Here is a 288,358-nt window from a genome sequence, read left to right as displayed (position 1 = left end):
CTATTGGATATTCTAGCACAGGTCGGTCACACCAGCTGGCTTTCAGTCAAGGTGAAATCAGAACAGCCTTATGGTCTCTCAATGAATTTGAGCAGAGTAATAAATTTTAAAACTAGAATGGATTTCATTATTCAATAACCAATTACAAATTATTTAATGATTCAAACAACATGGATCAAGGGCCATATGTAAGTATCAATCAACAATACAGACAATTCAGGAATGCTAGGTTAGTACATTATTGTTCACTTATGGCAGGAATTTGGAAGAGTTATCATCAACAGTCAGTATATTTCTCCCAATATATATTGAGTGACTAAGCACAGCATACATTCCAATAAGTATTTGACTTTTCTAGGACCGTTGAGATAATGTTTTGGTCAGAACTCAGATAAGTCTAAAATATTTATGAGAGTCAAAAACCAGGGGTAAAGTTCTCTTTCATTAAACACCCTTGCTTCGGGAGTGACACATCAGGTGGTAAAAGATTAGGCTGGCATCAGCCTAGAGGAGCTAAATCAGTCTGTACAGTTATCCAAGCCAGTGATCCAATCTTGTCCCACAGGGCTCAAATGGATAAATCCATCCTATTATCCTTAAGGTTCAAGGTCAGTTTGGTTTGAGAATGGGTGATGAAGAGCTCTCCTTACCACCACCACTCAACACTCCCAAGCCCATCAAGAGCCTGCGAATGAACCCTATAGATACAAATGTCAGAGTAGCTTTAGTCTAAAAAGTAGGGCTCTTTAAAAATAATACGAACCTGTTGAGAAGAAAAGGACAGAAAGCAAAGGAGGGAGGTCCTGCAGTATTTCCTTCATTAACCTTTGCCTTCAGCTTTTTGCAAATGTTCCAACATAAAAGCTTTGCCTTTAAATTTTCCACAAAGAACATGAAAGATATTATACATGTTAGTAGAGCATATGATTAAGAGATTGAAATCTGAAATCATATCACTCAACATTCAAATTCTGGCTCTACCATGTACTACCTAGATGAATGATCTCTTGCAATGTTGTGCTTCAGCTTTCTTTTTTTATATACAATTTTATTTATTTATTTTCCACTATGCTGGGTCTTTGTTTCTGCATACATTTTCTCTAGTTGCAGCAAGCTGGGGTTACTCTTTGTTGTGGTTTGAGAGCTTCTTACTGTGGTGGCTTCTCTTGTTGTGAGCACAGACTCTGGGGCACATGGGCTCAGTAGTTGTGATTCCCAGACTCCAGAGCACAGGGTCAACAGTTGTGCCACACAGGTTTGGTTGCTCCACAGCATGTGGGATCTTCCCAGACCAGGGATAGAACTGGTCTCTCCTCAATTGGCAGGTGAATTCTTTACCACTGTACCATTAGAGAAGCTCTGCTTTAGCTTTTTATCTATAATGGACATAATCATAGTTCCTACCCCATAGACTTCTTGGAAGAATTAAATGAATTATTGCATGTAAAACCCTTAGAACAGCAAATAAGAAGTATTCACTAAATGTTAGTCATTATTTATTCAGTGGACAGATACTTATTGAGTGCACACTATGTTTTAAACATTATATAGGCACTGGAGATTTAGCAGCGAGTGAAACAGATGAAATTTTCTGCTTTCTTGGGGCCCATTTCAGACAGTAGACCAATAAGTAAGACATAAAGTATTAAAATGATATACCAAATGGGTTAAGTGCTTTAGAAAAAAATTAAGACAGTAGAAACAGAAAAAAAAAAAAAAAAACACTGACATTGTAACCTTGAGTGTAAAAAGAGGAGGCTTTACTAAGAAGGCGACATCTTAGAGCAGACCTAAGATAAAGGACGTCCCTGGTAGCCAGACGGTTAAGCGTCTGTCTACAATGTGGGAGACTCAGGTTTGATCCCTGGGTTGGGAAAATCCCCTGGAGAAGGAAATGGCAATCCACTCCAGTACTATTGCCTGGAAAATCCCATGGACAGAGGAGCCTGGTAGGCTATAGTCCATGGTGTCACAAAGAGTCAGACACAATTGAGCAACTTCACTTTCAAAGGAGATAAAGGAGTGGGCCAAAAAATTTCTGGAGGAAGAGAGGTTTGTGCAGAGAAAAGAGAAAGTACAAAAGATCTGATGCAGAGCACATTTGATTTATGATGTGATTTAAAAATAGCACAATAAATATTATCTGGCAGCCCAGTTGGTAAAGAATCTTCCTGCAACGCAGGAGATCCAGGCTCAATCCCTGGGTTGAGAAGACTTCCTGGAGAAGGAACCAATTCCAATATTCTTGCTGGGGAAATACCATGAACAGAGGAGCTTGGTAGACTGCTGTCCATGGAGTCATAAGAGTCAGACACAATTTGGTGACTAAACCATCACCACCATTAGCTACTAGTATTTGGGTTATATTTGCATTCCTAAACTCCATGATGGCAAATAGACGGGGGAAAAGTGGAAACAGTGACAGATTGTCTTTTCTTGGGCTCCAAACTCACTGCAGATAGTGACTGCAACCACGAAATTAAAAGACGCTTGCTCCTTGGAAGAAAAACTATGACAAACCTAGACACTGTATTAAAAAGTAAAGACATCACTTTGCCAGCACAGGTCTGTCTAGTCAAAACTATGGTTTTTCCAGTAGTCATGTATGGATGTAAGAGTGGGACCATAAAGAAGGCTGAGTGACGAAGAATTGATGCTTTGAATTATGGTGTTGAAGAAGACTTTTGAGAGTCTCTTGGACAGCAAGCAGCTCCAGTCAGTCAATCCTAAAAAAAAATCAACTCTGAATATCCATTGGAAGGACTGATGCTAAAACTGAAGATTCAGTATTTTGGCCACCTGATGAAAAGAGCCAACTAATTGGAGAAGACCCTGATGATGGTAAAAATTGAGGGCAAGAGAGCAGGCGACAGGGGATGAGATGACTGGATGGAATCACTGACTCAATGGACATGAGTTTGAGCAAACTCGGGGAGATAGTGAAGGACAGGGAAACCTGGCATGCTGCAGTCCTTGGGGTCACAAAGAGTCGGACACAACTTAGCCACTGAACAACAACAAGCTCCTTTAACAGTAGAGACCATATCTATAACTTCTTTTCATCCATTATAAGGCTTGGTTCACTGCTAAGTGAAGAGTAGAGCTGGTGTTTCTTATAATAAATTACTGACTCTGTATCAGAATGACAGCATTTGTTTAAAAAGAGTAACCCCCATATCAGGTCTATAGAATCATGAGGTCAGATCCCTGGAATCTGCACTCAAGTGTTATTGGTAAACACATGCTAGGCTGATTCATTCCTTTTTATTTCTATACAGATCCATGGGTCCACATTGCTCTAGTCCTGCCTTGCAGATGCCCTATAGATGGATGAACTTGGAATCTACTTTGGAGAGAGACGCAGTGTTTGATAAAAGTCAGAAAGCATGCTGGCATACATTTACATTGGATGAAATACAAATTCCATTTAGCTACAGTGTGAAATGCTTCTTTTATTTGCATGGGAGATCAACCATATAAGGCATAATAACTTCTTTCAAAAGTTCATTGCTAGTCCCATACTAGCTTCTCCCAGCAGGGTTGGCTGGCAGCTCTTCTTGCAGTAAGTGGAAAGCCATAGTCTGTCAAAGCATCAAGCACTAATGAAATAAACAAAAACTTTCCTTACCTGAGGCAGGTGCCAAAGCCTGCTAGTCTAAGTGCCCCCACTGGACACAATTTAGACTTGCTTTCAAATGCTAAAAACAAATAGGTTCTCCTAAGAGCAATTAAAGCTAAGCCACACATTGAATCTACTGATACTGATGGAGTTATTTTGACTCCAAGGCTCTTAAGAGTTTTTCCTGAAAATATCACATAATTTGGTAATTATTGTTTTATACTAATATATGACAGGGAACGTCAAAAACAGTCATGAGCTTCCTAGTCTTTCTTTTTAATAATCTTGAATCAATACTGAGTATTTCTCCAAAGAACAAAGTAGTTACTGTGCCATTATTGTACAGTATGATTTAATTTAAATGATTAAATATGCTGTTTTAATAAGAAGTATTTCCATATTAAAAATACTTGCTATTCCCTCCTGTTCCATAGCTCCCCCTCTCTACCCTGGAAAAAAAGCCTAATTCCCAACCCATGCCAATTATTTTACTATTTCTTTTGACATAAGGGTTATATTTGAGAGGTTTTGTTCTTTTTCTGTTATTCAAGCCAATCTGAAAAAGCTCTCTACTCTCAAATATCTCTAGTTATTACCATCAAAAATTTAGACTGTGGGCAAATGAAACTTCTATGGCAGGATGAAAGAGGGTTCTATTAATCAGTATGTCAGGACTCAGGCTTAATTAAACCAGGACTGGCCTCAGCAAACCAGGAGATATATCCAATCTAAAAGCTTCCAAGGTGGTGCAGTGGTAAAGAATCAGGCTGCCAATGCAGGAGACACAAGATATGTGGGTTTGATCCCTGGGTCGGGAAGATGCCCTGGAGAAGGAAATGGCAACCCACTCCAGCATTCTTACTGGGAAAATCCCAGGGACAGAGGAGCCTGGTGGGCTACAGTCCATGGGGTCGCTCCTAAGTCTAATGGAGGGTGTTGATGAAGATGCTTAGAAACTACTGCCCACAAAGAAGAGAAGAGGATACTGCCATTGTCTTCCCTAACATGGGAGAATTCAGCCTGCTAAGCACACTGCTCAAGGCCCTGAGGTTCTCTCTGCCAGCCCTTCCCTAGCCCCATCTTTTCTCCCCATCCAGTCTCCTCATCTCCTCTTAGGTATCCAAACCCTAAGCAACTGTAGCAGACACTTCCTTCAAGCCCAGGTATAATGAAATCCTTTACTCCCAGAGCCATAATAGACTCTAAGCATAATGTATTTCATAATCATTCTCCACACACATTCCAAGTAGCCCCTAATAATTTATTATTATTGACCGATGGGATGGAAGTTACCAATTTGTGACTGTCACTCTGGTCCAATCTAGTGTCATGCCAACATCCATTGCCCATACTCTCTAGTGGTAAAGACTGAAAATTATACTATCATAGGAATGGGTTATAATTTAGCTAATGACTTCTCTGTGAAACACTCAATACCTCCTAGTTTTCTTACCCTCAAAAGCAACTTGGCAGTAAAAAATAATGTTACTAAAATTTGCAAGAATATAAGCTGCATAACATAAGATGATGAGCCTGTTCTGCTCATCTAACACAAAGCCTGGCACTTAGTAAGTAGATGCTTATTAAGGACTTGGTGATTAGCTAACTGATGGAGGGAAAGAAATCAAGAAATACTACACTCCAACATTATAAATGTAAAGAAGGACAGACGAGGGAAAATTAATTTACTTATGAGGAATTAGAAAAAGATACAGACAAGAACTAACATTTGAGTGGACCTTAAAAGGATAATTAGAAATTGAATAGAATAGGAAAACGTGGAGGCAAACATTTTGGATAGAAAGAACAGTAGGAAATAAGAATTAAAATGTAAAAGTACATTGGCTTTTTAGAAAATGTGAGTCAAGGTAGTTTTCATTTTGGGGTAATGATGTAATTCTAGAAGAGTAATAGGTTAAGACTAGGTTTTGAAAAATCTTATAGAAATGCAGGAAAAGGTCCTTTAGACACAGTTATTATACTTTTAAACATTTAATTTTAATATTAGACAAGTGTATAAAGACATTTGTTTAGGAATGTTTATCAGAAATTTTATTACAATATTTAAAAGTCTAAGTAACATAAATGACCATTAAAGGGATTTGAAAGTTAAATGAATGATGGTCCACCCATAAAATGTACCTGCTAAAAATGATGATGAAGATCTTTATTTATTGATATGAGAAAATATCTGCACTACATTAAGGGGGAAAAGAAGGCTACAAAATATGCAGAGCATGGTCTCATTTTTGTTTTGTTGTTTTGTTTTAGGTGATATATTCATAGAAAAGAATATGGAAGGAGAAATACCAAAATGTTCAGTTCAGTTCAATTGCTCATTCGTGTCTGACTCTTTGTGACCCCATGGACTGCAGCATGCCAGGCCTCCCTGTCCATCACCAACTCTCAGAGTTTACTCAAATCATGTCCATTGAGTCAGTGATGTCATCAAACCATCTCATCCTATGTTGTCTCCTTCTCCTCCTGCTTTCAATCATTCCCAGCATCAGGGTCTTTTCCAGAGAGACAGTTCTTTGCATCAGGTGGCCAAAGTATTGGAGTTTTTTCTTCAGCATCAATCCTTCCAATTAACACTCAGGACTGATTCCCTTTAGGATGGACTGGCTGGATCTCCTTGCAATCCAAGGGACTCTCAAGGGTCTTCTCCAGCACCACACTTCAAAAGCATCAACTCTTCAGTGCTCAGCTTTCTTCACAGTCCAACTTTCACATCCATACATGACTATTGGGAAAACCATAGCTTTGCCTAGATGGACCTTTGTTGACAAAGTAATGTCTCTGCTTTTTAATATGCTGTCTATGTTGGTCATAACTTTCCTTCCAAGGAGCAAGTGTCTTTTAATTTTATGGCTACAATCATTATCTGCAGTGATTTTGGAACCGAAAAAATAAAGTCTGCCACTGTTTCCACTGCTTCCCCATTTATTTGCCATGAAGTGATGGAAACGGATGCCATGATCTTAGTTTTTTGAATGTTGAGCTTTAAGCCAACTTTTCACTATCTTCTTTCACTTTCATCAAGAGGCTCTTTAGTTCTTCGCTTTCTACCATAAGGGTGGTGTCATCTGCATATCTGAGGTTATTGATATTTCTCCTGGCAATCTTGATTCCAGCTTGTGCTTCTTCCAGCCTGGCACTTTGCATGATGTACTCTGCATATAAGTTAAATAAGCAAGGTGACAACATACAGCCTTGACGTACCCCTTTCCCTATTTAGAACCAGTCTGTTGTTCCAAGTTCAATTCTAACTGTTGTTTCTTGATCTGCATACATATTTCTCAAGAGGCAGGTCAGGTGGTCTGGTATTCCCATCTCTTGAAGAATTTTCCACAGTTTGTTGTGATCCACACAGTCAAAGGCTTTGGCATAGTCAATGAAGCAGAAGTAGATATTTTTCTGGAACTCTCTTGCTTTTTCAGTGATTCAACAGATGTTGGCAATTTCATCTCTGATTGCTCTGCCTTTTCTAAATCCAGATTGAACATCTGGAAGCTCACAGTTCACGTACTGCTGAAGCCTGGCTTGGGAATTTTGAGCATTACTTTGCTAGTGTGTGAGATGAGTGCAATTGTGCGGTAGTTTGAGCATTCTTTGGCATTGCCTTTCTTGGGATTGGAATGAAAACTGACCTTTTCCAGTCCTGTGGCCACTGTTGAGTTTTCTAAATTTGCTGGCATATTGAGTGCAGCACTTTCACAACATCATCTTTTAGGGTTTGAAATAGCTCAACTGGAATTCCATCACCTCCACTAGCTTTGTTCGTAGTGATGCTTTCTAAGGCCCACTTGACTTCACATGTCAGGATGTCTGGCTCTCTGTGAGTGATCACAACATCGTGATTATCTGTGTCGTGAAGAAGTTTTTTGTATAGTTCTTCTGTGTATTCTTGCCACCTCTTCTTAATATCTTCTGCTTCTGTTAGGTCCCTATCATTTCTGTCCTTTATTGAGCCCATCTTTGCATGAAATGTTCCCTTGGTATCTCTAATTTTCTTGACAAGATTTCTAGTCTTTACCATTCTATTGTTTTCCTCTATTTATTTGCATTGATCACTGAGGAAGGCATTCTTATATTTTAGGAATGGTTATTTCAGGATGGTGTGATCATATAAAATGTTTACTTCCTTGTTTTATATATATATTATATATACATATATAAAATAATATAGTATATACACAGTGTTTTTTACAATGTATGTGTATTATTTGTACAATCAGAAAAAGCAAACATTTTTAAGAAAGTTAATTTTATTGGTAAGTTTACTTACCAAGTAAGGCTTACTTCACCTTTCTTTTGTTTCTGTGTCTCTGACTCTCTCTTTAGATCATAAATATGTATATCTATCTTTCATGGTCATCTTCACCCTGGCTAGGAACACTTGAGGTCAATTTACTTAATTGTTCCTAAATGTCTGAATATCACTGCAAGAAGATTAGCAAGAAAATTGTATTCTACTTGCAAGATAATAGTCATGATTTTGGAATTACAGGTCCAACTGCAACCTGGTAAGAGAAGTGAATTTTTAAAAAGTAGTCATTAAAGGCACAGGCATTGTGAAGACTCAGAAAGGAAAAAGGACAGTCTGAATGAGAGAATGATCAAATTGAATGATCACATTGGGAAAGACACATTCATAACCCAACAATGGTTGTATAAAACTGTGGTAATTGTAGAAAGTCAGAAAATGAGATCAGATTTGTCAGACAGCATTAACATCAACTCTTCAGAGACCAATTAGAGTCTACAAAGACAAAAGTATATTCAAACCTTAAACTGGGTCTATCCCAGCTCTCTTACAGGTCATATACAAGACCCACCAGTTCTTAAGACATAGCTGTAATACAACTGGGCTTCCCAGGTGGCCGTAGCAGTACAGAATCTGCCTGCCAATGTAGGTGACACAAAAGACACAGGTTTGATCCCTGGGTAGGGAAGATCCCCTGGAGTAGGAAATGGCAACTCACTCCACTATTCTTGTCTGGAAAACTCCACAGAAAGAGGAGCCTAGTGAGCTACAGTCAAAATACAGATAGTGAGGGAAGACATGATAAAAATACATATTTCTGAAATTTAAAAGTACAAATGATAAACTGGAAAAAAATGAATGAACAAAATTCTCAGAAATGAAAATGAAAGCAAGATATTTAGGAAATTCTTACTTTTAATTATTTTAAAATGTGACAAATATATATATAGCACTTGTTTTATTATTATTTATACAATAAAAAGGTACTTATACTTCACTACTATATCCTCAGTGACTGGAATAGTGTTGGGAACATAATAGATACTCAACAAATGCTTATATTATGAATTTTATATTAATAACTTTAGAAGGAATATGCAACTGGTTTAATTTCCTCCAAATAATCAAATCAGAGAACTCAAAAATAATGATTCTGGTGAACTATATTAAACTCTGGATAATAAAGACATGAAGTTTGAATAATTAAAAAGTCACTTATATTTGATGCTGAGACACAGAAGGGCCCTGCCACTTCGAGCATTCTATGATGCTGGACAGGATAGAGTGAGAAAGTTTGGAATTGAAAATCAAGTGTATGAATTCTGGCTCAACACTTAACACTATGGCCTTAAAAAATGATTTATTTACTCTTGTTACTGACAGCTCCAGTTACCTCATCTTTAAAAAGATAATAATAATATTTGCCCCACTCATGTGACTAGTTTTTATACTCAAACTTGATCATATATAGTGTAACACTAAAATTCTAAAGAGCTATTTTGGTATAGAAGGGGATTTGAGAGGCAACCTTGCCTCCATTATATTTTGTTAAATAAAGGCCTTGAAAATTGAGTAGTTGGAAAAAAGATCAAGCTATTGTTTTCTATTAAGCACATTATAAATATTATCTTTTTATTCTGACATATAAACAGTATCCCTACTTTAGGGATGAAGAACTGATGTTTAGAGAAGTACAGAGAATAGGTCAACACTATACAAGCTGTAACTGATGACTCTGTTCAATTAATATTAAAATGCATTTCTTTAATAATTTTATAAGAAGAATCATAAGAAAAATATGTAGAGGTCCAGACTTATGTCAGAAGCCACTGTTCATCAAAAATAACCATTTAAAACCCAATAGAGGCAAGGTTAAGAAGAAAATTTTAAAAGGCACCCAGAACAGCTCCTAATTGTATTCACTCTATGTAAAAAGCACCTAAAAAAAATAAAAATAAAAAACCTCTGTAAAGGTTACTAGACTTCAGTGTTAAATTTAAATAAGCAGTTTAATTACCATATGAGACAGGGATCTAACTCTATACATCTCCCCACATGCAAATCATCCTGAAGATTACTTACCAGAGAATTGAAATCTGGAAGAGAGAAGCCCCCTCATTCTGTCATCAATGTCTGCTGATTTCAGTGAAGCATAAAGGCAACCAAGCACAGAAAGGGAAGTAGTAGGAGTAGAAGGCTTGTCATTGCCCAGCAGTACAGACTGTGTTATTGTGTCTGACCCTGAGTTCTGCATGGTCACCCAACTCTGCATTGAATACCCAGGGGATAATTTATCATAAATGAAAATGCTCTTGGTAAAGGTGGGGGGGGGAGTCAGTGGTCGTGGCTAGAGCTGGGATTTATGACTTTATAACAAGTTAATTAACTGTTGCACTCATTGCTTTTTAAAGGATGAGAATAACATCCAAAAGTACATGCTTATTGGGAAGGATATCTTAAGGCATACCAAATGCTTGTTAGAGAAGGTGTCTTAAGATGAATTAAAATATGGAGTTTTATGAGGTGTAGGCCTGCACATTAGTCATAAGAATTAGAGAATTACAGGCTAATGGTGTCATAAAGATTTGATCGGGTTACATTTGTGGATATGTGGTGAGATTGTCAGTTAAGAAATACAAAGGGAGTACTAATAGGAATGAGTTAATTTCATTCCAAAATAACCAGTATATCTGAATATTTGGGAAGATTCTGAAACTAGCGAATAGGATGTTAATAAATGGAAAGAAAAATATTGATGCATTATTCTGCTTTGTGTAAACTAAAACAGAATGCTTTATGTGAACTATAATATATCAAAATTATTAATAGCACAATTCATTAAAAATTAAAATAAATTGAAAAAGTCATCTGAAAGCCACATCTGAGCCCTAGAAAGGGAACTCTGTGTCATAACACATTTACATTGAAGTAAATTCCTTCAGACTTTCAAGGGACAAATCTTTGCCACATTATATAAGCTATTTCAGAGAATTGAAAAAGATTAAAAATATTTCAGATCATTTTAAGAAAAAACATACCCTAGTTTTTACAATTCCAACAAATTCCAGAAAGAAATATAGCTGCATGTCATTTAATAAAGATATTTTTAAACTTAAATAAAATGATAGCAACTAGACTTCAGTAATATAGAAAAAGTAGTCTTTTACTTATAGCCAAGTAGTATTTATTATTGGAATCCACAAATAGTCTGAAACTAGAAAACCTATTTGTATACCACATTAGTACATTTAAATTTGAATCAAAAACATTTTAATAGTAGTATATCTTCTTAACATATCTTTAAGATGTCCAGTTCAAACCATCAGCCAACATTTTAGTTAACAGTGAAATAATAAAATAATTCTCATTAAAATACAGATAAATGAAATCACTGTTATTATTTGATATTATTATTATTAATAATATCATCTGACACTTGAGTTCTCATATATCAGACACTTGCTAAAGGATATACATACATGTTGTTTATTTAATATCATTTCAAACATTCTTAAGATATAAAACAAACATTAGAGGGAAGAGACAAAATATGGTTATTTATTGTGATGATTTTAGAACATAAAAATAGAAAGAAATCAAATGAAAAGCTATTGAAATTAAATTAAAGATTTGCATAATAGCCAGACAAGATATAAATATTCTCGTATACCAAACACAATTTAATAGAAAAAACATAAACTGAAAAGATCCCTTTTATAATCACAAAGCAAAATTTAAATTAACAGAAAATAATGTCTTATGTGACAATAAGCTCAATGTTTTATGAACAGATATAAAAGACAAAAAAGCTGAATAAAGGAAGAAGGAGGTCTAATGTGATTCTAAATAGGAAACTAATTTTTACATAATAAAAGTTTTTATTAAAATGTTTAGTGCATTCATTAAAATTCTACATCACATCCCAATAGGATCTTTCTGGAATTTGACCAAATAATTCTAAAATTGATTTGAAAGTATAAACAGACTTGTGGATTTGGAGGGTGGGGGGAGGAGAGGGTGGGACAAATTGAGTAGCACTGAAACATACGTATTACCATATGTAAAATTAGGTAGCTGGTAGAAATTTGCTGTATGACACAGAGAGCTCAAATCTGGTGCCCTGTGACAACCTAGAGGAATGGGATGAGATGGGAGGGAGGTTCAAGAGGGAGGGGACATACGTATACTTATGGCTGATTCATGACATATGGCAGAAACCAACACAATATTGAAAAATAAATAAATATATTTAAATTGAAAGTATAAACAGAAGAGTAACAATTGCTTTAAAGAGGGAGGGATTACTTTTAACAAAATATTAAAACACATAAAACTAACTACAACTTAATGGCAAATATAAGAAAAAGGCAAATGAGTAGAAAAGAATAGACCACTCAAAATATACCGCATTACCCATATGTACTCAGGGACTTCCCTGGTGGCTAAGACGGTAAAGCGTCTGCCTACAGTGCAGGAGACCCGGGTTCGATCCCTGGGTCAGGAAGATCCTCTGGAGAAGGAAATGGCAACCCACTCCATTTGCCTGGAAAATCCCATGGACAGAGGAGCGTAGTAGGCTACAGTCCATGGAGTCGCAAAGAGTCGGACACAACTGAGCGACTTCACTTCACTTCACTTCATATGACAAAACAGAAGACAGATAAGATTTCAACCAAAAATAATCATAATTTGTCTATAAATTTATAATTTAGTCTATTTTAAACCTCTCAAAAGATAAGGAATTCCTAACCCAAAATCAATTAGAAAAGAGAAAAGGAACAGAAGGGAGAGAAAAAAGTAACAGAAAGTTTTCGAAACCAAAAGAATTAATTAAAAAGAAGGAGGAGGAGAAAGAAAGAAAAATTATAGCAAAGTAAAATATTTGACTATGTAAAAAGTAAAAATAGTACCAGAAAATTTTAAAGCAAGATTAAAAGATAAGCAATATGTTAGGAGAAAATATTTGTAGAGAACACATCAATTCAAAGGTATACCATCTTTATTTCATACAAAGTTCATATGAAGTGATACACATCCCTTAAGCTAGATAGGTGCCACACTGCTGAGGCTAAGTTCAAGTGCTGAAAGGGTCCCAGGTGAATAGAGGAGGCAAGTGAAGAGGGCAGCCAGCCATGAAGAGCACATGAGCAACGAATGGGAGACTGGAGGTGATAGGGGGCATTCTAAGCAGTGTTCTCATGCTGGAGTGGAATGTGAACCTGTATCCCCAGATCTGCTTTTTTTCAGGAGAAACCAAAAATTTAGATCTTTTTTTAATGCTGGCAAAAATTATCAACAATATGCTGACAAAACAGAGCATGCATAGTTAGCTACATGCCATGTAATCCACCAGTTTACAGTCACTAACTGGCATGAATAGACAATTAATGAGAAAATACTATTAGTAAACAAACACTATTAGCATTGATTGTGAGTTAGTCATATGGCTCTCATCTATATGGGGACTCTTCAGGATATAAGAAATTTCCAAAAAGCAAGCAGCAGTTAAAGCAGCATCGTGCTGTTTATTTCTAATACTCACTGGCTCAGCATCTCACTGTGGGGTCTACCCTGTGCCCAGCCATCAGCAGTCCTACACTGTAGCTATCCTGAATTACATGCAGTTACCCAAACACTTGCATTCTTTTGTTCCTGCTGTTGCTTCCTCCTGGAATGTTCTCTATTGTTGATAAAGAAAATCTTATTTACTCTTTAAAGCTTAGTTCAAACATTACTCCACTGTAAAACCCAAGGCAGAATTAAGCATAAAATCAACACATCTGTTGAGTACCTGCAGTGTCAGGCAGTGGGAACTATAGCAGCAAAAAAAGAGAGAATCATTTCTGCCTTCATGGAGCTTATACTCTGCCTTCCCGCAGCACTTAGCTCCTGTCATGGCTCTTAGTGTGCTCATATTTATAATTATTAGAGTAATGAGAGGTTGTTTACTTCCCTTGCCGGACTCTAAGCCCCTAGAAAGAATGAATGTGTCTCCCCATAAAAGCTTCTCCAATCGTGCATACCTTTTTCTCCCTACAATTTCAAGGTTTGTAAATTGTTTGGGTATAAAATAGACATTTGGACTTCCCAGGTGGTGCTAGTGGTAAAGAACCCACCTGCCACTGCAGGCGACATAAGAGACACAGGTTCGATCCCCAGGTGGAGAAGATCCCCTGGAGGAGGAAATGGCAATCCCATCCAGTATTCTTGCCTGGAGAATCCCCTGGACAGAGGAGCTTGGTGGTCTATGGTCTATGGGGTCACAAAGAGTCAGCCACTACGGAAGCGACTTAGAATGCATGCACATATAATAGACATTCAGTATATTCTATCCTGAGAGGTGAACTATCCTGTTATAAAAGATCACCATGACAATGGAGTCTTAAACTTTCTGTGGGTAAATTTTTTAAGTTATTTAGAAGTCAAAACTATTCATCACAATTTCCCAGTACTTAGTGCCACACTGCTGCATTCTGCTTTCCCTAAAAAAGTGACAAAACACTGAAACATTAATCAATCCAGATATCTGCTAATCACTCTTACAGTTAATTTGAGCAACAGAAAAAGGAGTCGGTATTCTTAAATTATCAGAGACATATTAGCATAGAAACACAACACAAATTCGTTTCAACATCTGGAGTTCTGTGTAGTAACTACACCTAAAACACAAGTATATTGGTCATGTCCTCTTAAAAAAACTGCCAATTCATTTCTTCTTGGTATCAGGTCACTAGAGATTTCTATCACAGGGTTATCCTGAGTCACCATGTCTAAGGTCCACAGTTTTGGCTAGAAAAAAAGGGAAGTGTTAATTATCAAGATAGGAAATAAGAGGCAGAATTTAGAATATATTTAGTGCCACTCTGGCTTGGGGCTCCCTAGTGTATTTTGTAAGGGGGAGTTATGTGACTCTCCCTAGGTCTATCTTCCTCTACGGACCAAAAGTTCTCTGAAAGTGAGAAGACCCAGAACATGTACCTTTTAGGACAATGACTTGTATTTGATGGGTGTGCAGTGAAAGTTCTATCATTGTTGAATATGTATTATATTTCATCATATAAAATGTAATATGAACACTGCATTTGAGATTATGCAATGCCAACATTTGGTCTTCCCAGGTGGCACAGTGGTAAAGAAACCTGAAGGAGGCTCAAAAGATGTGGGTTTGATCCTTGCCTCAGGAAGATCCTCTGAAGAAGGAAATGGCAACCCACTCCAGTGTTGTTGTGACCCCATGGACTGCAGCACACCAGGCTTCCCTATCCTTCACCATCTCCCAGAGCTTGCTCAAACTCATGTCCATTGAGTTGGTGATGCCATCAAACCATCTCATCCTCTGTCGAGCTCTTCTCCTCCTGTTGTCAATCTTTCCCAACATCAGGGTCTTTTCTAACAAGTCAGTTCTTCACATCAGGTGGCCGAAGTATTGGAGCTTCAGCTTCATCATCAGTCCTTCCAATGAATATTCAGGATTAATTTCCTTTAGGATTGACTGGTTTTATCTCCTTGAAGTCCAAGGGACTCTCAAGAGTCTTCTCCAACACCACACTTCAAAGGCATCAATTTTTCGGCATTCAGCCTTCTTTATGATCCAACTCTCACATCTATACATGAATACTGGAAAAATCACAGCCAACCTTTGTCAGCAAAGTAATGTCTCTGCTTTTTAATATGCTGTCTAGGTTGGTCATAGCTTTTCTTCCAAGAAGCAAGCGTCTTTTAATTTCTCAGCTGCAGTCACCAACTGCAGTGATTTTGGAGCCCAAGAAAATAAAGTCTCTCATTGTTTCCATTGTTTCCCCATCTCAGATCATGAACTGCAGTATTCTTGACTGGAAAATTCCATGGACAGAGGAACCTGGCAGGCTCCAGTCCTTGGGATTGCAAAGAATAGGACACGACTGAGTACACAGCACAATGCCAACATTACCACGTTTTCATTGTTTGACTTTTAAATCATCTGCATTTTATTTGTAACACCCAGTATAAAATATAGAAATGAGTGGAAGAGAGAAGACAGAGGACCTAATCAAACAGTGAGAAAGCCAGTAAATGTGTCCCTCTCTCAGGCTAGAGTCTATTTACAGATCATCAGTGAAAGATTAAAACTGATACGCCACAGATATCTCATAGTGAATACTAGAATCACCCAGCGCCACAAAAATATCCAAGTTATTTATGCTAAAATATTGACTGAATGCAATAAATCATCCTTAAATACAATCATTCAAAGATAGGAATTGGCTCATTGTTGGGAGCGATAATCATTTGTATAGACATTGTTCAATCATTCATTTATAAAATGTTTTTGAGATTCGATAGTGTAGAAAGGTGAGTCATCACTGAGAACATCAGATGTGGTTGCTATCCCCAAAAGCCTACAGTCTGAAGGAGGAGAAAAGATAGACATAACTGGAATATCAGATCCTCATGCTAACCAGAGTTACATATAGAGTTGCTGACTTGGAGGTATTTACAAAGTACTATTCACATTTGTTTCTCTACATCTCTGTGTTAGAAGGCCATGTCAGGAAAACAACAAATGCTTCATACAGTCATGAAGTGTTACGGTTTGAAGAATTCATAGAAGTCATGTGCATGCATGCTCAGTCGCTAAGTCGTGTCCAACTCTCTATGATACCATGGACTGTAGCACAATAGGATCCTCTGATCATGAAATTCTCCAAGCAAGAATACTGGAGTGGGTTACCATTTCCTTCTCTAGGAGATCTTCCTGACCCAGGGATTGAACCTGCATCTCTTGCATTAGCAAGTGGACTCTTTACCACTGAGCCACCTGGGAAGCAAATGTCATGTAGTTACTTTCTTTTTTTACATATTAAAAAAGAAATTCCATAACAGCTAAATGCATTGTTCAAAATTATCCATAACAAAGCAACACATCTTAGACAAAAACATAAGTTTTTAGCCCCTTTGTTTTTCTACTAACACCACACTGAACTGTCTTTAAGAAAAGTAAGGTATTACATTTATACCAGAAAATACAGATTGCTTCTAATATTAACATGCCCAACTATGTACGCTCTTGTCTTTCAATTGACTTTTAGCAATTCTAGCTCAGCTATAGTCTAGTGACCCCATACAACAAAATGCTCATCTCTTTATACATATTTTATAATTTGTTTTAAGTTGTACTTTACAAGGTGTCTAAGTCTTTCTTTGGTATCCTGATTTTAGTTAATAGCAGAAAACAACAACAAGAGCAAAACTATAAAATAACAGTCCTTGATCTAGACCTGTTTAGTGTACCAAAGAAAAAACGCATCAGGGCTGCAGGCACATGAAAACATGTCAATCAGACGTAATTGCTCTCCAAGAGAGACACTTTTCAGGCAAGTAAAAAAGAACTCATCCTGAACACAAGGCTTTGTAGCAGCAACTAATCTACTAATGACAAGCTCAGTTTGTTATTCCCAAACTCGTTGTTCAAGATTCAACATTTGAATCATGACAGAAAAGGACAACCTGACCAAGTCAAAGCTCTTTAACAATTACAAAAATGATATGTGCAGACATTTATAGATTATGTATTTATATACTGTATAGAAAGATTATATGTGTGTGTATATATATTACAATGATATTTTATTATATCATTAATAATTGCTGAGAATCAAAGTAGCTTTTAAGTACTTGATGGTTACTTATACCAGTGCCAACAAATATCTGAACTGTAGCACATTTAAAAAAAAAAAGCTTTTGCTTTTTTGCACAATTACTCTTAAGGACACTCAATAGGCCAGATTCTGCCTGAAGACAGTAAAGCCCACATCCCAGGGGGTAGTATTTGAAGGCTATATTTGGCTGGATGCATATAAAGATACCTTTAAAATTCTTTCAATATCTTTTTCCATTATTGCAGAGTCTGCTTAAATGGAAACTTAATAATCCTTGTAACAAAGGACAACTGCTAACTCCAAAAAGAAGGTGGTGGCCTCTTATTTTTGCTGCTTGCATTCATTACTCAAAAACTGAGATGTCATATTTTTTTAGCACCAGAGTTGGGATATTCACTAACTAAAAGACATAAAAGTTATAAAAAAATAAAACAAATAATGGAAAACAACAACAAATCTTATAGTAAGCCTAAGCCGACAACTCCATTGTAATCCCAATCTAAATTTACTAAAATTGGATGCCACCCATTAAGATACTGTCATTCTCTCTCTGGATGCCATATTCAGGACAACCCACAAACTATTTGTGTACAAAACCCATCTGAAGTTTCAAAATAACAGATTTTCAGTCAGGTGGGCAGGCAGGATTGTAGGAATGGTATTTTCTTCTCTCTGCCCATCAGATGCCTCAGTTCATAAGAGAAGAAACCTGAAGCTGAACAGCTGGTGGCTAATCTGTTCAGCCTCTACAAGCTCTTCCCAACAGTGCAAAAATGGCTATCACATCGTTCCTGATTTGGGTTAAAGATCAGCCGTGTTTCATTAGTGGTTATGATTGTGGTGGCATTTACAGGTAGAGTTAGACTCCACCCCTCGCTTTCCTCTTCATATACTCAGGCCATAGGATGTCTCTGCAGGTAACTTCCAGGTTGTAAGTGCAGTTTCTAAGGGGAAGAGCAGCAGCTTTGCCATGTGGACTCCTGGTAAGAGCATTTGGTTGGTACGGTAGACACTGTGATGAATCACCCAGATACTCCTTGCAGGAAGGACTTGTTACATCAACTTCTGGGATCACTGTTAGCTCCTCTGGAGCCTACTTAGTCTTAGAGAGTCACCACCCTCTCCCCCCAAGGTCACTTATCTTCCCAGGGCAGCCCACATCAGACAACTTATTAATGGAGCAGTGTAAAAGCGTGGTCATCTCAGCCTACCTCAGGAAAACTCTGAAGGCTCATTCTAGTTCCAGAACTCCCAAGGAGTCAGCCTAGACTGTCCTTGTACCTGCATCACAGCTCAACTTTGTCCTCTCTGCACACCTGCTTCCTAGATTTCCTTTCCACGGGTGTGGATTCACAGGCATTTGTTAATAAACATTTCTGCACACTGAGTCTTGACTGAGATGTTGCTTCCTGGGGAACACAGTCTGAGACAGTAGGGCTCTGATCTTCCATTCTAGATTCCACGAAGTGGGACTCTCTGTTCAGTTGTCAGCTCTAAGAGTCCTGCTGCAGCTTCATTTACCAGAGAAGTTCTGCCCTTGGATGTGACTGTGCACACTCTAGCTATTAATAAAAATGTATCTCATTTCCCTATTGGATGCTGCCATCATGTCAGAACCTACTTGTCATCGGAACAGATTAGAAGTGGCAATAAAATTTAAGTATCAAAATCCCACTCAATATCCCTAATAAGGCCTACTCCTGAAGTAAACTGGAAAGAAACACCATGAGAATCCAGGAATGTCAAGCCTTCATCTTGAAATCATTTAAATTTGCCCTCTTGAGATTCATCATTTCCATGACAACTATAAAGGAGAAAAGTTACCTAATAGTTTGCAAAATGCAGAAAAGCTGTGAAGACTGAGAAATTTAATACATTTAATTAGTTAAATTAAATTAAGGTAAACTTTCTTTGCTATTTAATAAATGGAAAGAATATAGATATGAAAGAATATCTTTCCTTCCCAGTCCCAACAAAAAGGAAGAAGACCAATCCTCAGGAAAATCTTCATTTGACTAGTTGGAACGTCATGAGAACTTTCAAATTTCAACACATACTCCATGGCCAGCATTTGTCAATAGGGGCAAATGATACAAAATAAATGCACATTTCAAATGCATATATCCATGGTCTGATATTTAAGTACCTTATTACCTTTGTGTTGCTGAAGAAAGTTTAACCATTAGATTTATGTATTCTACCTACATGAAAATAAAAGATTATATTCCCTTTATTTTGCTGTTGTTGCTCAGTCACTAAGTCATAACCGACTCTTTGTGACCCCACGGACTGCAGCACACCAGGCTTCCCTGTCCTTCACTCTCTCCCTGAGTTTGCTCAAACACATGTCCATTGAGTCAGTGATGCCGTCCAACCATCTCGTCCTCTGTCCCCACTTTCTTCTTTTGCCTTCAACTTTTCCCAGAATCAGGGTCTTTTCCAATGAGTCAGCTCTTCATATCAGGTGGCCAAAGTACTGGAGCTTCAGCTTCAGCATCACTCCTTCCAATGAATAGTCAGGATTTATTTCCTTTAGGATTGACTGGTTTGATCTTCTTGCAGTACAAGGGACTCTCCAGAGTCTTCTCTAGCACCAGAATTCAAAAGCATCAATTCTTCAGCACTCAGCCTTCTTTATGGTGCAATTCTCATATCCATAGATGATTACTAGAAAAACCATAACTTTGACTATACAGATCTTTGTCAGCAAAGTGATGTCTTTGATTTTTAAAACACTGGTCTAGGTTTGTCATAGCTTTCCTTCTAAGGAGCAAAGTGTTTTTTAATTTCACGGCTGCAGTTACTGTCCACAGTGATTTCAGAGCTCAAGAAAATAAAATATGTCCGTTTCCACTTTTTCCCCTTCTATTTGCTGTGAATTGATGGGACCGGACGCCATGATCTTAGTTTTCTGAATGTTGAGTTTTAAACCAGTTTTTTTTCACTCTCCTCTTATATCTGCTATTTTGATCTGGTTGATATGAAATTTCAACGTATAGCATTCCTATGCTTGTATTAAATATAAACTTACAGGATTATTTATATAAACATTAACTTGACATTCTTGCTAAAACTTTAAACTGAAAGTGTTTGCTGAACAAACTTAAACACAAAGGGCTTATACTGCTATTAAAGTAAATTATTTTTAACTTCTTTTAGGTCATTTGTAAAGCTTCTTTTAGTTTATAATACTAGAATTGAAGAAAAATGTCTTCAGATTGAAAAAGCCCCCTGAATAGGTATAAAAAACAAATTCTGGGAAAAATGTTTTCAATTTTAAATTCTATAACTCAAGTAAGCTATTATCAAATTTGAAAGAAGAATAAAGATACTTCTCAATGTATAAGCATTCAGAAATTTTCTCTGTCTCATATGTTCCTTTTCAAAAAAATTACTTAAGAATATATCCAAGAAAAATGAGGAAATATACAAAAAACAGGAAATCCAGAAAAGAAACAGTTCCAACCAAGGAAAGCAGGCAAAATAAGTCTGAGAATGATGCCTACACATGAACCCATCCAGCCTAAAAAAAGACAGAAAACTCTGTAGAGTATCTTAGAAAAAGAAGGAGGATTGACAGAAGAGAGAGAGATTAATTTAAGGGGACTGGAGGAGAAAAATCAAAGAATGAAAAGAAATAATATAACAGTTCAGAATATGTGCCAACTAGTAGCCTTCCAAATATGAAACAAAGTAAGATGACAATCTACAGTACTCAAAAAAAAGATTCAATTTATAATTAATGCAAGGAAGAATTCTCTTCTTGTGGCCCAGGTACTTCTCATATTCATTTGGTATTCTAGAGAAGGAAATTTAACACCCTAACTGAACCAAAATTAAACAATGGGCATAGTCATGCAAATACTATTCACTCCTTTTCAACAAAGAGTGGAATATTTGTTTGTCAATGTAAGACAGAATATGTCATTAACAGTCTTAATGTAAAAATAAAAGTGAAGCTGACAGAGAATGTTATGTGGAAGGAGGAAGAAGGGGACAAGGGTAGGAATAATAATACTTTCTTGTTAGAAATTTGGAAGTCAAGAGATAATAAAGGAAATTGAAACAAGAAATAATGTTTAAGGATATTATTTAAAGTGATAAAGATAAACAATGTAAGACCTAAAAATTACATAAATGTCATGTATTTGGAGGAAGAGAGGTGGTATAAATGAACCAGATCTTCATCTTTCATTTCAAAGAGCTAATAGATATTGCCAAGCATATGGAGTCTGAAACAGAAGTAAAAATACACTCTCTAGTCATTTGAAGAAATATTTGTATTATTTACTGTCACGTGATACAAGTAATTTAAAAATGAATACAAGTGTTAAATTCCAGAGGAAGAAAGGTGTGTATTTTTTAATTAATTTTTCTTGTTGTTGCTTTATGATGTGTTAGTTACTGCTGTACAGCAAAATGAATGAGCTATACGTCTACATATATCCCCTCTTTTCTGGATTTCCTTCCAATTAGGTCAACACAGAGCACTGAGTAGAGTTCCCTGTGCTATCCAGTAGGTTCTCATAGTTATCTATTATATACACAGTAGTGTATGTATGTCAATCCCAATCACCCAATTCATCTCAGTCCCCTTCCCCCACCCCCTTAGCGTCCATATCTTTGTTCTCTACGTCTGTGTCTCCATTTCTGCTTTCAGAGAGGTGTGTGTTTTGAGGAGTAGAACTTTCACTCTCTCCCAAGATAGCCCATCTTTGTTTCTACCCTTCCCTTGGTCCGTGTACTCCTTTTAGCTCCACAACTCTTTAGTGCCTACTCTCAACTCTCTTCTTTGACTTAGAAATCACTTCTAATTGGGAAACTTGTAATGTCACTGCAACTTCCCTGACTTTTTCTAACATTCTGAGCCTCTTCCCTTAACATTTAATAGAATATGATTATGAATGTGATAGCATGACACACACAATTTTTAAAAAGGCAAAGTGTCTTGGTGCTTTAAATGATGATAGAATATTTTTTCACTAGCATAAATCAGTCCAAACTCTTTCAATTCCAAGTAACAGAAACTACATTCAAACTGGCTAAGAAGAAATACTGCCTCCAGGACTCCAGGAATAGTTAAATGACCAAACCACAGGAGTAAGGCCTCAAAAGAGATGGAACCAGGGTGATCACTTCTCTGGTTATCCAGTGGTTAAGACTCTGTACTCCCAATCCAGAGGGCTGGGTTCGATCCTTGGTCAGGGAACTAAGATCCATGCATACCATATGGCACAACCTAAAAAAATTTTTAATGGGACCTGGAAATTCAGCACTGCCAGAATTACCATCTCCATCGTCATCTGATTTTCTGCATACCGACTTTATCTGCCTCACTGAAGACTAGAGTCAGCCACAAATAGGGGCAAGCGTGACAGCAGGCAGCTCTCAGTCCTCACAGCATCCAACTTTACCATCAGAGAGAGACTTTGCCAGCTCAAGTTTTAAAGCTCCTAGGGAAGAACTTATTGGCTGACCGTGGGTAAGGTGCCCAACTCTGGACGAATTAGTTATGATCAGGAAATACTACAACTGGACAGGTTGTATGACCCCTACTCCCCTGACCAATCAACTGTTATAACGAATACAAATTCATGTGAGAACAGCCAGCTCCTACTGGAACTGTGTGGTTAGAATAGAGGAAAGAAACTCAAATGAAGAGAAGTGTGGGATTCCCTGGTGATCCAGTGGTTAAGAATCAATCTACCAATGCAGGAGACATGGGTTTGATCCCTGGTCCAAGAGGATCCCACATGCCACAGAGCAACTAAGGTCATGAGCCACAACTACTGCACTTGTGCTCTAGATCCTGCCAGTCGCAACTACTGAGCCCATGCGCCACAACTACTACAGCCCTCATGCCCTAGATCAAGTGCTCCACAACAAGAAAAGCCAACAGTGAGAAGCTTGGGCACTGCAGTGAAGCCCCCACTTGCCACAACTAGAGAAAGCCTGTGCTCTGCAACAAAGACCCAGCAAAGCCAATAAATAGACAAATCCTTTAAAAAAATATATAAGAGAAATGTGATTCCAAGGAGTGGGATTCTGTGATAGATGTATTAGAAAGATAAAATGATAAGTGCTTGCTATGTAGGAAATAAAACTATTTTAAAGAAATTACCTGGTGCCTAATAATTATGAAAAAAGTTATCATAGCATTAGGGCTTTGCTCTTGAAAAACAATAGTTAAAACATTAATTCAACTTCACCTTTCAAAAAGGCAGAAGAAGAAGAGGAATGATTATTTATGCTCTTAAAGATTATCTTGAAGAAGAATGATTAAGAAGAAGAATGAATTGAATGAGAAAAAGAATGATTATTTATGGTCTTAAAGATTATCTAACTTTTGCCCACAACTCCCCTAAAATAATTTCATTTGAATCTTCTCAAAGCTGACAAGATTTTGTTCTTAGGATATATATATATGGTTTTAAAACAACTGAGTATCAGTTAGATATATGTGTGAGGACAAATAAGAAAGACAATCAAGCTACAGATTTTGATTTCAAAACATTTTAGCTTTTAAAAAATAAAATACATACATCTTTATTCATTCCTCTATTCATGGACGTTTAGGTTGCTTCCATGTCCTGCTATTGCAAATAGTGCTACGATGAATATTGGAGTGCATGTGTATTTTTGAATTATGTTTTTCTCCAGATATATGCCCAGGAGTGGGCCATATGGTAGTCTACTTGTAGTTTTTTAAACAACTTTCATATTGTACCAACTGGTACATATATACAATGGAATATACAATATACAATGGAATATTACTCAGCCACCAAAAAAATGTCATTTGCTGCAACATGGAGGGACTGACTGTCATAACTAATTGTCACACTGAGTGAAGTCAGTCAGTCACAGAAAACAAATACCATAGAATGTAGCTTATATGTGGAATCTAAAAAGGGGGTATAAATGAACTTATTTACAAAACAGAAGTAGAATCATGGATGTAGAAAGCAAATTTAAGGTTACCAGAGGATAAGGGCAGGGGGTGGGGATAAATTGAGAGATTGGGACTGACATATACACAATACTATATATAAAATAGGTAATTAGTAAGAACCTGTTGTATAGTACAGGTAACTCTAGTCAATACTCTGTAATGGCCTATAAGGGAAATGAATCTTAAAAAAGAGTGGGTATGAATATGTGTAAATTATTCACTTTGTTAGGTACCTGAAACTAACCCATTGTAAATCAATTATACTCCAATGAAATTTTTAAAAATAAATAGGTAAGTAAATCTTTAAAACAATACAAGACTACATGATACAACCAGTTTTCCTGTGTGACTCTACAGATAATTCCAAAGAAGGATTACAGAAGTCGTATTTGGAACAAGAGATGTATTTTTTACACAAGTATGTATCATATGTCTATCATCAGTCTTGCTCCTCTATGCTGATATTGATAAACTTTCCTTTATAAAGAGCCAAACAATTAGTTTAGGCTTGTCCTAAACTGTCTTATCTCTATATGGACTAACCAACACTGATGTTGCTGCTTAGAGACAGCCATAGTCAGTAAGTATATTAACTGATATGGTTGTGTTGTAATAAAACTTTATTTACAAAACCATACTGTTGGATTTGGCCTACAAGCCATAATTTGCCTACCTATGCTCTATACTAAGCAAATATTTGTTATCTCCATTCCCTTACTCTTCTTCCACATATCCTACCTACTACTTTTATTCTGTTCTAAAGCACAAATGTGATTATATCACAATATTGCTTAAAAACGTTTACTGACAAATTCCAGTTCTCACTTCATTTGAGGTGTTGGCTGAATCCTAAGTTACAAAGGACTGAGAGGTTCAGGAAACAACTTTTGAGCTTGAATACAGTGTCTTACTCTGTGCTTTGTACACCATAAATATTGACAAAACAGATATTTACTCAAGAACCAAAAGACATGACCTTCAACTTTCACATGCTTACTATTATTGGAAAGTATCTAGTATTAGCAAATTAAATGGCATTAAAGCAATCAATCACAAAATAGTGAATCAAAAAATAGTGAAACACAGGCACTGATGAAATATCAACATCTTTAGGGTTCTTCAGCTTGTTATTCCCTAAGCCTTTATGATTTTAGTTCCATCAACCCCACTGTCAGTTACAAAATAGATTCAATCAATCTTACTAAATTATTTTCCTATGGATCAAGTTCAACTTCCTTGCCTTGTTCCAGAAAGCACTTTAGGACTAGTCTTATCTTTAAACTCCTCAAAACAATGATAGTCATTTATGAACTGAGGTAACAAGCTTTAAACAATATTCATATTTGTGTTTGTAATCTCACACACAAAAAAAATCAAGGTATTATTTACTTTGTAGATATCAATCCTTTTAAAACTATCTCTAGTCTGCTACTCTCACTTGTCACTTGATTTAAATATCTTCTCAAATAACATATTTAAAGAATATTAAATATATTATTTCTATAGAAATAATACAAACTCATTATGTAAAATTGTAAGCAATATGGAACTTTTTTAAAATTTTAAAACCCACTTGATATCTACCACTTAGTAATAAGTATCCTTAATATTCCTAAAATATATGGATTGATGGATAGTGTGATAGGCAAAATAATGACTCCTGAAAGGAGTCCACATATTAATCCTCATTGCCATGTTACCTTACATAGCAAAGGGACTTATAATTAAGGTTATGGACCTTGATATGGGGGAGACTGGGCTTCCAAGGTGGTGCAGTGGTAAAGAACCTGCCTGCCAATTCAGAAGATGCAGCGTACACAGCTTCCATCCCTGGGTCTGGAAGATCCCCTGGAGGAGGAAATGGCAACCTGATCCAGTATTCTTGCCTTAAAAATTCCATGGACAGAGGAGCCTGGTGGGCTACAGTCCATGGCGTCATAAAGGGTCAGACATGACTGAACAACTGAGCACACATACACACATACATACACACATATGGGGAGACTATTCTGCATTACCCGAGAAACCCAAATTTAATTACAAGTCTTTAAAAGCAGAGAACTTTTTCAGGTTGTAGTCAGAAGTAGAATCAAAGAGATGAAGCATGAGAATCCAGTTTGCCATTTCCGGCACTGACAATGAAGAAAGAAGGGCATGAGCCAAGGAATGGAGTGGCCTCTGGAAGCTGAGAATGGCCAGATTATAGCCAGCAAGAAAACAAGAACCTCAGTCCTATAAATTAAAAAAACTTAATTCTATCAATAACTCAAAAGAACAGGAAAAAGATTCTCCACTAGAGCATATATACAAAGAATCATCTTGATTTTAGCCCAGTAAGATCCATGTTAGACTTCTGACACATAGAACTGTAGTTCTGGTGACAAAAGAAATTTAACAGAATTAATACATACAGGTAGATAGATGCAGGACTTTTTCAAAAATGAATCATTCTATATATCCCATTTTAGAATAAAAAACTTTATTAAGTTATATGTGCATTTTAAAAAGAGCAAAAATTAAAATAGAAACATTTTCTTACTGTAAGATGTGTTTCTTTTTATTTTATTTTATTTTTAAACTTTACAATATTGTATTAGTTTTGCCAAATATTGAAATGAATCCGCCACAGGTATACCCGCGTTCCCCATCCAGGATCCCCCTCCTCCCTCCTCCCTCCCCATACCCTCCCTCTGGGTCGTCCCAGATGTGTTTCTAAAAAATAAATTCATCTAATATTTAAAAATTATGAAAAACTGTGAAAATTTGGAAATGGAATGATCTTTTAAAAAACTATGTTTCTGATTTAGGCAATATCTATCAAATTTGCTATAAAAATAAGTTAGTCTATTCCCACTTCTTCCCATTCCTCTCCCATATCACCAAATTTTATTGCTTATACTATTGATTTTACTATATCAAAGTTAATAATATTTACACTTTGTTCTCTAATCAATAATTCCAATAATTTTGAGTTATTATTTCTAGTTTTAGTGCTTAAAACCAGTCCTTTTTATCATGGATTATTTATTCAGAAGTTTTTAATTTTTATTCAGCTTTTGGTTGGCTGAAATTGCCTAATATGCTTTCAAGAATGATTCATCAGTACTGTATTCTGAGTCTTGCATATGAGGAATACTTAAAACTTGAAGGATAATGTAGCCGGGTATAAAAAACTTTGATTAAATTTATTTCCTTCAGTAATTTTTAGCTATTGCCCCACTCTTCTCTGGCATTTGATGTTGTTATAGAAAGACTGAGGCTAGCCTAATATTATACTCATATATATTTTTGTTTTTTTATTTTTCTTCTCCTGATAGAAAAGTAATCTTTCTTTATCCCTGCAATCCTCTAGGGAATATATTTTTGTGGATAGTTTTATATCAATTGTTTTCTAGGACAGGATAAACCTTGTTTATATATTCAGATACTTTTTTCAGAGAATTTATTTGCTATTACATCATTTTTCCTGTTTTTCCCCCTGTTCAATTTTTTTATAGGCTTTCCTAGTTATGCTTATTCATTTATTCATCCCTGCAGTATATTCATTTTATTTTCCATTTCTTTTCCAATCACTGCAAATTCTGTCTTTACTTCCTTCAGTTTATTATTTTTTCTTTGAAGATTAGCATATTTTCCTTGAACTTCCACTGATCTTCCTTTTAAAGAGAGATCAGTGGCCTGAATTTTCTTAAGCCTGAAAATTTTGCCTCTTCCCACTTAAATATTCCTGAAATATTTTTTTCATTTGTCTTCAGGTTATGTTATTGTTCTCTTTTATTTTATATTTTATGCTTATAGGCCTCATGATAATTCTGCCATGATTATTACTTATCTTGAAATGTATCCAGCTATTTATGGAAGTAAGAAATGAAAAGAGGGTTAAGTCAAAGCAGTCAATGACTTCTATGGGGTATGTGTTTTAAACACTCTCTTAAGAAATCTATTATCATCTGGGGAAAATGGTATGGCTAGGGAGAAGGCAATGGCACCCCACTCCAATACTCTTGCCTGGAGAATCCCATGGACGGAGGAGCCTGGTGGGCTGCAGTCCATGGGGTCATGAAGAGTCGGACACGACTGAGCAACTTCCCTTTCACTTTTCACTTTCATGCATTGGAGAAGGAAATGGCAACCCACTCCAGTGTTCTTGCCTGGAGAATCCCAGGGATGGGGGAGCCTGGTGGGCTGCCGTCTATGGGGTCGCACAGAGTCGGACACAACTGAAGTGACTTAGCAGTAGCAGTAGCAGAGATAAGCAAAGGAAATCCTTGCTGCTCCTAAACACATTTTCAAAAAATAAAGTACATTTTCAACAATGTTTTAAGGAATATGTTGAAATGATACCTATAATGAAAAGACATTACAGTTGGTCTGTTCATTGTACAATTAAAATGTCAATGTTCAAAATGTGCTGACCCTTTAAACTTCAAAGCATCCCCTTTCATACCATATCATACCATATCACCTCTCCTTCATACCATATCACCTCTCTTTCACCTATATATCACCTCTCCTTCACCTACTTATCACCTCTCCTTCATACATATTCATACCATATTCATACCATATCACCTCTCCTTCACCTAAAGCAATCTTTCCTTAGGACAGATGATTTTAAAATAAAAGAGTAAGAAGATTCGTTGACATGTTGCCTCCTTCAGTACCAACTTACAGTTCTGTAGTATTTAAGTTTCCACAGAGCTACTTCCCACTGGTTTCTGGGCCCACTCACATCCCTAGATTTTACTTTTAATGAAAATGCTCTTAGATAATATCCATTTAGATCAAAGATATTTTTAGGGAAGTATAGTTCTGCTCTGGTTTCAAGATGGCATTTATGGGCAGCTTCCTTGTCAACTCCCATTCAGATGTCACACTAGCTAAGTATTTATAAAAGTGTTCCATTGTAGCTGATAATTTTTTGATGGAGTGTTTCTTTTTCTAGTTAAGAGTTTTACTGTTTTGATTTGCTAATTTTGAGGGAAAGAAGCAGAAAACAATGATTTTATTTATCATTTTTAACCATGAATCTCAGATAATCTTTCCTAAATCAAAATTAGTAAAACCCTAGCCAATGGGTTATGGAATTGAGGTAAAATTTGGATACAGGTAAACAATTCAGATATGGGTAAACAATTCAGATATGGGTAAACAATTCATGGACCACAGCCTTGTCTAACTCAATGAAACTAAGCTATGCTGTGTGGGGCCATCCAAGACAGGACAGTCCTGGTAGAGAGGTCTGACAGAATGTGGTCCACTGGAGAAGGAAATGGCAAACCACTTCAGTATTCTTGCCTTGAGAACCTCATGAACAGTATGAAAAGGCAAAATGATAGGATACTGAAAGGGGACCTCCCCAGGTTGGTAGGTGCCCAATATGCTCCTGGAGATCAGTGGAGAAATAACTCCAGAAAGAATAAAGGGATGGAGCCAAAGTACAAACAATATCCAGCTGTGGATGTGACTGGTGATAGAAGCAAGGTCCGATGCTGTAAGAGCAATATTGCATAGGAACCTGGAATGTTAGGTCCATGAATCAAGGCAAATTGGAAATGGTCAAACAGATGGCAAGAGTGAACGTTGACATTCTAGGAATCAGCGAAGTAAAATGGACTGGAATGGGTGAATTTAACTCAGATGACCATTATATCTACTACTGTGGGCAGGAATGCCTCAGAAGAAATGGAGTAGCCATCATGGTCAACAAAGAGTCTGAAATGCAGTACTTGGATGCAATCTCAAAAATGACAGAATGATCTCTGTTCGTTTCCGAGGCAAACCATTCAATATCACAGTAATCCAAGTCCATGCCCCAACCAGTAACGCTGAAGAAGCTGAAGTTGAATGGTTCTATGAAGACACACAAGACCTTTTAGAACTAACACCCAAAAAAGATGTCCTTTTCATTATAGGGGACTGGAATGCAAAAGTACGAAGTCAAGAAACACCCGGAGTAACAGGCAAATTTGGCCTTGAAATACAGAATGAAGTAGGGCAAAGGCTACTAGAGTTTTGCCAAGAGAATGCACTGGTCATAACAAACACTGTCTTCCAACAACACAAGAGAAGACTCTATACATGGACATCACCAGATGGTCAACACCAAAATCAGATTTATATTCTTTGCAGCCAAAGATAGAGAAGCTCTATACAGTCAGCAAAAACAAGACCAGGAGGTTATGGCTTAGATCATGAACTCCTTATTGCCAAATTCAGACTGAAATTGAAGAAAGTGGGGAAAACCACTAGGCAATTCAGGTATGACATAAATCAAATCCCTTATGATTATACAGTGGAAGTGAGAAATAGATTTAAGGGACTAGATCTGATAGACAGAGTGCCTGATGAACTATGGACAGAGGTTCATGACATTGTACAGGAGACAGGGATCAAGACCATCCCCAAGAAAAAGAAATGCAAAAAAGCAAAATGGCTGTCTGAGGAGGCTGTACAAATAGCTGTGAACAGAATAGAAGTGAAAAGCAAAGGAGAAAAGAAAAGATATAAATATCTGAATGCAGAGTTCCAAAGAATAGCAAGGGGAGATAAGAAAGCCTTCCTCAGTGATCGATGCAAAGAAATAGAGGAAAACAACAGAATGGGAAAGACTAGAGATCTCTTCAAGAAAATTAGAGATACCAAGGGAACATTTCATGCAAGGATGGGCTCATAAAGGACAAAAATGGTATGGACCTAACAGAAGCAGAAGATATTAAGAAGAGGTGGCAAGAGTACACAGAAGAACTGTACAAAAAAGATCTCCACGACCCAGATAATCATGGTGGTGTGATCACTAACCTAGAGCCAGATATCCTGGAATGTGAAGTCAAGTGGGCCTTAGGAAGAATCACTAGGAACAAAGCTAGTGGAGGTGATGGAATTCCAGTGGAGCTATTCCAAATCCTGAAAGATGATGCTGTGAGAGTAATGCACTCAATATGCCAGCAAATTTGGAAAACTCAGCAGTGGCCACAGGACTGGAAAAGGTCAGTTTTCATTCCAATCCCAAAGAAAGGCAATGCCAAAGAATGCTCAAACTACTGCACAATTGCACTCATCTCACACGCTAGTAAAGTAATACTCAAAATTCTCCAAGCCAAGCTTCAGCAATATGTGAACCATGAACTTCCAGATGTTCAAGCTGGTTTTAGAAAAGGCAGAGGAACCAGAGATCAAATTGCCAACATCCACTGGATCATGGAAAAAGCAAGAGAATTCCAGAAAAACATCTATTTCTGTTTTATTGACTATGCCAAAGCCTTTGACTGTGTGGATCACAATAAACTGTGGAAAATTCAGAAAGAGATGGGAATACCAGACCACCTGACCTGCCTCTTGAGAAACCTATGCAGGTCAGGAAGCAACAGTTAGAACTGGACATGGAACAACAGACTGGTTCCAAATAGGAAAAGAAGTACATCAAGGCTGTATATTGTCACCCTGCTTATTTAACTTCTATGCAGAGTATATCATGAGAAACGCTGGCTGGAAAAAGCACAAGCTGGAATCAAGATTGCTGGGAGAAATATCAGTAACCTTAGATATGCAGATGACACCACCCTTATGGCAGAAAGTGAAGAGGAATTCAAAAGCCTCTTGATGAAAGTGAAAGAGGAGAGTGGAAAAGTTGGCTTAAAGCTCAACATTCAGAAAACTAAGATCATGGCATCTGGTTCCATCACTTCATGGGAAATAGATGGGGAAACAGTGGAAACAGTGTCAGACTTAATTTTGGGAGGCTCCAAAATCACTGCAGATGGTGACTGCAGCCATGAAATTAATAAGACGCTTACTCCTTGGAAGGAAAGTTATGAGCAACCTAGACAGCATATTCAAAAGAAGAGATATTACTTTGCCAACAAAGGTCCGTCTACTCAAGGCTATGGTTTTTCCACTGGTCATGTATGGATGTGAGAGTTGGACTGTGAAGAAAGGTGAGCCCCAAAGTATTGATGCTTTTGAACTGTGGTGTTGGAGAAGACTCTTGAGAGTCCCTTGGCCTGCAAGGAGATCCAACCAGTCCATCCTAAAGGAGATCAGTCCTGGGTGTTCATTGGAAGGACTGATGCTGAAGCTGAAACTCCAATACATTGACCACCTTATGTGAAGAGCTGACTCATTGGAAAAGACCCTGAGGCTGGAAGGGATTTGGGGCAGGAGAAGAAGGGGACTACAGAAGATGAGGTGGCTGGATGGCATCACCAACTCGATGGACATGAGTTTGAGTGAACTCCGGGACTTGGTTATGGACAGGGAGGCCTGGCGTGCTGTGATTCATGGGGTCGCAGAGTCGGACACGACCGAGCAACAGAAATGAACTGAACTGAACGTTTTCAGACATCAGAATGATGGTGATTAAGTAAAAGGTGGGGGTAAAGTCAATGCCCATGGGCATTACTGTGATAAAGAAGATTTAAGAGGCAATATGTTCAGCTTACAATATTTTTAACCAGGAGAGAGGTGATGAAAAAAATATCTTCAAAGACGGAATGTAATATAAACTCAGGTTATGTTTTTAAACAACAGATAGATCTTTGGCAATATTCTGAAGAGCTCTTGGAGGTTCTGCACAAAAAGCATGAAGAGTTTCAGCTGAAAAGATCATTTCCATCAGATAGGTGTGTGCGTTGGTCTATCATAGTTTTAAACCTTTGTCTACATCATATTATGAGGCATCTTTTTCTAGAACAGAAGAGTTTCATCCCTGTTGACAATCCAGTAAATAACCCTCTTTGTGATAATCACAGCAAGAGTAATAGTGAACTCTTCAGTAGTCACAGTTTCACCTTCAATGTCCTGACCGCTCACTGTGATGTTGCACAGATTAAAATAAGTTCCATCTGGTGCTTGACCAAAGTTTTTTCGGTGGTAGACTATGATTAGCTTTTAGGTTCTCGAATTCTTCACCTTCCACTGAATTTATATTAAGCTAACACGCACTGAGAATTTACTTTGATCCTCTGAAAGAAAGTGAAAGTGAAAGTGAAGTGGTGTCCGACTCTTTGCGACCCCGTGGACTGTAGCCCACCAGGCTCCTCCATCCATGGGATTCTCCAGGCAAGAATACTGGAGTGGGTTGCCATTTCCTTCTCCAGGGGATCTTCCTGACCCAGGGATCAAACCCAAGTCTCCCACATTGCAGGCAGACGCTTTAACCTCTGAGCCACCAAGGAAGCCACACTCAAAATATTCTCCATCAATCATATTTTTTCACCTCTTGTTAATTATAGTTAAATATATATATATGCTGTACTTCTCACATTATGGCTGACTCATTCTGTATTTCAGAATTTTCTCACTGTCAAATGACTAATTCACAATAAATTATGATACTTACGCATCATTGTCTCATCCTTTTCCATTTTTTAAATTATCTCAGTTTTGTTTGCATCATAATCTATACTTCTCCTTACTAGCATTTGCAACATTACTATTACATTGGGATTAATAATACTGCTGTAATTCCTTAAAACTAAACAAGAGCACAATCAACATATAAGCATACACAAATGATGATGACTAAGTCAGCTGCTTGTACCCAGTATCACATCTCTTGGTTTAACAATAGTGTGCTCTAGCAGGTAGCTTTCTTGCTCAAAATTGGAACAACTTATACCTCTCTGAGGGGCTTTCCTGGTGGCTCAGATGGTAAAGAATCTGCCTGCAATGAGAGAGAACTGTGTTCAGTCCCTGGGTTGGGAAGATACCCTGTAGAAGGGCATGGCAACCCATTCCAGTATTTTTTCCTGGAGAACCCCATGGACAGAGGAGCCTGGCAGACTATGGAGTCACAAAGAGTCAGACACGCCTGAGCAACTATCACACACACACACACACACACACACACACACACAGCTCTTTGGGTCTTGAAAGACAAGCAATGAGCCTAAATTACTTGCTAATTTAGTAATATTGCTTTTCTTGGCCAGTGGTCTCAGTTAGAAATATGGGTGGAAAAAAAGTGAAAGTGTTTGTTAGTTGCTCAGTTGTGTCCAACTCTTTGAGACCCCATGGACAGTAGCCCGCTAGGCTCCTCTGTCCATGGGATTCTACAAGGAAGAAGACAAGTGGGTAGCCATTTCTGTAAATATTGCTAAATATGTTCCTAAAAGTATTAGAATATTTGGCTAAAAAAAAAGGAGACAGTTGGCATTACCAGGATCATTTTTGTATCTCAGTTTTTACATGAGGAAAACCTTGACCTCCTAATCTGAGGAGACAGAACTTGTTTTAATGATTAGTAAATTCTCTTTCATATGGTAGCATTTTCTCCCTTGAAATTTTAGAGATTTGTTGCTTAATGCTCTTAAAGTTAGGCAGTGGATTGTAATAGTCTTATTTCCATCAGTATAAATGCGAAGGTTGCCCATGGGAACTCAAGGAAACTCTGTTGGCATCATTGACATTTAGATGGAAACCTGCTGTAGTCATTTACTTCCAATCTGGTGAACTATTAAGCTCGTAGATTTAAAACATATACTTCCTACTTTTCCTCTTCTTAGTGCAGCACCTGATACAGGGCATAAAGGCATGTCATAAAACATTTTTATGGTAAGAAAGAGATTATTATTTGATATTTGTGGCTACCACACAATAAAATGGTATCAAAGTCTTCTAACTCTCTGCTTGAGCTCCTTAAAAATCCCACAAAAGTAGCTTCTCATAGGTTCATCATAGCCATTAAAGTCAGATGGCATATACCATGGTATCTGTTTATTCCTTCCAAATACACACCTTTCCAAATGGAATTCTATGATTTTCCTAGAAAGGAAACAAATGTGATCTTTGGTATGATTGCTGTTATCCAGTATATCATTGAAATACATTTAACTAGGTATCTACTGTTTGGGGAATTTGCGGTGATTGAGTTCCAGTTCATTACTTTAAGGGCTGCGATGCCTCAAAATCAGTGCAATGGCCTAAACCCAGGTCAGAGAGGCTACGATAGCACAAAGGCAATTATGCTGCAAGAAAAATGTTGTCCACTAATCAGCTGGCAATCAATTACTAAGAAGAGAAGATAACCCTCTCCCCACTCAAGCTCTTCAGTATTAATAGTGCCATCGTGTAATTACTTTCGGCTTGGGCAGGTGCATGAAAGGACAGACTATAGCACACTGCATTGAAGATTAATGAGTTCTGTCAATTTGCCCAGCAGACATCTGATTCTCCAGCTTTCTGTAGCTACTAGTTTTACACATGCCTCAGGGTTTTTTCCTCCTGAAAAAATTAGCTAGTAATTTAAATACATTCAATAAGCATACATCTTTAAGGAAAGAAAAAAAAAAACCCACTCTAATTTTGCAATGAAGTACAAACTAAAAAGACTCTTCATCTGAATATTAACATAGCAAGTAGTTCATAATGGCAGTATTCTTTTAAGTCATACTTTATTTTTAGTTATTGCAATTAGTGATATACAGGATTCAGAGGCCATACAAACTCTTTAAAGTAGGATCATGTACACCACACATCCCTAACATTCTCCCTTTACTTTTGTGGCCCAGAAGCTAAAAAGGGAAAAGCTGTGAGAGCTCCAATAATTTATAGGACTGTTTTAAAGCCTCCTATAATACAAATGGCCTAACAAGGAGGAGACATTAGCCCACAGATTTTCTGGGTAAAAGTCACTGAGACTTCCCCCACACTCCCACCCCAAAGGAAAATGCAGCATTGGCCCAGAGAACTTGGTCATCCAGGCCTATACATTTGTGTCAGAACAGGAATTGCCTATAAACTGAAATGAATATCAGGAAATTTGCTGTTGCTCCAAATTGATATTTTATAACCCAACTACTGTAAAATCTCATAATCTTTAAATACATGAGGTCAATGTACTAAATGGCTATTTTATGATGTTACCTAAAGGCTCTGATTTGTTTCTCATGAGGATCTAAGTCTTTCTAGTTCATGGCTCTCTCTCGATTGCTCTTTCAATGAGTATATGAATAAAAGGATGAGAAAAAAACTGATTCAGAAACATTATTTGTTCCTTTACCTCTGCCTGCATTTAATGTTACAATCACCCATCCATGAAATTTTTTTCCAGACTACATTTATTGGATATTAGATTCTGCTAATTAATTCTTTGTATTAATTTCTTTTGAAGTGATGTTATCAATTGTTTCCAGAAGAAGAAAAAGAATAAAACAAAGACAGACATTAAAAAAAAAAAACCAGCCCAGCCATACTTGATTTTTGCATAAATGGATTTAAGCCTACTCAAATGCTATAGGCTTTTTTATCCTTGATCTGTATTCATTGGTTGATGCTGTTTGAATTATTATTTTCCACAGTAAGAGACAATAGAGTAGGAAATACTTTTGATCTGGAAAACTGTGTCTAAGAAGATACCAGTACCTGTGCTTCCTTAAAAAAAAATAAAGTCTTATGCCTCTAAAGTTACTAATCTTCAAAGTTGGAAATATTTTGAAACCCACATCAGACAGAGAATCTTCATCAAAAAAAAGATGAGAGACATTATAAAAACCACGATCTCATAGTCAACAAGGACTAATGCCACCATACCCCTACTATAAAATGATCTTCACTGTTTGAGTTTTCATCCTGATCATATTTTTAGTTATGCTGATATCTTTATAGCCATCTACGGGTTACAAAAGAGGTTATTTTTCCCAAATATCTGTTACCTTCTAATGAAGCTCTTAGCAGGTACTTCATAGGGCTCAACTAGAAGAATGTCCAGCCCAGCGACAAGAGCTGTCCTGCCTGGAGACACAGTTCTGGGAACTTACCCCTGATGTGTGATGACCCAAGCCACCAGCTGTACTGCCACAAGAAGTGTCAAAGGTAGAGCTAATTTCAATCATAATCATTCAAATATGTACACATGTAAGTATGCATACATGTACATTTAAGTAATACTTCAGTACCATTCTGACTACTAATTTTTGGTCAACATTGTTATGTTAGTCACTCAGTTGTGTCCGGCTTTTTGACCCCATGGTTGGTAGCCCACCAGGCTCCTCTGTCCATGGAATTCTCCTGGCAAGAATACTGCAATGGTTAGCCATACCTTTCTCCAGGGGATCTTCCTGATCCAGGAATTGAACCCAGGTCTCCCACATTGCAGGCAGATTTTTTACCATCTGAGCCACCAGGGAAGCCCCTGGTCAGCATTACCTGAGTACTGTAGAGACCAACATTTAAGATCTATTTGGCTATTCTGCCCAAGAAAATCTAAATAGTGTAAACTCAATAGATATGTAAGGAAAATAGGCAGTACTAAACTCAGCACACATAAGAAATCTCGGGCTTCCCTGGTGGCTCAGACAGTAAAGAAGCTGCTTGCAATGCAGGAGACCCAAGTTCAATCCCTCGGTCAGGAAGATCCCTTGGAGAAAAGAATGGCTACCCACTCCAGTATTCTTGCCTGGAGAAGTCCATGGACAGAGGAGCCTGGTGGGTTACAGTCCATGGAGTTGCAGAGTCCAATACAGTGGAGCGACTAATACACACATATAGGAAATCTTAGCACTCTGGTCCAAAGGGAACCTAAGTTCAGTAGTCTCTTCACATCACTACTCCATGACTGGAAATTAATTAATCCTAATAGGTATATTATTATTCTAAGATGAAGAAAGATAATTCTTGCTGCTGCTGCTGCTGCTAAGTTGCTTCAGTCGTGTCCAACTCTGTGCAACCCCATAGATGGCAGCCCACCAGGCTCCACCGTCCCTGGGATTCTCCAGGCAAGAACACTGGAGTGGGTTGCCATTTCCTTCTCCAATGAACTAAAGTGAAAAGTGAAGGTGAAGTCGCTCAGTCGTGTCTGACTCTTCGCGACCCTACTAGGCTCCTCCGCCTATGGGATTTTCCAGGCAAGAGTACTAGAGTGGGTTGCCATTGCGTTCTCTGAGATAATTCTTAGCAGACATATAAAATGTCTAAAACCCCTCCATCCAGACTACCAAGGGGCAAAAAAAAAAAAAAAAAAGAAAACAATGAATTTAATCTTAATACAACTTTGAGCAAGAGGGGATATGGAAACTTAAGGGGTTTGTCATAGGAAAACAAGGGTATTTCTCATCTCTAACCTTCATCAGTCCTGGAACATGTTTTATCCAGATGGTTTTCTGTTAACTGGCCAGAGTACTTCTTAAGTAGGGGCCACCTTTAACTGGAAAGAGCTCACTATGGCAGCCAAAGGCAGTCTTTCACTCAGTGCACACCCTGTAGGTGTTGGCATGTAGAGATATGTTTACATAAGTGTAGACATAAGCCTGGATAAGTATAGAGGTAACTCTGAATCTTCTGCCTGCCAATGCAGGATACATGGGATCCCTGGGTTGGGAAGATCCCCGGGAAAAGGAAATGGCAACACACTCCAGTATTCTTGCCTAGGAAATCCCATGGACAGAGGAGTCTGGCAGGCTACAGTCCAGGAAGTCACAGAGTTGGATATGACTTAGTGACTAAAGAACAACAAGAAGCCTGGATCTACTTAAGCAGAGGGACATTTCTTGCAATCCCAAACCTCCCAGCTTCTTCCATCCAGGAAACAGATTTAATTAGCATGCCTTGAAATAACACGGGTGAAAGAAACAAACACAGTCTCTCTATTTCCTGCTCTGTGAAAACTATCACCTACAAAGTCCTTGTGCAGAATTTACCTAGTACATACACGAGGGGCTAAATCCCCTAAGTAGGACACATTTACAGTTTAAGCCCCTTGGAACATTTTTTTACTGGTCTACCATCCCTAGAAACAGCCTCATCAGGTATTCCAAATATAAAACCATATTACTTTGTAAATTATAATTTTGTATTTAAAATTCAACATGGTCTAAAAACTTTTACAACTATTAGAGTAATAAACATAAAATAATAGCTAACACTTTGGCCTTGCTAAAGTCGGGCACTATGTAAGTGTCTTACATGCATTAACACTTTAAGTCCTCATGATGACTTCATGAAATTGGTACTACTATGATTTTCACCCTAGAGATGCAGAAACCAAGGTGCACAGAAGTTAGCAATTTGATCGGGACCAAACACTAAGTGGAAAAACTAAGATTCAAACTCAAGGAGTTCTCTTCAGAATCTGCTTTTTACCATTACATTAGAACAATCATACCATCAAAAGATGACAAAAACAATAGAAAATATTTTTAAATGTTATCAAATATTAGACTCAAAAATGAACATATAATTGAGCAATATTGTGATAGAGCTATTTAATCAATGTAACGTATCAAAACACCCTATTTATAAGCCCAAGGCTGAGTCAACTGAGTTTTCTGAACTCACCGAAGTTTGTCTTTAGTGCTCAATCTAAATGTTCATTTTTCATCCAGATAATTTTTGTGGTGGGCTGGCATTGAATTAATTGCATGCATCATTGGATTTCATCCACAAGACACATAATTATCTTTCTTACTTTTTCTGATCAGGGTATCTATGAAGATCAGCTTGAGAACTGAAGTACTGACACGCATCCCCTCTTAAAGGACTTCCTGGAGATTGCAAGAAATCATCAAAAACTCCCAGTACACAGATATGGACCACACATCCTTCCTCTCATGCCTCAGGTGTGCTAGGTTTTGGATGGAGTCCCAGGACACACTGCCAACAATTTAAGCAGCTATCTTCCTATGTCATTTCATAAGCAGGTTCAGCTACACACAACAGAAAATTGAACTCATGATGACTTAGCCAAACAGAAATTGGTTGGTTGGTTTTCACACAGTAAGAGATTGGATTGAAAGTTGCCAGCTGATCTACTGTATAGTATACAGAACTCTACACAATGTTACGTAGCAACGTGGATGGGAAGGGAGTCTGGGGGAGATAAATGGATATATGTATATGTATGGCTGAATCCCTTTGCTGTACTTCTGAAACTATCATAACATTGTTTGTTAATCAGCTATACCCCAATACAAAATAAAAAGTTTAAGAAAAAAAAGAAAATCCCAGGCTGATGTGGCAGTGACAAAATGTCGTTGGTAACGCATCTTCTGTCCCTATTTCACCACATGCTTGGGGTGTGGACTCAGTTTGCATAGTCTCATACACTATGTTTCTGGCACAGATAGAACAAAGCGGAGAGGACAAGGTGAAAGGCATATGCCAGATGGGCATGGCTGTCATCTAAGGAACGTCACTGAGAGTCTTGTGCTAAGACTTTTGTTTACATCTCATCGTCCAAAATTGCAGCATCTTGCCAATCCCAATCAGCAAAGAAGTCTGGGAAATGTGTTTTTCAGCTGGGCACTTTGCCACCTAGAAAAATAATTTGGATTATGATAGTAATAAAAGCAAGAGTAAAATTGGGTTGTCAACTCTCCGTCTGCCGCACTGATATTAGTCATGCATGGGAGAATCCTTACACTGATGTATCTTACCTCTACTTAACCAGTTCCAAAGTTTGGAATCTGTTGACTGCAATTCTGATATGTAAGCACACTATTAGTTATAAATAAAAGAACTCATTTCAAAGAAGCTTAAGTGTAAAAGGAAATTCAATAAGTTCACATAAATTAAAATCCTAGGGCATACTGGCTTCAGGTACAGCTAAATCCAGGAGCTGAAACAGTGTCATCAAAGTCCTTCCTCTCTATTTCCTTTTCCTCATCTTCCTCCTCTTCCTCTTATATAAGGTTTTTCTATTAGAAAAATAGAAGTAAAAATGCCTGCTAGACATCCATATCCTATACACTTAGCATTTGCAGTGGAAAGAGTGATTACGTATAGTACTGAGGTTCCAAAGAGGAGTTAAAAATGACACTATATTTAAGGGGTTCACAAATCTAAGGAAATGCTTGAACTTTCTTGGATGAATCAAGGTATATGAAAGTAAATTATTATATTATACTCCTACTAATTTGAAACACTTTTTTAAAACTATTGTTCATCTCTAGTCTGTACTACCATCTATCATTACATAAATATCCCTTCAACTCTAAAACCATAAGACTGAGCATAATATCTCAAAGGTATACCAAAAAGCAGCAGATCTGTCATGTTATATAGAAAAGGGTTTCCATGCCAAGTAAGTGTCAGAAACCATGCATACTCATTCTATTCTTATATATTTAAAATGTTCACTAACTTTTTAAAGGTCCTAAAATTAGGAAACCTGTATAATTTTATAAAATTCAGTATTGTCCAAACTTTACCAAACAATAGTTTTTTGAGTTGAGTAAATGAAATTTAGCTCTGAAAAGCAAGTTCTTGGATTTGAACAAAATTTTGAAAACAGGAAAGAAATTAGAATTGTAATTTATATATTATAATATCTCACATTATCTTTCTCTTACCTGTAAAGACATAATTCCATGTTCATGCCATGATACACATCATTAACCACAGCAAAATAAGCAGGGAGCAGAGCAATGAAAAAATGAGAGAATGGTTCACTTTGGTATGAATTGGAAGATTGAGTTATTTCTTTTAAAAGCAGCTTTGTCTTCCAACAGGAATCTAAGTGCATTTTGACAGAATAATGCTGCATGGTTCATGTTGTTTATGATACAGTGTTTCAGTTTCTTAATTATACACTGAAGTACCTAGAAATGAAATATCTCTTTTATGTACAGCTTGCTTAGGAGAGCTTCTAGATTGAAACTACATGGCTCTCTTTATATTCTGGCAAGTTGCTCACTGCCTTATACATTAATAGGCTCTCTGTGTACTTGATGTTGACAATAACCATGAGCAATCAGGAACAACTAACCTGACCTAGTGACCCTCTCTCAGCACACTTTCTGCTTCGTTACATTCACACCATTGTGCAAGCTGTTCCTGCTATGTGAACCCCCTATTCGGAAGCTAACGAAAAACCACCCAAAACTAATCCCACGTCTTCTGTGAAGTCATCCCTGACAATAAAAGTAATAGTTAATATTTGCTAGGCATTTACCATGTGCCCTGGTCTAAGTGTTTTGCATACATTATTTATTTGATCTCCATGTATCTTAAAGCCCTATAGGGTCAGCTTATTGATTATCTCCATCTTATATGAGGCCTAGCCATCATACTCCAGTCATTTCCCAAGAACCACTTTGGACAATTTCCACTAGGCATGGCTCTAAAATAGGACAGGAATTGTTCTCATCCCATGGCCACTCTGGCAAGCACAGTGCTAGTCGTAAAGGTTTTGTGTCAGATTGTAAATATCAAAGGTTACATAGAGTGTATGAACTGAGGTTGACTGTTGAAGGACATGGTAGATTGTTAAAATCAAGTAAACAAGAGCTTATTGGGGCTCATGGACCTTGAAAATCCTCATCATTGAATGACTCTCAAAGCTGTCTAAAGTCTGGATCTCTATATATAACGTCCATTACATCAAAAGAAAGAGGCAGGAATCCATTCACTGAAACTGATATTATGCCTTTAAAAAGTATTTGATTTGAGCATTTAAAATACTGTGCTTCACTGCTGGTTTAATTTTTACAAATGTTCCCCCTCTTATAGATCTTCTCAATAGCCACATCAGAGGAGAGTGAAGCAAGAATAAGCTCCTCATTCAGGCTCTCAGTACACTTCTGCTTGATTAGAATGGATATGGTACATAATATGTCCCTACAGATGTTTCCTCCAGTGGGGCACATTGAATTTCATTTAAATGCCAAGGCACAAAATCTAAAACAATGTGACTTTAACAAAAAATCTGATGAGGAATTTGATGAGAAAATGGCAAGAATTCCTGTGGCATTTGGGTAACAATTTCAAGCCTTCATTTTAATAGAATAAACAGGATCATATTTCATTCAAATCTGGCAATGAGATGAGCTTTGGGTATTACATTGATATAAACCAATAAAGAATTTGCAAATTTGAAGCACTAATTAACAGACATAATATTAAATGAAAAAAGTTTGCTCCAGGGGCAAATATATTTTGAAGACTTTAAACTTTTATTAAAAGACATTTTTTTGAATCACTTCTTTTGTAGTTTGCTCTTCTGCTGATTTTTATAAAATATGGGAATATTGTGATATTTTCAAAATGATACCTTTAACACAGCATCTGATATTCCTTTTTACCTTTTTGAGGCAATACATCAATGTCACAGTGTTTTGAAATCTAGAGAAAAATAAGCCAAAACATGAGCTCAAATATCACAGAATAATCAGAGCAGGCTTAATTTAAGATATTCTGTCAATGAACAAAGTGCAACAAACTATAGGTATTCAACTTGACTGTAGTAGGTGCATACTATAACAGTCACAGGGTCATTCTCACAATAGAACAAGTTAAGCCAATTATCCCCAAGGGGAAGGGCAGGTACTCAGAAAGAGCATTATAATGGTGAAAAGATGGAGTTCCACCTTTTTAGACTGGAAGAGATCTCAGTATTTTATTCATGTAATCAGATAACACTTAATTCCCCCACCACCATGTCAAGAGCATCCATGTAAATGCTTTTGTGACTCCTTGCCCCAAAGATGTCCTCAGGATGTTAATTTGGACCTGATTTCCACCTGGATAAATATGTGAAGGAAGATGAAGGGATGGATGTGAAGAGATACAGTAGATTTGACTCGGGTCTTGCAAACAGATAAACCTTTTTAAATGAATAACCCATTAATTTTAAACTCCATGTGAAAATCATTTCATCATAATTCTAGAGGAAGGACTCTGAAGCTTGACTTACTGGTCACAAATGCACTACAAAATGTTCTCTATCTAATTGCAATGCTGCACAGTTACTTTCTTGAGACTACAATGTCTAAGATATATGCATCTAAAGACTCATACTTCAGAAAGCAGGAATGCCTGAAGAATGTTAAATAATCAAATACAGGAGACCAACCTTCACATAGATATTGTGGCCTGGCTCTGTGTGTGTGTGTGTGTGTGTGCTCATGCGCATGCATGCACATACAAGTGCACATTTTTGGTCTTGGTTTGAGCGTGTGTATTTTTAAAGTAGTTATTTTATGCAAAGCAGTATTCAGCAAAAGTCAGCTGCTGTTAATACTACCTGTACCAACAATTCTGCAATCTGTGCCCCACTTACGGGTTTTCACAGAGAATAAATTTGTTTGCATAATGACTAAATACCACATTTTCTAAGAGGAAAGGAAAGGGGGATTAAGTATAGTACAAAGATCTTTATATACATTTTATCCTTACAACCACCTCATGAGAGAAATATTACTGCATCCACATTACAAATGAGGAAAGTAAGACCCAGAAAGATAAAGTAGCCTGCCCAATGTCACACAACCAAAAACAATTTTTAAAAGAGCCAGAATCTCAAACCAAACAGATTTGGCTCCGGAACCCAGGCTTTTTTCCTACTACACCAGAACATCAGAAAAATTGGTTTAAAAGTGAAAGATTTGATCAAATTAGTTAGACCATCAAACAACCAATTTAACTTATATTAACTCATTTTTTGCTCAGAAGAAACTCTTATCTGATCCAATGCCAAGAATACCCATTTCATGAAAACTGTGAGCCAGCTTTTGTTGTAGAAAGCTTAGAAATAAATTTGTGCTTGCCCACCCTGCCCCTTTGGTCTGTCATGTTATCAAGTAGAACCTTATCACTAGCCTCATTCAACCTCAACCTTTCTTCTGTTTTGCCACTTTGTTATATTTTACACACCCTTATAGGTACAAGAATTGCTTTCTGGAAGAAAGTATACTATAAATAAGCAACAAAAATTTATCCTATTGCACTAATCAGTCCTTGGGTGGAACTTATGGCTCAACCAGTGTCTTGAGTATCATTTTCCCTCCTCCAGTTTTTTATATTCATCACCCTGTCTGCACTGTATTTAATGCAGTACAAATAAATGATATTCTATTGTAACTTAAGATGTATTGACTTTATATCCTAGTATTTAAAGATGGTTCATTTTACATCATCATATTTAAGTTACAGGATATCAAAGAGAAGAGTAAATATTATTCAAGGATTTTACCTCATTTTCCGGGGAAGGAATTAGTGCATTTCCAGTTGTGCACAGGATAATTGTATAATGCTGGATAGAATTATGACCTTGCTATTATTTTTATTTGGAGATTAAGTATGGTTTAAGTTAATACATATGGGTACCAATTGACAAGGGGTGGACTTGTGATGGTTAATTTTTGTGTCAACTTGACTGGACCATGTGGTATCCGAATATTTGGTTAATGTTATATCTGAGTGTGTCCACAGGGGTGTTTCTGGATGAGATTAACATTTTAATCATTAGAGTAAAGCAGATTGCCCTCCCCAGTGTGGGTGGGCTTCATCTAACCTGTTGAAGACCTGGAGAAAGTAAAACGCTAAGAAAAACTTTTGCTATCTGGCTGTCCTCCTGAAACTAAGCCATCAGCTCTCTTGAATCTCCAGGTTGCCAAGTGCAGATCTTGGATTACTCAGCCTCTAAATTCAATCATATGAGCTAATTCCTTATAATAAATAAAAATGTGTCTCTTTCTCTAAGAGATCTCTTTCCTGTTTATATACATTTATTGTATCATAATAAATTATGTTATACCTCCACACACAGTCTCTGTTTTTCTGAAGAACCCAGACTAACACAGATTTTGGTTCCATGACAGGGGCTTGCTGCTGTAATAAGTACCTAAATGTGTGGAACTGAGTATACACTGAGAGGGTTTCAAGGTGTCTTCTAGAAATATGAACATTAAGGGCAGTTCTAGTGAGGTCTCAGATGGAAATGAGAAACATGTTATTGGAAACTGGAGGAAAGGCAATCCTTGTCATAAAGTGATATTGAGCTTGGCTGGGTTGTATTGTGTTCTAGTGTTTTGGGAAAGGTAGAAATTTCAAGTGATGAAATTGGATATTTAGCTGAGGAGACATCTAAGCAAAATATACAAAGTGGGGTTCTGTTCCTCTTGACTGCTTACAGTAAAATGTGAGAAGAAAAAGATGAATTGAAAAAATAATGTTAAGCAAAAATTAACCTGATCCTAAGGATTTGGAAAATTCTCAGACTGTTCATACAGCAAAAACCTAAGAAATTATATTCAGAAAAGAACACTAAAAGTATAACTGGACTGTCACTTGATAAAACAGTTCATTGTATTATAAAGGCAAAAGCACTATCATTTTGAACTGAAGGGGATGGAGACAGGATGAAATAAAGAAAGCTGACAGATTTCTTAGATCCTGCAGGACTGGAAAATAGAGCTATTCAGCTGCACACATGCACTATCCTTCAAGTTTATAAAGAGAAGAATCTCAAAAGTAATTTAGAAATTATCATAACCATGGGAAGGGAGGTGGGAGGGATATTCCAAGTGGTAGGGGACATGGGTAAACCTATGGCTGATTCATGTTGATGTTTCATAGAAAACACCAACAAAATACTGTAAAGAAATTATTCTTCAATTAAACATAATTTTTTTAAACAAGAAATTATCAGAGCCACTACCTCAGTCTGAACAGGCAACAGCCTTGGAGTTCAGGTCATCCTGTGGAGTCAGGTCCTGGGACTTCCACTTAGACCCAGAAGGAGTGGTGCTTCTGTTCCTGTGGGCGGAGATTTGAAAGTTCAGTTCAGTCACTCAGTCATGTCCAACTCTTTGCGGCCCCATGGACTGCAGCATACCAGGCCTCCCTGTCCATCACCAACTCCCGGAATCTACCCAAACTCATGTCCATTGAGTCGGTGATGCCATCCAACCATCTCATCCTCCATCGTCCCCTTCTCCTCCTGCCCTCAATCTTTCCCAGCATCAGGGTCTTTTAAAATGAGTCAGCTCTTCGCATCAGGTGGCCAAAGTATTGGAGTTTCAGCTTCAATATCAGTCCTACCAATGAACTCCCAGGACTGATCTCCTTTAGGATGGACTGGTCGGATCTCCTTGCAGTCCAAGGGACTCTCAAGAGTCTTCTCCAACACCACAGTTCAAAAGCATCAATTCTTCAGCGCTCAGCTTTCTTTATAGTACAACTCTCACATCCATACATGACCACTAGAAAAACCATAGCCTTGACTAGACGGATCTTTGTTGGCAAAGTAATGTCTCTGCTTTTTAAGATGTTGTCTGTTGGTCATAACTTTCCTTCCAAGGAGTAAGCGTCTTTTAATTTCATGGCTGCAATCACCATCCTCAGTGATTTTGGAGCCCCCAAAAATTAAGTCAGCCACTGTTTCCACTGGTCCCCCATCTATTTACCATGAAGTAATGGGACTGGATGCCATGATCTTAGTTTTCTGAATGTTGAGCTTTAAGCCAACTTTTTCACTCTCCTCTTTCACTTTCATCAAGAGGCTTTTGAGTTCCTCTTCACTTTCTGCCATAAGGGTGGTGTCATCTGCATATCTGAGGTTATTGATATTTCTCCTGGCAATCTTGAATCCAGCTTGTGCTTCCTCCAGCCCAGCGTTTCTCATGATGTACTCTGCATAGAAGTTAAATAAGCAGAGTGACAACATACAATCTTGACGTACTCCTTTTCCTATTTGGAACCAGTCTGTTGTTCCATGTCCAGTTCTAACTGTTGCTTTCTGACCTGCATACAAGTTTCTCAAGAGGCAGGCCAGGTGGTCTGGTATTCCAATCTCTTTCAGAATTTTCCACAATTTATTGTGATCCACACAAGCTGGAATCAAGATTGCCAGGAGAAATATCAATAACCTCAGATATACAAATGACACCACCCTTATGGCAGAAAGTGAAGATGAACTAAAAAGCCTCTTGATGAAAGTAAAAGTGGAAAGTGAAAAAGTTGGCTTAAAGCTCAACATTCAGAAAACGAAGATCATGGCATCTGGTCCCATCACTTCATGGGAAATAGATGGGGAAACAGTGGAAACAGTGCCAGACTTTATTTTTTGGGGCTTCAAAATCACTGCATACGGTGACTGCAGCCATGAAATTAAAAGACGCTTTCTCCTTGGAAGGAAAGTTATGACCAACCTAGATAGCATATTCAAAAGCAGAGACATTACTTTGTCAACTAAGGTCCGTCTAGTCAAGGCTATGGTTTTTCCTGTGGTCATGTATGGATATGAGAGTTGGACTGTGAAGAAGGCTGAGCGCTGAAGAATTGATGCTTTTGAACTGTGGTGTTGGAGAAGACTCTTGAGAGTCCCTTGGACTGCAGGGAGATCCAACCAGTCCATTCTAAAGGAGATCAGCCCTGGGATTTCTCTGGAAGGAATGATGCTAAAGCTGAAACTCCAGTCCTTTGGCCACCTCATGCGAAGAGTTGACTCATTGGAAAAGACTCTGATTTTGGGAGGGATTGGGGGCAAGAGGAGAAGGGGACAACAGAGGATGAGATGGCTGGATGGCATCACTGACTCAATGCACGTGAGTCTGAGTGAACTCCAGGAGTTGGTGATGGACAGGGAGGCCTGGGTGCGATTCATGGGGTCGCACATGAATCGTGCTGTGATTCACCGGGTCGCAAAGAGTCGGATACGACTGAGCAACTGATCTGATCTGATCTGATTGTGATCCACACAGTCAAAGGCTTTGGCATAGTCAATAAAGCAGAAATAGATGCTTTTCTGGAACTCTCTTGCTTTTTCGATGAGCCAGTGGATGTTGGCAATTTGATCTGTGGTTCCTCTGCCTTTTCTAAAACCCGCTTGAATGTCTGAAAGTTCACGGTTCACCTACTGCTGAAGCCTGGCTTGGAGAATTTTAAGAATTACTTTGCTAGCGTGTGAGATGAGTGCAATTATGCAGTAGTTTGAGCATTCTTTGGCATTGCCTTTCTTTGGGATTGGAATGAAAACTGACCTTTTCCAGTCCTGTGGCCACTGCTGAGTTTTCCAAATTTGCTAGTATATTGAATGCAGCACTTTCACAGCATCACCTTTTAGGATTTGAAATAGCTCAATTGGAATTCCATCACCCCCACTAGCTTTGTTTGTAGTGATGCTTCCTAAGGCCAACTTGACTTCACATTCCAGGATGTGAATTTGGTGAGTGAATCACTCTAGGTGAATGATCACACCATCATGATTATCTGGGTTGTAATGATCTTTTTTGTACAGTTCTTCTGTGTATTCTTGCCACCTCTTCTTAATATCTTCTGCTTCTGTTAAGTCCATACCATTTTTGTCCTTTATTCAGCCCATATTTGCATGAAATGTTCCCTTGGTATCTCTAATTTTCTTGAAGAGATCTCTAGTCTTTCCCATTCTATTAAATATCAAAACAAAGAAAATTATTCTGAAGGTTTAATATCTCATGGAATTTGCCTTACTAGACTTTGCATTTGCCCGATTCCATCATCCATTCTTTCCTTCTTATTATTCCTTTTAGAATGGGGATATCTATCTTATGACTGGCCCATCATTGCATTCTTGAAGCACATAACTTTTATAGTTTCACTGGATCACATCTGGAGGAGAATTTTGCCTCAAGACAAACTGTACCTCAAGACTCACTCATATCTGGCTTAGATGATAATGGGTTGAGATTTTAGACTTTAGAGCTAATGTAAAACAAGTTAAGACTTAAAGGTTGCTCCTATGGAATGAATTAATTTTTCATTCAAGAAGAACATTAGAAATCCACGGGTAGAATATTACGGACTGATATTTGCTCCCTAAATTCATATGTTTAAAGACTTTACCTAAACATGATGGTTTTTAGAGATGTGGCCTTTGAAAGATAATTAGGTTTAAATAGGTCATATATGTTATATATGTAAGGCCCTCATGATGGTATTAGTGCTCTTAAAGGAGATCAGCACAGAATATTCACTGGAAGGACTGATGCAGAAGCTGAAGCTCCAATGCTTTGGCTACCTAATACGAAGAGCTGACTCATTGGAAAAGACCCTGATGCTGGGAAAGATTGAGGGCAGGAAGAGAAAGGGATGACAGAGGATGAGATGGTTGGATGGTATCACTGACTCAATGGACATGAGTTTGAGCAAACTCAGAGAGACAGTGAAGGACAGGAAAGCCTGGAGTGCTGCAGTCCATGGGATCACAAAGAATTGGACACAACTGAGTGAATGAATGACAACAAGGTGGTAGAGAGAGTTCTGGTTTGTATTCTCTCAGCATGCACACCCTTAGGAAAGCCCACCTGAGAACATAGTTAAAAAGAAGCCATCTGCAAGCCACAAAGAGAGCCCCTAACAAACCTGCTCATGCTGGCACAATGATTTAACTCCCAAAACTATGAGAAAATACATTTGTGTTGTCTAAGCCACCCAGCCTAAGTTATGTTGTTATAGCAGCTTGAGTAGATCAAGATATGAATTTTAAAGGCCAGAGTTAGGCTGAGTATGTCTATTTCAATTATTCATTCCAGAACTGAGCAAACAACCACAAGATGGGTTTATGTCTTAGTCCACTTAGGATGTTATAACAAGAATATCAAGACCTAGGTGGGTTATAAACAACAAACATATGTTTCTCACAGTCCTGGAAATTGAGAAGTTCAAGATCAAGACTCTGACAGATCCAGTGTCTGGTGAGAACCCACTCTATGGTTTAGAGATGTCACCTGCTCACCATGTCCTTTGTGATGAAACAGGCTAGGGAGCTCTGCAGGAATTCTTTTATAAGCACACTAATCTTATTCTTGAGGGCTCCACCCTTACCTCCCAAAGGATCCAAGTCCTAATACCAACACACAAGACATCAGGTTTCAGTATATAAATTTTGAGAACATTCAGTCAATAGCCATTCAAGAACCCACTAAACCTACTGTGAGATGGTCCTCGGCTAAAATTTCATCAATCACCTGATCTCCTTAGAGCTTCAACGCTAGCTGGTAGACCACAGTGACATCCTTGGTTTCCTGGAATTAATTCAATTTCAACAGCAATATATGTTGAAAAGTATATCAGAAAAATGTGATTATTTTTCTTTTTTTTCAGTACACATTAACCTTGTTTAAAGGCCATAGATTCCTTTGAGGAAACTGGGAGAAAGGCTAACAGTATAAATTTTTGCCCTGTAGTATGGTTCTTCCTCAAGGAGGGAGACCTGACCTCTCTTTCATTCATGGGGTTCTGGGTCTCTAAACTAGCTCAAGTCTGATAATTGATTAAGGGATCATGACTCTATCATTAAATCATTAGATCATTTTAATGATTTCAGTTAGACTTCTATTCACTTGACCTTGAACTCACCCAGATAAACAGATTAAGTAAGAATTTAGTAGACTGCCCATCTATTTCACTGCTAGGGACACCATGATCAACTAGTCAAGGTTATAGGTCTGTAAAAGTCAAGACTATTCTGATTACTGCTTTGACTCTGTTGTCTACAATGGTAATCACACCCACCTTGTAACATGGCCCTGTCACTCTGAGATTCAGTTGTCTACACTGCATTTAGTTGTTCAATTCAGTGGCATCACAATTTCTGACTCACAAAGAAAAGTGACCAGAGGGAATTTTTTGGCAGTCTAGAGGTTAGAACTCCATACTTTCACTGCTGAGGGCCTAGGCTTGATCTCTGGCCAGGGAACTAAGATCCTTCCTCAAAAAAAGTGACTACAGACACCAAGAACCCTGGGCTCCCCTCACAAATTTATCCCTTGCAGTGGTGGTGAAAGATAGGTCCTCTGGCCTCTCCTGGAGTAGATGAGAAGAAACCCACTTTAACATGACAGAGTTGAATGTATGGGTGTGTGAGAGCAAATGACCAAGATGGGAGGGATCAGTGGATAGTATTTAAAAATTAAAATAAAACATAACTCTTAGGTAGAGACTTAATTAAGAAGTGCTTTATTCCTTACAGAGCTAATTCTATCAAACCACAATCTTAAAAGCAAAGACTTGGCTTTTTCTTTTGGTTGAATATAGTCTTTCCAAGTTCAAGACACCTCAGTACCTTTCACACTAATTTCCCCTATCTTCCAAAGATAGTGACAGCTTTTTTTTTTCCCATTTGCAAGCAAGAGTGAGTGCATTCTAAGTCATGTCAGTTGTGTCTGACTCTGCGACCCTATGGACTGTACCCCACCAGGCTCCTCCTGTCCATGGGATTTCTCAGGCAGTACTGAAGTGGGTTGTGATGCCCTCTTCCAAGAGATCCTCTCAAACCAGGGATCAAACCCGTGTCTCTGACATCTCCTTCATTGGCAGGTGGGTTCTTTACCACTAGCGCCACCTGGGAAGCCCAACAAAAAGTAATGCCTACAAATATAAAAGAGCCTCACCTTGCAGATGAAGGGCCTATCTTTTTAGACACTGCCATGAATCAGAGCCAAAAGAGGAGGAAAGTATTGCCTGTCCAGCACTGATTCTATCAATAACACTTTAAGAAAATTTACCTCTGTTTCTAAAGTGCTATTAACTATGGAAATAATGTAACTGACATGCAAAAGAAAACAAAACAACTCTAAAAGTTTTACCCAATACCCATTCTAATAGTTTAGCCTTGCCACATCAGTATACAGAGTAATACAGAGCTGAAGCTGGCTTTTTATTTATTTTTTTCCACAGAGACACTGTTTATATTAGTTATGGACAGTTAATCATATTATAGGGTCCTAGGTCCTATATTATTATACTAGGGTCCTAGTATACATTATACTAGGGTCCGCATATCTGCTGCTGCCTTTTTTTTTTTAATTGGAGGCTAATTACTTTACAATATTGTGGTGGTTTTCGCCATATATTTACATGAATCAGCCATGGGTGTACATGTGTCCCCCATCCTGAACTCCTCTCCCACCTCCCTCCCCATCCCATCCCCCAGGGTTGTCCCAGTGCACCAGCCCTGAGCACCCTGTCTCATGCATCAAACCTGGACTGGCGATCTATTTCACATATGATAGTATACATGTTTCAATGAAGCTGGCTTTTTAAAAATTAAATCTACATACCTTCAAATAAAAAACCACCCAGGAAAGTGATTTGCATATTATACAGTTTAAGTGCAAAAAATCTGCCAAGACTTGCCTCCTAGCCTACTGCATTTGAGACGTAAACTTTTCTTATCATGTATAAGACTATTCTTTTACAAAATCTGGGAAATATTGGCTTTACATAATAGAAAAGGAACCAAAGTTTTTTCTCTTTCTTCCCCTGTGGGTACCTTTTAGGTCCATGAACATGGATGTTGATGAGACACTCTGTATCATTCAAAGAAAGATATGGAAAGTTTGAATTTTAAATATCAATGTTGTTTTTTAATTCCAACTGATATATATGATTACATATACCATGTCATTTTAATTATTTATATATTTATATATTTATATTTCTGTCTGCCCCAGTAGACTGTGAGCTTTTTGAAGACAGATTCTTTCTCAATTTTTCACACCCAGTGGCTAGGACCATTCCTGGCATGAATCTCTCTAGGCAGCATGTTTTCAACTTAAGCTTCCCATGTGAACGTTTGTTGAATCCTAGTGATTGGATAGAATACATCAATTCAGTGGAGTAGAATTCACATGAAAAACTGGCCATGAAACAATCTATCTAGCAGATTGGCTGCTCCCCTGTCTACAACTACTGCAACAACTATTAGCATTACGAAATAATAGTTTATAGCAAATTGAATCCTAGAAAATCTCTATTTCTGTTGAATATAGAGTCCAATGTAGCAGTTTGGGAGCAGAACTTTTGGGAACCATGCTATTACCTCCAAGACCTAAGCTGTCAACCCTATCCCCATATTCTTATTATTTTTAAACCTTATGTGCAGAATTTAGTTATCATACACTCCAGTTTATGACACACTGCTGTCATCTGTCTATACCAAAAAAACACACATTTTGTTTTCACCCACTATATTTGATATATTTTTCCCTAAACATACAGGTTTCCTTGAAAAGTAGCGTGTTTCAGATTCACAGACAAAACACAGCTTATGGTTGCCAGCATGGAAGGATTTGGGGAAGGGATAGTTAGGGATGGACAGATGCACACTGCTATATTTAAAGTGGATAATACAACACAAACCTACTGTATAGCCCATGGAACTCAGCTCAATGTTATGTGACAGCCTGGATTGGAAGAGAGTTTGGGGGAGAATGAATACATGTACATGTATGGCTGAGTCCCTTCACTATTCACCTGAAATTATCACAACATTGTTTGTTAACTGGCTATACCCCAATACAAAATAAAAAGTTTAAAAAAAAAGTATCATGTTTCATAGTTTAAGGTATAATCTTATTGTATATATACATTAATATTTAATCATTAATCACTAATAATTACATGTTGTTTCCTGTGTCCCCTAAACATTATATTTTTGAATTCTGCTCATTTTGCCAGTTCAGTTCAGTTACTCAGTCATGTCCAACTCTGTGACCCCATGGACTGCAGCACACCAGGCCTCCTTGTCCATCACCAACTCCCAGAGTTTACTCAAATTCATGTCCATTGAGTCAGTGATGCCATCCAACTATCTCATCTTCTGTCATCCCCTTCTCCTCCTGCCTTCAATCTTTCCCAACATCAGGGCCTTTTCCAATGATTCAGTTCTTCTCATTGGGTGGCCAAAGTATTGGAGTTTCAGCTTCAACATCAGTCCTTCCAATGAACACTCAGGACTGATTTCATTTAGGATGGACTGGTTGGATCTCCTTGCAGTCCAAGGGACTCTCAAGAGTCTTCTCCAATACCACAATTCAAAAGCATCAATTCTTCGGCACTCAGCTTTCTTTATAGTCCAACTCTCATATCTATACATGATCACTAGAAAAGCCATAGCCTTGACTAGACGGACATTTGTTGGTAAAGTAATGTCTCTGCTTTTTAATATGCTGTCTAGGTTGGTCATAACTTTTCTTTCCAGGACTAAATTGTCTTTTAATTTCATGGTTGCAGTCACCATCTGCAGTGATTTTGGAGCCCAAAAAACCAGAGATGAATGTAATTCATGGTTTCTGACTTCTGCATCTCATCATATGCATATACTCACAATTTATTTATCCTTCTTCTTTTTTATAATTTTTAAATTTATTTTGGTTTTGTCTTTTTTGTTTTCTTTTTTTGGCTGTACAGCATGTGGGAATTTTAGTTTCCTGGCCCAAGATCTAACTGGCACCCCTGGAAGCACAGAGACTTAACCACTGTAAAACCAGGGAAGTCCCACTTACTCACCTTCTTAATACCTCTGAATCCTCACCACCGCAAATAATCCTGCAGTGGATATCCTTGCACATTTCCCCTTGGAGACTTTATCTACATCTTTCACTGAGCACTGCCAGATTTCCTTTCAAAGCAGATGCACTAATTTATACTTCCATCTATAGTTCCTAGAAGTTCTCACTTGCCCACATCCCTGTCAACACTTAATATTATGCATTTTCTAACCTTTGCCAATACAATGGATATAAAATTATATCTCATAGTTACAATATAGGTTGAACATAATTTCATATAGTTTTGGTCTTCTTTTAATTCCTCCTTTTTTTGAATTGTTGTTTATATTCTTTATTTTTCCTTGTGCTCTGTTTGTGATATTCAATGCAGGAGTTTCTTATATAATCCAGATTTCTTTGATGGTTTTAGGTATTGCAAAATCTCCTCCCAATCTTTGGCTGTATCCTTATTCCACAAGTATTGAGACTGACTGTATAAGAGTTACTGTTCTAGAATCTGCAGAAAAAATAGTGAACAAAAAAGAAAAAACCTCCACACTTAAAGTAGGGGGAAAAAAAAGAGTAGGAAAAAACCCCATAATCTAAGTGAGAAGTTACACAGTAACACACACTAGATCAAGATGAACCACCACAACTTCTGGATCCCTCCCAAGAACTAATTCACTTTAAAAATCAAGATGTTGAGAAAACTTGGAGAAAATCCCTGAACATTGGTAGGAAAGGGTTGAACTAACTGGTGTATGTGGAGTAGCAGCATTGGCCTGAGGCCAAGAGAAAGGATACCAAAAGGTTGTTGCTGAACCACGAAAAGACCCGGGATTCTTGGCCTCCAGAGGAGAAGAATTCAATCCAGAGCCAGAGACGAGGCTTGATCACTCAGAGCTTTTGTGTAATTAAGTTTTATTTAAGTATAAAGGAGATAGAGAAAGCTTCTGACATAGACATCAGAAGAGGGCAGAAAGAATACCCCCCTGCTAGTCTTTAGATGGATGTTATATAGCTACTAGCAGTCTGCCTATTAAAGGAAGGAAATGTCTCAAAACTCAGAGAATGGCATCAGACCCCTCACCCACAAGATGCATTTTGAGATCATCTTGGCACCAGGTGGTCATCCTGGGCCATAAAAATGATTGACATGAATCTTGAAGAAAGGCAGATTCCCATACAAATATGTAGTTTCATTAACACAGATTAAGAGAACAATGTATGAATATTACATACTGGTTTGTCCAGTCAGTTCTGAGCCTTTAGGAGAACCCACTTGAAGACACAGTCTGGGGTAAATGCATAGTACATTAACATAGCTTAAGACAAACATTTCCATAAGAAAAATGCATTGGTTAGCTCAAGGTTTGAGAATAGTTAAGTTCAGGTGGAACCACGTGTCATTATGGCAACACAGTATTTTAAGAGAAACCTCTTTTTAAATTTGTATAGAAAAGGGGGGGAAAAATATATATATATATATCACTAGTTTATTTCCTCCTGCCACTTAACAGAGAGATACAAAATGTCTGACACTTGCAGCCTATTTCCTCCATTTGGAAACCCCTGGCCTTCCTGCCTGTTACCCTCTCAATACCACTGTTGGGGGTTCTGCCCTTGCATCCCCTTCCCCTTTGCTCCTCTCATCCTCACTGCACCCATACCTATATAACTCACACTTCTGGTCCAAGTGTTTTCAGAAGTTAAATAAAAACAAGACAAACTCCTATACTTGAAAGCTGCTGAGAGAAACAGAGAAGAACTAACTGCAGACAAGTAGCATCTCACCCTAATCCTCCAAGGACCTGGTCCTAGTGACTTATAATCTATGTATGTCTCATTCTACAGCTGCTTCTCCTTGGGCCTTGGGGTGCAAAGTGTGAAGATTTGATCTAAGGAATTGTTTAGTAGGTTATGGTTTTCTAGTACCTACTCTCTTCACCCAAGCTCACTCATTCTCTCTCTCTCTCTCTCTCTCTCTCACACACACACACACACACACACACACTCGCTCACTCTTAAGATAATGCACACTAAAATCTTTGCAGCTGAATTTGACAAGGGTCTGGGCTTCCTCTGTTTAGTTTACCTAAGAGCATTGGTGAGATTCCCAGGGGAAAATGAACTCACAGGCCCAGAAAGGAGCACAACTATTTCAATATGGATATCATTAAGAAGAATATTAGAAAAGACACATGAAGATTTCAAAACTGAAAAATATGTTGAAAGAAAGAAAGATATTAGCATATGGAACAAACACATAAGCAAGGGATGAAAGACTGGCAATTTCAAATAACATTCAGGGATGGCTTCACTAAAAGGTAACATTTAAATAAAGACCAAAAGAAGAGAGTTTGTCACATGAATACCAGGGAGACCAGCAAAGCAATCCAAGTTGATAAAAGTCAAGTGTGAGCTGGAGCCAAGAGAAAGGAGGAAGAGTGGCAGGAAATGAAGCCAAGAGGAAAGAAGACAGACTATAGGGGTCATAGATACCATTGTTTAGTGTTGTTTTGTTTTGTTTGTTTTTTGGAAGCTCGGAGTCTTAATCACTGGATTGTCAGGGAAGTCCCTGGATGCCATGCCATTGTATAGCTTGATTTTATTCTAAGGGAGTCAGGAAAGTTATTGGAGGGTTTTGAGCTTAGGAATGATATGATCTAACTTGTTTTAACATAATTACTCTCTTAAAATAGACTATAGGGGAGAAAAAAATTGACAACAGGAATATCAGCCAGTAGGATATTCTAGGTGAGATGAAGGCAACTAGGACTTGAGTAGCAGGTGCTGAGAAATGGTCAGCTTTGGGATGGAATAGAGAAAAGAGGCAGCCATTTACTGAGTTGAGGGAAACTGAGAGAGGAGCAGGTTTGGGAATAAATAATAGCTCAGTTTTAGATGTGCTAATTTTGAGAATGCTTAAAGAATATCCAAATGAAATGTCAATTAGACAGGCAGATATAGAAAGTCTCTATGTCAGAGGAAACATCAGAAATAAATATAGAAAGCCTTGGAAGTCATATACTATTTAAAAACTAAAAGCTTTTCAATGTGATGGATTAAATGAATAGACTTCTGATTTTGAACAATCATATCATTCCTGGGATTAAAAAGTACTCAGTCATGACATATTAGTTTTAATACAATCTAAGATTCAATTGGGCTTCCCAAGTGGCATTAGTGATAAAGAGCTTGCCTGCCAATGCAGGTTAGAGGTAAGAGACGTGGGTTCAATCCCTGGGTTGGGAGATGCCCTGGAGGAAGGTACAGCGACCAACTCCAATATTCTTGCCTGGAGAATCCCATGGACAGAAGAGCTTGCTGGGTTACAGTCCATAGGGTCGCTAAGAATCAGGTATGACTGAAGCAACAGCATGCATGTGGAAGATTCAATTAGCCAATATTTTATATGCATAGATTTTTGCATCTATATCCATGAGTGATATTGGCCTATAAGTCTTTTTTCTTACCAATATTTCCCAAAACTTAAACCGCAAGTGTTGGTAACAGGTTTTAATTACCTCATAAAATGACTTTGGCAACTTTTCCTCTTTTGCTATTTTCTAGAACAACTTGTGTAAGATAAGAGTATATGCCTTATAAGCAAAGAAAAAGACTTTGGGATATATTCCAAGTGTGATGGGAAAGCACTGGAGGATTTTGACCAAGAGGATTACAAAATCCAATTAATATTTTAAAGAGACTAACTCAACTGTGAGATAGAGAGGAATTATCAGGGGCTATTGCAGTAATCCAGGTGAGAGATAATGGTGCCTTAGACCAGAATCACAGAAGTAGAGATGGAAGAAAATGAACAGATTCACAATATATTTTGGAGAATCTAGTTAGTGACTGTGTGTATATTTGAGTTTCTAAAAAAAGGAAGTGGTGACCATTGTGATGACAACAATTTCTTAAAGGTCAAAAGACTCATGTATAAATAGGACAATCATCATACCATACCCATGGCACCTTTATCCCTATCCCAAATACAAACTAAATGTATAAATTATATTAAAATTGGTGTTAATATAGGTCAGATTAATCTCAAATCTCTCAGTAATATGTTTCACACTTGTGAGGAGACACTTTCAAGTGCATTTTGCATCACTGCCATATGTTCATAACTATTTCAAAAAATATTAGACTGAATTTTTTTTAAAAATTAGGTTTCATTTTTGTGGAACTGGAAGATCCAACTACCAATCCCAGGTGAAGATTCCCATTGTGTAGAGGATGCCAAAGAGTATAACAATGCCAACAACCAGAAGTAGGAACCCATATAGCTTGGCCCACTGTATCTTCTATGGGTTCAGAGTTGTTGAGAAGGACTCCACACATAAGACACTGGTTGGAACAATGCTTATCTCACAGAAAGGAGAAGAGATACAACAATATCCTCATCTCTAGTGTGCTCTGGTCTCCAATGGCCAAAAGGTCTCTCCAGAGAGCTTTCTTGGAGCAATAAACTGCATATACCCCTCTCACACTGCAGAATAAAGGAGAGTGGGACTAGCCACATGCTATATGACCACATGCTTGAGCAACATAAAAGTTCACTGCACACCCAGGACAATAAAATATTTCTCCTAATAAGTAAGAAGAATCTAGGGTCAAGTGAAAGCTTGGAACCTGGCCTCCATATAAGAGAAAACTCCAGACCCAGGGCACTGATTGGGAATCCTAGGACAGGCAACAGGTCATATGATGATTGCTTTTCCAACAAATGTTATAGGCAATGGTATTTCTTCTAACTTTTCCATTCTCAGGTACTTTTTAACATCCACATGAGAAGGGTTTCTGATAGAAAATCATAAAACACGATTCATAAAAAGCTACCCAAGTGTTGTATGATGACTTCAAATTTTCTAATCCACCCTTCTCCTACACATCCTGTTGATTAAGAAAATTCATTGATTTATGAAGTAGTAAAATATAACTAAGTTACACTGACTTGTAATGCATCAAAAATATGTATATCACAGAGAGTCAAGGAGGAAATACTTGTAAGAAAAATTTCATTGAAAATAAAAGTATCTGCAAAAAAAAAATGTTCTCAATATTTCAAAGGCAGCAGGTGGGTTATGGAATTCTACCAGCTCAAGTAATTTTAGTCTCCATTTGGAGATGAAATTTCTTAAATCTTTACCACTACAGTGCTAACTTGTAAGACATAATTGAATCAGAGCAGGCTTGGTATCTGCTAAGAATCTTCTCTCAAACTTAAGAGCTATTGTCACTGGTTCCCCGAGGACCATTCATGTTTATGAGTTTACATGTATCAATTATGCCTTTTTCGACAGACTTTATCTATTTAAGACCATCAACCAAGCTTATATTAAACTGCAGACAGGCAAAAAATCTAATATGCTATCAATGAGAGGATCCATGGACAAAGATTGAAAAGGTCAAAAAGAATTTACTGCTGGCTTTTTTTTAAGTGTTGAGTGGAAAGCTGTCTATCCTGTCTATTTCTGTTCCTGAGAAAGAAGAGGAGGCTTAATTCCCAAGTATATAGGGCTAACATATTAATACTACAGTTTCTGAAAACATATGGAAAAAAAACAGGAATCAAGACTTTAAAAAGGAAAAATATACTGATCCTAAAATATAAAAGCCACACTATCTGAACTTGTGACCCCAATTGGGAGTGTAATCTAGTGTTTACTGGTATCATATTTTGGTGCACCATGCTACTATGACATTTTATTTTTCAATTACACTCTTGCCACACTTGTGGCTGTGTATATTTCTGTCACTTTAAAGTGAAAGGTTATTTAGGGCAGAGAATCTGGTGTAATGGATTCCAAAGTTGAAAGACTGACACTTTTTATGTAATAAAACTTAAATAAGTCACTGGGCCTCAGTTTTCTCCTCTTTAAATGGGGATAGCCATAACAGATTCTTCTCAAAGTTTTAAATAAGATGTCTGATAAGTAAATGTAAATTTTTAGATCACTAAACAAATACTGATGACTACTGTTGCATATCTATGTATACCATAGGGTGAAGCACAGTTTTTTGAACACTCAGAGCACTTATTAAGCTTTTTGTTAAATGTGTGTGTTAGTCATTCAGTTGTGTTCAACTCTGCGACACTATGGACTCTAGCCCGCCAGGTTCCTCTGTCCATGGGATTTCCCAGGCAAGAATACTGGAGTGGGTTGTCATTTCCTTCTCCAGGGGATCTTCCCAACACAGGGATTGAACCCAGGTCTCCTGCACTGCAGGAGCCACCATCTGAGCCACCAGGGAAATCTCTTGTTAAATGGAACACACACAAATGAAATAGTGAATTAATCTCCAGTTCAGTTCAGTCACTCAGTTGTGTCCAACTCTTTGCAATCCCATGGACTACAGCATACCAGGCCTCCCTGTCCATCACAAACTCCCAGGGCCTACTCAAACTCACATCCATTGCATAGGTGAGGCCATCCAACCATCTCATCCTCTGTCATCCCCTTCTCCTCCTGCCTTCAATCTTTCCCAGCATCAGAGTCTTTTCCAGTGAGTCAGTTCTTTGCATCAGGTGGCCAAAGTATTGAAGTTTCAGCTTCACCATCAGTCCTTCCAATGAATATTCAGGACTGATCTCCTTTAGGATGGACTGTTTGGATCTCCTTGCAGTCCAAGGGACTCTCAGGAGTCTTCTCCAACACCACAGTTCAAAAGCGTCAATTCTTCAGCACTCAGCTTTCTTTATAATCCAACTCACACATCCATACATGACTATTGGAAAAACCATAGTTTTGACTAGATGGACCTTTGTTGGTAAAGTAATGTCTCTGCTTTTTAATATGCTGTCTAGGTTGCTCACAGCTTTTCTTCCAAGGAGCGAGTGTCTTTTAATTTGATGGCTGCAGTCACCATCTGCAGTGATTTTGGAGTCCCCAAAAAATAAGTCTGTCAGTTTCCATTGTTTCCCCATCTATTTGCCATGAAGTATGGGACCAGATGCCATGATCTTAGTTTTCTGAATGTTGAGTTTTAAAAAGCCAACTTTTTCACTCTCCTCTTTCACTTGCATCAAGAGGCTCTTTAGTTCCTCTTCGTTTTCTGCCATAAGGGTGGTGTCATCTGCATATCTGAGGTTATTGATATTTCTCCCAGCAATCTTGATTCCAGTTTGTGCTTCTTCCAGTCCAGCATTTCTCATGATGTACTCTGCATATAAGTTAAATAAGCAGGGTGACAATACACAGCCTTGATGTACTCCTTTCCCTATTTGCAACCAGTCTGTTTTCCAGTTCTAACTGTTGCTTCTTGAACTGCACACAGATTTCTCAAGGGGCAGGTCAGGTGGTCTGGAATTCCCATCTCTTGAAGAATTTTCCACAGTTTGTGGTGATCCACTCAGTCAACGGCTTGGCGTAGTCAATAAAGCAAAAGTAGATGTTTCTCTGGAACTTTCTTGCTTTTTCAATGATCCAACAGATGTTGACAATTTGATCTCTGGACCTCTGCCTTTTCTAAGACCAGCTTGAACAACTAGAAATTCATGATTCAAGTACTGTTGAAGCCTGGCTTGGAGAATTTTGGGCATTACTTTGCTAGCAGGTGAGATGAGTGCAATTGTGTGGTAGCTCAAATTTGGAAAACTCAGCAGTGGCCACAGGACTGGAAAAGGTCAGTTTTCATTCCAATCCCAAAGAAAGGCAATGCCAAAGAATGCTCAAACTACCACACAGTTGCACTCATCTCATACACTAGTAAAGTAATCCTCAAAATTCTCCAAGCCAGGCTTCAGCAATATGTGAACCATGAACTTCCTGATGTTCAAGCTGGTTTTAGAAAAGGCAGAGGAACCAGAGCTCAAATTGCCAACATCTGCTGGATCATCAAAAAAGCAAGAGAGTTCCAGAAAAACATCTATTTCTGCTTTATTGACTATGCCAAACCCTTTGACTATGTGGATCACAATAAACTGTGGAAAATTCTGAAAGAGATGGGAATACCAGACCACCTGATCTGCCTCTTGAGAAATCTGTATGCAGGTCAGGAAGCAACAGTTAGAACTGGACATGGAACAACAGACTGGTTCCAAATAGGAAAAGGAGTATGTCAAGGCTGTATATTGTCACCCTGCTTATTTAACTTCTATGCAGAGTACATCATGAGAAACGCTGGGCTGGAAGAAGCACAAGATGGAATCAAGATTGCCGGGAGAAATATCAATAACCTCAAATACGCAGATGATACCACCCTTATGGCAGAAAGTGAAGAAGAATTAAAGAGCCTCTTGATGAATGTGAAAGAGGAGAGTGAAAAAGTTGGCTTAAAGCTCAACATTCAGAAAACGAAGATCATGGCATCCGGTCCCACCACTTCATGGGAAATAGATGGGGAAACAGTGGAAACAGTGGCAGAGTTTATTTTGGGGGGCTCCAAAATCACTGCAGATGGTGACTGCAGCCATGAAATTAAAAGACACTTACTCCTTGGAAGGAAAGTTATGACCAACCTAGATAGCATATTCAAAAGCAGAGACATTACTTTGCCAACAAAGGTTCGTCTAGTCAAGGCTATGGTTTTTCCTGTGGTCATGTACGGATGTGAGAGTTGGACTGTGAAGAAGGCTGAGTGCCGAAGAATTGATGCTTTTAAACTGTGGTGTTGGAGAAGACTCTTGAGAGTCCCTTGGACTGCAAGGGGATCCAACCAGTCCATTCTGAAGGAGATCAGCCCTGGGATTTCTTTGGAAGGAATGATGCTAAAGCTGAAACTCCAGTCCTTTGGCCACCTGATGTGAAGAGTTGACTCACTGGAAAAGACTCTGATGCTGGGAGGGACTGGGGGCAGGAGGCGAAGGGGACAACAGAGGATGAGATGGCTGGATGGCATCACTGACTCCATGCACGTGAGTCTGGGTGAACTCTGGGAGTTGGTGATGGACAGGGAGGCCTGGCATGCTGCGATTCATGGGGTCGCAAAGAGTCGGACACGACTGAGTGACTGATCTGATCTTATCTGATCTTGAACATTCTTTGGCATTGCCTTTCTTTGGGATTGAAATGAAAACAAATCTTTTCCAGTCCCATGGTCACTGCTGAGTTTTCCATATTTCCTGGCATATTGAGTGCAACATTTTCACAGCATCATCTTTTAGGATTTGAAATAGTTCAACTGGAATTCCATCACCTCCACTAGCTTTGTTCCTAGTGATGCTTCCTAAGGCCCACTTGACTTTGCATTCCACAATGTCTGGCTCTAGATGAGTGCTCACACCATCGTGGTTATCTGGGTCATGAAGATCTTTTTTGTATAGTTCTTCTGTGTATTCTTGCCATCTCTTCTTAATATCTTCTGCTTCTGTTAGGTCCATACCATTTCTGTCCTTTATTGTGCTCATCTTTGCATGAAATGTAACCTTGGTATCTAATTTTCTTGAAGAGATCTCTAGTCTTTCCCATTCTATTGTTTTCCTCTATTTCTTTGCATTGATCACTGAGGAAGGCTTTCTTTTCCCTCCTTGCTATTCTTTGGAACTCTGCATTCAAATGGATATATCTTTCCTTTTCTCCTTTGCCTTTAGCTTCTCTTCTTTTCTCAGCTATTTGTAAAGCCTCATCAGACAACCATTTTGCCTTTTTGCATTTATTTTTCTTGGGGATGGTGTTGATCACTGCCTCCTGTACAATGTCATGAACCTCCATCCATAGTTCTTCAGGCACTGTCACATAAGAGGGTTCTTCTTCATGAGACACATTTCAAATTTGTGAAGCAAGCCTAGTTTTCCCTAAGACCCACAGTCTGTTTTATGACCTCAAGCTGTTCCTCTGACACCCTAGAGCTTATTACCCGATTTAACCCAAAACCCTCTCCTTTCCTTGGTTGTCTATTTCTCTAGAATCTTGTCTGTATAAAACTCAAAATTGTCAATGGGCCAACTGGGTAAACAAAGCTTTGCAAATAGGGAAAAGAGCTGTATAGACATAAAACAACCCCCTTTCCAGCCATTTTCTCAATGTTCCCATTTTTTGTGTATCAGTTTCTCATAAACACTGGTCCCACTCTGAGTAACATTAAAAGTATGCTTTAAAACATTTAAAAACTAAATTCAAATTTTATATTTAATTTATGTTGCTGTAGTATTGCAAATTTCTGTAATGGTTATGTAAATGCTAGGTTCTACCTAGGGAAGTCCATGATTCCACCAATAGTATACTAACCAACAGTTGAGAACCACTGACCTAACAAATAAACATTAATGCCTGATAAACACTTTGGCCAAAGGGGGATATATTCTTCAGATATATCTTCTGCTGGTAGACCTTCAGAGGTTTTATGTTAGAGGAGTATTCAGAAGTCTTGCAAATACAATAAAATTCTATTATATGATATTCCTCTCTTCTTGAGTTCAGATTTGTTGTTAGTAGTTGCCGAGTCATGTCTGACTCTTTAGTGATCCCATGGACTGCAGCCCACCAGGCTCCTTCATCCATGGGATTTCTCAGGCAATAAACCTGGAGTGAGTAGCCATTTCTTTCCCTAGGGAATCCTCCTGATCCAGGGATCAAATCCTCATTTCCTATGCTGACAGGTGGATTCTTTACCACCGAGCCACTAGGCAAGCTCAGCAGTGCTATAATATTTACTATTAAAAAAATTGTATGTATGTGGACCCACAGAGTTCAAATCCATGTTGCTCAGAAGTCAACTGTACATGTATATATACAAATCTACAATAACCACCAGTGTAAATGATAATTCCTACAGTTTATGCAGTGCATAACCATGAGGTGATGACCCCTTCCTCATAAGTAAATGAGATTTTACTTTGCCATTTATAGCATTTAGTACAATTTCAGTAAATGTCTATTATTAATATATAGACAATGCCCAGCCTACACTATTGATACAAAAAGTCTAGAACATTGATATTGTGTTTCCTAGACAATAACACAGCATCACTGTAGCAAAGTTGCACTGTATAAATGCTTTTACATTTCTAAATGAGAAACACATGTGCTAAGTTGATTCAGTTATGTCCAACTCTTTGCGACTCTATGGACTGTAGCCTGTGAGGCTCCTCTGCCCATGGGAGTCTCCAGGCAACGATATTGGAATGGGTTGCCATGCCCTTCTCCAGGGGTTCTTCCTGACCCAGGGATTGAACTCATGTCTCTTAAGTTCTCCTGCATTGGCAGGCAGGTTCCTTACCACTAGTGCCACGTGGGAAGCCCTCTAAATGAGAAGTGCAAACAGTAAAAGCATCAAAATCATTTTCAAGACACTTTTCAATATTTTTGAGCCTGGTAAAACTTCTAATCAGTCCAAAATGTTTGCATTAAGTAACATACTTCTTAATGCCACTCAAGTTTTTCTTTTTACTGTTCAACTCTTCTCAGATATCTTATATTTACAGAAAACAAGTAAATAGCTACAACAAAGTTATGCTTGTAGTTCAGATCTGGACTTGATTTTCCAAGAAAAGCAAGCACAGAAGAAATATCAAGAGGAAGCAAAATATATTTAACTTACATTAGGTTTCCCCTATTGAAATAAAATTGGAATTTCTTTGGAAAGATAAAACTTGCTTGTTTGCTCCCCTTGGTTTGGTTTTGTTGATTTTATTTGTTTTAGGGTAGATGAGGGTCATCAAGGATTAGGAACAGAAGACAAAACCCTTCAATTTTAAACAGATTAAACTTATAAATTATATTAATTTGTATATAGAAATGTTAAAGAAATCTTAGCTCAGCCTTTGAGCTGAACTCCAATCTCATAGCCACACTCTAGTCCTAAAGCAGCTTCATTCACATTAAATGCAAAAGAAAAGAACACGTTTATAAATGGAAGAAAATAGTTTATAATTAAGCAGAGCTAAATGCTCTAACAGACAATATGCAAGGAATAAAAATGAAAAACATTTCAATCCTTCTTTTGCTTTCTTGGTCTAACACATCTCTCCTTGATGAGCTGGCGTGACCACAGCTGGGCCTTACATTCTGTAATTAGCACAGCACAAGCACAAGTGAGGGTGCAGCTTTTCCTCTTCTATTGTTTGCACACTGGGGGGCAGGATCTGAAATGTGAGAGGCTATTACAAAATGGCCTACTAGCTCCTCAAAACAAGTTTGAAGACCTTTCAAGAATTACTGAAATCAGACCCCATATCCCCCATTAGATAGGGATTCTAGGCATCAGGAACTTCCAAAGGGCTTGTCAGTTTTCTGAGGGAAAAATAAGAATAAAAATAAATGAGCTTTTAGCTTGCCTTGTGGAAAGCTCTGATGTAAATTTTGAGGTGCAGGACCCTGCCCTTTGATTTCATCTTCACATCACTTCATTGAAGGAGAGATGTTTTCCTTTAAATCAGAGGAAAAAGCTGGAGGAAAAGCCAAACTGTGACTTCTGTTTGAAAGTTTTATAATTCCTAGACATTCATTTTCATACCCACTTACTGACAGCTAGATCTCCTAAGTCAGTAAATAACCTAAGAAGAAAGAGTTTGGATCTCGTTTCCCTGACAGTTACATAATATGTAGGCCCTGTAAAACACTAGGTACTGCTTTTACATCACGAGAAAACTGCCAGGTATCCAGACACCTAAAAGTTTTATATAGTCCTAATTACCGCAGTGCAGGGTGGCAAGGAACTAAATCAACCATCCCATTTTTTTCCCCTTGTGAGTTTCCAACTCCTAGAAATAAAACTGAGGATTAACTTAAATGGGAAAGAAACCCCACGTTGCTTAGGTTATTTGAGAAGTCCATGTAACTTGGACAACACACTTTCATCTACTTCCCTATTTTTCTAAGTTAGATGAAACCCTAAAGACCATAATGCAAAACAGAAAACTAATCTTTATTCTGGAAGTTGTACAGGTCAGCCTTGGCAGAGAATCTATGGCCCATTAACAAGTAACATGGTATAGATTCCACTCAGCAAAGCAATGTATGCCACCACAAAACCAAAGGACAAGATCAGATTCATAACATGAAGAGCAAGAATCAGGGTGATGGTGGGAAAGAGGATGGAAAATATCAGGATCATGTAGAACAACTTTTCATCCATACACTGACAAAATGTGCTACACTTTCATTGCTTCTCTTCTACTGAAAAGGGAGGAATTTGGTGAAACCACCACCAGGAGAGCCTTGATGGAAAGGGGGAATAATATCCAAGATAGGAACTGCTCAACTGATGAAGGACAATTTCATTCTCGCTTATCAGTAGGCTCATAAATAGTCAAGTGCTTACTGTGAGATTTTTTTTAAATTTTTTAGAAAACAAAATGAGATAGACAGTCTAAGGAGAGATAAAGAAAGAAGAGTAGCACCTGTAGTTATACTTATGTCTGGTCCATCCTTAATCTCACTTTCTAGTAATAATGTTCACCACTTCCCCATGAACTTCCATAATTTTTCATCAAACCAACGTATCATTTAGCCAATCATAGAATAAACATTGTGGAGAGTCACAATTCATGCATTTGGATCCATTAAAGTTCCTTCACTTTCATATGTGTGTATATGTGTTTATATGTATGTATAAGCATGTACATGCATACTCAAGGGGGTGTATGTGCCTCTACAAGCATTCGTTCTCAACAGTACAGCTCAGTTCTGACCGTTAGTACTTTCTATTTTGATGGAAATGGTCTGTATCTGCACTGTTCAATATGGTAGCCATGTGTTTATTAAGTACCTGCTGGTTGAGTGTTTTGTTTGCTTCCTACTTGGCTTGTTTATTTTAGGTTTGTTTAGGTTTTTTTTTCCTATGTGGTAAATAACACAAACAGAAGTATACCTATTCAATCACTGTGGAAGAGGAAATGATAATCAAGTCAAACTAAAATTCACACCCAGTCATCTAATGACTAGATGATGTATTCACGTCACAGTACGTTTCCTCTCTTAACACTTTTTTTCAATGACAAAGAATGGTGAGTGCCAGGAGAGAAAGTTGCTCAGTCATGTCCAACTCTTTGCGACCCCATGGACTATAGTCCATGGAATTCTCCAGGCCAGAATACTGCAGTGGGTAGCCTTTCCCTTCTCCAGGGGATCTTCCCAACCCAGGAATCGAACTCAGGTCTCCCACATTGCAGGCGGATTCTTTACCAGCTGAGTCACAAGTTTGAGTCAGCTCCAGGAGTTGGTGATGGACAGGGAAGCCTGGCGTGCTGCAGTCCATAGGGTCACAAAAAGCTGGACATGACTGAGCAACTGAACTGAACTGAGCCACAAGGAGTGCCAGGAGAGATAGCTCTAAATACTAATCCAAAACTTGTTTAAAAAAATATGGAGGCGGGGTGCCTCAGTGTTGCCAATACCAAAGGGATCAGGATGGCTGAATTTACTAAGGAAGAAGACACTGTTTTCAACTGCCATTGTTTCCAAACAAGCGCTAGCTATGGAAACAAATAATAAAACAACAACAACTGCATCTCCCAAGCACCTATCTAGAACATACTCTATGATAAAAGCAAAAAACAAGGAACAGATGTGTCTCAAACCAGAAATGACTTTCCAAATCAATAAAACTAATGTTTTGAGCTACTTTCAAATATTTTTTATCCAGGACAGATGATGACACTGCTATATACATCAGAATAATTTTACAAGAACCAACTTGGTGGTCCTGATGTTGCACTGGATTGATAATGATGATGTTTTTATCAGATTTTATTATAGAATATTGCACCTTTGAGAGTAAGAAGAAACTGAAAAGTTACAGAATTATTTTGAAGTCTTAAAGTGACCTCTAAAATAAGCATAATCCAAGTTTTCTTCCTAGTAACTGCTTAACCTTATATGGCAAGGGAAGTTATAATCTTTCCTTTTAGTACAGCAGTTAAAATTGCCACTTTGCAACATCAAGCCATTGAATTTATTTTCTTAAAGGATCATCTTTAGATCCCATAACTCTAGCATTCCAGATAATTTTCTACTCTCTTTTCAATACAAAAAATTCTGGCTAAAATTGCACTATCTGACCTTTGCATTAATAGTCTTGCTTTTTGCCTGTCAAGCTAATAAAGAGTTTGGGGAATCACAAGGACTCATCTGGAAATGATACAATTTCTGCCTTTGTCTTTCTTCCCTGGACACTAATGGCTTTTTGTCAGTTGTCCTCACTCAGTGCATGACACATGAAGCCATTCCATTTTAGTTGTCCATTAACTTCAAGCATTATGACAAGAACAAAGCAACCCCCCAAAGAAATTGAACTCAAACACTCACAATAAATTTCTCCAGTTTCTAAGCTTATAAGGTGCTGTTTTCAATTGTCAATAATGTTCATAAGAGTAAGCGATATCCATTACTAATTAAAACAAGCTGTTTAAACAAACACAAAAGGTCACCAAACCTGTAGATCAACATATTCATGCTATTGCTTGGTTTCCTGGTGCATTATCATCTGATGATTTGTTTCTATCTTCTAGTCACCTATTTTTCTAAGTAACAAACATAGAGAATAAACACGCAGAAAGCTACCTTCCCTAATAGGTGACTTGAGGCCCAGGGCTTCAATGTACCAGTGGATATTGTTTCCTTAAATCAGTAATGTGTATCATATCATTGCAAATGAAAGCAAAGAAATTTTCATTTACTTTTCCTGAGTTTGTAGGGATGAAAGGCATAAACTACAGGGAAAATGCAGGTTTTATTAGGAAAAGTGACATCTGTAGTTTTCTGCCAGATGTTTAAACAACCATTTATCTGTATGTATGTGCTAGTAAGACACAAATAAATGTAATATTAATACCTTGTCTGACATGCTGAACAATGGCTTACTTTAAAAGTTTTCTTTATTTTTGTGCCACAAAGTTCCCTATAAAATATTTTGAAACTATTTACTCAATCATGGCTGGAGCTCTGACATTTGAAACTGACTTTTCTTTTAAAATTGTATTGCTTAATAGTTTATGAATTACACAGAGGATATGATCTCTGAATTAATATCAAATCAATTGAGTAAGCTGGTTGATATAAGGAACCAGAAAGACTTTTTAAGCTACTTAATATGAAGTTGTATGATTCAATTATTATAATTAATTCCAAATTATCGACAGAAATAGAAGGAAGGAATAATTTAAATTAACAAAACTCAGAGATAATTCCCAAACCTCACTTTAGCCAGTAGTATCAACATTCTCCTCCAAAAGTTCTATCCAAAAGTTTTATGAAGACTAACTTACAGATTTTTATTCACCTTAAGTTTTTTTCTGGCCTAAATTATATGAAACATGTAAATGAAGTTTGAAAGAAGGAAGAACAGAAAAGAATCTTTGTTGCTCATCTACTACATTCTTGTCTAAGCGATAAACCCTTTACTTACATCATCCCATCTCACTTTTTTGCCGTTGTATGAGGCTGGTAATATTATCCACAATTTGCAAATAAGGATACAAAAACTCAGAGAGTTTACATAACTTATCCAAAGCCATTCGCCAGGAATGAGTAGAATTCATGCTAAGAATTCAATTATATAATCAAGTCCAGCAGCCTGAGGAGTTGACTAAAGTCAATATGATTCTTTGGCATTAGCTAAACCAGAAGGCATACTGAGTTTGAAAGTTTTAAATGGTGTTTATTTGCAGTAAATAACGGAATTGCCTTGTTTCACTCCGACCCTCTGATTATACATATTATGACTTTGCTTCCAGCTTTACAGCATTGTAGTCATGTGGTGCGGGGAAGCACTTCATTAGTTATTATACAGTGAAAACAATACAAGTTGGATAGTAATGTTGACTTGGCCATTCAGTACAGAAAAAAAAACCTTCAGACATTTGTATATAGAAAGCTACAATGTTTAGACATTTGAAAATTGTGATTCTTGTCATATTCGGAGTTTCTGCCAACTTGTAAACATCATTTGAACTCCACTTATCCATATTCTCACTTCATTGCCTACAAAATTTAAAGAGCAAACACATTTTGGGGTACAGATAACCCTGAAAAACAAGCAATCTTCAAAACAGAATCTATAGAACAATGCACTGAAATCTAAATCTTATTTTCTTCCTGTTCATTTAAGCAGTTTCTAGTTAAAAAGCTATTGTATCAAGTACAAACTAACCAAACTGAGCATGTTTTGCCAACTTCAGGATCTACTTAGAAATCATTATTTTGTTTTGTCAAATTCATTTTAAACATTTTGATGACTAAAAGCATAACAAATTGTGAATTGCTTCCAACAAAAAATTAAGTTTCACAGATATTCAAAATAATATAGTAGTAGTATGTTTGATTTAAGAAGGAATAAATCAGAAAACTGGATTAAATGCCATTTAATAATCTTTATTTCTAAAAGTATAAGCAACATTCCTTTTTTTTTTTTAATTTTCTGAAACATAAAACATAGTAAAAGGAGCATGAGGATATTTTTGATAATAAGGAAACAAAAGTTCACCCAACTGACTACCTCCATGAACACCCACCATTGTTCTTCATTTTTTTTTCTCTTCCTTCCCACATTCCTGGGCATTAACATATTCACCAGAGCCTTATCGGGAAAAAATCAAAGGAGGTGAAATTCAATTCTATTGATTCTTGCCATCTCTTAACTACTCTGATAAAAGGTTCAGTGGAGAAAATGGTTTAAACCGCAAAGTAAAGTGCACCACTTAATGACTTGTAAGATTAAATTCTCCAGGCAATTGAGATCTGGCTACAGACTGTTTTACTCCTAACAATATTGGGAAGAAAGTAACTCCATGTGACAGAAAACACATTTTGTATAATATACAGTTAGTTGTTCAGTGAACTTTAGGAAAACAAAAACTTCATTAAAATAAAGACTGAATGTCGCTCCTGCTTTCTTTTTTTTTTCATATGGACACCTTATCTTAAACAAAGGAGGCAAGAATATACAATGGAGAAAAGACAATCTCTTTAACAACTGGTGCTGGGAAAACTGGTCAACCACTTGTAAAAGAATGAAACTAGAACACTTTCTAACACCATACACAAAAATAAACTCAAAATGGATTAAAGATCTCAACGTAAGACCAGAAACTATAAAACTCCTAGAGGAGAACATAGGCAAAACACTCTCCAACATACATCACAGCAGGATCCTCTATGACCCACCTCCCAGAATATTGGAAATAAAAGCAAAAATAAACAAATGGGACCTAATTAAACTTAAAAGCTTCTGCACAACAAAGGAAACTATTAGCAAGGTGAAAAGGCAGCCTTCAGAATGGGAGAAAATAATAGCAAATGAAGCAACAGACAAACAACTAATCTCAAAAATATACAAGCAACTCCTACAGCTCAACTCCAGAAAAATAAATGACCCAATCAAAAAATGGGCCAAAGAACTAAATAGACATTTCTCCAAAGAAGACATACAGATGGCTAACAAACACATGAAAAGATGCTCAACATCACTCATTATCAGAGAAATGCAAATCAAAACCACTATGAGGTACCATTTCACACCAGTCAGAATGGCTGCGATCCAAAAGTCTACAAGCAATAAATGCTGGAGAGGGTGTGAAGAAAAAGGAACCCTCTTACAGTGTTGGTGGGAATGCAAACTAGTACAGACACTATGGAGAACAGTGTGGAGATTCCTTAAAAAACTGGAAATAAAACTACCTTATGATCCAGCAATCCCACTGCTGGGTATACACACTGAGGAAACCAGAAGGGAAAGAGACACTTGTACCCCAATGTTCATCGCAGCACTGTTTATAATAGCCAGGACATGGAAGCAACCTAGATGTCCATCAGCAGATGAATGGATAAGAAAGCTGTGGTACATATACACAATGGAGTATTACTCAGCCATTAAAAAGAATACATTTGAGTCAGTTCTAATGAGGTGGATGAAACTGGAGCCTATTATACAGTGAAGTAAGCCAGAAAGAAAAACACCAATACAGTATACTAACGCATATATATGGAATTTAGAAAGATGGTAACAATAACCCTGTGTACGAGACAGCAAAAGAGACACTGATGTATAGAACAGTCTTATGGACTCTGTGGGAGAGGGAGAGGGTGGGAAGATTTGGGAGAATGGCATTGAAGCATGTATAATATCATGTATGAAACGAGTCGCCAGTCCAGGTTCGATGCACGATACTGGATGCTTGGGGCTGGTGCACTGGGACGACCCAGAGGGATGGTATGGGAAGGGAGAAGGGAGGAGGGTTCAGGATGGGGAACACATGTATACCTGTGGCAGATTCATTTCGATATTTGGCAAAACTAACACAATATTGTAAAGTTTAAAAATAAAATAAAATTAATTCAAATTCAAAAAAAAAAAAAAAGACTGAATGTCAGACTTTATAACATATTAGAAAGTACATAGAATTTAAAAGAAGGCCTAGATTCAAATCCCAACTCTCCTACTTTTTAGTTATATTATCCTCAAGTAGTCATTCAGGATTTCCAAAACTCAGTTTCTTCACACATAAAGTTAATAATACACTAATGTACTGCAAGAGATACATGAGATAAAACACTTAAAGTACTTAACACATTATCTGGAACCTTGTTATTGTTCAGTCATTAAGTCATGTCCCACCCTTTGTGACCCCATGGACTGCAGCACGCCACACTTTCCTGTCCTTCACTATCTCCTGGAGTTTGCTCAAATGTATGTCCATTGAGTCAGTGATGCCATCCAACCATCTCATCCTCTGTCACCCCCTTCTCCTCCCACCCTCAATCTTTCGCAGTATCAGGGTCTCTTTCAATGAGTTGGCTCTTTGTATCAGGTGGCCAAAATACAGGAGCTTCAGCATCAGTCCTTCAAATGAATATTCAGGGCTGATTCCCTTTAGAATTGACTGGTTTGATCTCCTTGCAGTCCAAGGGACTCTCAAGAGTCTTCTCCAGCACCATGATTGAAAAACATCAATTTTTCAGCACTCAACCTTCTTTATGGTCCAACTCTCAAATCCATACATGACTACTGGAAAAACCATAGCTTTGACTATATGGACCTTTTGTCAGCAAAGTAATGTCTCTGCTTTTTAAAACACTATCTAGGTTTGTCAGCTTTCCTTAAAAGGACCAAGTGTCTTTTAATTTCAAGACTTCAGTCACTTCAGTCAAGTGAAGTGAAGTCACTTCAGTCACTTCAGTCAAGATTTTGAAGCTCAAGAAAATAAAATCTGTCACTGTTTCCACTTTCTCCCCTTCTATTTGCTGTAAAATGATGGGATCAGATGCTATGATCCTAGTTTTTTGAATGTTGAGTTTTAAGCCAGCTTTTTCTGAATGCAGAGTTCCAGAAAACAGCAAGGAAAGATAAGAAAGGCTTCTTAAGTGACCAGTGCAAAGAAATAGAGGAAAGCAATAGGATAGGAAACACTAGAGATCTCTTCAACAAAACTGGAGACAACAAGGGTGCATTTCAAGCAAGGATGAACACAATAAAGAAGAGAAATGGTAAGGACCTAACAGAAGCAGAAGAGATTAAGAAGAGGTTACAAGAATACCAAAACTATACAAAAAATGTCTTAGGGGATCTTCATGGCCCAGGGATCGAACCTGTGTCTCCTGCACTGACAGGCAGATTCCTTACCACTAGTGCCACCTGGGAAGCAAAAAGATATTCAATATATGGGATAATTCTAGGAAAGTGACATGTTCATGACCTCCAATGACTTCATTTTTACCCATCTTCATGTCCCATAATAAATATTTTTATAATCCTACCACATGCAATTGCAGGGTACAAGAGACCAAAGGAAAAGAAGAGGAATCAGATAGGCTACAGTAAAAGCACCATTTCTGTCATATGTCATGTGTACACATTCAAGGACTCATGATTAAGGGAAGGAGAAAGCAGAGTAAGAATATTGACTCCATTTTTAAGGAAAACTCAAATGGCCACTTTATTTGCAGAAAGTCCTCAGCAGCAAGTCTTATTGACTTATAGGTTACTTATTAATTTAACAGTGCATTATATGTACATGTAATTCAGTGGTAGATTAGAGACCTCTAAGCCATAAAAGAGTGGGCACAGGAGGGCCGAGAGGAGCTACTCCACATTCAAGGTCAGGAGGGGTGGCCAGTGAGGAGATACCCCTCGTCCAAGGTAAGACGCAGCAGCGGCGCTTTGCTGGAGCAGCCGTGAAGAGATACCCCAAGTCCAAGGTAAGAGAAACCCAAGTAAGACAGTAGGTGTTGCGAGAGGGCATCAGAGAACAGACACATTGAAACCATAATCACAGAAAACTAGTCAATCTAATCACACAGACCACAGCCTGGTCTAACTCAATGAAACTAAGCCATGCCCTGTGGGGCCAACCAAGACAGGTGGGTCATGGTGGAGAGCTCTGACAGAATGTGGCCCACTGGAGAAGGGAATGGCAAACCACTTCAGTATTCCTGCCTTGAGAACCCCATGAACAGTATGAAAAGGTAAAATGATAAGATACTAAAAGAGAAACTCCCCAGGTCAGTAGGTGCCCAATATGCTCCTGGAGATCAGTGGAGAAATAACTCCAGAAAGAATGCGGGGATGGAACCAAAGCAAAAACAATACCCAGTTGTGGATGTGACTGGTGATAGAAGCAAGGTCCGATGCTGTAAACAGCAATATTGCATAGGAACCTGGAATGTCAGGTCCATGAATCAAGGCAAATTGGAAGTGGTCAAACAGATGGCAAGAGTGAATGTTGAAATTCTAGGAATCAGCCAACTAAAATGGACTGGAATGGGTGAATTTAACTCAGATGACCATTATATCTACTACTGTGGGCAGGAATCCTTTAGAAGAAATGGAGTAGCCATCATGGTCAACAAGAGAGTCCAAAATGCAGTACTTGATGCAATCTCAAAAACGACAAAATAATCTCTGTTCATTTCCAAGGCAAATCATTCAATATCACGGTAATCCAAGTCTATGACACAACCAGTAATGCTGAAGAAGCTGAAGTTGAATGATTCTATGAAGACCTTTTAGAATTAACACCTAAAAAAGATGTCCTTTTCATTATACGGGACTGGAATGCAAAAGTAGGAAGTCAAGAAACACCTGGGGTAACAGGCAGATTTGGCCTTGGAGTACAGAATGAAGCAGGGCAAAGGCTAACAGAGTTTTGCCAAGAAAACACACTGGTCATAGCAAACACCCTCTTCCAACAACACAATAGAAGACTCTACACATGGACATAGTAGATGGTCAACACCGAAATCAGATTGATTATGTTCTTTACAGCCAAAGATGGAGAAGCTCTATACAGTCAGCAGAAACAAGACCAGGAGCTGACTGTGGCTCAGATCATGAACTCCTTATTGCCAAATTCAGACTTTTGAAGAAAGTAGGGAAAACCACTAGACCATTCAGGTATGACCTAAATCAAATCCCTTATGATTATAGAGTGGAAGTGAGAAATAGTTTTAAGGGTCTAGATCTGATAGACAGAGTGCATGATGAACTACGGACAGAGGTTCATGACATTGTACAGCAGACAGGGATCAAGATCATCCCCATGGAAAAGAAATGCAAAAAAGAAAATAGATGTCTGAGGGGGCCTTATAAATAGCTGTGAAAAGAAGAGAAGTGAAAAGCAAAGGAGTAAAGGAAATATATAAGCATCTGAATGCAGAGTTCCAAAGAATAGCAAGAAGAGATAAGAAAGCCTTCTTCAGTGATCAATGCAAAGAATTAGAGGAAAACAACAGAATGGGAAAGACTAGAGATTTCTTCAAGAAAATTAGAGATACCAAGGGAACATTTCATGCAAAGATGGGCTCGTTAAAGGACAGAAATGGTATGGACCTAACAGAAGCAGAAGATATTAAGAAGAGGTGGCAAGAATACACAGAAGAACTGTACAAAAAAGATCTCATGACCCAGATAATCACAATGGTGTCATCACTCACCTAGAGCCAGACATTCTGGAATGTAAAGTCAAGTGGGCCTTAGAAAGCATCACTACAAACAAAGCTAGTAGAGGTGATGGAATTCCAGTTGAGCTATTACAAATCCTGAAAGATGATGCTGTGAAAGTGTTGCACTCAATATGCCAGCACATTTGGAAAACTCAGCAGTGGCCACAGGACTGGAAAAGGTCAGTTTTCATTCCAATCCCAAAGAAAGGCAATGCCAAAGAATACTCAAACTTGCACAAATCTCATACGCTAGTAAAGTAATGCTCGAAAGTCTCCAAGCCAGGCTTCAGCAATACGTGAACTGTGAACTTCCAGATGTTCAAGCAGGTTTTAGAAAAGGCAGAGGAACCAGAGATCAAATTGCCAACATCTGCTGGATCATCAAAAAAGCAAGAGAGTTCCAGAAAAACATCTATTTCTGCTTTATTGACTATGCCAAAGCCTTTGACTGTGTGGATCACAATAAACTGTGGAAAATTCTGAAAGAGATGGAATACCAGACCACCTGACCTGCCTCTTGAGAAACCTATATGCAGGTCAGGAAGCAACAGTTAGAACTGGACATGGAACAACAGACTGGTTCCAAATAGGAAAAGGAGGACATCAAGGCTGTATATTGTCACCCTGTTTGCCGGGGACCAGCCCCGGCTGATCCAGGGTATTCGAAGCGGGGACGGCATCGGCGACCTATTTATTTAAATATTTTATCAAAGATATAAAGAGTAATAGGATGAGGATAGCTCAGTAGGAAAATTCAGTGGAGAAATGAGGCTGAGGAGCTTGGTTTACGCGGGAGACCAATAAAACTTCAAGACAAGAAGTTTGCACCACTTACGCAGGCCGCAGGCGTCCTTCCATTCTCCCGAAGGAGAGGAGACATTGAGGCTTCCCCGGTTGGATCTTAGAAGCCCAGGCATAATTAGCAAGCATGGCGGGTTCTGCGCTCCAGATGGAGACTCAGCCAGAATTTGGGAGAGAGCGACATGGGGAGACCAAGTTTCGGTGAACAAGGCCCGCACTTTATTTTCCAAAGTAGTTTTTATACCTTAAGTTGTGCATAGAGGATAATGGGGGAAGGGGTGGAGTCACGCAAGGACAGCAGTTCCTGGTCCTAATCAAAGCCAGGCTTTCAAACTTATCATATGCAAAAGTTCAGGTGAATTACATCATCTTCTGGCCAGGAGGCCTGTTAACATTTTAAGAAACTTATCTTTCTCTAAGGCACCAGCCTCCAAAAAAGCACTGGACAAAGCTGCATTCCTATAGGGCAAAGGTGAGGTGGGCTCAATCAAGAAAAGAATTAACTCAAGGATTCAAGGTTACAAACATTGAGGCTACTACTTACATTTCTATACACCCATTATATCAATCAATACACTGCCAAGGACACAGTAGGTAAGGAGTATGGAGACTTAGCAGCAAACATTGGCCCAATAAGTGAAAAACCCTTCACCAATACAATTTCTAATCAATCTTTTAACTACTCAAAGGAATCTGTGTTTAGACAGTTTAGAACATCTCCTGCCTCTCACAGTTGGGAGGCTCTGAACAATCACATGTGGCCGGAAAAACCTATTCAGGCAGGCTAGAGGATTTGCAAAGGAGTCTGTAGGTTAAACACTGACACACCCAGGAATTATTAACTGGAGCTGTAAGCTAACTCTTTTTCAGAGAGAGGTAGTGGGAGACAGCCCCCCGTAAAGTCAGAGGTGTAGGTGAAAGCACAAAGCAGAAAGTAGGCAGACTCTGGTTTTGGGGGTAGATGCTTGAGAATTTCCAGGGAGACTCCTGAGGCTTGATCCCGCCTTTGAGTATGCCAAGCCTCCTTCCTCATGACCTTTGCCACGGGAGGAGCTCGCTCCCCGCACCTGTTTATTTAACTTATATGCAGAGTACATCATGAGAAACGCTGGACTGGAAGAAACACAAGCTGGAATCAAGATTTCCAGGAGAAATATCAATAACCCCAGATATGCAGATGACACCACCCTTATAGCAGAAAGTGAAGAGGAACTCAAAAGCCTCTTGATGAAGGTGAAAGAGGAGAGTGAAAAAGTTGGCTTAAAGCTCAACATTCAGAAAACGAAGATCATGGCATCCGGTCCCATCACTTCATGGGACATAGTTTGGGAAACAGTGGAAACAGTGTCAGACTTTATTTTTTGGGGCTCCAAAATCACTGCAGATGGTGACTGCAGCCATGAAATTAAAAGACGCTTACTCCTTGGAAGGAAAGTTATGACCAACCTGGATAGCATATTCAAAAGCAGAGACCTTACTTTGCCAACAAAGGTCCATCTAGTCAAGGCTATGGTTTTTCCTGTGGTCATGTATGGATGTGAGAGTTGGACTGTGAAGAACGCTGAGTGCCAAAGAATTGATGGTTTTGAACTGTGGTGTTGGAGAAGACTCTTGAGAGTCCCTTGGACTGCAAGGAGATCCAACCAGTCCATTCTGAAGGAGATCAGCCCTGGGATTTCTTTGGAAGGAATGATGCTAAAGCTGAAACTCCAGTCCTTTGGCCACCTGATGTGAAGAGTTGACTCATTGGAAAAGACTCTGATGCTGGGAGGGATTGGGGGCAGGAGGAGAAGGGGACAACAGAGGATGAGATGGCAGATGGCATCACCGACTCGATGGACATGAGTTTGAGTGAACTCCGGGAGTTGGTGATGGACAGGGAGGCCTGGCATGCTGCGATTTATGGGGTCGCAAAGAGTCGGACACAACTGAGCAACTGAAATGAATGAACTGAACTGAAGCCATAAAGTAATGTAACATAGTAGTACATATTATTGGATAAGAGGTAAAAGTGAGTGACTTTTGTGATTGGGGGATGGATTGAAAGATACAACATCAACTAAATATTGAATACAGGTAATTTAAATAGTATTAAGGAAAAGTTCAAACATAACACTGAAAGTCTGCATTTCATATAAGGGGAGGGTGAAGTGAGAAAAAGAAAGAAAACAGAAGGAAAGATGTTATGACTAGTGATTTAAGGCAGTAAAAATGTATGAATATGTTCTGCACTGTCATTTTATTTCTGCAGCAGGTTGTAATATGAAACTTTAATGACATAGCCTTTGGAATAAAAAATAAGTTCAGCTGATAACTATATTTGACATTAGCAGGTACAACTAATATGGAATATCACAGCACAAATATTGCTAAGATAATATATAAACTCACAAAAATCACTCTCAGGATGATGCTCAATAATCTTTGCCACAAAGTTTTCTCACTCTCTTTCTTATATGTAATAGGGGGTCCAAAGACCTTTTTTGTTTTGAATTGTCTCTGTCATTTATAGACCAAGTTGGCAGTGGTTCCATCAGTATAATTCTCTTAAAAATTTTGTGGATCTTCTACAAATCTTATTAAAATTTACTCATTAGAGAAAAGCCACATCCACAAATCTTGTTTCAATAAATCCTTATTTATGTTGTTTCCCATAATGCTGCTATAGAAAAACATCTTAAAGATTCTTAGAAACTATTGTAAAACTAAAAATACTTTGTGAAAAAATACTCTTAAAATCTGTACAGGGTTATTTGTCTATTAAAGGCAGTACTTTAAATTTTTTGAATTTTTCCACAAAGAGTTTCACCTTTATCCTCAAGACTATGTCTTCCTAACAGCGCCTGGATTTAATACTTACCCAGATGCCTTTTCTTATTTTCAGCATTGTTTGCTATCTAGAGTCTGGACAGGAGAAACAATTTTTTTAACTCAGCTCCTATGTATTTAATGGAACTTTTTTGAATTTATCTTGCTCCTCTTGCATTTTACTCTAAACAAAAGAAATGGCAGGGTGGGAATTTCAACACTCTGCCTGAAAATATCCTTAGCCAGATCATCCAATTTATTAAATACATTTACCATTTTCAGTATAACCACAAATTATGGTGCTGCATTTTCCATAAATATATAACAATAATACTCTTTTTTCCAGCTTACTATATGACATGTTTCTCAATCTCTTAAAGCTCTCAGGAATAACCTCCTCAAGGGCTTCCACCAATAATTTCTTCAAAGTCTTTCTAACTTCCATTTCCCATCCAGTCCCAAATCAACTGCCACATATATTGTTTCTTTTTAACAATACCCCACTTCTGGTCCCAAAATCTGTATCAGCTATTATGGTTGTATGATAAATATTCCTAAAACATGGCTTAGCACCACAATAATCATTTATTATCTCTTGTGGTTTCTGTGGATCATGAATTTCAGAAAGGTGTCAGCTAGAAAGTTATTGTTTTGGGTTTCTCATGTGATTTCAGTCAGTTGTTTGGTAGACATTTAGTCATCTAAAGACCTTTTTTTATTGAAAAAGAAGGGCAATTCAAGAGGTAGAACCAGAGCCAAGAGGTCAAAGGGAGTTATTTCCAGGCAGTAGAACTGAGCCTTAATCAAAGGATTGGTGATATGTTCCTGCTTGGGCTCCAGAATTCTTTGGATTAGTGAGTGATTCTTGTGTGCGTCTTACTTTTCCCACTTTGGAATAGGAATTTCTACAATGCTTATTCTTGCCTAGAACACCATTGTACATTGGTTGGGTGGGGAATCAGATAATATATTGCTTCAGTTCGAAGTCTTTAATCAAGAACTATACTGAAGAAGTGTTAGTTGGCGAAGCTTATTTATAGCTAGACCTGAGTTAGATGACAAGATCCCAAACCTAGAGCTCGAGTCAAAGCTGTAATAGATGTGCTTTTAGAGCCTTAAGAGAGAGAGAGGCATATTTTGCATTTGGGAAGAATATGAAGTATCAGAGACTGGACAGAGTACTGTGATAATCAGCCTCCAAGGTCCTTGCCTCATAGGGTTTATGTCCTGGATATTATTCTCTTGCATTGAATGAAGGCTGGCCTAGATGATCAATAGAATATGACAGAAATGGAATTTGACTTCCAAAGGTAGGCCACGAAAAGTATTTTGGTTTCTGCCTTAGCCTCTTGATGCTCGCCCTCTGGATGAAGCCAGTTGCCATCTTATGAGGATACACAAGCAGCCCTGTGGCAACAACTATGGCTTGTAGCCAACTGTCAGCACACTGAGTGAACAACCTTGAAAGTGGATATTCTGGCTCCAGTCAAACATTCAGATGACTACAGCCCAACATCCAACTACAAATGCACACAAAATCCCAAGTGAGAACTATTCAGCTGAGCCCTTCTCAAATTTCAAATCCATAGGAAACAAGAGATGTAATAAGTAATTGTTGTTTTGAGTATCTAAGTTTTGGAATATTCTTTTACACAGTCAAAGTACCCTATACATAAATACAAGACTAATTAAGTACTGAAAATAGACAATAGATCAGATCAGATCAGATCAGATCAGCCGCTCAGTCGTGTTCAACTCTTTGCGACCTCATGAATCGCAGCACGCCAGGCCTCCCCATCCATCACCAACTCCCGGAGTTCACTCAGACTCACGTCCATCGAGTCAGTGATGTCATTCAGCCATTTCATCTTCTGTTGTCCCCTTCTCCTCCTGCCCTCAATCCCTCCCAGCATCAGAGTCTTTTCCAATGAGTCAACTCTTCACATGAGGTGGCCAAAGGACTGGAGTTTCAGCTTTAGCATCATTCCTTCCAAAGAAATCCCAGGACTGATCTCCTTCAGAATGACTGGTTGGATCTCCTTGCAGTCAAAGGGACTCTCAAGAGTCTTCTCCAACACCACAGTTCAAAAGCATCAATTCTTCAGCGCTCAGCCTTCTTCACAGTCCAACTCTCACATCCATACATGACCACAGGAAAAACCATAGCCTTGACTAGATGGACCTTTGTTGGCAAAGTAACGTCTCTGCGTTTGAATATGCTATCTAGGTTGGTCATAACTTTCCTTCCAAGTAGTAAGCGTCTTTTAATTTCATGGCCGCAGTCACCAACTGCAGTGATTTTGGAGCCCCAAAGAATAAAGTCTGACACTGTTTCCACTGTTACCCCATCTATTTCCCATGAAGTGATGGGACCGGATGCCATGATCTTCGTTTTCTGAATGTTGAGCTTTAAGCCAACTTTTTCACTCTCCTCTTTCACTTTCATCAAGAGGCTTTTGAGTTCCTCTTCACTTTCTGCCATAAGGGTGGTGTCATCTGCATGTCTGAGGTTATTGATATTTCTCCTGGAAATCTTGATTCCAGCTTGTGTTTCTTCCAGTCCAGCGTTTCTAATGATGCACTCTGCATATAAGTTAAATCAACAGGGTGACAATATACAGCCTTGATGTACTCCTTTTCCTATTTGGAACCAGTCTGCTGTTCCATATCCAGTTCTAACTACTGCTTCCTGACCTGCATACAAATTTCTCAAGAGGCAGGTCAGGTGGTCTGGTATTCCCATCTCTTTCAGAATTTTCCACAGTTTATTGTGATCCACACAGTCAAAGGCTTTGGCATAGTCAATAAAGCAGAAATAGATGTTTTTCTGGAACTCTCTTGCTTTTTCTATGATCCAGAGGATGTTGGTGATCTCTGGTTCCTCTGCCTTTTCTAAAACCAGCTGGAACATCAGGAAGTTCATGGTTCACATAATGCTGAAGCCTGGCTTGGAGAATTTTGAGCATTACTTTACTAACATGTGAGATGAGTGCAATTGTGCGGTAGTTTGAGCATTCTTTGGCATTGCCTTTCTTTGGGATTGGCATGAAAACTGACTTTTTCCAGTCCTGTGACCACTGCTGAGTTTTCTAAATGTGCTGGCATATTGAGTGCAACACTTTCACAGCATCATCTTTCAGGATTTGTAATAGCTCAACTGGAATTCTATCACCTCCACTAGCGTTGTTCGTAATGATGCTTTCTAAGGACCACTTGACTTCACATTTCAGGATGTCTGGCTCTAGGTCAGTGATCTGGGTCGTGAAGATCTTTTTTGTACAGTTCTTCTGTGTATTCTTGCCACCTCTTCTTAATAACTTCTGCTTCTGTTAGGTCCATACCATTTCTGTCCTTTATCGCGCCCATCTTTGCATGAAATGTTCCTGTGGTATCTCTGATTTTCTTGAAGAGATCTCTAGTCTTTCCCATTCTGTTGTTTTCCTCTATTTCTTTGCACTGATAGCTGAAGAAGGCTTTCTTATCTCTTCTTGCTATTCTTTGGAACTCTGCATTCAGATGTTTATATCTTTCCTTTTCTCCTTTGCTTTTCACTTCTCTTCTTTTCACAGCTATTTGTAAGACCTCCCCAGACAGCCATTTTGCTTTTTTGCATTTCTTTTCCATGGGGATGGTCTTGATCCCTGTCTCCTGTACAATGTCACGAACCTCATTCCATAGTTCATCAGGCACTCTATCAGATCTAGGCCCTTAAATCTATTTCTCAATTCCACTATATAATCATAAGGGATTTGATTTAGGTCATACCTGAATGGTCTAGTGGTTTTCCCTACTTTCTTCAATTTCAGTCTGAATTTGGCAATAAGGAGCCACAGTCAGCTCCTGGTCTTGTTTTTGCTGACTGTATAGAGCTTCTCCATCTTTGGCTGCAAAGAATATAATCAATCTGATTTCGATGTTGACGATCTGGTGATGTCCATGTATAGTCTTCTCTTGTGTTGTTGGAAGAGGGTGTTTGTTATGACCAGTGCATTTTCTTGGCAAAACTCTATTAGTCTTTGCCCTGCTTCATTCCGCATTCCAAGACCAAATTTGCCTGTTACTCCAGGTGTTTCTTGACTTCCTATTTGCATTCCAGTCCCCTATAATGAAAAGGACATCTTTTTGGGGTGTTAGTTCTAAAAGGTCTTGTAGGTCTTCATAAAACCGTTCAACTTCAGCTTCTTCAGTGTTACTGGTTGGGGCATAGACTTGGATTACTGTGATATTTAATGGTTTGCCTTGTTATTCTGTCGTTTTTCAGACTGCATCCAAGTACTGCATTTCGGACTCTTTTGTTGACCATGATGGCTACTCCATTTCTTCTGAGGGATTCCTGCCCACAGTAGTAGATATAATGGTCATCTGAGTTAAATTCACCCATTACAGCCCATTTGAGTTCGCTGATTCCTAGAATGTTGACATTCACTCTTGCCATCTCTTGTTTGACCACTTCTAATTTGCCTTGATTCATGGACCTGACATTCCAGGTTCCTATGCAATATTACTCTTTACAGCATCAGACCTTGCTTCTATCACCAGTCACATCCACAGCTGGGTATTCTTTTTGCTTTGGCTCCATCCCTTCATTCTTTCTGGAGTTATTTCTCCACTGATCTCCAGTAGCATATTGGGCACCTACTGACCTGGGGAGTTTCTCTTTCAATATCCTATCATTTTGCCTTTTCATACTGTTCATGGTGAAAGTGAAAAGTAAACTTGTAATAAAAAAACATAGATTATATTTTGTAGCAGAGAAGGTTCATCAAGAAAAAAAGAAAATATGGCAGGAGGAAAGATACCGTGACTCAACCGGAAAACTTACCTGTGTTTTGCAAAGCTTTTTATTTCAGTAACAGGATATAATACGAGACATTAATAAGACACTACATATCTGCTGCTAAGTCGCTTCAGTCCTGTCTGACTCTTTGTGACCCTATGGACTGTAGCTTGCCGGGCTGCTCTGTCAGTGGGATTCTCCAGGCAAGAATACAGGAGTGGGTTGCTATTTCATATCACTCAAAAAAACAAATACAATAATTATATAATAGATATTAACTGGTACAATTAACTCAGAATTTCATGGTACAAACATTATAAACATGTCAATGCCATACATACTAACAAAGTATACAGAATCAGTTTTTAAAAGGCTACAGGTATCTAAAAATGCACACTGAGACCATGTGACATAATTTCAGAATGTAAACAGTTACTCTTTTTTGTCATTTTAACAAGAATTTAAAATATTGTTAGAATTTCTTTTAAATGAACTTGTATTTACTAGAACATGGCACCAAAAGTTTGTTTACTTTTATTTTGTCTGCAATAAGCAATATGTATTAACCTATCCAACTTTGCATATAAACTAATTGTAATTATTAAAATCCATGTAATTTAGCAGGTTTTTTTAAAAAAAAATTACACCCAAGCAACACCTTTCCATATGGCCAATTAGTAGAGTCGTAAAATGCAACAAATATATGATGCTGTATTGAACATCTGTGTTGGTTATCCTATGGGAATTTTTAATAAAGGACCAAGCAGCATATTGATGTTAATTCTACGTTACCGGGACTTTAAATAAAAAACTAAAATAAATAGCATCCATTAAACTGATCATACTGTTGTAACTCAAATTGTGTTTATTATGCTAATGGAACATGAAATTAAGAAAAAGACCTTTATGCCAGTGGAATTAATTAATGAGCTTTATGAAGGCATTGGGATGTAATTTATTTCTAGATAAGTAAGTCTAATTTGCAGTTCCATGGGTCTCTGCAATGCTGATTGTAATAGTTATTCCTGCAGATGTGCAACTCACAGCATGTCTTTCCATTAGAACTGAACACCTCATTATATAAACTGTACCTAATTAAACATAATACAGTGGTGACTTGTTAAACTGGCCTTTTTAAGTCAGCAGCTGCCTAAGCTAATAATACCATACACAAGATTTATATCATCTTCCCTATAATACTGATATTAAAATATACTGCCCAAGGGATTGATAACTAATTTACCAGTATGTAACAGGTACATTTCTGATTCTGTGATAAGAGATTAAAGACCAGCAGCCCATAAAAGTAAAATGAATTCAAGTCCATTTGAAACTCAAGAGTACTTGGGAAACTTTATTAAAACTACATAACCATTTTAAAAAATCAGTAAAATAGTCATGAAAGAAAGTGAACACTAAAAGTAGAAAATATAAATAAATAAATGTGAAAGATATAGAGGTCCTTTGGGTATTTTTTCAAGTGTATGAAAAATTTTCTCAGAGTCAACAAGACACAGTTACATTCGTCACTTATAGTCATATCTGGATATGAAATATGGCATTTACCACTAGAGATAAGAAAAACACTTATAATAGCAGATCTTCCTTTTTTTAAACTAGGATTTTATTAGACATCTTTATAGACACCATAATACTCTTCTTTTTTTTTAATTGTTGACTGGTAAGGTGAAAATATAGTCATAAGACTTGAGCTCAGTAATACAAAGCACATACACAGAAATACTCATGCTAATTCATGTTCTTCTCCAACTCCCCATTCATATGGTTCAACTATTCACACTTCACCACTCAACTTCGTACTAAAATGCTCTGAAAAGTTATTCTTGACCACCCAATCTATCTTAGCTATTTTTTGTTATATCTCCTAAATATCACTATTTCTATTTCAGGTAAGATACTGCACCATTATAAATGTCCAGAATGTGTTTCTATCTTTTCACTCCTGACCACTCATAAGACAAGGTCTATCTATAATTTATCACTTCAACCCAACTCCTCTTCAGAACCTAGTGTTGCTTAATAAATATTAGTTGATTGGATGATTTAAATATGTAACTTTGCTGTTAATCCATTCTTCACCTAACTCTTTACAACTTTATAAGGATATAGGAGATAACTTGGTAAGTATTTTTCAATTTAACCCATCAACAGACCCTATTAAAACCATAGTCCATTTAACTGTGAACCATATTTAAACATCAGAAATTCCACACTTGACCAAACCTGGTACATCTCATTTCCAACAGCCACCTCACTTAAAATATATACTATTTGAATATAAAAGAGTCTCTTTCAGCAGTTCTGAGTATCACATACTAGAAATTGGGCTTCCCTGGTAGCTCAGGAGTAAAGAATCTGCCTGCAATGCAGAAGATGCAGCTTCAATCCCTGGATCAGGAAAATCCCCTGGAGAAGGAAATGGCAACCCACTCCAGTATTCTTGCCTAGAAAATCCCAAGAACAGAGGAATCTGGTGAACTATCATCCCTGGGGTCTCAAAAGAGTCAGACACGACTTAGCAACTGAACAAAAAATAAAAATATTGCAAAGAATCCGTATGGCCATTTTAGAATTTTAAACATAAGGCATAATAAGTTTTGACAAATTGGTATTTATTTGTAGTATATAGTGGAGCCACCACAATCCCTATTGTTGTTCACTCCTAAAATGTCCTAAAAGTCCTGCTATCCTTATTTTAAGTTAGCAAAAGGCATTAATCAAGGGTTAAAAAATAGTCATAGGTTAGCCAAGGACTAGCAGCCAAAACAGACTGACTTAAAAAAAAAAAAAAAAAAAAACTAGGCAATAGTAGGGGACTTTAACACTCTATTTACATCAATAGACAGATCATCCAGACAGAAAAGTAATAAGGAAAAATAAACCTTAAATGATACATTAGACCAGATACACTTAATTGATATGTATAGGACATTCCATCCAAAACAGAAGAATACACTTTCTTCTCAGGTGTACACAAAACATTCTCTAGGATAGATCACATCTTGGGTCACAAATCAAGCCACAGTAAATTTAAGAAAACTGAAATTCCATCAGGCATCTTTTCTGATCACAACATTGTGAGATTAGAAATTAATTATAGAAAGAATACTCTAAAAAACGCAAATACATGGGGCTAAATAATATGCTACTAAATGACTAATGGCTAACTGCAGAAATTAAAAAAGTAATCAAAAAATGCTATGCTATGCTATGCTAAGTCACTTCAGTCATGTCCGACTCTGTGCGACCCCATAGACAGCAGCCTACCAGGCTCCTCCATCCATGGGATTTTCCAAGCAAGAGTACTCGAGTGGGGTGCCATTACCTAGAAACAAATGACAACAAAAACACAACCCAAAAGACTACAGGATGCAGCACAAGTGGTTCTAAGAGGGATCTGAGAGCAATTTATTGACAGCAATAAAATCCTACCTTAAGAAACAAGAAAAATTTCAAATAAACAACCTAACTTTACACCTAAAGAAACTAGAGGAAGAACATCAAATCCCAAAGTTAGTAGAAGGAAATAAATCATAAAGATTAGAGCAAAAATTAAGGAAGTGGAATTGAAGAAAACGGTAGCAAAGATCAATAAAACTAAAAGTTGCTTCCTTGAGAAGATAAATAAAATTGATAAACCCTTAGCCAGATTCATCAAGACAAAAAGAGAGAGAGCCCAAATCACTAAAATTAAAAATGTAAAAAGAGAAGTTACACCTGACACTGCAGAAATATAGAGCCATGACAGACTACTACAAGCAACCACATGCCAAAAAAATGGGCAACCTGGAAGAAGTGAACAAATTCTTCAGCTCAGTTCAGTTCAGTTGCTCAGTCGTGTCCTACTCTTTGTGACCCCATGAATTGCAGCATGCCAGGCTTCCCTGTCCCTCACCAATTTGAGGAGCCTACTCAAAGAACCTGGAAGAAGTTTACAAATTCTTAGAAAGACAAATTCGTAGAAAACTTTCCAAGGCTGAACCAGGAAGAAACAGAAAATATGAACAGACCAATCACAAGTAATGAAATTGAAACTGATTTAAAATTTTCTAGCAAACAAAAGCCCAAGACCAGATGGCCTCACAGGCAAATTCTATCAAATATTTAGAGAAAAGCTAACATCTATATTTCTCGAGCTCTTCCAAAAACTTGTAGAGAAAGGAACACTCTCCCACTCATTCTATGAGGCTATCATCACCCTGATACCAAAATCAGATAAAGATATAAAAAAGAAAATTACAGGCCAATATCACTGATGAACATAGAAGCAAAAATTCTCAACAAAATACTTAGCAAACAGAATCCAATGACACATTAAAGGATCACATGCCCTGATCAAGTGGGATTTAGCCCAGGGATGCAAGGATTCTTCAATATATGCAAATCAACCAACATGATACACCATATTAACAAATTGAAGAATAAAAACCATACGATCATCTTAATAGATGGCCAACAAGCACATGAAAAGATGTCCAATATCACTAATTACTGCTGCTAAGTCACCTCAGTCGTGTCCAACTCTTAGCGGCTCCATGGACTGCAGCCCACCAGGCTCCTCCGTCCATGGGATTTTCCAGGCAAGAGTACTGGAGTGGGGTGCCATTGCCTTCAGCCATTAAATGAATGAAACTGTGCAATTTGCAGAGAAATGGATGGACCTAGAGACTGTTAAACAGGGTGAAGTAAGTCAGAAAGAGAAAAATAAGTATATAATATCACTTATATATGGAATCTAGAAAAATGATACAGATGAACTTATTCACAAAGCAGAAACAGAGACACATAGGTAGAGAGCAGATGTATAGATTCTAGGAGAGGAAGAGAGGGTGGGATAAACTGGGAGATTGGAATTGACATACATACACTGCCATGTATACAGTGGATGGTTTGTGAAAGCCTGCTGTATAGCATGGGGAGCTCTGCTCGGGGCTCTGTGGTAACCAGGATGGGAAGGAAATTCAAAAGAGGGGGGATTTATGTGTGCATGTGGCTGGTTCACTTTGCTGTGCAGCAGAATCTAGCACAGCATTGTGAAAAGGCTATAGTCCAATAAAAATTAGTTTTTTAAAAAAAGACTCCATATCAATCCTTCAGTGTTTTTACTCTAACTGGAAAACACCTGCCAGTCTTTTTTTCTTTTTTTTTTAGTGTATGTGATTTGCAGGTTGTGTTGTTTTCAGGCCTGCAGCAGATTGGGTCAGTTATGTATATGAATATGAAAGTCTTAGTTGCTCAGTCGTGTCCGACTCTTTACAACCTCATGGACTATAGATTGCCAGACTCCTCTGTCCATGGGATTCTCCAGGCAAGAATATTGGAGTGGGTACCCATCCCCTTCTCCAGGGAACCTTCCTGATTCAGGGACTGAACCTAGGGTCTCCCACATTGCAGGCAGATTCTTTATCATCTGAGCCATCACGGAAGCCCACAAATGAATACATCCACTCTTTTTTTAAATTCTTTTCCCATGTAGGCCATTACAGAGTACTGAGGGAGTTCCCTGTGTTATGAAGTGGGTTCTTATTGGTTGTCTGTTTTCTGTATAGCAGTGTGTATATGTCAGTGTGTTTTTGGAAGACCTGGCCTTACTGTCAAAGAAGAATTTTAAGCTAAAAATAAAAGTCCAGAAAGACCAAAAAAAATAAATAAATAAAGTGCAAGAAGAATGTAAAAATAAGATGTATATACATGATTGTTTCCAGACAATGCATAGAAATTATTTCCGATCATTACCATATATGACTTATGAAATAAATCTGGACCTCCAAATACTGATTATGGAAGTCATTTTTTGATTCTTCAGATACTTTAGGCAAGGCTTTTAGTTATACATAACCATGCAAGAAGAACTACACATGATAAGAACACAAAGGAATAAATAATGATGAAAAATTCCTGATTTTACAGTTAATAATCTGGCACTGTAATTTACACTGAACAATAAAATTATAGTCAATGTTAAGTTAAAAAATAAAGCTGGCAAATTACATTTTATTTTCAACAAAACTGGAAAAATAAACATGATTGGTTAGTTAGAAATGACGTTGCATGTGAAAATATTCACAGAATTGGGTAAGAGCTGTAGCAGGCCAAAGCTATTTACAAGCTAAAGATGTGAGAGAACAGAAAAGGCATAGAGTACAAGAACTGGAAAAGGTCAGTTTTCATTCCAATCCCAAAGAAAGGCAATGCCAAAGAATGCTCAAATTACCACACAGTTGCACTCATCTCACATGCTAGCAAAGTGATGCTCAAAATTCTCCAAGCCAGGCTTCAGCAATATGTGAACCATGAACTTCCTGATGTTCCAGCTGGTTTTAGAAAAGGCAGAGGAACCAGAGATCAAATTGCCAACATCCACTGGATCATTGAAAAAGCGAGAGAGTTCCAGAAAAACATCTATTTCTGCTTTATTGACAATGCCAAAGCCTTTGACTGTGTGGATCACAATAAACTGTGGAAAATTCTGAAAGAGATGGGAATACCAGACCACTTGACCTGCCTCTTGAGAAACCTGTATGCAGGTCAGGAAGCAACAGTTAGAACTGGACATGGAACAACAGACTGGTTCCAAATAGGAAAAGGAGTATGTCAAGGCAGTATATTGCCACCCTGCTTATTTAACTTCTATGCAGAGTACATCATGAGAAACGCTGGGCTGGAAGAAGCACAAGATGGAATCAAGATTGCCAGGAGAAATATCAATAACCTCAAATACGCAGATGATACCACCCTTATGGCAGAAAGTGAAGAAGAATTAAAGAGCCTCTTGATGAATGTGAAAGAGGAGAGTGAAAAAGTTGGCTTAAAGCTCAACATTCAGAAAACTAAGATCATGGCATTCAGTCCCATCACTTTATGGCAAATAGATGGGGAAACAGTGCAAACAGTGGCTGATTTTATTTTGAGGACTCCAACATCACTGCAGATTGTGTTTGCAGCCATGAAATTAAAAGACGTTTATTCCTTGGAAGGAAAGTTATGACCAACCTAGACAGCATATTAAAAAGCAGAGATATTACTTTGCCAACAAACGTCCATCTAGTCAAGGCTGTTTTCCAGTGGTCATGTATGGATGTGAGAGTTGGACTATAAAGAGGGCTGAGTGCAGAAGAATTGATTCTTTTGAACTGTTGTGCTGAGAAGACTCTTGAAAGTCCCTTGGACTGCAAGGAGATTCAACCAGTCCATCCTAAGGGAAATCGGTCCTGGGTGTTCATTGGAAGGACTGATGTTAAAGCTGAAAGTCCAGTATTTTGGCCAACTGCTCTGAAGAGCTGACTCATTTGAAAAGACCCTGATGTTGGGAAAGATTGAGGGCAGGAGGAGAAGGGGACGATGGAGGATGAGATGGTTAGATGGCATCACCAACTCAATGGATAGGAGTTTGGGTAAACTCCGGGAGTTAGTGATGGACAGGGAGGCCTGGCGTGCTGCGGTTCACGGTTCACAAAATGTCGGACACAACTGAGCGACTGAACTGACTGACTGACTGACAAGGTGAGGTGAACTCTTGGTCAAACAAGAACAGTACAGTCACTCAGTTGGAGTAGAGATGTGACAAAAGAGACCTCTGGACTTCCCTATACAATTTCAATCCACACAAGAAAAAGTCTTCCTTTTCTTCAGGCAACCTTAGTAGGCATCTGTTTTTTATACTTAAAAGAACCAAAATCAAATGCATTATTAGATGAGAGGCATATAAATTAGTATAACGCTAGTTGCTATAACGAACAAGGTCCAAAACTTCAGTAGCTGTTCTATTAAAAAGTGTGTAATCTCATGGATGCATTCAAAGGTCAAAGAAACCAGTATTTCCAAACCATTACCAACAATTGAGCTAAAAGTGTTTGGTTCAATGTGAAATGAAGATAGCAACTCTACCAAGGAGAAGAAATAACTCTGACAAAGACAAGAGGGAGAGAGATTTTTAAGTTCTATTTGTTTTTTAATACAATTCACACTATGTGCGCATGCTCGGTCATGTCTGACTCTTTGCAACCCCGTATATTGCACCTTGCCAGATTCCTCTGTCCATGGGATTCTCCAGCCAAGAATATTGGAGTGGGTTGCCATTTCCTCCTCCAGGGGATCTTCCCAACCCAGGGGTTGAACCCGTACCTCCTGCTTCTCCTGCATTGGCAGGGTCATTCTTTATCACTGAGCACCCACAATACATGCATAACATCACATAATATTGGATCCAGACAAGGGAAAGTAGATTGTGAAACTTAATAAATGTGAAAACTTGACTGAACATAACTGAAACTAACAGAAAATAAACTTCATGTTGCAAAACATGTAAGGAATGCTATTTAATTTTAGATACTCATGTTAGCAGCTTCTTTTCTTCACTGTTCTGTCACTATTGGGACTACCTTGAAGGTAAGCAACAGGGAGTCATGGAAGAAATCAGGGACCTGTTTGAATTCTTTCTTAATAGTTATGGAGCATTTAGAAAGCTTTTGGAATATTTCTGAGCTTAAGTTTCCACATGTAGAAATAAAGTAACAACAGCAATCAAATAGCATAGAATGGACATAAAAACAAACACAGAGATCAATGTAACTGAATAGAAAGCCCGGAAAAAAACCACATGTATACGCTTACTCCTTGGAAGGAAAGTTATGACCAACTTAGATAGCCTATTGAAAAGCAGAGACGTTACTTTGCCAACAATGGTCCGTCTAGTCAAGGCTATGGTTTTTCCAGTAGTCACGTATGGATGTGAGAATTGGACTGTGAAGAAAGCTGAGTGACAAAGAATTGATGCTTTTGAACTGTGGTGTTGGAGAAGACTCTTGAGAGTCCCTTGGACTGCAAGGAGATCCAACCAGTCCATTCTAAAGGAAACCAGTCCTGGGTGTTCTTTGGAAGGAATGATGCTAAAGCTGAAACTTCAGTACTTTGGCCACCTCATGCGAAGAGTTGACTCATTGGAAAAGACTCTGATGCTGGGAGGGATTGGGGGCAGGAGGAGAAGGGGACAACAGAGGATGAGATGGCTGGATGGCATCACCGACTCAATGGACGTGAGTTCGAGTGAACTCCGGGAGTTGGTGATGGACAGGGAGGCCTAGCATGCTGTGATTCATGGGGTCACAAAGAGTCGGACATTAATGAGCGACTGAACTGAACTGAACTGATATGGTCAGTTAGTTTATGACAAAGGAGCCAAGAATATACAATGAGGAAAAGACAGTCTCTTTAATAAATGCTGTTGGGAAAACTGAACAACCACATGCAAAAGAAGGAAAATAGACTATTATCTTACACCATACACAAAAATTAATTCAAAATGGATTAAAGACTTGAATCTAAGACCTGAACTAAAACCACAAAACTCCAAGAAGAAACCATGGCAGTAAATTCCTTGACATCAGTCTTGGCAATGATTTTTTGAATCTGATTCCAAAAGCAAAGGCCACAAAAACAAAAATATACAAGCAGGACTACACTAAACAGAAAACTTTCTGCATGGCAAACGAAAATTATCAACAAAATGAAAAGTCAACCTACTGAATGGGAGAAAATATTTACAAATCATATATCTGATAAGAAGCTATATCATAAATATGTAAAGAATTCATATTAATACAATTCAATAACATAAAATATCCAACTTAAAAAATGACCAGAAAACATAACTAGACATTTTTCTAAGAAATATAAATGACAGACAAATACATGAAAAGATGTCAACATCCATAATCAAAACGACAATGAGGTAACACCTGTTAGAATGGCTATTACCAAAAACAAGTGTGTCATGGATGTGGAGAAAAGGGAACCCTTGTATACTGTAGTGTGAATGTAAATTCGTGCACCCACCATGGAAATCAGTGAAAGTTCCTCAAAAAATTAAAAATAAAACTACTATATGATTCAGCAACTCCAATTTGGGGTATTTATCCAAAGAAAACAGAAACACTGATTTGAAAAGATATATGCACCTCCTGATGTTCACTGCAGCATTATTTAAAAGCCAAGATATGGAAACAATGTAAATGTTCATTGATGGATGAATGAATGGATAAAGAAGATGTGGTATGTCCATACATACAGTGAAATACTATCCAGCCATAAAAAATAATGACAGCTTGTCACTTGTGACAACATGGATGGAAAGTGAGGGCATTATGCTAAGTGGAATCCGTCAGATAAAGAAAGATAAATACTCTATAATCTCACTTACATTTGGAATTTTTTTAAAAAGCTTATATATTCAAAGAATACACTGATGGTTGCCAGAGGCAGGGGTTGAAGATGAGCAAAAATAAACAAGGTATGAACTTTCAGCTATAAAATAAATAAATCATGGGGCTGTAGGTACAGCATGACAATAGTAATTAATAATACTGAATTATATATTTGAAAGTTGCTAAAAGGACAGATTTTAAAAGCTCTCATAACAGGAAAAAATTATTTATCATTATAAATAAAGTTATTCTTCTTAAACAGTATCAGATCAGATCAGATCAGTCGCTCAGTCGTGTCCAACTCTTTTCGACTCCATGAATCGCAGCACGCCAGGCCTCCCTGTCCATCACCAACTCCCAGAGTTCACCCAGACTCACGCCCATCGAGTCAGTGATGCCATCCAGCCATCTCATCCTCTGTCGTCCCCTTCTCCTCCTGCCCCCAATCCCTCCCAGCATCAGAGTCTTTTCCAATGAGTCAACTCTTCGCATCAGGTGGCCAAAGGACTGGAGTTTCAGCTTTAGCATCATTCCTTCCAAAGAAATCCCAGGGCTGATCTCCTTCAGAATGGACTGGTTGGATCTCCTTGCAGTCCAAGGGACTCTCAAGAGTCTTCTCCAACACCACAGTTCAAAAGCATCAATTCTTCAGCGCTCAGCCTTCTTCACAGTCCAACTCTCACATCCATACATGACCACAGGAAAAACCATAGCCTTGACTAGACGAACCTTTGTTGGCAAAGTAATGTCTCTGCTTTCCAATATGCTATCTAGGTTGGTCATAACTTTCCTTCCAAGGAGTAAGCGTCTTTTAATTTCATGGCTGCAGTCACCATCTGTAGTGATTTTGGAGCCCAGAAAAATAAAGTCTGACACTGTTTCCACTGTTTCCCCATCTATTTCCCAAGAAGTGGTGGGACCGGATGCCATGACCTTCATTTTCTGAATGTTGAGCTTTAAGCCAACTTTTTCACTCTCCACTTTCACTTTCATCAAGAGGCTTTTGCGTTCCTCTTCACTTTCTGCCATAAGGGTGGTGTCATCTGCATATCTGAGGTGATTGATATTTCTCCCAGCAATCTTGATTCCAGCTTGTGTTTCTTCCAGTCCAGCATTTCTCATGATGTACTCTGTATATAAGTTAAATAAGCAGGGTGACAATATACAGCCTCGATGAACTCCTTTTCCTATTTGGAACCAGTCTGTTGTTCCATGTCCAGTTCTAACTGTTGCTTCCTGACCTGCATACAAATTTCTCAAGAGGCAGATCAGGTGGTCTGGTATTCCCATCTCTTTCAGAATTTTCCACAGTTTATTGTGATCCACACAGTCAAAGGCTTTGGCATAGACAATAAAGCAGAAATTGATGTTTTCTGGAACTCTCTTGCTTTTTTGATGATCCAGCAGATGTTGGCAATTTGATCTCTGGTTCCTCTGCCTTTCTTAAACCGGCTTGAACATCAGGAAGTTCACAGTTCACATATTGCTGAAGCCTGGCTTGGAGAATTTTGAGGATTACTTTACTAGTGTATGAGATGAGTGCAATTGTGTGGTAGTTTGAGCATTCTTTGGTATTGCCTTTCTTTGCGATTGGAATGAAAACTGACCTTTTCCAGTCCTGTGGCCACTGCTGAGTTTTCCAAATTTGCTGGCATATGGAGTGCAGCACTTTCACAGCATCATCTTTCAGGATTTGGAATAGCTCAACTGGAATTCCATCACCTCCACTAGCTTTGTTTGTAGTGATGCTTTCTAAGGCCCACTTGACTTCACATTCCAGGATGTCTGGCTCTAGGTCAGTGATCACACCATCGTGATTATCTGGGTCGTGAAGATCTTTTTTGTACAGTTCTTCTGTTAAAAAGTATAGTCATTTTTAAAAATGAGAACACCTATTCTGAAGTTGTGTGTAAATTAAAAGGATAATATATAAAAAGCTCCTCTTACCTTCTATACTATAGATCTTAGCTTAGTGTGGCATGGCTAGTCAGCTTCAAAATGTAACCTGAGCATGGCACTATTATTTTGATAACATGTTTAATCTAGATTCCTTTGAGGATCAGAATTGCTATGCTTCTGCTTTCCAAAACAACTGAGGTCTCAAGCTGTGGCTATGCCAACAAGTTCTGAATTTAAGAACACAGCTCCTCAAATATGAAAGTTATCTTAGCTGTGTTAGCCATCAAACTAACAGTGCAAATTATTCTCCAAAGCTATCTCCAGCCATGACTCGTTCAGTAGAATAGTTGATACTTTATTCTGAATTGTAACAGGAATTATAATCCAATATCTTCCCAGTCCTCTACAAAATGCTGACAGCAATGAGGTTACCCAAAGAGCAACAACCCAAATTTCAGTTACCTCTGTATAATGCTGGAACTCAGCCTCCACTCAGTTCTCTCAAGCTATGTATGAAGGGCTGGGGGTTTTCTCACAAGTTCTCAGAAATACAACATCTTGTATTTACCGTGTGTCTCTTCTTCCCCCCACCCCACCCTCTGCTTCCAGATTTCTATTGCTCAGAAATTTACTTGAAGGCAATTTTTCACCTGCATTACTACCAGTACCATCCTTTTTAAAACAAAGGTTCCCTGCCTAAGATGCTGTCCCCAGGGTACCCAAAACTACCAGCGCCAAAGTGTTGAAGTTAGGCTGTGTTCCTAACTACACTGAAGCCTCTCTAGGCTTTCATAAAAATGAACAGAATGTATCCCTCCATTATTCTATCATACGGGCCCCCAAAGAGAACTACCTCTGCCTTCAGAGCTAATAGCAGATCCTCTCTAGAAAAGTGAGCTACTCCTTTCTCCTAAGAGAGAACAATGTGCAGTCTTCCTCAGGCTCCCCATTCCCTTTGTCCTACTCCACTTTCAACAGAAGTTATCTTGCGTATCTCTGTTCTTTAAATAAATCAACTCATATAAATAAACACTAAGGGCAAAAGGCCCTACCAATGTTTCACACAGGCCAAGATATGGAAGAAAGTCAATGATGATACCACCAGTGCCTTGAATATAATAAAATATACAGAAATTAACATGCTAAGAAATATCCAATCAAAATACTCTCTGGTGGCCCAGTGACTAAGACTCCATGTTCCTACACAGGGGGCCTGGGTTCAGTCTCTAGTCAGGGAACTGGAAACCACATGCCACAAAGAATGTCAAAGATCCCATGCGCTGTAACTAAGGCCCGATACAGTCAAATAAATACTTTTTAAAATACCTTAGAAAACTATTTCACTCTAGTAGTCCCAGGTGTTCATTTTTCAAACAATTTTAGACTCAAGATGTACCAACTGGCAAATAAGCTAATAATTGGGCCCTCATAAAGATGGGGCCATATAAATGCTTCATATAGACATCATTACAGATTGACCAAAGAAAACCAAACTACTAGGTAGAGAATTCAACTCTCAGAGCCAAACCTTCCTAAATCTTTTAGCATCAGAAGTTAAGCTGTGCTCACACAGATAAATACATTAAGCAAATTTTGATTTTTTAAAATTTGTACCTTACCTACATCTAGAAGTGCCTGCAGTAACTCCACTGAAGAAGATCCTATTTGATTCTTCCAGGGTCAGTTCTCAGAATCTATAAAACAAAAACATTTCATAGGCATTCTTAGGAAATAAAGACAGAAAATTGAATGTTGTGACAACAACAAAACAAAAACACAACTAACAGGAGATAATAAGGTTACATTTCAGGGCTTGAAAATGAACTATCTTGAATATATCTATTTCTCTCTAATTTTACTGCCACCCTTTTTGGTTAAGTCAGGCTTATTGACCATCTGAACTATTGCAATAGTCTTGAACTTGCTGTCCTGCATCCTCACCTATATCCCTGTTTTTTCTTCTTTTTACCTGGCATATTTACATCTATTCTTCAGGTTTCAATGTAAATGTCAATCAGTATAAAAATGAAAGCTTACTCTGACACTCTTTCTCTAGGTAGATTAAGATCATGTTATAGGCAGAATAATGGCCCTTCAATGATGTCCTAATCCCTAGAAATTGCTTAATTTGTTATATTACACGGTAAAAGGAGAATTAAGATTGCAGATGGAACTAACATTGCTAATCAGCTGACTTTAAGATAGGAAAAGTAACCTAGATTATTCAGATGGGTCTACTGTAATACACCATTCTTAATACGGAAAAAGGATCAAAAGAGGTGATCAGAGTAAATGTGAAAAAGGACTCAATCCACCACTGCAAGCATGGAAAATGTAGAAAGGGATCCACAAGCAAAAGGATGCAGGTAGCCTCTAGAACTCTTACTCCTTGGATGCTTACTCCTCGGAAGGAAAGTTATGACCAACCTAGATAGCATATTCAAAAGCAGAGACATTACTTCACCAACAAAGGTCCATCTAATCAAGGCTATGGTTTTTTCAGTAGTCATGTATGGATGTGAGAGTTGGACTGTGAAGAAAGCTGAGCACCAAAGAATTGATGCTTTTGAACTGTGGTGTTGGAGAAGACTCTTGAGAGTCCCTTGGACTGCAAGGAGGTCCAACCTGTCCATCCTAAAGGAGATCCGTCCTGGGTGTTCATTGGAAGGACTGATGCTAAAGCTGAAACTCCAATACTTTGGCAACCTCATGCAAAGAGTTGACTCATTGGAAAAGACCCTGATGCTGGGAGGGACTGGGGGCAGGAGGAGAAGGGGACGACAGAGGATAAGGGATGGCATCACCGACTCGATCGACATGAGTTTGAGTGAACTCCGGGAGTTGGTGATGGACAGGGAGGCCTGGCGTGCTGCAATTCATGGGGTCGCAGAGTCGGACATGACTGAGCGACTGAACTGAACTGAACTGAGCCTCTGCTGCTGCTGCTGCTGTCACTTCAATCATGTCCGACTCTGTGCGACCCCATAGATGGCAGCCTACCAGGCTCCCCCGTCCCTGGGATTCTCCAGGCAAGAACACTGGAGTGGGTTGCCATTTCTTTCTCCAATGCAGGAAAGTGAAAAGTGAAAGTGAAGTTGCTCAGTCGAGTCCGACTGGAATAAGCAAGGAAGCAGATCCTTGCTTGCCTAGAGCATCTAAACACACTGATGATAGCCCAGTGAGACCTATGTTAGACTTCTGACTTCCAGAATTGTAGGCAATAAAGCTGTGTTGTTTTAAGCCACGATGTTTGTATTAATTTTTTATAGCAGCAACATAAAATGAATCCATCCCTTTATTATAAATTCTCATGGGACATGTTTAGCTAAAAAAGTCATTACACTAATTATTTGGTCAATGTCTGTTTCCTTTCTTAAAAAGAGCGTATTTTCAGTCTGTCATGTTTATAACTGACTTAGCACATTGCCTGGAATTTTGGGTTCTCTGTAAATATTTGTCAAATTTGTTGCTGTTCAGTCACTAAGTTATGTCCAACACTTTGCAACCCCATGAACTGCAGCACGCCAGGCTTCCCTATCCTTCACTATCTCCCTGAGTTTGCTCAAACTCATGTACATTGAGTCAGTGGTACCATCCAACCATATATTCTCTGTTGCCCCCTTCTCCTCTTGCCCTCAATCTTTCCCGCATCAGAGTCTTTTCCAATGAGTAAGCTCTTCACATCAGGTAGACAAAGTATTGGAGCTTCAGCTTCAGTGCCAGTCCTTCCAATGAATATTCAGGATTGATTTCTTTTAGGATTGACTGGTTTGATGTCCTTTCAGTCCAAGGGACTCTCAAAAGTCTTCTCTAGTACCACAGTTCAAAAGCATCAACTCTTCAGTGCTCAGACCTCCTTCTGGTCCAACTCTCACATCCGCACATGACTACTGGAAAAGCCATAGCTTTGACTAGACAGACTTTTGTTGGCAAAGTGATGTCTCTGCTTTTTAATATACTGTCTAGGTTGGTCATAGCTATTCTTCCCAGGAGCAAGCGTCTTTTATTTCATGGCTGTAGTCAACATCTGCAGTGATTTTGTAGCCCATGAAAATGAAATCTGACACTGTTTCCACCTTTTCCACATCTATTTGTCCTGAAGTGATGGGATGGATGCCATGATCTTTGTCTTTCGAATGCTGAGTTTTAAGCCAGCTTTTTCACACTCTTCTTTCACCTTCATCAAGAGGCTCTTTAGTTCCTCTTTGCTTTCTGCCATAAGGGTGGTGTCATCTCCATATCTGAGGTTGTTGATATTTCTCCCAGTAATTTTGATTCCAGCTTGTGCTTCATCCAGCCCAGCATTTCATATGATATACTCTGCATATAAGTTAAATAAGCAGGGTGACAGTATACAGCCTTGACATACTCTTTTCCCAATTTTGAACCAGTTTGTTGTTCCATGCCCAGTTCTAACTGTTACTTCTTGTCCTGAATATAGATTTCTCAGGAGGCAGGTAATGTGGTCTGGTATTCCCATATCTTTAAGAATATTCCACAATTTGTTATGATCTATACAGGCAAAGGCTTTAGAGTAGTCAATGAAACAGATTTTTTTTTTTTTTTTGGCATTTCCTTGCTTTTTCTATGATCTAGTTGGCAATTTGATCTCTGGTTCCTCTGCCTTTTCTAAAACCAGCTTGTACATCTGGAAGTTCTCAGTCCACATACTGTTAAAGCCTAGCTTGGAGAATTTTGAGCATTACTTTGCTAGCATACGAAATGAGTGCAATTGTATGGAAGTATGAACATTCTTTGGCATTGCCTTTCTTTAGGATTGAAATGAAAACTGACCTTTTACAGTCCTATGGCCACTGCTGAGTTTTCCACATTTGCTGGCATAATGATCGCAGCACTTTGACATCATCATCTTTTAGAATTTGAAATAGCTCAGCTGGAATTCCATCACCCTCACCAACTTTGTTCATAGCAATGTTTACTAAGGCCCACTTGCCTTCACACTCCAGGATGTCAAATTAGTGAACTGTATATGTAGTAAAATATTCCTATCCAAGTAATGCCCAATCCACCCCCAAAGCTGAGTTTTTTGTGACTAAATGATATATGCAAGGCCTTAGATTTTTTAAAAAGGATCACTTTAAAAAGAGAAACACTTTTAATTTATAAACATTAAAAGGATGCAAGAGTGAGTGAGAAATATGAAGGATAGTCAAAGAAGATCATGGTCGGAGGAGCCTGGTGGGCTGCAGTCCATAGGGTCATAAAGAGTCGGACATGACTGAGCGACTTCACTTTCACTTTTCACTTTCATGAACTAGAGAAGGAAATGGCAACCCACTCCAGTGTTCTTGCCTGGAGAATCCCAGGGATGGCGGGGCCTGGTGGGCTGCCGTCTATGGGGTTGCACAGAGTCAGACATGACTGAAGCGACTTAGCAGCAGCAGCAGCAGCAAAGAAGACCAAGTATACATTTAAGTCCCTAAAGAATAAATCCAAAACAAAGAAATGGAACAAATTTTAAAAATTGTAACTCAAAAATTTTCTAAAGTTAAAAAAATATTTGAAACTATATATTGAACAGCACTCATACTTGAGAATATCAACTTAGAAAAATCAACATTAGGCATATTTTAGTAATTATGGAGTATTTTAACTTGACAATTTCCTATGTCCTAAAGAATCAGATTCTCGTGCAGAAGAAATAGAAATAAGCAGAGTGGAAGTAAAAATCTTTAGTTCAAGAGATATTTAAAATTTAAGGACACATGCACACACATTTCCTAGATCTGTCTACTGAAAAGGTCTAGAAACAATGACTAACCCAGAATCAGTGAACATCATTAAAGCCCATACTATCCACAATGTACCATTTCCCTATAAGAGGAACCATGATTGTTTAGACTAATGGCTAATTTCAGGTCAGGAACAGTAAATGTATAAGGTTGGCCGAGAACATCTTCATATACCAGATAATAAAATTATCAAAGACTGCAAGGGTGAGATATGGAGAGAGAAAGATATTTATCAACAGATAGATTCAAACATATACATACATATATATGTGTAAGTGTGTATATATATACATATATATAAACTTAGAAGACAACTTAAAAGGAGAACCCAATGGCCCAAAGACAGGAAAGTCTGAGCTTTGATAAGGAAAAGACTTGCAGAAGGGCATGGCAACCTACTCCAGTATTCTTGCCTGGAGAATCCCAAGGACAGAGGAGCCTCGCTAGCTATAGTCCACAGGGTCTCAACGAGCCAGACACTACTGAAGTGAATTAGCATGCACACAAGGATAAGATTACAATGGATTGAAATCTATTAATTATGCTTAAATTTGTGAATTTACAGTATCTATGAACAAAAATTTTGATTATCTTCTGAGAATGACAAGGCATAAATTCAGTATCTTGAAAACTGAACAAATAAAAAGAAAATACCAAGATTTAATCCTGTCTACCTATGTGATTTGTACTAATAATAGACTATGAAAATAATAGGTGAGAGGAAGTATCTCCTTATAAAATTATTACCGCTAGTAAATAAAAACAACTTGGTAGAATTAGAACATCACCATTTTACAACCATCAAGGAATTAATGCTTCTAGGTATTGAGCATCAGTGGCAGTAAAAAACAACTATAAAAAGAGCAAAAACTGGATATCATGTGCTTCCTGATTAAAAAAAAAAACATACTACTACCTATAACATTGCCAAAGGATCAAACCTAAATCACATGCTGCCTCTGGATCCAGCAGCCAACTTACAGGAAATACAAAAGAAAGGACGGGAGTGGGGAGGGAGGCTCAAGAGGGAGGGGGTAGATTATAAATTATAAGTTATGACTGATTGGTACAGCAGAAACCAGCATAACACTGTAGAGCAATTATCCTCCAATTAAAAATAAACAAATAATTTTTTTTTTAAAGGGAGAACAAGCAGAAGTGCTTCTTGAGTATACAGTCAAGAAAATCCAGAATGTGGACAACTTTACAAGTCAGATGGCAGGTTTGCTGATACATATGTTGTAAATAAAAGAATGACAAATTATGTTAATTGTAGATTAAAAGATACTTAAAAGAATTTCATGTTTCTAACATATAGAACTGAACTACTAGAGTGTCTAGGGAAGTGATGAAACCATAAAGAAGTTCAAAGAAGTGACAACTACAGCAGTCAGATTAGTTACTTTTGAAAAGAGGAAAAGACTGTGAGGAGGTACTAGGATGGCTGAAAAGTTCAATTTTGTCCCAGATGCTGATTGCCGTGGTTTTTACCTTGAAACAATTTACTAGCTTTATATTTTGGTGTGATTTCCTATACTTGCATTTTACTTTACAATAAAAAGTTTTTAAAATATAAATGCAGTTTTTAAGAATACAGACAACTAAGAATAGAGAAGCAACATCTTTCTCCCTGAGTTGGTCACAGGTAAATAGAAATCAATGCTGAGCAAATTCAGAGCAATAGAATTCATAAAAGATTGTTTAATTCTTATGAAAATATGCTTAAAGAATGAGGGTAAAGTCAGATTCATCTAGACAGTAAAATTCTGAGAACCTAATCATCCTTTCCCCCAGAACTTTAGCATGGTTACAGGGATGGGGGGTTGGGCCCTTGGAGGGAGGCCAGGGATGATAATTTGTGATAAATTGACAAAATCACAGCTACAAATTTCCATGGAAATTTTAATCTACACCATGGAAAACTGGAAAATTTGGGCTTTTTTTTTTTTTTCTTTGTAATCTCATTTCCTAGATTCAGCTGAAATCAGGGGTAGAAATAGCAAAACCAACTACTTGAACTGAACATGATCCTACTTAATTAAATAAAGAAATAATACAGTTAACCCTTTTCAATATAATTATTAATGATTTTATATGCTTATTTGAAATTATTTTAGTTCCAAAACATCAGAAAATTGGGATTCTTCTCAAAACCGCATTTCTAAAATACATACAGGATCAATGCAATCACTAAATACAACCCATGAACAATTTAGATCCAATTGCGATGAAGTGGAAAAAAATTAGATATTGTCCTGAAAATATGTTAAAATTAATAGAGACAGAAAATAGATTAATAGTTGCTAGAATCTGGGAGGAAGAAGGAATGGAGTGACTGCTAATGGGTATGTGATAAAAATGCTCTAAAATTGGGTAGTGTGATGGTCACATAAGTCTGTGAACAAACTAAAAGCCATTAATTTGTACCCTTTTAAAGGGGTGAATTTTATGATATGTGAATTATATCTCAATAAAGCTGTTACACAGAAACACACGCACACAGATAAATATTTCTGCTGCTCTTACTCCTGCTCTCACCTGTTCTTTTCCTATCTTTATTCCCTTGCTCCTTCACCTGAAAGGTAATCAAATTAATTCTTTAAAATCTTTTAAGTGTGCTTTCTCTAAATATCAGGTCATGCATATAGTCGTAAAAGATTGCATCCTTTTACTGAAAATTAGAGCTTTGGAAATTTGTCATGCAAATTTATGCAAAATAAGAATATGAGTGTGTTAGTAACTTTCAATTCAGAGAAAAGAACACTGTCACTTTAAAAAATAGAACAAACCTACCTCACTGTTATCCTGATCTTTCTGATTTCAAGAAATAGCAACTGTTTCTGATTTAAATGCCTTCCTACTATTATATGTATTTTTAATAGGCATTAATAGCACATTACACATATTACATCCATTAAGTGAAACACATATCAGCAAATTTGTGTGCTGCATGCATCGAATGGAGCAGAGATGATAACATACTTGATTAAAATACTGGGTAAAAGTGTTTCTATCCAAGAAGTCTCTAGTATGGATATAATTTCGTTTATGTATATATAAATTATACTAACTGCCTTGGTTTCTAAGTGTTTAAGTGTAATGCTACAGTGATTTTCAGCAACATGTACCTCTACTACATTTCTCATGCCACTATAGATTAGATATGTCTTCAAAACATAAATGTAACACCAGAATTTTATCTTATCTTTTCATGACTGCTATCTATAAACCAAACACTTCAAGAATGTTTTTGAAATCCAAACACGACCACTACAGTTTTTGCATTGGAAATTTTTAAGTTATACTGGGCTTTAACTGAATTCTAACTGCATATTCTCCCTGATTATTTGAAAAGCATATCAAATTTTCCTTATAGCAAATGCTTCAAGCTTAAACATTATATTTGCATTTGTTTCAAGGCCAGAGATTTATTGAAACAATATCAAAAAAACATTTTTTAAACTTTAGTAAATACAGTGTCTCATTTTATAAAGCAAAATACTCAAAATTTGTGCCAGTTTTCCTGTGGTTTGTAAAATCTGGTGTACAGTATGTTTGGTGAGTGAAGCCAAATCATTGGGATAGAAAACACAGTCCCAAGTTAATACATCACTTTACCATCTAGCATTTATCAAACATGTACAGAAAAGTAGGAAAACAGTACGAAATATGTTTTACATTTTATGGTAGTAGATACATCAGGGCATTTTCTTAAAGTTAGATACCTTTGTTTAAAATAAGCTAATTCTCATTCTTTAAAAAAGGTGAGTAATTCATTGAAAATGACAAAATTATAAGAGAGGTCTGTCTTTCATCATTTCTTTTTTCCTTACTAGGACAAAATGGAACATATTTACCCCATTGCTGTCCCATTTGGCTTTGTGGTTTCAGTCACAAAGATATTTCAAAAGCAGAATCTGAAATATTGCTGTAAGACAGACAACATTAGCCTAACACCATGGCATTCTCTGTCCATGGGATTCTCCAGGCAAGAACACTGGAGTGGGTTGCCATTTCCTTCTCCAGGGTATCTTCCTGACCCAGGAATCGAGCCTGGGTTTCCTGCATTGCAGGCAGATTCTTTACCGACTAAGATATAAGGGAAGCCCAGCAAGACACTAACTAAAGCAAAACCAGTCATTTATGTGGCAAGGATTTACCAAAATATAAAATATCCACTGTTTTATATTACCAGTGATGATTCTTCCTCAAAATTAGCAAAGCCTGTTAGAACATGCTACCCATGAGGCAGAACCTTTGTCTCATTCACCACTTTATCCCCAACACCTAAGATGGAGTCTGGCATATATCACGGAGTCATTACATATGCACTAAATAAATAACTTGCTAGTGAATTAATAAATTAATGAAACTGATGATGATTTATAACTGCATCTAAAATGCTTCATGTAAACACCTGAAATTTGAATGCATAGAGAGGTAGCATAGAACAACTGTGAGTTTAAAAAAATTTAATATCCCTTGTTAGCTCTTCTTTCATTTTTCTACATTTTTACTATCATCTAAAGTTTATGCAGATGTAAACTAATACTTTTTTGGATGACAATGTATAATATACATTATAAGCTTTGCATCCAGAACTATTTTTACAAATTTATCTGAAGACAATGATCAGAGATAGGCACAAATGTTTACTGACAAAGATAAAAGGGTTATTTATAAGAATGAAAAGTTGAAATAAATTATTCATCTAAAAGTAACAGAGTTGTAATCTACAGATGTAATGCAATTCGTATCAAAACACCCATGACATTCTTCATAGAATGAGGAAAATATTTCTAAAATTCATATGGAACTACAAAAAAACCAAATTGCCAAAGCAATCTTAAGAACAAGCTAGAGTTATATCACCCTTCCTGACTTCAGACTACACTACAAAGCTATGGTAATCAAAACAGTATGGTACTGGCACAAAAGGATATCAGTGCAACAGAATAGAGAGCCTAGAAATAAACCCACACACTTAGTCAATTAATTTATGACAAAGAAGGCAAGAATATACCATGGGGAAAAGATAATCTCTCAAACAAGTGATACATGGAAAACTATACAGCTATATGTAAAACAATAAGATTAGAGCATTTTCTCACACCATATACAAAAATACAGTCAATATTTATTAAAGACCTAAATATAAGACCTGAAGGCATAAAACTCCTAGAAGAGAACATAGGCAGAACACTCTGACATAAGTCATAGCAATATTTTTTTGGATCTGTCTCCGAAAGCAAAATAAATACGTGGGACCTAGTTAAATATAAAAACTTATGTATAGCAAAGATGACCACTGACAAAATGAAAAGACAAATTATTGAATGAGAGAAAATACTTGCAAATGATATAACCATCAATAGGGTTAATATCCAAAATACATAGATAGCTCATATAACTGAATATCAAAAATAAAAATTAAAAAATGAGTAGAAGACCTAAACAGACATTTTCCCAAAAAAGACATACATATGGCTAACAAGCACATGAAAAGATGTTCAGCATCACTAAATTAGTAGAGAAATGCAAATCAAGACAGCAATTGGGTATCACCTCATGCCTGGCAGAATGGCTATCATCAAAGAGTCTACAAATAGCAAATGATGGTGAGATGTGGAGAAAAGGGAACATTTATACACTGTTGGTAAGAATGTAAATTGGTGCAGTCACTAGGGAAAACAGTATGAAAGTTTCTCAAAAACCTAAAATAAGAACTGCCATATAATCCAGCAATTCTACTCCTGGGTATATATTCAGAAAAAAATGAAAACACTAATTTGAAAAGATACATGCCCTCCAATATTCAGAGCAGCACTATTTATAATAAGCAACCCAAGATATGAAAGATATGGAAGCAACTCAAGTGTTCATCAATAGATAAATGGATAAAGAAGATGTGATGCATATATACATAGGCTTCCCAGGTGGCACTATTGGTAAAGAACCTGCTTGCCATTGCAGAAGACATGGACACAGGTTCCATGGATCCCTGGGTCAGGAAGATCCCCTGAAGGAGGGCATGGCAACCCACTCCAGTATTCCTGCCTGGAGAATTCCATGGACAGAGGAGCCTGGCAGGCTACAGTCCATAGGGTTGCAAAGAGTCAGACATGACTGAAGCAACTTAGCACACACACAAACATATATATATGTATGTGCAATGGAATATTGCTCACTATAAAAATAATAAAATTCTGCCATTTCAGGATGTAGCTGGACCTAGAGAATATTATGCTTAGTGAAATAAGTCAGATAAAGACAAATACTGTATGATATCACTTATATGAGGAATCTAAAAGATTAAAACAAAATGTATATTGAAAAACAGACTCACAGATCTAGAGAACAAACTAGCGGCTACCAGTGTGGAGAGGGAGAAGAGGCAAGATGGGGTATAGGACTAAGAGAAACAAACTACTATATATAAATTTGATATGCAACAAGGATATATTACACAGGACAGGGAATTATAGCCATTATTTTGTAATAACTTTTAATGGACTACAATCTATAAAGATACTGAATTACTATGTTGTACACCTGATATTAATACTGTAAATCAACTAATACATCAATAAAAATCACATAAAATAAAAAAACAAAAGTAATGGAGCAGTCAATAAAGTTATGGAATACCTATAGAATGGAATAATATGCAGCAATCAAAAACTGTCGAAGTATTCAATAACACCAAAAAAAGTTCTAGAAATTTTAACTTAAAAAGTCAGAAAATAGTATGATCCCTTTCAAAATAAAGTTAATAGGCATATTCTTAAAGAATGGAAAGGGCTTTCCTTGTGGTTCAGATGGTAAAGAATCTGCCAGTAATGCAGGAGAGCTGCGTTCGATCCCTGGGTTGGGAAGATCCCCTGGAGGAGGCATGGCAACCTACTCCAATATTCTTACTTGAAGAATCCCCATGGAAAGAGGAGCCTAGCAGGCTACAGTCCATGGGGTTGCAAAGAGTCGGACATGACTGAGCAACTAAGCACACAAAGAATGGAAAAAACTTCAAAATATTCATGGTGGTTATTTCTTGGTGGTAGACTATAGGTGATAAGCATTTTTAATATTTTGTTATCATTTTTTTCAATATTTTCCAAATTTTATACAATGAGAAAACATTAATTTTGAGGCTAGATGATTTTGATGATATTGATTTAAAAGCAAAATGTCTCAATTCCAGAAAAATAAATGACCTAATCAAAAAATGGGCCAAAGAACTAAATAGACATTTCTCCAAAGAAGACATACAGATGGCTAACAAACACGTGAAAAGATGCTCTTCATCACTCATTATCAGAGAAATGCAAATCAAAACCACAGTGAGGTACCATTTCATGCCAGTCAGAATGGCTGTGATCCAGAAGTCTACAAGCAATAAATGCTGGAGAGAGTGTGAAGAAAAGCGAACCCTCTTACACTGTTGGTGGGAATGCAAACTAGTACAGCCACTCTGGAGAACAGTGTGGAGAGTCCTTTAAAAACTGGAAATAGAACTGCCTTATGACCCAGCAATCCCACTGCTGGGCATACATACTGAGGAAATCAGAATTGAAAGAGATACATGTACCCCAATGTTCATCGCAGCACTGTTTACAATAGCCAGGACATGGAAGCAACCTAGATGTCCATCAGCAGATGAATGGATAAGAAAGCTGTGGTACATATACACAATGGAGTATTACTCAGCCATTAAAAAGAATACATTTGAGTCAGTTCTAATGAGGTGGATGAAACTGGAGCCTATTATACAGAGTGAAGTAAGCCAGAAAGAAAAACACCAATACGATATACTAATGCATATATATGGAATTTAGAAAGATGGTAACGATAACCCTGTATGCTAGACAGCAAAAGAGACACAGATGTATAGAACAGTCTTTTGGACTCTGTGGGAGAGAGAGAGGGTGGGATGATTTGAGAGAATGGCATTGAAACATGTATAATATCATATAAGAAATGAAAAAAAAAACTAAAAGCAAAATATCAATACAAAAAAAAGCTTGAAACTAGGTTTAAAATTAGATTTAGGCAAAATGTTCTTATCCTGTCCCTTTATGTATATAATGCCATCTACATTGCAAGGCTTGATTTAGGATCCTGCACATAGCAAACACTCAATAAATACAGCTAATATGAAATACATCCAGTTAATACTACACATCAACATCTACAGATGAAGATTAAGAAATGCATTTTTTAAATTTTCCCTTTTAACATCTTTATACTCATCAAAAATGTATTTCATTTGTTACACAGGGTCAGTTCAAAGAACACTTAATTACATATGGAAGAACCATGTGAAATTACAGCCAAAGCAATTGCTAATGCAGTTCGTGAATGTATTTTTGAGCATATTGCTCAAATGCTTAAAATGTCATTTAAAAAAATCTATCTATAACATTTTATAACTGGCCAGCTTTTATGACAATTTAAATTTTTCCATATGGCTAACAGCTGACAGTATTACGCCAGCTTTAGTATTCCTCTCCATTTTTTTATAAATATGAACTTTCAAAAACAGATTTAAATTATTGAGAAGAGAACTATGAATTTTTATAGAGCTCATGTTGACCTAGAGCTTCATATTACTTAAGCTAAACTTTATATCTTTTATATCATTTTTCTCCATAGAACACATGGAGTTGTAACTCTATGAAAATACTTAAGAGGTAATTTTCCAATCTCTTTAGTGCTATTGATTCTTCCATAACAAATTTTGTGCTAATAGCCTAGCTCAATCTGAGCTTTTGACTGTCGAAGGAGATCCAGATTAGAATCTCCCAAATGTTTATCATCGAGCAAGCCCTAGCTCCACATAAAAACATGAAAGTAGGATTCTGTGCTCATAGGAGCTTGGGAAACAGTTTTCCCATTGGCGAGTCACTGGCACATTAACACACTAAACCCGCGATTCTCAAGACTGTTGAGGAGGCTGGTGGAGAGGACATCTGGAAGACATCATCAGAATCAACATAAAATCTCATTCTCCTACCCCCACATATCCAACAACCCAGCAATCTTGAGGTGAGGATACACTTTGGGGTGAAGTAAATTAATCTTTTTTTTAATTGAAGTATATTTTATTTACAGTATTATATTAGCTTCAGGTATACAACATAGCAATTCAATATTTTATAGATTATACTCCATTTAAGATGATTACAAAATAAGGGCTATATTTTCCCCTGTGCTGTATAATATTTTCTTGTTGCTTACCTATTTTATACAGAATAGTTTGCATCTCTTAATCCCATACCCCTATCTTGTCCCTCCCCACTGCCCTCTCCCCACAGGTAACCACTAGTGTGTTCTCTACATCTTTTGAATCTGTTTCTGTTTTGTTAAATACATTTTTTAAAATCTGTTTTTTAAAAGTATCTCAGAGATTCTGAAATAGGGGCATGTCAGAGCGTTTAAAACTTTTTTATTAAAGGTAAGAATTTCTCCATTAATATACAGGCTGGACTTTTTAATCTTGCTATTTAACACACTGTTATAAGTAATATCTGGGCTTTCCTGATGGCGCAACAGTAAAGAATCTGCCTGCTAATGCAGGAGACGTGGGTTCAATCCCTGGTCAGATAGATTCCCTGGAGAAGGAAATGGCAATCCACTCCAGTATTCTTGCCTGGGAAATCCCAAGGATAGAGGAGACTGGCAGGCCACTGTCCATGGGGTCGCAAGAGTCAAACATGACTTGTTGTTAAAACAACAAGTAACATCTATTAATACCCCATATAACTAAGTGTTTTTCAGAACAGGGCTTAGAAAACACTGCACCCTGAAATGTAAGTTAACATCATTGCAATTATTATTCACCACACTGGCTTGAGAAAACCACCTGATTGAAGAGGTCACTAAAAGATGTAATCCATGCATGGGGCTCTGAAAGGTCTATGTGAAGTTTTCAAAGGTTGCCAGTTAAGATTTATTCTGAAACTGGGCAAGTATGCAATGAAAATACTCAACTAAAGGAAAATATAAAAGATGTCTATGACTTTGGGATAGGAAAAGCTTTCTTAAAATTCAGGCATCACCTTAAATATAAGATACAAGATTAATAAGCATTAGGCAAGTCTGTTTTTTACAACTGTACTGTCAAAAAGAAAATTAAATCCTTAGGTCTAAGTGTGCTATATATCCTTTTCTTTATGTACTCATTCACCAAATAGTTATTGTATACCTACTATGAAAGTTTGGAAATGATTTTTTTCAGAGACTTGTGTATTAGTTATTATTTTTTCACATAGAATTTCCTGCAGCGATCATAAGCCAAACTTTTCAGTCCCACAACAGTTAGGTAAAGTTTGAAACTGCGCTCTCTCTCTTAACACTGTTCTGTTTACTCCTTCCTTGGTCTTCACAACACAAGGCTTCTAGTACAAAACCGCACTATTATTCACATTTGACTTGGAGAGATTACATATTCCCCCAAAATGACAGATTGAACCTTCAGGTAGGAGCAATCACAATGCCTCGTCCTATATAATAGAACTATAAAAAACTTTGATTTGAGGGTTTTTTCCAACCATTGGGCTTCCCCTGTGGTTCAGCTGGTAAAGAATCAGCCTGCTATGCGGGAGATTGTGGTTCCATTCCTGGGTCGGGAAGATCCACCAGAGAAGGGATAGGCCACCCACTCCAGTATTCTTGGGCTTCCCTTGTGGCTCAGCTGGTAAAGAATCCACCTGCAGTGCGAGAGACCAGGGTTCGATCTTCCCTGGGTTGGGAAGACCCCCAGGAGAAAAGAAAGGCTACCCACTCCAGTATTCTGGCCTGGAGAATTCAATGGACTAGTCCATGGGTGTAGCAAAGAGTCAGATACAACTGAGCGACTTTCACTTTCAGCCATTATTTCTTTGAATACTTTTTTCAGCCCCACACTTCTCCACACTTTCTGAAATTTGGTTTAAATGACTGTCAGATCTTTTATTATAGTTCCATAGGTCCCCGAAGCTCTGTTCGTTATTCTTTAATCTATTTTCTCGGTTTTTCAAGTTGGGTAATTGCTATTACTCTAATTTTAAGTTCATATTCGTTCCTCTGTTCTGTGTATTACATCACTGAGCCTATCCAGTAAGTTTTTAGTTTTAGTTAACTGTATTTTTCCATTCTAACACTTCATTTGGTTCTTGTTCATATCTTCTATTTCTTTTTCTTTTTTGTAATTAGCTCTCATTCAATTTATTGTGCTTTGTTAATTACAACAAATTATACAGACATATGTAACCAAAGGGAGAAGGCAATGGCAACCCACTCCAGTACTCTTTTTGCCTGGACAATCCCATGGATGGCGGAGCCTGGTAGGCTACAGTCCATGGCGTCACGAAGAGTCGGACACGATTGAACGACTTCACTTTCACTTTTCCCTTTCATGCACTGGAGAAGAAAATGGTAACCTACTCCAGTATTCTTGCCTGGAGAATCCCAGAGACAGAGGAGCCTGGTGGGCTGCTGTCTATGGGGTCGCACAGAGTCGCACCAAGTTGGACACGTGACTTAGCAGCAGCAGCATGTAACCAAATACATAGGCTGCAATAGTCATGGTGCTGATTTCTGTCAGTCGGAATTATGGAATTTCCTCCTTTATTTTTTTAATTTATTTTTCACTGAGGGATAATTGCTTCATAATGTTGTATTGGTTTCTGCCAAACAATAAGGCAAATCCGCCATAAGAATACACGTCCCCTCCCTCCTGAAGAGCTTCTATTTCTTTGTTGATACTTTCATTTTATCATTTGTTTCAAGTGTGTTAACAGTTGCTGATTGAGGCATTTTTATGATGGGTTGCTTTAAAACTCTTGTCAGATAATTCCAATATCTATGCCACTTTGGTGGGCTTCCCAGGTAGCACTAGTGGTAAAGAACCTGCCTGCCAATTCAGGAGACATAAGGGATGCAGGTTCAATCCCTAGGTTGGGAAGATCCCCTGGAGGAAGGCATGCCAACCCACTCCAGCATTCTCGCTTAGAGAATTCCATGGACAGAGGAGCCTGGTGGACTACAGTCCATGGGGTCACAAAGAGTCGGACACGCCTGAGAGTCCCAGCACACATGCAGGCACACACCGCCTTGAGGCTGCCTGGCTTCGGTTCATTGTATTTTCTCATTCCAGCTGAGATTTTCATGGCCTTTGATAGACACATGATTTTTTACTGAATTCTGAATATTGTGGGTATTCAGTCCTGAGAATTTTGGATGGAAGAAGTCGTCTGTCTTAGCAGGCTTCTGCGGACACAGTCCCAGCTGGGAGAGAGAGAGCTGCCTCATTTCTTCTGGGTAGGAATGAAATTCAGTCTCCCTACTACACCTTCCTAACATCATCCCAGCTGGGAAAAGACAAGGTGCTTTGTCACTGCTCCACACATGGCATCCACTAACACCTCGGCTCATGCACAGTGGCTCATGACCCCTGGAGGAAGGAGCAAGCCTCAGATCCCCTCAGCCTCAGGCACAATCCTAGTGAGGAGTGGGAGAAATGCCTCCTTCCATGTGAGAGTGGAAGTCCTGGCTGCTCACTCATCTTCTGCTGGCAAGGGTGGAAGGAAGACCTCAATTTTTTTCCCACGGTATTTGGATAGAGCAGGGACCTTATTTTCTAGAAGTTTTCCTTCTTACTAGGTAGATGCTTCCTGGGACTTTTGCTAAAGAGATCAGGCTTTTACTGAACTTCTTCTGGTCTGTAATGTTGGCGTTTCTTGGTTCCTGGCTTCTCCAGCTCCAGTTTGGGATATATATGGCAAAGATAAAACCCTCACCATGTTGTTCCTCAGACCCCAGGGTTAACTGGGCTGCCTTCTATTCTTCTTTCAGAATTTTCTTACACTTGTTTCATATGTAATTTCCAAGAGTGCTTAACAGTATTTAACAGGAGGAATAGGGAGAAGGGCATGCATCCTAGTTTTTCTAGAACCAGAAATCAATGTATTTAATTCTAACATTCTACATATTTTATGTATTTCATTTCTCAAAAAATTTTTGTGATCTGAAACTATTGAGATTTCATTCATTTGGAGGCTCACTTAGAAATGTTTTTCATAACTACTGTATCTTTACATATTTCTCTGAGAAATTTTCATTGTACCGTTAAAATTTTCTTAATCTGCAATGCACATCAAATTGCATTTTTTATGCAAACCTATGTTTCTTGGAAGGTATAACATGCACAATCACAAACTCAATTTTAATGAAAGTACAGAGATAGTATATGATCATTCCACATGGGCAAAGGATGAGATTCTACTCATCATATCTTTCATAGACTTTTTCCAAATGCACACAACCAAAGCCTGATTATTCTCTTAATTTCAGCCTCACCTGAACAGATGTTCCTAGTTGATTTTCTTCTACTTGTGCACTGATAGTCTCATTTATTCTGATTATCATTTTGTGTTTTTATTGAGCATGATCTTCTATTTGCTCATTTTCATTCCCCATTCTTGTCTGAGCACCTCCATCATCTTTCACACAGTTTGCTTTTGATGTCTGAAAAAGCCAATAATACCCACAAATTTGCTGTGGCTCAGATGCTCACTACAAAAGTCTTTTCCTTTTCAGTCCATCTCCTGAAGATATTTTCCTGGCAGGCAATAAAACAACTTTGGAGAAATAATGTCTCATTTACTTCTTTCTACTTAATTTGCTTTTTAAAATTTTTCTTATCTTGAGAATTTATATGAGAGCAAAACTTCATTGTTTTGAGCCTGTCTCATGAACTAAACATAACCTTTGACAACATTTCAGTGATACAATGCTCATTTGGATATTTTACTAAAAATGTAAAACCTGTTTGGTGTAGCAAGCCATGCTCACCACTGGGTTTTTCACATCTGCACTATTTTGAAACAAAGGATCTTAACATCTAAATAATCTTGTCCCTGACTGTTGTTTTGGTTTGCACTGGGGTTTCACGAAACTTAATAGACAGATAACATAAATTCACACAAGTAAATTAATTCTAAAGCTGATTTGTACGCTGTGCGACACCACTTTTTTTATTTTTTGCAATCACCTAAGAAAGGATATTTTTAAGCAAAGAAAATAGAGTCTAAAAAAATCATAGAAATACTAGGCCTGCTGTTCTGATTTTTGCTCTTCTTGGCACGTATAGATTTGCAACTGAAGTCCTTTTGGCTCCTATGATGTCATTATAGAAATGCCGTCTTGCAAATCCTTCCCATTTGTCTCTTTCACTGCCTGCTCTATAGTTGAAACAATTCTTTTCAAAATAATTTATAATTTGTTTTGTATGACACCAGTGACATTTATTACAGGTGTCAAGTTCAGCAAAAGATACCCAATTATTTCCATTTAATTCATTTATCAAATGCTAAGGTCTATGGCAAGAATTTAGAGGTCATGTCCCTTAGTATCTCACAGTAAAGAGGAAGGACAGTTTTGTTCTCAGTCAGATTAGCTAACTTGGAAGACCATGGTCAACAGGAAATCTTCCAGAGAAGAAGAAATGGTGGCTTTGAACAGAGATGCTTTGGATAAGGGTCAAAGAGTAACCACAGTACAAACAGTTAATTTGATTTGCTGTCATTTTTTTCTTTTAATTTCAGAAGGTGGCTGTTTTCCATTATTTCTCTAAAACTGTGTTAGTTTATTTTTTTTTCAAATTGTTAAATTACATGGGTAAAAGTGATTCTTCGGATAAATCTGACTCTTCAACCTCAATTATTATCTAATGAGTGTACTATTACACACACAGTGGGATTAACTTTGAAATGCAGGTGGAAACCATGTTCAATTTATCTCCCATTACTGCACATCATAAAGCTTTAATGCAACACAAATACTGCCCCCAAATTATTTCTCTTCATTGAAATTTTACCTGAAGAATTTATCATCACAAAATGGAGTTTATAGGACTCTGCATCTATCTGTTAGACAACAAATTTCCTTATCCACCATCTTTGCCTCCACTCATAGGAGAGAATATTCCAAACTATAGGGCTCAGCACCCGCTTTAGTTTCATTCACTCCATCCAATATAGGACAAAAACGATTGTTAGATAAAACTGTAGTATCACTCTCTTATTAACTTTCATTCATACTTGTTTATAACTGGAGCTGAAAAAAACTGGCCATCCTCGCATTTTAGATGTAGGAATGCTCAAACTCAAAGAAGAAAGTATTCTAAATTTGTGTTCAATGACATCTTAAATTGCACTATTTTTTAAACTAAACCATTTTTCACTCGTATTTCAATATTAACTGCTTTAATGTATTATGAGTATTACAAATCTACTCAAAAAATAATATTATTTGGGCAGATTGAAGCTCTTCACTAGTCTTTACAAATAAAAGATTCTCAAACTGATGGCCAGAAAACGTCTACATTCTGGGAACTTGCATGTGCATGCACACACCTGCTCAGTGGTGCCCAACTCTTTGCATTTGCAACCTTATGAACGATAGTCCTTCAGGCTTCTCTGTCCATGGAATTTTCCAGGCAAGAATAATGGAGTGGGTTGCCATTTCCTACTCCAGGGGAATTCGCCTCCCAGAATTGAATTCCCGTCTCTTGTGTCTCCTGCATGGGGGGTGGATTTTTTTTTACTGCTGCAGCACCTGGGAAGCCCCTGGGTCCTTGGAGAATGCGTAAAAGAGATGTCACTTTGAATTGCAACAAAGATCACTAGTGAGGGAAGGCCCTTCAAATAGACCCCTGACTGGCTATCACACACAGTTGTATTATCATGGAAGCTGGTCTTTGGCTAAGAATACTCCACTGCATGACCCTCACACTGGCACTTGCACTCTAGAGTCTCTTTTTCTTGCAACATGAAAAAGTAGAAAATTTTCTTTCTGGGATGCTGAATGCGTTCATGTTTAATTCTTCATATAACTAATCAAACATCTGCAAGTTAATAGCACCTTGAGGTCTTTTAAATTTATTATTGTGCATTTTTTCCCTCTCTTGGACCACATATTCCCTTTTCTTCATCCATCTGCCCTTATTTCTCCTACTATATCTACCTATTTCTTGCAAAGAAATGGGACTCAAACATTTTCACTTGCAGCACTCCTTCCCCAGAGTCAGTGCCAACAAACTGCAACCATTCACCAGCCCTGGTGTGCTCAAACACTTGCGTACATCCCCACTAGAAACACTAAGAGACAGCAAGCAAGCATCTAGTGTGGATACAGAGCTAACATCCACCACTTGGCAAGCTGTGTTTGGGGAGGCTTACTTAGCTCTCATTCTGGGATTATTATAAAAATAAATCTTTTAGCATTTGTTTGGGATTAAAAGTGAGGGAATCTAGACTCACATTTTAAAATGCACATTCTGATGAATAATAAATACACTTAGTAAATATACATTAAGGGAGAATTATATTTTCTGCAGCTTGTTGTGTTTTACTGAAAGCATTCTCCACATAACAATGAATTAACAGAACCCAAATATCGGATGAAGTCGGAGTGGTGAGTATAATTTGTATCATCTAGTAGAAATTAAAGAGGTGGAAACAAGAGCAGATCAAAATGAAAGGGCTTGTTGTGAGAGGACAGAAGAGCGGCCTGCAGGGCGATACAGCCCAACACATAGGAGGCTGCCCAGGGTGTGTTGGAGAGCCCTGGGCTCAGAGCAAACAACTGTGAGTTCGAATCTTGGGTTCATCACCAGTCCCCAGCCTCTCAGGTTCCTCAGCGGCCAAAGGGAATTAAAATGCCTGTGAGGACCTCAGAATTACTTGTAAACTGTTTAATGACAGATAGGAAGGGCAGAAGTCCTTTAATTTCAGGATCAAGGAGACATCTGAGAAAATGATTCCATCAGGTCAACCACAAGCATATCGATGAAATCAATGTTCTGCCCCCTTCACTCCTCCCCTTTTTCATGATCATTTCCATAGCCCTTGCCTTCCAAGCCCCAAGCTGTGATCATGAGCACAAAATATTCACCTTCTCTCTGCTTAGTCTTCCCTTCATGCATACTCCGTCATCTGCTGGACAACACCCTCCCCAACTCACCACATCAAAGTTTAATTGTCCTGTACCCCCTTTATTGTGAACCCCATTTGCTGTCAACACCACACAGGAAGAACACACAAGTTCAGGAATCAAAGACTCTAAATTCTAGCTCTTATGCTTGTGAACTGAGACTTTGGCAAATAATTTAACCCCATGTGCCTTAGCCTCCTCCTCATCATACCTGAAGCTCATAACAGTATCAGTTTCATAGCACTCTTGTGAAGGTAAATAATAAGGATAAAATCTCTGGCACAGAGCCTAGCTCATAAATAAACACTTAATAAATGTAAGTAGTATTATTTGATCTAAAATGTTAATAGACATCAGCTTAAGGTCATTCCTCCAAAGCAACTCCCAATTTTACCAGCAGCCTTAACGTAAAGGACAGCATAGTTGTGTGATTTTTAAACACCATGACAAAGTGCTAGGGGAGATACTTAGGGGCGAGAGCAAAGGGTCCCTTAGGATAGGCTATTCCAACTTTAGTACCGGATAGTCCACCATCCAGACCAGCCCACTGGCTGTGATTGTGTCCATACATCCCCTGCCTCCTTTGCAGAACAACAGAATATGCAGAGACCTGGACCAGAAGACACAAGGGAATATCTGTCAGGACACAGTTTCCTCTGGGACCTTGTTAAATGATCTGCTTTTTATCCAGAACTGGGTAAACAGAAGTACTTCCTCAGAAACAAGTAAACATTGTACTATGCAGTGATTTCACAACCACTCTTTAATAGTCCATTACCAGCTTTTCCAGACAAGCAATCAGCGAACCTGCATTTTTGTGAAAGGACAGTTGTTGCTTTGTTTATGGCCTGGGGGTGTGGGGGGAGACAGGAGGGACAAGACAGGTGACGCTAAAATTACTTGCCCTCTTTGAAGCTTTCCAGGTAAGCTGTGCCCAGACTCAAGGACAGTGTGTTAAGACTGACTCCTGTGTCGCCCCGGAGAAGCCCTGGGAATTTTAATTGAAATTACTTTTCTGCACTGGCATGCTGCCTTATTTACAATTTGTATTATGAAGGACAATGCTAAATAATAAGGGTGACTTTTTTTAAATACAGACTTCAAAACTGTATACTGGCTGCCCTCCCCTCTCCACCTAAGAAATAAACACAAGATTTTTTTTTTTTTTCCACTAAAGGACAGTAAACTTCTTTGGTTATCGATATTCAAAAACCAAACTAAAACAGCACAAAAACCAAACTAAAACAGCACAAAAACCAAACTAAAAAAGCTTTAATGGGAGAATGTCCCCAAAGCAGATAGCTACTCATGGAAATGGAAACAAGTAGAAGAACAAACAAAAAATCTTCCGGGGTTTATTCTATATTTCAAAGCTGCATTAAAGTCACAGTTCTTCTCATTGCAAGATGGTTCCTAAACCTTCATGAAACTGCCACAAAACAGGAAGTTCACACTATTACTTTTTCAGTATTATCTTCCTTTCTCAATTCAGCTTTAGTTTATCCACTAACTTAACAGAATAATACTTTCTGAATAGGAAAACCTGGTAACTTCCCATGAATACCTTTCCTGCCAAGTCCCCTGCCCCTGGCTCTCATTTCTAGAGTGTTCTCAGCTGGTGGCTATGCTGCCTTCCTGTGACTTAAGAACAGCTTTTTCCAGAAGGAAATACAATGCTAAACAAGATTTATCTTTTCAAAAGTGCATCTGGCTTAGAGAAAATGATGCTTACCTAGTTGTAAGATAGAATGGTAATATGCGGAGGTGGGTAAATCAAAGTCTGCTCTTGAGAGGAGACAATCTCAAAAAACCTTCCAACTTCTCAATGTAGGAACATGGAAATCCTTTCTCAGGGCCCAGATATGTGCCAGAGGTAATATGCCAAGAGATACATTATTTCCCTGGGATAGGCTACTATGATTATCTATCCTATTATGAGTCAAGCCCTTGAAAATCCAAAGGTAAGTAGCAGTTAAACAGCTATAAAGAGTGGCTTATGAGAATTCTGAGGAAATATGATGAGGTGACAATGCTGTGAAACTCACTGCAGAAATAAATCCCTCAGTATGGAAAAAAAAAATGTGTCCTATATGGCAGATTCTAAGTTTTCTCTCCTTTTTCATTCATGATCTTCTCTCTTCTATCCACCTCTTCCATTCTTTTTCCTTCTTTCTTCCATTCTATTTCATTTTTCCAGTTTATTTTTCTCTCTCTCTACTCCCTCTGCCTCTGTATCCCCATCTTTCTTGCTTGGATTTTCCTTTTTTTTTTTCATTTCCACATGTCATTACTCACCCCAGTGACGTGTCACAATATTGCATGCAAGTTCATTGTAAGCACATTTTGGTTCCCTGTTGTTACGTTTCTAATCCATCAAAGTTAACATTTTTATATCACTCTTTCTCTGCCCAAAAGGAAACCAAGTTAAGATACTTTTGATTTTTATATGATATGTCTCTATACTTGAAAATCACTCACCCAAAATGGGGAGAGGAAGGAGGTGAGGAACGGAAGATACAATCCTTATCCTCAAAAAAAAAAAGCCAAAGCTGTAAGGAACTCTTCAAACTAGATCCCTTTTATCCCATTTGTCTTGTTTCCCAGCTTTTTTTTTTTAACATTTACTCATTATAAATTTATTGAGTACTTAACGCTTGCCAGGAAGTTTAGGCATACAAACAATAGGTTGGTAGAAGGATTATAAGGAAAGGAGAAAGGTTTTTCTACTTTTTTCTCCCAAATGTATTCCTTTTCTTTGTGAGGAAACCAGAGCAGAAAGAAATAAAAGGTCAGAAACAAACCCGTACACACCACCCACACGCACCCACCTGGATCTAGTGCAGGAACATCTGCTTGCCTCCTTTCCCCAGCCCCACCCTCCCTGTAGACCTCACCCTGAGACCTGACCTTTCTTCCAGGCACACTGAAGAAAAAAATGTGAGAGAAAGCATTAACCAGAGGCCAAATTCTTTCCTTCACCAATCTAAAGAACTCTGAGCAAAAAGTTCAGATGTGCAGTTTGTTGGTGGTACTCTGACAGGTATATATGGCCACCTGCCCTGCAAGGTGGATATTATCTTTCTTGAACATTGAGTTTCAGGGAGGTGATTGAAACACTTGGTTCAGCAAGTATGTGGCAGCTTCTAAATCAGTTATCTGACTATGAGACCCACTCTAGTTCACTGCCACCTTCTCTACCTTAACAAACTCCAGCTCTGACTTGAACACTCAGTCAAGTTTCCTTCCTACTAAACTGATCCTTCCTTCTCTTGCCTCAGGCCCCTGACACCATCTCTGTTACACAGCACATTGTTGACAATTCTTTACTCCTTGGTTATTTTGCCCACTCACTTTTGCACTGCTACAGGGCAGAGTAACCATCCTGTTCACCTTTGAGGCTCCCATACTCTCCATGCAGCACCTTATACTCAGGGTTTCAATAAATGTCAGTCGCATCAAATTAAGTGGAACACCAAAATACGGTAAAGCACATTGGGTTTACAAAACCTATGTTATCCTCAATAAATGAATAAATGGTAAAGCAGTATGATAACCATGGAAAGAAAAGAGGCTCTAAGTCTGAAATAGCACTTCTGCTGCTTCAGATGGACAGGCAGCTCAGGAAACACAATTTTCCATGGGGAACCCATGAGAGACTGAAGGACAAGAACCAGAGAACCTGATGGGTGGATTCGGGGTTATAAAGCTGATAAATAAGACAGAAAGTGTGTTTGGGCAAGCCTAACAAGATAAGGGTTAACTTACTGAGGAGAGAGGTAGAAAAGACATATTCTCTCATCAGTGATTCCAAAATAACCTCTAGTAGTTGGGGCTCTGAAACCATGGGTTAAATCAGTGTCACCTGCCTTCACTAATTAAGGTTGTTTTAAGACTTACTTGTCCTACAATCTGGCACGTGGCCTGAACAACAGGATGCAAACTCCAGTTACTTTCCGGGACCTAGCAGTCAGCGCCATCAGATTTGAGCTGAGCAGAGAGAGTCAGCAGAGTCGCATTGAGACCTCCCTGCCCCCAACCCTTCAACTGGGCATGCGCGTGTGTCCACGGGGTGACCTTTTGACGTAAACTCCACCCTCAGAAGACGCCCATAGTCTAGTCACACCTGCAGGATGACACTTACCACAACTTTTTCCAAACACTTTTCCCCACCCTCCAGATGCTCCCCACACCCTGGACCGCTCAGCTTCCTTATTCACTGTTGCAAAAATACCTCAGCCCCTTTCTTGAGGAGGCAGATTTGAGAATGGTTCTCTCTTCGCCTTGCCTGACTGCCTTGTGAATATCCCCCTCGGCTGCAAATTTCAGCATGTCAGTGTTTTTGGCTTGCTTGGCTTGGGCAAAAAAAACCTAGTTGGGTTACAGTTCTAGTGTTATATCCAATTAACTGGTTATGTAGAGGACACATAATCTTATACTCACCCTTAGACAGAATTTTTCTTAGCCAGTATTTTTGTTCAGCTTTATTGAGATACAATTGACGAATAATATTGTAAGATACCTAAAGCATACATCATGGTGACTTGATATACATTTACACTGTGAAAGGATCCGTCACGTCACACTTATATTTGGGGGAATTGAGAACATTTAATTCTGTCTCTTAGCAAATTTCAATTATATAATACAGTGTTAACTGCTGTAGTCATCATGTTTTACTTTATATCCTCAGACGTTATTCATCTTATAGCTGAAAGTTTGAACCCTTTTACCAACCTCTCCCTATTTCCCCCACCCTCTCAGCCCCTAGCAACTACTTTTCTACTCTGTTTCCGTGAATTTGACATTTTTTAGATCCTATGTGTAAGTGACTATGCAGTGTTTGTCTTTGGCTTATTTCACTTAGCATAATGCCTTCAAGGTACATCCATGTTATTGCAAAAGCAAGATTCCTTTATTTTTTAAAGCTAAAATATGCATATATATATACACACACACACACACACACACACACACACATAAAGTCACATCTTTATCCATTCATCTGTTGCTGGACACAGGTTGTTTCCATATCTTGGCTGTGGTGAATGATCTTAGCTGAAGTTTTAATTCAGCTTAAACTAACAGATATAGAGGTAAGTTACCACCCTCCCACCTTTAACTGAAGTTTGAGCAGATCTTTAAACAAACCTCTCTTTGAATTGTATCAACCATAGATAACAAATACAACCTTCACTATGAAGTGACATCACTTGTCTTATGGTTTTTGCATGGATTCCTACTACTTTAAAACATTTCTCAAATTTTTTTCAACACATGATAAACTTTTATCATTGAAATTATGAAATTCTGCCTAGATTTTTTTATTTCAATTTGGAAGAAAATGTCACTTATTTGTATATAAAGTGCTTTTGTGTATGCTATGTTTTTGTGTGTGCTACACTTTTGTGTATGCTTAGTTTTCTGGCACTGAAGATTGAAAGTGTCAGACTTAATTTTGGGGGGCTCCAAAATCACTGCAGATGGTGATTGCAGCCATGAAATTAAAAGACACTTACTCTTGGAAGAAAAGTTACAACCAACCTAGATAGCATATTCAAAAGCAGAGACATTACTTTGCCAACAAAGGTCTGTCTAGTCAAGGCTATGGTTTTTCCAGTAGTCATGTATAGATGTGAGTGTTGGACTGTGAAGAAAGCTGAGTGCCGAAGAACTGATGCTTTCGAACTGTGGTGTTGGAGAAGACTCTTGAGAGTCCCTTGGATGGCAAGGAGATCCAACCAGTCCATTCTAAGGAGATCAGTCCTGGGTGTTCATTGGAAGGACTGATGCTAAAGCTGAAACTCCAGTCCTTTGGCCACCTCATGCGAAGAGTTGACTCACTGGAAAAGATTCTGATGCTGGGAGGGATTGGGGGCAGGAGGAGAAGGGGACGACAGAGGATGAGATGGCTGGATGGCATCACTGACTCGATGGACGTGAGTTTGAGTGAACTCCAGGTGGGAGGCCTGGAGTGCTGCAATTCATGGGGTTGCAAAGAGTCGGACACGACTGAGCGACTGAACTGGAATGAACTGAACTGAACTGAACTGAAGACTGAAAATTCAATTTTTTAGGTCTGCAAAATAAAATGTGATTTAGTAAGGTAAATTATTTAGAATGGTGGGGAATGTTGTATTTTGCTTAACTCTAAGTTAAATGAACTATTCCTATTCACCATAAGAAGGAGACTGATTCTCAAAATGTGGGCAGTATTCTCACAAGACTTAATAAAAGTTTATAAATCTGTCTTGATTTCACTGGGGTCTTGAGTTCTTAGAAAGTCATTACAAACATTACAGTCATTACAAATTCTAATTATACAGTATGATCAGGGTAGAAGTTATAAGATTCTAGCCATTATCCATGAACAGAAGGTACGTGGATTATTTTAATGGCATTGTTGGAAGAGACTTAGCTGGGCCCTAGACAAGCTGTGAATAGTTCATTTCAGGTACCTCCTTTCCGCCCTCATCCACATCTCCATTCTATTTTTCTGCTTTCCTCCTTCCATTTCCTGTCTCTATTCCATCCCCCAAATTCCTCTAACTTGCTTTTGTTGTGGTGGTGGTTTAGTTGCTAAGTCATGTCTGACTCTTTTGCAACCTCATGGACTGCAGCCCACCAGACTCCTTTGTCCATGGGATTTCCCAGGCAAGAATATGGGAGTGGGTGGCCATTTCCTTCTCCAGGGGATCTTCCCAACCCAGGATCAAATCAGAGTCTCCTGCTTGGCAGACAGATTCTTTACCACTGAGCCACCTGGGAAACACCTAACTTGTTTTATGTTACAGCTGATCACTGCTAACATAGATATTAGTTAGGGATGAGGATAAGATTGCTATGATCCAGGAATATGTATTTGTCCTCTCAAGGAAGCTGCGTAAATAGGTGTCTCCAACACCCCCTCCTCTCCCACCCATGACTGAGACAAATGGAGAAATGACCTATGCTTCATGGTGGTTTAGTCGCAAAGATGTGTCAGACTCTCGCTACCCCATTTACTGTAGCTCGCTATGCTCCTCTGTCCATGGGATTTCCCAGGCAAGAATACTGAGTGGGTTGTCATTTCTTTCTCCAGGTTATCTTCCCAACCGAGAGATCAAACCAGAGTCTCTGCGTCTCCTGCATTTGGCAAGCGGATTCTTTACCGACTGAGCCACCAGGGAAGACTTATGCTTAATTTAATACAAAAAGCACTTACTGATCTGACCCCTGGCTTTGTAGTTCAATCTACGGGGCTCCTGAGCACAAACCTACAGCCAGCTTTCATTTCATGTCATGCTGTCTTGGCATCCCACTTGCTTTTTCTTCTACCTGGTAAAACCTAACTTGCACCCATCCCTCCCCACCCTACCCCACCCCATACCACAATCACCTTCACCTTAATGACTGCCTTTGGAGGAGGGCTCAAATAAATACGGCAGGGAGAAGCTCTCCCAGGCCTCCCAGCCCACTTTAGATGCCCCTCCTCCACACATCCCTGGCACTCTAGGTGCTTTAGGACACTTACTATTTCATACAATAATTATTGGTTCCTTTCTCTGTTTTTCCCCTAGCTAGACTGTAACCTCCTTACAGCCTTATCAGTCTTCATATTTTCAACGTCTAGCAAATTGCTCAGGACTCACAGCTCATTAAGGCTGAACAAATGAAAGATTGCAAGGAAATGAAGGAGGTTTGGGATACAGTGTTTCAAGGAGGGTGGAATTTTTTAATGCTGGAAATACTCATTTAAAATGTTGTCAACCTCCACTGTAGAATATAGGACTTAATATGCACAGAGCCAATAGCACTATAAAGTTTCCTGGGTTTTTTTGTTTAAAAAATTCCTGATACTAGCTTATTAACTTTTCATTTGTTCCTTTCTCACTAAAGAAGAGCACAAAGCAATCCCATTATTTAGGCTTCCCAACTGTCTAAGTTCCAGATAAATAGGCTCACCGAGTTTGTGTGTGCTTTTATGCACTTTAATCAATATATTTCCCAGTCTGAACAAGACAATAAATTAATTCCTGTCTTTTTTAAACTAGTTTCCACTTACTCAAAGATGTCACTACCCAACTTGGAAGTAGCCTTGAAGAATGAAAAAAACAGATTCCTTGAAGAAGTTAGTACCCTTGCAAGTTTCAGTCCTGACTCTGCCTCTGTAGACTTGGGAAAATTACATAACATTTACAGACCTGATTCCTCACCTATAAAACATAGGAGTTGGACCAGTTGATTTTTAAGCTGCCTGTCAGTTTTAAAATTCTATTATTGTATAAATCTTTAATTCTAACATACAGCAGGTAGACCCTGAAAAGTGCTAGAAATGACAATGCTGTACTGTCACACGAAGAAGATAATCTCCATCACAGGCAATTCATTTTAAAATTCACGACCAAGTCAAGTTGGCACGTACTACATCTGAGAGGGTAAGAGTAATAAATGCATCTATGGAAAGAGCAGGAAGCAAGGGGAAGCAGACCCATGCACTCTATGAGACAGTAGACAGCCTAAATGTATTTTCTCACACTGATGTATTTTAAATTTGTGACTATGAATATACCACAGTGAACAGCTTGAAGTTCTTTGGAACAAACATCGTCTCGTCTAAGGTCACTCCTGAAGGAACAGCAATAATAACATTTGGCATATGTAGATAGAGTTCTCTGCAAAGTGGAGCATGGAGAATTATACTCTGCATGTTCCAGAAAAGATGATCCATGATTCAGGTGAAAAAAAATGTCAGGTACATTTTTGACAGTGGCAGCAAACCCAAGCACTATAACCATACAATCAATATGGACACCCTCATTAAAATCCCCAAGTAGCTTCGAGTTTGATTTTCAGCAAGTCTGGACAGGAATAATGGATTTCGTGGCCTGGAGGAACATTAGAAGTTTTAATAAAAGGAACTTAGACTTACCAGTGCTGGCCCTGGTTCCATGGAAGCCCTGGCTCCCTCTATACAACAACACAGGATGAACCTAATTCCTTGCCTCAGATTCTTGTTATTCAATTTAAAATGCCATTTTATAGACAGCCTGATAATTTCTTCTCAAAAACACATTCATAAAAATTGCTTTAAAATTCTGATCAATGTTTTCAGTTCACATAGATATTAAACTGAATTTCCTAAAGCCTGAAAAGCTAATTATGCATTCAATTAGAGTTTCTTAATAAAGATTAAAACTCTGAAGTCTATTACAAGCACATATTTAATTCAACTGCCATTTTATCCATGCCATGGAAGTGTAAGTGGTAACAATGAATATAAATTATAATACATGCCATAGAAAGAATGCTATTTGTCCAAGTACGTTCCTATAAAGAATTAAATTTTGCTATCAGTTCCACGATCTAGTTAAAATTGGTATTCTTTATTTGGTCTTTCAATGTAGTCCAATTTCCTACTTTGAAAAACAAATTCTAGGGAATAAAGAAAAGAGATTAATTTATCATTAAGACTCTGCTTAATTGAAGTCAATTCCGAACAAACTTGAATTCAATTTCTGCTCATTAAATTGAATGTGCTCTGCGTTCCTCTCTGCATTGCTTTGAGCAAGCAGCTGAGAACAAGGGACTAACATCAAAATTATTAAATTGAGGAGATTTTATTTGGTCTTCACATGCCAGAGCCGCTTTGATGAGGAGCTGTTTTGGCACTGAAAGGAAAGAAGAGCAGCTGGAGGAAAAATCAAATGAAACTAAGCCTTGGAAAATTGAAGAAAACGCAAGCTTAATAATATTTAATAATTAAATTTCCACAAACAATAGCGGCAAATGAAGTAATCTGCAAAGTCTGTGAACTCATTTGCATAATTGATGCCGGTCCCCTGTAAATGAATAATGAAGATAATAAAAGATGTTGCTAAAAATGGGCACAATAACAGCAAATTTCATCAAGCCGCGCGCTCTGATTAATCTGCTCTTGCAAATCAGCAGCGAGAGGGGAGCGCGTGATTAACCGCACCGAGGCCGGCAGCAGGCGGCGGCGCTGCCCTTTCTCCGCGTGTCTCTGGGCGCGTCCTGCCCGCTCCCCGCGCCGCCCGCGCGCCTCTCGCCGCAGCTGCCGCTGGGGCCGCCCCGGGAGCGGCTCAACGGGGCGCACCGCCGCCGCCTGCCCGCCGCCCGGGCTTCACGCCTCGGCCGCTGCGCCGCAGCCTTTTGTCGCGGCTGCGTGCGGGGTGATGGCCGCCTTGCCCCGCGGTCCCCTCGCACCTCCGCGCCGGGAGCTTCCCGCCTGCGCCTTGGTAGGGGGAGGCCCCGGAGGCGCTGAAGTCCCTGCTACCCCCGTTCACTCTCCCGATGCAGAATAAACTGGGAAACAATTAGCTAGCCGGGTGGGAAGGTGGTGGGCTACTCCAAGGCCGGCGGGCTGTGTACCCCCGCCCTCGAATGGGGCTGGGGGTCCCGGCGGTTGGGAATTGCTAATTAGGAGAGAAGATGAGAGCTGCCCGTTGGGCCCGTGAGGGCAGCCACTTTCGAAGAAACCAGGAATGGCGCTGTGAGATGCGCGGGCCCTGTTCCACCCAGCTCCCCATCACGCACAAAAAAGAACGGGCCTTGAAAGAGATGAGTTTATTATCCCCTTTTAAACGATTGTTCAGAAAAGATCAGGAGAGGAAAAAAAAAAAAAAAATACTTCCACCCCGCCAATTTCCTTCCCTTGAAGAAAAGAGAAAGAAAAAGCAACCCACAAAGGTAAGCTGAGCATTTTCAGATTTTGTGGGTTTTGCTTTATTTGTTTGTTTTTTGAAGAATCAAAATAACAGTTTCCAGTTTGCGACTTAAATTTTCGTGTGCTTTTTTTCTCAGGGCCAACACAAGGGGCTAATAAAATCTCTGAGAGCTGTAGTACTCAAATACATGTTGTGTGGGAGTTTGTGAAAGCAACTTTGCTGAGTACAAACCCTAGACGATGAAACTGAAAACACTTCGAAAATCACAGGATCCTCTCCCAATCACGGCGCCGCACTTTTCCAGCTTTCTAGGATAAAGTTGTCTCAGGAAAATAAAAACTGTTGATAAACCATCGTTCCAGACTGTTACTTATTTTGCAACTCTCCGTTTGCAATCGATCATAGCTCGGGCCTAACAGAACTGACTCGGGCTTTTCATTTGTTTATAGAGAGTGCAGTGTTTTATACCTCAAATGTACCATGTCAGCTGTGTAATAATGCGTTATTTTTGTTCGCATCCTGGATCCACCTCTGCAATGGCTTTTGTTTAAAATAAAAGCCGTGATTATTTTCCATTATTACAGAATGGAAACTTCGATCCTAGACATCTAACATATCTTAAAAATCCAGTTGGGAAAAGTAGAGAGGAGCTCATGTTTACTTCATTTGTAACATGCAGTTGACTATTTAACTGGACCAGTTTTAATCCAATCTAATAAACCACTAGCTTGCTTCTGCTTCAGGAAAAGCGAGTAAGCGACCCTGAGGCCCAAATCCCATCTTTCACAGTGTCAGGAAAACCTGTGATTACCTTGTTTTTGCTAAATGAATAGCTCATACAGTGGCAGTTAATTTTTCTGGTGCAAGAATCACATTGTAATTTTCCCTAATTCCTCTAAGTACAAAGAAATCCTAATATCATGGAATTGTGAGCCAGAGGCAACCTCCTTACTTTATTTGGTAAGAAATGGAGACAGCATTAAGTACTGCCCACTCTCCTCTGGTCTCACCCTCCACACTCCAGGTTTCCCTACTCCCAGGCCAGTGGTCTCTCTCCACCCCTAACCTCTTGTACAGATCAAGGGAAAGAAACTGGGAAAGGACTCCAAAGCAACGTTTCAGGAACCACAGGGAAATCAAGGGAATGCAGTGACAGAATTCACGGGATGTGGGAAGGGTTCAAACAATAAATCCAGATGATAAAATGAGTTCTCAAAGAATTAGGAGCCACATGGTAATAGGGAAGCTATGTGAAGGGCAGAGATTGTGTAAAAAATGATCTGGAAAAAATAAGGACTGTGGCGAGAAAGTAAGTGGTTTATATGATGTATAAAACATGGGACCAAAGTTAGAACAAGAGAAGAAAGGAAAAGTCCATGGGATGTTTGTAGACAGGCAGATGGAGAATTGGTATCCAAAAGATTCCTTATGTGATGCTTTTGAGGAAGAAAGGCTGACATACCGGCTCATGAGAATAAACTAGTAAGGAGGCCAGAGACACCGAAATGGCCAGACAGTGACACAGTCAAGGTGAAGAGTTTCATCCAGGAACATGATAGGAATGCCAGGGCTTGACCCACATCAAGGTACTTTGTCTGCTCAGACATGGAGAGTGTCCTAAAACCCACCAATCCTTAGATGAAGAAGCACACTGTCCAGGGTCACCCAGCAGCTCCATGCCTGGCATAGAAAATTCAGGCTTTCTCATCCCTGTGGGTGCACCCTCTAGTGATGCCACTTCTCTTTCCTATGATTAGGATTTGTTCAGTTAGGTGGGGTTCTGAAAAGATGCCCTCAGAATTCTTTGCTTTTTCCTGTTTCACATTACCCTGATGTATAAATTAAAAATGTATTCTACAGGGTTCTTCAATTTATTAGCTTTAGTATAAGAAATGAATGTCTCTTGTTGTCACTTGAAAACATCCACATTTTAGAAATGTCTGGGCCACTCGAAAGTAATAAAAAAACAAAATTTATTTCAGTTCATCAATATGGAAAGTACACTGACCAGTCATACTTTATCTAATTACTCCTGGCTCACACTGAAGAGATGGAAAAGAAGGTAAGATTTTACAGCCAAAATTCTTTGGTTTTTTTCCTGTCCTAAAAAAAATAATAAGACTAACCAGTTTGAGCAAGAGTCTAATGCTCTAAGCAGGTAAACTGTGCAGCTGTGTGTCTGAAACCCTGGGTTCTGCGATACTTTATGGCACTTAATCTCCTTCGAGAGCCATTCCTCCTTAAGAGGCCAGGAATCTGAGTTCTGTATGGGCAGAAAATGTACCCACACAGTACTGTTTGCCTGGTTACCCTGGTTAACTGATGACGACCACATACAATATAAACCAGTGTCTAATTCAAAGGTTATTATCAGAGATGCCAGCTCCCCTTACACAGAGCAATAGACAGAAATTGCTGCTAATCTGACAAATGAAAATATTCATACCCTGTGATGTTTACTGTCTGTTCATAGACAAACCTGCACACAATCGTGAGTTATCATTTCCTCACAAATAATTCATCTCTAATGAATAATGATGTCTTTGTTTCCCCCATTCAATTAAAATTTCCTTACAAAAACAGAACATTTTATTAAAATAGATATTATATAAAGTTAGTATGTGGACTAAAAAAAGTATTTAAGTAGGAGATCCATAAGGCATGTAAAGCATTGTTTATGATTATATAGATATTTTAAACAATTAGGGATCTTCCCTCCCTGGTTATTAAATTTTTTTAAGGATAGCTTTGCCATCTACATTCCTCCAAAGGTAAAAAGTACAAGTTATTTATCTGTCCTGGTTTGACCAAGATTTTCTAGGATTTACAATCCGCTAAAAACAAGTGTCAAAACCCCTACATCTGCCCTATTTCTACTCATTCTGCCCTTCTCTCTGGAAGCCATAATGAAAAGGAATTAGAAGAAAAAAGCATGCAATTCAAAATTCCTTATTGACACTCTTTTCCTTCCTCACTATATTTGATTCAATTAGTATGTGCTGAGCACCCACCACATGACAGATGCTGAGGAAGCAGGTGAATATCTATGATCCCAGCCAACCAACCTGCCACCAGGGGGATACTACATGTACATAGATAATGTACTTACAGGGCTTCCCAGGTGGCGCTAGTGATAAGGAATCTGCCCGCTAATGCAGAAGATGCAAGAGACGTGGGTTCGATCCCTGGCTCAGGAAGATCCCCTGGAGGAGGGCATGACAACCCACTCCAGTATTCTTGCCTGGAGAATCCAACGGATAGAGGAGCATGGAGGGCTACACTCCATAGGATCATGGAGTTGGACATGACAGCACAACAATAGTGTAATAAGTACTCTAAGCCCTTAGCTCAGCTGCAGAACTGTGGGATGTTTTCTTAAGAAAAAGTTTTAAAAAAAAAAATGGGGGAAATTGTTTGATAGCTTAATTCATGATCTGCCTGTTAACTTCATGATGGTTTCTTTCCAACCACAGACATCACCTTGTAATATTCCCCATCTCCAATATGTATCAGAAAAGTCACTTATTCATAATTCCAATGGGCTATTGGCAATCACAGTTTAATTCTACATGATCCCATGAACACATTTTTTCAGAGGGCTTAAGTTTGAAAAAAGAATCCCAGGCATACTTTGTTCAGCACTGAACTGTATGACATTGATTTGTTAGAGTGCTGTATATATAAGACCTGTTGTAAATATGTGTATGTGTATACCTGAATATATACATGTCTCACTCTGGATATTAAATTACACGTTTTATGGTGACTTGAGACACCATTAAGAAATTGGTCTAAGAAACCAAATGTAAGAATTATTAGACAATTAAGAACTAGTAGAAGTTCTTGGACTTTATATATGGCATTATAAACATTATTGTAGCCTGAGAGGATTAGCCAACAAATGTATGACCAACAGCCAGAAGAAACTTTGACTACAGTGTGTCATGACTTCAGGGGATATGAAAAGAATGTAAGAGTGACTGCCAAAGCAGAGTACTGGGAATCTGTATTCTCAGAAACCATAACAAAACTATTGTATCAGACTCTATTGCTTTCACCTGTTTGGAACAGGAACCCTACTCAGCTAGCTTAATTAAATAGTTCTTTGCTTTTCACTTACTGGGAGACCAGGCAGGACTAGTTCAGCAGCCCTACAATTCCACAAGAAACTCAGTTTCCTCTCTTTCCTGTCTATCATCCTTAACATGCTTTTTATTTGTTGTTGTTGTTGTTGTGGTCACAAGATGGCCCCTTTACCATCTTATGGTAAATAAAACAGAGATGTTTTGCCCCCAAGATGTCTATTCCAAGAAAAAAAAGAGGGTGGGGGGAGAGTAAAAGATATGTACCAGCTGAGTTTGGCCTTTTTTTATAGAAAAAAGTTTGCCAAAAGCCTCACCCAGTAGAGATTTCTGTTTACATATCACTGGATAGAAGTAGGTCTAGGTCACATGGCTTTAGCTGGAAAAGAGTCTGGTGGGGGGCGGGGGGTGGTAAGAAATTTTAACTGAACAGAAAGCTGTCCCAAGAAAATCCAAATTATCTTGGTAAGTTAAAAAGGAAAACTTGACACTGAAAAGAGAACCAGTGCGGCTTCATTAGGGTTTGCAATTCTGGAAGGTGTTGGTTGCCCCCACACTAATTCATACAACCACTCTGTGTTGGTATACCATGTAGCACTGTTGTAAAATAAAGATATCAAATAATGTTCATACCTCCCTATGAGATATGGCATCCCCATACGTCTCCTGGGTAAAGAATTAGCATATTTGTAAAGTTATCAAGTGGCCTGACCATTTTTAAAGGCTGTCAAGACACCCAATATTACTATAAAGATACTATACTCCATGCTGAATCTTAATCCCACACTATGCTATATTTGTAAAGGGTTTTTCATCCTTGCTGCTGGAAGTTTTATTTGTGAGCTTATCATAAATGCATGAGTAACATAAAGTAATGTTTTAATACACAAGACAAGTATGAAGGTATCTGAATGGGCTCAGGAATTGGGATCTGAATCAGTGATATAAAAGGAAGACATATGAACAATATGTTTTTATCATGGGACATCCTTGTCATGAAAAGCACCAACATGCACATATCATAGTTATCAAAATAAAACAGAAAGATGTCTTACTCCAATCAACTCAATTTTATTTATCCTGTTACCTATTTTTTTTATAAACTCTTTATCCACTCAGTAGTACCTCAACCTGAGTAGCAGTTCAGAGTTGGGGGACAGTGACAAACCTCAAATCAGTCAACCTAATTATGTTATTAGCTATGTTGTTGGCTATAGTTTGAGGTTTGCTGAGAGAGGAGATTGAAGCTACTTGTAAAATGAAGCTTCTGTTTGTGGATTTCAATTATCCATGCTATTCCTAGTCCCTATTTCTATGGATAAACAAGAGTTGATGAATCTAAAACTATTATTTTGAAGCAAGATTTGGTTGCTATCTTTCAGAAATCATAGTTTGTGTAAAAATCATTTATCCCACCCTACTTTTATGCCAGGCATTGTACAGTGGGGTCTTTTGGGAAAACGGCAATGTTATAGCAGCCCTCTTACTACATGCACATTTTCTTAGAAAAAGCAAGTAATAAGTATATAAGTGTATAACCTTCAACATTATGGAAGGAAAAGTACATATATTTTTTTCCTCAATAATTAGATGCAGATTCTTAAGAGTCTGGTTGAAGGCGTCGGCCGAGATGTATCATCTCATCTAGTTATCCCAAAAGGGAAGTTTGAGTGTTCAGTTTACACAAATGTGCTGACTTAGGTTTTACAAATGAACTTTTTTAAACGTCTCATGAAATGCTCCACACCAGACCCTGCTCTTTGTCTTCCTTTGATTGCAGTGCAAAGAGACACAGCACTGCCAATTATAATGTGACCTTCTGCAAGTTACTCATTTAACCTTTCCGAGCTTCCCTTCCTTCATCTTTAAAATGGGGGCAACAAATTCCACTCTGCAGAGTTGTGATGGGGAAGAAAAAAAGTGATTTTGGTTGCAAAAATCACTGTAAAATGTAATGGGCCAAACTAATATAAGGTATATTATCATTTCATTAATCCAAACATACTATTAGGGAATCTTTATCTAATGTTGAAGCCACTGAGCATTTGAAAGATTTAAAGCTTTAAATAATTTTGTTGAAGTACCAGACAAAGACCAGCCAATGTCAACCAGCTCATTAGAAAATCTCTGGTTTTGAAATGAATGCCAAGGTAGTATACAGTGCACTTCTGCTTCAGAAATCCTGTTTAGCATAATCCTACTTTGGAAATAGTCGCAAAACATTTTGCAGGTTTGCTGAAATAAACTTTCTTCAGCCTTCAGAAATAATAGATACATGAGTAGGTATGCTGCTGCTAAGTCACTTCAGTCGTGTCCGACTCTGTGTGACCCCATAGACGGCAGCCCACCGGGCTCCCCCGTCCCTGGGATTCTCCAGGCAAGAACACTGGAGTGGGTTGCCATTTCCTTCTCCAATGCATGAAAGTGAAAAGTGAAAGTGAAGTCGCTCAGTCGTGTCTAACTCTAGCGACCCCATGGACTTCAGCCTACCAGGCTCCTCCGTCCATGGGATTCTCCAGGCAAGAATACTGGAGTGGGGTGCCATTGCCTTCTCCGATGAGTAGGTATAGTCATCATTTATTTATTTAGTGGGCATGTGTGCTCAGTGCTTCAGTTGTGTCTGACTCGGCAACCGTCTGTTCTGCGTCCACCAGGTTACTCTGTTCATGGGATTTTTTAGGCAAGAATATTAGAGTGGGTTGCCATTTCCTCCTCCAGGGGATCTTTCTGACCTGGGGATTGAACCCTCATTTTCTGCACTGCAGGTGGATTCTTTACCCTCTGAGCCACCTGGGAAGCCCTTATTTAGTATTGAATGTTACTAATAGCCTTTAAATGTTTCAGAAGAAACCTTCACATTTTATGTACATTTTTCCTTTTTAAGGAATGCATTAACTAAAATGAAGACATTGCTCGATGGGGTGTGTTAGACTTCACAGATTCCTACCACCCAAAATATGGTTATTGTTTTCTCCTTTATTACCTAAGTTTCAGCTTGCCCAACTCAAGGAACACCAAACAATAAAAATACTGTGTAATCCTTGTCTGATATTTTGCATTAAATCATCCATGTTCTTTTAACACTTAGGTTGTTGCTATCACTATAAATCTCTTGGGTCACTCAGTTTTTATCTCAAGTATATATAAATTTCACAAACATTTGATGGAAAGGTTTTTTTTTTAAATTGTTACTTTCTTAATTAATGCTCAGTTCCTCTAGCATTTTGTAATGATAGTTTCATGCTAAATAAGCATCAGGCATTGTGTTAAACTATTTTCCAATGCATGCTTCCAAATATTTGTGGATAAAGTCTAAAATGGATTTTGAGTAGAGGGTCTTAGGAAAAAGTATCAGTAGTATCCCTCCTCAGCTAATTTAGCCAAGTACATTCCACAACTCTTCCAATCAGTATATTAAGCAGATGTGGTCTTTGTCCACCTAGTAAGTTGAGTTAGACCTTTCAACACTCTGCAGTCTTTTTATCACTCAGCTGCCAAGTTCCCTAGGGTAATCATAGACAGCTTGTCAATTTAATTGCAAAGAAACAGGCTTTCTTGTGACCATTCCAATTTTAGCTGCTACTTTAAATTGTACATGATAGTTCTTCCATGCTGTCTGCCCTTTAAACAGTGTGGATCTCTGCAAGCCTCTTAATGGTGATGGAAAGAAGAGGCAAGGCTGAAAATCTGGCTAGCTGATAGAGCCTATAACATGCATTTTATTAAGTTGCTGCTTTCGAAAAAGAAGCTTTTCCTTCAGTCCTGTATGTTGCCATTACAATGCCAACGCTAAATTATTTATTTTTTCTTTTCAATGTTCCACTTTCATGCATATTTTCTTCCTTTCTGGGTGATAGAGGATTCATAGGCCATCTGGCTTCTGAAACATCTGGACACTGAATTTCTGCAGAGGAGAATCAGAGGGAAGAGACGATCACTGGTATTTGGTGTCTCCAGAGAGATTTAAATCAACGATGATATTTTGGTTGTCTCCCTGTTGGAAAGTTAACACAAAAAGTGAAAGGAAATAACACCACATCACAGGAACCCAGAGTTCCACGAAAACTAGGAATATATAAGAAGGTAGGACTTTTAGATATGAATTTAGGTCAGTAACTATTTAGTCACCCTGTATCAAATATCTCTATGTTAGACACCATTTCTACAATATCCCCCATTTTTTCAATTGCCATGAATTTTTGGATTTAATTTATTTAGATATAATTTTTAACAGTTATAAATTTAGATGGTATATTATTGAGCACAACATATTTTGCCTCAGATTGTGTATAATTCAAATCTATAAGTTTTTATTAATCAAGGGCATGCTGCGGTTCATGGGGTCGCAAAGAGTCGGACATGACTGAGCGACTGAACTGAACTGAACTGACGTGTATGTTGATATGTTCAGCTAGATAGAAATATTTACCCAAATAGACTGGGGCACTATTTGGGTAAAACAAGAAGAGTTACTTTTCTAAAATATATAGAAGAAAATTAGAACAAAGAGAGAACAGTGATTCCCAAGACAGCTCAAGTTGCAAGCTTCTGGACCCCAAAATCCAGAAGTAAGATGATAGCACAGGAGGGAGAGAGGGTCTCATCAGAACTTTAGAAAGTTCAACTGCCCTCCAACAAGCTCAGCCTTGAGCACAAGCACGTGTGTGTGTGTATGTGTGTGTGTGTGTAAGGATCGGCATAGAGACAGAGGTTGCTCTGGAAATGCACAGGGGTCACATCTTCTAGACTATCAGTCTTGGTGTTATACCACATATAATGTGACTATGCAGTTCGGTACAGTCAATCATGCTGCTGCTGCTGCTAAGACGCGTCATTCATGTCCAACTCTGTGCGACCCCATAGACTACAGCCCACCAGGCTCCCCCGTCCCTGGGATTTTCCAGGCAAGAACACTGGAGTGGGTTGCCATTTCCTTCTCCAATGCATGAAAGGGAAAAGTGAAAGTGAAGTCGCTCAGTCATGTCCAACTCTTAGCGGCCCCATGGACTGCAGTCTAGCAGGCTCCTCCATCCATGGGATTTTCCAGGCCAGAGTACCGGAGTTGGGTGCCATCGCCTTCCCCAAGTCAATAATGAGCACAGTGTTAATCACTGTCACTTTTCCCCATTAACGTAGCCTGGTCCACAGCCTTCCTTGAAGTTGAGATTCAGAACCAGAACAAGGGCTAGTTTCCCAGATTGTCCAACAACTCACAACAACAAGCCCTTAGATGACTCTTAAAGTATCTCTATGTTCAAAGGTACTAGACTTAGCTGCCAGGCAAGTGTGAGGAGATGTTTAGATCCTGTGATTTATTTCCCATGCTCTTGCAAAATTATATTTTTTTCCTTTCACTATATTTTCTCTGGTAAATATTTGGGCTCTTAATTAATAGATGTTCTTTTCCCCAAATAATTGAAGTTGCTACAGAGTACTCTTTGAGAGATATGCATTTGAAGCAACTAATCTCATGCACCTTTCTGCTATTTTCCTGAGTATGTGACACTCTGCCATATATAAAAACAGAACTGTCAGTTTAAGTTGATTTCTAGGAAGCCAACAGTAAAACTGTAGTAACTATTCAAAAGAAAAAGAATCCAACTGTAAAATTTAAGTAACTATTTTTTAATTAGGCTACATACATTTAAATACAATAACTCTCAAATAAGGGACTACAGATATATTCTCTGGTTTCTGCCAGTTCATTGTGTCCTTAATTTCCTCTAACTGCATCCTCGCTGAGCCCCACAATGAAGCACAATATTAGATGTTCAATTGTAAGATATCAACCTTGTATGAAGAGAATGAATAAAAAATGAAGTTCTTAGCTGTGATCTATTTCAGATTAGCAATTTTCATTTATAAAACTGTTTATTTTACTTTGTCAGCTTGAAGGTCAATCTAACTTCAAATTGCATTTTGCAGAATTTCAACAAAGATATGAGCCCCATCTCTGCTTCCTTTAAAACTAAAGGTAAAAAACTAAGTCTTAACTGGGATATTACACAGAACTTTATGAAATGGACCAGATCATATTGATATAAGACTTGCAAAGACAGTTCACTTTGAAGTCAAAGCATCAGAGCTTGGACAGTGTGGTAGATGGCATCGGGGTTAGCAGGTATTAACCGTAGACAGTAACCCAGGACAAGCTGTAGGAGCAAATTCAATGAAATAATTGTCATACCCTAAGGAAATAATAAACAATAATCATAATAGCTACCATTATGATTAGGCTTCCCAGGTGGTGCTCCTGGTAAAGAACCTGCCTGCCAATTTAGGAGACATAAGAGACATGGGTTTGATCCCTGTGTCGGGAAGATCCCCTGAAGGAGGAGGGCACAGCAACCCACTCCAATATTCTTGTCTGGAGAATCCTACGCACAGAGGAGCCTGGTGGGCTACAGTTCATAGGGTCGCTAAGAGTCAGACATGGCTGAAGCGACTTAGCATGCAGCATGCACTTTAAATACTTTACATGTATGAGGGACTATTCTATGCATTTTAGATAGATTATCTCCCCACATTTCTACAATAAAATTTGAGGTAGATACTGTTTGTTATCACATCTTACCAATGAAGAATCTGAGGGACAAGGTGGTTAAGAATCTTAGCCAAGATCACACAACAAGTACACGAGAGAGCACAGATTCAAAACCAGGCAGAAAAACTCCAAAATCCATATTCTAAATGACAAGGCTGTGTGTATATGCCTGTAAAGGATATGATGAAGGCCACCACTAAATATGCTCTGATACTGACCTACATTTTTAAAAATCTCCAGCCCCTCTTACATATTCCCATAGCACTTAAGTCCCCCTTCATTATCTCACACCTACCCCACTTGACTCTAAGCTTCACATGGACAGGGACCACCATGCCTGTTTCATTCACTTCTATAGTGTCAGTGTCTAACCCATTACCAGACCTGCTGTGGCCTTTTGATGAATATTTACTGACTAAATATTTAATAAATAGATTTAGTGAGTATTTATTAAAATATGATTTCTTGTGAGACACTGCCCACTCGTCAGGGTGTTTTTAAATAAGACCACGGAGTCTAGCAAAGAGAACATGGGATTCAAATACAAATAACAGGTTCTTGGCCAAACACTGCAACATCCCACTTCTGTGGTCTTGGACAAACCACTAAACCTCTAGAGTCTCAATTTTATCATCTGACCAGCAAACGCAATAAAGATACATTTCTTAAGAAGTCTTTGGTGCCATACAAATTATCATTATTGAAACTATGGGTTCTTGTAGCTGATGATGAAATATCTATCAAGATAGATATAAATAAGAAAGCCAACTCATTGTGTGTTTGTGAGAGTTTGTGTGTGTGTGTGTGTGTGTGTATTCTGGGGATGGGAACACAAAATAGGAAACCACAAATGCTAAATGCCCATTTCACTGACAAGACCCAATGTCCTCAAACTTGGCCTGAATAAGCCCTGGGGGCTTTTCTTGTTAACGGCTTCCCTGGTGGCATAATGGTAAAGAATCCACTTGCAATGCAGGAGACACGAGAGACGAGGATTCGATCCCTGGGTTGGGAAGATCCCCTGGAGGAAAAATGGCAACCCACTCCAGTATTCTTGCCTGGAAAACCCCATGGACAGAGGATCCTGGTGGACTACAGTCCACAGGGTTGCAAAAGTCTTACACAACTGAAGCAAAGCAGCTTAGCATGCACACTCGCTTTTCTTGTTACACACACCTTCCGGTACTTGTTCTGAAGTAAACAACAGCCTACGTATGCCTCTGGGATCACAGCATTTCCTGCTTTGGGTCATTCTGCCCCTTAAGACAGGCTGGATCTTTAACCATTTTTAAATGCACCCCAAATTCTTTGTCCAGAGGTAACTTCCCAAAGGCATCTTAGAGCTCTGACTCAAGCAGACCTTCTCAACGCTGCAACCATGCTTCCTGAAGATCTGCCTCCTCTTTAGGTGAGCTTATTTAAGAAGCAGTCTTTTGTCTCCGGTAAAATATACTTCTGCTTTTTGGTTACTTATCTTCCCTTTCTGAAAGGCCAACCTCAGAAACTATTGTGAGATAAAATTATAGATACACTTTTTCATATGGAGTGAGCCCAGATTTATTTTTTCTTTGACAGAAATTTTAGTAATCCCCACAGACTATATCAGTTCAGTTCAGTTCAGTCGCTTGGTCGTGTCTGACTCTTTGCAACCCCATGAACTACAGCACGCCAGGCCTCCCTGTCCATCACCAACTCCCGGAGTTCACTCAAACTCACGTCCATCGAGTTAGTGATGCCATCCAGCCATCTCATCCTCTGTCGTTCCCTTCTCCTCCTGCCCCCAATCCCTCCCAGCATCAGAGTCTTTTCCAATGAGTCAACTCTTCGAATGAGGTGGCCAAAGTACTGGAGTTTCAGCTTTAGCATCATTCCTTCCAAAGAACACCCAGGGCTGATCTCCTTCAGAATGGACTGGCTGGATCTCCTTGCCATCCAAGGGACTCTCAAGAGTCTTCTCCAACACCACAGTTCAAAAGCATCAATTCTTCCGCCCTCAGCTTTCTTCACAGTCCAACTCTCACATCCATACATGACTACTGGAAAAACCATAGCTTTGACTAGACGGACCTTTGTTGGCAAAGTAATGTCTCTACTTTTGAATATGCTATCTAGGTTGGTCATAACTTTCCTTCCAAGGAGTAAGCGTCTTTTAATTTCATGGCTGCAGTCACCATCTGCAGTGATTTTGGAGCCCCCCAAAATTAAGTCTGACACTGTTTTCAGTTTGCCCTTCTATTTCCCTTCTATGAAGTGATGGGACCAGATGCCATGATCTTAGTTTTCTGAATGTTGAGCTTTAAGCCAACTTTTTCACTCTCCTCTTTCACTTTCATCAAGAGGCTTTTTAGTTCCTCTTCACTTTCTGCCATAAGGGTGGTGTCATCTGCATATCTGAGGTTATTGATATTTCTCCTGGCAATCTTGATTCCAGCTTGTGCTTCTTCCAGCCCAGTGTTTCTCATGATGTACTCTGCATAGAAGTTAAATAAGCAGGGTGACAATATACAGCCTTGACGTACTCCTTTTCCTATTTGGAACCAGTTTGTAGTTCCATGTCCAGTTCTAACTGTTGCTTCCTGATCTGCATATAGGTTTCTCAAGAGGCAGGTCAGGTGGTCTGGTATTCCCGTCTCTTTCAGAATTGTCCACAGTTTATTGTGATCCACATATAGCTTTCCTAAATCAGTCAGTTTAGGAAGTGTGTCTGCATTTGGCAAGTGAATTTAAAAATGGATTCTCATTTTATAATAATCCATTTATAAGTAGAATTACTTATTAAAACTATTTGATAATTTTATGCTTACCTTACACCAATTAGGAGTCCATTCAGGCCCATCTGAAACCCACAACTTTTAAAATATTATTTAAAACCAAATTTTATTATTAAAAAACTATGAATAGTTCTTTGTTATTAGCTATAATAGTAGCTGACATATTTTTTAAATCGTAAGCATTGCTCGTATAAAAATAGATTTTAAAATTGCAAATAAATCTTTTATTTTTTTTTTAATTTTATTTTATTTTTAAACTTTACATAATTGTATTAGTTTTGCCAAATATCAAAATGAATCCGCCACAGGTATACATGTGTTCCCCATCCTGAACCCTCCTCCCTCCTCCCTCCCCATACCATCCCTCTGGGTCGTCCCAGTGCACTAGCCCCAAGCGTCCAGTATCGTGCATCGAACCTGGACTGGCAACTCGTTTCTTACATGATATTTTACATGTTTCAATGTCATTCTCCCAAATCTTCGCACCCTCTCCCTCTCCTACAGAGTCCATAAGACTGTTCTATACATCAAAATGACCTATGTAGGGATTCTTAATGTGGTCCATGCATAGAATTAAGAAAGTCCCTGAATTTGGATAAGAACAAAACTTGCATTTTTATTTGTATAACCTCTAATTAAAATGTTGCATTTTCTTTCATTAAGAATACCAAGAACCAGTCACAATAGTATTAGCAATACTTGTGATTTTATCACCAATAAAAATCACAAACATTTAAAATTACATTACAGTTACTGCAGGTATTTCAAAATATTATTTTTATGCACCACTACATCAGAATTATGCTAAAGCTGAAACTCCAGTACTTTGGCCACCTCATGCGAAGAGTTGACTCATTGGAAAAGACTCTGATGCTGGGAGGGATTGGGGGCAGGAGGAAAAGGGGACGACAGAGGATGAGGTGGCTGGATAGTATCACTGACTCGATGGACGTGAGTTTGAGTGAACTCCGGGAGTTGGTGATGGACAGGGAGGCCTGGAGTGCTGCAATTCATGGGGTTGCAAAGAGTCGGACATGACTGAGCAACTGAACTGAACATCAGAATTACGGTACTTCTTAGACAAACTTTTAGAGCATGTTATTTAATGTATTAATAAAGAAACACATATTTCTAGATCACAATGTTTCAGTATTTTGCTAACCCTCTCCATACAATTGGTTTCTATTGTAATGTTGTATAATTTACATTATGCATTTAAAAACTTTACTCTGAAAGGGGGTCCATAGGCTTTACCAAATTGCCAAAGGGTCTTTGGCTCCAAAAAAGCCTTATGAACCCATATTCTAAAACCATATTAAATAATTCAGAGTATGCTATAGATTGGATTTATTAATATCTCCCCCAAGTTCAAATTCACGTGAAACACGAACCCTCAATATGACGTATTGAGAGACAAGGCTTTTATCAGAAATAATTAAGGTTAAATGAGGTCATTAGGGAGGAGAGGTGATCCAATAGTATTAGTGTCCTTGTAAGAAGAGATCACAGAGCGCATTCAAGCTCTCTCCTAGTGAGGGCATGAGATAATGGCCATCTACACACCAGAAAGAAAGTTCTCATCAGAACCTGACTATGCTGGCACCCTAATCTTGGACGTCCAGCTTTTAGAACTGTGAAAAAATACATTTCTGTTGTTTAAGCAACCCAGTTTATGATATTTTGTTTTAGCAGCCCAAGCTAACTGATACCAGCTTTTTCCTTTTTAATACTTCCTTGCTATTAATACTTCTTTTAGTTGCAAATCTGGGTGCTATTGGGGAATTCACTGTACTCCTTCACCAGGATTCAAGACTCAGAGTTTCTTTTAAGAAAAAAGTTCTGTGAGTTGCTATTTAAATAAATATAACAAAAAAGAACCAATCTATTGGACAATAATAAACCACATTTTTCCCTGGTGGCTCAGATGGTAAAGAATCTGCCTGCAATGTGAGAGACCTGGGTTCAATCCCTGGGATCAGGAAGATCCACTGGAGAAGGAAATGACTATCCACTCCAGAAAATAAAATATTAGATAAATAATAGAAAATAATATTTTAAATACAGTCATCATTAGTGTCAGCTAAGTAGGTGGCAATTGCTGAAACAGCTATTAGTGTCTGCTTCCATCAGCAACATTGTTTTTACAAGTCCTTTGTGATTCAACTCCCTTCTGAGATGCTCAACAGTTCCTTTATACAGTGACTTTGCAGGCCCCTGTCCCACAGGGAACTAACCCTAACCCAGTTAGGCATTTGGATATCCCTGACTGTGTCTAATGGTGCCAAGGATTTTTGTTAAGGACCCATATCCCTACATCAGTACTTTTAACCAGTTTCAGGAAACACACCACACCATTTCTGGTTAACCTTAAAACAATCACATTAAAATAAAGAGGACTGTCAGTAGAGCAATTTTATAAATAGCTAAAATTAAACAGAGTAAGACTGGCAGTGCTAATACATAAGCAAAGAACTGACTTCCTGCATTTCATCGAGAATTCCTGATAGCAAACTGCAGTACGTTTATTATACATTAATTCAACACAGCATTCAAAATGAATTTATGCCCTGGCTGAAGGGTGCAATATTGAAACTAAGTATTATTTATTGTCTTAATATTAGTAATAACCACACTAAAAAAATTGTGTTAACAATTCAGGGTGTTTAGAAAGCTAAAGATACCATAGCTCTACTTACCAATCAACTGCTCTTGCTTTAATTTATGCAAGTGTAGCCTATAGCTAAGAGCTTTGTATATTTGTTTCCCCATGGTATTAGTGCTCAAAAATAGGACACTCTTTCAAGGGCACCTTATAAACATAGAACTATAATTTATTTGGCAAATTAAAGCTCATATAAAATGTGCACACAGAGGTACAGATTAACATATTTAATTTCAATATTACCTGCAAACCTATTTTTTCCCATACACTGTTCTAATTAGTCATATAAAATCGAGTCTATGTATTATAAGCAATTATTTCAGTGGAAATAGAAACTGGATCTGAATTAAATATACTGTAAAAAGATATCACTTTTATGGAAATGAATATATCCATTTGTATCTAGAAAAATGTGTTCTAGTTAAATGGCATGAAAATGTTGAGCACTCAAAACCTGATTGCAGGAAAAGTCGAGATTTTTATGATTTAATAATACAGAATAATATGCAATCTTGATAATACACCAATATTTATATTTTGATGATATTTCTGAGTTTCCAAGTCCCTCGTTAACTATTATATTCACTTTATGCAGTGGAATTTTTCCTATTATGAATATTCACTCCCCCTACAGTTGAATGTGCAAATTGTTCATGAACATTTTATTTCACAAATGATTCTTTTCCTATTAAGCCTGTACTAGGAATTTTAGTGGTGTAGGTATAAAGCTTATGTTGCATTAAAACTGTTGTAAATTGATGTCAATAAAATATTATGCCTATAAGTAAGTAGAATCTAAAACTTTAGTGGCAGGATGGTTAGGCTTTCTAAAAGTTGTCATAAACTGAGATAAAGGCTTCACCACTTAAGATTTTTGAAAAGAAAAAAATTAAATTGAAGCCACTTGACCTAACACAGGACATGTGACTGGTGATGACCTCAGACTGTAAGCTTTCATTCTCAGGTCTTAGGTCAAATGTAACCTCCCCAGAGAAACTTCCCCGGAACCCCTGACTTCAGATGGTTCTGCTGCACCTGCCCAACCCACTACTTCTACCTGCCTATCTGCCATGTTACTTTCACGGGACCAATCAAGAATTTAGCACTGCTCCTTGTACCAAGAAGGGGCTCAACTACCAGTTTTTTGAAGGAATGGATGAGCAAGCTAATGTGATTTTTCTTTAAGACATTTCTATAAGATGATTTAGTATCTAGTTGTCAAGAAATCTTAGATTTCTAAAAAGGTTTTTCAGATATTCCCTTTGATTCAGGATTAGCTGTCCATTATATTCACACACACACACACACACACACACAAAAGCAGCCTAGAAGAATCATGTCCTTCCCCTTCTGTTTACCTACCCAAACATGAGAATCTTCCTTACAGATTTAAATCGTACTGTGTGAGGAGAGCTCGCAGAACTCCGTCATTGATATCCTGTTGTTTTTACAGCTACCCCTTGGGCCCAGGTAATGTTTTCTACAAAATACTGTAAACTTCCACAGCTCACATATACCTCTCTTCCGTGCTAACTACGATAACACTCATTGCTCCCAGCCCCCTGGAATGGTTTCCTACTTTGGGCCAATTACAATTAACAAGTCCAGTTGGCAAAACACTCTAAGATTCACTGTCCTTATTCACTTCTGTTTAAATGTTGCCAACTGTAAGTCTGTCCAGCTTCTAAAGACTTTCAGAAAAGGCAACCCTACAAAGTCATTGTAATGTATTCTAATGTCAAATTTTTTTTCCGCCTACCTCTCCTTAACTCTCAGTGGAGGCTTTTTTTTCTTTTAGGATTCTATGGGTAGATAGAAAACAGCTTGTCACCACTCATTAACCATGACCTGTTCCAACAGTAAAACACAGGACAAACACAACCAGCTACCCAGTCTTTTCCATATCATTCATTATTTTACACGCCTGCTTCTATTCTTTCCAATTTAAAAAGGTTTTTGCAACTCTCAGTCTGAGGGTCACACCACCAGGCACACCATACCTGGTTTCTATTATTCCTCCTTGGTCTTTTGTGTTTCTTTTTATGTTTTTTGTATTTCTTTTTATGCTTTTTTAAGTAAAATAGTGGCAATATTAAATATTACAATCCTACCTTGTTTTGGTTTGCAAATTTTCCATTCATCCTGCTTTCTCCCATGCCTCTCATATACATTTTAAGCAGAAACTTCTATTACACTGCCCTTGAAACACTCATTATTAACTTCTTTCCAGCTAAAGGCTTCTAATATGTTGTTTAATACTTTTTTTCTTAGCATTTTAAATGGCTTCTCATTGCTCTTAAAAAATCCTCAGAAGGCTGGTAGCCCCTTGCTCAGTCTGGCCCCTACGTTTCCCTTCAATCTCATTTCACAATACCTGCCCCTGGCACACAAAGCTCTTGCCACACTCTCTCATGCTGTGTTTTGCAAGCACACCAGGCCCCATCCTACCGTAGGTCACTTGCTTAGGCTAGCACTCTACCCTGCTCTCTTCTCCCAAACTCTCCTCTCTTTTTCAGGCCAATTCTTTCTGACTCATCCTTCAGGTCCTTTTGAAAGTGCCACTTTCTGCAGGAAGCTTGCCCAGACCAGCTTATACCTCAGAACCCCATGAAGCTCTCTTTCAGGGCACTTGTTCACAATTGCAATTACACAAGTAGTTCTCTAGGTGTATGTTTAATGCTGGTGGCATTGCAGTCCTCCCAGCTCCCTATATTCTCATCGCCTGAGTCTCATCCATCCCAGGGCTTTAAATATTGTCAACATACTGACCATTCCCAAATGTACATATCCAATCCAGACTTCTCTCCCAAACTCAAGATACATACTTCAAATTTCCTACTTTGACATATGTGTGTGTGCTCAGTTGTGTCCTACTCTTTGCAACCCATGGACTGTGGCTCCCCAGACTCCTCTGTCCATGGGACTTTCCAGGCAAGAATACTGCAGTGGGTGGCAATTTCCTCCTCCAGGAGATCTTCCAGTTGACCTAAATAGACTTTTAAGCATATCAAATGCCACATGTCCACCTCTGAAGTCCTTACCTTCCCCCCAAACCTGTTCCACCTGCAACCTTTGCTCCATTTCAGTGGATGACTACTCCGTTCTTCCAGGTGCTCGGACCAAGGAACCTTGGAGTCCTTTTCCACACATCTTCCTCTCTGATCTTCATCCAATCTCTCAGAAAATGCTGTTGGTAATTTCTTCAAGCTATCTTCAAATTTTGTCCACTTCTCCCTATTGCACTGTGCATTCCCTGGCCTGGGATGCCTCACCTGGATTACTTCCTTCACCTGATGACTGGACTCCTGAATACACTCACTCTTTACAGTCTATCTCAACACAACAGGTGGAATTTTTAAAATCCAAGTGAGATGGTCTCACTTGTCAACTTGAAATGCTGCAATGGTTCCCCCATTTTCCTTCAAAAAGGAACCAAAGACCTTACAACCATCTGTGTTATCTGTCTGATTTTATCTCTTCACTCTGCTCCAACCACACTCAGTCAGTTCAGTTCAGTCACTCAGTCATGCCTGACTCTTTGCAACCCCATGAATCGCAGCATGCCAGGCCTCCCTGTCCATCACCAACTCCTGGAGTTTACCCAGACTCATGTCCATTGAGCACTAATCACCTTCAATTTCCTCAGATGGCCAGCCCGGCTCCTGCCTTGGGGTCTTTGCACTGACTGACCTTTCATCTTGGAAGGCTCTTCACCCAGCTATCCCCATGAATAATCCCTCAGTGCCTTCAAAACTTCTCTTTTGTTTATTTTTCCATAGCAATTATCATCTTCTAACATCGTTTATCGGAGAAGGCAATGGCACCCCACTCCAATACTCTTGCCTGGCAAATCCCAAGGACGGAGGAGCCTGGTAGGCTGCAGTCCATGGGGTCACTAAGAGTCAGACACGACTGACCGACTTCACTTTGACTTTTCACTTTCATGGATTGGAGAAGGAAATGGAAACCCACTCTAGTGTTCTTGCCTGGAGAATCCCAGGGATGGGGGAGCCTGGTGGGCTGCCATCTGTGGGATCTCACAGAGTCGGCCACGACTGAAGCAACTTAGCAGTAGCAACATCGTTTATAATCTAGCTATTTTTACATCTATTTATTTATTGTCCATATTCCCTACTCATCTATTCATTAGGTTAGAGATTTTGTTCACTGATATATCCCAAGCAGTTGAAATATAATGGATTCACAACTAATTGTGAGATGAGTGTAGGGAAACTCCTATACAAGCTGCAGTGTATAAGTGTTTACAAGGTTGTTTTAAGGATAAATGAAATAGTGTCTGTGAAAGTGCTTTGTAGGCTAAAGTCTCCTTTGATAAATACCTCAGTCTTGATTCTTTTCACAGAAGTCACCAATGTATCAGTCAGTCATGCATTTTTTTCATTTTTAATATGTGTACATATACTAATAAAATATAATATTGTTTAATATAAGCTTTTCTAATAGTGAACAGCATTACAATATTGAAAAACAAAAACCCTTTGCAACCTGTAAAGTTCTACATGTGTGTGATACTGCTGTTACTTTGGAGTAAGATTAAGGGACTCTCTAAACAAGGGATGAATTACAAATTTTTGCAGTAACCCTGTACCTTAACTCCAATGACCTTTAAATATACCTCTCTGAAAATAAAGTACCCTATAAAAATAGAAATAAATGCAGTTTCCTTAAGGTTGAGGCAAAGATTGAGGAGATAAAGTTCACTTTTCTAAGAGATATTTTATCTGGTTTGTCATTCTCCATGTGTTCTGAGGGATTCTAGTGGAATTTATATTCAATTTCTGAAGAAATGCTCAGAGTTCTAGATTCAAAAAATCACAAAAGAGGTTGTTGTCTCAATCTCCTGAAAGTTTAATTTTTATGTCTACTTCTAATTTCTGACTTCAAAATTGATGTAAGTCATAATTTATTGCTACATGTTTCTAAAACATTTGACTATTTTTAGGTCACCTAATTTGCTGAATATTTTATCTTTATTACCCACATATAATAACCATATAGCACTAACTTCAATATTTTCTTGAATGAAAAACATTAATTGGTTCCTTTGAAATGCTTTTCCTTTCTGAATGCAGCTTATTTACCTTAAAAGTAGATAATTCTGCTTTCTCTCTTAAAGACTTTGTCTTATTTGTTTTTATGTTTGTTAATTGTCATATAATTTTTTCAGTCTCCATCAAGATTGTTATTTCTAAACAAGTTAAGATAGGTTTGTAATAGGTTCATTGTAGTTTAACCCAATACATCTAGCAAACAAAATTGAAAGTTTGAGTCAGTGAAGCCAATGTGGGTTATCATTGCCAATTTTGCTATCAAAAGTAATCCATTATGATATAGTTTATTACAAAGTACATTTAACACATTAATTATTAACCCCAGTCCAAAGCTTTTATGAAAAGCCTATCCTTGATTGCTTTGTTTTCCCAAGTAATTAGATTCCACAATTTTGTAATCTAATATTAGTATTTGGCGCCTTGATCAAATTCCCAAAGTTCTGTAATGTCTCTTTCTATTGCCAGTAAATCCAGATGGAAGTGGCTTTTAGTGTTGTTATTAAGTGTGAGTTTATTAATGTTATCTATTAAGCCCACACTGCACATTGCCCATGTAAGAACTTTCAAAATCATACTAAATGATTTTGATAAATGAACCATACAAGTCCAAAAGGTTTAAGAACAAAATGAAGACTCTATTATATAAATTAAAACATTCTGTTGGTGCTTTCAAAGCATCTTGGACACAGAGTTCTGACTCATTAATTATATACTAGAGCACAGCCTCTCATAAGTAAAGTTTTCAAGCTATAACCACAAGTTTCCAAAATGAACTTTAAAATTAAGGGAGGAGGAGAGAAATAAAGCCAGTCTGAAAATAGTAGCTCCTCACGTGGGAATAGGGGTGAAGGATGGCTTGGGCCCTGCATCAGGAGGCAAAAATAAGCTGAGCTACAGGAATCATCTGCTGTTATAGAACATTCCTACACAAGAAGATCAACAGAAAATTAGCAGAGCCAATGCCTACAGAGTTGCCCAGAAAATAACTTTCACAGAGGCCAGTATATATTCTCTAACTGTTGATAAACACCCAGAAAACATCACTCTATTCACTTCTAAAAATTAACTCACATGCTAAGAAAATAAAAAGTAAAATCATGGAGCATTTAAAATGTTTGCATATCCCTGGACTCTTCCTGATATTATTTTCTTGAATAAGTTTGCTTTATAAATCAAGTTGTTCATTTAAAAAGCTAAAATCACACCTATCTGGGGCTCTGTCTGATGGGCATTGGAATTGGAGATAAGCTTCATAGTTCCCGCCTCCCCTGAAATGTAGACTGTGAGCTCAGTGGAAAACAGGAGTGCAGATGAAGCATCAGGCCGGGGTCAGGCACAGGGGTCAGGCTAGGTTCCAGCCTTAGGGCACAAGCTAGAGAAGAGGATGGTTTTTACAACAGCATGTGAAGAGCAGCAGGATGGTCCTCAACATGCACCCTACTCTTTCCCCTGTGTCCAAAGCCAAAACTACAGCTATAAGAACCTATAACGAAGAGTATATACAAAGGACAAAACCCTGCATTAGTAAAGCCTCTGCAAGAAATAGCACACAAGCTGTTGCATTGCCTAAAACCAAGGTTGACATAGTGAGAGGGAGGTCTGTCTCCACTTTGACAAGGGTCAAGGAGCTGGCATGGATGCATGGCTAAGGCCACATCTCAAGTGGTGGTGGTGTCACAGCCTCCTCCCAGGCCTAGGCACACCATCTGAGAGCAGAAAGAGATGATGTCACAATGTTGGAGTATAGAAGATCCACTTCCTTTACCCCTTTCCCACCAAGGACTTCCTACAGTCATCTGAAAGGATTCCCGATTCTTCAAGGTGGAGAAGGAGGAGTGGAGGTATTGAATTGAAATTTACTTTTTGACTCTCCATGGAATCCTATTACACACTCTTGACTGAGTGACACAGAGCATTAACACTGCATCCTCTCCTTTGCTTCTGGAACACATAGCATCCTTTAGGTGCACCCCACTGAGCATTCAACCTAAAAGGTGGAGTCCAAACAGAATCCCCAGTTACGTCAACACATGGCTCGCAGAAGTTCCGTGATGGAAAAAGACTGGCGAATAGAGTAAAGTATACCCCTCCAAATATACTCCCCCAGTTATCTATACAGTAGTACTCTTTATCTTCAAGGGATACGTTTCAGGACACCCAGTGGATGTGCTAAACAAAGGGATAATTTACGTCCCCAGTCCCAGAAGGGAAAAGGAAGATGCAAGATTTTTACATTACTCAGAAGAGTGTGCAATGTAAAATTTATGAAGTTTATTTCTGGAATTTTCAATTTAATATTTTGGGACCATGATTGGCCACAGGAAAATGAAACTGCGGAAAATGAAGCCACGGATAAGGAAGACAACTGCACCTAATAGGTGAAAATCATGTCGAGTAAATGGCTATTTAATAGTTCCCTCCTACCCTGCAATTTGTGCAAATTCTTTAGATCTTCTGTTAAGAAAGTCAAACGCAGATTCTTACCTGCCTCTGTGAAGCATGGCGGCGCATGGCACTACAGCAAGCCACTTGCTTAAAGTACAGTCATAATAAAAAGATGACCAGTTTTTAAATCTATCTCCATCCTTTGCTTCTCAATATTCCAATCTTTGTTACTTACTGGTAGTTTCTAGGTACAGGTTCATTCATCTTTTAAAAAGTCAGAATTTGTTACTTGCACTTTATCAGCAGGATTCACTCCCAGAGTTTTAGGTCAAAATAGCTCTGGGCAGCTGTAGGTGACCTCTCTGGCCATCAAACGGCTAAAATGGGCCCTCTCTTTTTATTGTAAAGGAACTTAAGATATGACAGTTGAACCAATGCCTCACCATAAAGTGCAAGGGGAGTGACAGAAAGAGTGACAGACAAATTAAAGAGTAACTTCTGTTTAGCAATTTTGGGTGACAGCACTTAAAATTTTTAGCTCCAGGGTTGTTTAGGAATGACAGTGTGCTGCTGAGAAAGGCAGTCTACCCATTATAAAAAGGAATTGGTGTGCGAACTTAGAACAAGCAGTTCTCAAAACTGGAAAAAAAAAACTCTTTACCTATGTTATTTAAATAGTAACCCATTAACCTTTCACACAGTCTTCACATCATTTATTGCCACATTTCCTCATCAGCCCAAAGCTTGAATCAAGACGTTTGAACAGATTTTATTTCACCAACCCTATAGAATGTCATAAGAAATTGAATTTCAATTCAAGTCCTTGTTGTTATTATTGTCAACCTTCTCATTTTTCCAACCAATGACCTGTGCCATCACAAAGGTCACCTTCTAACCAGAAAAAAGCTTCAAGATGAAGGCTCCCCTTAGTAAGATGCTCATTGCCTGTGATAAACTTGCACTGATCTCGTAAGGGACAGTAATAACTTATTATGTACATTTTATATACTAGACACAATATCATCTGTCTCTGGCATATATAATGGACACTCAGTAAATGTGTGTTGGTGGGAAAGAAGACAAAAGAACAAGCTGAGAAAAGAAGGGAGGGAAGGACAGAAGGAAAAAAGCACCACTATAATTTATGACTTTTATTGAGCATTACTTTTTTAGGGAATTTTAAGAACTTGAAAAACAAGTTGTTTAGCAGGTGGAAATAGCCCTTTTTTTCTCAACAGGATGTACTGAAGCAGGACTCAAACCTAACGAGAAACACGCCCAAACTGCCTTTTTATTTTCGCTCTTACAGCTTTCAATCGTGGGTAACTTGCTGGCAACAACTAAAACTAATATCTCAGAAGAAGTGAGCAACACCGTTCTCCTCACTTCAGAGAAATTCTGAAATGAATCCAGTTACCATAAGCTCCTTGCTTCCCCTTTGCCTTTCTCACTCTGAAGATTTAGAGTCAAGAAGCAACTTGTAAGGTGTACACAAGAGATTCCTCATAGATGGTATAAACAGAAGATGAGTGCAAAGGTTCAGGCCAGGACCTAGCTATCATCTAAAGAGAGGATCAGCTCCAAAGCTTTTTCAAACATTCATCAAAAGCAGGTTTCGGAATGTCTTAAATGGGTTTGAGCCAGGTTTTTACCTTGTCCATATCCCCAAAAGGATGATCCATCCCAGTGCCAGGGACTTTCAAATAACAATAAAAATTATTTGATTATAAGAAAAAAGGGGACAAGAAAATGACCAGTCTTTAAGGACTCAAACAGAGCCTGAACAACAAGGGGATAGGTTGATCCCTTGGAGAATCTATAACATATTACAGATTGCATTCCAACAAGCTGTTTAGTAGGATTTTGTGACTAAGCATGAAGTTGCATTTATACTGTCTCCCATGTCACATTGTTGTGGCACATATATTTTCTCTTCATTATTTCAGCTTTTTTTTTTTCTATGCTGGTGCTTCATATAAGCTCACAAAATAATTGTTACTTTATAAGCTACAAAAGAAAATATATGTCCTTTTATTTCTATAGTGTTGGAAGGATTTGGTTGGGGAATGTTATTGTTAACTATTAGTGATTGTGTTGTTATTATCCTTATTCCCAACTTTAAGCTAGTCCTTCACATCCACATAGTTTTCATCTGCAAAACAATAAAGGCAAACAGCCATTCAAAAGTAATTTGTGCTTCTTTCTTTGTTCTCAGCCTATTCTGATTCCAAGCTAGTTTCCACTCACCTCCTAACCCACAGCCTGAACTTTCAACTGGTGCTGATGGCTATCTTTGGGGCCTGATACTGGAGGAAAAATCACAATTATCTTAAGAAATGCAGGGGGAAAAGTATTTTAAACCGATTCAAATTTAATTTTAAAGTACTTTAAAAATTAGACTAGAATTCTTAACCTGAGAAATGACATCATCGTAGACCATTATAGACCTAATCATCATTTAAATGATAAAATTATAGTATAATTCCCATTTAAATCACCAACAAACAAGATGCCCACCATTCTCCTATCACTGCTTTTGTTCAATAATATCTTGAAGTCTTACAATAATTAGGTAAGCAAGTAAAATAAAATATATAAAAACTAGGAAAGAAAAAACAAAATTGCCTTTTCCACACCATGATCATCTGTAGAGTATATTCAAAATAACCTGCAGACAAACTAATGAAACCAATAATAGAGTTCAGCAAAGTAGTTAGATAAAAGTAATTTGACTAGTTAACACACTGATTTTTACTCTAGGCCAGGAATAGTTAGAGGTACTTTCTATATATTTTTAACTAGTAATATTAACTAATTTAATAGCCACAATCACCTCAGATATGCAGATGACACCACCCTTATGACAGAAAGCAAAGAGGAACTAAAGAGCCACTTAACGAAAGTGAAAGAGGAGAGTAAAAAAGTTGGCTTAAAACTCAACATTCAAAAACTAAGATCATGGCATCTGGTCCCATCACTTCATGGCATATAGATGGGCAAACAATGGAAACAGTAAAAGGCTTTATTTTCTTGGGCTCCAAGATCACTGTGGATGGTGACTACAGCCATAAAATTAAAGATGCTTACTCCTTGGAAGAAAAGCTATGACAAACCTAAACAACGTATTAAAAAGCAGAGACATTACTTTGCCAACAAAGGTCCATCTAGTAAAAGCTATTTTTTTCCAGTGGTCATGTATGGATGTGAGAGTTGGACCATAAGGAAACCTGAGCATTGAAGAATTGATGCTTTTAGACTACAGTGTTGGAGAAGACTCTTGAGAGTCCCTTGGACAGCAAGGGGATCAAACCAGTCAATCCTAAAGGAAATCAACCCTGAATACTCATTGGAAGGGCTGATTCTGAAGCTGAAGCTCCAATACTTTGGCCGCCTGATGTGAAGAGCCAACTCATCGGAAAAGACCCTGATGCCGGGAAGGATAGAAGGTAGGAGGAGAACAGGTGACAGAGGATGAGATGGTTGGTTGGCATCATTGACTCAATGGACATGAGTTTGCACGAGCTCTGAGAAATGGTGAAGGACAGGGAAGCCTGAAGTGCTGCAGCCCATGGAGTTGCAAAAAGTCAGACACGACTGAACAACTGAACAACAGCAACAATAAAATATCATATACGAGCTATAATTATATATACACACACACACACACACACACACACACACATGCACACACATACAGCTTCCCTGATGGCTCAGCAGATAATCTGCCTGCAGTGAAGAAGACACAGGAGTCTCCAGCTCAATCCATGGGTTGGGAAGATCCCCTGGAGGTGGAAATGGTACCCAGTCCAGTATTCTTGCTGAAAAATCTCATGGACAGAGGAACCTGGCAGGCTACAGTCCAGAGTGTTGTGAAGGATCAGACACAACTGAGCCTCTCAGCATATATATATATGTAATTCATAAATATAAGTAAGAATTCCATGTATATAAAGTTTAAAACAAAACATATATACTACTTATTGATAGATATATGCATGATAATACAAGGCATCCATGGGAATAATGAACAACAAATTACGGACATTAATAATGTTTTCTGGGGGATGGAACAGTATTGGGAGGGCTAGTCAATTATATCTACTATTTAATATTGTAATTTTTAAATCTATAGCAAAAAAATTGGTAAAATTTAAGAGTTAACAGGAGAGACGGGTGGGTGTTTGTTGTAGTCTTCTCTATACTTTCTGGGTGCTGGCATTATTTAATCTAAATAAAAAATGTTAACGTCTGTTGAAGTTGGCAGGAACTCAATGTCAGTTTAAGTCCTAAATTCAGCACTTGCTGCTAAAATTTAGAGTCTGCCATCAAGTTCTATAAATAAGATAATAGAATGTAGGAATTATACTTAATCCTCTAATTACTCTCAGCTTTAATCAAGCCTTTATTAACATAATGTGTCTAGCTTGGGGTCTTAAAACCTGAGAGGGGATTTAGGGAAGAGTAATCAAAACAATGAAAAATAAGTAAGTGATAGAAGGAAAGGCAAAGGGAACTGGGATGGTTTAGACTAGGGAAAGAAAGCAAAGGGGGAAATGTATTGAGGAGGATGAACAGTTTCCTCCTTTTATAGTGATGTCTGTGCCTCAAGTAAGGCCTGAATAAAATTAGCTGTTTTAGTTATCTAGCGCTATGTAACAAATCACTCTAAAACACAGTGACTTAAAGCAATAGTAGTCATCTATTTTGCTCATGAACTGTCATTTGGTCAGGACTTCAGTGAGAATGGCTCCTTGCTGCTACACGAGGCATCAACTGCAACAGCTCACCTGCGGTTGGATCATCCACTTGCACAACTCACATGCTAGCAAGTTAGTGCTAGCTATTGGCTGGAGCTATGTCAGGACTGTGGGCCATAATCCTCAGTCCCTCTCCTTGTGAGGCCTTTCCATGGGTTTCTTGGACTTCTTCACACCATGATGTCTGGATTCCAAGCGCAAGAGTCTCATGGAGGAAGTGTGTGACATTTTCATATGCTATCCTTAAAACTCCCAGAGTGGCATTTCGTTGAACTCTAGTGGTCCAGATAGTCACCAAGACCCATCCAGTTTCTAGGGAAAAGGGCATACATTTCACTTCTTGATGGGACAGTGGCACAGTCATAGAAGAAATTTGGGTGGGAAGATATTGTTGGACTCATCTTTGTAAAATATAATTTGCTACACTGACCCCCTTGCTCAAATCTCTTTCAGGGTCAACTTATTTTTCTTGCTGCTCCCAGAAATAGATCTGGTCATACCATCCTCTTGTTCAACAAGAGAGATTGTTTTCTGCTCTTCATCTTGCAAGTCTTCATGGAGTTAGAAGGTATATAATAACTCACTGAGAATCTTGAAAGATTTTCTTTTGTGACCAAAACTTAGGAAAGGTTGACCAAAAATATTGATGCCTCAGATGGTTTTCCTCTTGAGTTAAGTTAAATAATGTGACAGAACATTCATATTTAATGTAAGCTGGTGTCAAGTCTACGTGCAGACATATCAGCAATGCAGGTGAATTTGGAGGAATTCGCACAGCAGTATTTCTGTCACACTCTAGACATTCAAGCAGAATGTCATCAACTGAATCAGATTTTTAAATATTTTTTAACCTAAAGAAAGACCAAAGAGGCCTTGGCAAGTTTCCCTTTGATATTCCTTAAGTTACTGGTTTTTTTCAGCACAACAGTCAAAAGTGATGTTTGTCAGTTCAAGGATCTGATAGTTGGTCACACCATTAGATTTCTATTTTCACCCTACCCTTCAAATGCATATATTTCATGCTTGTTTTTTTCTTACAAAAGTTGGAAAATTAAGTGTCATTTTTAAGCCATAACAAGTTCTACCACTTCTTTCTTGCTGAAACTGTTAAGCATGCCACCTGAGCAGATACCAACTGGAGCTAACTGACATGAGAGACTAGGATGACCTAGGGACAAATTTGATTAAGATGGTTCTCAGACTCTACTTCTATTACACTGAGTCACATTAAATCTCTGAGAGTCAACCAGTGTTGGCCAAAAAAAAAAAAAAGGGAATTGCAAATAGTATACATGCCTTGATCAGACTGAGAAATGACCCAAGAATTCAGAGATTTGATTCAAGGTTGGTCTAGAGTGAGTCCTATCTGTAGATTCAAACTGTTTTTCCATGTACACAATGTTCTGATATGAAACTCCAGGAAAGTGGTACTACTGAGTCTTTAGTGAGTCATCACATAGGGAACAAACAAGAAACGCTTGTTTATTTTTACTGTTTTTTTCACTGCTGTGTAAATCAGTGAATAAAATTTCACCATAAAAAGAAACAAATTTAAGTCAATTCTAGTGAGGTGGATGAACCTAGAGCCTGTTAAACAGAATGAAGTGAGTAAAACAAATACCATATCTTAAAACATATATATGGAACCTAGAAAAATGGTACTGATGAGCCTATTTGCAGTGCAGGAATAGAGGTGCAGACATAGAGAACAAACTTGCGGACACAACGGGAGGAGAGGGGAGGACGAACTGAGAGAGTAGCATTGACATATATGTATATGTATAAAATAGATGGCCAGTGGGAAGCTGCTGTGGAGCACAGGGAGCTCAGCTCAGTGCTCTGTGATAACCTAGAGGTATGGGGTGAATGGGCGGGAGGGAAGCTCAAGAGGGAGAGGACATAGGTATACTGCTAGCTGATTCACAGTGTTGTACAGCAGAAACCAACACAACATGGTAAAGGAATTATACTCCAATAATAAATAAATTAAAAATAAAATAAAATGTAAATATGAGAGCCTATAAGAATAGGTTTGATGTCATTGGATAAAGCCTTTGTGGAATTTTTAATAAACCAGATTTAACTGGAATGGTTAAAGATTTTTGTTTTTAAACTGTGAGGTGAAAAAACTAATCCTGATTTATCCTAGAAGTTAGAAGAATCCTTAAGCAATACTTAATAAGTACTTAATGCTATAATTATGATTTATGAAATAGACATCCATAAAAAAATGACCACATAATTGGGGATTATGATTAGTATGACATAATAACAAGTCTGTGGCAGAGTTTAGAAGGTAATCACCTATTTCAATTGCTAAAAAACAAAAAGATGTGCTAAGAAAATTAAAATCAAAGACATGTATAATTTTCAAATACATTAACTTAATTTGATATCTCTGGGAATAAATATAGGTATAGGATAAAGCCTCTGTGAGTATTATGGAGAAATACAAAATTTATCAAAATGGTTGAATGTTTCTAAGTTTTAGCACTTTTCATGTCCTTTTATAAATTCTACTTGATGTGCTCCTAGTTGAGTGATGTAACAACAAAAGGATAAAAATTACATGGAGTCTAATATGCCAGTATACTACTCTAAGTGTCTCTTCAAAGTGCAGTAAGCAAATAAGAGCATAGCTCTCTGGGTGTGTGAGACAACAGGTTGTTTTATGTACCCAGTCATGCAATTCCATCCCAATATTCTTCTCTCCAACCACAAGATTTTCCAGAGAGAGGAAAGGGTGGAAGGATAAACTGGGAATTTGTGTTTACTAGACATACTGCTATACATAAAATTGAGAAGCAAGGACCCACTGAGAGTTGGACCATAAAGAAAGCCCAGTGTCAAAAAATTGATGCTTTTGAACTGTGATGTTAGAGAAGACTCTTGAGAGTCCCTTGGACAGAAAGGAGATCAAACTAGTCAATCCTAAAGGAAATCAGCCCTGAATATTCATTGGAAAGACTGATGCTGAAGCTGAGGCTCCAATATTTTGGCCACCTGATGCAAAGAACTGATTCACTGGAAAAGACCCTGATGCTGGGAAAAATTGAAGGCCGGAGGAAAAGATGACAGATGATGAGATGGTTGGATGGCCTCACCGACTCAACGGACATGAGTTTGAGCAACCTCCGGGAGTTGGTGATGGACAGGGAAGCCTGGTGTGCTGCAGTCCATGGGGTTGCAAAGAACTGGATGTGACGGAGCAACTGAATTGTATAGCATAGGGAGCTGTATTTGATACCTTGTAATAACTTACAATGGAAAGGAATGTGAAAATATGCATGTATATCTGAATCACTTGGCTGTACACCTGAAATACTGTAAATCAGCTATACTTCAATACAAAATGAATAAATAAATAATTTTTAAATATCCCTTGCCTTACAGAACTTAACATTTAGTTAAAGGATGTATCAATTTACACATAAACAAATAAATATCAAGATTGCAGATAATGGTAACTGCTAATGAAAAATAAAAAGATGAACTAGAGAGTTTCTTGTGGGTGAGAAGTGTAATTGTGGCATTTTAGAAAGGTGATCAACATGATTTCTTTGAGAAAATGACTTTTGAACTAAAGGAATGTGAAATGAATCTTTTTTCATTTAAAATTTCTTTCATCCTTTGTATCATGTTTAATCAAAATAATACTTGTATATGGTAAATGCGTATACCCAAAAAGTTGACAATAAAAATAATTGCTGCCCTAACCCATGCATCCTAGGTCCGATTTCAGAAGCCATAGGTGGAGGTTGACAGAGTTAAAATAGGGAAAGATCCTAGGTTCCTCAATGATCTCAAAGCCACTATATCATCCCTGAAGTTCCTTCTTTCATGTGGGAGAAAATAAATCTATTGTAAGCCTCTGTTCTTCAGCAGTACTAGTTGGGGCATAGACTTGGATTGCTGATATTACATGGTTTGCCCTGGAAATGAACAGAGATCATTCTGTCATTTTTGAGATTGCATCCAAGTACTGCATTTTGGACTCTTTGGTTGACTATGATGGCTACTCCATTTCTTTTAAGGGATACTTGCCTACAGTAGTAAATATAATGGTCATCTGAATTAAATTCACCCATTCCAGTCCATTTTAGTTCACTGATTCCTAGAATGTCGACATTCACTCTTGCCATCTCCTGCCTGACTACTTCCAATTTGCCTTGATTCATGGACCTAACATTCCAGGTTCCTATGCAACATTGCTCTTCACAGCATCAGACTTTACTTCCATCACCAGTCACATCCACAACTGGGTGCTGTTTTTGCTTTGGCTCCATCTCTTCATTCTTTCTGGAGTTATTTCTCCACTCTTCTCCAGTAGCATACTGGGCAGCTACTGACCTGGGGAGTTCATCTTTCAGTGTCATACATTTTTGCCTTTTCATACTGTTCATGGGCTCTCAAGGCAAGAATACTGAAGTGGTTTGCATTCCCTTCTCCAGTGGACCACATTTTGTCAGAACTCTCCGCCATGACCTGTCCATCTTGGGTGGTCCTACACAGCATGGCTCATAGTTTCATTGACCTAGACAAGGCTGTGGTCCATGTGATCAGTTTGGTTAGTTTTCTGTGGTTATGGTTTTCATTCTGTCTGCCCTCTGCTGGATAATGATAAGAGACTTATGGAAGCTTGCTGATGGGATAGACCGACTGAGGGGAAACTGGGTCTTGTTCTGATGGGTGGGGCCATAGTCAGTAAATCTTTAATCCAATTTTCTGTTGATGGGTGAGGCTGTGTTCACTCCCTGTTGCTTGACCTGAGACCAAACTAAGGTGGAGGCAATGAAGATAATGGCTACCTCCTTCAAAAGATCTCATGTACACATTGCTGCACTCAGTTCCCCCAACACTGCATCAGGCCACTGCAGACTCATGCCTCCAGTGGAGACTCCTGGTCACTCATGGCCATGCCTGGGTAGGTGTCTTGTGCGGTCACTTCTCCTTTCTCCTGGGTCCTGGTGCACACAAGGTTTTGTTTGTGCCCTCCAAGTGTCTGTTTCCCCAGTCCTGTGTAAGTTCTGGGAGTTCTATGATAGGGTTAGTGGCGACTTCCTCCAAGAGGCTTATGCCATACCCAGGTCTGCTGGACCCAGAGCTCCTGCCCTTGCTGACCCATACCTCCACAGGAGACAACTCAGACACAGTTCTGGTTCAGTCTCTGTGGGTTGGGCATGCATCTTGTGCCCTTCCCAGGTCTGAGAAGCTCAGGTAACCAGGAGATTGGCGAGCAAACTGTCCCAGGTGGGCCATACGTCTTAATCACCTCCCTGGTCCCGGCCACTCAGTTTCCCGGGTGACCGTGAGAGCACCGTTTCAGGTGCGCCATATGTCTCCTCTGGAGAGCTAATCTCAGGCTTGGACCCTCCTGGTGGATGTCAACCATCCAGGATCTCAGGAAGACATGGTTAGCAGCTAGGAGCCTGCTGACAGTTTGGTGGAAGATGCCATCTCTGGAGTTGAGATTACAGCAGCCCCTTGCCTTCCAGCTCTGGCTATTGCAAGCCTGCCTCTCTGCCTCTGGGTGGGGAGGGGCCAGTAGGAAGCCTACTAGCTCTCCTTTGGTATTCACACAATCCTTTGTTCTGTGAGAGGGCCAGGCTGTGCGCTAGGTCAGGTTAGAACCTTTCGCAGGAAAGTTCTCTTTTCTGCAGTTGCAGTTAGGCATGTATTCTGTGGTTGTTGTTGTTGTTGTCTTCCTGGTTAGGTTGCCTTCTAAGATTCCAAAACTCCACACAAACCCGCCTGTGAGCGGGTTTCATACTGTGTGGAAACTTGTCCTTCACGACTCCCTTCCCAGGACAGGTCTCCATCCCTAACTCTTTTGTCTCTCTTTTTGTCTTTTATATTTTGTTCTACCTCCTTTTGAAGAGAATGGTCTGACTTTCTGGATGATACCAAGGGAACATTTCATGCAAAGATTAGCACAATAAAGGACAGAAGTGGTATGGACCTAACAGAAGAAGAAGATATTAAGAAGAGGTGGCAAGAATACACAGAAGAACTGTACAAAAAGATCTTCATGACCCAGATAACCATGATGCTGTGATCACTCACCTAGAGCCAAACATTCTGGAATGTGAAGTCAAGTAGGCCTTAGGAAGCAGTGGTTAGAGGAAGTGATAGAATTACAGTTGAGCTATTTTAAATCCTAAAAGATGATGCTATGAAAGCGCTGCACTCAATATGCCAGCAAATTTGGAAAACTCAGCAGTGGCCACAGGACTGGAAAAGGTCAGTTTTCATTCCAATCCCAAAGAAAGGCAATGCCAAAGAATCTCCAGCTACAGCACAATTGCATTCATCTCACATGCTAGCAAAGTAATGCTAAAATTCTCCAAGGCAGGCTTCAACAGTAAGTGAACCATGAACTTCCAGGTGTTCAAGCTGGATTTAGAAAAAGCACAGGAACCAGAGATCAAATTGCCAACATCCGCTGGATCATTGAAAAAGCAAGAGAATTCCAGAAAAACATCTACTTCTGCTTTATTGACTACACTAAAGCCTTTGACTGTGTGGATCACAACAAACTGTGGAAAATTCTCCAAGAGATGGAGATACCAGACCTCTTGACCTGCCTTCTGAGAAATCTGTATGCAGATCAGGAAGCAACAGTTAGAACCGGACATGGAACAGAGTGGTTCCAAATTGGGAATGGGGTACGTCAAGGTTGTATATTGTCACCCTGCTTATTTAACTTATATTCAGAGTACATCATGCAACATGACAGGCTGGATGAAGCACAAGCTGGAATCAACATTGCTGGGAGAAATATCAATAACCTCAGATAGCAGATGACACCACCCTTATGGAAGAAAGCAAAGAAGAACTAAAGAGCCTCTTGATGAAAGTGAAAGAGGAGAGTGAAAAAGTTGGCTTAAAGCTCAACATTCAGAAAACGAAGATCATGGCATCTGGTCCCATCACTTCATGGCAAATAGATGGAGAAACAATGGAAACAGTGAGAGACTTTCTTTTTGGGGGCTCCAAAATCACTGCAGATGGTGACTGCAGCCATGAAATTAAAAGACGCTTACTCCTTGGAAGAAAAGTTATGACCAACCTAGATAGCATATTCAAAAGCAGAGACATTACTTTGCCAACAAAAGTCCATCTAGTCAAGGCTATGGTTTTTCCAGTGGTCATGTATGGATGTGAGAGTTGGACTGTGAAGAAGGCTGAGCACTGAAGAATTGGTGCTTTTGAACTGTGGTGTTGGAGAAGACTCTTGAGAGTCCCTTGGACTGCAAGCAGATCCAACCAGTCCATTCTAAAGGAGATCAGCCCTGAGATTTCTTTGGAAGGAATGATGCTGAAGCTGAAACTCCAGTACTTTGGCCACCTCATGTGAAGAGTTGATTCATTGGAAAAGACTCTGATGCTGGGAGGGATTGGGGGCAGGAGGAGAAGGGGACAACAGAGGATGAGATGGCTGGATGGCATCACTGGCTCGATGGACGTGAGTCTGGGTGAACTCCGGGAGTTGGTGATGGACAGGGAGGCCTGGCATGCTATGATTCATGGGGTCGCAAAGAGTCGGACACAACTGAGTGACTGGACTGAACTGAACTGAAGCCTCTGTTATTTGGAGATACTGTTGTTGTTTAGTCGCTAAGTTGGGTCCGACTCTTTTGCAACACCATGGACTGCAGCCTGCCAGGCTCCTTTTTCCATGGGATTTTCCAGGCAAGAATACTGGATTTCCTTCTCCAGTTGCCATTTCCTTCTCCAGGGGATCTTTCCAGACCAGGGATTGAACCCATGTCTCCTGCACTGCAGGTGGATTTTTTACCACTAAGCCTCCAGGGAAGCTCCAGAGATACATGTTACATGTAGCCAAATCTTAAGTGATACAGGCTCCAGTGTTATAACTCCTGGAAACTTAAAGAAAATATTCTAAGCATCTAAGTCAAATGCATTATGTTTTCCATCTAGACAGTAATTGCTCAAAATCATGCTACCTTTTAGTTTGCTTTCTATTTGGATTGTGACATCCCTGTACAGTTTTTTGCTTTTTTATCCTTTTCTAATTCTCTTTTCTGCTTTTTTTTTTTTTTTAAAGAAACATGACTGCTTCAACCTGTCATTCATACATCGGCTTTTTTTTTTAATTTTATTTTATTTTTAAACTTTACAATATTGTATTGGTTTGCCAAATATCGAAATGAATCCACCACAGGTATACATGTGTTCTCCATCCTGAACCCTCCTCCCTCCTCCCTCCCCATACCATCCCTCTGGGTCATCCCAGTGCACCAGCCCCAAGCATCCAGTATCGTGCATCAAACCTGGACTGGCGACTCGTTTCATACATATTATACATGTTTCAATGCCATTCTCCCAAATCTTCCCACCCTCTCCCTCTCCCACAGAGTCCATAAGACTGTTCTATACATCAGTGTCTCTTTTGCTGTCTCGTATACAGGGTTATTGTTACCATCTTTCTAAATTCCATATATATGCGTTAGTATACTGTATTGGTGTTTTTCTTTCTGGCTTACTTCACTCTGTATAATAGGCTCCAGTTTCATCCACCTCATTAGAACTGATTCAAATGTATTCTTTTTAATGGCTGAGTAATACTCCATTGTGTATATGTACCACTGCTTTCTTATCCATTCATCTGCTGATGGACATCTAGGTTGCTTCCATGTCCTGGCTATTATAAACAGTGTTGCGATGAACATTGGGGTACACGTGCCTCTTTCCCTTCTGGTTTCCTCGGTGTGTATGCCTAGCAATGGGATTGCTGGATCATAAGGCAGTACTATTTCCAGTTTTTTAAGGAATCTCCACACATACATCGGCTTTTAACCCATTCCGCCTAATCTTTGAAATCTGTTTCTTTCTTCTATTTTGAGTCATGCTTAAAGGGGGATTCAGAAGCTTTTAGGATAAACGTCCTATTGTGTTGTCTTTTACTTGGACTCCTGGCTAAATTCCATAGTTTATGTTGTGTCTCATTTTTTTCTTGCATGGATTTTACCCTCATTGTTCCATAGTGTGCCATAAAATAATTTTCTAAACAAGAATGCCTGCAAATAAATGTCCCAAGTGCTTATAGGCTGGAAAAAGTCTGCTTTTCACTTCATACTTGGATTGATTATAACTTTTTCATAGAATTTTGCAGGCTTTGTTTTGCCCTATTGTCTTCAAGATCCCATACATTTGGGATTGCCAATTATCAGCCTGATTCTTGCTCCCTTTTTTTGACCTGTATTTTCTCTCTGGAGGCTTCTCAGACATACTGTTCATTTTTGGATCTGAAGTTTCACGATGCTGCATTTAAATATGGAGGTCTTCTTGCACTTATTTATCTCAACACTAGGTGGGATTTTTCCAATAATAAAGATGTGTGTCTTTCTATTCTGCTCTGGACATTTTTCTTCAATTGTTTTGATCATGTCCTTTCCTGTGTTCTTTCTGGTACATCTATTAGTTAAGGTTAAATATCTGGATAGATCCACTGTATCTGTCAACTCAGTTGAAGTTCCTACAGAGTTTTTCCTGGCAAGTAAGTTCTTTCCATTGTTGCAGTCCCTGCTTCAGTGTCCCAGAATTGCATTTTCTCAATTAAAAAAAAAAAAAAAAGAACCATCAACAGGTTTCTGTTCTTCCAACTTCCACAAATTGTTGAAACATGGCACTCACAAATGGCATCCCTCTCTTTTGTTTTATTCCTTGGTACTTCCTATATTTTCTTTTCTTTTCAGATCTTTGTGTTCAGTCTGCCATCTTGCTAGAACACTTAAAGTTTACCTTGTGTGACAGAGTTGAAATAAAACAGCTGCACCAATTCCTCAGCAATGCTATTTTTAAATACAAGAATATGTTGGACAACTTAAGTAATGCCAGAACACAAGTTTAAGTATTTAAGTATTTTATCATTGTAAAATAGGATATGAAAAGCAAAATATACCCAGGTTTTCCTTTCTTAAAAAATAAAGCAATGAATAGAGTGCTATTCTTCTGTTATTTTTCATTTCCATGTAGAATGTAGCCTTTGAACTCATATTGCTTTTAAAACATTTTTTTAAATTTAGGTGATATCTTAAAAGCTTCTCTGTAGAAAAGCTTAAATGATTTTCAGTAAAGATTTTTCGTGTCCTTGGACCATTTCTGATTCCTTTTAGATGTGTTTCCCACTGTGATATTAACGTATTACTATAAGAATTGTAACAGCAGGAGATAGATTTTTTTCTTCTTCAGGAGAGATGGAAAGAATGAGTGCCTACACTTTGTATGAGAATTTCCTTGACATCTAACTTATACTCTTGGCAGTATAAGTGCTACAGTAACATTTCTACCCTTTAGTGGGCTTCTGATGAACTTAAGGATATATAAGCAAAACATATTTCTGTATATCTATAAATTTCATAACTGTTTATAGATGGCTGAAGTATATTTAATCAATAAATATTTGTGCTGAGCACTGTATTTTTCCCATAGATACCACAGTAAACAGGGCTTCCCTGGTGGCTCAGATGGTAAAAAATCTGCATGCAATGCGGGAGTCCTGGGTTCAACCCCTGGGTCAGGAAGATCACTTGGAGAAGGGAATGGCAACCTACTCCAGCATTCTTGCCTGGAGAATTCCATGGACAGAGAAACCTGGTTGGCTACAGTCCATGGGGTTGCAAAGAGTTGGACACGACTAAGTGACTAATATTTTCATACCACAATAAACATGTTCATTGTTTCCTCCTGAGGGGTTATTAGGTCTAATGAAGGGATTTGTTGTTGTTGTTGTTGTTTAATCACTAAGCTGTGTCTGACTCTTTGTGACCGCATGGACTGTAGCCCACCAGGCTCCTCTGACCATGAGATTTTCTAGGCAAGAATACTGGAGTGGATTGCCATTTGATACAAAACATGTGATAATGCTATTGTGGAGTAACCATAAGAGGCCATAAAATCGTATAACAGGAATAGTGAATTCCATAGTAAAGGATGGAAAGTTTAAGTGAGAGGTGAGTTCTTGGGAGGGTGGCTCCTGAGCTGAAACTCAAAGGACCAGCACAAATTAGCCAGCAGAAAGAAGTTGAGATAAACAGGATAAGAGGAACATTTTATGTATTTAGAACAATATGTGTGAACTCCAATAGTCAGGACTAGACATGAAACACAAAGAAAGATGGCAGGCAATGAAAATGAAGCAGAAAGCAGAGGCCAGACTCAAAAACATTTTCAATGTACTATATCAATGAAGATGGACTTTCTCCTAAAACCAGCAGCAAGAACTATGCTCAATATTGGTGCAAGTCCTTCACGCTGTCTTCGAGCAAGTTCCGATTTTTTCCTACAGAGAAAGTAACAATATAACAAACTTTCAGTATGTGCCTATTGTGTGCAAGATACCATACCTGGCAGGTAGAGAGTAAAGGAATTCAAACTCAAGAATCAGTGTGAAAATAAGTCAAAATATTTGGGGCTGCTGAGTATTCTGATGAGAAGAAAACACATGTAGCAGGAGCACTGGCTGTAGAGGAAAAAACTGAAATGTTAGGTTACAGACTAACATAGTAAGCATTTGGACTTTAATAGATTTACTCAGTGAGTTCAATTCAGTCACTCAGTTGTGTCTGACTCTTTACGACCCCATAAATCACAGCACGCCAGGCCTCCCTGTCCATCACCAACTCCTAGAGTTTACCCAAACTCATGTCATTCAAGTTGGTGATGCCATCCAGCCACCTCATACTCTATTGTTCCTTTCTCCTCCTGCCCCCAACCTCTCCTAGTATCAGAGTCTTTACCAATGAGTCAATTCTTCGCATGAGGTGGCCAAAGTAATGGAATTTCAGCTTCAGCATCAGTCCTTTCAATGAACACCCAGGACCAATCTCCTTTAGGATGGACTGGTTGGATCTCCTTGCAGTCCAAGGGACTCTCAAGAGTCTTCTCCAACACCACAGTTCAAAACCATCAATTCTTCGGCGCTCAGCTTTCTTCACAGTCCAACTCTCACATCCATACATGACCACTGGAAAAACCATAGCCTTGACTAGATGAACCTTTGCTGGCAAAGTAATGTCTCTGCTTTTCAATATGTTATCTCAGTTGGTCATAACTTTCCTTCCAAGGAGTAAGCCTGTTTTAATTTGATGGCTGCAATCACCATCTGCAGTGATTTTGGAGCCCCCCAAAATTAAGTCTGACACTGTTTCCACTGTTTTCCCATCTATTTCCCAGGAAGTGATGGGACCAGATACCATGATCTTAGTTTTCTGAATGTTAAGCTTTAAGCCAACTTTTTCACTCTCTTCTTTCACTTTCATCAAGAGGCTTTTTAGTTCCTCTTCACTTTCTGCCATAAGGGTGGTGTCATCTGCATATCTGAGGTTAGTGATATTTCTCCCAGCAATCTTGATTCCAGCTTGTGCTTCTTCCAGCCCAGCATTTCTCATGATGTACTCTGCATAGAAGTTAAATAAGCAGGGTGACAATATACAACCTTGATGTACTCCTTTTCCTATTTGGAACCAGTCTGTGTTCCAAATCCAGTTCTAACTGTTGCTTCCTGACCTGCATATAGGTTTCTCAAGAGGCAGGTCAGGTGGTCTGGTATTCCCATCTCCTTCAGAATTTTTCACAGTTTATTGCGATCCACACAGTCAAAGGCTTTGGCATAGTCAACAAAGCAGAAATCGATGTTGTTCTGGAACACTTTTGCTTTTTTGATGATCCAGCAGATGTTGGCAATTTGATCTCTGGTTCCTCTGCCTTTTCAAAAACCAGCTTGAACATCCGGAAGCTCACAGTTCACGTATTGCTGAAGCCTGGCTTGAAGAATTTTGAGCATTACTTTACTAGCATGTGAGATGAGTGCAATTGTGTGGTAGTTGGAACATTCTTTGGCATTGCCTTTCTTTGGGATTGGAATGAAAACTGACCTTTTCCAGTCCTGTGGCCACTGTTGCGATTTCCAAATTTGCTGGCATATTGAGTGCAGCACTTTCACAGCATCATCTTTCAGGATTTGGAATAGCTCAACTGGAATTCCATCATCTCCACTAGCTTTGATCGTAGTGATGGTTTCTAAGGCCCACTTGACTTCACATTCCAGGATGTCTGGCTCTAGGTGAGTGATCACAGCATCGTGATTATCTGGGTCATGAAGATCTTTTTGCACAGTTCTTCTGTGTATTCTTGCCACCTCTTCTTATATCATCTGCTCCTGTTAGGTCCATACCATTTCTGTCCTTTATCAAGCCCGTCTTTGTAACAAATGTTCCCTGGGTATCTCTAATTTTCTTGAAGAGATCTCTAGTCTTTCCCATTCTGTTGTTTTCCTCTATTTCTTTGCACTGATCGCTGAGGAAGGTGTTCCTATCTCTCCTTGCTATTCTTTGGAACTCTGCATTCAGATGCTTATATATTTCCTTTTCTCCTTTGCTTTTCACGTCCCTTGTTTTCACAGCTATCTGTAAGGCCTCCTCAGACAGCCATTTTGCTTTTTTTTCACTTCCTTTCCATTGGGATGGTCTTGATCCCTGTCTCTTGTACAATGTCACAATCCTCCATCCATAGTTCATCAGGCACTCTATCTATCAGATCTAGTCCCTTAAATCTATTTCTCACTTGCACTGTATAATCATAAGGGATATGATTTAGGTCATACCTGAATGATGTAGTGGTTTTCCCCACTTTCTTCAATTTAAGTCTGAATTTCGCAATAAGGAGTTCATGATCTGAGCCACAATCAGCTCCCAGTCTTGTTTTTGCTGACTGTATAGAGTTTCTCCATCTTTGGCTGCAAAGAATATAATCAATCTGATTTTGGTGTTGGCCATCTGGTGATGTCCATGTGTAGAGTCTTCTCTTGTGTTGTTGGAAGAGGGTGTTTGCTATGACCAGTGTGTTCTCTTGGCAAAACTCTGTTAGCCTTTGCCCTGCTTCATTCCATACTCCAAGGCCAAATCTGCCTGTTATCCCAGGTGTTTCTTGACTTCCTACTTTTGCATTCCAGTCCCCTATAATAAAAAGAACATCTTTTTTGGGTGTTAGTTTAAAAGGTCTTATAGTTCTTTATAGAACCATTCAACTTCAGCTCTTCAGTGTTACTGGTTGGGGCATAGGCTTGGATTACTGTGATATTGAATGGTGTGCCTTGGAAATGAGTAGTGATCATTCTGTCGTTTTTGAGACTGCATCCAAATACAGCATTTCAGACTCTTCTGTTGACTATGATGGCTACCACTTCTTCAAAGGGATTCCTGCCCATAGTAGTAGTTATAATGGTCATCTGAGTTAAATTCACCCATTCCAGTCCATTTTAATTCGCTAATTCCTAGAATGTCAACGTTCGTTCTTGCCATCTCCTATTTGACCACTTCCAATTTGCCTTGATTCATGGATTTAACATTCCAGGTTCCTATGCAATATTGCTCTTTACAGCATTGGACTTTACTTCTATCACCAGTCACATCCACAACTGCGTATTGTTTTTGCTTTGGCTCCATCCCTTCATTCTCTCTGGAGTTATTTCTCCACTGATTTCTAGTAGCATATTGGGCACTTACTGACCTGGGGAGTTCCCCTTTCAGTATCCTATCATTTTGCCTTTTCATACTGTTCATGGTGTTCTCAAGGCAAGAATACTGAAGTGGTTTGCCATTCCCTTCTCCAGTGGACCACATTCTGTCAGACCTCTCCACCATGACCCATCTGTTTTGGGTGGCCCCACATAGCATAGCTTAGTTTCATTGAGTTAGACAAGGCTGTTATCCATGTGATCAGATTGGCTAGTTTTCTGATATTATGGTTTCAGTGTATCTGCCCTCTGATGCCCTCTCGCAACACCTACCGTCTTACTTGGTTTCTCTTACCTTGAACATGGGGTATCTCTTCACAGCTGCTCCAGCAAAGCACAGCCACTGCTTTTTACCTTGCAGGAGGTCATCCCTCCTGACCTTGAATGTGGAGTAGCAACTCTTGGCCCTTCTGCGCCTGGCCAGCCGCCACTCATTGGACGTGGGGTTGCTTCTCTTGGCCACTGCCCCTGACCTCAGAAGTGGGGTAGCTCCTCTCAACCACTCCCGCACCATCACAGCCTGGTGCTCTCGGTCACCGACCCTGATAAATACACTACTCAAGTCTTTTTAAGCAAGGAAAAGTCCTGATCCTATGTTTGTTTTGCCCCAATTGTGTATTCCTATTGCTTATTATACTGACATGTCAGGAAATACATCACTTGGCTTGAAGCAGTTTAAGTTTTGCTTCTCTTTTAGTGAATTATAGACCTGGGTTATCTAAATGAGCTGCTATGGCTTACTTTATATATTGATCCCTGCTCAGCATTCTCTCCAAAATCAAATTGAACATTTATTCAACTTGCCCTCAAGGAGCTTACAGTCTAAAGTTACACATTTTTCTCTGTTTTTATTCAATGATGGTGAAGCCAAATGGGCACAAAATCTCATGGTAACTCCATGGTTCTTTCTACATTTCCCCATCCACGTCTCTGGGCTTCTCATTTGTAATCAAGTTACATGAAAGGCAGTGGTTTAAGTCAACCCATAGTCCTTCTATTAAAATAAAATTTGTCAGAGAAAAATAAATATCATATATTAATGCATATATATGGAATCTAGAAAGTAGTACTGATGAACCTATTTGCAGGGAAAGAATGGAGATGCAGATATAGAGAATGGATGTGTGGACCCAGTGAGAGAAGGAGAGGGCAGGGCAAATTGAGAAAGTAGCATTGATATATATATGAAGTGAAGTGAAGTGAAGTCACTCAGTTGTGTCCGACTTTTTGCGACCCCATGGACTGTAGCCTACCAGGCTCCTCCCTCCATGGGATTCTTCAGGCAAGAGTACTGGAGTGGGTTGCCATTATATATATGCTGCTGCTGCTAAGTCGCTTCAGTCGTGTCCGACTCTGTGCAACCCCAGAGATGGCAGCCCACCAGGCTCCCCCATCCCTGGGATTCTCCAGGCAAGAACACTGAAGTGGGTTGCCATTTCCTTACCCAGTGCATGAAAGTGAAGTCACTCAGTCGTATCCGACTAGCGACCCCTTGGACTGAAATTTTACACATGTAGTATTAAAAAAATACATGTGTAAAATAGATAACTAGTTTGAAGCTGCTATATAACACAGAGAACCCAGTCTGGTGCTCTGTGATGACCTAGAGGAATGGGACGTGAGGGGGGAAGCAGGCTCAAAGGGCTGGGGTATATACACAATTATGACTGATTCACATTTTTCTATGGCAGAACCAACACAATATTGTAAAGCAATTTTCCTCCAATTAAAAAACAAAAATACAAAGTTAAAAAATAAAATAAATATCACTTGTCTTCTAAAAACCAAAAAGCACTTTCTACCTCCTTCTCACAGACATGAGCAGATTCGGTTGTGTGAACAGAGTTCACTCATTTGAGGGAGGGAGGAGGACTTTTTAAGAAAACAGAATATAAAATTATACATACAGATTCCTAGATTTCCTCCTTGGAAGAACTTGTCTTTACAAGTAAAGGGCCAAGCTCAATTAGTTTCATAGTAAAATTCTCCTCTTGTGAAGAGCAAATATATAAACATGCAACATACTTTCAAGAGTTGTTAATAAAATTACACCTACATTGGCCATTTGGGTATAAAAAATATGTCAGAAACATGTAGGACTTAACAGTCGTTAAAGGCCTCTGCTTTCTGCCATAGTCACCTACATTTGCCAAAACCTTGACTTGTCACAGGGAGCAGTTCTTATCTGAATATTCAATCAATAAGAACATTTTTATTCATGGTCTCTCCACTATATCTCCACTCCCTGTCTTCTAACTATCTTACTAATTCTATATTCTAGCTCCTCAGCACTTCACCAATGAACCTTTGCTCCATATCTGTCCTTTCAATAAGCTCTACCCAGAAAGTGAGCCCATTTTTAAATGCTGGCACTGATATAGCTGAAATAATAAGGTAGACAAGATGTGCCTTATCAGATAGAAACAAAAAAAATTGGGGGCAGTATCCTTAAAAGTCTAGTTCTGAAACTACTGTTGGCTATTGTATTTAGCTGCTTAGTTCCATGGAAACCAGTTGTATGACTCCACAGATGAAAGGTTGTAGACCTCTGGAATACAAGCAAGTAGCACCTCATTATACAAATAGAAGCAACTCAACTATGCATACCCTCAGACTGAGCTCAGTGTTCTGCTGCATTTCAAAAATATCCATCTGTTCCAAGAGAAGAAACAGGAAGTTCTGTTAATTATCTCTCACAACTCACTAGTTAGTTTCCAGAAAAATCACTAAAGCCATCTTTCCTGAATAAATTTAATAAGTAAGTTACAAGATGAAGCACAGTAGATAAACCTCACATTACTCCTTTTCAATGAACCAAATCTATCAGTTAACCAATTGCACACTTGCTGTCCCTAAGCCCCTTCCCATGACTTCAGCACTCAACAGACATAACTATAAAAAGTATACAACGTTTTATACAGCAATATTGGTTAATAAAGTAATACCACACTAGAAACATGCAAAACACTAGATATTATGTAAGCACTTAGATATTTTCTGACTTATTAATGTTGAGTATAATTAGCTTCACGATTTCATTAAAATATCTCACAAATTTTTACACTATTAGACAAAATAGACTCATTGAAAATATTCTGCTGTCATTTATTAGCGAATTTAAATAGATATCTCTAAAACTTCTTCCTCAGCCTAATTATGTCTTCTCAACTAAGATTTCATTGCAGAGAGCTATAATTGTATTAAGAATACACATGCCCAGTTGGACTCCTGCCATCATTCTATAAATCATTGCCAATTATGCCAATAAAACAGCCTGGACAATGATTGATATCTTAGTTATACTGTCAGCTGTTACTTTGACACTTTGTTTTCCTTTAAATGTCTCAACCGTGGCCTAGTTTCCTAAAATCATGATGGCTTACATTTCCCCCAAAGAGACATTTGTACACATCTGTTGGTGAGAAGAAGAATTTAGAAATTTACTGAAACCTCATTTAATTCCATCTAGCTGCTGAAGAGGATTACCCAAATCTGTGAAAACTCTAGATTGTGAAAGATTAAAATATATATATATATAAAGTAGGGTTTTCCCCTACTTTTATATATCCATAACTACTCAAATTAATCTAACAAAGAATCACTTTTTGAAGTGCTTACCATCTGTGAATTATATGGTAAGTTTATAAAAATGTAACAAATATTTGCATTATCATGACAATTGACTGCTAACTAGAGTTACATCCTCACTAGCAAAGAGAGGCATAATATTATAGAATCTTTGGTGCAAGAGCTCTTTTATTTTTAGTAGAATTAATTATTTGCCACAACTGAAATGTGTTTCTGGTCAAATATCATGGCTCAAGATGGGCTATTTGATATTTATCCAGATATTAACCACTAGACCCAGCTGGAAAACAAAATGATAGAGTGGAAAGCCAAACTTGAGTTCAAATCTCAGTTCTACCCTTCACTAGCTCTATAGGATTTATCCATTAATTCAGTCAACAAATACGTTTTATACAGCTACTCTGGGCTGCAGATTATAGTGGTAGTGGGCCAAGTCTCTACTTCATAAAGGTTAAATTCTCTAGGTAGGGGGAAGAAAATAATCAAATAAAGGAACAAAATAATACCAGATAATGTTAAGTCTGTAAAGAGTGAGCAGAGTGATGCGTGGAGTGGGATAACATGTATTAGGGAAGACCTCAGGAGCAGACAATGCCCCAGCTGAGGTCCAGTGACACAAAGGTGAGTCACACAAAGGCTAGGATGGGGCAATTTATTCAAAGCAAAAGGAACAGGACAGAGGTCCTGAGTTGGAACAAGTCTGGTATGTTCAAAGAAAACATATAAGGCTTACTGTCTCTGAGTGGCAATTATCTTCAGATATGAGATGGATATAACAGTCATGCTGATTTTACAGGATTATTGCAGAAATTTTGTATGCACAGTCCCTCAACAGTGCCTAGTACATCTTAGATACTCAAAATAAATAAATGTTATTATTATAATTATATTTTATGTTTGGGACATTGAAGTCCTGTGAGTAACTCAATATCTATAAAACCACTCAGAATTATGGATAACTTCCAAAAAATTCCAGCAGACCATATTTATCTACAGTGCCAAAACTGATTTTTGTTTTATCTCCTTGTGGAAGTAGATACTCATATTTGATTTCAAATGCCTGTGAATATATCGTTTAACTTTAAATACTCAGAAATATACATCTGCCATGTTCAAAACATTTTAGCAAAAACCAACATTTAAAGGTACTCCACAAATCTTGCAGATTTGTAGTAAAAATTGATATTGATAAAGTGGCAATGTGTCCACCTGGGTCATTTATAAATATGCACATTCTCTGCATTAACAATATAAAAAAGTTCAAAACTATAGACTGTGTTAGAATTGTTGTACTGATGTAACTAGAACTAAGTGTTCATAATACACCTTCTAAAGTAGCACCATAAATCTGTTAATTGTGCTAAGCATAATCAATTCACAAGCATCCCTCTTAACATTTAAGTCACCCCAGGTGACTGAGCAACTGAACTGAACTGAACTGAAGCTACTTAATTTTCCAAAAATAAAAATATCCTTATACCAACAAAGCTACAGTTCAGTTCAGTTGCTCAGTCGTGTTCAACTTTTTGCAACCCCATGAACCGCAGCACACCAGGCCTTCCTGTCCATCACCAGCTCCTGGAGTTCACACAAACTCATGTCCATTGAGTCGGTGATGCCATTCAACCTCATTCAATCTCATCCTCTGTCGTCCCCTTCTCCTCCTGCCTTCAATCTTTCCCAGCATTGGGGTCTTTTCCAATGAGTCAGCCCTTCACATCAGGTGACCAAAGTATTGGAGTTTCAGCTTCAGCATCAGTCCTTCCAATCAACACTCAGACTGATCTCCTTTAGGATGGACTGGTTAGATCTCCTTGCAGTCCAAGGGACTCTCAAGAGTCTTCTCCAACACCACAGTTCAAAAGCATCAATTCTTTAGTGCTCAGCTTTCTTTATAGTCCAACTCTCACATCCATACATGACCACTGGAAAAACCATAGCCTTGACTAGACAGACTTTTGTTGGCAAAGTAATGTCTCTGGTTTTCAATATGCTATCTAGGTTGGTTGTAACTTTCCTTCCAAGGAGTAAGTGTCTTTTAAGTTCATGACTGCAATCACCATCTGCAGTGATTTTGGAGCCCAGAAAAATAAAGTCAGCCACTGTTTCCACTGTTTCCCCATCTATTTGCCATGAAGTGATGGGACCAGATGCCATGATCTTAGTTTTCTGAATGTTGAGCTTTTAGCCAACTTCTTAATATCATCTGCTTCTGTTAGGTCCATACCATTTCTGTCCTTTATTGAGCCCACCTTTACATGAAATGTTCTCTTGGTATCTCTAATTTTCTTGAAGAGATCTTTAGTCTTTCCCATTCTATTATTTTCCTCTATTTCTTTGCATTGATCGCTGAGGAAGGCTTTCTTATCTCTCCTTGCTATTCTTTGGAACTCTGCATTCAGATGCTTATATATTTCCTTTTGCCCTTTGCTTTTACTTATCTTCTTTTCACAGCTATTTTTAAGGCCTCCTCAGACAGCCATTTTGCCTTTTTGCATTTCTTTTTCTTGAGGATGGTCTTGATCCCTGCCTCCTGTACAATGTCAAGAACTTCCGTCCATAGTTCATCAGGCAGTCTATCTATCAGATCTAGTCCCTTAAATCTATTTCTCACTTCCACTGTATAATCATAAGGAATTTGATTTAGGTCATACCTGAATGGTCTAGTGGTTTTCCCTACTTTCTTCAATTTAAGTCTGAATTTGGCAATAAGGAGCTACATTCAAATGCAATCAAATCAAATAGGCAACACCTTGGAGTCATAGGTGAGAAAAAAATAGTTTCTAATTCAGTAAGAAATATTACTAATTAAAAGAAGCCATCTTCTTTATCTAAAAGTGCTCTAACACAACACTGTAAATCACCTATAATCCAATAAAAATTTTTATAAGAAAAAAAATGCTAGTTGTCTAGAGATAAAATGAAAATGTACTATCAAGCATTACCTTCTCTCTCTCTCTCTCTTTTTTTTTTTTTTTAGGTTCATAAGCCACATAGAAAATAAATAATCTCATTTTCACTTAAACGTCTGTATTTCAAAATCAAAAGTCAGATCTAAAATATGTAAGTTAGTAAGATGGCAGAGAAATAGGACTGAGAAACCACTTTCTCCCTGACAAATTCATTGAAAGGTCATTTGAACGCTGAGCAAATACCACAAACATCTTCTGAACACTGGCAGAGGACACCAAGCACCCAGAAAGGCAGCCCATTGTCTTCGAAAGGAGGTAGGGCAAAATATAAAAGATAAAAAGAGAGACAAAAGAGAGAGATGAAGACCTATCCCAGGGAGAGAGTTGTAAAGGAGGAGAAGTTTCCAAACACCAGGAAACCCTCTCACTGGCAGGTCTGTGGGGAGTTTTGGAATCTCAGAGGGCAACATAACCGGGAGGAAAAAATAAATAAATGAAACCCACAGATTACGCGCCTAACTGCAACTCCCAGTGGAGAAGTGGCCCAGACACTTGCATCTGCCACCAGCAAATGGGGGCTGAACACAGAGGGGTGGGCTGCATTGCTTAGGGTAAGGACCAGGCCTGAATGCCCTGAGAGTAATCTGAGGGGGCTAATGTGAGATAGTAACCCAAACTGTGGGATAGCCAGAGAGAGAGAGAAATAAAAAAGAGGAAAGAGAGAGAGAGAGAGAACTTTCCTGGGAAAAGCTCTAACCTAAGGCACTGCCAGGCCTGCTCATAGAACAAAGGACTGAGCGAATACCAGAGGACAGCTAGCCGGCAGTGGACCAGCCCATTCCCTGCCAGAGTCAGGGAGGCAGGTGGGCGACAGCCAGAGCCAGAAGGCAAGGAGCAAACTCGGCCCCAGAGATGGCAGCCTCTCCCAAACTGTGAGCAGGCTCCCGGTTGCTAACCAAGTCTTCCTGGGATCCTGGATGGTTGACATCCACCAGGAGGGTTGCAGCCAGAGATCAGCTCCCCAGAGGAGACACATGCACATCTGAGATGGCGCTCCCACTGTGCACCCAGGAAACCAAGTGGCTGGAATGAGGGAACTGATAAGACGCACCACCCCACCTGGGGAGTGTGGGCTCGCCAAGCACCTAGTCACCTGAGTTGCTCGGACCTGGGAAGGGCACAAAACCCAGGCCCAACCAAGTCTGCTTTTGTGGAGTACCCGAGAACCTGAACCTGAGCAGCTTAGACCTAGGAAGTGCATGCAACCCAGGGTCCGCCTTAGACAGTTACCCTGCAAAGCAACCTGGACCCTGAGCAGTGTAAACCAGGAAAGCACACACGCCATGAGCGGCAGCAAACCCCGTGTGGCCCAGACACTGCGAGCACTCCCCACACACACCAGTGACATTTGCTTGCAGTGTTCCTCCATTCCTGCAGCACAATTGAACAAGTGAGCCTAAATAAATAACTACCTTTGCCCCCTTGTGTCAGGGTGGAAGTTAGATACTAAAGAGACTTGCAAACAGAGGAAGCCAAAATAAACAAAGAAGAGGGAACCACTTTGGAAGTGAATGGTGCAACAGATTAAAACCCTGTAGTTAGCATTGGCTACATTGGAAGGGACCTATAGCCATTGAGAAGTATAAGCTGGAACAAGGAACTATCTGAAATTAAATTGACTCCACACTGTCCTCAACAGCTCCAGAGAAATTCCTAGTTATATTTTACTATTATCATTTTTTTTTATTTTTAAGTTCTTTATTATCCCTTTAACTTTCATTTTTAAAACCTATTACCTTGTTAAAAAAAAGACCCTATTTTTAAAGCAAATTTCACATATATTTTTAATAACTTTTGCAATTTTCTTTTTTTAATATTGTATTTTTGAGAGTCTAACCTCTACTCTAGATTTTTAATCTTTGCTTTTTGGTATTTGTTATCAATTCTGTACCTTTAAGAATCCAATCTTCAGTACCCATTTTTACTTAGGAGTGTGATTACTGGCTTGATTGCTCTCTCCTCTTCTGACTCTCTTTTCTCCCCCAGGTCACCTCTATCTCCTCCTCCCCTTCTCTTCTCTATTTAACTCTGTGAATCTCTTTGGGAGTTCTGGGCTGTGGAGAACACTTAGGGAACTGATCACAGGCTAGATTGGTCTCTCTGCTTTTGACTCCCCCTCCTATCCCCCTGTGGCTCAGATGGTAAAGCATCTGCCTGCAATGCAGGAGACCCTGGTTCAATCCCTGGGTTGGGAAGATCCTCTGGAGAAGGAAATGGCAACCCACTCCAGTACCCTTGCCTGAAAAACTCCATGGACTGTTGCCTGAGGAACCTGGGGGCCGACAGTCCATGGAGTTGCAAAGAGTTGAACACAGCTGAGCAACTTCACTCACCTCTCCGCCTGGTTACCTCTATCTCCTTCCTCCCTCTTCTCTTCTCTATGGAACTCTGTGGAGAGTAAATAGGGAATTGATTACTGGCTAGATTGCTCTCGCCCCTTTTGATTCCCCCTCTTCTCCTCCTGGTCACCACTATCTCCCTCCTCCCTATTCTCTTCTCCATGTAATTCTGTGAACCTCTCTGGGTGTCCCCCACTGTGGAGAATCTTTTCACCATTAACCTAGATGTTTTATCATTGGTGCTATATGGATGGAGAAGTCTTGAGGCTACTGTAAGAATAAGACTGAAAGACAGAGGCAGGAAGCTTAAATCCAAAACTTGAGAACACCAGAAAACTGACCAGGGAACATTAATTGACAAGAGCTCATCCAAAAGCCTCCATACCTACACTGAAACCAAGCTCCACCGAAGAGCCAACAAGTTTCAGAGCAAGACATACCAAGCTAATTCTCCAACAACACAGGAACATAACCCTGAGCACAAAAATACAGGCAGCCAAAAGTCACACCAAACCCATAGACACCTCAAAACTCACTATTGGACACTTCATTGCATTCCAGAGAGAAGAGATCCAGCTCCACCCACCAGAACACCAATACAAGCTTCCCTAACCAGGAAACCTTTACAAACCACTCGTCCAACCCCACCCACAGGGAGAAACCTCCACAATAAAGGAACCACAAACTTCCAGCATACAGAAAGGCCACCCTAAAACACAGCAACCTAAACAAGATGAAAAGGAAGAGAAATATTCAGCATGTAAAAGAACATGATAAAAGTCCACCAAACCAAAAAAAAAAAAAAAAAGGAGGAGATAGGGAGTCTACCTGAAAAATAATTCAGAACGATGATAGTAAAAATGATCCAAAATCTTGAAAACAAAATGGAGTTACAGATAAATAGTCTGGAGACAAGGATTGAGAAGATGCAAGAAAAGTTTTAAAAGGATCTAGAAGAAATAAAAACGAATCACTCAATAATGAATAATGTAATAACTGAAATCAAAAGCACTCTGGAGGGAACAAACAGTAGAATAACTGAGGCAGAAGATAGGATAAGTGAGGTGGAAGATAGAATGGTGCAAATAAATGAAGCAGAGAAGAAAAAAGAAAAAAGAATTAAAAGAAATGAGGACAACCTCAGAGACCTCTGGGAAAATGTTAAATGCCCCAACATTTGAATCATAGGAGTCCCAGAAGAAGAAGACAAAAAGAAAGGCCATGAGAAAATACTTGAGGAGATAATAGTTGAAAACTTCCCTAAAATGGGGAAGGAAATAGCCACCCAAGTCCAAGAAACCCAGAGAGTCCCAAACAGGATTAACTCAAGGCGAAACACCCCAAGGCACATATTAATCAAATTAATGAAGATCAAACACAAAGAACAAATATTAAAAGCAGCAAGAGAAAAACAACAAATAACTCACAAGGGGATCCCCATAAGGATAACAGCTGATCTTTCAATAGAAACTCTTCAAGCCAGAAGGGAATGGCAGAACATACTTAAAGTGATGAAAGAGAAAAACTTACAACCCAGATTACTGTGCCCAGCAAGGATCACATTCAAACATGAAAGAGAAATTGAAAGCTTTACAGACAAGCAAGAGCTGAGAGAATTCAGCACCACCAAACCAGCTCTTCAACAAGTGCTAAAGGATCTTCTCTAGACAGGAAACACAGAAAAGGTTTATAAACTCAAACCCCAAACAACAAAGTAAATGCCAATGGGATCATACTTATCAATAATTACCTTAAAGGTAAATGTGTTGAATGGGCCCCAACCAAAAGACAAAGACTGGCTGAATAGATACAAAAACAAGACCCCTATATATGCTGTCTACAAGAGACCCACCTCAAACCTAGGGACACATACAGACTGAAAGTGAAAGGCCAGAAAAAGATATTTCATGCAAATGGGGACCAAAAGAAAGCAAGAGTAGCAATACTCATATCACATACAATAGACTTTGAAATAAAGGCTGTGAAAAGAGGTAAAGAAGGACACTACATAATGATCAAAGGATTAATCCAAGAAGAAGATATAACAATTATAAATATATATGCACCCAACATAGAAGCACCACAATATGTAAGGCAAATTCTAACAAGTATGAAAGGGGAAATTAACAGTAACACAATAATAGTGGGAGACTTTAATACCCCACTCACACCTATGGATAGATCAACTAAACAGAAAATTAGCAAGGAAACATAAACTTTAAATGATACAATGGACCAGTTAGACCTAATTGATATCTATAGGACATTTCACCCTAAAACAATGAATTTCACCTTTTTCTCAAGTGCTCACAGAATCTTTTCCAAGATAGGTCATATCCTGGGCCACAAATCTAGCCTTGATAAACTCAAAAAAATTGAAATCATCTCAAGCATCTTTTCTGATCACAATGCGGTAAAATTAGATGTCAACTACATCAAAAAAGCAAGAGAGTTCCAGGAAAACATCTATTTCTGCTTTATTGACTATGCCAAAGCCTTTGACTGTGTGGATCACAATAAACTGTGGACAATTCTGAAAGAGACGGGAATACCAGACCACCTGACCTGTCTCTTGAGAAACCTATATGCAGGTCAGGAAGCAACAGTTAGAACTGGACATGGAACTACAGACTGGTTCCAAATAGGAAAAGGAGTCCATCAAGGCTTTATATTGTCACCCTGCTTATGTAACTTATATGCAGAGTACATCATGAGAAACGCTGGGCTGGAAGAAGCAAAAGCTGGAATCAAGATTACCAGGAGAAATATCAATCACCTCAGATATGCAGATGCAGATACCCTTATGGCAGAAAGCAAAGAGGAACTGAAGAGCCTCTTGATGAAAGTGAAAGAGGAGAGTGAAAAAGCTGACTTACAGCTCAACATTCAGAAAACTAAGATCATGGCATCTGGTCCCATCACTTCATGGGAAATAGGTGGGAAAACAGTGGAAACAGTGTCAGACTTTATTTTGGGGGCTCTAAAATCACTGCAGATGGTGATTGCAGCCATGAAGTTAAAAGACGCTTACTCCTTGGAAGAAAGGTTATGATCAACCTAGATAGCATATTAAAAAGCAGAGATATTACTTTGCCAACAAAGGTCCATTTAGTCAAGGCTTTGGTTTTTCCAGTGGTCATGTATGGATGTGAGAGTTGGACTGTGAAGAAAGCATAGTGCAGAAGAATTGATGCTTTTGAACTGTGGTGTTAGATAGGACTCTTGAGAATCCCTTGGACTGCAAGGAGATCCAACCAGTCCATCCTAAAGGAGACCAGTCCTGGGTGTCCATTGGAAGGACTGATGCTGAGGTTGAAACTCCAATACTTTGGCCACCTCATGCAAAGAGTTGACTCATTGGAAAAGACCCTGATGCTGGAAAGATAGAAGGCATGAGGAGAAGGGGACGACAGAGGATGAGATGGCTGGATGGCATCACCAACTCGATGCACATGAGTTTGGGTGAACTCCGGATGTTGGTGATGGACAGGGAGGCCTGGCGTGCTGTGATTCATGGGGTCACAAAGAGTCAGACATGACTGAGCCACTGAACTGAACTGAACATGAAAAGCTATTGAAAATATAAACATATGGAGGCTAAACAATATACTTCTGAATAACCAACATATCACAGAAGAAATCAAAAAACAAATCAAAATATGCATAGAAACAAATGAAAATGAAAACACAACAACCCAAAACCTATGGGATTCAGTAAAAGCAGTGCTAAGGGGAAGGTTCATAGCAATACAAGCCTACCTCAAGAAACAGGAGAGAAATCAAATAAATAAGCTAACTCTACACCTAAAGCAACTAGAAAAAGAAGAAATGAAGCACCCCAAAGTTAGTAGAAGGAAAGAAATCATAAAAATTAGGGCAGAAATAAATGCAAAAGAAACAAAGTAGACCATAGCCAAAATCAACAAAGCTAAAAGCTGGTTCTTTGAGAAGATATATAAAATAGACAAACCATTAGCCAGACTCATCAAGAAACAAAGGAAGATGAATCAAATCAACAAAATTAGAAATGAAAATGGAGAAATCACAACAGACAACACAGAAATACAAAGGATCATAAGAGACTACTATCAGCAATTATATGCCAATAAAATGGATAACTTGGAAGAAATGGAAAAATTCTTAGAAAAGTATAACTTTCCAAAACTGAACCAGGAAAAAATAGAAAATCTTAACAGACCTTCATAAGCACAGAAATCGAAACTGTAAGCAGAAATCTTCCAACAAACAAAAGCCCAGGACGAGATGTGAATTCTACCAAAATTTTAGAGAACAGCTAACACCTATCCTACTCAAACTCTTCCAGAAAATTGCAGAGGAAGGTGAACTTCCAAACTGACTCTATGAGGCCACCATCACCCTAATACCAAAACCAGACAAAGATGTCACAAACAAAGAAAACTACATGCCAATATCACTGATGAACATAGATGCAAATATCCTTAACAGAATTCTATCAAACAAAACCCAACAACATATTAAAAAGATCATACATCATGACCAAGTGGGCTTTATCCCAGGAATGCAAGGATTCTTCAATATTTGCAAATCAATCAATGTGATACACCACATTAACAAATTGAAAGATAAAAACCATATGATTATCTCAATAGATGCAGAGAAAGCCTTTGACAAAATTCAACATCCATTTATTATTTTTAAAAAAACCCTCCAGAAAGCAGGCATAGAAGGAACATACCTCAACATAATAAAAGCCACATATGATAAACCCACAGCAAACATTATTCTCAATGGTGAAAAATTGAAAGCATTTCCCCTAAAGTCAGGAATAAGACAAGGATGTCCACTCTCACCACTACTATTCAACATAGTTTTGGAAGTTTTAGCCACAGCAATCAGAAAAGAAAAAGAAATAAAAGGAATCCAGGTTGGAAAAGAAGAAGTAAAACTCTCACTCTTTGCAGAGGACATGATCCTCTACATAGAAAACCCTAAAGACCCCACCAGAAAATTACTAGATCTAATCAATGAATATAGTAAAGTTGCAGGATATGAAATTAACACACAGAAATCCCTTGCATTCCTATACACTAAAAATGAGAAAACAGAAAGAGAAATTAAAGAAACAATTCCATTCACCATTGCAATGAAAAGAATATAATACTTAGGAATAAATCTACCCAAAGAAACAAAAGACCTATATACGGAAAACCATAAAACACTGATGAAAGAAATCAAAGATGACACAAATAGATGGAGAAATCCACCATGTTCATGGATCAGAAGAATCAATATAGTGAAAATGAGTATACTACCTAAAGCATCTATGGATTCAGTGCAATCCCTATCAAGCTACCAATGGTATTTTTCAGAGAACTAAACAAATAATTTCACAATTGGTATGGGAATACAAAAAAAAAACTCGAATAGCCAAAGCAATCTTGAGAAAGAAGAATGGAACTGGAGGAATCAACCTGCCTGACTTCAGGCTCTACTACAAAGCCACAGTCATCAAGACAGTATGGTACTGGCACAAAGATAGAAATATAGATCAATGGAACAAAATAGAAAGCCCAGAGATAAATCCATGCACCTATGAACACCTTACCTTTGACAAAGGAGGCAAGAATATACAATGGAGAAAAGACAATCTCTTTAACAAGTGGTTCTGGGAAAACTGGTCAGCCACTTGTAAAAGAATGAAACTAGAACACTTTCTAACACCATACACAAAAATAAACTCAAAATGGATTAAAGATCTAAATGTAAGACCCTGCACAAGGATGACATGCAAATGTAAGACCAGAAACTATAAAACTCCTAGAGGAAAACATAGGCAAAACACTCTCTGACGTAAATCATAGCAGGCTCCTCTATGACCCACCTCCCAGAGTAATGGAAATAAAAGCAAAAATTAAAAAATGGGACCTAATTAAACTTAAAAGCTTTTTCACAATGAAGGAAGCTATAAGTAAAGTGAAAAGACAGCCTTCAGAATGGGAGAAAATAATAGCAAATGAAGCAACTGACAAAGAATTAATCTCAAAAATATACAAGCAACTCCTGCAGCTCAATTCCAGAAAAATAAGGGACCCAATCAAAAAATGGGCCAAAGAACTAAACAGACATTTCTCCAAAGAAGACATACAGATGGCTAACAAACACATGAGAAGATGCTCAACAGGACTCATTATCAGAGACATATAAATCAAAACCACAATAAGGTACCATTTCATGCGGTCAGAATGGCTGCTATCAAAAAGTCTACAAACAATAAATGCTGGAGAGGGTGTGAAGAAAAAGGAACCCTCTTACAGCGTTGGTGGGAATGCAGACTAGTACAGCCACTATGGAGAACAGTGTGGAGATAAAAACTGGAAATAGAACTGCCATACAACCCAGCAATCCCACTGCTGGGGATACACACCGAAGAAACCAGAATTGAAAGAGACATATGTACGCCAAAGTTCATCACAGCACTGTTTGCAATAGCCAGGACATGGAAGCAACCTAGATGTTCATTGGCAAAAAAATGGATAAGAAAGCTGTGGTACACATATACAATGGAATATTACTCAGCTATTTAAAAGAATGCATTTGAATCAGTTGTAATAAGGTGGATGAAACTGGAGCCTATTATACAGAGCAAAGTAAGTCAGAAAGAAAAACACCAATGCAGTATATTAACGCATATATATGGAATTTAGAAAGATGGTAATGATGACCCTATATGTGAGGCAGCAAAAGAGACACAGATGTAAAGAACAGACTTTTGGACTCTGTGGGAGGAAGCAAGGGTGGGATGATTTGAGATAATAGCAATGAAACATATATATTACCATATGTGAAATAGATTGCCAGTCCAAGTTTGATGCATGAGACAGGGTGCTCAGGGCTGGTGCACTGGGATGACCTTGAGGGATGGAATAGGGAGGGAGGTGGGAGGGAGGGTCAGGATGGGGAACACATGTACACCCATGGCTGATTCATGTGAATGTATGGCAAAAACCACCACAATATTGTAAAGTAATTAGCCTCCAATTAAAATAAATTTTAAAAATAAATAAAATAAATCAGAAGTCAAAGATGAAAACAAATTTAAGCAGAAAAATACAGTAGCAGTGGATTATAGTCTAATATAGAACAGATATCCATGAGTCTATAGCAATATAAATAAATGATTGAATCAATAAATAAATGGGGGAGAAAATACAAATCTCCATGAAGAAGATTTCTAATCTATGTAGATATTTTCTCTGCAAAAAGATGAAGCATATCTCCTCACTTCTGCCTTCTAAAGAGTAAGGATGGGAAGTGGACCAAAGAGAACTTGACAAGGGAGAAATCTGACAAGCACTACTTCTGCCAGGTCAGGTAATCAAGGTCAATATAAAGAATGATGAGTTGTCCTGGTAGTATTCGCTTTTGAGACAACGCTCTGAAAAATGATGTGTTGAGAATGGCACTTTACCTCTGTGGTCTTCTTCCTAAAAACCCAGAACTTCATTCTAATCTTGAGAACACCATCAGACAAATCCCAGTTAAGGGACAATCTATAAAATACCTGACCAGCACTCCTCAAAACTGTCAAGGTCATCAAAAACAAGGAAAGTCTGAGAAACAGACAGTCACAGTCAAGAGGAACCTAAGGAGTTAGAGGAACCTAACAGAGTTTAGTGTGCAAGATGTTTATTAAGGAGTGGCAGACAGTGAAAGGACTGGTCAAAAGCACATGTGGGTAGAGAGAGAAGTCAGCCTGTGATGCAGGGCTAACCAACCCCCATGGGGTCTCTGGGTCTTAAATGGCCCTTAGAGTTAAATCCAGGTGGACCAAGATGGCCAGGCTTTCAGAAACTGTGTGATAAAGTACCTAGTCACCCCACCTGAGATCCACCACAATCAGCGCAGAAAAAGCAAACTCTTTGATTCCCTCAGTTGCTGCTGCTGCTGCTGCTAAGTTGCTTCAGTCATGTCCGACTCTGTGCGACCCCATAGACGGCAGCCCACCAGGCTCCCCCGTCCCTGGGATTCTCCAGGCAAGAACACTGGAGTGGGTTGCCATTTCCTTCTCCAGATTCCCTCAGTTAGCTGTGCCTATTCTAGAGCATGTGTGCCAGGTTCCTCATGGGTACGGACTATTGGAGTGTGATTTCATCTGACAGTTCTCTCCCTCTCTGCCTATGTGTTCAGCATAAAGTTTGAAATTCCACCATTAGAAATTCATCCTTTTTCTATTTGAAGACTTTTGGTCATCAAAACTCTTTATCCATATTGCACATGCCCCTTCAAAAAGGCAATGTAAACCATTTTCAGCTAATCTTAGTGGCCCTCAACTGATTGGAGCTGAAAGCAGAAAAGAGAACACTTAGAAAGAGAAATGGGGCACTAAAAAAAGAAGTCAGAGGGTGCCAAGAATAAATACTATCTTACTTCATAGCTTTGCTGACAGTTAGCTCTGCCCCTGAGTTCTCACAAAGAGGCTATGCTCTTCTCTTTTCCTACATGTCATTTTAGTGCCCTCAGGCCTCTAGAAAACAACATAAAGACATTTCATGGAACATCGTATGTCTCATAATTGCACTGTAGTGCATAAAATAGAGTCTATTTCTCTGAAACTGATCTCTTCCTAAATGGACAATGTTTATTCCCACTTGGATCTTGTTTTCTGTTGCATAATGCCAGAAATATCTTTGACACAAACTTCCTAGCAGATCGTGAGCTCCACAAATATGACTAAGGATTTAATATGTTCCCTTATATTTACAGATGTCAATGCAAGTTGAAGAAGATGTGAAAATTACTGAAAACCAATTTACAGCAGCTGAAGCAAATTAGGGCTTTAGGGCTCATTGCAAACTTTAAAAAAATAAAAAAGAAAGAAATGAAACAACCAGCTCTAGGCAAACCATATGTGCCATCCCAAATCTTTATTAATGGAATTATAGCTATATGTTAAAGTGAATTTAATTTCACAGCAAAGATTCTAATAATGGCATGCACAGATTGTAACCCTTTATTCTCAATGTGAGTTCCCCAAAATGTATACAGTGATTTAGAGATAGGTTCAATAGTGGCCTTATATTCAATATGCTTAAAAGATTTCTGCATTATTTGCTACTCTGCCCCAAAAAATCAATATTCTTTTTGAAATTTGGGAAAATGACACATATTATTTTGCCAATTTTGGAAAACTTCACTACCTACAAAGAACAGTCAAAGTAGTTGGCCTATACATCTTGACAACAACTGAGATTTTTAGCAATTACCAGAAAGATATCAAAGCTTGAAACATTGGTAACAGGACAAAAGTTGCCTTCTTCCAATATTAGTAATAATGTAATTGGGTCATAATTTTCATATATTATGAGACTGGGTAGAGAATGTGGCACCTCTGAACATAAATGATGGCTAAAAGGAATTTTCTGCTCAGATGACACTAAAAATGACCCTTCGAATGAGCAAATCATGTACCAGCCCTCATCAGCATACAACAGAAACATAAAAGATTATCTGCAGGCATATCATAAAAGTCTACTTGACCTCACCACATCCTAGTGAGTTGGATTGTGACTCATACGCCTTACTCAACTTTTTAGAACTGATCCACCCATTTCAGACTTTCTCTGAAAGATTCTCCATCCCCAAATACTCATATTTTACAAAGTCAATTTAGTGCAAAAGATGAAACTATGGAAATACCACAGCGGATGAGAACTGAGTCAAGACCTAATACAGCATATCCTCACCAGTATGATTTTCTTCTGATTGTCAACCCCATTCATATGCCTAATTTCCTCTGGTTAAACTTTTTAGCTTCCAAGTGTTGTTTTGTATGTGAAAACAAAGCCAGATTGCCAGATTTCTCTTCAGCTTACCTAGAAATCCACCTCAGTTACATTTTCAAAAATGTTGTTAACAACTATAGCTCATTACTAACTTGAAGTACCATTGAAAATAACACTGAAAAAATATGTAGATTATCCAATAACAAAATTTTTTTAAACTATCATGAGTATAAATTACATTATAATTCCTATAATACTACCCTGATTTTATCTACTATGTTTGAAATGTACTTGATATTCTTATTTCTATCTATGATTTAGGATAAAACATTATCAGAGGTTGACCCTATAATTTGCTTTCTAAAGAGGAATCAGCTGCTCTTCGATTCCTCCAACTGCTAGTGATCAAGATTGCTCTTAAACATTTGAAGGTACCAGCACAAAATCCACCAATCACTAATCATCCATATACATGTCTCTCTGGAACACTCTATTACCAAAGCAATAAAAAATGATGGTGCTTTTGAGTACAGCATCAGTATTTATATACTGTAGATAGTTTTACAGTCGAACATGTTGTTATGTTTATGCCTAGCAGTTATAGCAATGTTCCCTGTTTAGTGATGACATACTAGAGCAGAGTACTCATAGTAAACTGACTAGAAATAATTCACACACTATTATGAGATGGACAGTCTGACATTAAAAATCCTATTAGCTACAACATTTAATGGTCCTTTGTACATTACTTATCCCAGTATTAAGATACTCTGAGGTCAACTAATTAAAAAATTAGACTCAGTTCAGTTCAGTCGCTCAGTCGTGTCCGACTCTTTGTGACCCCCTGAATCACAGCACACCAGGCCTCCCTGTCCATCACCAACTCCTAGAGTTTACCCAGACTCACGTCCATCGAGTCAGTGATGCCATCCAGCCATCCCATCCTCTGTCATCCCCTTCTCCTTCTGCCCCCAAACAATTATTCTAGTCCTATTTTCCTGTTAAAATGTTGAATGTCCATGTGTGGTTTTAATTACTTTGCATCATTAAATACTCAACACCTATGTTATATAAATTATAATGGCCTCAGAAGTTTTGATCCATGAAATATACTGATCACATAATTGTCTATTCATGTGATTCCCTTAGTAGGATTCTTGCAAAGTTCTCTCAGTTTCTTCATTTCTCTCCATATGTGGTGGTACAGAATTCTTTCAACTAATGGTATGCACCTATCAGAAGTTTCACTATTCTGTTTTATGAAAAGCATGGAGGGTGTGATTTCCAATCCTTTATAATTTCCGGATTTACTAATTAAATTGCTTCAGTCGTGTCAAGGCACTTTCTATCACTTAGAATATTAAAATCAGCCGTTTTTGGAGAACAAAGTCAATCAGAAAAACTCTAAAAGCATGAAAAAGTGTTTCCTGTGTTCAGATGACTTAAAAGGAGCTCAAAGGAAATTCACCAAATTTAAATAAAAATTCATTATCCTAAAGAAAATAAGCCTGCAAATTAAAGCCACAGCAGCCAGCACCCTGAAAACAAGCCTAGGTAAAAGGCAGCACCACCCACCAGGAACACACTCTCCTACTATTCTCATTATCATCTTTTCTCCAAGCCCTTAAATCTGTTAACATAATGGTAAATTCTTTAGCTGACATGGTCAGCCGATAGGGTGTTTTGATTAATGTATTGTACCAGGGAGACTGGAATTAAACATTTTCAAACAACTGTGAATAGAAAGCATGGTCCAATGTATTTTTATATCATTTAGTCCTCACCTCACTGTAAGGTAGGTATTGTTTAGCCATTTTTCAGATATAAAGACCAAGAGTAAGTGATATTACATAACCCTTCTGAAATCACAGGGCTAGCAAATGAAGAGCTGTGACATAAATCAGGGGTTTGAGTCCAAAGTCTCTAATTTTCCTTTTGATGTGTTGAACACATGTATCATACCATATACAAATTACCACTTTCCAGAGAATTATACTATGATTAAAATAAATTTGGATCATGAGAAATACAGTTTATTCTCTGTGAAGATTCAAAAACATTTAAGAATTTTGTCATGCCTTGGTGTCAGTATTAGAAACACTAGTCATCCTTTCATTATCAATACATCAGAAGTGCCTATTAACAGAGATTTATGATGAATGGGATGACAAGGAATATATCTGTACATGCATATTCTTTCTGTAGAAACATGATAAATTGCAGACTTCCAAGACTATCTGAGTAATCATGTCATTCACAATTGTACATTAAAGTATGATTTCTCATTAAGTATGATTGTATGGTGCAGAGTGCACATTGCCCTCACATGAAGTCCTTAGAATTTACTCAACGCACAGAGCATGACATGCCCATCATCATATTTTCCCCTTTAAACTCAGTGGCACATTAGGTCCAAGTTTATCATCCAAATTCCCAGAGACTTACTGCTTTTCATCTTTAATTTGGGAATGATCTCAAGTAGCTGCTAACATTATCCAAAGAAAAACATTGTTTCCTTTGTTTTTCAAATTTGTCAAACTAAAGATAATCTTAAACAAAGTCACTTTCATCACACCTACCATCCTAGGACAAATACTGCTCAGCTCCTCTAAGCAAAATTTCTTTTTTAAAGTTTTTAATGATTGAAAATTTTCTTGACATAAAACATAGATTCTCCAGCAATAGTCTTTCTAGTCCTGACTGTGAGTTGAGGAGCAATTTGGAAGACAAAGAGGCTTCCCTGGGCTTCCTCAGCTCTTCCTAGCATTTGGGTGGCTGCTACTCCACTAAGCTGAACCTGATTTCTCACACCCTAAAATTGAATCTTAGTGGACACTCGATCTTATGCCAAATACAAAGTTTCAATCGTTTCTGTTTCAGTATCTGAGTATTTCTGCATTGCTATGGAGTGTCAGAATGGGTACGCTGATAAGGCAGAAAAAAAATAATGTATAAATCTATGCATATTCACAGTGTGAATCAATCTAGATTTATTGGTGTTTTCTCTCCAAGTTGCATTTTAAATGATACTACGGGTACATGCCACAGGTGGAAAATCTTCTTCAGATGATACAGCTAAAACTAGGATAAATACCATTTTGATTTATAGGAGTTTTCTGAAAGATCTCCTATTTGACGTGTTGCAAAAACTAGGAAATATACAGCTGTTAATAACAGAGAAAGAGGTAGTCTGGAAAAAATCACATGGTCAGATTTATGTGGTCTAAGAGGTGCAGAGGAAGCAAACAAACTTGAAGATTTGCATATAATGTGAAGCTTAGGATGTATCTCAAACTTTCCAGGGCTAAGGATATTTGGAAAGGAAGAGTAACAATTTAGAAAATTAAGGGAGTTGTATTAGCTTGCTAAGGTTGCCATAACAAAATACCACAAGCTGGATAACTTAAATAGCATAAAATTATTTTCTCACAATTCCAGAGGCTGCAACGAGATCAAGGGTTGGTTTCTTCTGAGACCTCTCGCCTTAGCTTGTAGGTGTCCATTTTTTGACCTGTGTTTTCACATGGTCTTCCATCAGTGTGTGTCTGTGTCTGAATTTCCTCTTCCTTTAAGGATACTAGTTGTATTGGATCTGGGTCCATCCCTAATGATCTCAGTCCAGTTCAGTCCCTCAGTCTTGTCCAGCTCTTTTCGACCCCATGGACTGCAGCACGCCAGGCTTCCGTGTCCATCAGCAACTCCCGGAGCTTACTCAAACACATGTCCATTGAGTCAGTGATGCCATCCAACCATCTCATCCTCTGTTTTCCCCTTCTCCACCATATCCTTCAATCTTTCCCAGCATCAGGGTCTTTTCCAATGAGTCAGTTCTTCACATTAGGTGGCCAAAATATTGGAGTTTCAGCTTCAGCCTCAGTCCTTCCAATGAATATTCAGAACTGATTTCCTTTAGGATGGATCTCATTTGAACCTAATTATCTCTTTAAAGATGGGCTTCCCAGGTGGCGCTAGTGGTAAAGAAACTGCCTGCCAATGTAGAAGATGTAAGAGTCGAGGGTTCGACCCCTGGGTCAGGAAGATACCCTGGAAGAGGGCCAGGCACCCCCACTCCAATATTCTTGCCTGGAGAATCCCACGGACAGAGGAGCCTGGTGGGCTACAGTCCATAGCATCACAAAGAGTCGTACATGACTGAAGCTACTTAGCATATCCATATAGCTCACATATCTTTTAAGATCCTGACTCCAAATACAGCCACATACTGAGGTACCGGAGGTTAGGATTTCAACATATGGATTTCAGAGGTATGCAACTCAGCCTATAACAGAAAGGACATTAAAAATATAGTCCCATCCCAAGACTGCCTGAGCCTTCAGATGATTTTCATTATGAATGATGCAGAGGGAAGTGACCATTGTGGAAAGAGAGATAAGGACCTGAGGTATAGATACCAAAGAGGTTGCCATAGCTACATGAAAAGGCAATATTAAAAGCAGCATGAGTAGATAGGGCAATAATTTAATCATGAAAACTTTTAATAAAGTATGAGGTTTGATATAAATTTTACAGATTTTTAAAGAAAGCACATATGATCATCTATTAAAAATTTGGTTCACATGTTCAAATAAACATTCCAGATACTTTCATTCATTCATTTTATTCTGTCCATTTCTAATATTAAGAGCCTACTAGGCACTGTGATGGAACCAAAGCCCAAATAATAGCGTTTTGTTTTCTGGTGAATGATACCTATTCAAAAGTGAGCCATTTGGCAAATCACTAGTATTAAACTAGTTTGCCTTTTGTTTTAATTGTTTAATTATTCTCAGTTCCTATCAAGACTAGACAACATAAATTTTAGCCAGTTTTTAAATGCATCATATGTAGGAAATAATTACACATACATATATATGCCATCACCCTTTGTAGTTAAACATACCATGGCTAAAGCAAAGATTTCTCAGGTGCTTCTGTGTGCTTAGAATAGTAATTATTAATGGGTGCCCATTTCTCAGGGGCAATATTTGTGTTAGCAAGAGTCACAATCAAGATCTGCAGTTTTCAATGGTACCATGAAATTTACATTCAGATTGTTCCCCTTAGTGACTCAGAATTCATATCTGACTTTTCCCTTAGCTCTATATTTGAATAGCATTTATAAGGAAAATAACAAAAGAATGTAAAGCAAGATATCTTCCTGAAGTATATCCTAATCCTGAAAAGTAGTAGTAAGCATATAGTCACAACTAAGAGAGGTCCTTTCAGGCTACCAAATGGCTGCTGAATATTCTGTGTCATAGGTTTTCAGGTAGTTAAATCCAGTGTTCAAAATATCATCCTCAAACACCAAAACTTTGTAGGAAAATTACAAAACCCATAAAGGGAGAAATCACTATAATGCAGGTTGTCTCTGTTCATTCTAAATGGACTCCTATTACTTAAACAGACCAGGTGACTTGGAAAGTCTTTGTCTGCATTAAATTGGAGAGTGGTTTGAATATAGTGCAGATGCTATGGAAAGCAAAGATGGACATTTTTTTTCAAATTGAAAACATGTAATAGTTGCCTAGTACAGAAATAAAATGTGGCTGATGAAGTAACCCAAATTGACTTGTAAAACTCTTGAAAACAAACATTTCATTACACATCTCATTTCTCATCTACAAGCTTTGGCAGTGAGCATTCTTTTTCTGGAGAACTGGTCTGATGAAGAAAGATTTTACTGCTACATTTCCTGAAAACCATTGTTTGTGTTTTTCAGTTCAATGAAAAACCAAAATTAGCAAGAGAGCAGGAAGAGTTAACGTGAGAAGGCTTCAAAGATCCTCTAGAGATTATTAATCAGTTAGATGAGAGCATTGCCTGTTCTCTGTGGAATTTTTTCTTATAAGTGAAGCAAGTCTGGCAGTGCCAGCAAATGTCAATGCCATGCAGAGAGAATTAGATAAATTTAGAGCAAATGATTTCCCAGTTAAATAGGGACCAACAGTGAGTTTATAATAAAACAATTTGCACACAGTTTGTAATATCACAATGGTAATTGTTCTTATGTTGAAAACAGCTTTTTTTCTAATGTGTGCTTGTGGCAGAACAGAGAATGTACTAATAGAGCTCTTCCCACATCTATAAACAGTACAAGGAAGGCCATTCAGTATTAGTAACACTTGGCCAGCGTACCAAAGAGGACAACACATTGGGAGGCATGATTACACATAAGAGTTTTCAAACCTTTATTCTGAGCTAGAAATACAGTGTTCAATACTAAACCCTTGAAAGCAGATAAAGAATGGAATGTCCTTTCATTTTCAGCTGGTGGTTGATATTCCCGTTATTGGAAACTTCTGAAGATGTTTTAGTCCTACCACAGCACTGACTTTCACCCTAGCTGCACAAAGAAACCACCTGAGGAACTTTAATAAACTGATATCTGGAATTCACCCCCAGAGATTCTGATTAACTGGTTTAGGGAGTGGCCAGGCACTGAAATTTTTAAAAACTCCCCAAGTGATTCTAAAGAACAGACAGAGTTCAGAAAGACTTTAAAAAAGGGGGGCGGGGGAGAACTATCAGATGACATTTTGTCATTTGTAGCTACAAAAGTTAAATCTACTTAAGTAGTTCATGCCCTGTTTTTACTAGCAATATGACAATCACTCAAATCATCACAGAAAAATGTGAAATAATGGAATATTTAAGTGAAAAACCAAGGGATCATTTAATACAGGGATTCTCCAACCAGGGGTTCTTGGGCTCCCAGGAAACTTGTAGGTGGCATATCAACCCCTTGAAATGGCAGTTACGCACATTTTTCTGAGAAGACTATCCATAGATTCCATCAGTTTCTAAAAAGAGCTTCTGGCCTTAAAAGGTTAAGAACTACTTATGTGGTGTAAATCCCTCTGTTTGCAAACAAGAAACTGAAGACCAACAGGAAAACAGAAAAAAGTATACTCCTTACCACGTGCTGTAGGACATCTCGGAACCAAGTTCATGATGGCACATATGTTTTTGCATGAAACTGATTAAAATCCTAAACAAAAATGGAACCTCAAAACAGACTGACATTTTGACTAAATCAAAATCTCAACCAGGTATCTTAAGTATCCAGAACAACAGAAGTGGTATTCTTTTTGACTTCCCTAGACTTCACAGAGAAGAGTCCCATAGAAGGAGCTGCTAAGAACTTTGTTCTCAAAAATTTTTCAGATTAAATATAAAGTCAGGAAGTGAGCAAACATTAGCCAAGCCCAAAAAGAGGTTATCTAGTGCTCCCAACATAGTACTGTAACCTTAACTTGATTTCTCCAAAGTTTGCAGCAGGTTTAATTTATACTGTTCCATGATCTTAGCAAAAATACACAGAAGAACTGTACAAAAAAGATCTTCACAACCCAGATAATCACGATGGTGTGATCACTGACCTAGAGCCAGACATCCTGGAATGTGAAGTCAAGTGGGCCTTAGAAAGCATCACTATGAACAAAGCTAGTGGAGGTGATGGAATTCCAGTTGAGCTATTCCAAATCCTGAAAGATGATGCTATGAAAGTGCTGCACTCAGTATGCCAGCAAATTTGGAAAACTCAGCAGTGGCCACAGGACTGGAAAAGGTCAGTTTTCATGCCAATCCCAAAGAAAGGCAATGCCAAAGAATGCTCATACTACCACACAGTTGCACTTATCTCACACGCTAGTAAAGTAATGCTCAAAATTCTCCAAGGCAGGCTTCAGTAATATATGAACCGTGAACTTCATGATGTTCAAACTGGTTTTAGAAAAAGCAGAGGAACCAGAGATCAAATGGCCAACATCCTCTGGATCATGGAAAAAGCAAGAAAGTTCCAGAAAAACATCTATTTCTGCTTTATTGACTATGCCAAACCCTTTGACTGTGTGGATCACAATAAACTGTGGAAAATTCTGAAAGAGATGGGAATACCAGACCACCTGACCTGCCTCTTGAGAAATTTGTATGCAGGTCAGGAAGCAACAGTTAGAACTGGACATGGAACAACAAACTGGTTCCAAATAGGAAAAGGAGTAGGTCAAGGCTGTATACTGTCACCCTGTTTATTTAACTTATATGCAGAGTACATCATGAGAAACACTGGACTGGAAGAAACACAAGCTGGAATCAAGATTGCCGGGAGAAATATCAATAACCTCAGATATGCAGATGACACCACCCTTATAGCAGAAAGTGAAGAGGAACTCAAAAGCCTCTTGATGAAAGTGAAAGTGGAGAGTGAAAAAGTTGGCTTAAAGCTCAACATTCAGAAAATGAAGATCATGGCATCTGGTCCCATCACTTCATGGGAAATAGATGGGGAAACAGTGGAAACAGTGTCAGACTTTATTTTTCTGGGCTCCAAAATCACTGCAGATGGTGATTGCAGCCATGAAATTAAAAGATGCTTACTCCTTGGAAGGAAAGTTATGACCAACCTAGATAGCATATTGAAAAGCAGAGACATTACTTTGCCAACAAAGGTTCGTCTAGTCAAAGCTATGGTTTTTCCTTTGGTCATGTATGGATGTGAGAGTTGGACTGTGAAGAAGGCTGAGCGCTGAAGACTTGATGCTTTTGAACTGTGGTGTTGGAGAAGACTCTTCAGAGTCCCTTGGACTGCAAGGAGATCCAACCAGTCCATTCTGAAGGAGATCAGCCCTGAGATTTCTTTGGAAGAAATGATGCTGAAGCTGAAACTCCAGTCCTTTGGCCACCTCATGTGAAGAGCTGACTCATTGGAAAAGACTCTGATGCTGGGAGGGATTGGGGGCAGGAGGAGAAGGGCACAACAGAGGATGAGATGGCTGGATGGCATCACTGACTCAATGGACGTGAGTCTGAGTGAACTCTGGGAGTTGGTGATGGACAGGGAGGACTGGCGTGCTGTGATTCATGGGGTCGCAAAGAGTCGGATACAACTGAGCAACTGATCTGATCTGATCTGATCTGATGATCTTGGTAAAGTGTGGTGCCTAGGCATTGGACTGCCCAAAATGTTTGTTCAGGTTTTTCCACTACATCTTACAGGAAAACCCAAACTAACTTTTTGGCCAAATGACTTTATTCACTAATGATGACCTCATTGTGAGTTCACAGCCATTCATGGAAGAAAGAAAGATTCTCTAAGGTGGTCACTCACAGACCTCCCTATCACTTACATAGCACATTATGACTTTGGATGGCAGAAATCAGAGGAAGAGAGTTGAGTCAAAGACTGAACTCCAGGCAGAGTCAATATAGGAAAAGGTAGAACTGTATATGACATTTATTTTGTTTTTAGCTCTTGGTGAGATCATTGGGAATTATTCTAATGTATAATTTCTGCAATTTTCTGAGTCTGGCATACGCTAGCCAAATTTTTTAGGAGCTTCCTCTGGTAAGGTGTGCATGTGTGGTCTGTCACATCAGTTGTCTGACTCTTTGCAACCCTATAGGCTGTAGCCTGCCTGGCTTCTCTGTCTGTGAGATTTCCCAGGCAAGAATACTAGATTGCCATTTCAGTCTCCAGGGTTGGTAAAGTATACAGAATATTAAATATCTATTATTAAAAGCTATTCTTCTTAACTCAGTATCCATATATAGAGAAATTCATCAGGCTAAACAGGTATTAAGTGGGTTTGGAAGATTGGAGTAAACCTGTGTCTAGCTGATTCCCATGAAAATTATTATATAGTTCTGATTATATACAGAAAATATACTGTATATATTAAATACAGTAAAATAAGCATGGGTATTAGAATCAAGGGCTTCCCAGGTAGCTCAGTGGTAAAGAATTCATCTGCAACGCAGGAGACATTGGTTTGATCCCTGGATCGGGAAGATCCTCTGGAGAAGAAAATGACAACCCACTCCAGTATTTTTGCCTAGGAAATCCCATGGATGGAGGAGCCTGGCAGGTTACAGTCCATGGGGTTGCAAAGGAATCGGACATGACTTAGCAACTAAACAACAACAATTGGAATCAAACTTAGGTTTAAATTTCAATCCTGCTACTTATTAGCTCTGTGACCCTGGGCAAACAATTTAACCTCTACAAGCTTCAGTTTAATTTTTACTAAATAGGATTAATTCCATCTTCATCAGAGGGTTGATACACTGATGTAAAATACCTAATATAGTGCTTTGATACCACAGATATCCAAACGTGATTCGCTTTCTCCCAAAACCTTCTAAAGCTTGTGTTCTTTGCACCAAACTAAAGTTACTTTCAGAACTTTTCCTCTACTGCTTTCTCACTTCAGCACTACTAACCAAGTTAGTGTGTGTGTGTGTGTGTGTGTGTGTGTGTGTGTGAAGTCGCTTCAGTCATGCCCAGCTCTTTGTGACACTATGGACTAGAGCTTGCCAGGTTCATCTGTCTAGGGGATTCTCCATGCAAGAATACTTGAGAGGGTTGCCATGCCTTCCTCCAGGGGATCTTCCCGATCTAGGGATCGAACCCGCAGCACTTTACATCTTCTGCATTGGCGGGCAGGTTCTTTACCAGTAGTGCTACCTGGGAAGCCCAACCAAGTTATTATGAGCATTTTTTAAATTCTTAAATCATGGAAGAAATACTGAAAATGGTCTTTGATTTCTTGATTTTTTTTTTTAGATAGAATTTACATTTATTCACTGAAGTTTTTAAAATCCAGTGCATCAAATATTGCATTAAATGAATAAAAGATGTTGAACACATTCTTCTCATGCTGAATTCTTCTCATTGGAATTCTTACTCAACTCACAATAATAGGTCAAAATTAACATCGTGGTTCAAAAAAAGGGATGGGGAAAGAAAAAAAGAGTCACATTTACAGGAAAATTAGGAGAAATTTAGAAGAAATGTATTTTGGCACCTAATTATATTTCTGAGCTGAGGTTTGCTTTAAAAAATGATGCCCAGTTTATTCCCTGATTCACTAAATGTTCTCTGAACAAATTAACATGCAATCAGAACTATGGTGGGCTGAGTATGAAGTAGGGTGTCTGACAAATATTTCACATGATACCATTTTGGCATCTGAGAGTTTTTGCTTTGTTTTGTTTTGTTTTTATCATAGAGGACATAGACTATTCAGTAAATCTAAGGACATGTAATTTTATTTAATGGTTGGACTTCCCTGGTGGCTCAGCTGGTGGGGAATCTGCCTACAACGCGGGAGACCTGGGTTGGATCACTGGGTTGGGAAGATCCCCTGGAGGAGGGCATGGTGACCCACTCCAGAATTCTTGCCTGGAGAATCCCCATGGACACAGGAGCCTGGCAAACTGCAATCCATGGGGTCACAGAGAGTCAGACACGACTGAAGCAACTAAGTACAGCATAGTCCAGTTCATTGCAGTTCAGTCACTCAGTGTGTACAACTCTTTGCAACACCATGGGCTGTAGCACACCAGGCTTCCCTTCAACCACCAAGTCCTGGAGCTTGCTCAAACTCATGTCCATTGAGTCAGTAATGCATTTCATCCAACCATTTCATCCTCTGTCATCCCTTTATCCTCCTGCCTTCAATCTTCCCCAGCATCAAGGTCTTTTCCAATGAGGCAGTTTGCATCATGTGGCCAAAGTATGGGAGTTTCAGCTTTAGCATCAGTCCTTCCAATGAATATTCAGGACTGATTTCCTTTAGGATTTACTGGTTGGATCTCCTTGCAGTCCAAGGGAAACTCAAGAGTCTTCTCCAACACCACAGTTCAAAAGCATCAATTCTTCAGCACTGACCTTTCTTTATAGTCCGACTCTTATATCCGTACATGACCACAGGAAAAATCCATAGCTTTCACTAGACAGACCTTTGTCGGCAAAGGAATGTCTCTGCTTTCTAATATGCTATCTAGGTTGGTCATAGCTTTTCTTCCAAGGAATAAGCGTCTTTTAATTTCATGGCTGCAATCACCATCTGCAGTGATTTTGGAGCCCAAGAAAATAGTCTGCCACTGTTTCCATTGTTTCCCCATCTATTTGCCATGAAGTGATGGGACCAGATGCCATAACCTTTCTTGTTTGAATATTGAGTTTTAAGCCAGCTTTTTCACTTTCCTCTTTCATTTTCATTAAGAGGCTCTTCGGTTCCTCTTTGCTTTCTGCCATAAGGGTGCTATCATCTACGTATCTGATGTTATTGATATTTCTCCCGGCAATCTTGATTCCAGTTTGTGGTTCATCCAGCCTAGCATTTCGCATATGTACTCTGCATGTAAGTTAAATAAACAGGGTGACAATTCACAGCCCTGATGTACTCCTTTCCCGATTTGAAACCAGTCCATTGTTCCATGTCCGGTTCTGTTGTTTCTTGACCTGCATTTCTCAAGAGGCAGGTCAGGTGGTCTGGTATTCCCATCTCTTGAAGAATTTTCCACATTTGTTGTGATCCACACAGTCAAAAGCTTTGGTGTAGTCAATAAAGCAAAAGCAGATGTCTCTCTGGAATGCTCTTGTTTTTTTGATGATCCAATGGATGTTGACAACTTCATCTCTGGTTGCCTTTTCTAAATCCAGCTTGAACATCTGTAAGTTCTTGGTTCACATACTGTTGAAGCCTGGCTTGAAGAATTTTGAGCATTACTTTGCTAGAGTTTGAGATGAGTGCAACTGTGTGGTAGTTTGAGCATTCTTTGGCATTGCCTTTCTTTGGGATTGGAATGAAAATGGACATTTTCCAGTCCTGTGGCCACTGCTGAGTTTTCCAAATTTGCTGGCATAATGAGTGCAACACTTTCACAGCATCATCTTTCAGGATTTGAAATAGCTCAACTGGAATTCCATCATCTCCACTAGCTTTGTTCATAGTGATGCTTCCTAAGGCCCACTTGACTTCGCATTCCAGGATGTCTGGCTATAGGTGAGTAATCACACCATCATGGTTATCTGGGTCATGAAGATCTTTTTTGTATAGTTCTTCTGTATATTGTTGCCATCTCTTCTTAATATCTTCTGCTTCTGTTAGGTCCATACCGTTTTTGTCCTTTATTGTGGTCATCTTTGCATGAAATATCCTTAGTATTTCTTAGTATATAAGAGACATTATATATAGTATTAAGTGAAAGTGAAGTAAAGTCGCTTAGTCGTGTCCAACTCTTTGAGACCCCATGGACTGTAGCCCACCAGGCTCCTCCATCCATGGGATTCTCCAGGCAAGAATACTGGAGTGGGTTGCCATTTCCTTCTCCAGGGAATCTTCCCGACCCAGGGATCAAACCCAGGTCTCTCGCATTGCAGGCAGACTCTTTAACCTCTGAGCCACGTCTTATCTACATAGTATTAAGAGATACTCTTAAATATCCCTTAGTATCTCTAATTTTCTTGAAGAGATCTCTAGTATTTCCCATTCTATTCTTTTCCTCTATTTCTTTGCATTGATCACTGTTGAAGTCTTTCTTGTCTCTTTTTGCTGTTCTTTGGAACTCTGCATTCGAATGGGTATATCTTTCCTTTCCTCCTTTGCCTTTCCCTTCTCTTTTCTCAGCTATTTGTAAGTCTTCCTCAGACAACCATTTTGCCTTTTTGCATTTCTTTTTCTTGGGGATAGTCTTGATCCCTCTCTACTGTACAATGTCACGAACTTCCATCCATAGTTCTTCAGGCACTCTATCTATCATATTTAATCCCTTGAATCTATTTGTCACTTCCACTGTATGATTGTAAGGGATTTGATTTAGGTCATACCTGAATGATCTACTGGTTTCCCCTATTTTCTTCAATTTAAGTCTGAATTTGGTAATAAGGAGTTCATGATCTGAGCCACAGTCAGCTCCCTGTCTTACTTTTGCTGACTGAATAGAGCTTCTCCATCTTTGGCTGTAAAGAATATAATAAATCTGATTTCGGTATTGACCATCTGGTGATGTCCATGTGTAGAGTTTTGCCTTGTGTTGTTGGAAGAGGGTATTTGCTATGACCAGTGCATTCTCTTGGCAAAATGCTGTTAGCCTTTGCCCTGTTTCATTTTGTACTCCAAGGCCAAATTTGCCTGTTACTCCAGCTGTGTCTTGACTTCCTACTTTTGCATTCCAGTCCCCTATAATGAAAAGGACATCCTTTTGGGGTGCTAGTTCCAGAAGATCTTATAGATCTTCACAGAACCGTTCAACTTCAGCTTCTTCAGCATTATTGGTTGGGGCATAGACTTGGATTACCATAATATTGAACAGTTTGCCTTGGAAACAAACAGAGATCATTCTGTCGTTTTTGAGATTGCATCCAAGTACTGCATTTCAGACTTTTTTATTGACTATGATGGCTACTCCATTTCTTCTAAGGGATTCCTGCCCACAGTAGTAGATATAATGGTCATCTGAGTTAAATTCTCCCATTCCAGTCCAGTTTAGTTCACTGATTCCTAAATTGTCAGTGTTCACTCTTACCATCTCCTGTTTGACCACTTCCAATTTTCCTTGATTCATGGACCTAACATTCCAGGTTCCCATACAATATTGTTCTTTACAGCATTAGACTTTACTTCTATCACCAGTCACATCCACAACTGGGTGTTGTTTTCCCTTTGGCTCTGTCTCTTTATTCTATCTGGAACCATTTTTCCACTCTTCTCCAGTAGCATATTGGGCACCTACCGACCTGGGGAGTTCATCTTTCAGTGTTCTATCTTTTTGCCTTTTCATACTGTTCATGGGGTTCTCAAGTCAAATATACTGAAGTGGTTTGCCATTCCCTTCTCCAGTGAGCCACATTTTGTCAGAACTCTCCACTATGACCTGTCCATTTTGGGTTGCCCTAAAGGGCATGGCTCATAGTTTCATTGAGTTAGACAAGGCTATGGTCCATGTGATCAGTTTGATTAGTTTTCTGTGATTGTGGTTTTCATTTTGTCTGAACCTATGATGGATAAGGATAAGAGGCTTATGGAAGTTTCCTGATGGGAGAGACTGACTGTAGGGGAAACTGGGTCTTGTTCTGATGAGTGGGGCCATGCTCAGTAACTCTTTAATCCAATTTTCTGTTGATGGGCAGGGCTGTGTTCCCTCCCTGTTGTTTGACCTGAGACCAAACTATGGTAGGGGTAATGAAGATTATGAAAATGAAAAGGTAATGAAATGCTGTAATTACTCATTAAAAAAAAAAGTAGATTAAGCTGGGCTAGGGGCAATAGTCCTTGAAATGAGAACTTAATGACTGAAAATATTAATATAGGGGATAAACATTTTGGAGCAACTGGAGAAAGCAAATATTAAATGGAAGCCTACAGCCCAGAAGATGTCAATGTTGAAGCAAAGTTTAAAAACTTTCCATGCAGGGGCATTAATCCTAGGGTTGAGACTCATTCAGGGGGCATTAAAGAAACTAATCTCTGCCAGATGGTGCTTTGGAGCCCCAAGGGATAAAACAGTGAATGGATTTCAATGTCACAACCATGTTATGTGGCCCTTAGTTTCTAAGTTTAGTAAGTGTATTCAATGACACAAGAAAGCAATAATTAATAGCAGAAACAAAATTCTTCAGAACTTTTCTAAGAACCAAAATAAAATCTAAATAAAGGTTTAGATAAATAAAATAAATCAAGCTAAGTAAGTCTGAATATGGCCCATTTTAGGGTTCTCTTATGTAAAACATGTAGCCATTTCCCAATCATTTGTAAGATGCTTCAGAATTTCAAGTAAATCGGACTACACAAACAAGAGACAAGACTGTATTTCTGTTTGGTGATTCCAAGCTTGATATATAATTACTGCTCAGCATTCAACTGTTAAAGTCACCTAAATATATTTGTGCCATTTTAAAATTTATCCATCATTTTTAAAGTAGCAGACTCAAAAGTGTTCGCCAAAGCACACAAGACCTTATTTATATAGTTTTACATTGTTCCACTTGACAAAGGGAGAAATTGGTTATTGACCACATTATCCATAATTCTTAAGGAACAGTCATACTTTCTCAGTGGTTCTCATCCATGAATTTCCTACACTAGTAATACTCTAGGCTAGAGATATGGCTCAGTCAGACCTCAGAATATTGTCTGTGCCTAGAATCACTGTCAAGGGCTTACTTAAACTTAAGTTATAAGACTTAATGTGAATGATTTCTGTGTTTGCAGAGAAAAAAGGACTAAACATTGTCATTTTCCTCTTGGCCTCAAGCTTAAGGTTGGTTGCCAAGGGAAACTGGCCCTACTCAGTTTCCCTTGGAACTATATGTAAACAGCTTGAAACCATGGGAAATCAACTAATCCTAGCTAGTAAGATCAAGGGTTATATCCTTGCACTGGGAATGCTAGCCCACCCTGCTTATGATGGAACACAGAGGGAAAGATCCAGTATTATTATATGAATGTCTGCTTCTTCTTTGTAGGTGGGAAAAGTCAGGGGAGCAGAAACAAAACAAAAAATGTTTAAGTAAAGCAAGGGACTTCCAGGTGGTCCAGTGGTTAAGAATCCATCTTGCAATGCAGGGAACATGGGTTGGATCCCTGATAAGGGAAATAAAAAGCACACGCAATGAAAGCAGCTAAGCCTTAGTGCCACAATCACTGAGCCCGAGCGCCACAACTGGAGAATCTGTTCACTGCAATGAAAGATTCACACGATGCAACAAAGATTCCACGTGCTGCAACTAAGACCCAAAGCAGCCAAATTAATAGGTAAATATTTTTCTAAAGCAAATAAAGAGTAAATAAGTAGAAACAAAGTTAGATATGAAAGGAAGGAAGCTGGTCAGAAGGAGAGTAAATACGAGATGAAAACTTCATACGAATAGAAATAAAAAGAATGATGGAGATCCAGACAATGATGCTTCACTCAGTGTTAACACTACTTTTTTCTCCTACTTAAAACACCCATGACAGACTTCCCCAGTGTCCAGTGATTGAGAATCTGCCTTCCAATGCAGGAGACATGGGTTCAACCCCAAGTCCAGGAAGATGCCACAGCACAACTAAGCCTATGTGCCACAACTACTGAACCCATGCTCCAGAGCCCATGCTCCACAAGAGAAACCACTGCAATGAGAACCCATATACTGCAATTAGGGAAAGCTCATGTGCAACAGCAAAGACCCAGAGGAGCCAAATAAATAAATAATAATTTTTAAAAAAACCTTGGCACCTTTACAAAAGTTGCCATCTCTTCCCAAAAAGTGGAGTGCAATTTATCGTAAAGGCATCTTACTGGTTAATATATCTTTACAATAAACTCTCTGCAAAGTGTAAACAAGCAAAGAAATAAATTGAAGTGGCTTTTAGTGGTGGCTGGGGTTACCAGATTGACAGCTTTGGAAATGGATGGCTTCTTTTTCTCCCAAGAATAGATGCAGCCTGATAAACAGAAATGTAAGAGTGCCCCAACTGCTTCACCAATATGCCTTCTCCCTGACAAAGTAATGGCTGCAAGAAAGAAAGAACAAGTCACCTTTTCCAGCCAGTTCTCTGCTGACACTGCTCAAGAATTGCCATTTAGCACCAAGGTGATAGAAACATTTTCCTTACTACCAGCAAAACAGAGGCACAACTCACTTATTTCATTTGGAACTGTGAACAGTCAAATCAGATAGTAATAACTTTTGACTACCCTCAACTCCACTGGATTCAAGGTGCTGAACTTAAAGTGAAAACTAACTTGAGTTTCCCATTACAATTTCCCCCAGCCATCCAGTTCTCCACAGTCCCTAGCACTAAATCAGGCAATGCAGGCTAGTGTAGCTATTTTATCCGGTTCTCCCAAAGATATTTGAAATGAGTACGCTACCATCCATGAAATCAAATGAATTTCAGGGACATTTCTATTTATGCAGTGTGAGGGGGATCTTTCAAAAGAGAAAGGGAAAGCATTTGAAAAGGACATGGAAGGTTTCCAGGAGAACAAGCAATGTGCATTTTCCTTCCTGAAAGAAAAACAGCAAATACATATGAAAAATGGAGGGGCATAAGTTAAAGTGGAGTCTTAACATCATTTATTTATGTACTGAACCACTAAAGTCATCTTCCTCACATAACCTTAAAATGAGCAGAGACCAATATAACAAGACTATCAGATTACATAGTCAGTAGATGTTAGAAAACATATGCTTTGTTTATCCTATACTTTGCTAAACAATCATGCACAGCTTTCTTTTGTTCCAAGAGTCACTCAAGCATATAATAAGAGTTCCAGCAAGTTGAAACCTCTTATATCTGGTTATTTTCAGGGAATTGTAAACCTGCTGCCACCAAGTCAGTAGTTGTCAGCAAGGATATTAAAAAATGTCATCATTCCAGCTCTCATTAGCAAAAAGCTTCTCCCTTCAGTCCCTTCCATTAACCTTCACTAACAGTTTGCACTTACTTTTAAAACAATTTTTAAACATCACTGATGCTTTCAAGTTAAAAACTACTCACAATGCAATCTGCAGTTCTCACTTATTTCTCCTTCAGTTTTCATAGTTTCTCACCCTGACTTTCCCCTTTTGCTGCTGCTGCTGCTAAGTCACTTCAGTCGTGTCTGACTCTGTGCGACCCCATAGATGGCAGCCCACCAGGCTCCCCTGTCCCTGGGATTCTCCAAGCAAGAATACTGGACGGGTTGCCATTTCCTTCTCCAATGCATGAAAGTGAAAAGTGAAAGTCAAGTCGCTCAGTCATGTCCGACTCTTCGCCACCCCATGGACAGCAGCCTACCAGGCTCCTCCATCCATGGGATTTTCCAGGCAAGAGTACTGGAGTGGGGTGCCATTGCCTTCTCCGTCCCCTTTTGCACCTGAGAGCAAATCTCCAGTCATCAGCCTGTTGGATTCTCAACAGGTTTTCCCATACATTTCAAACATTGTCTTGTCTTTGCTCATCTATTAACTCATTCACTTTCTTTCTTTCACTTGACTGACATTTACATAGCATCTCCTCAAGTATTTTCTTGTCCTGTGTACATGTTGAATCAAATCCAAGAGAAAATATTATGCAGTTGAAAGGCACTAGAACAGAAGCCCTGGATTCTAGCCTCAGCTCTGTCATCTGAGAAGTATGTGACCTTGAGGAAGTCACTTCCCTTATATATATTAAAACCATTGTTAATAGGGTTGAACTATGCTACATCTAAGATCCTTTCCAGTTTTGAAATTCTACAATTTCATTGTCACTGCAGGGATCCAGTGCAAACAGACAGGTGCATACCACAATGTTTAATAATTCTGAGATACCAATTTCAGGATATTTACATTTTCAGTGGTTGAATACAGAGATACTCCTAAAGGGAAGTAAGGAAATTCTAACTTTGATTCTTTGGGCACATTATTGGGCCAACAGAGGAGTACTTAAGAAGAAAGGTATCAAATTCTATGTAAGACCACCACTAGTTTTGACCACCAGTCTACTTGCTGTCTCCAATGTACTCCCTTTACCCACTCCAAGCAGCCTTTCACTCCCACAGACTGCTCTCATCAAGCTCAGCAAATGACTTTCACAGAGTTAGAGCTCAGTAAACTGTTACTCCTCGTCTTACTTGGCCAATCATTAGCACTGATTTATTTTATCACACTGCTTAACACTTTCTCCACAGGGCATCCACGACTCACTCATTTCTCCACTTACATCACTGGTCAGCCTCTCTCAGTGTTTTTTTTTTCCTTCACCAGATCCCCTAATGTTGAGCCTCTCAAACATTGAGTTATTGGTCCTCTTTTCTTGGTGCACTCACTTCTCTGGTCATCTTATACAATGTCATAGCTTTAAATTCCATCTATATGCAAAAAAAAAAGAACAAATTTGTATCTTCAGCCAAGACCTGTTTTCTGAACTCAAAACTTGTATCTCCAGATGATCAATAGACCTCTAAAAAAAAAAATCTCTAATGTTCTTATCCAAACCTAATCCAATCATTTCAGCTTTTAGAAGCTACATCTGTTAAAAAAAAAAAAAAAAAAAAAAAGTCTTTGGGGCACTCTTGGCCTCTTTATTTCTCTCACACTCTACTTCTAATCCTCTAGGACAGGGGTCTCCAACCTTGGGATTTAATGCCTGATGATCTGAGGTGGAGGTGATGTAATATTAACAGAAATAAAGTGCACAACAAATGCAGTGTGTTTGAATCATCCCCAAACCATCACTTCCTCCCCAGTTTGTGGAAAAAGTGCCTTCCACAAAACAGTCCCTGGTGCCAAAAAGGTTGGGGACTGCTACTCTAGGATATTAGCCCTAGAATAAAAACATGTCCGAATTGAACTACTTCTTATCTCTATGGCCATCTCTGACCTGCAACTGCAGTAACTTTCTAATAGTTCTCCCTGCTTCTATCCTTGCCACTTAAAATCTGTTCTCAATAAGGAAGTCAGAGTGGCCTTTTAGAACACTAACTCAAGCTCTTCATTAGATCATTAAAGTTTTCACAATGGCCTACAGGCCTAACATGGTCTGGCTCCCCATCACTCCTCTGAATTCATCTTCTACAACCTTCTCCCTTGCTCACTCCACTCCAGTCACACAAGCCTTCTGACCTCAAGCATGACAGGTATAGGCTTGGTGCTGGTTCTTCTTCTGCCTGCAGGTATCTGCATGGTCAGTTCCCTCACCTCCTTTAAGTCTTTGCTCAGTTCTCACCTGTTCAATAAATCCTCCCTTGACCATACTACTTGATCAAACATTCCTGATCCCCCTTACCTGGAACTATCTTTCTTTTTCCACAGCAGTTATCACCTTCCAATGTTCTATATAATTTACCTAATATATTTGTGCTTATTTTCTGTCTTGCCATGCTAGAATGCAGACCACAGAAAAGTAGGAATCTTGTTCTTTTTGTTCATTGAGGTATTTCAAGTACTTATTAAATGCATGATAAATCAATAGATCACTGGACAACGAATAGGTAGGACTGTTCCTATGGCAATCAGGTTATAACCAACATCTTGGGGAGTTACACATGAAATAATAAGCCTAATACAGTCTCATTCTAATTATTCAATCAATGCTCAATCCTGCTGCCTCTTCTTTATCATTTGATGCCACTCATGGATAGAGGGTCTCTGGAGCTCACGTCTTCCTGTTGTGGAGGCCCTTGACTGTAACCAATCAGAATCGTCAGAATAAATTACAATCTTGGGCTGAAGAGACATGAAGATTTCTGTACCCATGCTTAGTGACTTAAGATAAAGGTTATAAAATAACTACCTCACTTTCTGCTGTAACAGCTATTTAAGCTTAACGATGTGGCAGACATTGTTCTAAGACATCATAGGCACACATTCATTCCTTCTTTGCAACAATCCCTACCTCCCGACCTCACACCTCTCTCCCAATTATTGGATGTGATCCATCTAGACAACATTCAGAAAGCAAATGGGTCAGAAGAGAAGATATAAGTCTGAAGAAGGAGATCATGGCCTTTAACATTTCTAAAGAAAATTATTATCTCTGTCGAGCACAGTTAACCATATCTCCATGAAGCCAGGCTGACAAAATGTTTATGTTGACACATTAAAGGTCAAATATTCAAGGGCAATTAGATTTCTTCAAGATCATCACAGAGATGACCTAGTAAGAAGTGGATATAGAATTTTTGCTGTCCAGTCGTAAGTCAGCATTGACTTGCCAAGTACATTTAAACGCATTTCTAAGTACTTCTCAAAGTTGAATAACTTCAGTTAACTCAGATATTTTCATCAAAATTCATTCATTTGAATGTCTATTGATTTGTAGTTACGGTGCTAAACACAAAGAAGCATAATCCACAGTCCTTTAGTTAGAGAATTTAGTCTAATACAAAAAGAAAAACCAATTCACTAAAAAAGTTTTCTAACTTTTGTAACTTAATCATCAGAACGCTAGTGTCTGTAAAAAGAGGACTAGATAAATAAGACATTTAGGATTATTACATGGAATGCTACAATTTAAATGAATAAACTAGATTTAAATGTGTTAATGTGACAATTTTTTTAAAATATTAAGTTAAAAACACAAATTTTCAAGAGACATATGCATTCATTGGGCTTCTCAGGTGGTTCAGTGGTAAAAGAATCTGCCTGCCAGCACAGAAGCACAGGAGATGTGGATTTGATCTCTGGGTCAAGAATATCCCCAGAGGAGAAAATGGCAACCCACTTCAGTATTCTTGCCTGGAATCCCATGGACGGAGGAGACCTGTAGGCTCCAGTTCATGGGGTCGCAAAGAGTCGGACACGACCAAACACACACTAATGCAGTAATTGCACTATGTTCTCTTACCAAAATATTACAAAACGGCATTATATATTCACAAATATAAGAATGTGTAACAAAAAATTAAAAATCTAGACTTAGAGATTAGGTACCCAATTCAGATTAGTGGTTACCTCCCTCTCGGAGGAGGTGAATAGGATTGGAAAATGTATAATGTAAACATCAATTTGATTGGTCAGGTGTTATTTCTTTATTTACAGGAGAGTATTTGAAGCCAGTATTTTTAAATGGTAAATTTTGCTAATTTGAGGTAGTAAAATACCCGGTATTTTTCCTGTGCTTTGTTTCCCAGTATCTTCCAAATTTATAAATGAGAGACAGAGAAGAGAGAAGCATCACACTGAAACATGATTCACAATAGATGGGAGATAACAGAAGCCATGAGGATCGCACGAGAGATACGAGCAGGTGCCAAGTGAGCAGCATGGTAGGAAGGGCCAGGAGGTTGTACTTTGGAGAGACCAATGGATGGGAATGTTCCTGGAGGTCTTCCTAAAAATACTAGACCGGAGTCGGGCCTAAAGAATGAGCTTTCAAATAAAAAGTCACACAGACTGAGATGAGCAAGAAGGGTATTCATTCCAAAAAAGAAACAGCTGAAGGAAAGACAAAGATGCAAGGAAAGAACATGGAGCTTTCAGACAAAGGAAAGAATATGGAGCATTCAGCAGAGACACAGCCTCAGGGGACACTCTTGAGTCTGAATTTTAACTCTGTCTTTACTAACTTAGTGATCTTGGGAAAGTCATTTAATCTCTCTGCAATTCTTTCTTCAAATTGAACATGGTATAGTATCTTCCAGACTAAATTATTATATAGGCTAGAAAAGATGCCCCACATGTAGTAAGATAATAATTGCTCACAAATGAAGATTATAATTAATAATTATTTCCTGGGACTAAGACTCAGGTCTCCTGACTTCCTGAGGTAGTGACCTTTTCATATACTTAACTGTTGATTTTGTAACATAGCTTGATCCTAATTTCATATGTCCAACAATTTACAATAATAAGCAAGAGAACTAAATGGAGTCCTGGGCAACTCACTAATTCTGAACTCACAGACTCACCACTTGTGTCTTGTACAACAGCTCCACACTATACTCTGTGCTGTTGGTTCTTCTCTAAGGCCTGATATTTCTGACTATTGCTATTCCTTGAAATAATCAAATCAAAGCTAGAATTTCTGGAAAACTGGCTTCTCAGTTGTTGAATCTGTGGCTGGCTAAATCCTGGAATACCAAAGTTGTCTTAGCCAGGAAATTAAAACAGAAGGGTTTTAATGCGTTGAAGTATTCATAACTGGCCTTCAATGTTTACAAAAAACCTAAGTGCACGTGACTTGGGTCACATTGCTGTTATTTATAAAGCATTTACAAACCTCCTCAACAGCCTCTAACATATTTTCCATTTTATGCAGGTTGTAATGAAAGGAAGTTTAAACAGCATTAAAAAAAAAAAAATTCACGAGAGTTACACAGTGCTGTGTTATGTGAATGGTATACTCCCTCTGAAAGACCCTAGGACTCTTTCATTATATCCAGTATCAGTAAAGGGAGGCTACATCCACACGATTCCCAAGTATGATACTTCTCTCCAAAGCAGACTGATGGTCCCTTGCCACTCTACTGAGCCAGCCGCAACATGATCTAAGCCGAAATTTGGGCATTGGAATTGTCTTTCTCAGTGAGGTTTTAGCAACCATTATCATGATCCCAGGAAATTGTTCATTCTTGGAGATAAACTGCCATAGGAAACTATGTTTTCTCTTTCAGTGAACCTCCAAATTTCGTTTCTCTGCATGGAGGAGAAGAAGCATATGTTGCTTCTCAACAGCACTCACTTCAAATAACTGAGAATCGCAGGGTTATTGAGGCCATAGGATCAGTGGATACACACCATCCAAAAATCTTTTGTGTGACAGGCTCAGCTAAAAATGCCACAAACTTGCATTATACCATGCTGTTTTTGTCCATCATCAACCCACTGCCACTGCCACCAACACATCAAAACAGTATCAGATATGGAATCTAGAAAAATGGTACTGACGGACCTATTTGCAGGACAGGAACAGAGATACAAACATAGAAAACAGACTTGTGGACACAGCAGAGGAAGGAGGGAGGACAAACTGAGAGAGTAGCATTGGCGCATACACACTACCATGTGCGAAAGAGGTAACTAGTTGGTAGCTGCTGTGTAGCACAGGGAGCTCACCTTGCTCAGCTTGCTGTTGCCTGATGACCTAGAGGGGTAGGGGAGAGGATACATGAATACAAATAGTCAATTCATGCAGTTGTACAATAGAAACTAACAAAACATTGTAAAGTAATTATACTCCAAATAAAAAAATCAATTAAAAAGAAAACAGTAACAAGACTCTCAAATATTCTCAGCAATCTCCCACCTGAGAGGGAGATACCTTTTATTTTGCTTCCCAAACAACAAAGAGACTGGTCTAAGACTTTACCAGGTTTAAGTAATGATACTTATTAAAGGCACTAACTTTATCAGATTGTTTTTGGTTTGCAGTAGTTTTGTCACGGAGAGTATTTGAAATGAACTGAGATGACATCTTAGCCCTTGAGGAAAAACCTGCACAACCACTGATTCTAGTGGTAGACATTTAGGTCTATTCTCGAGACAAGACAGCCAGACAGGGGATAGGCCAAGAATCATCATCCTTTTAACCCAGTGTCCTTCTAAAATGAAGGGTAGCAGAACATGCCACCCCAAAATATATCTCTGTGGCATGAGAGCCATTTTGAGCAGAAAGCAATTTAGAAGAAACAGAAGAGCTCTCTGCCTGCCCCTGTTTGCCTAAAACCTGATGTAAATTTGCTAGTGTCTCCTCTCCCCTCTCTACCAGGAAGAACAGACTTTACCAAAGACACCTTTAGAACCCTTGTCAGCCCAGAAAAAGCATCAGAGGAATCCACATAACAAACAACTAACTAGCTTTATCTGCTATTAATTCCCCTACAATTTGCCACCCTAGAAGCTCAAAGCCCTTCTAACCATATGTTATCACTTCTCTAAAAATGTCTTGTTCTTTTACCAAGATGCTGTATAAGCCCACGTACTTGCCACGCTTTTGAGTTACTCATCACTGTTCTATGTGAATGCATGATATACATGCTAATAAGGCCTTCCCTGGTGACTCAGTGGTAAAGAATTTATGTGCCAATGCAGGAGACATGGGTTCAATCCCTGGGTCAGGAAGATCCCCTGGAGAAGGAAATGGCAACCCACTCCAGTATGCTTGCCTAGGAAATCCCATGGACAGAGGAGCCTGGCAAGCTACAGTCCATGGGGTCACAAAAGAGTCTGACATGACTAAGCAACTAAACAATAACATACTAATGAACCTGCACATTTTTCTCCTACTAATCTGTCTTTTGCCAGTCTAATTTACAGGGCCCCAGCCAATGAAGCTAAGACAGGTAGAAAGAAAAAGAGGTATTTTTCTTTCCTACAAAACACACTAGAGAACAAGGGGTGTAAATTGCTTTTCTCTATCTGCTCTAATCAGAGACATTACTCATCTTTGAGATTGTTGGTCTAGTGTCTTTTATGGCTACAAACCTCCCAACAAGTATTGATAAGGTATAAATGAAGAAGGGATAAATGAAGATAGGAAAAGACATGTTTTTCTTTTCATTTTCTAATTTTGAAACAAATCCTAAAATTAAAGGAATCTTTTCTCTTTCCTTAAAAGGAGAAGAGACCAATAGTCACAGTACATCTACTGATGCATTAAAGGTAGCATTTTGGAGTTCATTCCCAAAGACAAGCTAGCCAACAGCAGAGAAATCTATGGGACTTCGATTAGCCATCACAGTTTTTCATTTTATTTTTTGATTAACTTTTTTCATGCATAGCTGAGAAACACTAAACAGAATGAAAGGCAAGTTTTGTAATTAGACTAGATTGCCCAAGGCAAGAGAAAAAGAAAGACAGACAAATCCTGTAATTCAGCTCCTAAGTAACATCCTCCACATGACAGAGTTTCTTCATACATTTTTAAATCAGGTGTTAAAGTTTTGCATGTATGCATTAAAGAATGTTTCTGTTGGGAAAATATATTACTTTGCATCAAGTCTTTCATTTTCTTTCAAATACACTTTTCCCCTGTATTTTAAAACAGGTAGTATATGGAAATATTTGGAGGCAGAAATAAAAGGAAAAATATCATGAGGGAGAAATAGATGACAAAACTTACATGTACACATAAAGCTTTTTCATTAGTACATACATTAAACTAAAGTATGAACCAAACCATAGCCTCTGGAATAACAAATTAAAAGCTAATTGTTGTATGCTTACTATACGGGAAAATTCAACTCATGTAGAAAAACATCTGATTTAAAACAAAATACACTTTAATTTGCAAAGCTTTTCATGTTATCTTTATGGTCAAAATGGAAAAATGTGGACTACATAATAGAATAGTTGAACAAATGTACCCAAGAAACATTGATGAGTGGATTGATGTCATTCTGGAGCAAGGTTTCTCACAGATGACACAGCTTTCCATCTTTGACTACCAGTATTTCTCATCAATAAATTATATGAAAGAATATGCTTAGCATATTAGTAACAAGTACACAAACTGAAAGGAATAGCTAAAATGATAAATAACCATATTAAGAATCCAGAAGGACTCAACAGGCTAGAAGTATAAGCCAATATTAATCAGATATAATTTCATAATAATAGGCTATAGTTCTAATTCAGGATCAAGAACTCAGGTACAAAATTAGAAAATGATGGGAAACCAGGAGCTAGGATCCCTATTTTAAAAAATCGCAAACACAATTAGAGCACATCTGTGATTTTCATTATTTTAAATATCATATCTCTCTCTGTTTTCTGATCTAAAATCTGGACAAAACAATGTCTACCTCTCAGCCTTCTTGAGCATTTTAAATGAAATAACAAATGAGACAGAGTCTTACAGCAGTCTACGTGGACCAAGGGCTTGTAAGCCCACATACAATGTCAGCATCAGAGCAAGCAGTGTGACGTGTTTGCTGAAGCTGAAATGTGTTCTCAGTCACATCCAACTCTTTGGGATCCCATGGACTGTAGGTTGCCAGGCTACTCTGTGCATGGAATTCTCCAGGGAAGAATACTGGAGTTGGTTGCCATTGCCTCCTGCAGGGGAGCTTCCCAACCCAGTCAAACCCACATCACTTGACTTGGCAGCTGGATTCTTTACCACTGCACCATCTGGGAATGAGGTTTAGGGGCCTCATTTTCAGAGGAATGGAGGAAAATCAGAAAGCATTTATTGAATATCCACTTATGTGTCTGCTCCAGGAATACTTAGGCAATGCCATGGTCTCAGCCCTCAAGAAGGTCTAAATCTAGAAACATACAATAGGATAGTTTATCCAGAAGAAGGTGACATGTATTGACAGTTCTGTAAGCAAAGTCAATGAGAAATAGTTCTTTGAATCACCCTTACATCATCCACGGCATCTAACCCAATGTTTGCTCATGTAGCTATTCAGTAAACATTTTTTTGAATGAATGAATGATGTAAGTTTTGCCTGAAAAAGAGATTTAGGGAGAAAAAGAAAATTCCTTTTAATATTTTTGAATTCTAAATTAACAGGGGTGGACACATACTTGTAGCTCCAGAACTGAGGCAAAAGGGTGAGGGGACAAGGAGACGAATTTGAGTTTTCTACAGAAAAACGTTCTAAGTAGAGCCACTGAAACAAAAAATACTAGAAAGAACTTGCGAGTGCCCGGTCACTGAGACCATTCAATAAGAGGCTATATAGGATGATCATACCACTGTAGAAGGAATTCTTACCCTGGGATATTGGAAGCTGAACTATATGAGACAAAAAAAATCTTTTCAGAGATGCTGATCTGAGGCCCAGGTGGTACAGTGGTAAGGAATCTGCCTGCCAATGCAGAAGACATGAGTTCGATCCCTGGGTAGAGAAGATTCCTTGGAAGAGGAAATGGGAACCCAATTCATTATGCTTGCCTGGAAAATCCCTTGGACTGAGGAGCCTGGTGGGTTGAAGTCCCAGGTCAGAAAGAGTCAGACATGATTGAGTACCACCACCACCATGACCAGTCCTGATACTCAGTGCTGGTATTATAAAGCCTATCACACCAAGTGCTGGGAAATTAAACTGGACAACAGTGTTTGGTTTAAACTATCAAAAAAAAAAAAAAGAGGAAGATGATAGTTTACAAATTAGCTCAGGTTATAACAAGGGTGCCACTAAATGCACAGCATCTACCTCTGGTATGTAGAGCTGTACAGCTTTGCCTTCATGCCATTTGACGGAAACTTTTCCTAAGTCCTTGGCTCCATCATGGAAGACTGAATTGGAGCAACTATTCCACAGCCAATCAAGCATATAAAAGGAATTCTTGCCACTCAGCTCATAGGAGAGTTGTCCTTGCTTCATGTGGAATGAGAATATGTAACAATTCCCAGATTCGGGTGCAGGTCCACTAAGACCACAACTTCCCCCATACCTTGAATAAAAGAAGCAACTCTTGTTAACTCTAGACCAGAATAAAAAGTGTATCCATGTCCTCTTTGTGGGCTGCCCTCCAAGCCCCAGTATGTGGACCCTTCATTCTGAATCAATCTAAAGAAAATTACTAATAACAGCATTGCTAGTACTCAGTCACAGCAAATACCAGAAACGCGTAATGATAAACATTGTTCTATAACAATAAAGATATCTATTGCTATAAGACTAATTAAGATTATTCTATTTTTTTCTGTATCTTCAAACTCTAAAGCTTGGCCTCTTTTGTGTACCTCTATTCAAAGATCACATGGTGTCTTCTGGTGAGACATCTGCCTCCATAACTAGGACAAACTCTCTGAGACCTTAAAGAAAGATCTGAATAGTAGATCTGAATAACCTTTCAGGGAATGTGTGTGCTTGTCCTTCTCTAAAAGTTATATTTCTTTGCTTTAAAGAAAATCCATTTAGGATATTAAAAAAAGGAAGAAGCTTGATCTTTTTTTTACTAGGCCAGTTAATTGAGATCTGGGTTTGTGAATTTATCTGACAATCTGCAGAAGCCTTTGTCCAGTACCCTGCCCTTTTATGTTTGTTATTATATCAAGGAACACTGATTATATCATAAAACAAATATATTTATTTATGGTTCCTAATGGCTGTATCCACTGTTGCTTCGCCTGGGCCAATTAACTAGAATCAAAGTAAAAAGCACAATCTCAAGTTTTCTATCAATTGCATTTAGAGGTAAAACCAAAGGCTTAAGACAAAAGAGAAGTAAAACTGTGAAAAGTCTATTTCCAAAATTAACAAATAGAGATAGCCTGAAAACCACGTACCCCAGGGCCTCATTTCATCTTTAAGAAAAACCAAGATCTAACTTTTCACTTGAAAGTTTCCAACCCAGGCCACTTCTGCAGCACAACATTTCAATTCTATTATTTAAGGCACGGTTTGAAATATTCCCCAATTCAGTTTAACACCATCCAGAGCACATTTCCAGTGTGTAAGTGCACTGCCAAACAGCCAGCAAACACAGGTAAAGAGACACCAGGCGGACAGAAGAGGTTACATTTGTTTGGCAACTTCCTCCAGGCTGTTAGAGTGGAGCCTTTAAGAAGCTAAAACAAAAAGTGCTTCTCGACGTTTGCAGTAAACTAAGCAAAACAGCAAAGAGCACAGCCCAGGGCCTAGAGCAAACGACAACGCAGGAGCAGTGATGTTCTCCTGGCCCCACGGCTGTAACTTGAAGCTGTGGCAGCTTCTGAGTGAACACCACAACCCAGCCCAGCAGGCCACAAACAAGGACTTCATCCACCTCTCCATCCAGCACTCAATTGTTTCAGTGAACACAGTGAGAGATAAATGAGGTTGTACTTCAGCTGTCAATGGCCTCACCACCTTACCTCTACAGAGGACTCTCAGCTTGTTGGCTCCACCCTCCTGCTCCCTTCATTGTCACAAGTTGTTACATCAGCTTCAGGCTCAAAAATGCTTAGGCTGTAATCCACAATCCATCTTTTCATTTAACTTCTAAACATTAAGATAGATAGAAACCTCATCAGTAAACATTGTGACAGTTATCTTTTTAACTGTCATTTCTATAAACTTACACACATCCTTTTCTAAATCATGCTCAGATGTATCAGTTGTTCAAATATAAACATGTTTAGCAGAATTCTGTCATTTCCTTACATGTATATTCATTTGTGAATGACTCACTTCATACATCTTCATAAACCTGAGAAACAACCATTTGACTTGTTCACAGATTCAGGCAGTGATGTAGGCAGAGTCCAAGGTTGGCAAGGTCTACAGGGTCAGCTGTGGGGAGACAGTAGCCAGAAGTCATGGCTCTGGGATTGTTCTAATCTGTCTTCGGGTACGAGAAATGTTACAGAGGTTCACCCAAAATGAAATTCTCTCTTTCTCTTGGCTTGTGTTGTACCACCTTATCCTCCAACTCTTGATTAAACATTATCTTTCCCATCTGCTCTAGGGAATGTTCACCACCTTGTGGACCTCCAGGCTGATTGGTTTTTATGGGCAACCTGATCACAGTTTTACACACATACTTAGGATTATCTCAAGGACAGAGAAGACAAACAATCTATTAACTATAATAAGCAACCACACATCTCATGGTAGCCCCAGCATATATTTGATTTCAAAAGAAAAGGCTGAAATAAAATACGTCTATCCAAAAATGTCTCACCTCCAACACATAGAAATAGCATTTTCTGTTCTTCATGCTCTGGTGAGCAGTATTACTAGAAATCACATCTCGGCCCCACTCAATCAGACTTCCCAGCCCTTAAATCTTATTTTAAGATCTGACACTAGAGCAAGAAAAAGATCCTCTTGAAAGATCACTCTGTGATGATCTGTGGGCAAAGCATGCAGAGTGTACACACACACACACACACACACACACACAGTTTTTTTTTTCTTTTAGGAAATGCATCACTATTGCTTTATGTAGACAACTCATTTCTTCAGTTACCTTGCAATTATACTCATCCCATTGCTTAAATTTATAAAACATCAATCTAGAAAATTTAGTCAAATACACAGAGTTCTCTGAGAAAGTCAATTTATGTAGCTAACCAGTGCTAATTACAGACATTAGAAAATCACTGTTATTATTTATGTCAATATTCAATTCAATGCAGAATAATTTATCAGGACCTCATTTGCCCACTTCCTCATTTAAGTTGAACATTATTATAAAAGTCTTTGCTCACTTGATTTTCAGAAGAATTCCTTATAAATGCTCATCTATCTTTTCACCCCTGTTTTATTGATGAGCTCAGTCTGTTGTTTTTTTTTGGCTGACCTTTCAAACAAAGGTACTTGCTTTTTCTGTTACTCTGAAGTTTTATGATCCTGTAATAATGACAATTATGATGGCATCTGATCACACTGTATATATTAATGACCAGTCATATCTAGCCACATGTCTTCACAGCTTACTGAGCACATCAGTGAGACCTGTCAGGCTGCCTTCTTGCAACTTGTATCTCAAGGTAATTAAAAACTAGCTTTTTTAGCAGTTTGAACTTTGTTTTGCAGTGAATTGGAAATATCGCATGCTGTGGAAAGAGAGAATGTACCAGTCACCTGCTCAGCTTTGTGCAACAAAAGGTGTGATAAACAGGTACAGGAGTTAATCATGTACCCATAGTAAGGGCTTGCAAGCTCTCGCATATGTTTCTTTATTCATTACTTTGCTTAAGCAGAGAATGAGAAAGTGAAGAGCTGCATGTCATCTTCAAATTGCAATTTAGGCCCTGACTTAACAGGTCCAAGTCAAGGTCAAGCCAAGGGGAAGAAGAAGACAAGCATGCTTAAACGGGCACAGCTGCCCATAAGAATTCACAAGGCGGTTGTGGTGGCCTCTGGGGACAGAAGAGGAGGGGTGACGGTGACAGGGAGAATTACTCTTCACTGCGTTCTCTTTTGTTCCATTTGAACATTTTACCTGGTGCTCATATTACTTCCCTGGTGGCTCAGACAGTAAAAGCGTCTGCCTACAGTACAGGAGACCCGGGTTCGATCCCTGGGTAGGAAAGATCCCCTGGAGAAGGAAATGGAAACCCACTCCAGTAATCTTGCCTGGAAAATCCCATGGCCAGAGGAGCCTGGTGGGCTACAGTCTCTGGGGTCACAAAGAGTCAGACATGACTGAGCAAATTCACTTTCATTTTTTCACTTTTCGTATTTCATTAAAGAGTATTTAGCAAATGACTATGTAATATTTGCCCCCCTTAGCACTTCAACAACCCACACTGATCCCTAAAATCCACACTAGTGAAATGACACAGTAGCTAGGGTCGCCCTCCAGGGGCCCAGCCCCTCACTCCTTTTCCTCCTGATTCCTCTTCCTGTCCCCACCCATCATGTCCTTAGATTTTTACCCCATCAAAGATAGTTTCCAAGACACCATCTGATTTATTGAATACAAATGAATGATAACAGTTTTGCTTTCCTACATGTACACAAGAGAGCCAAGTTAGACAGAAATGAACTGTTCGAATCTTTATTTCGAGAACACTGGAAACAAATTGCCCTAGATTCAACTGTTGGGGAAGATGTCTGTGTGTGTTCTGGTTTGGAATGAAGAGGGATATCGCCACATGGAAGGGAAGAGGGGCTGAGATCATAAGTAGAAGGATTAGCAACTGTATGGGCTGCTGTGCTGGAGAACAGCCTCCAGCCAGGCTGACCGACCACACCTTTGGGCAGAATGCTAAGAAAACAGGATCCTTGCACTCAGCCTTTCTGGAATCTAAAAGAGCCCTCGGACATTGATACTCATAAAACACCACTGTTGGGTGTCTTCAAAGTGGTGCAGCACTTCCATCTACCAAGACCCTGGATGGTGAAAATATGTTCTATTGGCTTCTTTGAACACTCTCCATGAGATGGCCCTAACCTTCCTTAGCTGCCTGACTTTGCTACTTTCTGCCTTTTCAATGCCCCACTTTGATACTGCCTCAAATCCAAGCAAAGGCAAACCTATAACAAGCTATGACAAATATAGACAGCATATTAAAAAGCAGAGACATCACTTTGCCCACAAAGGTCCATCTAGTGAAAGCCATGGTTTATTCCAGTAGTCATGTACGGATGTGAGAGTTGGACCATAAAGAAAGCAGAGCACTGAAGAACTGAGACTTTCAGACTGTGGTACTGGAGAAGATACTTGAGAGCCCTTTGGACAGCAAGGAGATCAAACCAGTCAATCCCAAAGGAAATCAACCCTGAATATTCATTGGAAAGACTGATGCTGAAGCTAAAGCTCCAATACTTTGTCCACCTGATGTGAAGAGCCACATGGAAAAGACCCTGATGCTGGGAAAACTTGAGAGCAAGAGGAGAAGGGGGCGGCAGAGGATGAAATGGTTAGATACCATTACTAACTCAATGGACATAAATTTGAGCAAACTTTGGGAAATAGTAAAGGACAGGGAAGCCTGTGTGCTATAATTCATGGGGTTTCAGAGATAGACATAACTTAGCGACTGAAAAAAACAAATCCAAAGTTTCTCCTTCTATTCACTTAAGCAGGTTAGAACATAGTAAGACAAAAGATTGCCTACTTGAGAATTAAACATCTCACCTGTAAGTAGTTACTAAGGCCAAACTCAATAATCTTCTATTTGCTGTTTTCTGCAGTATAATTACGTGGCAGAGAAATTTCTGGTTAAAGGCTTGTGCAATGATTCTGTGGCTGCCTTGCATGCCCATGTCTTTCTGTAGAGAAGCTGACTTGGGAATACCAGCTCCTGGAACTGAATAATCCATGTAAGATCTACTAAAAGACATCTGCTTTTTTGTCAGTATGAGAAATTATTATATTAACATAAAACATCACTGACTTTTTCCCCCAAGATGGAAACATTTTTATGGCTTTTTCTGATTTTTAAAGTAAATTAATACCTATTTTATAAGATCTTTACCCTAGAGAACAGTACAAAATTGTAAATGAAAGACCTTATCATAATCTTCCTTGACTGGGATATCCACTGTTAGCAGTTTGGTGTTTATCTTTAGAGATCTCTGTTTAGAAACACAGACACTAATGAAAGCAATTTGTACATGCTATGTCAGAAGTCTGTTGTAAGTAACAAAATCAAATTAATGCTAGCTTGAGCATAAAAAGTATCACAGGTTAAAAAACTCCAGCTAGTTTCAGGCAGAGCTTGATCCAGGGACTCAAAGATTATCACCAGGACTTGGTTTCTAACCAGCCCTCACCCTTGCTCTTCTCCATGTTAGTATTAACTCTCGAACTCCAGATGCTGCCTACCAGTAGCTCCAGGTTCACCTGACCTCAAGGTAAATTCTAGCAACAAAAGGCAGATCATTTCCTCCTGCTTTTTCTTACACAAGTCCTATGTTTTGTATGGGTCAGCATGATTCAAATGTTCATCTCTAAACCACTTATTATGACCAAGAAGATGAAATATTCTGATTGAGCAAGCTTGAGTCTCACATGTACCTCTGAAACCACCAATGAAATCGATTGCTTTCTAAACACATGAACTATGTGTGTATGAGAGGGAAGAGGGTTCCAGAAAATGAGGGACTGTTGACAAAGGAGCCAATGAATGCTGATAAACAAAAGTAACAGATGCCCCCGATACATTTGCTTCTTTCACCATTGGAATCAGGGCCTAATTTGTGAGGCTCAGTTCAAAGTGAAAATATCAGACTCCTTCTTCAAAAAGTAGTTTTTAAAAAAATAATGGTATTATATTAAAATATAAAATTGTTTTTGCTCTTCTGCAGTCTCTCCTTCAACCTGTCATGGTATTTGGGTTTTGCTCTATAAGGTTGTTCTAAGAAAAATTAAAAGCTCACGTTACTACCATGAATATTATCACTCATAGATATATTTTCTCTATATCAGTTTTAAATACAAATATAAAGCTTTTAGCTCATATATGCGGAGAAGCCAATGGCACCCCACTCCAGTACTCTTGCCTGGAAAATCCCATGGACAGAGGAGCCTGGTGGGCTGCAGTCCATGGCGTCACTAAGAGTTGGACACGACTGAGCAACTTCACTTTCACTTTTCACTTTCATGCATTGGAGAAGGAAATGGCAACCCACTCCAGTGTTCTTGCCTGGAGAATCCCAGGGACGGGGAGCCTGGTGGGCTGCCGTCTATGGGGTCGCACAGAGTCGGACACAACTGAAGCAACTTAGCAGCAGCAGCAGCAGCTCATATATGAATCAACAAAATTACACAGTTTGTATTTTGTAGCTCACATCTGACTCTGTATTTCATTCTTATCAGAACAATGAAAATGAACTCAACCATTTTAATTTCCCCTCTTGAATGTGCACCCTGTACAACATTATCTACCTGCAGCTTACCAAGGAGCTAGGAAAGGCTGAAAGGACAAGTCAGCATGTGTTGCTCTTCCCCTTTACTTCTATATCATCATTTGTAGCATAAGTGGCTGGCAAGCACACAGAAGTAACAGAAGTATGAAAGGATATGACAGGATGTTGGTCATTCATGTTTCTTGGAATGCCATTGCCTGCTCTCTGCATTCAGAACAAGTTCTGGTTTGAATGGAAAACATGGCCTTTGAAGGGCTGTCAGGGACCCTCTTGCCCAGCTATAGTTGGAACTTCCTTCCCTTGTATTTACTGAGTCTCACTTACTCCCACATATGTTGGGCTCACTGGAATTCAGTGTTCAGGACATCAAGAATGGTATGTGCAGATGGGGCAGCAAAGAATGCAGACACATATTTCACTCACAAAAAAGCAAGTACAAAACAAGTTCTTAAAAATTCCAAGAAAGCAACAGCCGAGTATTAAACTGTGTTCAGGGCCCTTCGGAGTGCAGGCTTTTACAACGGCACAGGTCACAGGCCCGTGAAGTTAGCCTTGGGTCTCAACAAACAGTGACAGAAAGTTCTGCAAAAAGAGTGAGAAGTGCCTAAGGGAACCCACTGCTCAGAAAGAGAGATTCCACAGAGTAACAGTTATTAGGGGGGGAAAAAAGGAAACATTTCAAACATCTACCCTGCAATCTATCAATATGACTCTTTAATCAAATCTATTACATATGCACAATTCATTTATTTTTAATGGTTTTGTAGTATTCCACTGTATGATTGCACTATATCTTAACAGTTCTAGATTAACATTTAGCTTCTTTCTAATTTTTCAGGAGAACTTTTAGGAATATTCTTGAAAACACAGATAAATTTCTAGGAGTGGAATTTCTGAGTCAAACAAGATATGTTTTAAATTTTTTATAAACATCTTCAGGCTGCCTGTCAAAATGATATACCAGTTTATACCAGTAAAGCAATGTCGGAGAAAGCCTATTTCCTCATACCCAACACTGAATATTATCATTCTTAAAAAAAATCTTTGGCAATCTGACTGGATATGTGGAAACTGATACCATTATACATTTCTTAAATCATGACTGAAGATGAACATCATTTTATGCTTATTATTAAATTTTACTTTAACATTTCTGAGCATTCAAACTCTGTTTGAAACCATTGTCTCACTCTCCATTAAGAGTGAATTGAAGCAATATGCTATTATTTCCTACCAAAATAGGAAGTAGTAGTTGCAGCAGCCAATCATTTTGCTTCCTACATACCAATCATTTTATATACATCATCTCTTTAAGTCCTCACAATCTTACTGAGTCTTAAAGATCAGGCCTGTTATTATCCCCATTTTACAGAGGAGAAAACAGGCTTGGAAAGTTTAAGTGACAGTTAAGTGGCAAAATAGGTACTCTGTTGGAGCACGTCTATCAGAAACCAAAGTCCGTGCTCTGAAAACCATGCTACACCACTATATGTTCCTAAACTCAATTTGATGTTCCTAACTTTCATATTAATATGGCAAACGGTCCTGCAGCTAATTGAATTAGAGCATAAGATAATCCCTAACCACAGAATGGCATTGTCTAATACCTAGCAAACTCTGAGGTTGTTAACCAAAAGGAAGAATGTTACCTAAACTTTATCTGTCTGGCCAGGAGCTGAAAGGCATCTAGGAAAACTGAGTGTGCATCACTCATCTTGAAGCCTCGTAAAAGAAGGGAAATTGTATTTGCAAGTCCAATGTCTGAACGTTGGAGGAAGCCTCACAGGAACACTGCAGTGAGGAGTTAAAATGAGGGTCTGGAGAGAGGATGTGGATAATATAGTGCGTGGGGCTCTCCACTGCAGGGTATGTACATACTTTATACACTAATTCAATTACATTTTTAGATTATGCAGAGAGACTGATTTAAGCAACAGCCTGCACTGCTGTCCCATCACCCATGCATACATGCAGGAGAACAGAGTTAAGAGAGCTGGGCTGATCTTAACTCTGGATTTCTTGACTTTTATGGGCTTAAGTTGGAACTTTAATGTTTTATTAATGTCAGGTTTTTGGAGATGGTATTCAAAATGCTTCAAGCAGAGATATGATGGGTCTCAAAGACCTGGAATCTGATCACATTGGCAGATAGGGTAAAAATATATATATATACACTATTTTAGACAAATTATCAACCACCCAAAGAACCCAGTGAGATTATTCTTGCATAAATTATTAACTTTGCAAAAAGTAAAAATATTTATCTTGCAATTATTGATAAATCATGGTAATGTATGTAATTATGAATTTTGTCCCTATTACAAAATATAACTAGATACATTCTTAAATTGATCATCTTCAGAAAAAGGGAATTAAGAAACCATAGAAATAAAGAGACTTGCTCCAAGCACAAAAGAAATGAGCTAACTTGTAAGTGCCTCAAAGAGTGAAGACATTCTAGGTTGTCTTTCGTATTATTTATATCTTATACTGATTCATGCAAGACCTTACAAAACCTTAAGGCCCTGGTTGTATGTGTGACTTTTCTAGTAGGAAATTCCAAAGTTGACCCAATTTCTAAAAATAAAAGCTTTTTTATCAGACTGTTTCTCTCTCATTTCAAAACATTTGGCCTTTGGGGAAAAGGTGAGATTTATGTAATATGATACTGATGGAAAAGGAAAAAGTTGCATTAAGGGTTAATTTCAACTTCTTTTTTTGCATCTGAATAAATAAATGTATTGATAGTCTATATTTTCCTTGAAAATATTAACAACACATTTCTCTTTTGAAAGATCAAGGATGAATGTGCTACAAAAATTTTAATCAGATTGCTACCATTAATGAGTGTTAACACTTTTTCTCAGTGTTACTTCTGTTTTTGCCACCGTTAACATGACTTTCTTTACCTCTTTCCCAGTTCATTTGCAATACTCACAGATTTTAGGGGAGAGATTTTTATTTTTCCGGAAACTGAAGATCCTGAGTTACATGTTTCCATATTCATAAATGTCTTGACTCTGAAGAATAAAGTGAAAAGAGATTTAAACTGGGCAAAATGCTGCTTATAAAACAGTCAGGAATAATCATCTCAACTAAAGCAATTGTTTGTGCAAAGACAAAAAGGGCCAAATTTTGTCCTTGGATGTGCACACACAGCTCCTATTAGCTTTTGAAAACAGCTACGTGAGTGTAGCCAAGAACAGTGTTTAGCCCAATTTGGTCTAATTTATCCAGACCACTACAGTCATGAAAGATAAAGACAGATTATGAGACATTTTGCATGTCAGTACAGTAGCATGCTTTGTGTTTTTCCAGTCCCCAGGGCTTCCTTCATCAGGCCAGACGTCAGGGATCACATCTGAGAAGTTTGAAAAGTCTATAGATCAAATTTATTTGCAATGCTACTTGCCATAGTTGGCAGTCCTATCTCAGAGGATGCCATTCTTTCTGTGCTGGGTGCCAAACTCTAGCAAATTAAATTTACCGAGAAGAAACAGTCTTAGTCATATGCAAATGAAATTAAATGCTGAGACAAGAATAAAAGGACATTGGTTTTAAACAGCCTTTTTTTTTTTTTTTAATACCAATTGAGAGGTATTGAATTAATATGCTTTAGACAGTCTCAATGCCCTAGTTTATAAGATACATCCCAAGGAGAGTTTTTATAGTTTACTAAATTAAATTTCCATCAGAAATGCTTGTACCTATATACATGGTAATCTATATGGTTATTTACTCCAAAATGGGGCCACAAGTCACAGGACTGGCTTTGTCTAAACCAGTGCTGAGTAGGTGGGTGATTTCCCTGCCAAATGGCTGCCTCTGGGCACTACACATATCTTGAATATCAGAAGACCCATCCCTATTGTATGAGATTATACAATTATCCAATAATGGGACCACCAGTGCCCCCGCTTTTTTTTCTCTCATTGATATTTTATAAAGAAACAGGAAAAGTTTGGCAACCTATTTTGCAAACCCATGTCAAAGACCACACTGCTGACTACACTCTGTTTATTGCAGCTGAAGGGTAACCAGGGGTGTTTGCTCTCAAAATGGACACTTACTTGACACTTTCATTTCCTGGCACTTTTAGAATGCTTCTTGTCTGCTCTTCGTGTCTGGGGTCTTGATCCAGGACCTTTTCTAAGAGTAAAATTCCTTTGTTGTTGTTTTTGCTGTTGAGTCACTAAGTCATTTCTGACTCTTTGCAATCCCATGGACTGCAGCGCCCCATGCTTCCCTGTCCTTCACTATCTCCCAGAGTTTGCTCAGATTCATGTCCATTGAGTTGGTGATGCCATCCAACCATCTCGTCGTCTGTTGACCCCTTCTCCTCATGCCCTCAATCTTTCCCAGGTTCAGGCTCTTTTCCAATAAGTCATCTCTTTGCATCAGGTGGCCAAAGTTTTGGAGGTTCAGCTTCAGCATCAGTCCTTCCAATTAATATTCAAGGTTGATTTCCTTTGGATGGACTGGCTTGATCTGCTTGCAGTCCAAAGGACTCTCAATAGTCTTCTCCAACACCACAATTAGAAGGCATCAATTCTTCGGTGCTAAGTCTTCTTTATGGTTCAACTCTCACATCCGTACATGACTTCTGATGTCAACAAAATGCTTGACATGAATGTAAGATCCATCACTAAGGTCATCAGAACTTCTCAGGATGTTTCGAGTACACATTAAGAGAGAAGGAGAGATTTCTCAGTAATTTGTCAAGTTTTGCAAATCATGAGTTGATATGTTTTACAAATGTTCTACTAGTTTCTGAAGGAAACAAAAAGTCAAATACCATGAATGTGTCACAGCTACACTATGTGCTCACACCTGTATGGTTTATTTTACAGCAGGACTTGGTGCAATTGTCTCAGTAAGATATTTTTTTAAAAGTTGAATTTTTCAGCTGAAATAATGCAACTGAATGTGGTTTTCAATTATCCATACTATACTTAGTCTTTTCTGAAGATAACAAAGAGTTCAACTGTCAGACACCAGCTGACAATGGATTAATAATGATGGTAGAATGAAGAAGGAGAGGTTCAATAAGAGTATCAACCTATACCCTTCTATTCCCTTGAGAGAAGTAACATCCAAGAGCCTCCATGGTTCTTTTATTTTTCCTTCCACCTGAATTTGCAAGTTAGCTGAAAAAGTCTGCTCCCAGTATTTAAGGCTGAAATTGGGCATCTGGATCATGAGCAAGTAGAAGATAACAGGCTATGGGATGCACATCTTGTGAAACAGGAACCAAGACCTGTGCTGGTTATACACCAACTTCAGATTTCAAAGGCACGGGAAATCAGACAGCTTCAGGAGCAAAGGGTTAACAATACAAAGTCAAACCAAGGGAGGCTGGGAGTCCAAGAAATTGGGCTATGAAGATGTGAAGTGTTTGCGCCTATGAGATATTAGCCTCACCCCAAAGGGTAGTTTTTCTCTGCTCTCTTCTGCCCTTTGCTGAGCATGGATAGTCCTGGAACCACATGTGAGTCCAGGACTCACATGAATAGTCCTGGTGAGTAAAGGGACTCCTGCTTGGCACAAAGACAGATGTGCTAACTCTATCAGGAAGTTTCACAGATGGCATGCTATAAATTGAACAGTCTCAGAGCTCTGAGGCAGTCCCCTCAAGGTCATCATCACATAGGAGACAGACTGGATCTCAATGGGCAAATCACATAGCAAGAGATTTGAACACTTGGGATTTTCTTTCTGAATCATGTGACTTGGGATCAGTGTTGCATGTTTTTGCCAATTTCTCAATCTGTGCATCAACATTAATAATAAATGTACTAACATGTCTTGAGCTTTCAGAGGAGCATTTGAGAAGTTAATAGGAGTGCTCTTTTGTAGAAAAATAATAATAATAGCAGTAATAGTTTTCATTCTTTGAACACAGACCATGGTCCACATAATATTTTTGTGTGTGCTTGTTCACTCAGTCATGTCTGACTCTTGGTGGCTCCATACTGTAGCCTGTCAGGCTCGTCTGAACATGGAATTTTCCAGGCAAGAATACTGGAGTGGGTTTCCATTCCCTAGTTCAGGGTATCTTCCTGACTCAAGGACCAAACCCATGTCTCTTGTATCTCCTGCATTGGCAGGAGGATTCTTTACCACTTGCAAGCACCATATGCAATATACTAGGTATTTAATACATTATTTTATATGTGCAACAATTCAAGGAAGTGTGTTTATTATTGAAGTCATGTAATATTTTTTTAAAAAATTAAGGATTCAGAGAGGGTAAGAAACTTACTCAAATTCACACATAAGCGATTGAAGGCAAAAGTGGCAGAGCTGCTCCTCCTGAGTGAAAACTGGTCTCCGGATTCATGCTTACAAGATGTGGGAATAATATACATCCAAGGTTAAATACTCATCAAGAAGCATGCTATTTTTGCTTATATGTCTACTCTTTCTTACAGTCACCAGAAAGATTCCTGGTTCCAGAAATACGAACTTATCCATTTCTTTTTCTCAGTATCTTCATGGATATAACTGTTTTCTGTTCCCTGTAACATTAGGTGTTGTAGATTTCTTTGTGCTTCTCTGTTTTTTTAAAAGAAAAGCAAGATAAGAAGGAAAAAAGAAATCAAGAAATACTCATAACATGTTTGTATCTACAAATAAAGCTGAATTGAGTTGGTAATAAATGGCCTCTCAAGCACTGTTTTCATTTGTTACTGCTACACCTAATGACTGACAATTTCCTCATCTTTATTCTCAAACAAGCTCAATGGCATTGGTGTTCTTTGCATTGTGTGAAAGAAACACAAAGTCAGAAATTTGCTTTATTTGATTGTCAAACTGATTTTCCAAGATTGGCAATTTGTATTCATGCCTTGATGTTCTTTGGGAACTCATCAGGGGCCTCAGTTATACCAAACAGAGTGATAACACAAAAGCAAAGAACTATTAATGGCTTATTTGATACTAGATATGTCCCCAACATGCTACACAACAAACTGGAGCTTTGCCAGTTGAATTTTTAAAGTCATCCTTGAAACTTTCTCCTTAGACTTATTGTTTGTAATGTCTCCTTTTCTTTATGTCAACCTTCTGGAAAAAAAACTCATCAGTGTTTAATCAGAATAATTTTCCAACCCTATCTGTGGGGCTCTATTCCTTCTGAGTCAAATTGGTCAAGGCCATCAGTCCTTTGAGTGTCTCCTTGAGCCCTCCAGAATTCAAAGCTGCTTTTCAGAAAGAAACGGAAATGGATATGGACATCTCTCTGAGCATTTTGGTCCATATGAGTAGAGATGATGACATCCTGTCTTTCCTCTGTCTTCCTTTATTTACCAAAGTCCAGGGCAACAAGAGGAAGGTCTGAGAAGACAGGAATATAGCATGCCTTATATAACTTCTTATTTCTGGTGCATAGGATAGTGCCTGAGAACCTGGTGAATGCTCGTGAATACTTATTGAATAAATAAAGAGTCATATCTGAATACGGGGGTTATCAGGAAATTTTGATATCAAAAAAGTTGTCACTCCTGCTCCTCAAGATAACAATATCATTAATTAATCTGATTACATCAGGCTCACACTGTCTCCCTTCTGTTTACCCATGGCTAAAATCATCTTTATAAATGTTTCGGGTCACAAAATCAGATTTTCTGTAACACTGAGATATTACTATCCAGGCATCTTGGTGTTGACTAAAATATAAAATGCACAAGGTAAGAGCTATAAGTTTCAGTTTTATCTGGGGACTTACTGAAGACAATAGCCTGAGAGGTAGCCTCTTGGGTAGCTTTGAGGAAGTGCCCTAAAACAATAAAGGAAGAGGTCTGTATACACGGGATTTTGGAGAAGGGATATGTGCAATCAAACATACATCTTGAAAGGATGTTAGTGGTAGTCAAGGCATAGATACCTTGTTGCTGTTGTTTGGTCGCTCAGTCCTGCCTGACTCTTTGTGACTCCATGGACTACAGTAAGCCAGGCTTCCTTGTCCTTCACTATCTCCAAGAGTTTGCTCAGATTCATGTCCTTTGAGTCAACGACGCCATCCAATCATCTCATGCTCTGTCGCCCCTTCTCCTCCTGCCCTCAATCTTTCCCAGCATCAGAGTCTTTTCCAGTGAGCCCGCTCTGCCCATTATGTGGCCAAAGTATTGGAGCTTCAGCTTCAGCATCAGTCTTTCCAATGAATATTCAGGGTTGATTTCCTTTAGGATTGACTGATTTGATCTCCTTGCTATCCAAGGAACTCTTAAGAGTCCAGCACAACAACTAGAAGGCATCAATTCTTCGGTGCCCAGCCTTCTTTGTAGTCCAAATCTCACATTCGTATGTGGCTTTTGGAAAAATCATAGCTTTGACTATATGCACCTTTGTTGGCAAAGTGATATCTCTGCTTTTTAATACACTGTCTAGATCTGTTATAGCTTTCCTTCCAAAGAGTAAATGTCTTTTAATTTCATGGCTGCAGTCACCATCTGAAGTGATTTTGGAGACCAAGAAAATAAAGTCTGTCATTGTTTCCTTTGTTTCCCCACCTATTTGCCATGAAGTAATGGGACCAGAAGTCATGATCTTAGTTTTATGAATGTTGAACCTTAAGCCAACTTTTTCAGTCTCCTCTTTCACTCTCATCAAGAGGCTCTTTAATTCCTCTTCACTTTCAGCCATTAGAGTGGTATCATTTGCATACCTGAGGTTGTTGATATTTCTCCCAGCAATCATGATTTCAGCTTCTGATTCATCCAGCCCAGAATTTTGCATGATGTACTCCGCATACAAGTTAAGTAAGCAGGGTGACAATATACTTGAAGTACTTCCTTCCTAAGTCCATTGTTTCATGTCTGGTTCTAACTGTTGCTTCTTGACCTGTATACAGGTTTCTCAGGAGGCAAGTAAGGTGGTCTGGTATTCCCATCTCTTGAAGAATTTTCCACAGTTTGTTGTGATCCACACAGTTATATCTTACTTAATAATTTTAGTGCTGCTCTAAGTATGGGATGATGCAAGAAATTAGGTTTATACAGTTTTCTCCTGAAAATATCAGTCTGAAAGCTGGTTCTGCCAGTTTTTCCAGAGCACAAAGTACATCATTCCTGCCCTCCACCCTGAATTCCTTTCAGGGCGTTTTGAAGGTTAGTGATTGCAGTGGCTAATGACTTAGTCCTTGGAAAGCCAGGTGGCAAGTGACATTCTTTAGCTGGCCTTGACTGCTGAAGACTTGATCCTTTTCCCATTTTGAAGAGTAGTTTAAACAAACTACTAGTTTCCCCAGTGGCTCAGATGGTAAAGCATCTGGCTGCAATATGGGAGACCTAGGTTGATCCCTGTGTCGGGAAGATCCCCTGGAGAAGGAAATGGCAATCCACTCCAGTACTCTTGCCTGGAAAATTCCATGGACGGAAGAGCCTGGTAGGCTACAGTCCATGGGGTTGCAAAGAGTTGGACACGACTGAACGACTGCACTTTCTTTCTCTTTCTTTTCTTAAAAGTACTAGGTAGGTAGGTTAAACAACAAGTAAATCTATATTTTTCAGTAAGTGACAAGGAGATATATTGTTGTTCAGTCACCAGGTTGTGTTCAACCCTTTGCGACCCCATGGACTGCAGCAAACCAGGCCTCCCTGGCCCTCACCATCTCCCAAAGTTTGCCCAAGTTCGTGTTCCTTGAATCGGTGGTACCATCCAGCCATCTCATCCTCTGATGTCCAAATAAATGGGACACTTACTCAGAAAAAATTATGCCCAAAACTATTTATTAGTTCACAATATGATATTATAATGATTCCTATTTATTATATAATTTTTCCAATTTAAATTAAGATGTTGTAGACAGAATTTCTAAAATGGAATTCCAAAGATGTCTCATCCTAATTTCCAGACTGTGAATATGGTGAAATATCACACCCATGAATGTTATTATTACATAGCAAAAGGGCCTCTGCAGATGTAATTAAGATTACTAAGCTGATGAATTTAAAATAAGGAGATTATCCTGAATTATTCAGGTTGGCCCATTGTAATCACATGAGTCCTAAAAAGCTGACAGCAGGATTAGAAGAGGAAGTCAGAGAAATTCAAGGCATGAACAGGACTTGACTAGGTATGGAAACAACCTCAATGTCCACTGATGGATGAACAAATGAACAGAATGTGGGACGTAGATACAATGGAATATTACTCAGCCTCTAAAAAAAGATCAAAATCCCGTCACTTCCAGCAACATAGATGAACCTAGCAGGCATTATACTGACTGAAATAAGCCAGACAGGAAAAAGACAAGTACTATAAAGCATCACCTTGGTGTGGAATCTAAAAAATAAAAAAGCAGAACTCACAGAAACAGAAAATAGAAAAGTGGCTGGGCATAAACTTTCAGCCAAAGATGAATGAAGCCTGATGGTCTAAAGTAAAACATGGTGATTGCAGTTGATAACATTGTCCAGTATAATTGAAATTTGCTAAAAGAGTAGAACTTAAGTGTTCTCACCCTCCCCCGCAAAAAACAGTGAGGTGATAAATGTGTTAATTAACTCAAGGGGGGAATCCCTTTACAGTATATATTTATAGCAAATTATCATATTGTACACTTTAAATATCTTACAATTTTTGTCAATTATATCTCAGTTCAGTTCAGTTCAGTCACTCAGTCACGTCCGACTCTTTGCGACCCCATGAATTGCAGCACGCCAGGCCTCCCTGTCCATTACCAACTCCTGGAGTTCACTCAAACTTACGACCATCGAGTCGGTGATGCCATCCATCCATCTCATCCTCTGTCGTCCCCTTCTCCTCCTGCCCCCAATCCCTCCCACATCAGAGTCTTTTCCAACGAGTCAACTCTTTGCATGAGGTGGCCAAAGTACTGGAGTTTCAGCTTTAGCATCATTCCTTCCAAAGAAATCCCAGGGCTGATCTCCTTCAGAATGGACTGGTTGGATCTCCTTGCAGTCCAAGGGACTCTCAAGAGTCTTCTCCAATACCACAGTTCAAAAGCATCAATTCTTCGGTGCTCAGCCTTCTTCACAGTCCAACTCTCACATCCATACATGACCACAAGAAAAACCATAGCCTTGACTAGACGGACCTTTGTTGGCAAAGTAATGTCTCTGCTTTTGAATATGCTATCTAGGTTGGTCCTTTCCTTCCAAGGAGTAAGTGTCTTTTAATTTCATGGCTGCAACCACCATCTGCAGTGATTTTGGAGCCCCAAAAAATAAAGTCTGACACTGCTTCCACTGTTTCCCCATCTATTTGCCATGAAGTGATGGGACCAGATGCCATGATCTTGAAAGCTAAAAAAAAGGTGGGGGGGGGGTGGGGTTTGACTCACCCTTGCTGACATTGCTGGTTTGAAGATGAAGGGGCCACGTGAAAACGAATGCAGGTGGCTTTAGCTGCCAATAGCAGCTGCTGGCTGACATCCAAAAGGGAAACCAAGCTTTCAGTCCTCCAGCTACAAAGAACTGACCTGACCAACAACCCAAATGAGTGTGAAAGCAGATTCTCCCCAGAGTATATATGTAAGCTCTTCCAAGAGCATGGAACCCCATTAGGCCTGCCTGACTACCAATCTATAGAAATCGTGAGATGATACATTTGTATTGTTTAAGACTCTGCGTTTGTGGCAATTTTTACAGCAGTGATAGAGAGGTAGTAAAAAGACAATAAAGCATTTGCCTTCATGTTATTAAAAATAATATTTATGGGCTTCCCTTGTGACTCAGTGGTAAAGAATCTGCCTGCCAATGCAGGAGACAGGTTCAATCCTTGATCTGGGAAGATTCCACATCCCTTGAAAAAACTAAGCCCGTGAGCCACAACTATTGAGCCTGTGCTCTAAAGCCTAGGAGCTGCAACTACTGAGCCCATGTTCTGTAACTACTCGATGCCCACGTGCCCTAGAGCCTGTGCTCCTCAACGAGAGAAATCACTGCAAAGAGAAGCCGGCCCTTAGAGAATAGCCCCTGCTCTCCACACCTAGAGAAAACCTGTGCAGCACCAAAGACCCAGCACATCCAAAAATAAGAAACCAATTAAATTATTTTTAAAATGTTTATAAAAGATTTAAACACAAAAAAAGTTTGTTCTGCAACTTTGTTTTCAACTTTCAACAGGTGAAGCAGCTCTCTGTGGTTGTATGATGTATGAGCAGGTGACGGGGGTGGGGATGATAATCTGGCAGACTATGATAAAAACTAACAGTCAACATTACCCAAGGAAGTTGAGTCACTTAGTCAACCAGCACTTATTGTTTATCTGCTGTCCACAAGGCATTATTCTGAGCAATGGAGATGGAGATTAGTCAGACAGGGTCCTAGTAATAGAGCCTGTAAGTAAGAGAAAACTAAGATGTGAGAAATGCTCTAATTTCTATAGGTAAGAATGCCATGATAAGATAGCAAGAAACTGAAGACAGTTACAGGGGATAGTTCAAAAATTACCAAGTCTTTTCCATTATTTCTCCTTAGTATCACTAAAATCCATCATTTCTTTTCACATTTTTCTACCCACATTACCTTTTCCCCATATTGAGCCAGGACCACCAGGCCTAGATTTTTGCCACAGCCTTTTAATCACTCTCCCTGCCACCACTCTTACCATCACCCAATTCATCACCTACTCAGCAACCAGGGCAATATTTCTAAAATAGATTTTGATCATGTCACTCCACTGTATAATATTTTTCAGCAGCTTCTCATTGTCTTTACATAATTTCCAGACTCTTTAAAATGGTTCATGTAGCCTTCCAAGATCTGACCCTTGCTCTCTTCAGCTCCATTTATCATAATACATACATTAAACCCTTTGTTCCAACCACACTGAACTCTTGAAACTATCTGGACATTCATGGTCACTCTCCTTTGTACCTTGAAAGTGAAAGTGAAGTCATGTCCGACTCTTTGCGACCCCATGGACTGTTGCCTATCAGGTTCCTCCATCCATGGGATTTTCAAGGCAAGAGTGCTGGAGTGGATTGCCATTTCCTTTTTCAGGGGATCTTCCAGACCCAGGAATCGAACCCGGGTCTTCTGCGTTGCAGGCAGATGCTTTACCATCTGAGCCACCAGGGAAGCCCATACCTTTGTACCTTAGTGTGTAACAATCCTTCTTCCTGGAGCTCTCACCCATGGCCCCATCCAATAGAAAGAAGTCAAGTCCTCTTTGGCCCTATGGGCACAGAAATGAGTAACCTTTTATGCGTAGACTTTATTTCCTGACTTGTACTTGCCTACTTATTTGTCTTTCTTTTCCCCTACATTGTTATACTTGGAGGCAGAAAACATGTATTGCTCCTTTTTTATCTCAAATATCAAAGCAATCAGTGTTCAGTAAAAATGTGTATATTGATTGGTGTCTGGAAGCCAATGGAGGAAAAGCATCAAAAAGTCAAAAAAAAGTCAACAATGTTAAAAGTTGAGAAACGTTGAAAATTTGAAATGGACTGTTGGATCTAGCAATTAGGAAGTCATCAGCGACCTCAGCAAGACCAGGTATTTCAATGGGATAAGAGGTGACTGGAAGCTGAGGAAATAACAAAAAAAATGTTTCAAAGTGCTTCATAGTTTAGGAAAATATCCGACACCTCCTTCCCTGGTGGAAAGGGCCAAATTTTGGCCCACCAGGTCAGATTAGGATAAATAGGGAGGTTCATGAAAGTTACAACCAGAGAAACACACACGACCCAAAGCTGAGGACCCAGAAACAGCTCTCTAAAGGTGGGGTTAGGAATAAGGAAAGAGGGAACAAGGACAATGAAGTAGAAAAATGAATAAGTGGCAAGAGCTCCCAGATGATTGCCTAGAATAGGTATGGTCTACATGTCCTAACACCCAATACACAGTGAATGAGGTACTGGGGGTTGCAGGTAGAAAAGAGAGTTGGCTACACCCAGAGGGCCAAGAGTAGATAAGATAAGAAGGTAGGGTGGGGCAGGAGTGGTTTAAGATTATAGCAGATGGTGAAGGCCAGACTTGTTCATGCCTGCAGGCTGAGAGGGAGCCAAAGGAGAGGGAAAGAAAGAGACTGGTGTCTAGACGAGAGGACAGAGGAGACAGAATCCAAGGCTTGCAAAAGGCTAGTCTTAGAATGAAGGTAAAACTTTCTCCCTTCAAGACTGAGAGAGAAATAAGTTAAAATCTGTATGCTTCTGTAGATGAACCTAAAGGTAGAAGCAAGGAAAATCCAATGAAACTGCTCAGAAACTGTTATATATTGTCTGTAAATTACAAAACAGGACTAAAGGCTGACAATGAGGGGGATGAGAAGAATGACACAGGTTTAAAGGTTTGGAACATGGTTTCCCTAGTGGCTCAGCAGTAAAGAATCCACCTGCAATGCAGGAGACACGGATTGGAAATGTCTACCCATTCCAGTGTTTTCGCCTGGAAAATCCCATGGAGAGAGGAGCTTGGAGGGCTACAGTCCATGGGGTTGCAAAGAGTTGGACATGACTGAGCTACTGAGCAAAGGTTTGGAACAGATGACTCATGAGAAATTCTAGAAGAAGACAAACGGACAAGTAAGAGGATTGCTAGGCTGCATTGAGAGCCCCACTGAAGTCAGATAACTAAAGAATAATGATATTTTCCTGAATTTTAATGTCTATACATGTATAGAAAATATTGTCCTGCTTGCATATGTTCCTACTTCCACAAGAGAAAAAAGTTTGAAAGAAAGAAAACCTGATTGAATTTTTTATTAATTCCAGTATTAAAATGATTTTGTAGGTATTAGTGATTGAATTATAAAATATTGGAAAGGCAAGCATTTTTATAAATCACAACCTTGTGTATTTTCTGCTTTTATGTGTGTATTTCTACCTTTTCACATTTGGTTAAAAAAAAATTACAGGTGGAGGGAAGAGCATCAACCAACAGGGTTTTGTGGATCACACAGCCCCATGCAATTAAGGTGCCATTGTTAATTTTCAAATTGTCATAATCCATTTGAGAATTTAAGACAATTCAAAAAACAATTATGACTGAATGAAAAGTGAATTGGGCAATCAACTGAGATGAAATTCAGCCCAGAGAAACAAAACGTTGAGAAACAAAACCCTAGAATAAGGGAAGAATGAAAGGCTTATGGAAGTGACTGATTGTACCAGGACAGTCTTTAAAGACCAAGGTTACTTGACAAGAACGTGGTAGGAGTTTGTTTTATACTCAATGAGATTTAGCTATTTTGCTAAGGCAGTGGATCGGGCTTTTTCATATTTAGGTTGCATAATAAAAATGTTGAAGCCTACCCAGATGCACATAGATACAGCTATATGTTGTTTACCTAAGACTGTTGTATAGCAGCAAATAAACAAAACCAGTCTCCACAGACATTCTGGAGCAGCTTTCAGCAAAACAGAATTTCAAGTGTTTATTCTGATTTTATGAAGGAAGATTAATTTGTGATGCATCTAAATGAATTCTTTTACCCTAGATCAGCAAACTCAAATCATCACATCCTGTGTCTTTTATTTTTTGAAGCTGAAATAAATGTAGGTAGCCAGATCATCTTCATCATCAAACAACCTCAACAGAATACCCTGGAAAAACCTCGCAGAAGGCTAAACTAATGTAATCTGTATGGATTTTTTTTTTTAATTCTTGCTCTCTAAAATCTTATCTTCCACCCAAGCCAATAGAAGGTCCACATAGAAGAGTCAAATAGTATTGCATATGTGCTGTGCTTAGTCACTCAGTCATGTCCAACTTTTTGCAACCCAATGGACTGTAATCTGCCAGGCTCCTCTGTCCATGGGGATTCTCCAGGAAAGAATACTCAAGTGGGTTGCCACATCCACTTCCAGGAGATCTTCCCAACTCAGGTATCAAACCCAGAACTCCCGCATTGCAGGCGGAATCTTTACCACAGCCACCAGGGAAGCCCATTGTTGCATTCTGGTTTCTGTTATTTTAAATTCTTGCTATACCTTTGTTTATTCTCCTCCAAGTCACTTCCTCCTGTTTCAATCTTTAGTCTATGCTTTTTTTAAAGGCATTAGCCGAGATTCATCTCTAGTCTCATGCTTTCCTAAGTAAATCACACCCCATCATGATCTTTGTCATGGTTTAAATTCCCTCTGAACTCATTCATTCATTCACTCACTCATTCACGCATCATTGTGCATCTAACATATGAGACCCCCACAGCATTGAGTTCAGTGTTCTCCATGCAATCAAAGAACATGTATTCTATGCCTCCTTAGGGCCCCAGAACTATACTAGGTGCCATAAAATTTACAGAAAGAAGCATATGTAATTATCTGTTTCCTTCAAAAAGATTTAAAGCAACTAGCTCTTTAAAACAAATTACAGTACAGCAACAGTCCACAAAATAAAAGAAAAAAATCAAGTAATAAAGGAAAAGGAGAAAATTATATCAAAAAAAGTCCCTTGAATTTCTAGCAACTAAAAGGGAAATTAAATGGATCATAAAGCTCTCATTTACTAATGAAAGAAATGCTACTACTGAAAAAAGATTCTAAGTTGAGCAAAGATAACAACAACATGGCTGTGTTGGGATTGTTAGTGACACAACCTCAGAATCCTTCTTTACATAGCATTCTAGTGAACAGCCATGAATTCATCAGAGATGCTCCTTAGAGTAAATCTTCATGATCTCTTGTATAAATGGTGTTCTTTTACCTCAAGAAATTTGTCATTTAAAACTAATAAAGCATGCATATCTGTAAAAATGGAAGAACATTTTAGTGCTAAAGCACATGGTGCTAATTGATTAATTCATACTTCTTTGTATCCCCCATAGTACTGGGTGTACTCTTTGCCCATAATAAGCACATAAAAACCTTCGTTTGATTGACTTATAATGCAATATGAGTTCAGAGAAGAAAGAGCATGGTAATGAGAAATTTTTCTTGAAGAGGAGGAACTGAAGCTGAGCATGGACTGTAGCCCACCAGGCCCTCTGTCCATGAGATTTCCCAAGCAAGAATACTGTAGCCATTCTCGTCTCCAGGGGATCTTCCTGACCCAGGAATCAAAACCGGGTTTCTCCTGCATTTCAGCCAGACACTCTATCATCTGAGCCACCAAGGAAACCCTTGTAAGATGAATGTTTGTTAAATGAATGAAGGCAGATTTTGAGGGCTTCCTTGGTGGCTCAGCTGATAAAGAATCCACCTGCAGTGTGGGAGAACTGGGTTCAATCCCTGTAGAAGGGAACAACTACCCACTCCAGTATTCTGGCCTGGAGAATTCTGTGAACTATATAGTACATGGGGTCGCAAAGAGTTGGACGACTGAGCGACTTTCACTTTCACAGGTGGCACTAATGGTAAAGAACCTCCCTGTCAATACAGGAGACACAAGAGATGTGGATCAGGAAGATCCCCTGGAGGAGGGCACACCAACCCACTCCAGTATTCTTGCCTGGAGAGTCCTCTAGACAGAGGAGCCTGGCAGGCTGCAGTCCATAGCGTTGCACAGAGTCAGACATGACTGAAGCAACTTAGCATACAGGCAGATTTTGAATCAGTTAACCATTTGGAGAGACTTTAAAAATTATAAGTAAACTTAATGAATCTGTTTTCTTGATTAGTAACTTCTCCTTCAAAGCTGCATTTTCTCAATAATCCTTTGTTCATCTCATACTGAACCTGACATTCTTCTCCTTTTAGACTGCAGTACATTAAAAATTCATAGTTCACAACTTGGTTTATTAGCCTGTATTAGCCACCAACTCAAGAAGTTGGGGGACCTTTTTGATGTTCTCAACTTTATCTTTCCAAGATCCAAACAGGTTTGTGTCATCTAAGGAAGTTGAGGTTCCTTGTAAAGTTAAGAGTTCAAGGAGTAAAATGGCTATTGATTGCATCAATAATCCACTAGGCAGCATCTTTAGATTTGTCTGCTGGATCATCCTTTCAGTTTTCACCAAAAAGAAACACATTCTCATTTCCCTCCTGTTGCTACTAGAGGTTGCAATATGCAAAAACCTATATGCTCTAGCCCTCAAATCAGTAAGTACTCAAAATTGTGTGCAAAATATGAATAAAATATTGATTTCATTAAAAATGTTAAGGACTACTTAATTCAGAAACATTTTATATGTTTGCATATTTATTTCTAAATTTGCATATTTGTTTGCATATAACTTGTAAAGATGAATGTTAATTATACTTTAAAATCATTTATAAATTGTAACTAAGAATGTTGTATGAATTTTTAAAACTGCCAAATTCTCAAGTACCACTAATTATAAAGTGTCATGTAAAGTACACTGGAGCAGACCTCATATTGAAAAAATATTGAGATCTTGACAAATGGAAAAGCAGAATTATTAACTGTGCTTGCTGATTAAATGATTCCTGAGGCAAGTGAAACTTAAGTGACACTCTGTGCTTTTCCAAAGCATCCATTTACCTCCACGGTATTATGATGAGAAACTCATGTCCCTAAGCACACAAATATTTCACCTGATGCCTCCACAGTAACCCATGTTAGCATGTGAGCTTCTGAGTATCATTCCATATTTTAGCTGTGCATATTTATTTTCTGAAAGTGACAAAGAGAAAGTAAATAAGAATCACAATAAGCAATAAGGCCACCTCACCAGCGCCCTGCGTCAGCTGAGGTGAGCTGAAAAGATTTGACTGTGCATGCACTAATTGGATTTGTAAAATGTTTCAGAGTAATTTAAAAAACATTTGCACAAGGTCAGATATGAACTGGTTTCCAAAAAGAACCACAGAGAAGAATGAAACATCCGAGTAATTACACTGGACATGTATATCTAACGCTCTATTAAATTGGGCATGAAATTGGACTTTTTAAAAGTACAGTAGGTTTTACACTATAAATCTCTGGACAGTTTTCTATATTTTTGATAAAATGTTTAATAACTGTAAGCACAGATAGGCCAGAGATAGGTGCTATTGCTCATGTATCATTTTTCCCAAATCAGCAACTGCTGTAAGTGAATTTCTTTTCAGAAATTGTTAAAGCATTGCAGCATATTAAAAACTGACTAACTGGATTCAGCTTATTCCAACATCTACAGTCTTGCCAATAGAAAGCAACATATTGTTACCAGTTTTTACTTCTCCTCCACCACCATGCCCCTTATCTCTATTAGTTTAAGGTTGACTTGTAAACATCTTACTACAGGAAATAATTATGCTAAATTATTCCATGTTGTTATATTATCAGTGTCCTATCTGAATCCATACTAATATAATTAGAGATAAAGTCGACACTGAAATAACAAGTAGCTCTTAAAGTTCCATGCATGTTAAGTAGCATTTGCTGGGCTGGCAGAACAGAACTTAGATCTTGAAAATAATTTTATATTAAAAGACAAAAGTAAACAAATTAGATTGTAAGTTTGTTTTTTTCCCTTGTGTATTAATCAGCCCTAGTAAATCCTGTATTATACTCTTCAAACCTGTGCTAATCAGAATTTAGGTTTTGAAAGGCAAAGGAAAAAAATTGTCTCCCTCTGGTGGGGAATATAACAAGTTTTTCTTTCTGAATTGTTTTTTCCTACAGTCAGTGTCAGATAAGTCTCATGATGCTCTAAAAAAGTACTCTTGAATAACCAGATTTTATCATGTTTTGATCACATTTTACTATCTTTTGAACATGACCAACACTCAGAAAATTCAGATTCAGAAATGACATTTACTATTTTCATCTTTTTTTTTTTTTTCAGAAGAAAATAAAAGGATAAAGAAAGAAAATATAAAACCATCACTGGAGCTAAAACCTGGATGAGTTTGTGTATGTGTTAGTTGCTCAGTCGTGTCTGACTCTTTGCAACCCATAGACTGCAGCCCACCAGGCCCCTCTGTCCACAGGATCCTCCAGGCAAGAACACTGGAGTGGGTCGCCACTTTCTTCTCCAAAAGGAACTATAGAAAGAAAGTGAAGTCACTCAGTCGTGTTCAACTCTTTGCAACCCCATGAAGTGTAGCCAACCAGGCTCCTCCATCCATGGAATTTTCCAGGCAAGAGTACTGGAGTGAGTCTAGTCAAGGCTATGGTTTTTCCAGTGGTCATGTATGAATGTGAGAGTTGGACTGTGAAGAAAGCTGAGTGCCGAAGAATTGATGCTTTTGAACTGTGGTGTTGGAGAAGACTCTTGAGAGTCCCTTGGACTGCAAGGAGATCCAACCAGTCCATTCTGAAGGAGATCCAGCCCTGGGATTTCTTTGGAAGGAATGATGCTAAAGCTGAAACTCCAGTACTTTGGCCACCTCATGCGAAGAGTTGACTCATTGGAAAAGACTCTGATGCTGGGAGGGATTGGAAGCAGGAGGAGAAGGGGACAACAGAGGATGAGATGGCTGGATGGCATCACTGACTCGATGGACATGAGTCTGAGTGAACTCTGGGAGTTGGTGATGGACAGGGAGGCCTGGCGTGCTGCGATTCATGGGATGGCAAAGAGTCAGACACGACTGAGTGACTGAACTGAACTGAACAGCTAACTAGAGATTTTAAGGCAGGAAAAAGCTTATAGGCAAAACTTTAGGACTAACTAGACATGTGATCATACACAAGCCACTTCACATTTTGGGCTACATAAGTAAAATGAACAGGCTGGACTATGATGATCTCTAAGCTCCCTTTTAGCTTGAACCACTTAGGATTGCTTGAATTTCATGATTCCACTTCCTCTTGTTATCTCTCCCATGATACTTCAATGGCATGAGTGCAAATTGAATGGTATAAATTAGGGCTTGCTTCAATTTTCTGAGAGTTGACAGTCCCGAAGTAAGGAAAAAGTAAAACTTGGAAACTGTCCTGATCTCATCCATGGAGTTTGGAGCAAAATCTCTGGCCTGTGGATGAGAGCCAATTAGGAGACCTGCTTCATGTCACACACAACCTGACACCTCTTTATGGAAAATGATTTGATTAAAATCATCCCAAGTACATCATTTACTCCCTTTGAAGAGTTACCAAAGAGTTTTTTCCATTTTTAAAACAACTCTTTACAAGTCACATTTTAAGGTTCATGAAAAAAAGCTCAAATTACATGGATCATCTTTTTCTTGCAACTAACACACATCAGCACTTTATTGTGACAGTCACAAGTGATGTGCACAAAATTAAATTATTATTCCCATCTCAACTGATTCATTGGGTGGGAACAAGTTCACATATGGGCTGATCCACATGACTGTACCACTGGAAAAAAAAAAACATAAAATAGCATAGTATTTATGTACCAATTGACTAAAAACTGATAGACTTCTCTCTTTTTTATCTTTTTGCTTGTTTTCATGTAGACTAATTTATAGCTGGATTTTATACATCATGTCAGGAAGCAGCGGTAAAATAATAGACATTTGTCAGCCCAAATATTATTCATTCACTCATTCATTCATCAGTACTGACTTACTAAATACCAGGTACCAACATTTGTGCATTTAATGGTAAAGATTAGCCAGTACTAGTTTTCACGGAGTTAATCCATCTAGTGGGAGCTACCACCACCAGATGTCACTAACTTCACCCCTCATAGCATCTGTGAGAATAGGAATGCCTGTCTAACACTAAAAAGCTTCATATTCACTTGCATTTATTAAAAAATAAGTACATTTTAGTGTCTGTTCATTGCAAGTATATAAAATGATACAAGTTATTATGAATTTAGTAATTCTTTTAATAAATGTATATGTATTCATCAAAGTCTTCACATACATTTGAAAGGAAATATTGCATCCATTTGGAAGACATACTATTTTGCCCATCAACAGTATATTTTATACAGGTGGAATTGTGGTTCTCTTGCCTTGGAGCTTAACTCCTTTTCCAGCAGGTTTCAGATACCAAGAGCCTCTGCTAAAGCCTGTGATGAAATAAAGTCAGACAGTGATCTCTGCAGTTCTGATATACTTGCTGAATTATGGCATTGGAATAATACTGTGTCCACACAGTGTTACTGTGTATCTCAGTTCCAAGTAACACTACTTTCTTATCCCAAAAATCTCAAGGAGAGTTTGTATGAAAACCATTTTCAGATATTTTAGTTACAGCTTCTTCTACATCCCACCACTTTCTGCCTCAGGCTCAACTAGATGAGGGCTGGAGGAATGCTGAACTCATAAAGGAAACCTATCCTCCTACCACAAAAGTAATGTTATTTTGCACAAAGGATATGTTTCTGATTCTGATTTTTTATTTACCCAACCTTATCCCTTGTTCCTGAGACTTCTCCAACTCTTAGATAAATGGACTCCTAAAAGACCATCTCACTAGAATGACCCATATGCTCAGAAATGTCCAAATCCCAAAGGAAAACACACTTTGATTTGCCAATAGGATACTCCCCTATGCTTGACAGTAATTAACAAGTACCATAGAGATGTATGACCTCTGTGCTGGCAGAAAAATGAAAAGGTGGTACTAATTCTGATGGTGGAGTATTCCCAGAAAGTGAATTGGCCTGAACCTGATAAAATAAGTAGACTTTGAACACTTGGGGAAGAGAGAAGGATCATCCAGGCTATGAAAGAAATGGGAGGAGAAGGGATCTGGAACACAGAAAGTAGCCTAGAGATTAGGGTTTCTTATTAGCTACACTCATTGGCTTAAGCAAGTTATGATGTCAATGGTGACTCTTGCTTCTGGAGAGAGAGGGCAAGCCAGTTGGGAAAAAAAATCCCTGAAGGAGCAGATGGAAGAAGAAAAGAGATAAATGGCAGAAGTAATCTTTTCCTCATTCATACCCTTTGGTGTGCTTCATTCCACACATATGATACTTATCAGAGATTACCTTGCTCTCCATCCTTTGTGTTCCTGTCTCTTCTCCTCTATTGGATTGTAATTAAATTCACACAGCAGGGCAGCGATGTGATAGAGTAAAAATAGCAAAGAATGTGTAGCCGAACAACTAGTTACATCCAATTAGTAGCACTTCCATGTTGTGCTGTTGTTTAGTCGTTAAGTCGTGTCTGACTCTTTTGCGATCCCATGGACAGGGCCCACCAGGCTCCTCTGTCCATGGGATTTTCAAGGCAAGAATACTGAAGTGGGTTGCCATTTCCTTCTGCAGGGGTTGCTCCCGACCCAGGGATCGAACTTGCATCTCCTGCCTTGACAGGTGGATACTTTACCTCTAAGCCACTAGGGAAGCCCAGCACTTCCATGTATGTGACCTCAATCAAGACTCCCAACCTCTTTTAGACTTCTGTTCTTTATCAAATATTGATGGCAATGCCTATATCTTAGGGTTATCTTAAAGAGTAAGTGAACTAAGTAAAGCATATGAAGTCTAACATACAATAGACACATAACAAATATGTTTCTTTCCCAATCCTAGCTCCATGTTATATCCTTAAAATTTATCTTCATGTCTTTCCTATAGTTCAGTTATGGGTTCATTATGAGCTAAGTACAAAGCAGTTGCATTGCATTCTAGATCACCCTAGATAATACTGCTTCAGACAATTTGGCTTGGTTTGCAGTCTATATAAACTCTATTCCAAAAATCATTCATTAATCACCTTCAATGTCTGGCACTGCTAAAGCCTAGGACCATAAATGTATGTTCATCATGAGCCCTGGTCTCAAGGAGTTCAAGTTTAGTGAGTTATTCCTTTGATGATTCATCCTTATGGAAGGACTTTTAAGGAAATAAGCCAATGGTATGCTGAATGAAGCCATTAAACCTGAATCATCCAAGAACATATTTTTAGAGCCAGGTAACTCCTTCACGAGAACATTCTGTTAATGTTAAAAGAGCCTTAGACTAAAACTAATGCCATAGTTAAAATCAAGGTCCTTAGCCTGGAGAATCCCAGGGATGAGGGAGCCTGGTGGGCTGCCATCTATGGGGTCACACAGAGTTGGACACGACTGAAGCGACTTAGCAGCAGCAGCAGCAGCAGCAACAGAAGAGAACTCTGGGGAGAAAAGATTTTATCCTATACTAACAAAATTATGTTTGATCTTATTGGTGAATTTGCCTTTAAGTGTAAGATGGATAAATAGATTTAAAACTGGCTCAAGGATGTGACAAAATACATGTTTGCATATTTTGTATAACCTCAACAGCTAGAAAACAACAGCCCCAGGTGATCTGAGATGAAATACCTTTATGTAAGGTAGCACCCAGCAAGCTAGAAGCTTAGAGAAAAGAGGCCCAGTGACAGACATGTCAAGCTGTGGCCATAGTCATGTCCTGAGGACAGACTTTCCGCCAGCCTAGAAACAGCAGCACTAAGTGGAATGGTAATTATGGACAAACACAGCAACCTAAAAAGGTAGAACAGCAGGAAGGGATATGAAAATACAAGTGCCTTAGATAATCAAAACCAAGAGACTGTAATTAAAACTGAATTGACTCAAAAAGAAATTTTAGGGACCTCCAGAGCAGTCCAGTGGTTAAGACTCTGCACTTCTAATGCAGAGGGTGTGGGTTCAATCCCTCATGTCACTAAGATCCCCTATGTCACGCAGCAAGGTCCCAAAAAATTTTTAACTAAAAAAAAAAAGAAATTGTAAATTAGTAAAATTAGAGAGAAACCCTCTCCCTCACACGATCATGAAACTCCTTTCTCTCTACTTTTCTTCACTCCCTAGGATCCTGATTATTCCTTTTTCTTCTTCTACATCTGTACAGAGAGCTTATGTAGGCCAGGTACTCTGAAAGGCATTTGACACATGGTATCATTTTCATTTTGCAAATAGCCTAGGAATTAAGAGTTGATATTAGTCCCACTATGAAGATGAGGAAAGTAAGGCGTAGAAAAAATCTTTGAATTCACATACAACTCAGTTTGAGAGCCAGGATATGAACTCAGGTCTTTCTGAGGACAAAGTCTAGGCTTCTTAGACTGTTCAAGTTTAATATGTTATCCTTCAAATAGATAACAACATTTTATAAATTTATCAGTGTTTCTTCAACTTCAATTTATCAGATACTCTTGAAAATGAAAATTCCATTTAGAACAAAAAGAATAATGATGAGATTTCAGCTGAAGTCCTGGGAGAACTAGAGGTCAGAGGGGTTAAGATGGGCAATAGGAAACCATTCTCAGGGAACTCAAATTTTACCCCATAGGTGGTTAATAGAGTCAAGACGCAGGGCTAGACAAGAGTGAGAAAGAGAATGTTTATGAACTTGGAACAGAGTTTCAAAGCGGTAAAGTTAAAGGAGAATGATAAGGTCAGACAAAAGTGTCTCCAATTTAACCTCAGAAAAGGGGGAAAAGGTGGGAATATGCTTCAAAATAGGGATAAGAACTGGATATATTGTACCGAGTTTCCCTCCTCCCTAAAGTACATCCCATGGTTGTACTATTCATGAGTATAAATGTTGTCTAGGTTATTCCCAGTTTAAAAAAAAAAAGCAATTGACCGTCTCCTTTTCACCATTTTAATGCTGAGCTATTATAATCTCACATTCCAGTGGCCTTCTAACTGCATGGTTATAGTCTCCTTACACTTACTCTGAAATTGTTTTTCCATTGTTATCCTACATTATAGTCGCATCGTAATGTCATGTTTAAAGGTTCCCCATACACTTGTAATGAAATCGTTTTGCAGTTCAGAATGGCATCATATTGGCACTTTAAGCAGGGTATCCATCACCCTGTATTGATAGTTTTCACAACAAAACACCCTATTTTAGTGACTGTGAAAGTAAATAGCTGTTGCCAGTGATCTGTTCTTCCATTTCAAACTTAAATGGTCTCATCTGTTTTATTTTACCTTGCAATTTTCACACCCACTGTGGTATGGGCCAAATTTATACTGTATGCTTTCAAATGAGGACTGTCATTCCACTGGCTCATAAATGTTTATATGACAAGCCACTTATCTGTTTTGGTGTGGCCTTTGTGTCATAGATAATTCCTTGCACTCTGATAATATAGTTTGGCCACTCCATTTGCAATGCTAATATAGGCAAGTCTGCTAATTGAAATCTAGAGGCAAATTATTTGGTAAATGTTTTTGAGGCAAACTAACTGCATATCTAAAAATAATGCATGCGATTATGTTACTACACAATAACAGCAAAAAAAAAAAAGGATTCTATTTCCAAATAGCCACATGTGAAAATTTTGAGTAGTGTTTAAGGCAAAGGCTTAAAGACAGGAAATTTGAAAAGAGTAAATGTTGTATTATTATGATTATTACTGAGAATCAGGCGTTTAACACCGTTATCCCCCCGGGGTGGTTAAATTTTGAGAGGTGAGCAATTTGATTCAAATCTTCCCTTCAGAATTAAATGCTACCCAATCCAAGTGTAATCCAAACTAACTCAGACTTGGAAGTTGGCCAGGGCAGGCTCAAGTCTCCCAACAATAGGCGCTTCACTTTGAGATCTTTCTATTCTCTGCTGTTAAAAGAGCCATTACTGCCCACAACACAACTCTATAGCTAGTTTGACGTTTCTTTACAGGTCCAGCTAGAAGTCAGGAGAGCAAAAAGAGAGCAAAAGTGTACATTTAAAAAATAAAAGAAAAAAAGATTTCTGCTAGCATTTTCATACTCAAAAGCAAAATGGCATTCAGTCGGAACTGGGAGTAAACTTCAGATAAACCCTTATTTTTTTCTATAGAACCACTTCTCTCTTTTTAGGAGCTGATTATAAGGATGATGCAGCCAGCAAATCAGCAGGGCCCAAGTGTTAACTACTGTAAATCCCCTTGTTTTAGGTGTTTGTGCCTGAGCTAATGCATGAATGTATTTCTACCAGAAAAAAAAATGGCAATACCTGCAGTAATGATTTTGGTTCTTGGAAAATCCAAGTTGCCCAAGAAGTGGTAATAAATTCTTTAAAATATCCCCCCAGATTCGAATTTGCTTTATTTAAAAACCAAACGTATGTCCTCCAAAGGAGAATATGGTGTAAATTGGAAAACCAAACAGTATGTGAGACAGGGATGTGCATCACTCCACAGTGCCCAGCCCAAACGTCACTATCTCAGTGTGAAGCTCTCCCAGTTCTTTCGAAATTGCCTTTGGAATGAATCCAATGAGGAAAATGTGTACTTGAGTGACCACACATGAAAAACCTGACTGTGGATTTAAGATACTAGCTAAGTATCGCCACCCCAAAATCTCACATAAGTTTGCAGAAGGGCATCCCACACGGTCATGGTCTCTGAATTTCTCTGCCCTCTAGCTCTGTTAAACAATTTATCTGCTTATAAGCAGCTCCCTCTCCCACTCCTGAAAGCAACCGCTAATTCCAGACTCCTGCAGTCTCCTCAAGGGCTCAATCCTGCACATCTCCCTCACAGCAGTTGACACTGCCTCCCTCCTTCCTGGGAAAACTGAATTCATAGTCGTGACCTCAGCCTCTAGCTCTCCATTCCACCATAGCCACCACAGTCTATTAATATGAGTGTGTCTATGGCCGCCCACATTGACCCTTTTCCTCTGGACTCAGAGAATGAAACAAGTTTTCCTTGAAGACTCCTCTCCCTCTTCTGGGACTTCATTAACCAGTTGAATGCTCTCTCACTTAAATCTCAAGTTAATCTCAAGTTAATGTCCTGTCTCCTTACTGTCTCCTTGTCAGCCCATAAACAATGTCAAGTTGTTCCCATCATATGAAAAAAATAAAAAAGTTCCCCTGATTCCATACCTCCCTTGTCCCTAAATCTCCCTCAACTGTGTCCCAGCCTCTCTCTCCCCCCATCATATCTCCTTCAAAACTTTTCAAAAGAGCAGTATTCATTCATTTTCACTCACAGCTCCACTATAACGTCTCCTTAACCCTTTTTCTACTGAAACTGCCCTGGGTTCAATAGTCACCTTTCTGTGTTTCACGGCTACATTGAATTATGTTGAAGAATTACTTTCTTCTCAGCAAAACTCTAGCCTCCCTTGGCTTTAATTTTACCATCTTCTCTTGATTTTCTTCATTTCACTCTGACTAGCCCTTCTGTCCTTTGACATGGGCTCCTCTTCTTCTGCCTCCTCTGTCAGTGGTGTTTCTTGACCAGCTGAGTACTAGTCCTCCTCAGCTCTTACATAATCTCTTCCACCCTTCAGACTTCAGCTATCACATGAAGGTGAGAGTGTTCTCTACCCCTACCCTGACTTCCCCCCTAGACTTCACTTAATACATATAACTGCTTCCTGAACAACTCTACTTGGATGTCCTGTTGACATCACAAACTGCATATCCAAAATGGCATTTCTCATCTTCTCCCAAATCCATCTCTTCCAGCTGATTCACTTTCAACAATGATATCACCCCAATCCTTTGAGGCACTCAGATTAGAAACTTGGGGTTCATCATGGACTGCCCCTTTCCCTTTCTACATTAATCAGATATTTCAGACTTAGCCAATTAAAATTGTATTGAACACCATAGCCTCTTTTCCATTTCTCTAGCTGCTCACTTATTTAAAGCCCTGGCGATCAGAAGTCAATCTACTTAACAGTCTCTATGTCTGTCTCCCTTTAGTTATAACCATCTGCCTAAAAAAATCCACCCATATCTTTCCCTTCTTAAAAACCCTCTAAGGGCTTCTGCAGCCAAAAGATATTGTCCAAGCTCCTCCACATTTTGCAATTTGCTTCCATGAGCTTGTCTTACTGACCTCTCCAGCTCATCTTCCACTTCTCCATTACTTGTAGCTTATGGTCTAGAAATACCACACCACTTCACATATCCATGACTTGAACCCTAGAAGAAATATCTAGGATTTTTTCCCTAAGTTACCTTGATCTATAGATCAAACAACATTATTCACTGGGCTTTTTCAGATGACACACTGAAATTACTTCAGTTAAAGGGAATTTGTTGTAACATAAATGGGGAATGAGAGACAGGCTCATATAAAGACATCATAGAACCAGGCCTGCAGGAGAAATGGAAATCGTTCTAGACACAGGGAGCAGGGAATCCTTCAGTGCTACTCATAGAGTCTCCCGTCCAAAAGATGTGTCTATTGCTCATGACTCAATTGGCCTACATTATTGTGGCCCAACTTTTCAAAGAAGTTCTACTTTCCCACTTTGGGCACAAATGACTTGTTTACTGTCACCATATTATGGCTTCTTTCTATTCTTCTTTCTAACTCATGTTGCTCATTGCCTTTTCTCTGTACATCATTCTGCTTTTACCACCCTCCTGCCTTATTTTCTTAAAAAAAAAAGTTATTTAATTACTTTTTGGTTGCACTGGGTCTTCGTTGCTACATGTGGACTTTCTCTAGTTGTGGCAAGCAGGGGCTACTCTTCCTTGCAGCACAGGGGCTTCTCATTACGGTAATTCCCCTTGTTGCAGAGCACAGGCTCTAGGCAAATGGGCTTCAGTAGTTGCAGCACATGGGCTTAGTTGCTCTGCAACATATAAAATCTTCCCAAACCATGGTTCACAAACCCAGGATCGAATCCATGTCCCCAGCATTAGCAGGCAGATTCCTATCCACTGCACCACCAGGGAAGTCCTCTTATTTTCTATATGACTAGAATTTAAACTTCTGATTGGTTGGCCAGATGCCATCTGTATAGATGCCATACATACTTCTCTGGACAGCCCATTTTGAGTGACATGTCCTTTCCTGAGTGTGAGAGTCATGAAGAAAACTTGTGAAGATTTCTGAAGAAGTCACCACCAAGAAAACTGAGAATGTAAGTGCACCCTGAGACCTCTCAACAGGAGGTAATACAACTGGAAGAGACTCTCCATGACTTATAAGTTCACTTTCTAAATGCTTACAAACACATCATCATAATAACATTCACCATTTATTAAGCAACTACTATGCACCAAATGCTTTACATATATTGTTTTTAATTCTTACAAAAAAAAAAAACCATTGAAATACAGTAACCACTAACACCTTGCTGAGAATCAGCAAAGATAATTAGCATGTTCAAGTTTGCACAAATAACCTAATATATGGTAAAAACAATTTGAATCCAAAAATGTGTGGCTCCAAGGCTAATGTCATTTCCTCTGTACCTGGCTTTATCTAGACTGTATTCCTCCAGTCTCACAACTCTAATTTATTACAGATCACTCTGTAATACTGTTGTTGTTCAGTCACTCAATAGTGTCTGACCCTTTGTGACCCCAAGGACTGCAGCATGCCAGGCTTCCCTGTCCTTCACCATCTCCCAGAGCTTGCTCAAACTCAAGTTCTTTGAGTCACTATGCCATCCAACCATCTCATCTTCTGTCATCCCCTTCTCCTCCTGCCTTCTATCTTTCCCATCATCTTTTATTATAGATGCTGGGGAAGATACTATATTATTATTGGATCCCAGCATCTAATTTATTACAAATCACTCTGTAATTCTAACCGCTTTACAGCTGTCCTCAGCCACGTCTTTGAACAATACTAGAATAAAGTTGCATCTTTTGACACGTGATAACTCAGTCTCACTGTCTAATGGATGTAAGAACTCCCTCTCCAAAATTCTGTCTGGTATCATGCTCAATCAAAAATTGATCAAAGTTGAAAACTGACAGTATGATGTCCTCATTAGTCCAGTTCTTCTCTCACTGAGAAGATGGCTTCAGTGTAGAAATTTCCCAGTAGCATTTTTCTTTAGAATGTGGCTGTACTTTAAATATACAAATATGCTCACATCTAAGTCTCTTTAAAAAGAGAAAAATGAGTGTCAAGAGTTAAATTCTGTTGGCTCAGTAAGGAGGATGGAAGAGTTTATATTTTTAATAAATGTATATAAAATAGAAATGCACATTTGAACACAGCAGCAAAAAATTGTACTATAGTAGAAATGCAAATATTCCCTTCTTTTTTCTATGTGGAGTTTTTAAAACTGAAAAGTGAAAGACCATGAACAATTATGCACACCCGGGCCTAGCCCGGTTCAAATACCATTCAGAGGTGCTGAGTGGAAAGGAACCCATCCTGAAATCAGAAGGCTATACAACCAAACATGATTGCCAACATTTTATTTCCACTTTTCAAATTGTGTTTATTTCCACAGCTGCTTCCTTCTATTAGAGGTAAGGGCAATCACATCTCTGCTTTTAAAGTGATATTACAAAAGAAAAATGGTCAAAGTTTGCAAATTCCTTTTGGAATTCTCAATGGAAACCAATCTCTATTTACCTTGTCCCGTAGCTGGCATCCCCCGAATTACTACCTGGGAATAGTAGCTTACAAATTTTTATATTAAGTAACTGTAAAGCATTAGTACTGAAGCAAAGTACCATTATTTTGACATACTCTAATTTGAAAAGGGTAAATCAATTTAAACCATTTTTGTTTAAAATCAGCTCCTTAGGCTGTATACTCATAGTGGTTGCCAAGCTTCAACCCAGTGTGAATGTTAAGGTCTATGTTATTAACCCTTGAAAAATGAGCTCTATCATGGAAACAATGACAGACCTGGGGACTACCAGGTGCAGGGGCTGAAGCTGACAGTCAGTCAAGCAAGAGTAATGCCTGCTTCCTTCATATGCAAATCACATAATATGTGCTTACCTTTAAAGGGCAATGTCAGATTATTGTGAAAGTGCTTAGATATAAATACCTTTTTTAAAGAAACTAAATTCATTTATATTGAACTCTCTATGGCTGACATACCATGATAAATCACCTCATTACTCAGGAAGCCACAAATATGGCTATTGAGGATGAGTGTGATTGCAAATGAGACCACTGGAATTCTATTGTGGCTTGCAATGACCCTCAGTAAAAAGATACCTGTAAGTCATAGCAATAGTTTCTCTTGGAATTATCTTGAAATAGTGAGCGCCTTGTACCCCACACTCACAATGTTATCCAAACAAGTTTTCTAGGGCTTGGCTTTTGCTTCTTAAAATGAAGCTATTGGGATATATTTTTTCTAAGCAGTATCTCTGAATTAAACAACTATAAGCCTTCTTTTAAACATGTTGCAAGAGATTAAGAAATACAAATTGATGAATTTATACGCTGAGAGGGGTCACAAAGTAGCCTTCTGGGATGTTAAGGAGTGTGTGTGTGTGTGTGTGTGTGTGTGGAGCTGTACACCTCAGATTTGTATACTTTATTTTATATAAATTATTTCACAGTTTTCAGAAAGTTAAAAATCAAAGGAAAATACATTCTGACATCACTAAGTCATTTTTAAGGGATTGCCTAAAATGAGAATTGCTAATGCAAACTCTAAGCACACGTGTGTGCACGAATGCTTGCTCAGTTGTGTCTCACTCATTGCAACCCTAGGGACAGTAGCCTGCCAGGCTCCTCTGTCCATCGAATTCTCCAGGCAAGAATACCCGAGTGGGTTGCCGTTTCCTCCACCAGGGGATATTCCCAACCCAGTGATCGAACTTGCATCTCCTCTCTCTCCTGCATTGGCCACTGGATTATTCACCAATGAGCCACCTGGAAACTCTAAGTACCATTTCTCAAAATGGAAATCTATGTCCTGCTTTCTAGCCCTTGCCTCCCAAGTCTTTTCTTATATTCTTCAAATATAAAAATGTCAAGGTAAAATTCTTTCTGGTGTGGAGTTACTATTCAACTCTAAAAATAAATATTCATGTTGAAGTGAGATTTCAAAAAATTAGAATAGAGTGTCTGTATAGAGTGGAAGTAAGATGAGAAATTGCTCAAACAGTTGGCTGAAAATAAAGGACAGAAAGAAGGGGAAAAGCAAAATGTTCTGAAGGGTATAGAGAGCAGGAGATCAACTATCCCTGGCTTTTCTGTTCTCAGGAGTCCCCACAGCCTTCTTGATCCTCAGTTCATCATCTGCCACTATTCATAATCTTATAACCTGTGCTTCTCATATCTACCTCACCCCTTAGCTGCTCCATCACCAGGTGTAGGACAAAAGGCACTGAGGGGCCCCCAGCTGTGCTATCTGCCCAGGGACATGGGTGTGTACCAATTGTTCAGACTCCTGTTTTAAAAAATCAAATCATCCATTTATTTTCAGTTTATTTTCAAGTTGGAAATTTTTATGGCCCTAAGTAAAGAAAACCCAAAGTATTTTCAATATCTGTATTTATGCAGCATGTAGACACCTGAGTATATGGTAAATGTAGTTTCAATAGCACATGTCATTCCTTATTTAATTCATCTAGCCTTACAGAGTTGGTAAGAATGAATGCAACAATAATAATATTTCATTTAGTTCCACTGCCATTTCTCACGATGTACATTAAAAAGATGTAATATATATTATGAATGTGAGAGCAGGTAGATACACAGACATGCATTTTATTCCAAGGAACATTAATAGAATGATAAATTCCATGTATTAAATCTACAAGAACCAAAATACTCTGAGTTAAGACATCTGTACAGAATAAGGTGCCAAATGAAATGTCACAATCAAATAAAACATCCCTTTATGAGAATCAAAAGCTTTTTTTAGAGCTAAAAGGAACCTTTGAAATCATCTAGTAAAACTTACTCATTGACAGACATCCTACCTGAGCTTAAGAAAAATTAAATGACTTAAATAAGGTCACAGCTAGCTAGCAGAAAAGCCAGGACTAGAAACTCTCTTCTCCAGGTACAATGCTCTTTCCATTCGCAGTAACTTCTCATGAAACAAAAATACGCAAGGGCTTACCATTCATGTGCTCACTTCAGTGTGTGCATGGATGGTCTTTGTGACGCATGCGCACATTGTATCACACTGTAGCTAATTCAGTCAACCTCTCTTCTCAGAGTGAGTCTGGAACCAAACCGCAGTCTTCATAGTACAAACCAACCCAGGGATCCTATGGGCATGCGGATGTTGGTGATGGAGCCAAATATTGGCCATTGGACTTCCCTGGTGGCTCAGACGGTGAAGCTTCTGCTTACAATGCAGGAAACCTGGGTTCAATCCCTGGGTCAGGAAGATCTCCTGGAGAAGGAAATGGCAACCCACTCCAGTATTCTTGCCTGGAAAATCCCATGGACGGAGAAGCCTGGTAGGGTACAGTCCGTGGAGTCGCAAAGAGTCGGACACAACTGAGCAACTTCACTTTCACTTTCGTATTCTATACAGATAATCACACAGCACCCACTTCAAACAGACAAAATCAAAATAAAATCTATTTAATATAGTACCTCTGTCCTAACTAGACCAAACTAACCTGAAAGCTGAAAGAGAAGTATCACAGATCAGGATGTCTCAACTCAGAGCTCAAGACCAGGGCAGACGGATGCCTGGTCAGTGACGACTATGAGGGAGGGACCGTTTCAAGTTTCCAAAGCACGTGGGTGAACCCCCATCAAGCTATGGTCACAAAAGGAGCTCCAAACTGAATCATGGGTTTAAAAGTTCTTTGAAGTCTAATCTCTGAAAAGAATATGAGTATCAAAACTGCCATATTTCAGCAAATGTCTGACATGAGATTACCAAAGACTCATGCTGAAGGCCAGGGAGAACGTTAAAATAAACATTCAGCATCACTTCTGCCCAATTTGCTGTTGAGAAATTGAGTCATGCAAACCCCAGTTGACCTTCTGTCCAGCAACTCAAAAGTCAGAATATGTGCCTATATCTCTGCTGAAATGTTGTTTGAGCTGAAGTGCAAGGGAGCAAACTCCAGCTTAGACAATGCATTCTTAAAGCAGTTCTTAATACAAGGACAGTGAAATCCAACAGTAGGAGCAGGTTGCTAGCTAATACACATGATTATAGGATTTAGCATAAATGATTGAGTTTTGAAGATTATCAAGGAAGCAAAAAAGACCATACACAAGGCTAACACAGGACAGGTTACTTTTTGTTTTTTGTAAAAATGTATAGCTGGAAACCACTAGCAACACTGCCTTGGATACTAGTAAAATTCCTGTAGAGTGTTTTATAAAGGTAATGAACTTGTATGTGCCTCACTGAACAGGCCTGCTAGTAAATCTTCCCTAGAACACGGGACAAGATTACTGGGGTGTTTTGTGAGTGATCTGAGCTTTTTCTGTAGCAGAGTCAGGACTTTTAATTGCTGGCCCCTAAAATTATGATTTTCACTAAGTAAAATAGAAAGCAACTCAGTACATATTCCACATCATCAATTTTTAATCTACCTTATTTTTAAAAGATTTCTCTTGTTAGAAGTAGATTTGGGGGAAAGGAGTAAAGAAGAACTCTCAAATGACAAATGTCCAGCCATGACAACCCAATCAGAAACAAATTAAATGTCCATCTCTGTCACAGCTGGCAACCCCAGCCTGGCCTGGGGGAAATCCTCCATGTAGTTCAGAACAAATGTATTGGAGGCTAATCAAAATTTAATGAATCCCTCAGGAAAATAGCTTCCTTTGTCCACATCTATAAGAATTATACTCAGTTTGAGGGAGGTATCTACCAGTTGTTTTCTGGTATAGAAACTGTTTCGTAAAGAACAGAACTGGACGCCTCTAGGATGATACTTTGGCCAAGTCTATTATTCAAAGCTATGTCTTCATTCACCAAAGTGTCAAGGTGATGCATTTGTTGATCTATCTCACAATTTATTTTATTACCGACATGTAGAGATTGAGACAACCAGAGGAGGAAGTTGGACAGAGCAAAGGAAAGAGAAGTGATTTTTGACTTCCAGACAAAGCCTGTCTGTGACTAGTTGGTCTGATTAGCACCGCCAGTTTCTTTTGTCTAAATGGATGAAAGGAAAAAACAAAAGAGAGGGTCTGATAAGAGTGAGTCTGGGACATTAATTTAACCCAAGGAAAGCCAGGGACATGAGAAGGGCAAAGAAATAAGAAAAATGCACTGAGAGTTATCATCAACATGAACCAGATTTGTCCTGAATCCTGATACTTTTCAGAACCTTTCACTGCTGCAACAGTGGGTGTTAGTCGTTCAGTCATGTCAGACTCTGCAACCGCATGGACCATAGCCTGCCAGGCTCCTCTGTCCATGGAATTTTCCAGGCAAGACTACTTGACCATGTTGCCATTTCCTTCTCCAGGGGATCTTTCCAATCCACCTGGGTCTCCCATATTGCAGACAGATCCTTTACCACCTGAGCCACCAGGGAAGCCCCTACTTCCCTGCTTCCCTACTGGAAAACAAGCTCTTTCAATCAGAATAAAAACTATCATAATTGTATCAGGTATTTCTTAGCTAAACACCAGACACTTGACACACTTTAAATCTCATGATCACCTGGCAAGGAAGAAGGTATTATCTCATTTTGTAAATGAGGAAACTGAGCTTCAGAGAGGTTCAAAGCTTGCTGACAGCCAACCACAGAGCTGTTAAGTCACAAACCCAAACTCAAACTCAGAGCCTGAGCTGTTCTGCTTTCCCGCACTAGAATCCATTCCTCTTCTCTCTCTGGTCTACTTGATAGTTTTCTCTCTCAAGAAAATCCTATTGCTTATTGTTTCATATTTAAGGTAAATGAAAAAAAGCTACCTCAAACCAAAAGCATTCCTACTCCAAACCATGTAATCAGCAAGATAGGTAAAAATCACTTGGCTTTCTTACTTTGCAGATTATATTATTAGTCAAAGCAAATTAGTCCAAGGCACGTGGAAGCAAAGAGTAATGCAGGGCTACACTCCTCTCATGTATATTCAGCCTTTGCCCCAAGACTTATTGTTCTCACCTTTCTTAGCAGATGGAAGGGTGCTGGGTTCCAACATCACTTTAAGATTTACAGCCCCTGGACGGACTCAGATAAAAATGAGGCAGCATCCATATGGTTCAGTTTTTTTTTTTTTTTTAAACAAAGCATACTACACACATCTAATTAAAGTATATAAATTAGCACTGGAATGGCAATTAAAGGACTTTACACATCTAGGGTCCTCTGACAACATGTTCATTCACACTACCATCTAAAATTTTGATTTGTTCCCATGGGAACTTACAATTTAAATATTTTATGGTCTATTCCAAATACATGTTTCAAAGAGGTTTGAGACATCTTGAAAAAACCTAGAAATCTAATTTTGCTTTGAAATGACAAATATTTTTTTAATTGCTTGTGAACTGTGTTGGACTTCCCTTGTGGCTCAGCTTGTAAAGAATCTGCCTGCAGTGTGGGAAACCTGGGTGAGATCCCTGCGTTGGAAGATCCCCTGGAGAAGGGAAAGGCTTCTGCCTCCAGTATTTTGGCCTGCAGAATTCTATGGACTGTATAGTCTATGGGGTTGCAAAGAGTCAGATGTGACTGAATGACTTTCACTTTACTTGAACTGTATCAGTAATCTTTGTTAAAAGTCATTTTGGTGCCTACATGCTTCCTGGGGGACAATGTGATGTCAGTGAGTGTCAGGGAAGCTGGGAACCACAGCCTGAGAGCTGGTGTCAGATATAGAACAGCTTCAAATTCTAGCTTCTCTTCTCACTGGCTGTTAACATAGGGCACATTATTTAAATTCCGTGAGTCTCAGTTTCCTCCTGTGTAAAGTGAGATCAATGTATGTTTCACGGGGTGGTTTTAAGGATTGAATAAGGTAAAGCCCATCAAATGCCACAGAATGCCTTGGCACATAAGAGGGGCAAAAGCCTTTCCAGTCTGTATTTTCTTCTCTAGATTCTAGTAACAGATTTGCTCAGTCAGTGTTTTAACCAATGCTTTTTGCACTTAGCCTAGCTAACAAGGCACAATTCTAAGACTCTAAGTGCTAAAATAAATAAATCATTGTCTTTTCTTATTCTTAAAGAGCTGGTAGACTATTGGAGGAGTTTTTTACATATTACCTACACATATAGAGAAATGTTTCTCTCAGACATTGTGTGGTAAGTAAAACTAATGGCTAATATCTAATGAATATTTTCATTGTGCCAAATACTGCATTTTACACTGCTTAATTTCTACAATCTTTATGCTATAGGAGATAGAAGCAAAGTGCTATAAAAGCTTGTTGTTTAGTTGCTCGGTTGTGTCCTACTCTGGGATTTTCTGGGCAAGATTACTGGAGTGGGTTGTCATTTCCTCCTCCAGGAGATCTTCCTGACCCAGGGATCAAACCCATTTCTCTTCATCTCCTCCATTGCAGGTAGATTCTTTACCAACTGTGCCACCAGGGAAGCCCAGGTGGCATAGTGGTAAAGGATCTATCTGGCAGGGCAGGAGGCCCAAGGGACGTGGGTTCAATCCCTGGGTCAGGAAAATACCCTGAGGGAGGAAATGCAACTCACTCCAGTATTCTTGCCTGGAAAATTCCATGGACAGAGGAGCCTGGCAGGCTACAGTCCATCAGGGTCGCAAAGAGTTGGACATGATTAAGGGACTGAGCACACACACACTCACACACACAAAAAAAGGCTTAGAGAAAGAAATTACTAATACCAAGAAAGGAAATCACAAAGGCTCTTCCAAAATACTTGCAGTATTTAAGTCAGGTCCTGAAGGATGAATAAATGTTAATGCGCTGACATGTTTAACAGCCTAAGAGGATAAGACTATTCCAAGTGGAAGGAACAGCAAAAGTAAACACGAAGCACTCATGGGAGTGCTCAGTGTGTTCAGAAAGCCCAGAGTGGCCACCAGACAGGGAGATGCAGCTGGAAAGATCTACTGCAAGGAGCCTAGAGTAGAGGCCACACTAAGGACTTCAGATTGTTCCCCACCACAGGACTTGTGAATTGCCCAATCAGATCTAAGTTTGTTTGCTTGTTTTTTTACATTTTTATTCTTTTGAATTTTTTTATTTTGTATTGGGGTAAAGTCAATTAACAATGTGGCGATAGATTCAGGTGAACAGTGAAGGGACTCAGCCATACATATACATGTATCCATTCTCCCCCAAATCCCCCTCCCATCCAGGCTGTCATGTAACACTGAGTAGGGTTCCCTGTGCTATACAGTAAGTCCTTGTTGGTTACCCATTTTAACTATAGCAGTGTGTACATGACCTTCCCAAACTCCCTAACTGTCCCTTCCCCCTGGCAACCATAAGCTCTTTCTCTTAAGTCTGTGAGTCCCTATCTGTTTTGTAAGTTCATTTGTATCATTTCTTTTCAGATTCCAAGTACAAGGGATGCCGTGTGATATAACTCAGATCTAAGTTTTAAGAAGACCATAGCAGTGGATAGGGCAGATTAGAAAAAGGACTAGCTGGAAGTAGGGAGCCCCACTCTGAGCCTAGAAGTAATGGTCAATGTTATGTTCAGTGCTATCCTTGCCAAAGAATGGGGGTAAGCAGTGCTTTCTAGTGGTATTGGTCTGCAGAGGGGTAAATAAATGAGTCAAGCTAAATTTGTGTCTGTCATTGTCTTTCAGAAAAGTCAGGCTCCTAACAGCACAAACCTTGGATCTAAAGGGAACTCTTGTAAATCTGAGAGGCAAATAAAAGCTTGTTTAAAATAAAAGGAAGGAGAGAGCAGATATGAACCAAATGTAGGTCTCTGGAAGACTTGTATTGATTTTTTTTTTTACATATCTGAGCCTTTTTTTAGCTACATATCACACTAATAAAAAGCCACCAGCAAAGCATCATCCCTTAAAGACTTCATAGCCTTTTTTCTCTTTTTTGCAGTGAATAAAAGGGTAGATATTGTTTACCGGTTCAATACCCCTCAGCTCCTCAAGGGAAGGTTCTATTTATTCTCATCCTTATTCCCCCAGCTTCTACGCAGGACATGGGACATAGAAGATGCTGCATAACTCAGCAAACATTTAATTATTTAATCAATCAGTTCAAGGCAGGAGATCATAAGAGGCTAAACCAGATTTCAGCTGGTTCCAGTTGTGTGGGAACCATCTCCTTAGAATTTCAAACAAGAAGTGGACTCAATAAGGAGTTGAAGTCCATATCTAGACAATCCCTGCATCTCTTAAAAGGGGATTCATAACAGAAGGCTGTTTCCTCCTCCCCTGACCCCATGATCTGTATAAGACCCCATCTTTTACATATAAGACACTACCAAGTACAATAGAATCTTTGCTCCTGAACAAACATTTTTCCACTCCTGTAGACTTTCTATGCATGGAGTATTGGCATTTATGTGAATTGGTCTTTCCTAAACAGGTAAATGCCTGAACATGCTAATATATATGAATTACATGTCTTTTTAGATAGGCCTATATATAAAGTCCAGAAGTTGTTGAAAAACTCATTTTCCTCCTCAAATCTCCTTATCATTCAGTAACTGAGCCCCTCCTCTTGGTGTCTCTCTGTCTTCATTTTTCATTTTTTCCTGATCCCTTTGCACAGTGTCCCAGCTCTTTCCCCTTGACATTGGACATATAATTTCAGTTAGTGGTTCTAACTAGCTTTCACCCCACTGGAACTACATGTGGCTCTTCAAATTCCAGGGTAACTGAGAAGATGAAGGAAAATAATCTTTCCTAGTCCAAGCTCAGAATTAAATATGCAAAAGAGATAATTTGTTTGATCATATATTGAATTAGAACTCTGTTGTTAGGCTGATACTCTTTATAATCTGCTTATTTTTTCAAATCTTTTCTGTCATCCTTAGAAGGTATGAGCCAGGACTTCCCTAGTGGTCCAGCAGTTGAGAATCTGCCTGCCAGTGCAAGGCACAGAGGTTCAGTCCCTGGTCCAAGAAGATTCCACATGCCATGGGGCAACAAAGCCCATGCCCCACAGCTTCTGAGCCTTCACTCTAGAGCCTGTGCTCCACAATAAGAGGGGAGGCTGCACAGAACAAGAGAATGGCACCCACACACCACAAGTATAGAAAACCCATGCACAGCAACAAAGACCCAACACGGCCAAAAATAAATAAATACATTCTTTTTTAAAAAAAAAATTAAAAGGTGTGAGCCAGGGCTCCAGAAAGTATGAGTAGAACCTCACTCGGCCCAAGAAAGAAGTGGAGAAAATTCTATCTGCCTACAATATTATAAAGATATAAAGTAACAAAATTAACAATTTTCATGATTTCATGATGGGATTTTTCATGTTTAAAAATTACTCTACTATTTAACAAATACTGCTCAACATATTTAACAATTATGGCTCTACTATGAAACTAAGCTTAACCAGCTGGGACGTATCATGAACAGTGATGACATGCTTCAGTTGCAAACATAAGCTTGGACATGGCCTTAATTTCCATGAAAGGACACAAATTATTAGGAATATAATCTACAGACAAAAAAAAGGCTGGGGCACAGAGGACTTTGGATGAATTATGTTCCATGAACATGACATTACTTTTAACTTTGCCCTTATTGGCTACTTTGTAAGCCATTTTTTTTTTTAACAAAGGATGATTGCTGAATCATCTCCAATTTTAAAAGAACAAAACCAGAGAAAGTGGAGTTAAATTTCAGCAGAAGAGACTTGGGCTAAGCATAAAGCAGAGTATCATAGTAGAATGTGAGGGTCCTTGCTTGAAGAGTAAGATGAAGAGAGGGGCTAGTCACAGAGAGATAGGACTTCAAGTCTTGTAAACATTCAAATCTTGTCGCCTGGCACGAGTAGAGGATTGATCATCAGAATCAGTGGTAGGAAAGCAGTTCCTTGAACACACCAAGCTTCTGGACATCCCATTCCCACTCCTTAAAATGACTTTCCCACTTGGCAAACTACTACTCATTCCTCAAAACCCAGATCGGATGCCACCTTCTCAGAAGCCTTCCTTGTCCATCACCCCAGCTGAAGTTAATCACTCCCTTCCCCGTGTCACCCATCTTCTGTGTGCATACTTCTGATGCAGCATTTGCACTAAACTGCATTTGTTTGCAGGTTGGCTTCCCTACTAGAAATATTAATTCCTTGAAAGCCAGCCAAAGTCTTATTGAACTTTGAGAAAGTAAAATATCTGAAACAGAGCAAGCACGTTTTTTAGTTTGTGGCACTGAGGAAACAAAGACTAAATGTGCAACATTGCTAAGCAGTTCTTGGAGCATATTTTGCAAAGCCTGAGAAGTCACACAAGGTTTCATCTTTAGCACCCCGGCTCTTTTTTGGCAATTTTTTTTTACTCCCTTGATTTCAGTTGTTTCTCTTTTGATTGCCAAATCTACATCTCCAGCTCTGAACTTTTGTCCAAGTTCTAGACTCACATCTCCAACTTCCACTGAAGATGTTCACATGAATAGCCCACGAAGTCCTCGAAGTTTCAACATACCCCCAAAGAACTTATAATTATTTTGCGACAAAGTTACCCATTTCACTGTATTCTCTGTTTCAACTCACTTTCCCTGTATAACATCTTCCCTGTGTTACAAGATGAACATTTAGTCAGCTTTTGCCCCTCTTCTCCATCATCTACCATGTTCAGTCAGTCACTGCTGCTGCTGCTGCTGCTAAGTCGCTTCAGTCGTGTCCGACTCTGTGCGACCCCAGAGACAGCAGCCCACCAGGCTCCCCCATCTCTGGGATTCTCCAGGCAAGAACAGTGGAGTGGGTTGCCATTTCCTTCTCCAATGCATGAAAGTGAAAAGTGAAAGTGAAGTCGCTCAGTCACTAAGTCCCTTTATCTGCCCATTCATTGTCCCTGGCTTAGGTCTTCTCTTTTCCACTTCTACTGAATTATTTTAAGCTCTCAATATATTTCTCCTGACCAAATGCAATAAACTACTAAAAGGCTTCCTGCTTCCAGCCCTTGTAACCCAACTCCCATTATGCTGCAAATTACTTTCCTAAAACAAAGATATATTTGTGTCAGTTCTCTGCTCAAAAACATCACTGATGGCTCCCCACTGATACAATTCCTTTTTCTAGCATGTCAAACCCTTCACAATTGCTTCTCTTCCTATGCATTCATCTTTCTCATTCTGCTCCACACAATGCACATTCTACACACACACACACTCAGACACACACTCATAAAGGTCTTAGCCATACCTATCTACTCCTCAAATATGCAGGGCCCAAAGGTAAAATTAAGGGGATTTGTGAACTTGGATTAAAGAAAATTGCATCTTGATTTTCACTAACTTCTGACTGAAGGGTAGCCTTTCCTTCTATTATGAATCTATAGGCAATAAACTATAGATATATTAGAAGTACATGTGACTTTGTCACAAATAGAAATCAGATATAGCCATATCCCATTACAGTCACTGCAAATAGCATGAATTCTCACTTGAGTTCATCACTATTTTGATATTACAAGAGCTATTAGATTTGCAACTGGAATTTTTAAATTAATTCCATAATAAAGAAGTGTACCTTTTATGATTTCACAACTTTTTGATATTTCAATAGCTGTGGTTCAATTGAATTGGATTTTATCTTTGTGCTTTATTTTATATATAATAAAATAAACATAATATATTACATAATATAATAAATATATAATATATATTTCATATATTTCAAAACATTGTTCTGAGACTGGGTCAATAAGTATAAAAAACATCAAGGATGCCTCTCGGAGTTTATCCCAAACTACCTCTTTAAGAAGTTTTCCCGGATGTCTCCGTACTACACCATGCAGTTTAAATTAATATTTCCTTCCACTATGAACTCATAAACTGGTTGAAACTCCCTCGGAAGCACTTATCACCCTCCCATCCTTTGTAGTTATTTATTAGTCATTTACTAGGTTTTGAGATCCTGAGGATAGGGATACTTAATTCCCATTTTTTAGTATCATGGAGTCTGTGTATATGGTAGGTGATGAACCTAAGCTGTGCTAAACATATTCCTATTTCAAGGAATGTTTTAGGTTAAAGGAATTCAAATAGAGAAAATACACATGATGCTGATGTATTTCTGTGGTTGAAGTGAGCTTGCCTACTTGAACCTGAACTAAACAGGCTCTGTCTTGATACCTGATTTCAGAACAAGACAGGGAAAGATGAGCAAGGACAGAAAAGGTGACTCTAGAAGTTTTCCTTTAGGAATCCAGATGCATGGCAATGAATGATTTGAAATACACACACACGTGGTTTTATGGTGCTTGTTTAGTTGTTAAGTTTGTCTGACTCTTGTGACCCCATGGACTGTAGCCCACCAGGCTCCTCTGTCTATGAGATTTCCCAGGCAACCCAGTGGGTTGTCATTTCCTTCTGCAGGGGATTTTCCCAACCAGGGATCAAACCTGGATGTCCTGCATTGCAGGAAAATTCTTTACAACAGAGCCACCAGGGAAGCTCCATCACATCTAACAGTTAAAACAAGTTGAATTTGAACATTCACAAGATAATAAAAAAGCATTTGGAATACTGACCATTCAATGACCATCTATGTTGCAGTGTCAAAGAAGTAATTTTGGAACAGTGACTTTTACTGTTACTTGCAATTGCATGGCATAAGGTCTTTGTGTGAGGATATAAAACAGTTCTTCCCCAATGAACGTGTTTTATGTTCAGTTCAGTTCAGTCGCTCAGTTGTGTCTGACTCTTTGTGACCCCATGAACCACAGCACGCCAGGCCCCACTGTCCATCACCAACTCCCAGAATCTACCCAAATCCATGTCCATTGAGTCAATGATGCCATCCGACCATCTCATCCTCTGTCATCCCTTTCTCTTCCTGCCCTCAATCTTTCCCAACATCAGGATCTTTTCAAATGAGTTAGCTCTTCGCATCAGGTGGTCAAAGTATTAGAGTTTCAGTTTCAACATCATTCCTTCCAATGAACACCCAGGACTGATCTCCTTTAGGATGGACTGGTTGGATCTCCTTGCAGTCCAAGGGATTCTCAAGAGTCTTCTCCAACACCATAGTTCAAAAGCATCAATTCTTCTGTGCTCAGCTTTCTTTATAGTCCAACTCTCAAATCCATACATGACGACTGGAAAAACCATAGCCTTGACTAGATGGACCTTTGTCGACAAAGTAATTTCATTGCTTTTTAATATGCTGTCTAGGTTGGTCATAACTTTCCTTCTAATGAATAAGTGTTTTTAATTTCATAGCTGCAATCACCATTTGCAATGATTTTGGAGCCCCCCAAAATAAAGTCTGACACTGTTTCCACTGTTTCCCCATCTATTTTATGTTCAGTGATACCTAAATCCATAACCTTAATATAGTGTGCTTTAGAAAAATAACATACCATAACATAGGCATAGGATACTCATTTCTGAACAATTAACTGAGACTGATAAAAATCAACACCAGATAAACACTCTTTTGACAGTGAGCCTCATGATATGATGTTTGAGAAAAACAGAAATAGTGAATGATAAAGAAAATACCAAAAAAAAAAAAATGCTACATACATTTCCAAATTATTACAGAAATAAACATTACAAGCTATACCTGGGTTCAATCCCTGGTTTGGGAAGATCCTCTGAAGAAGGAAATGGCAACCCACTCCAGTACTCTTGCCTAGAAAATCCCATGGATGGAGGAGCCTGGTAGGCTACACTCCATGGGGTCACAAAGAGTCGGACACGACTGAGTGACTTCTCTTTCTTCTTTATACATTTAACCAAATAATCAGGAATTTTGTCATTCTGTGTTTTTATCCCTAGTACAGAGCCTAAGATACAACAAATGGCCCCCAAACCATCTGCAAGAATAGACATCTGCATGCTGATTTTTTTATAATTCATAATTTTTAGTTACTTGGGCAAGCTCCTTGCTCTTCTTCTTCCACTTTTAGCCATTTCAATGTTCCCTGACACAATCCTGCTTTTTATGATGACTGGCAACAGAACTACTGATGTTAGTAATAATGATAATAATAATAAATATCCCCATGCCCCATGTCTGCATAATGTTTTATAGCTGTTAATATTTTAGCTATCCATTTAGCTCTCAAAATTACATGTGAGGAAGATAGAACAGTTATTATACAATAATATACAAATATACAAATAAAAACAAATATGCAAATAAATATACAAATAATATATAATAATATACAAATAAAAGGACCAAAATTCATGGAGATTAAGTGGTTTGCCCCAGTTTCAGAGCTCTTGAACAACATAGTCAAATCATAAACCCAGGTCTGCTGCTGCTAAGTCACTTCAGTCATGTCCAACTCTGTGTGACCCCATAGATGGCAGCCCACCAGGCTCCCCCATCCCTGAGATTCTCCATGTAAGAACACTGGACTGGGTTGCCATTTCCTTCTCCAATGCATGAAAGTGAAAAGTGAAAGTGAAGTCGCTCAGTCGTGGCCAAGTCTTAGCGACCCCATGGACTTCAGCCTACCAGGCTCCTCCATCCATGGGATTTTCCAGGCAAGAGTACTGGAGTGGGTTGCCATTGCCTTCTTCGGCACCCAGGTCTACTGAGTCCAAATTCAGTTCTCTTCCCATGTGTCCATTCTATCCAGGGAAGAGTCAAAAATCAAATAATTACATTTGGGTGATTTCTGAGTCTAATTCAATTTTTCATTATTCACTGTAGTTAAAGGCATAATTGACCACAGATAGAGAGTAAGCATTTAATCATTTGTTCATTTATTTACACAACAAATAATTCTTTAGCACCTCACATTTGTCAAGCATATAAAACCAGTTGGCAGATCCAATTGTTCTTAAGCACATAGGGCACTTACATTACAAGGAAACAACTTGGACCGGTACATCTTTAACCTTTCAGGAGAATTCCCAGGAAGGAGTCATCTGTCTCATGCTTGTACCCACCCTGATTGTAAAAGGTAGAGAGTGGAGAAGGACACTGCAGGTGCACTGAAAGGTGGTGATGAATGCGCTAATGCACCCGCAGATGCTACAGCCCCTTCACTGATCCACGTGCTGGGACTATGGTGGCAGATAGCTTGGAGCTGAGTGCCTCTCCAGACATTGCCTTCAGCTGAATGAAGAGAGTCTCCTCATCCAAAGCCATGCTCCCTCCCTCAGTGGCAGCCTATATCCAATAGCTGGTCTATGCTCCATAGTTACCATCAGGTCAATTGTGCAGAAGATCCCAGCATCCCACCCCCCTGCCACAGACTGGCAGCCCATCCCTGCTTCCTCCTGTCATGAACGTTAGTCTCATCATACAATAAAGAAGACTTATACATGAGACAGAGGGACTGAATTCATCCATTATCTCACTGGCATTGAGGGTCTCCTCACAGGTAGTAGATGGAGCATGAATAGCCCATGGTATGTGTTACTGTGATATTGTTAAAACTTCCACTACTGGAAAACTGAAATGATAACCAAGTGGAAGGGGATATCCTGAAAGGAGTAATAGCTCCTATGCTGGAGAAACATGGGAGAAATAGTATATATAAAGATAATAGAATTAGGCTGTTTCTGGGAACAATCAGGGCTTTTAGAAAAAAGATAAAAAACTGAGGATGATTAATTAGCAATTAAGTATCAAAGCCAGAGCCCCTCTTTGCAGCATAGAAGGAGACTCATCTCCCACAGCCAAAAGACAGGTAAGGCCAAGGACCACAATCAGGTTTTACTATACAAGCAGTAGAAGTCCAGAAAAGGCTGAATTCTTGGCCACAGCAAATCTGCTTTGTCAAGGACAGGACTCTGATTGGGAAGAAGTGAGACCTTAAAATATGAAACGGCAAATCTTCAAACACCATGAATTACCATGTTCTCTGGACTCTCTGGAATCACAGAAATGACCCACTTCTCCCAGGTAGGATCTAATACTTCCCCTCCTCCACACTTGAAGATGCTGTAGAGGCCTCTGCCTTTCAAAACAACATGAATCCCCTCAGAATATTCCGCAACCTCTCTTCCTGGTTACATAGCCATAATCTAATATTAAGTCACAGCCAAACCTACTTGAAGTTGAGTTCAGCCTGCTAACAAAAAAGAGACTATATCTGGAAGGAGCTACAGGATCTAGAAAGCAGGTACCTTTAGAAAGCAAGCAAGTTCATTTGGGATAGATTCTGAGTGTGCTGGACCAAAAAGATGGTATATAAATTTGGATTAAGAAGAATTTATTGATTTGGGAGCCCAACTCAGGATTACATATTCAGCCAAGTATCCTAAAAAATCATGCTAACACTCTACTAGAATGACCCTTTATTTGGAGAAAACAATGGTACCTACTAAGTCTAATAGAAGTGCCACAATTGTCCTGGCAGACCATAGAAGAGGAATCAAAAGACTTAGAATGCTAGAGCACAAACTCTAACTAGAAAAGCCACCAGCTGATTATAGCCTTCTAGAAGGCCCAGAGGGCATTCCGTTACCAAAGCAAGAAGAAATGTACTGCCTGAGAGACACCAGCATCACTGAGAAACTGAGTAGTGGCTGTCTTTTTTTGGTCAGAGCTGATAGTAAGAGATTTCAGACCACTTGATAGCAGATGGGATGATAAGACCCCCCAAATAATAGAAGTCAGGTAGTAAAAGATAACCATTAAAGTGAACACAGCAGCAAGATTGGAATGTCAGCCTGTAGGGTCTGACCCACAGAGAGCTATAGAGGTGATTAATAGGATGTGGTGCCCACAAGGGCAAGATATATGGGCAACTAAGAAGGGTACTGCTCAATCTGTACAATCAAAAAAAAAAAAAAGTCAAATATAGATGACCAAGAAGCTGAAAGTAAAAAGAGTTGCAATCACTTGCCCAGTTTCTGGCCCCGAGCCAGTTGTCAGGCCCAAACTAATTGACTGAAAAATTTATTGTGTCCCCAGGAGAAAGGCTCCTGCAACACTATGCAGGCACGCATGGTAATGATTCCCCGGTCCCTCTCAAAGGGACCAACAGCCATTTGCTTAGGTAACCGTAAACTGCAGACAGGGTAATATCAAATATTTGTAAGATTTATTGAATTGAGTGTCCATATTGACATACTAAAAGAACTGAAGTGTCATCCATAACTGCTTATTAGAACAGGGGTATGTGGCGACCAGGAAATTTTCAAAAGTGCAGCTCACAAATGATACACTGGGCCCTCTAACCAGAAGAGACTTTCTTGGTAGCTGGTACAACTCCAAAATGGGCTTGGCCAACTGAGATTGCAAATCAAAAACAATACTAGAACCTGTGGGAACTGGCAGAAGTTGGTGCCATCCTTAAAGATCTAAAGACTTAGGGGTGGTGGTCACCATAATTTCTTCATTTAATTTCTTCATTTAATCAGTTAAGTTCTGAAGGATTAGGAGTAAACTAGGGGCTTCCGAGATGGCTCAGTGGTAAAGAATCCACCTGCCAGTGCAGGAGATGGGGGTTCGATCCCTGGGTCAGGAAGATCCCCTGGAGGAGAAAATGGCAATCCACTCCAGCATTCTTGCCTGGAAAATCCCATGGACAAAGAAGCCTGGAAGGTTACAGTCCATGGGGTTGCAGAGCAGACACAACTTAGTGACTAAGCATGATCATGAGCACCACAGCCTCAACCAAGCAGAATCCTTGATTATAACTACTGTACTGGGTGTGCAACTTTGCTGGAGCAGATTAGCACAGACTCGGTATATGGTATGCAGCCACTGACCAGGTTTATGCATTTCTTTCCATTTCTATCAGAAACAGTTCTCACAACCATGTATATTCAGTCTTGCCTCAAGGCTATGGTAACTCTCACATTATATCATCGAGTGGTCTAAAGGGAGCCGGGTCATCTGGGTACACTGCAGAATATCACATTTGGTCTGCCATATCAATGGTAAGTAAATTGGGCCAAAATATCAAGAAGCAGCAAGTATGCTGGAAGGTTTAGTAATAAACATAACACTCTGGTGGGTAGAGATAAACCCTGCAAAGATTAAGATTTCTGCAACATCAATAAAATGTTGGCGGTCCAGTGGTCTGGGAGCATGCCAGGACCACCTCTCAAAATAAAGGAGAAAATATTGCATCTCCTACCTCCTACCTCAAAGAAGAAAGCATAATATCTGTCAGGCCTTTCGGAGGGCCTAGAAAAAGCATATTCCACACTTGGACTATTATTCTGACCCGTATACCAGGAAACAGGAAAGGTGGCCAGCTTTGGATGCATCCAGAGCTGTTAAAGTCTAGGTCATGCATACATCACAGCAGGATCCTCTATGACCCACCTCCCAGAATATTGGAAATAAAAGCAAAAATAAACAAATGGGACCTAATTAACCTTAAAAGCTTCTGCACATCAAAGGAAACTATTAGCAAGGTGAAAAGACAGCCTTCAAAATGGGAGAAAATAATAGCAAATGAAGCAACCGACAAACAACTAATCTCAAAAATATACAAGCAACTCCTACAGCTCAACTCCAGAAAAATAAACGACCCAATCAAAAAATGGGCCAAAGAACTAAATAGACATTTCTCCAAAAAAGACATACAGATGGCTAACAAACACATGAAAAGATGCTCAACATCACTCATTATCAGAGAAATGCAAATCAAAACCACTATGAGGTACCATTTCACACCAGTCAGAATGGCTGCGATCCAAAAGTCTACAAATAATAAATGCTGGAGAGGGTGTGGAGAAAAGGGAACCCTCTTACACTGTTGGTGGGAATGCAAACTAGTACAGCCACTATGGAGAACAGTGTGGAGATTCCTTAAAAAACTGGAAATAGAACTGCCTTATGATCCAGCAATCCCACTGCTGGGCATACACACTGAGGAAACCAGAAGGGAAAGAGACACGTGTACCCCAATGTTCATCGCAGCACTGTTTATAATAGCCAAGACATGGAAGCAACCTAGATGTCCATCAGCAGATGAATGGATAAGAAAGCTGTGGTACATATACACAATGGAGTATTACTCAGCCATTAAAAAGAATACATTTGAATCAGTTCTAATGAGGTGGATGAAACTGGAGCCTATTATACAGAGTGAAGTAAGCCAGAAGGAAAAACATAAATACAGTATTCTAACGCATATATATGGAATTTAGAAAGATGGTAACAATAACCCTGTGTACGAGACAGCAAAAGAGACACTGATGTATAGAACAGTCTTATGGACTCTGTGGGAGAGGGAGAGGGTGGGAAGATTTGGGAGAATGACATTGTAACATGTAAAATATCATGTAAGAAACGAGTTGCCAGTCCAGCTTCGATGCACGATACTGGATGCTTGGGGCTAGTGCACTGGGACGACCCAGAGGGATGGTATGGGGAGGGAGGAGGGAGGAGGGTTCAGGATGGGGAACACATGTATACCTGTGGTGGATTCATTTTGATGTTTGGCAAAACTAATACAATTATGTAAAGTTTAAAAATAAAATAAAATTAAAAAAAATAATAAATAAAGTCTAGGTCATGGTATAGGTAGTCTAGCCACTTGGGCCAGAAAAAAACAGCAGACCTGATGGATTTTCAGGTATCTGTGGAAGGGAAAGACACAGTGCAGAGTTTATGGCAAACTCAAATACGAAATGGAAAAGAAAATGGCAATCCACTCCAGTATTCTTGCCTGGAAAATTCCATGGACAGGGGAGCCTGGTGGGCTTCTTCATGGGGTCGCAAAGAGTTGGATACAACTAAGCACTCAGATATGCAAATGACACCACCCTTATGGCAGAAAGTGAAGAGGAGCTAAAGAGCCTCTTGATGAAAGGGAAAGAGGAGAGTGAAAAGGTTGGCTTAAAGCTCAACATTCAGAAAACTAAGATCATGGCATCTGGTCCCATCACTTCATGGCAAATAGATGGGGAAACAGTGGAAACAGTGTCAGACTTTATCTTTGGGGGCTCCAAAATCACTGCAGATGGTGACTGCAGCCATGAAATTAAAAGACGCTTACTCCTTGGAAGGAAACTTATGACCAACCTAGATAGCATATTGAAAAGCAGAGACATTACTTTGCCAACAAAGGTCCATCTAGTCAAGGCTATGGTTTTTCCAGTGGTCATGTATGGATGTGAGTTGGACTGTGAAGAAAGCTGAGCACCGAAGAACTGATGCTTTTGAACTGTGGTGTTGGAGAAGATTCTTGAGAGTGCCTTGGACTGCAAGGAGATCCAACCAGTCCATTCTGAAGGAGATCAGTCCTGTGTGTTCATTGGAAGGAATGATGCTAAAGCTGAAACTCCAATACTTTGGCCACCTCATGTGAAGAGTTGACTCATTGGAAAAGACTCTGATGCTGGGAGGGATTGGGGGCAGGAGGAGAAGGGGACGACAGAGGATGAGATGGCTGGATGGCATCACCGACTCGATGGACATGAGTTTGAGTAAACTCCGGGAGTTGGTGATGGACAGGGAGGCCTGGCGTGCTGCGATTCATGGGGTCACAAAGAGTCGGACACGACTGAGTGACTGAACTGAAGTACACAGTACTAATAAGAAAATCACAACGAAGAATCCCAGAATTCTGTAGTAAAGCCTCACCACCAGCAGTGGAAAATTAGACACCTATCAAAAACACACAGCTCTTGACATGCTACTGGGCCTCAGTTAAACTGCAGCACCCAACTATAGGACAGCAGTAACCATGCTGTCAGTACTGCTCACCGTGGGCTGGATTCTGTCCAGCCTCAAAACCAGCTGCAACAGTGGGGGCTGTGACTCATCCTATTAACTTTCCTCTTGAAAATTTTCCCCTAGGAAAAGAGGTTCAGCAAAACCCAAAGGAGAAGTCCCTAGAACTGGTACAAGGCAAATGGATTTCAATGGCACAAGGAGGCGATTTTGGTAAACATTTAAATATGCTGTCCAGCTCATCCTTTTCACTTCAGTCCTGAAGCACTCATTCCCCCAGCTGCCCAGGGTATCAGCTAACGAGAGCCTTCTCTTTCCGTGTCATGTTCCCTTCCCAGGGACTGGTCAATATAAAATAGAAAGGTTCAGTTCCCTTGGTGCAGTGCCATTTTAGCTCCAGAGCTCCCAATGGGTTAGCTGAGGTCTTCATTGCGACGACATCAGCTCTTTCCTCTGCACCATTCTGCATTCTTCACTGACCTATAGGTATTGACGCAAGAATGGTAAACTTTCTGCATGCTAATCTTCTCAGAATTTTCTTCCCAGGGAATCTGACCTGTAATAGCTGTACTTAGAGTGGGCAGCCTTCCGTTGACATACTCCCTTTCACAAAAAATGCTTTTCCAAAAGTTTTGAAAAACAGAACTAATGGTCCATCCACAATTCAACAGTGTTTTCATTTTTGTTCTTGGGTACACTGCAAGATATGAGGGATCTTAGTTCCCAGAATGGGAATTGAACCCATGCTCCCTACAGGACATGGAATCCTGTGGAAGCATGAATTCTTAACCACTGTACTGCCAGGGAAGTCCCCACAATTCAAGAGTTTAATCTTTCCAATTGCCTCTGAAAAACTAAAGTTAAAATTAAGAAGCCATATATCTCTTTATTGAAATAGTTGTTTCATTACTCTATAAACATATTTCCCATTCTATGAAATGAACATTATTGCTACATTTTCATACATCTTTCATAAAAAGATAAAATCATTGCCTTTTATTTCATTCAAACTTTAAATCTTTCTACTAAGGAATAACTATAAATTCCTAAAACTCTAGTTGGCAATATTGCCAATTACTAGAGCCTAATGACGAAAGCAAACATTAAACAAATAATAACATAAATGATCATTTGAATAACAATTGTGATAAGTGATCTGAAGGAAAAGCCAGTGTGTTCTTTGCTCATACAACAGAAGACCCTAACACAGGGGTGCTTGGGCTTCCTAGAAGCTGTTGTATTTATGCTGAGAGCCAAAGAGTGAATGAAATTAGCAAGATGGAAGAGGGGGAAAGGGATGTGCAGAGCAGGCAAGAAAGTAAGACGTGATAAAATTTCAAGATGGATGGAGGAGATGGCTATCTTCTTAGTACTTCTTTCTTAGCCCTTCACACTATGTTTCAAAATACTGAACACTTAGTTTTAGGAGCCTCATAAAAGTAGTGAAAGAGTACTCTTTGGTCTCTGGTCCCATGAGCAAAATGGCATGAGTCATTATTTCCTTTTGAAACACAGGAAATGTTCCCATCTTGTTGGGTTTTAGAATATCACTGCCACAGACCCATTTTAACCATGCTACATTTCTGCAAGCACAGGCTTTAATTGCTTAAGAGAAGAGTCTATTGTCCATTGTTTCTAGTAGTTTGAAAGCAAAAGAACATTTTACATATAGAGATGTTCCCTCACATTTGCTTCTCCACTTCAGGAGAAAATTTTCTCCCACCTTCTATATACACTATATTTCTTAAGGGCAAGAATCATACACGAACCAGGTCTTACCCAGCCCTGCATTTTCAGCTTTCAGCACAGTATCTGATACATAACAGATGCTACATTTAAATCAAACTTTAATAATCATTTGTATTGAATCATACATTCAGATAATAACTGTGACAGATAACAGGACAAGATTTTATCAAGTTCGAAATTTAAAGAATCTTTGAAACATTGTTTTAAATAGTCAAGCTTAATTTACAATTTTAAAAAATCTTCCATACAATCATTTGTGAATAAGTGTTACCTGAGAGTATAAGTAGAAAGTCCAAGCAAACAACTAATGCTTTCTCCAGGAATTAATCTCCTGAAATGAATCCAAGCTAGGGTAGTGCAGCCTGTTGATTCCTTAGCAGAGATTTTAGTAAAGATCACCTGACTAACATTCAGAACTCATATAATTTCAGCATCAAGTGATGCAAGGGGAGGCCTAGCGTTACCTGGGTGATACTCCTGCACCTTACTGCCTGTCCCTCACTCCACCATGAGATGACAGGTGCTTGTGTTCTCAAAGTGCCACCACTTACGCCAGCTCTTTCTCATTTTTGTTAAAGTATGGAAACAATTGCTATATGACTTCAACCATCGTCTCGTCATCACATTCTCAGCAAGTTATTTGGGGACCCAAGTGGCATTTTGTACTTCTATATATATTTCAGCAAAGTGTGATTCTCCTTTTTAGTGACTGTACAATATAAAAAAGTTACTGCAGAAGAGATCAGTATGACATTTTGATAAAAGAAGTTTTTATTTTAAGAGAGAAGAGAAAAATCATTGCAAATGTGAATGCAAATCTCCTTGAGAACAAAACAAAATAGTAACTATGACAATGATAGCATTGTACATTGAAGATTACATCAGGCAGTACGGCTTCACAAAGTAAAAATTCTATGTCAAGTATAAACTCTAAATATCCATCTCCTTCAAGTTAATTATTAACTACAAATCTATATAGCAAGCAAGAAATGTCAAGTTATTGCTCTTATTCTATTACTGATAGACTGTGAAACATCTTAAAAATAATGTTCTAGGGGCATCCTTGGTGGCTCAGACTGTAAAGAATCCTGCAGTGCTGGAGACCAGAGTTCGATCCCTGGGTTGGGAAGATCCCCTGGAGGAGGGCATGGCAACTCACTCCAGTATTCTTGCCTGGAGAATCCCCTTGGACAGGGGAGCCTGGTGGGCTACAGTCCATGTGGTCGCAAAGAGTCGGACATGACTGAGAGACGAAGAACACACACACCCAGGGCTTCTCTGGTGGCTCAGTGGTAGAGTCTGCTTGCCAAAGCAGAAACATGGGTTTGATCCCTGATCCGGAAAGCTCCCATGTGCCATGAAGCAAGTAAACCTGTGGGCCATAACTATTGAGCCTGTGTTCTAGGGCCCAGAAGCCACAACTGTTGAGCCCATGTGCCACAGCTACTGAAGCCGAGAGCCCTAGAGCCCGTGCATCACAAGGAAGAGTAGCGCCCAGCACTCTCCACAACTTCAGAAAAGCCTGCACAGCCATGAAGACCAAGCACAGCCAAAAATATATCAATAAATAAATGTTTTAAATATAATAATGTCCTAAGCCATAATTGTATGAGTGTGTACATGCAGTACTTGGATACAATCTCAAAAATGACAGAATGATCTCTGTTCGTTTCCAAGGCAAACCATTCCATATCACAGTTATCCAAGTCTATGCCCCAACCAGTAATGCTGAAGAAGCTGAAGTTGAAAGGTTCTATGAAGACCTACAAGACCTTTTAGAGCTAACACCCAAAAAAGATGTCCTTTTCATTACAGGGGACTGGAATGCAAAAGTAGGAAGTCAAGAAACACCCAGAGTAACAGGCAAATTTGGCCTTGGAATACGGAATGAAGCAGGGCAAAGACTAATAGAGTTTTGCCAAGAAAATGCACTGGTCATAGCAAACACCCTCTTCCAACAACACAAGAGAAGACTCTACACATGGACATCACCAGATGGTCAACACCAAAATCAGATTGATTATATTCTTTGCAGCCAAGATGGAGAAGCTCTATACAGTCAGCAAAAACAAGACCAGGAGCTGACTGTGGCTCAGACCATGAACTCCTTATTGCCAAATTCAGACTTAAATTGAAGAAAGTAGGGAAAACCACTAGACCATTCAGGTATGGCCTAAATCAAATCCCTTATGATTATACAGTGGAAGTGAGAAATAGATTTAAGGGCCTAGATCTGATAGATAGAGTGCCTGATGAGCTATGGAATGAGGTTTGTGACATTGTACAGGGGACAGGGATCAAGACAATCCCCATGAAAAAGAAATGCAAAAAAGCAAAATGGCTGTCTGAGGAGGCCTTACAAATAGCTGTGAAAAGAAGAGAAGCGAAAAGCAAAGGAGAAAAGGAAAGATATAAACATCTCAATGCAGAGTTCCAAAGAATAGCAAGAAGAGATAAGAAAGCCTTCTTCAGCGATCAATGCAAAGAAATAGAGGAAAACAACAGAATGGGAAAGACTAGAGATCTCTTCAAGAAAATCAGAGATACCAAAGGAACATTTCATGCAAAGATGGGCTCGATAAAGGACAGAAATGGTATGGACCTAACAGAAGCAGAAGATATTAAGAAGAGATGGCAAGAATACACAGAAGAACTGTACAAAAAGATCTTCACCACCCAGATAATCACGATGGTGTGATCACTGACCTAGAGCCAGACATCCTGGAATGTGAAGTCAGGTGGGCCTTAGAAGGCATCACTACAAACAAAGCTAGTGGAGGTGATGGAATTCCAGTTGAGCTATTTCAAATCCTGAAAGATGATGCTGTGAAAGTGCTGCACTCAATATGCCAGCAAATTTGGAAAACTCAGCAGTGGCCACAGGACTGGAAAAGGTCAGTTTTCATTCCAATCCCAAAGAAAGGCAATGCCAAAGAATGCTCAAACTACCACACAATTGCACTCATCTCACACGCTAGTAAAGTAATGCTCAAAATTCTCCAAGCCAGGCTTCAGCAATATGTGAACCGTGAACTTCCTGATGTTCAAGCTGGTTTTAGAAAAGGCAGAGGAACCAGAGATCAAATTGCCAACATCCGCTGGATCATGGAAAGAGCAAGAGAGTTCTAGAAAAACATCTATTTCTGCTTTATTGACTATGCCAAAGCCTTTGACTGTGTGGATCACAATAAACTGTGGAAAATTCTGAAAGAGATGGGAATACCAGACCACCTGATCTGCCTCTTGAGAAATTTGTATGCAGGTCAGGAAGCAACAGTTAGAACTGAACATGGAACAACAGACTGGTTCCAAATAGGAAAAGGAGTACGTCAAGGCTGTGTATTGTCACCTGTTTATTTAACTTATATGCAGAGTACATCATGAGAAACGCTGGGCTGGAAGAAACACAAGCTGGAATCAAGATTGCCAGGAGAAATATCAATAACCTCAGATACGCAGATGACACCACCCTTATGGCAGAAAGTGAAGAGGAACTAAAAAGCCTCTTGATGAAGATGAAAGAGGAGAATGAAAAAGTTGGCTTAAAGCTCAACATTCAGAAAATGAAGATCATGGCATCCGGTCCCATCACTTCATGGGAAATAGATGGGGAAACACTGTCAGACTTTATTTTTCTGCACTCCAAAATCACTGCAGATGGTGACTGTAGCCATGAAATTAAAAAGACACTTACTCCTTGGAAGGAAAGTTATGACCAACCTAGATAGCATATTGAAAAGCAGAGACATTACTTTGCCAACAAAGGTCCGTCTAGTCAAGGCTATGGTTTTTCCTGTGGTCATGTATGGATGTGAGAGTTGGACTGTGAAGAAGGCTGAGTGCCGAAGAATTGATGCTTTTGAACTGTGGTGTTGGAGAAGATTCTTGAGAGTCCCTTAGACTGCAAGGAGATCCAGCCAGTCCATTCTAAAGGAGATCAGCCCTGGGATTTCTTCGGAAGGAATGATGCTAAAGCTGAAACTCCAGTACTTTGGCCACCTCATGTGAAGAGTTGACTCATTGGAAAAGACTCTGATGCTGGGAGGGATTGGGGGCAGGAGGAGAAGGGGACGACAGAGGATGAGATGGCTGGATGGCATCACTGACTCGACGGACATGAGTCTGCGTGAACTCCCGGAGTTGATGGACAGGGAGGCCTGGCGTGCTGCAATTCATGGGGTCACAAAGAGTCGGACACGACTGAGCGACTGATCTGATCTCTGATCTGATCTGTACTAGCATTAAAATCATGGACAGAAAAATGCAAGAATAGAAGTGATCAGGGATGATCTATGCCATAGTTACCAAAATAACTAATAAATAATATTTCTCTCTCATTCTAACAAATATGTAGTAATAAGTATAATGTATTATCAATATGTTTAATATATACATATTATACTGATTTAATAATAGATTCACAACTTGAAAATTCATTTAGAGTGTTCTGTTTTAAAACTTTAAAATAACATCCTTTTAAGACTGGGGAACTTACTGTCACACAGGAACACTTAATGAAACACACATTTTTAACACCAGGGCAGAGCAGACAGCTTCGATTAGGAAACCTAGAGGATATTTCATTTGATTGCTCTAAAGATGAAAAGCCAAGAAAGAAAAAGGATGAAACAACTTCAGATGCTTTCAATGCAGTTATCAAATCAGAATGAACTGCTTTTGACTATGGGTGCAATAAGTCAGAAGGCATTCACTAAACCACAAAGCAAGAACTTCTGTTCCACCATGACTAATTCAACTTAATGAAATTATTTAAAAAAAATAAAAACTACACATATGAGACATAAGAAAAAAAAGGGAAGATAGAAAGGCAAGCAACAGCTGGTATGTTTCATGAAAAGACAACGGCTACAATTTTGAACCGATTAATGTTAGAATTTCTGCCTGACCTTGAATTTGACAAAATTCAATATAAAGACCAAGCTTATAAAAGGCCTTCAATTATAAGAGGTTATCTAAAGAGCACTTAAGCTGGTTTTCAAGATGAAATACTAACTGAAGTTTGTATTTATTTCGTAAACAACCATGTTAACCTTGCTATTTGCACTGCCAATGACATCTTTCCAAGACTATAGAATCCCTTTGCTATAAATCTTTATAGATAAGCAGCTCATTCCTTGTTTGTCAAACTATGGTAGGAAGTTGTACCAGGAAAATAATATAGAAATGAATCAAATGCAATACTGTATATTACAGAAACAAAATATATTATAGAACATGCCATATACTTCATAATAATCTTTTCTCCCCTAGAAACAAAATTGACATTACAGTAACCAACATTTATACCTCAGAGAAAGGCCTTAAGAGCTAATAAAATATAATAATAGTATTAATAACCCCTTGCATGTGTTTATTGCTTTATGGTTTACAAGCCTCTTTTGTCAGTATTCTATCAGTTGATCTTTACAAGAGTCCTGTAAGACAGGTTAAGGCTTGTCTTAGAGAGGGGACTTGATTTGCCCAAGGTCATATGGCTAATAAGAGGAAACTTAGAATTCAAACACAATCTAATTTTTCTTTGCAACTATT

At 38.8% G+C, this 288,358-nt stretch overlaps 1 protein-coding gene and 2 long non-coding RNA genes across 3 annotated transcripts; 2 read left to right on the top strand and 1 right to left on the bottom strand.

Annotated features, from left to right (window-relative positions):
* Positions 1 to 76,924: 76,924 nt before the first annotated feature.
* LOC133244326 (craniofacial development protein 2-like) lies at positions 76,925 to 284,966 on the top strand (the record flags this gene model as incomplete). The annotated part of the gene is given in 3 exon segments (XM_061411358.1): positions 76,925 to 77,183; positions 284,429 to 284,839; positions 284,842 to 284,966. Coding segments are annotated over 3 exon segments (795 nt in total), but the record flags the coding sequence as incomplete, so codon positions are not given.
* Positions 131,535 to 132,515, top strand: LOC133244327 (uncharacterized). Its single transcript, XR_009735363.1, has 2 exons — positions 131,535 to 132,182; positions 132,297 to 132,515. It is a non-coding gene; the product is annotated as an uncharacterized LOC133244327 (long non-coding RNA).
* Positions 139,459 to 220,776, bottom strand: LOC133244328 (uncharacterized). The gene is made up of 3 exons (XR_009735364.1): positions 220,669 to 220,776; positions 217,928 to 217,955; positions 139,459 to 140,236 (listed from the first exon to the last, which is right to left on the bottom strand). It is a non-coding gene; the product is annotated as an uncharacterized LOC133244328 (long non-coding RNA).
* Positions 284,967 to 288,358: the final 3,392 nt, after the last annotated feature.

Source organism: Bos javanicus, chromosome 3 (assembly GCF_032452875.1).
Source record: "Bos javanicus breed banteng chromosome 3, ARS-OSU_banteng_1.0, whole genome shotgun sequence".
NCBI lineage: Eukaryota > Metazoa > Chordata > Mammalia > Artiodactyla > Bovidae > Bos > Bos javanicus.
The sequence above is the reverse complement of the archived record's forward strand: the minus strand, read 5'-3'. Positions and strand labels throughout refer to the sequence as shown.